The 243,793-nt window shown below is 35.1% G+C and overlaps 18 protein-coding genes, 1 long non-coding RNA gene and 4 other non-coding genes across 32 annotated transcripts; 10 read left to right on the top strand and 13 right to left on the bottom strand.

Moving 5' to 3' along the window:
• The first annotated feature begins 257 nt into the window (after positions 1 to 257).
• On the top strand, positions 258 to 14,172 carry LOC106707441 (peroxisomal acyl-coenzyme A oxidase 3). Its single transcript, XM_045686795.1, has 13 exons — positions 258 to 446; positions 609 to 741; positions 2,090 to 2,251; positions 2,746 to 2,904; positions 4,175 to 4,322; positions 7,195 to 7,369; positions 9,285 to 9,427; positions 10,112 to 10,245; positions 10,857 to 10,979; positions 11,217 to 11,336; positions 11,784 to 12,018; positions 12,683 to 13,122; positions 13,934 to 14,172. Exons 2-13 carry the CDS (start codon positions 613 to 615, stop codon positions 14,027 to 14,029), a joined length of 2,064 nt encoding a protein of 687 aa, XP_045542751.1. The 5' UTR covers positions 258 to 446; positions 609 to 612; the 3' UTR covers positions 14,030 to 14,172.
• Positions 14,173 to 18,444: 4,272 nt separating this feature from the next.
• LOC106720747 (SH3 domain-binding protein 5 homolog) lies at positions 18,445 to 32,492 on the bottom strand. Of its 2 annotated transcripts, XM_014515510.2 has the most exons (6): positions 32,196 to 32,492; positions 27,673 to 27,735; positions 22,568 to 22,745; positions 19,672 to 19,790; positions 19,493 to 19,576; positions 18,445 to 19,408 (listed from the first exon to the last, which is right to left on the bottom strand). In XM_014515510.2, the coding sequence occupies exons 1-6, from the start codon at positions 32,262 to 32,264 to the stop codon at positions 18,491 to 18,493; spliced, it is 1,431 nt and encodes a 476-aa protein (XP_014370996.2). In that variant the 5' UTR covers positions 32,265 to 32,492; the 3' UTR covers positions 18,445 to 18,490. The 2 variants fall into 2 exon arrangements, with proteins under 2 accessions (XP_014370996.2, XP_045542717.1); XM_045686761.1 differs by lacking the exon at positions 32,196 to 32,492 and having other exon boundaries at positions 27,673 to 27,921.
• Positions 29,345 to 32,275, bottom strand: LOC106720746 (F-BAR domain only protein 2). Its single transcript, XM_014515509.2, has one exon. The coding sequence runs from the start codon at positions 32,138 to 32,140 to the stop codon at positions 29,459 to 29,461; it is 2,682 nt and encodes an 893-aa protein (XP_014370995.2). The 5' UTR covers positions 32,141 to 32,275; the 3' UTR covers positions 29,345 to 29,458.
• A 674-nt stretch (positions 32,493 to 33,166) lies between the features above and the next one.
• Positions 33,167 to 37,727, top strand: LOC106720678 (sin3 histone deacetylase corepressor complex component SDS3). Its single transcript, XM_014515423.2, has 7 exons — positions 33,167 to 33,485; positions 33,932 to 33,995; positions 34,295 to 34,432; positions 34,550 to 34,727; positions 35,156 to 35,375; positions 35,893 to 36,071; positions 37,144 to 37,727. Exons 1-7 carry the CDS (start codon positions 33,323 to 33,325, stop codon positions 37,234 to 37,236), a joined length of 1,035 nt encoding a protein of 344 aa, XP_014370909.2. The 5' UTR covers positions 33,167 to 33,322; the 3' UTR covers positions 37,237 to 37,727.
• A 6,682-nt stretch (positions 37,728 to 44,409) lies between these two features.
• LOC106720666 lies at positions 44,410 to 80,152 on the top strand. 4 transcript variants are annotated; one of them, XM_014515398.2, is made up of 11 exons: positions 44,410 to 44,794; positions 75,478 to 75,543; positions 75,718 to 75,856; positions 76,486 to 76,616; positions 76,899 to 77,008; positions 77,289 to 77,434; positions 77,876 to 78,083; positions 78,496 to 78,540; positions 78,629 to 78,685; positions 79,415 to 79,531; positions 79,882 to 80,150. In XM_014515398.2, exons 2-11 carry the CDS (start codon positions 75,478 to 75,480, stop codon positions 79,997 to 79,999), a joined length of 1,137 nt encoding a protein of 378 aa, XP_014370884.1. In that variant the 5' UTR covers positions 44,410 to 44,794; the 3' UTR covers positions 80,000 to 80,150. The 4 variants fall into 4 exon arrangements, with proteins under 4 accessions (XP_014370884.1, XP_045542707.1, XP_045542708.1 ...); XM_014515399.2 differs by lacking the exon at positions 44,410 to 44,794 and adding an exon at positions 70,475 to 70,516 and having other exon boundaries at positions 79,882 to 80,152; XM_045686751.1 differs by lacking the exon at positions 78,496 to 78,540 and having other exon boundaries at positions 44,411 to 44,794; positions 79,882 to 80,147.
• Positions 80,153 to 80,763: 611 nt separating this feature from the next.
• On the bottom strand, positions 80,764 to 80,836 carry Trnaa-agc. Its single transcript has one exon. It is a non-coding gene; the product is annotated as a tRNA-Ala (tRNA).
• A 268-nt stretch (positions 80,837 to 81,104) lies between these two features.
• On the top strand, positions 81,105 to 81,177 carry Trnaa-agc. Its single transcript has one exon. It is a non-coding gene; the product is annotated as a tRNA-Ala (tRNA).
• Positions 81,178 to 86,151: 4,974 nt separating this feature from the next.
• On the bottom strand, positions 86,152 to 89,803 carry LOC106720670 (tumor protein p63-regulated gene 1-like protein). 6 transcript variants are annotated; one of them, XM_014515406.2, is made up of 7 exons: positions 89,509 to 89,803; positions 89,056 to 89,272; positions 88,533 to 88,709; positions 87,938 to 88,063; positions 87,136 to 87,269; positions 86,818 to 86,865; positions 86,152 to 86,529 (listed from the first exon to the last, which is right to left on the bottom strand). In XM_014515406.2, exons 1-7 carry the CDS (start codon positions 89,705 to 89,707, stop codon positions 86,327 to 86,329), a joined length of 1,104 nt encoding a protein of 367 aa, XP_014370892.2. In that variant the 5' UTR covers positions 89,708 to 89,803; the 3' UTR covers positions 86,152 to 86,326. The 6 variants fall into 6 exon arrangements, with proteins under 6 accessions (XP_014370892.2, XP_014370893.2, XP_014370896.2 ...); XM_014515407.2 differs by having other exon boundaries at positions 86,154 to 86,529; positions 87,965 to 88,063; positions 89,503 to 89,803; XM_014515405.2 differs by having other exon boundaries at positions 86,160 to 86,529; positions 89,503 to 89,803.
• Positions 89,804 to 92,382: 2,579 nt separating this feature from the next.
• On the top strand, positions 92,383 to 125,200 carry LOC106720620 (hemocytin). Its single transcript, XM_045686946.1, has 84 exons — positions 92,383 to 92,545; positions 93,788 to 94,042; positions 94,263 to 94,309; positions 95,680 to 95,839; positions 96,130 to 96,353; positions 96,518 to 96,709; positions 96,985 to 97,034; positions 97,209 to 97,399; positions 97,636 to 97,790; positions 97,973 to 98,115; positions 98,190 to 98,352; positions 98,453 to 98,577; positions 98,775 to 98,841; positions 98,915 to 99,016; positions 99,098 to 99,335; positions 99,444 to 99,639; positions 99,976 to 100,168; positions 100,382 to 100,470; positions 100,709 to 100,928; positions 101,078 to 101,248; positions 101,505 to 101,641; positions 101,732 to 101,850; positions 101,936 to 102,086; positions 102,326 to 102,504; positions 103,533 to 103,713; positions 104,012 to 104,145; positions 104,225 to 104,345; positions 104,432 to 104,578; positions 104,691 to 104,940; positions 105,086 to 105,214; positions 105,319 to 105,536; positions 105,699 to 105,854; positions 106,174 to 106,360; positions 106,608 to 106,844; positions 107,120 to 107,170; positions 107,286 to 107,339; positions 107,455 to 107,588; positions 107,725 to 107,856; positions 107,946 to 108,331; positions 108,505 to 108,629; positions 108,839 to 109,032; positions 109,308 to 109,490; positions 109,731 to 109,889; positions 110,100 to 110,391; positions 110,658 to 110,820; positions 111,067 to 111,172; positions 111,403 to 111,667; positions 112,505 to 112,726; positions 112,950 to 113,181; positions 113,493 to 113,641; positions 113,874 to 114,124; positions 114,224 to 114,441; positions 114,528 to 114,745; positions 114,878 to 115,069; positions 115,335 to 115,462; positions 115,627 to 115,743; positions 115,914 to 116,033; positions 116,262 to 116,411; positions 116,565 to 116,723; positions 117,010 to 117,176; positions 117,290 to 117,419; positions 117,603 to 117,689; positions 117,779 to 117,941; positions 118,051 to 118,161; positions 118,244 to 118,462; positions 118,552 to 118,649; positions 118,740 to 118,943; positions 119,129 to 119,248; positions 119,453 to 119,611; positions 119,823 to 119,969; positions 120,077 to 120,193; positions 120,637 to 120,795; positions 121,036 to 121,182; positions 121,375 to 121,494; positions 121,685 to 121,843; positions 122,028 to 122,174; positions 122,303 to 122,422; positions 122,574 to 122,732; positions 122,818 to 122,964; positions 123,134 to 123,341; positions 123,416 to 123,589; positions 123,716 to 123,868; positions 124,137 to 124,310; positions 124,858 to 125,200. Exons 1-84 carry the CDS (start codon positions 92,460 to 92,462, stop codon positions 124,983 to 124,985), a joined length of 13,530 nt encoding a protein of 4,509 aa, XP_045542902.1. The 5' UTR covers positions 92,383 to 92,459; the 3' UTR covers positions 124,986 to 125,200.
• Positions 102,803 to 102,875, top strand: Trnaa-agc. The gene has a single exon. It is a non-coding gene; the product is annotated as a tRNA-Ala (tRNA).
• Trnaa-agc lies at positions 103,037 to 103,109 on the bottom strand. Its single transcript has one exon. It is a non-coding gene; the product is annotated as a tRNA-Ala (tRNA).
• Positions 125,201 to 126,120: 920 nt separating the features above from the next.
• LOC106720657 (uncharacterized protein F54F2.9) lies at positions 126,121 to 130,266 on the bottom strand. Its single transcript, XM_045686919.1, has 8 exons — positions 130,013 to 130,266; positions 129,594 to 129,742; positions 129,103 to 129,274; positions 128,364 to 128,587; positions 127,830 to 128,031; positions 127,266 to 127,496; positions 126,720 to 126,869; positions 126,121 to 126,360 (listed from the first exon to the last, which is right to left on the bottom strand). Exons 1-8 carry the CDS (start codon positions 130,142 to 130,144, stop codon positions 126,229 to 126,231), a joined length of 1,392 nt encoding a protein of 463 aa, XP_045542875.1. The 5' UTR covers positions 130,145 to 130,266; the 3' UTR covers positions 126,121 to 126,228.
• Positions 130,267 to 131,558: 1,292 nt separating this feature from the next.
• On the top strand, positions 131,559 to 134,750 carry LOC106720677. The gene is made up of 7 exons (XM_014515421.2): positions 131,559 to 131,804; positions 132,603 to 132,763; positions 132,997 to 133,210; positions 133,281 to 133,404; positions 133,494 to 133,561; positions 133,645 to 133,803; positions 133,930 to 134,750. The coding sequence occupies exons 1-7, from the start codon at positions 131,715 to 131,717 to the stop codon at positions 134,497 to 134,499; spliced, it is 1,386 nt and encodes a 461-aa protein (XP_014370907.2). The 5' UTR covers positions 131,559 to 131,714; the 3' UTR covers positions 134,500 to 134,750.
• Positions 134,751 to 135,100: 350 nt separating this feature from the next.
• Positions 135,101 to 137,058, top strand: LOC106720704 (YEATS domain-containing protein 4). The gene is made up of 4 exons (XM_014515452.2): positions 135,101 to 135,257; positions 135,362 to 135,643; positions 135,956 to 136,145; positions 136,835 to 137,058. The coding sequence occupies exons 1-4, from the start codon at positions 135,210 to 135,212 to the stop codon at positions 137,011 to 137,013; spliced, it is 699 nt and encodes a 232-aa protein (XP_014370938.1). The 5' UTR covers positions 135,101 to 135,209; the 3' UTR covers positions 137,014 to 137,058.
• A 6,157-nt stretch (positions 137,059 to 143,215) lies between these two features.
• LOC123723641 lies at positions 143,216 to 144,098 on the bottom strand. Its single transcript, XM_045686986.1, has one exon. The coding sequence runs from the start codon at positions 143,948 to 143,950 to the stop codon at positions 143,243 to 143,245; it is 708 nt and encodes a 235-aa protein (XP_045542942.1). The 5' UTR covers positions 143,951 to 144,098; the 3' UTR covers positions 143,216 to 143,242.
• Positions 144,099 to 147,220: 3,122 nt separating this feature from the next.
• LOC106720660 (solute carrier family 25 member 35) lies at positions 147,221 to 151,771 on the top strand. The gene is made up of 6 exons (XM_045686921.1): positions 147,221 to 147,383; positions 148,973 to 149,229; positions 149,416 to 149,618; positions 149,921 to 150,044; positions 150,195 to 150,337; positions 151,578 to 151,771. Exons 2-6 carry the CDS (start codon positions 148,991 to 148,993, stop codon positions 151,769 to 151,771), a joined length of 903 nt encoding a protein of 300 aa, XP_045542877.1. The 5' UTR covers positions 147,221 to 147,383; positions 148,973 to 148,990.
• A 926-nt stretch (positions 151,772 to 152,697) lies between these two features.
• Positions 152,698 to 156,184, bottom strand: LOC106720619. Its single transcript, XM_045686858.1, has 3 exons — positions 154,491 to 156,184; positions 154,300 to 154,409; positions 152,698 to 154,227 (listed from the first exon to the last, which is right to left on the bottom strand). The coding sequence occupies exons 1-3, from the start codon at positions 156,160 to 156,162 to the stop codon at positions 152,698 to 152,700; spliced, it is 3,312 nt and encodes a 1,103-aa protein (XP_045542814.1). The 5' UTR covers positions 156,163 to 156,184.
• A 669-nt stretch (positions 156,185 to 156,853) lies between these two features.
• LOC106720618 lies at positions 156,854 to 161,741 on the bottom strand. The gene is made up of 3 exons (XM_014515336.2): positions 159,388 to 161,741; positions 158,953 to 159,053; positions 156,854 to 158,341 (listed from the first exon to the last, which is right to left on the bottom strand). Exons 1-3 carry the CDS (start codon positions 161,723 to 161,725, stop codon positions 156,854 to 156,856), a joined length of 3,927 nt encoding a protein of 1,308 aa, XP_014370822.2. The 5' UTR covers positions 161,726 to 161,741.
• An 897-nt stretch (positions 161,742 to 162,638) lies between these two features.
• LOC106720753 (solute carrier family 25 member 35) lies at positions 162,639 to 168,091 on the bottom strand. Its single transcript, XM_014515519.2, has 5 exons — positions 167,865 to 168,091; positions 163,905 to 164,209; positions 163,404 to 163,654; positions 163,109 to 163,327; positions 162,639 to 162,901 (listed from the first exon to the last, which is right to left on the bottom strand). Exons 2-5 carry the CDS (start codon positions 164,198 to 164,200, stop codon positions 162,708 to 162,710), a joined length of 960 nt encoding a protein of 319 aa, XP_014371005.2. The 5' UTR covers positions 164,201 to 164,209; positions 167,865 to 168,091; the 3' UTR covers positions 162,639 to 162,707.
• LOC123720918 (solute carrier family 25 member 35-like) lies at positions 165,569 to 167,774 on the bottom strand. The gene is made up of 4 exons (XM_014515518.2): positions 167,396 to 167,774; positions 166,537 to 166,863; positions 166,119 to 166,261; positions 165,569 to 165,843 (listed from the first exon to the last, which is right to left on the bottom strand). Exons 1-4 carry the CDS (start codon positions 167,632 to 167,634, stop codon positions 165,635 to 165,637), a joined length of 918 nt encoding a protein of 305 aa, XP_014371004.2. The 5' UTR covers positions 167,635 to 167,774; the 3' UTR covers positions 165,569 to 165,634.
• A 7,616-nt stretch (positions 168,092 to 175,707) lies between the features above and the next one.
• LOC106720655 (solute carrier family 2, facilitated glucose transporter member 3-like) lies at positions 175,708 to 194,380 on the bottom strand. Its single transcript, XM_045686873.1, has 12 exons — positions 194,300 to 194,380; positions 194,035 to 194,191; positions 182,279 to 182,425; positions 179,740 to 179,900; positions 179,077 to 179,201; positions 178,571 to 178,711; positions 178,348 to 178,485; positions 177,958 to 178,166; positions 177,553 to 177,765; positions 176,268 to 176,370; positions 175,973 to 176,141; positions 175,708 to 175,850 (listed from the first exon to the last, which is right to left on the bottom strand). The coding sequence occupies exons 2-12, from the start codon at positions 194,110 to 194,112 to the stop codon at positions 175,742 to 175,744; spliced, it is 1,593 nt and encodes a 530-aa protein (XP_045542829.1). The 5' UTR covers positions 194,113 to 194,191; positions 194,300 to 194,380; the 3' UTR covers positions 175,708 to 175,741.
• LOC106720656 lies at positions 183,044 to 189,374 on the bottom strand. Its single transcript, XR_001357467.2, has 3 exons — positions 189,261 to 189,374; positions 184,358 to 184,458; positions 183,044 to 183,243 (listed from the first exon to the last, which is right to left on the bottom strand). It is a non-coding gene; the product is annotated as an uncharacterized LOC106720656 (long non-coding RNA).
• Positions 194,381 to 194,864: 484 nt separating the features above from the next.
• LOC106720617 (protein HIRA homolog) lies at positions 194,865 to 202,150 on the top strand. Its single transcript, XM_045686855.1, has 20 exons — positions 194,865 to 194,984; positions 195,061 to 195,234; positions 195,499 to 195,660; positions 195,858 to 196,015; positions 196,128 to 196,236; positions 196,666 to 196,826; positions 197,023 to 197,191; positions 197,414 to 197,508; positions 197,596 to 197,766; positions 197,949 to 198,112; positions 198,387 to 198,548; positions 198,638 to 198,827; positions 199,322 to 199,424; positions 199,497 to 199,616; positions 199,700 to 199,846; positions 199,930 to 200,026; positions 200,548 to 200,694; positions 201,142 to 201,269; positions 201,356 to 201,447; positions 201,709 to 202,150. The coding sequence occupies exons 1-20, from the start codon at positions 194,948 to 194,950 to the stop codon at positions 201,841 to 201,843; spliced, it is 2,721 nt and encodes a 906-aa protein (XP_045542811.1). The 5' UTR covers positions 194,865 to 194,947; the 3' UTR covers positions 201,844 to 202,150.
• Positions 202,151 to 243,793: the final 41,643 nt, after the last annotated feature.

Genomic DNA, 243,793 nt, shown 5'->3' with positions numbered 1-243,793 from the left:
CCTCTGTCAATGTCAAAAAATTTCGTTAAGATTTTCGTGGGACTATATTTTACGAAATTGCCTTTGACATTGCAAGAAATTAGTTTCACAAGTTTTCCGCAATATGGCGAGTAGTTGTATTTTTCTATGTTTTACATTAAAAATAAATAATCTGTGGTTTCAAACTTGTCACGCTGTCATCTGTCACACGAGCCTTCATATTGCTTCAAACGCTTCAAACTCTAAAATTCTACTGAACTGTCAATTGCTTGTCAAATCTTCGAAACCGAAACGGAACGATATTCGACCAATTGAAACAATTAATAATTGACTTATCACAATTCAGAACAGACGTTTCCTCGCTTTTAAAGCACGCTGTTCAATGCTAATTTTCAGTCTCGTTTAAACCGGCAAGGCGTTACTTACTTTTAATTTCAAATAGTAACAGCACTTCAATTTACACAAAGGTAAGTAACACCTTTTCAACGATAGCCTTAAATTAATTACACTAATTCTTATAAATGTACCTAACATCTTTCATCTATTAAATCTTTTAAGATAACCTTTTACATTAATAATTGAATTTATTTATTACTACGGAAGTTTAACATTCATAATTATTTTTTTAGGAACATGGAAGACCTTAGTTTTATCCCAGATCTCCTTAGCGGGCCCCTGGATGTTTATAGAAACACCGCATCGTTTAAGTGGAAACGCCTTAAACTGTCTTTGGAAGGAGACCTCGAATTATTAAAACTTAAAGTAAGATGTTTAAAATGATTTATTTTAATTTTAAATATAATATAATACTAATAACACTATATAGCTTAATTATTTAAAAGATTTTAATATCTTTGGTTTTTATTTTTTTAAATGTACATCAGATGTTTTGAAAGATGAACTTTGTTTTGTTTTGTTCGAGCCTTAATTATTATTGCTTCATAATTTTATTTGTGGTCCATTAGACTTTACTAAATATAATTAAAGAATAAGAATTTGTTAGAAATATTCAAATAATTTGGTTGTTGGCCTTGATACAAGTTATAAAGAATAGATTATGTTAGTGATAACTTATCAAGTTTTATTAATGATGTAGGCACTTAAGTTTATTTCTACAATTGTTGAAAGCACTATTGGACTATTTAGAACTTGGGTTATAATAGCACAAATAACACACTATCTATCTAATTAATTTTAAATCAGTTAATTTTTGCACTTAATCTTTCAAAGGGTTTAATATTTTATGAACCTTAACTTATGGGATTCATAGTTTTTTAAAGTATTAAAAATTTTAAATATTTCTTTAACTATATTATCCATGTTTAATTGTAATAAACATGTGGTTTATAATTTAAATGGAATCTCTTATTTTTTTTTAAATAATCAGCCTTCAAATTACAATAATTTTTTTTAAGATTTCTCTCTGATTATATGTAACAATGTATCAAATTTATTATCTACATAAAAAATTTCAAGACACACTTTTGCAGATAAAATTAATATTTGTCACTTATTGAAATATTGAAAAATATATGTATAAATTGCTTTTGAATAATATATATTGATAAAGTACATAATAGACTATAAATGTAAAAAATATTAATGTCAGTGTATAATGTAGTAAAGAGCGTCGGTGGCTCAGGGGTTAAGCACTTGACTTGCAATCTGCAGGTCCTGGGTTCGAATCCCGCCATGTACCAATGTGTTTTTCGATTTTCGATTTACATATGTACATTTATCCGACGTTCTTACGGTGAAGGAAAACATCGTGATGCAACCTGCACATATCTGAGAAGAAATTCAATGATATGTGTGAAGTCAACCAACCCGCGCTTGGCCAGCGTGGTTGACTATGGCCTAGTCACCCCTAACTTGGGGTAGGCTCCAAGCCCCTCGGTGGGGACGTATAGTGAGCTGATGATGATGATGATGATGATAATGTAGTTTGTCATATGTTCTTGGTTTTTATTTATACAAGTTTTTTTTTGCTTGTGGTCAATTTATAATTTGGATTATCGTAAAATGCTCAATTGTCCCTTGTGCAGCCCCTTGATTTTGACGCATTTATTTCTTTTCTATCTTTCCTCTATTTCTATCTTTTCCCTTGCAGTACAAAATATGGCACATCCTAGAAAGGGATCCGTTGTTTGCTCACAACCAAGTCACACCATCTGTGGAAGAACAGAAGCGTATAACTCAACTGCAACTTAAAAAAATCAATGAATACAAGTTTGTTACCAAGGAAATTTTCAATTCTAGGTACAGCAAAAGGGTAAGGATATTTTATTAAATAAATTTTGACGTAAAAATATATTATTTTCTTAAATTTTAACAGATTATTTAAAATATTCAAATGTTGCTATTATTTTAATTAACTTCTAGGCTTATAGATATGGTTTACTTAGGATAGTCCAGGGATTCCCAAAGTGGTTGATGTCAACCCCTTAGGGTCGAAATTGAACTTGAAGCATTGCTAATTCTCAGTCTGTCTTCTTATAATGACCTAAGTCTGAATGAAAAATTAAAATAATAATTGATCTTAAAAGTAGGTAATTTGGCCAAGGGTAACAGTTCAATTTAGAAAAGGGGTCACTCGTCAAAATACTTTGGGGATCCCTGTGATAGACGAATTTATCATACCTATGACCAAGTGATCAGATATCCGTACTCCTAATCACTAGCAGTTATTAAGGGTCTAGGTCTTCCGTATATTGTCATTTAATTTATAGGTACTTATTTTTTTTTATCTTCAATTTCTTTTAACAGACTAGAGCTATAATGACGATTAACGAAGCGGTGCAGTCGCTGAATCCCAGCGTCTCAGTAAAAATGGCCATCGGAATCTATCTATTCTCCAATGCACTACTCTCTCTAGGCACTGAACGACATCACAAGTTCTATGAGGCAACCATACTGAATAGAGAGGTACGTCATTATTTTTGATATTGTACGGCTTCTGTTTTATAAATGTTATTGACCTCTTTTATTTCCAAAGTTGACTTATCATTTATGTATAGTATCATTAAAACTTTATCGTGGTTGTAACTACCTGTTACCGACCTACAAAGACAAACACTAGATAACAACGAGTTTTCATTAAGTTTGAACCTTATAATACTTTCCAACAGGATCGATACCAAATATCAAAAATTATATCTACTTCTTTAAACCTTGTTTCCAATGTTTCAAAGTTTTTCGATGGGTAAATGTTTTCAAAACTCTTTCCTATTCATTATAACTGCGGACATGAAGTTTGCTAAACATAACACATAAATGCTTATCAATTTAAATCACAACACGAAAACTCCATTTGTTTTACGTAGTTTAGTACATATGTAATCGTACAATGATATATGCCATGCAATCGTAATATAATGTAATTTAAAATAATTTACAGTATTAATTTTGATGATCATAACATATAAAGATGAATATTAGAGGAAGAGCCTACATGAGATTTCTGACTTAATATTCTATACTTATTGTGGATGTTTCCCGTTGGGCCGATCGGCCAACCGATCAATCGGCCCAATAGGAATCAAATCCCAACAATATTCTATAGAATCAATTAGAGTAATGGGATTTTCTTTTTGATTGTATGGACTCAATCAGTACAATGGGAACTTTATCTCGTTAGATCAACGGGCCAAAGGGAAACTCTGTTTATTCTCTTGTTCCTTATTATTTACACACGTATGAGACAAAAGTCATACAGTAGCAATTAAATTGATTTTACAAAATTGCCTATTACATAATATTATATTATTTGTACTGAGATGGATTTACCGTACTCGTATGATCTGCGTAACTTTGTTTCTTATTGTTTTCCTGCAATATCTATCTTATATAAAATCCCCGTTAAAAATCCTAACGACAAATTGACATAGTCTGACCACGTAAACATAAGTCAGAAGGAAGTCTGGAGGATATACCATTCTTTGTACAATATATCTACTTATGAACAGGAAAACCTCCACTGAAGGAAATAATAATAGTTTTTGTAACATAGTTACCTCTATTATAATGTATATATTTAAATTATATATTTCTTATGTAATTACGTAACCAGAAACAACATAGCAAGCAATTTTTTTTTCATCACTTGCTGAAAAACATAAATAAATTAAAAATATTATCAGCCATACAGTATTTATTCAAGCAATTTTGTACCTTATTAAGTGTCTGTTTGTGATAGATCCTGGCGAGTTTCGCACTGACGGAGATCGCGCACGGATCTGACGCACGACTGATGCGTACGACTGCGACTTATGACGCGACGCGACGAGAATTCGTCGTGCATACGCCCGACTTTGAGGCCGCTAAATGCTGGGTTGGTAATCTAGGTAAAACTTCAGTGTGGATTTTATTTGGCTTTTTAATGCTTTTATATAGTTGCTTGATAAAGAATGTTGGGAATTTATGAAAACATTGGTCAATAAGAGTCCTTAAGTTGATATATTTAAGATAGCTGTCGCCCGCGTATCCGTCCGCGCGGAATTAAAAATAAACTTTATTAGTAGCCTATGTGTTCTTCCAGACTGTGTTCTACATCTGTGCCAAATTTCATCACGATTCATTGTGTCGTTCTGGAGATACCTTCAAACAACCATCCATCCATCTAAACATTCGCATCTATCTATATATATAAAAGAAAGTCGTGTTAGTTACACTATTTATAACTCAAGAACGGCTGAATCGATTTGACTGAAAATTGGTGGGTAGGTAGCTTAGAACCAGGAAACGGACATAGGATAATTTTTACCCCATTTTCTATTTTTTATTTCGCGCGGACGGAGTCGCGAGTAAAAGCTAGTTTATAATTTATAATATTAATAAGATAGTAAGATTAAAATTCAAGGTTCCTTCAAACCTTCCCTATTTTTTTTATATCAATACTCACATATCTGGCAAATTTAAGTGTGGCCTTAATATGATCTTCATAAAAAGGTTTAACTTTTTACCAAACTTAAATTCAAATTAGTGTTTATTGAGTGGAACTGAATATAAACAGGATTTTTTTACCAGCTTTGTTTAGTCGGTCTCGGTTAGTTTATGCTAAGTTTGTTAATTACATTAATGAAAAACAATTATGTAGTTAAAAACTGTAAAAATAGATTTTAAATTTTTATAAAAACAAACAAAGGATAATATGGTAGTGTGAAGGTTTATTTTATATATAATTACGCTGTAAAATTCTATTTATAAAATTATTTGATAAAATGACGCGATGAGATTTTTCTTTTAATAAAATTTTCCAAAAAAAAAAATGCTTCTTTGTATTTTTATACAAAGACACTTTTTTTGCAGATTTCGCTTTGCAAATGCTTTTGCATGACGTCTGTTTTTCATTTGATTTAATTGATATTTTTATATTCTTACCTCTCGAAATGCATATATATAATTATATTTTATTTAATAATATAATAAATAGTCGATTATTCCTACTTCGGTTATATGAATTCATTATTATTTGAACTATTCAGTACGACTTATTAAATACGTATCTGGTCGCTATATGTCGCCCGCGACTCTGTCCACGCGGAATTAAATAAAACTTAGTAGCCTATGTGTTCTTCCAGACTATGTTCTATATTTATGCCAAATTTCATCGAGATCCGTTAAGCCGTTCTGTAAAAAAAAAAAACATCCATCCATCCATCTAATATTAGTATAATTGTTTTAGTTAGCAATTTTTACTTCGCTCTGATGTGTGTGTCATTTCTACATATTTAAAAAAATATCTAAGCGTAAGAGAGTAGTGTTTTCTCTTACACAAAATAAATATTTAAAAAAAAAGAAGAAATTGGTCAAAAGTTGGTCAAAACTGGTAGAAAAATTGTAATACAAAAAAAAATTATTGCCGATGTCCCGCTCTGGCAAAATTAATAAATGTTCACATTTAGTTATACCTCGGTTTATCTTTATGTTTGCAATAAAATTATAAATACGTAAAGTCCTTGAATGTATCTAACATTGGTATACCTCAAGATATTATTGTTATTCATAAGTCATAGGGCACACGTATGCATAATTATATAAAAAAACATTTTTGTATAATTAAAGCGCAAAAAAATTTAGACATTTATGTACGTGAATATTTTTTCTCGTCGTTGAAACAATAGTTTAAGTGTAAAATTAAATTAACATGGCACGTGTTCAGAGAGATCTAAAAAAATTACGCCGTCAATCCTCCATTTTTTTTAAAGACCTCTTTTCCACTGAAGCGCGAATAGTCGGCAACTCGGAAATCGCGCGATTTCTTTTCTTAAAAAAGTCGCGACCGTGCCCTGGAAATGTGACATACATTGGACAGTGTTTAAGGGGACCATAATAGGGCACACTTAAATGCTTATTTAAACCGTGGTTATCTTACTAATATTATAAACTAGCTTTTACCCGCGACTCCGTCCGCGCGGAATAAAAAAAATGCACACAAGATAAAAAAGTTCCTATGTCCGTCTCCTAGTTCTAAGCTACCTCCCCATCAATTTTCAGCTAAATCAGTTCGACCGATCTTGAGTTATAAATAGTGTAACTAACACGACTTTCTTTTATATATATAGATGAATGGATGGATGGATGTTTGTTTGAAGGTATCTTTAGAACGGTTGCATGGATCTCGCTGAAATTTTTTATAGAATTAGAATATAGCCTGGAAGAACACATAGGCTACCAAATAAGTTTTTAATGCCGCGAAGTCGGAGTCACGGGCGACAGCTAGTATTTTATAACTACATTTGAATGAAATCGAGATGTGTGATCCGATTTGAACAACTTTATTATCTCATCGCGTAGGAGTATCACGGAGTGGTCTGGGTCTGGTTGGACTCGGTACTATTGAAAACTGAATTATTTTATTTTAACACAAGGTCGTATGTCGTATTGTTGTTGCTTCCAATGTTGCCATTTTTTTAATAAAAATTTTATACAATGCATTATATTGCTAATCGCTTCGATGTATGTTGTGGACTGCAAATGAGAATGTATTACTATGTAATTTGATTTTGTTAGTATTCAGTGCATTGCGCCAGTCTTCAATCAATCCATCTTTGTAATGCGGCGATTTTATTTTATTTATCTTTACCTAAGTCAATAAAGTAACTTTTTATGTTATTTTTAACATCCTGTATAGTATTTTCCTTAACCCTTTGAACACTGACCGGTACATTTGCCTTCATTTTTCGAAGTGATAATGAGGCCGGTGCTTGTTTCCAGGCAGAACGTGCACACACACTCTGCTGTTCGCGCAACTGATCATGCCCGACGGCACCAACCATGGACTGCACGGCTTTGTGGTGCCCATCCGAGACCCAGACACTCTCGAGACCTACCCCGGTCTCGTGGTAGGGGACATGGGCGAGAAGATTGGCGTTAACGGTATTGATAACGGGTGAGAGATATAATACATTACCACACATAACACATTCAAAACTACCGACTCGAGTTGTTAGTTCACTTTATTACAAAGAAATCTTAATGGCATTGAACGTGTTATCATGCAATTTCAAAGTGTCTGCCACAACATACAATTTTTTGAGTATTTTCCTATAATCAACACCTTTGAATATTAGATTGGTGAATATGTAACAGACAGACCGCGATAAAGTTACGTTATGACCCAATCTTATCGCGTGGCGTGTGTCATTAAATATTGAATTCGTAGTAAATAAAGAATGGCACGTTATAGATAACAACATAATCGTGTTTTTACTTTTTTTTACATTTCTATTCAGTATATAAAAGACAATAGCATAGAGGAGAGATACAATGTTTATTCCATCACAATTCCATCAAGTCAGGAAACAGATGTAACACGTTCCTCGCCACTACTATTTTTTCTAATGAAGGTGTAGTTGCCAGGCCAGTTCGTGGCATTCAATGTGTTCAACATCAACTCATTATACGTCTCCAATGAGGGAGCTCGGAGACTACCCTAAGATAGGGGTGACTAGACCATAGTCAACCACACTGACACAGTACAGGTTGACTTCGCAAATATCTTTGAATTCCTTCGCAGATATGTGCAGTATCACGTTTTCCTTCAATTGTCGTTTTTCTTCCTAACAATATTTAAGATTATTTTACTCGTAGCATTGATAAGGACAGGGATTTGATGTAACCTTTATTTAATACATAGAGAGGTTTTGTAAAAATTATAAATTTAAATAGAATATCCGAATTATTTACTTATGTCGTCTAATGTATTAGAAAAATGGTTAGTAATAAGACAATTCTTGCAAATGTATACGTCTTCAGTTTCAAAGGTACTCTTAGAATACTTCGTTTACTCTAAGTATGTTTGACTCACATTCAATTTGCGATAAACATTAAAGTTATTACCGATAATATATCGATGTAGATTGCGAATGAGTAACGCGTTGTTTTGTATTCTGATAATCTGTATCAAAAGTTTGACGTGTCAATCACACCATCGTTGTCATGTGTAATTCATAAAGGAGGAATCTATCCAACGCTTTATCTAAGTCGTACATATTGTCTCATTTTACACAGAACAGTTTACTTTGAGGTCAAATAATATTATCATAAATCTTCAAATATGCTTTGTATGTAAATTAGTGAACTATGTATTTGATCTCGACGAACAATTTGTAAATTTTTGTATGTTTTTTGTGAGATATGTTTATTTCCGTTATAATATTTCCAAGACTCACTGTCACTACTCGTTCATTTAATTCAGTGATTGTCAAACTTATTTCTTTCCCGCCCCCTTGGAAATCAATTATATTTCAAAGCCCCCTAATTTTTGTGCAGCCCTAAAACTTAAAAACCATAATTTCATTACTTTAAGTAATTTCAATGCCCCCCATTTTTTGGGCCCCTTATGGCCCCCTCCTAGGTTTCAAACGCCCCCAAGGGGACGTTATCGCCCCCAAGGGGGCGTTATCGCCCACTTTGAGAAACACTGATTTAATGGATAGCAGTCCCTTAGTAATCTCACTTATAATATAAATACGATATGGATGGATGGATGTTTGTTTGGAGGTATCTCCCTAACGGCTCCACAGATCTTGATGATATTTGGCACAGTTGTAGATTAAGTCTGGAATAACACATAGGCACTTATTAAGTTTTATTTTTAATTACGCGCAAACAGAATAACGGACTACAACTAGTTATACATAAAATATCTCTTTTAATTATTATTAAATTACTGAATGAAACAGTAAAAGTTTTGTGACTAAATCAATAATGAAAAGTAATGCAAAAGGCTTAAAACGCACTCGAGACTTTAGTTTGAATTGACACCAATTTTCATTATAATAATCTTGTCAGTTTGTCTGTAGGTTCATAATGTTCAATCAGTATCGGATACCGCGCGAGAATCTGTTGAACAGAGCAGCAGATGTTACCGAGGACGGACAGTACGTCAGCTCATTTTCAGACCCTTCCAAAATACTTGGGGCTGCGTTAGAAAATTTATCAGCAGGTAAATATCGTATCCTGCTTTTTTAAATATTTAAGTGTAATTTAAATAATGTTTTTCAAATTTTCAGAGTAATTTTTCTAGTTTATAGGAAAATGACAATAGTATTTCCTACATATTGTCCTAAGTTATCCATTCTTATCGAAAACAAAACACACAGTCTATAGTTCAACAAGGTTCAACAGTGGTAGACGTCAGCAACAACAACATCAGTTGCACGAATTGACCTCGTCCCGTTAAATACCACGACCACACAGAAGACAGGCCTCAAGTAGAAGTAATTCCAAGTACAGTCTGATGAGTGTAGTGCCGGAGGCCTAATTTTAGTTTCTAGGGAAAGATCCCTTCCCACCCCTTTTCTTATAAGAAAAAGATGGGAAGGGGAGGTGCATTTGATGGAGGAGGAGATGCATAGGAATTAAATATTCCCTTTTTGTCCCTCCTTCGTCGATTGAGGGTAGGCAACGCATCTGCAATTGCGAATGTCTATGGGCAGCGGTCACTTCGCCATTTCGGCGAATTGTAATATAAAAAAAAGCAATGTAAGCTCAGCAACCAATCAAGTTTTCAGATTGATAAAAAGGTTAAAAAAAATATTACGTAAAGATTTTTTCGAACTACCCTCGTCTTGATCCATGTTACCGTTGTGTCAAGGTGTCATGACAAAGTTGTATGTATGTATGTCAGGTCGTATTGGCATAATGCAGGAGAGTTGTCACTCTCTGGCGAGTGCGGTGACCATTGCTGTAAGGTACGCGGCCACACGCACACAGTTCGGTGAACAGGACAATGAGATACCCCTCATCGAATACGATTTACATGTTAGTATACCGTCTTTTGGACTATCCTATAATGTTAATGGTGGGTTGTCACTGATGAAATACCTTTACTAAAATAAACTGTTATATTTATGTGTTAAATGGGAATTGAAAAGTCTTTACTCGAATGTTTTCTAATTTGTTTATATTTTTACCCTTGTATAGCCAAATGCAGATTTTGACAGACATCTAAGTCTTTTTCAGCCGACTTGAAAAAGAAGGAGGTTAACAATTCGACTGTATTTTTTTTACTATGTGTGTTACCGCGATGCTCCGCCCCTGGATAAAAATTATTTTAATCGAAAGGAAGTGCTTGCAGATGGGTCCCATTTTTTAAAAATTTTATTTAATTAACTAGAAGACTAGTAGATTTTGAATTCTTCAAAATGTGTTGCGAAAATTAGGAACATTTTTGCTTTCAGCGCTTACGTAGACTAAACTATAGGACCTACATAAAAATGATGTATGGAAGAATTGTAGCTCTTTTAATGTGCTAAAAAGTCCAGGATAGCATATATCTATCTTTTATAGTTTTTTCACAATAATCATTTTTTTCAACATTGGTTAATATTGAATATTTGTATGAATGTATTAAGTTTTAATTCGTATTCCAGCAATGGCGTCTGTTCGGGTACGTAGCGGCGGCTGTCGTGTTCAGAATATACATACAAAGTTTTGCACAAGTCTACCTCAATATTGTAGAAAAGTCGCATATGGGTGAAAATGTTGACAATTTGGTAAGTTATCTAATTCCATAACATTTAGTAAAAAAAATCTTATATTTTGTATTTTTTGACGAAAAAAAAACGGTTTTTGGACCAAAAATTTTTCATACAAAATTCACTATTATAAATATATATGAAATTTATTGTTTGTCCATTTATCTGATAGTTTACTAATGTATGACTCAGACGGAGTTTCTAAGTAAATTTGTATGGTGTATGTATGTGTATGTATGTTGTATGTATGTACAGAGCGAGGCTGTGTCTGAGATCCACGCGATGGTGTCGTGCAGCAAGCCGCTGCTGACGTGGACCACGATGGAGGCTGCACAGCAATGCCGAGAGGCTTGCGGAGGACATGGATACCTCAAGGTTATCTGCAAACTATCTTATAACTGTATTGGAGAAAATTTAAACTTTTATTAAATTTATTTAGCTTGTGGAAACAATGGTGGACGTCAACAACAACATCTGCTACACAAATGGACTTCGCCCAGTGAAATACCACGGCAATACAAATGATAGGCGTAAAATGGAAGTAATTCCGTGCCAGAGGCTTAATTTTACTTCCCTTCTTACTTTGGGAAGTGACGGAGGGCATAGGAAGGGAAAATATTGCCTCTATGTGCGTCCCCTTCGTCGTGTATGTGTATGCGCAGTGATCGCTTCGCTATTTCGGCGAATTCAGGTGGCCGCTTACTCGCTTGTTACCTTAAAATGAATAAAATCCTATTTGGTTTTAAACACACTAAATACTTTTTCTTTATATTTCAATATAATTATGGAAGTAAATAAAAATGTATTTAACTGAATTTTCAGTGTGCGAACTTAGGAGACATCCGCAGCAACCACGAGCCGACAGTGACGTACGAGGGTGACAACAACGTGCTGCAGCAGCAGGCCGGCAACTGGCTCCTCAGGCAGTACTCGGCCGCGCGCGCCGGGGAACTCCTCGACTGCCCCCTCGACACCGTCACCTTCCTCCGCCACCACCACACTGTCGCCAACCTCGTCTTCACCGCCAACAACACTGCGCAACTCAAGACCACACAATGTCAGTCATATTTTATAGCTTATTTTCTATGTAGGGTATAAAATGGCTTAGTTACCCTTTTAACTAAACTATAAATGATTAGCAAAATAAATCAAAAATCGGCCAAGTGCGAGTCGAACTCGGACTCCGAAAGTTCCGTACATTATATATGTACAAGTGGTGAATTTTCACGACAATTTGCAACAAAAACGACTTTATCTTTTGATTTCGTTGATTTAGAAGTTTGATTTTTTTATATAAAATCCTGCTTGACATATAGACGCGGTTTTATGAAAAAATCTTGACAGACAAACGGACGGACAACAAAGTGATCCGTTTTTCCTTTCGAATTAAAGAACCCTAAAAATGAATCGATATTAATGATTGGATTTCGCTATTAACATATAAATTTTCTAAATCCATTATTATTAAATACACAAATCTTATATATAAAATTTCCATGTCACAATATTAGTTACCGTACTCCTCCGAAACGGCTTTACGCATTTTTACCAAATTTTATATTCATATTCAGTAGGTCTGAGAATCGGCTACTATCTACTTTTCATACCCTTATTAAGTTTTTTTTACTGCGCTCGGACGGAGTCGCGGGCGACAGCTAGTAATTATATTGATTTAAATTTAAATATCTCATATAAAATCATATAATTATGTTCTCTTACAGTTATAATGTCGACTTACAAATGGCTTATATGTTACCTACTGAAGCAAACATACGACAAATACGAAGCTCTACTTGCTAAAGGTCTAACTAAATTCCAAGCTAAGAATAAATCTCAAGTATACAGATGGCGGAATTTAACCAAAGCTTACTCTGAATATTTAGCATTAATGTTCAGTCTAGAAGCCATAGAGAAGAAAGAAGAAACATTAAAACCAGTTCTATATAAACTGTTCACATTATATGGTCTATGGTCTTTGGATAGACATTTAGTTGAACTTTACCAAGGTGGTTATTGTGTTGGAGAAAAACCTGCGAAGTTGTTGAGGGAAGCTGTAATGGAGTTATGTTCGGATCTGAAGAGTGAGATGGTCAGTGTGGTGGATGCTCTCGCTCCCACTGATTTTGTCCTGAATTCTGTCCTGGCTAAAAGTGATGGAAGAGTGAGTATTTTTTTGCAATATCTAGGAAATTTTCTGATATTCTGAATTTTTCGTACTGAAGATAGGTAACGTATGGTCAGCTTCGCTATTTCGGCGAATTCAGGTGGCCATTTGCCATCTTATAATTAAAAAATAAATGTTAATACATTTTAATATTAATCAGTTAATTTACTATGTATGTATTGATGAATTTAATAGAATTACTTATCTATACAATTTTACTTTTATAAGATTTCCATAGACAATACTATCCATCTATATATATAAAAGAAAGTCGTGTTAGTTACACTATTTATAACTCAAGAACGGCTGAATCGATTTGACTGAAAATTGATGGGCGGGTAGCTTAGAACCAGGAAAAGGACATAGGATCATTTTTACCACGTTTTCTATTTTTTGTTCCGCGCGGACGGAGTCGTAGATAAAAGCTAGTAAATAATAAATTATGTCTAAATATAATTTCTCATTTCCATTGAATTCAATTACAGATGAAAATTCAATCAGATTTAAAAAGTGGGTAGTTTTAAAAAAAAAATTATAATTAAAGTACATATTATATATTTTAATTTAAGGTTATTTTTAGTGTTGTTAAATTATTTTATATATACTGTTCGTAAGAATAGGGATTCTTAACACAATTAAGGTGTTTGAGCTCCTGAGATATTTGGGATATTCCCACAATGAAAATGGCGGCAACTGTGCCGAAATATCTCAGGAGCTTAAACACCTTAATCGCGTTAAGAATCTCATTTCTTAGTAAATAAGTAGAAACTATTTAAGTTTGAAGTTATATTTTATGTATATTTTACAGTTATACCAAAATCTGCAGAAGGCGTTGGTTGGACATCCAGGTACTTTCGAGCGTGCGCATTGGTGGCGTCAGGTTGTACCATCTGCTAAACTTTAAACACTACTAAATCTAGTGTAGACAATCTACTAACATTTACTAATTATACAGTGTTTCAAATCAATGTCTAAACCAGCGTTTCCCAAAGTGGGCGATAACACCCCCTTGGGGGAGTTTGAAACCTAGGAGAGGGCGATAAGAGGCCCAAAAAATGGGCAGCATTGAAATTAATTAAAGTAACGAAATTGTGGTTTTTAAGTTTTAGGGGTGAATATAAATTAGGGGACTCTGAAATAAAATTGATTTTCAAAGGGGGCGGTGAAAGAAATAAGTTTAACAATCACTGTCATAAACGAAGTGATTTTGGGGGTGGATGAAGTTTAAAAATCGACCCCTTATTAATAATAGTTTGCTAACTTAAAGCATTGCTAATTCTCACTCTGTCTTCTTCTATTGACCTAAGTTGGAAAAAAAATAACACTTTTTATCTGCTGTTTCAAGTTATCGGACAATTATGAATAAAGGGGGTTGATTTTAAAAGTAAGTAATTTGGCTTTGGGGGTTCTGAGGTAACAGTTTATTTTGGAAAAGGGGTCACTTGTTCAAAATAGTTTGGGGTCCCTGATCTAAACTTTATAAACAAACGTCACTTATTTTACTGGTTTTTAAATTTGCTAACTTAAAATATTTTAGAATTTACATATATAGCGTATTTAAAAATTTAATTGTGACATTTCATCTTTTAGTTTTGATTTGGAACATTGTATATACAAAATGTTAACTAAATATTGTTGTTTGATATTATATAAAGTGTCTACCATTATTATTATTATCTGTTGAAGGAAACTAGAATGAAATACTTGTATGTAGTTATATTTCGAAGGACAATATTAAATGATTATTTTTATTATCAAAGGGCTTCTTTAAAAAAATGTGAAGAGATCGACGCCCCCATCGAATAACCCCGTAAAAGGAAAAATCAAATTTTTCAGAAGCTAAAAAACCGTATTTCTTTAATAACTTCATCAATAATAATTATTGTACAAGAATCTTTTAGATACCAAAACAAAGCTAATTTTTATAGCTTCATTGTATTTAATTTTCATTCATATATTCCGGACGTATTCTGTGCTATGAAGGAAAAATTATAATACCGGAAATAAAAAAAAATCTGTTTCAATAATTACTTTTTATCTCCGTAATTAACATTAAGAAAAATATAAAAAAAAACACAATTAAGACCTTTAGATGCTGAATTCGACGGAAAAGCAAAAACCCGGTAAGAGTACATTACGGGATTATTAGATGGGGACGTTGATATGAACTAAGAAATTATAAATATATGTGACATAAATAGAATTAAGGTCAAAATAGTTAAAATAGACAAATTTATTTACTTATTGTATGGATGTATTGTATTAATGGTGAAATTTTACATATGTTTTACTATTGGATGGTACAAAAAGTTCTACGGGTCCAGAGTTAGTGTCACTTTTAGTACATGTTTTTAGTATTTTTTAAATATCTTGTTAACTCTTAACATCGCTAAGGGTGAAGGGGTGCAGGGTGAGGGTAGTTCTCAGTTCAAGGTCAGCCGTTAAGATATTTGAAAAATACTATACAATAGATTGAAATTAAGATCGAATAGTTGAGTTTATTATATTTATGAGTTGATACATTTTACTAGAGAATTAATTTTTTACATCAGAATTTTTTTAATTTTTTTTAACTTCTAATATAACTATTGGTTTCCACTGTCTAAATAAAAATATATGTTATTTCATGTTTTTTTAGTGAATGAAAGAAACTACAGCATGTTTTTGAATTGTTTTTCTATTTTATTCGATATTGATTTTTTGTATTTTATTTATATTATACTTTTTTTTATTTTGTTAAATAACGAACAAACATGTAAACGATGTTACGTTGCATTTTGTTTTTGTATTTTTTTTCTTTATTATTTATGTTGCAATGTTTAATATAACAATATAAAAAAAAATCCATATACTATGTGATAATTGATAATATAGTGATTTACATATAAGAAAGTTTTTTTTTTTACTTTTTAAATGCAATAATCTTTTTTCTAATTTTAATATATTTAATGATGCTCTGAAATATTGTTAAAATGTGTGTGGATTCAAAATATTTTTATAGACCAAGGTCTTCTTACTTCTTATGTATTACATTTGAATAAATATAGTAAAACTTTTTAATGTATTTATTTATAGGGTTGATACAAATAATAAAAAAAATTAAGATCAAAAATTTTTCGAATTTATCTTCAGGAGTTTTTGTTTTGATGTTGTACTTGTTCATTAATACAATATATAATTTTATTTGCATTTAAAAAATATCCTTTAATGTTAATGCAACAGTATTTTTTAATAATATTTAGAAAAAAAAATCATTTTCATTTTCGAATAGTTTTTTTTTTTAAGATTTATGATTTTTTTTATAAAAACTAAGAATATAATTTTTTTCTTTATTTTTGAATGTGGCACTAAAACTTTGGCTTAATCTTTGTATGGTTTTTTTTTCGAATGCTTGTTATTTTGTTAACGTGGAACCCATCGTGATGCCAAAGTTTAAAATGTAGTTTTTCACAAAAAAGCTCTGAAAGGTTTTTTACTTTTCTTGAAATTTAGTTTACAATTATTATGTTTGTAGTCAGTAATTTATATTTGTTGATTTGTTAGGGATTAATGAAAAAGTATAAACATGTATATAATAAAAAAAAAACTACGATGAAGTAATACAAAATATTCATGCATATCGCATATAATTAAAAAAAAACTTGAGTGTAATAAGTAAAATGTGGCATATCGATATGTCATATCGTTCCTTAGTTTAAAACACCAATTATGTCGAAAATTTACGGATTTCACATTTTAATGCCATTAAATGTAACTGCTCATTCCGCATCTAACCATTGGTTATATAATATTTGAAAGATAAAGAAAAAATGTTAAGATAAAATAAATCGACAAAAAACTAAAGAAAAAATATATTTTTAAACCGCTAAATAGCGTATTTATTAAGAAATTACTGAAAAAAAAAAATCCACCGATTTTTTTTAATAGACAGTTTTTTTTCGTATCCTGTAAAGTTGATATTTTTTTTATTTTTAATAAAAAAAAGTAAATAATTGTTACACCATTGTGCTTCGATTGCCGAAAGATCTGTACACTAATGTCATACTACAGTTCTTTTGACAAAACACAAGATGTTTCGGCAGTGGGAACTCGTTAGAAACATTGTGTACAAGTTGTATGTAATTTATATTATTCCATTAATTCATAACCATTTTATTACGAGGTTACGTAGTTTTAGTTCAAATTATGGAATTAATTATTTTTTTTATTTAATGCTTTATTATTTTTTATGTAATAATTTTAAGTGTCACAAAGTGTTATATTTTTCATGGTTCTTATTATTTTAGGTAAATAATTAAATATATTTTGTGTATAAATATATTTTCTGTGTAGAAGTGCCTTCCTCTGTGTTGTAGTTAAAATATATTGCTGTTTATTGTCAAATATTAATAGTGAAGTAACAATTTATGTTCAAATTAATAAATAATCACATTGTAATTGTTTTCTTTTATTATTTTTCCTTTAGTGTAGAGTTCCACTGACACTGACAACACACGACTCAATTCAAACGGAAATCCTAATTCAAAGAAAAAAAATTTAACATAACAATAAATAAAACATAATTTTTTTTACACAAAGATTTATTAACTAGAAATTACAACAAAAATTAAGTACACCTAAGTGAGCTATAGTTAGTGCAAGTGGAGAAATTTTATAAATAACCGTGAAAAAAGTATACAAATATACACAAAATTGTTTTCGAGACTGCAGCTGCTGTGTTACTAGAACATAAAAATACTTAAGAATACATTTTTAAAAATATATTTCCCGCAAAAATTTTAATTTGTGATTATTAAATATTTTCGTGATGTATTTTTTTTATTTTTATTTTACTAGCTAAAGCTATCTTGATATGATATTTCACAGCAAATGTACCAGACAAGTACAACTAAGAATATCACAACACTGAACTACTCGAGAACTTTTAGTGCTTTTTCTTTATTAAACAATACATACTAAAAATAAAATATTATAGGTTACAAATTACTCTGATTTTTAGTGGTTTATTTCAACAAATTGCCAATAGATGGCGTTATAATTAAGGAAATCCATATGTTAATTTTTTTTAAATGAAAAATATTTTGTAATGAAAAATAGTGTACATTAAAAATACACTGGAGTTAAATCCATTTATTTAATGAAAATAAAAGTACAACGAAACGTTCCCGAAAAAAAAATATATACAGAAATGTAACAAAACTACAAAAAACCTAACATTAAAATTGACAGCACAATAATTAAATCTCACTCATCGTACAATAACATTGTTATTCCAACAAATATAAAAATAAAAACGTCGCATTTTTTTTAAATTTTCCTCACAGATGTCACCATGACGTTTGACAGCTGTCACACAGTTGTCAATTTAGCTATGATCGCTGTCAGTGATGGTGGAGCTGGTCATTCTGATGACGGGATTCTGCGTGGAATCACTGGAGTCACATTCCACCATCAGGATATCATCAAGACTTTCGTTCCTGTCAGAATTACTTTCAGTAAAAGTGCCGGTTGGTGATTTATCTTCTATCACTGCCTTCAAATATGACTCCCGATCTAGAATTGTAGCGTCACGAGCTAACGCTAGAACATCTAAAGACATCATGCTTTTAGACTTTTCAGTTTTACTCATCGGAGGATTAACAGTTTCGTAGATGACATCCCGACTGATTGACTTAGTTCTAGTCAAGTTAGAGTCAGTATTCCAGCTGTCACTGGGCGGCTGTCTGTGCGCTGTATTGGTGCTGGTTGTGGGCGCGCTGGAGTTCCGCGGAGAGCTCGCCGTGAACTTGGACCTCTTCTGTTGATTGTTCTCCTTCATCATTAGCAGCTGATCCAATTTATTGATGGTCTCGTTCAGTTCCTGCGTCCAAGCTTCATCTGTGTCCACATCGCTCCGGTCTATCGGCTTGAGGGCGAGTTCTCTCACTCTCTTCCTAAGCTCTTGGAGACTGGGTTCTTCATCTTTTTCAAAATCTCTCGGTTCCAGTTGATTTTCATCGTGTATAGGGTCTCGCTCTGCGCCGACTCCCGGCTCCCTTGGCCCGACCGGTATAGGTTCTTTGCCCGGCGGGTACTCTCCTCTTCGTCTGTGTATCTCTTCGGAGATCTCCTCTAGAGCCTTGAGTGATGTCGCATACCGGAACTTGGCGTCTGCAATGAGACGCTGCAGTTTCTCTATCTTTTCATTCTGCATCTGAAGCTGTTCATCACAAAGTTTCTTTTCATCGAAATATAAACGGGATTTAATGATGCTCCTTTTTAAGTTTTCTTCTAGTTGAGTCACCTGAAAGTATTAAATTGTATTTAGTACTGCTGCACACAAAAATTAATATTCAAAGGACAATGTGTACTTTTGCGGTGAACTTACGTTTTTTTCAGCCGCGATGTATGCCGCAGCTTTCTTTTGATGTTCACGTCCGCTCTCAGTTTTTCTTTTTTCTGCGTCCATAACCTGAAATTGCACATTCAATTAAGATATGAAAATATTAATTTACTATAGCAATGAGAGTACTTTTTAAGACATTTGTAAGAGAGTAATTGTGTGACCTTGATGATGGCATGATTGAGAACCTCCTGCCAGTTGCTGTCGAACTGCCACTCGTCCTGTTTGCTGACGAAGCGCTGCTCCGCCAGGCTCACAGTCTCCTTGGCGGCCGCGTGCAGCTCTATCAAAATCATCATTATCAAATTTTAATCCAGCACCATAATTAAGCGTTACATGGCGCAATATATCTATGGTGAACCTAGCACGAAAATTTGTGAGAAGGTATTCGTAACGACATTGACAAAATTGATCAAAATTTGTATGAGATTCGTCATTGTACTTTACGCCCATTTTCGGTTGTGGATGAAATATACATGACTAGCTGTCGCCCACGGTTCCGCCCACGCGAATTAAAAAAAAACATAATTAGCCAATGTGTTCTTACACACTATGTTCTACATGTATGTCAAATTTCATCTAGATCCGTTGAGCCGTTCTGCAGATTCTTTGTAACAAACATCCATAAATCGGTTCAGAATTTCAAAAACTCTGTTACTATGTGGTTTTAAGATTATGGAATTAGATAAAATGTTCGTAGCTCTGTTCGGCATTTCAGGTCAGCTATTGCGTAAACAGAAGTGTAATACATTGGTGCATAACGACGCATTGCCGTACAATTATAAGTAAGCAACATAACTGCCGATAAACTGAAACATTTAACTTTAGTTATGAATAAAATTGCCTTTTAGAATTAACCAGCTTATTAATTTTAAAATAATGTACTAAACCGTTTTGACCTAACAATAATATTCGCAAGTAAAATCGCTATCAAATTAACAAATACATATAGCGGTCCGAGCAAGGTCAGATATCGCGCAGAGTTTATAAACGCGTACATTATCAGGTCCTTGTGTGTAATGTTGCCGAGGCACGAACTAAACGGTTATTTAATAAATGAATAATTTTAAATATAGAACCATCTGTAGAATAACAGGGGTTTATTGGATTTACTCGAGCGTGGCAGTTAATTAACTCACCCTACCTCAATCTGACGCGCTTTAGCATTAATAACCGATTTTTTTTACTTAGTATCCTGACCTGCAACCCTAAAAGCGGTACTCTATATGGAGCGTTTCATTTGTGGTTTTCGTGGATTCACTGCCACGCTCGAATAAATCACCTCTAAAACCCGCTTCGACCCTACTAAAATAAAAGTCTTCAATTTTCCGTGCTATATTGGTCGAGTGCCAATCTAATATACTGTTTGAGATACTTTAATGATTAGAATTCGCGATAAACTTGTTATAATATAAAAATGTGCAAAAAATATCACGTTATTTAGATAGAGTGGCGTGATAGCCCACTTCCTGTAGCCAAGCCCTTGTACAAAAGGTTATGACCCCATTTACCATGATGTATACTTTTTATGTAGCGTATAACGTAATCTTTGTATCTGTGATGCTTGTTCATTCTGAATAGTAGAATTATTTTTATCAAAGTGTAATATAAAACAAACTGTATACATAAAGTAAATTATTTATCATCAAACTGTTTATAAAAACATAATAATTAAATTAATTATTTCATTCTCATAAACTCAACATTGTATAATTCACGAACCACGTACATTCGAGTTCGTGGTATTTTAAATAACCTTATACATATGCAAATTATTACGAATTGACATTTGTTAAACCACACACATGCTACTTATCATGTGACCAGAATAACACAATCCTATGAGTTCCCATTGAGGTAACATTTGTTTTAAACACATTTCATTTGTTTCCTATGAGAAAAACAATGTCGACGATATGTTCTAACTTAGAACACGAGTATAAAAATAAAACACATTTACGGTTGTGTTTATAAAACACAATTGGTCAAGGTCATTTCGGAATTTTATTACGTTTTAACTTTGAAATAATTAAAAATGTTTTCTTAATTATTACTAAAATTACAATATTCACACTAAAAATAACAAATATTATTAAACTTATTACTTGCATCAAACTATACTTAGAAAAATCAAAAAGTATTACTAAAGAGTAAAATTTTTTCAGTATGAAGTTTTACTTTAGACTAGCTGTAGCACGCGACTCCGTCTGAGCGAAAATAAAAACAGAACATAATAAGTAGCCTATGTGTTCTTCCAGACTATGATCTACATGTATGCCAAATTTCATCGAGATCCGTTCCAGAGATACCTTCAAACAAACATCCATCCATCCAAACATTGGCATTTATAATTATTAGTAACATTAATAAGAGTAATTTAAACCATTGTTAGTTGATCTTTTATATCAAGGTCTAGGCTACCATGACTCGGTCAAGTGCAAGTGGTGATCGCACAGAAAATGTAGTACTACGATAATAGCGGCTTAGTGTTTTATGAATTATCAGTTGTGAATCATAATTATTGTGATTGCGAACTAATTTATTGTCACAGATAATGTTTATCTATTTTTAATATGATAACGTGGTCACTGATTTTTTTGTTTGTTTTGAATTCAGTTGCCGATCAAAATACACGTTTCAAACATATTATTATCTCTGTTTTGTCAAAGATAACAAAAAGGATGAAGTTGTATACAGAGATTTTGTTATCAAATACCAACGGTTAGTCCTTTTAAAGCATTTACAGGTGTCTATGGGCAACGGTCGCCACGGTCGTCACTACTCTGGCGAATTCAGGTGGCCGTTTGCTCGTTTGGTGGCAAATTTTGATATAAAAAATTATAAAATTTAGCTTTCCAAAACACTTCATGTAAACATAAATAAAAATCTAAACATAACTATTAGCTAAAGATAATTTTTAGACTTTATTTTCAAGGGAGAAACTAATAAATAAGGTAATCAATGGGAAAAGAGATGAGGCAAAACACTTCTTATCAATCGAATTAGACGTTGGTTCAACACAATACGTTAAAAAAACGTCTACCAAGTTAAAACTCTTACCACTGGCACGTTGAAACTGCACCGCTGCTCGCTGGCAATCTGTCCTAGCAGCGGCAGCGGCTTCGACCGCCTTGTGATAGGGCCGCGACCTGTCCACACAGCTACCGAGCCGTTTGCTCAACGTCTGCAGTCGACGCGAAGTCTCGTTCAATAGCAAGTGAAACGTTTTTACAGACTCCTGGAAGATTTAATAAATCTATATATATATAAAAGAAAGTCGTGTTAGTTACACTATTTATAACTCAAGAACGGCTGAATCAATTTGACTGAAAATTGGTAGACAGGTAGCTTAGAACCAGGAAACGGACACAGGATAATTTTTACCCCGTTTTCTATTTTTTATTCCGCGCGGACGGAGTCGCGGGTAAAAGTTAGTAGTAAATATGAACAAATTTTAATGCGCAAAGTAAGTATGTTGTGTTGGTCTTTCTAAGTAACCTAAAAAAATATATCATAGCTAATCTGTATCTGCTATTAGAAAACACTTTTCCTAGTTTGCTATTACAACACTAAAAGCCTAAGAAAAAATTTTGTTTTTTTTTTTACAAATAAATTTACAATAACTATTACGGTACTTGCTTCGGTATTGACAATGACCGAGCCACCTCACTATGGAGTGTCAAGCGGAACGGGCAACCGATAAACTATTTCCGTTCACAACCAACTTTACTGACAGATGTTAACGATGATTGATTATTGGGGTCGCAGTTGGTTTGTTCAATGTTTCCATTTAATATAATAGATCAAGGAAACTATAAGCATTCGTAACTTGAAATAATAATAAACTTCCGGACAGATAATTGTAAGTTGATGCAAATAGTAGAGTTAGAAAACTTGCAATATTCTTCATGCAAAAGTTCTATAAAAAAGTAGTAGTTTTTGGTATATTTTACTAAATAAAACAATCTCAAATAGCTCTTTTTATTTTAGGTTTAATAATTTTGTTAAATTTTGTGATTCACACAGTTAAAGTTAGATATTGTCTCGAATCTATTAAAATATCTTAACAAGCGTGTGAGATTTTTTTTTTATAAAAAGGCGTACTTAATGATGCAATTGACAGTAATTGAATAATGTGAGTTCCCGCATACCGATAATAATAAATTAAATCCGTTTCATTTGCCTTCATATAAAGGGACTCACTACAATAAAACTATGCACAATATTCTCATGTAGTTTTGAAAACAAGAAGACAGGCGTGAGATGGAAGTCATTTAACGTTACATCTGATGCGTTTGTGTACCAGATTTAAGTCCTCTAGACTTGACTGAGAGGAAGTAGAGATTTGAATTTAACTTATTGATCTGGTTACGTATACGTATACGTTTCATATTTTATTAATAACTAGCTTTTACCCGCGACTCCGTCCGCGCGGAATAAAAAATAGAAAACGGGGTAAAAATTATCCTATGTCCTTTTCCTGGTTCTAAGCTACCTGCCCACCAATTTACAGTCAAATCGATTCAGCCGTTCTTGAGTTATAAATGGTGTAACTATATCTATATCTGACTATGACCATAAACGTTAACAAATACTACTCCATGGCATGCTCTATATTTATAAAACGTAAAACAGATGGCGGTAGTGTGCAGTGACATGAACAGGAAAAGTCCGTTACGCCCGTCGACGACGCACGTATACGCCCCCTCAAACAGTTTAACAATTTTATAAGTATAGTTACTTCTAATGATATCAAATTTCTCTTTGTACTTTTATAGTTGTACAAAAAAAGGGCAATTCAGTTTAAGAAATTACTTAAGTCTGTTGTTTAGACACGTTTTATATTTTAAACAAACCTATTAAATTTAATACGTGATAAAAGTTTCCACATCAATATATTGCTGTAATATCCCTGATATTTACACAATAGCACAGACATTATAAAAACAGAGATAGCATTGTAATAGTTCAGAAAACACGAAATGTACTTCACGTTGGACATGATAGACTGAGACGTGACAGACGTGATAGACGGTACCCTGCAAGGATTTATTAATTAGTTTAAAAAAAGATAGCTTTGGGTTTAGACCATTGATTACAAAAGTGGTCTAGAAACCCTAGGGTCCATGGAAGTCCATGGAGAATGTACGATGGCGGTTAAGTTGAGTAAAGTGCAGCAGGGGTTCATCGAAACCAGTAAAGTTCCAAATTGATCTGTAATCAGTTTCTAAATTTCGTTGTAGTCCGTTCGTTACATATTCAAAGTTCACGAGTTTTAACGAAGTCAATTTACCTTGACATCTTTCCAAAGTGAAATCTGACGGTTAGAATACATTGTACGAGAAAAACTAAAGTTAACTATTAATATATTTACCCTTGAGATTACGAGTTAGTTTGTCATTAATTTTGGAATAAGTTAGACTTTGAGAAAGGCAAACCTATGTTATCTTACTAATATTATAAACTAGCTTTTACCCGCGACTCCGTCCGCGCGGAATAAAAAATAGAAAACGGGGTAGAAATTATCCTATGTTCGTTTCTTGGTTCTAAGCTACCTGCCCACCAATTTTCAGTAAAATCGATTCAGCCGTTCTTGAGTTATAAATAGTGTAACTAACACGACTTTCTTTTATATATATAATAGATTAGAATGTTTGGATGTGTGGATGGATGGATAGATGTTTGTTAGAAGATGTCTCAAGAACGGCTGCATTGACCTCGCTGAAATTTGCCATAGATGTATACAACACCGAAAGAACATTTAGGTTACAAATTATTTATTTATTTTTAGTCGCGGGCAACACCTAGTTCTATATGATTTGTCAAAGATATTAGCGCAGATTGCACAGACGTATTTTCAGTTTTCTCCGTTATATTATCTTCCTTGTAAAACAATTGACTTTGCCTTGCCTCAGGTACACACATATTGCAGTGCGCCGTGAGCCGTGAATTGACCTCGTGCATTGCGGGCCCCCACAACACGCCATGTTAGTTGCTCGTCACAAGGCATGCAAATCGTGACATAACGGTCCCATGAATGAATGAATGTCGTTCTATTTTTAAAATACAATTTTACGTATCGAATATGACTATCTACATAACAAGGAAGATTACAAATCCATAAGATCTTACTAATATTATAAATGCGAAAGATGCATGGATTGTTTGAAAGTATCTCCGGAAAGGCTTAGCGGATTTTGATGGCATTAGGCACAGATGTAGAACATAGTCTGGAAGAAGACATAGGTTACTTATTAAGTTTTCTTTTTGATGCCAGGCGGATAGAGTCGCGGGCGATAGCTAGTAAATAATAAATAACGATATATATTGGCAAAGAAATTCATCTCCGGTACGTTTCCACTTCCTACATGATTTATGTTCCAAGAAGTAGTTTAAGACAGATACGAATTGAGTGCAATTCATGAAAAACTATTTCAGTATACTCAAAAGAGAAATGCTTTTCTATTTGGAAGTTTACCAAATAAAGTTGGCACAAGACTCGACATGGTCAAGAGGTAAGCGGAAAATTGTTATTTATTATGGTATATAACGATTTAAAAAAAAACTTATGGTACATAAAAGAAAATAGAATTTTATCTTTTAGTAAATCTAAAGATAAATAATACATGTTTCAGTTTGATTGTGAAGCGAAACAAACGGTGGAATCGAGATACTAATTATTTCTGCTAAATATGTTACCTAAAGTTTCGTTAGACGTTTGTTAATTATGTATCGTGTAAGTAATAATTAGCCTAATTACTAGACGTTTATAACTTCATTACGTCAGGCTCAAATAGAAGGTTCATTGTACAAATGCAAATAACATAAAAGTGTACTACTTTAATAAATGTTATCAATTATTGGTCTAATTAGCTATTTTTAATACAAAACATGACATGTATATACAGATTCATTATTCATAGAAAAAATCGAAGGAGTTTAAATAATTTACAACTAAAGTTTTGTGTTTTAAAAGTAGAGATGATTTAATGATTTTCAGAGTTGTAGAAAAGTACTAAAGAAAAAAACCATTTCTCCTTTGAAGTTTAATGTGGCAGTCATCGAACCGATACTTAAACCGGTACCAAGCCCAGCTTGGCTATAACTGGATGAGTTTAATTTCTCTGACGCAATACTTGTACAAAGGTAGAATATCTCCGTAAACATTAACACTGTGTTCAAATAAAACTGTTTGTAAGCCGACTATGAGCAACACAAACGCGGTATGTGTATTTTTTTTTAAACCAACAGATTCAGAAGGGTAATGTTTCTCGAGCTTACTAAGTTTTCATGTAATTCGTAGGTTTGTATTTATTTTTAATTCATTGTGATTGTTTGTAACGAATCGTGTTAGGTCCATATCAAGTCGACAACACTTCATTACGCCTGCGTTTCTGACCAGAAATGCACCATTATTTTTTACACTGTAAATATGGCCTTATACTTGCTGCGTTTGTTCTCAGATTGAGATCAATTCAAGGTCAATATGTATCAATATGAAAATGATGATCCAATTTGTTTCAGAATTGACTCATATATTACGTAATAAAAACATAATTTCATGGATTTTATAAGCGTTTATATTTGTAAAATATGACGTAATGCATTCTGCATAGTCACGAGATGATGGTAAATGTTTAAGATATTATATTATAACACCGGTTCAATCAATATATTGATAAAGTGGTAAGTATAAAGGAAAGCCTATGTCCAGCACAGCCTGATAATGAAAATTTAGAAGTATTACTTCCTAACTTAACTAGTCAGTAGTAGTTTGTCAATTATGACTTGAACTTATTTATATGCAAAGTACATGGTTTATTCCAATTTTATGAGTACCAATGAAATCTATTAGAAAAGGGGGTCAGCTAGTAATAAAAAGAGGCGTTGCAGTCGACGTACGTTAATTTTAGATGGGATAATCAGGTCAAGTGAGAGTAAGAGTGTAGATTTTGTTATTTAATTGTACTATGATATCAGAACAAGCAGAGACATAGCCTTTATATATTACCAGGATAATTTTAAAGGTGCTATTACTAAACATAAACAAGAATCGTAAGCAATTGTAACTTAACTTAATAATTAACCACATATAGACAATAACTTAATACCGCACTGTTCTAAGTAATCAAGATAAAGTACATGATGTAACAAAATCAACTCACGTCTAATTCCAGCTCCAGTTTATTGATTTCGTCCGTGGCCGCGTTCAATTTCTCCAATTCCACCTGAAAGTTGACGAATAGCTTGAGACAGTCACAGGGCACTCGCACTTCGTACTCCCACACATGTGGCAGCAGCAAGCAACACGTAGAGACGGGAAACTTACGAGACATTGCAACTACAATACTTTGCACGCTACTATTCTTATCAATCTGTCAAGATAACTTATCTATCTGTACCTTACGGAGATGTTTCCTGTCCCTACAAGCAAGCTATTACAAAATAAAAATTGGTACTTACTTATCATCTTGACTATTAGTTTATGTTTCAATGAAAAGAAAATCGCAATAGAAATTCTTAATTACATTTTAATTCCAAATAAACATGATGTAGATTTTATAACATACACGCTAGAATACATGCCATAAATTTTACAATACAAAAATATTTTGAATACACACTTTTTTTTTTAAATCGTCCAATTACAGCGCAGATTTTTCAATTTGAAAATAGAATCCTTGAAAAACTACCAATCAGAAATTAATTTTTTTAATGAATAAAAATAATATAACTTAGCATATTAAAGTTAAATAAAACAATGGAATGGTTCAGTTGTACTAGAGTAAGGTTTTGCACTAGTTATGATTTTGAACACTTCTCATTTGGTAAAACAATGTAATACCACACTAAGAACGAAATTTTTACATAATATTCCACTCTATAAATACATAACAGAAAATAAAAATGAGATTACATGCGAGTAAATAAATGTATTAACTAAAAGTTTTACCAAATAATGAACATAAGTTCTCCTAACAATATAAAATAACTAATATATATTTTACGGTGGTTATTATACATTCTAAATGCTGGCTTGTGACATGGGATTATATAATATATGACACAATATACATAACACTTTCAGAGATTCAATTACAAACAATTCATCCAATTGAAACCAATTTAATTGATTGTGCAAATGGTTACGAAAGTAACATTATATAGTTGCATCTGGCAATTCGTAAATTTCATATTTTATTGCATTTTAGGCCTCAGAAAAGTAATTTAATAAATAAATTTTAATATTCTTTTTATTTCTATTTTATTAAATTATGTAAAAAAAAAAATGTGCAAAAAAATCAATGTCAACATGTTGCCTTATTGTTACATTATAATTTACAGTTAAAAGGCAAAGTTAAATATTTTTGTTAATTATTAAAAATAACAATTTCAACTAAATATATTAAGGACATTATTGTTGATCTCAGAAGGTAGATGAACAATATATTCAAGATACAAAAAGAATTATATTTAAATGAATTATATATAAATATAAGTTAAAGCTTGCTATTATTGGTATGAGGCTTTAATTTTTTTACATATCCTTTTATAAAAACATTGTTGAATTGTTGAAAAACAGTGTGATGTTTTTAATTATGACTGTTTCAACAGACATTTAAAATATTGGCAATTTTAATCTATAAATTATATAATTTCGTAATACATTATGTATAACAAATCTGTGTAATGGCACATATCTATTTTGAGAAATAAGTTAGACACAAAGTTTACATTAACAAATTAAATGTTAATTACTAATAAGAAGCTATAACTAAACATTAAAATGACAATTGACATTTTTATTAATCTTGATCCAAGGATAAATTATAACGGACAGGAAACAATCCTATAAGGTACATACATCTATCTCAAACAAAATTACTTAGCATCGCATATTCTGTACATCGAAAGAAATATTAAAATGTAATTCATAAGGTATTGGACCAATTAGTAAAAATCACTATCACAAATATATTTTCCAGAAACGAAACGTCGTTTCACTAGAGATAGGCGATAACCGCTACCTACTAGTTCGAACTCTATACCGGATAGAGTAGCCCCTTCACAGTTAAACTGAGCGGATATAGTTCCTTTAGATGATGGACCATTGTTCAGTTCGAATCTAGCCCTCAACGATCCCACCCCTCTATCTTCAGAGTGCTGAGACAGCTCTGTGAATCTCCACAATGCCTGACCATTTTCTCCATTCCATATACTCTTGGGCATGGCTATAACATTTTTAACACCCACATTGATGGGTACACAAACTGAAACATTGAGAAGAGGGGATGGAGGACTCATCGCATGAAGATTATATTTATAATCTACTTTCAGATCTGTGTGATCTTGTTCACATTTCCAATAAGAAACTAATTGAAATGGACATGATGCTGCTCCGGTTTTGGGCCGTATTTGATACTTCAATATATCTACATTGAAATATTGAGCCGTTGGATTCTTTTCAGATTGTCTTTTCAACAATGATGTTAATGCAGGCATGTTGAAATCTACAACAGTAGTATCTCTCGTTGACATCATTGTGTTGATACTAATCAGTTGCTTGTTAGGTAAGACATTGTCTAGTCTATGTATATTTTTTAGTCTGAAACATAACTTTGCTGGATTGGGGTTGTTGGCTAAAACTCCCACTATGCCAGTTGGGAATGATAACATCATATCTCCTGACATTTTTACTTGACATTTACTCTCTTCTGTTCCTCTAAAATAGGAGTGAATAATTTCATGGAAAGCTACAGCAAGGGGTATAGTATCTGCCATACCTATTGTGAGAGGAGAGGGCCCTCTAGAACCTGAGGACGCAGCTGCTCGAAAGTCTCCTTCAGATCGCCGCGAAGGCGGTCTAGGCAGAGAAATAGTTGTTATTGTGGGAGTCGATGTTCTGAAGTTAGATTGCCCCAAATCCCCAACTTCAGAGAAAAGGTCTCCGACATCCGCAGTTGAAACTGGAGTAGGGCTTTCCAATAAGTGTGATTGGTTCGGCTGCAAAGGTGCATATGGATTTGAAACATTGCCATGTGGTGAGGCTGGATTGCTTATATTGGGACTTTGAAAGAAATTGATATCCAGGAGGTCACTACTGGCTTTACTTGTATTTGCATTGGAGCCTCTGCGAGTTGTACCAATTTTGTACAAAGATATGTTTTCAACTGTGGCTCTCAGTTCATCTACACTAGCCGACATGGGGGCACTACCATTAGTAATAGGTTTAATTTCAACATGAATCTTCTGTTCTCTTTCTTCCTCAGAATCTGAGTCAGAAGAAGAGTACACACTCCCTTTTTCATCTTTAGGCCTTATACAGAACCCTTCCTCATCAACCTCAGGGGAATTCATTAAATCATCTTTTGTGGGCACTTCTTCCTCTTTCTCTTCTAAATCAGACCTATCACCTGCATTTGAATTCTCTGAAATTTCATCCTTTTTCTTTTTCAATTTCTTATTTTTAGTTTTTGTACGTCTACTGCGAAACCATTTAGATTCCCGGAATGTTGATCGTCCCATGTTGTCATCTTTATCCTGAGCCGCAGGTGTGGCTGAAGTGCCACTGGGGCTGGATGGAGCTGAGCATGGTGCTGCCCCATCGGCACTTACGCTAGGCTCATCTTTACTTTGGAAATTTGGTGTGAACAAATTAAGAAGAGAGGTAGTCCTTCTAGAAGTTTTTGTAACAAATGATTGTTGATCTTTTTTAGCTGCCGTTTTAGGAACTGGTTGTGGTTTATGTGAGCCATTGGAAATTGTTGATATTTGGTCTGCTTCTGAAATAGAATTATTAGCAGAACCAGGTTTAGGGAGTGCAGGTGGCAATTCAACAAGATTAGCTTTATCTATTGCATTATACTTTTCTACCAGAAACTGTTCTAATAACTTTTCAACGGTCAACTCTAGGCATTGGTGCTTAAAGTCCCTATGAACTTGTCCCATCATATCGTGATTGTTCTGAATAATGTCTGCATAAACATTTACAAACTGTTTCATTTGTTTTAGATGAGCTTCTTCAACATCCTGGAAATGTTTACAAGTTTGTGTCATTTTCTTTTCAAAATCTTGTTTCACAAGATTGTACTTCTCAGCAAGTTGTCTATAGTCCTCATGAAGTTTTTTTAGTTTCACTTCAGATTTTTCAATATCTTTAGCAGATGCATTATCTTTGCGTAGTTTCTCTAGCTCAGTTGACTTTGTTGTATACACATCCTTAGCTTTCTGCAAGGCTTGCTTTGTGCTTTGTATCAGTAAAACAACTTCTAATGTACTCGATTCTGAGTCTTTAACAGCCTTATGCTTTTTATGTAACTCCTCAGCATAACGAGCAACATCTTTGACAAGTTCACCAACCTTTTGGAACATGTGCTGATGTAAGTTTGACAGTTTTTCCGCTGAACATTTTAGAACGGTCCAAAAAGGTGCAAATGTACCCTGTGCGCAATTGCTATTAGCTTGTTTAGCTAGTTTAGCTAATAACTTAGAATTCGTCTCCTCAATGTTTGATCGCTCCCTAAGATACTCCGAGAGTTCTTTGCTGGCTATAAATCCGAATTTCATGTTTTGATATAAAATATCATATCCATAATGCTCGTTGGCGAAATAATCTACGAAGTTGACACTCATTTTTGCAGTTACAAAGGTGAACAATTAATTATTCAATATATTGTCACTCACTGACCTGTATTCTAGGATCAAGCTCAGAATCACCATTGTCATCAGCTGGAATAGTAAATGAAGATTCCTCCATTGTGGCACTTAGGAGAGGAAGCCACCCAATCACCTAAATTACATCACTGACACTGACAATAGCGTATGGCGTCACTTAATACTCTGAGTTTTATTGCATTACATAAACATCACTAAACTAATTTTTTAAATTTATAAAATTAAAGATCAGGCACGCAGAATGCAGGTCAAAAAATCTTGAATTTAATTTAATAATAAAAATTTAGAAATTTTCATTCAAGATGACGTCCACTCTCATGACGTCAAATCATAATAATAGACAATTCTTTGTTTTAATGCTTTTATCCAGATTATATTTTCATAGCAATCGATATTGGAGAAAATTCGATTCGTGAAATCGTGAGATTGGACATGGTTTGCGACAAAAAATACCAAAAAAAATTAATACCTTGTAATAATTATCTAATTTCATAACAATAAATTCACCACTAACTGACCACAGTTTTTAAAAATCAGTGATTCAGGAAAGATTTTCAAAAACCATGCTTTAAATACAATTTAATTTTTAGTAACTTGAAAAAGTTATTGCAAATTCTTTGAGGTGACAAAAAAAACTATTTCTTACACAAATCTTCTTTTGAAAAGATACTAGTTTTTTCATTTTAGGCGATTCAGTTTTATGAATTTATTTCAATTTCAATGTAAAAATCGAGTCAAACATCGATTCTTTCAAAAGGTTCAATGTTGAGTTCTTGAATTTGTCTATGGATATAATGATAGTTCGTAAAAGTGTTGCTAATTGTGTTGTTTTAAATCTGGTGTCTCTTTCTCACTATAGCAATTCTTTCGCATACGACTTAAGTGGGAGGAGCATACCAAAAGTCTTCTTTGTTGATATTTATTTTGGACGGATAATGATGCTTTTTTATGTGTCGAATTTGACGTAAAACAACTTCAATTTGATCCAGCTTCGTTGTTTCATTACGAAGAGTTTCGGTTTTATTGGAATTTCATTCTATGAGTGACATAAGTAACAGTTGCAATTTTTCACCCGAGCTCTTGATCCGAGTGCGGTGTATTCAGAGTTTGTTTCTGAGACGGCGATTGTAGTCAATCTGTATGCAACTGTTACGCGTTACCTCGACTATGTCTTACCAAGGATCACCATATTCGGGCCCGGGTGACGACTATGATTTCGAAGACGATGGGTACGACGATTTAGATGAATATAGGGATCAAGAGGACCCATTGCCACCACCTCCAGTCGACGATAGCGATGAAGGTAAGAATGTTTTGTTTACGCACTCTTTAGCCTATTTTGGCGTCGTATTACTGTCATATGTGCTACAACCTGTTATTCCTGACAAGTGACTTCGTCCAAAGCTTGTAAACAGAGGTTATATAATATTGATAAGGTTAGAAAATATTTATTCCACACTTTATATACTTCCCGCCTTTTGGTGTCTGGTTAGTTGGTGACGTAATACGCCCGATTAGGCTTTGCTTTCACCTTGGAAGGGGTCCATTCTTGTTGAAAATTAAACAGATATCCATGTGGCTGTTTTTAATTACAAACTTTAAAATTTTCACAATGGACACTATTATTGTAAAGGTTAGTATTGAGTTTTATATGTTTTATGTATGAATGTTTAAACATTAATTAACTTCAAAAGATATTTTTCCCATTGGATTGTAAAATCATGATATTTTTTTGTTTTATAACTTTAGACACAGAAGAAGCAAGTGAGACAGACATACCCAACAATGATGAGCCAGTGGAGATCAAGGAACAGTATGTTGATTTTTTTTTAAATATTATAATATTTTAATTTAAACAAAGACAAATCACTATCAAGTTCATACAAAAATTATGTTACTATACATTCTTTGATATAAGATTAAATGTTTTTTTTTTATTATTTAATGTTTACTCTGGTCATAATAAGATATAATGTAATAAAAGACATCATGGTTATAGAAGAAAAAGTTTCAATTATAAAATCATTATTAAAAAAATGAGTCTAATTGCTTTTTTGTAGCTTTATCAGTTATTGTTAAATATTGATGTATTTTTTTGTAAATTAATTTCAGAATGTATCAAGATAAGTTAGTAAATCTAAAAAAGCAGCTACAGCAGTTAGAAGACGGAGTGCATCCAGAGTTCCTTAGGAGGGTGAAAAGGCTGGAACATCAGCTACATGAGAGATTAAGGCTCAACAAGATTTACAAGTAAGTTAGTTTATTAAATTAAGATTAATTATACTTTATATGTTCTAAAATGTGTGTAAATCAAACTCTAGTTTATTACTTAGTTATTAAAAATCCTGTTTATCAACAATTTCACAGAGATCACATGCATGATGTGGTAGAAAGAGAATATATATCAGAGAAGAAGGCAGCGGCAAAGGAGTTTGAAGAGAAGAAAGTAGAATTAAGAGAGAATTTACTCAATGATTTTGAAGATAAGAGAAAAATGATTGAAAATGAAAGGCATAGTATGGAGCTAAATGGTGATTCAATGGAGGTAAGATTATTTTACAACAATTTAACCTCTGGTGATAAAATCTTAAGTAAATATTTTATCTTTTGCTATAATACTAATTAACTTCATACTTAATAATAATTAGCTCCGATTTAATCTAACATGTATATTTTATTCATCTATATATATAAAAGAAAGTCGTGTTAGTTACACTATTTATAACTCAAGAACGGCTGAATCGATTTGACTGAAAATTGGTGGGCAGGTAGCTTAGAACCAGGAAACGGACATATGATAATTTTTACCCCGTTTTCTAATTTTTATTCCGCGCGGACGGAGTCGCGGGTAAAAGGTAGTTTTTAATATAAATTACAAGAATAATCATTGCAAAGTCTTTGTCTAAATGTCTAATTTTGGATTTAATTTTTAATGGATTAAAATATATGCAATAATTTGTAATTACTTTGCAGGTTAAGCCAGTAATGAAACGGATATTGCGGCGGCGCGCTAACGAGCCTGCGCCGGCGCCGGAGAAGCGACGCAAGCCGTTGGCTACCACACTCACATACCAGCTGGACGAGCGCGATGTGGAGGCTGACCTGCGAGCTATCGCGCGTCATGCTCCTTCACCACCAAGACATGCTCCCGCACATAACAACCAACCGAGAAAACATCATAACTCTACCAGCTGTAAGAACTTTTTTTAACAAATTATGTACACTAAGTTTAGATTAAAGGGCAAAAACCTTAACCTTTTGCATACCCAATATACATGATCATGTAACCAATAAGGCAAGAATGCATAGATGGTACGTGAGTTAGGACCACACCAGATGGTATTCATAATTTTTGCATTATTTCATAATATATGTAAAAGACTCTTTTACTCGGAAAGAATTAATCATTTTCATAGTTTTTGAAACAAACTGCTGTCTCGAGTCTAAGTGATCACTAAGAGACTGTTTGATTAATCATTAAAATGCTCTTAGTGTGGTAGTTGTACATCTTACATATATAAAAGAAAGTCGTGTTAGTTACACTATTTATAAGTCAAGATCGGTCGAACTGATTTAGCTGAAAATTGATGGGGAGGTAGCTTAGAACTAGGAGACGGACATAGGAACTTTTTTATCTTGTGTGCATTTTTTTTTATTCCGCGCGGACGGAGTCGCGTGTAAAAGCTAGTTTAGCATAATTTTGTGTGTAGCGACGTGCGCGGGTGAGTCTCCGGTGCGCGAGGGTGAGGCGACGGAGGCTCGTGTGGAGGACGGCAAGTTGTGGTACGAGCGGCGCTGGTTCCACCGCGGACAGAGTGTCTACGTGGAAGCCAGGGGCCGAGAGATTGGCCGCTTCGCTGGTCATATACACGCCATCACCGATGAAGCGGTCAGTATACCAGGAAATCTTACTAATATTATAAATGCTAATGTTTGGATGGATGGTTGTATGTTTGAAGGTATCTCAAGAATGGCTCAACAGATCTCGATGAATTTTGGCATAGATGTAGATCATAATTTGGAAGAATACATAGGCTACTTCTTTTTTTTAATGTTGCGCGGACGGAGTCGCGGGCGACAACTAGTAATAATAAATTAAAAGTACTGGGCAGTCATGTACTTGGTGGTATTGCGGTTTTCAAACATTAAAGTTAATTAATGAAATTAATTGATACATGTTGCATCCAAAATGATTGACATGAACAGTTGCAACTGTTACAAGTGCGAGGAATCTTTTGTCATTCTTGTATTGTACCATTTTACTGAATTTAATTACATTTTCTGTACTACTATTATTTACGATTGAATGTGATATTGATTTAAAATAGTTTATTTTACATCTATATTATATATTTATTTAAGCTTTATTTTCCACTTAACAATGCAATAAATATAAAACAGATTATATAAACTAGTTTACATCTTTTCATTGTTCTGAGTACCCCTTATTGGGTAAAAGCCTCCTCCATCCTCTTCCATCTTTCTCTGTCCTTGGCCAAATGCATCCAACTTGTTCCAGCAGTCATTATGATATCATCAACCCATCTTTTCTTTTGTCTCCCCACTTCGTTTTCCTTTTGAGCCCACCCATTTAGTAGTTCGGTAAGTCCATCTCATCTTTATATCTGAATAAGTGTCCAGCCCAGTTCCACTTCTGCTTCAAACTATAATTAAGGGCATCCGTCAATTTAGTTTTCTTGCGGATGGTTGTGTTCCTCGTTTTGTGTATTTTTCGTATTTTAAGTATACTTCGTTCCATTGCATGTTAAAATGAAGTTATTTTATTTTTTACTTTTTCAGTGAAGCTTCAAGTCTGACTAGTGTAGGTTAGGCTCGGGAGGATTGTCTTTTTAATATTTGTGCTGTAATTTCCCGATAGGATTTCTTTTTACATCTATTAATGACATCTATTACCATGACTTTAAATACTTAAGATGTATAATTTAATAATTTTGTTACAGATATGGGTGAAGAAAACGAATCTAGAGCGCGTTAGGATATACGTGTCTCAGTTAGCTCGGGGAAAAGTGACGTTAAAGAGACGTGCATCGTAACTAAGTGTGTATACTGTGCAAGACTGTTCTGTATATAGTTTATATACTAGTTGTGTATCAGTGAAATGGGTTATAAATGAAGAATGGATGTGCAAAGGATACCTTGAAAGCATCGCGGATGAACATATTATCAGGTAATGTATATCAGATAAATATGTGCCACCTTTCAGTTGTGAATGCTGTCTATTTGATATTTGTATAGGCAGATTATAAGCGAATTTCATATTAGATAAATTCATTTACAAAGTGATTTGTTATATAACTTTCTAAAGATTTATTGGCTGTTATTTTTGTGTTGCTAATAAAGTATAATTCACTAATAATGCAACTACCAATTTTTACAAAGTGTTGAATTATTAAAACGTCATATTATGAATGAATTTATCCAATATGTTATTTACTGACTCTAAACAGTTTACTTAAGGTGGGTATAGATTAGAGCATTTACTTGTAACAAAACAACGAGCCGTTCTATGATATGTTGGTGTTAGTTAACGAGCAGCGGAAACACCTTGGTGTTCCCGCTACTCCTTTGCCCCATTCTCTTATAAAAAAAAAATGTTGTGTATCACCCTTTCACGAAGCAGACGTGCTTTGGAAACTATGCTAACCTGTATCATATCATTCGTTAAAATGTTACATTATATAGAAATGCTTGAGAAAACGCTCTAGTGTATATTCACCTTTAGATAAATTCAAAATGATCGGTAATCACAATTATGAATGACGTAGCACAAAATGTATTAGTTTTTCAAGAAATTTTGTTCTTTGAACAATGTGTTATATTAAAAATGCTTTGTATATTTTCGTTTATTATATACATAATTTATTACAAAATGTGTTCTATCTTTACTTTATATGTTTAATGTTTTGTTAAGGAAAATTACATTTGTATTGTGAAATTTAATGGAAATAAGAAAATATAACAAACTTATTTAAACAAGTTAACATAAGTCTTAAATCACAGACTTAACACAGAATAAAAAAGACAGATAAATAAGATATATTTCAAAATAAATACATAGAAGATATATTATATTGTCCGTCAGTGACTCGTATAAATTTTATTTCTCATTTCTATTGAATTTAACAATACATTTTTGTGTCGGACATTTTTAGACAAAATCTCTATATTGGCTATTGGTGTGTTTTAAGTTAGGTCAAATCTCAATAATTATATCTTAAATTCTCATCAAAAAATATAATATGTGATAGAGTGACTGTCGGTTTCCACTGCTGTGACACTTGTAATGCAACATGTCTCTGACGTTTCAAAGATAATGTAAGAGAAATAAAGTACAGTATCCATAGGTTTATTTTTGTGTATTTTGAGTCAATAGTCAAATTTTCTGGTTTATTTTTTATTAATGCAAAAATAAAGCATGTAAATTGATTAAACAGTATTGATACTTATTGTTAGGTCATTGGACTTTTTTAGTATCACGTCATTTTTTTAATGTCACTCAGTAAATTATATAGTTATGAGCATCTTTCTGTGATAAAATGTTTGTAAATAATTATTATCTGTAAACATAATTTCACTGTGTAAGTTCCTTTAGTGAGATTTATACTTCTTGATACTTGCAATAATTTTTATAAGCTGACGAGATTTTATAATTTATACATATAACACACATGTATTATTTATATATAATTATATATTTACTACTATCACATTCATTTAGCCAGTGTTGACAACATTATACTTCTCACAATGTAATAGGCCTATTTTGATAGCTAAGAAAAAGAAATGAATGAACCAAAAGTTTTAATATACATTCATTCATTCATTCATCTATCTATATATATAAAAGAAAGTCGTGTTAGTTACACTATTTATAACTCAAGAACGGCTGAATCGATTTGACTGAAAATTGGTGGGCAGGTAGCTTAGAACCAGGAAACGGACATAGGATAATTTTTACCCCGTTTTCTAAATTTTATTCCGCGCGGACGGAGTCGCGGGTAAAAGCTAGTTCAGTATAAAAAAGAAATAATTTTAAAGTAATTTCAACTTCATCAATTTGTTTGATTTCCATTTTGTTTATTTTATGCACAAATCCACAGTTTTCAAAATGGGGTCTATTAATTTGTGACGTAATTTATCTAAAGATGTCGTATTTAGTTTATTTAATTATTTTCATGATGCATTTTTTTTTTGTAAATTGTACATTACTTTTTATTTTGGCACCATATGTCTTATTAGACAATGTATTTAAATGTGTGCAATGTTACAGTGGTTTTGAATCTAAAACATCAATACCTAAAATTATGTCTACTAAAATTTATAGACACCAATAAAACTAGAACTTAAATATGCTATCTCGGCAGCACAATGAATTAATTTTTTTTAATTTAATCATAATGTTTTAAATTTATTTGCCAAAAGATAAAAAGGGTTAGGACAATTTGTACATTGTAAATATCTTGTATTGTAAAATATAGATCAAATGACTTGTACAGGCATCGGTTTTTGGACTGAATCCTTTTTTTTATTTCTTTTTTTTTTTCTACATTTTGTGATGTAATTATTATTTGTGTAAATGTGTTGTGAAATGTAAATATATGTATAAAGTTTACATGAATGTAGATGATATTTGAGAACAAGATCTTGAATTATATGTAATATAAGTGATTTTTTAGTTTTATTTATAATCCTTAATGATAACAACTCGACAAACTCTGAATATTTGGAATATTATTCCGTTTCATGAATTTGAATTAATTGTGGTCAATTGCTAGAATATCTCTCTATCTATATATATAAAAGAAAGTCGTGTTAGTTACACTATTTATAACTCAAGAACGGCTGAATCGATTTGACTGAAAATTGGTGGGCAGGTAGCTTAGAACTAAAACGGACATAGGATAACTTTTACCCCGTTTTCTATTTTTTATTCCGCGCGGACGGAGTCGCGGTTAAAAGCTAGTTTAATATAAAAAAAGATCTGCCATCACATTTGACAATCAAATCAGTCACAATAGTCACAATTGAGATTAATAGGTTTTTTTTCTGAAAAAGTTATTATTTATCAAAATAACGTCAAGGATAAAGTGATTTAAAATGTTGTCACCATAAATATGATATTTTGGAACACTAGTTGGTCTTTGGTTTGGTTGGGATAGTGGTTATAATTGTTTATATATATGTACTAGAAAATATTTTTTACCATCTTTTTTATTTCAGTGTTATCAATAAACTAGATTAACGAGATAAAGACCTTGAAAGTCGCTTGTTTTTTGTACAATAATGCGGAAGATATTGAAGTAATTATATTTAAACAAAAAAAGCCAATACACTTGTTTATTGACGCACAATGACGTTATTTTATGATTTCTATTTATGAAGATGTACATTTTGTACTTAATATCAAAGGCAAGACGGTTTGCATTTTTAAACAAAGAGCGTTTTATATACCAAATTTTAACAAAAGAAAGAACGAATTACCTGTTTAATCGAGAATTATTGATGCTTGTTTTGAATAAAACTAAAAAGTACGTAAATTCGAGTTGGCGAGTGAGTATTTAATAGCTCCTGTTGTTTTTAAATAGCAATTATTATTCCAATAACTCGCAGGCGCTTCCTGCTTTAGATAATTTAGTAATTGACGGGTTACTTATCAATTGATAAGTGCCTATAAAAAATAGTCACGTGTTTTCATCTAAATTGTGGTGAAATCAATGTTTGTTGCTATAGCAAACGAGTTTAATAAAGTTTAATGTCAAAGGCAATTAAAATAATTAAATTCAAATAAACTTACTCAAGAATTAAGATAATTTTCTTATGTTAAAAATAAAAGGACATAGATTATAGACTCGAGAAATAGTTTTAGCTGAATATTGCGGTATTATTTTACTTAGGTTTCACAGGTTAAGTGTGACAATATTTTAAAAATAAACAAATCAAAAACCTAATATATCAAATGATAAGATCCATGTCACCATATCTGTTATTTTAGAAAACAATCTAAAATAGCTGATAAAGAGTTTTACGTTATTTTCTAACAAAACAGATTACACATATTCTGTCATATAATGTAATGGGTTTCTGATTTTTTTTTAGATTTAATATATTACATAGCATGTCTTGAGAAGTTCCGTTACAATCAAGTAACAATATTGTTAAATTTTTCTAATCTTTAGCAACTATAAAGATTGAATAACCTCACGATTAAAAGCACTAAATACCGAACATCATATCGTGCGTTAGAATACGCAATTCCTCTTATGTCTTAGACCATTCATTTTTTTTAATATGAACATAATTTTAACCATTGCACAGCATTAGCTTATCAGTCGTTTATCTGCATGTAACTATGGATGATGCATTTTATATGCAAATTGAAGGTTTTTTTTCCGGCACGTCGGAGTTAGTACATATTGTTGAAGGTAGACCACTTATTATTGGAGACTGGTATCTAAATTACGACTACATTTTTTGCTCGGCGCCCACGTACGAGTGTCACCTTTTGTGAGATCCGACTTCAAACCATTCCTAATACACGAATATCAAATTATCTTTTGTATTTATCCTAAAGAATCTTTCTCAAGATATAATGGTGCATAGCTCATGAAAAGGTCGGTTATTGATTTTGGGCACATCTAACAACTTTCTATTGAATTGTAAGATGGCACAGCTACGTAAAAACCATTATAAATCCAGCGGGGCAAAAGGTTGAGAGAATTTCGGTCACTCTTACCTACACAGAGTAAAAAATGTAACCAATTTATTATACAATATTACTATATTGACGAAGATATTAAAAAACTCTTAGAAATGTTTAAAATACTTCATTTATCGCTTTGCAGATATCAGTTTGACAGGTTATCAAGGTGTGATCTCAAATTTAGTCCACACACGATGTTTGTCGTGTTTTTTGAATTTAACTAAATTTGACATTTCGACCCAACACTTAATTAAGGAGTATTAATAAGATATTAAATTACTAACGATAAATTTAAATTGAAAGTTAGAAATGTATGTTATTTCTATAAAATAGAAATGGAATATAATTCGCATTGATTCAAAGTTTCTTTAAATTATATCACCGTTGTCTAATCGGTTAGTTTTATATGCCTTATGTTAGCTATGTCACAAGTTTGTAAGGATATTAAAAATTATACCAGTCACGATTTCTAAAAGTTGATAATGTATCATTTAATAAAATAATATAATTAAACAATATTAATCTTAATGTCATGGACGTTCAAAAGTTTGGTGAGCGGCGCTGTAGCACCGAGCCCTTCATTTTTTAATAAACAATAATACAAAATTATCTTTATATTTTGATCGCTTTTAGTTTTATGAATGGATAGGATAGTATGACTTGCGGTTCAAAAAGACCAATATATTGAATCAGTTCAGTGAGCTGAGTAGTCAGTTGGATGCAGATAAAGCTCGCTACACACCTTCAGTTTAACATGAAACCGGCTTAACGCTTCCAATATTGTACTTGTAATTACTTCAATATTTATTTTATAAAAAAAATGAAATACCATTATTATGATAAAACTGAAATACATAAGGCATCAAGTAATGTTACTTAAGTAACCTTACTTGAAGCTGCGTCAAAATTTACACTTAAGATATTTTAACATTTTATTATTACCTTGTAACGCAATAAAACATTTCTTTTAATCTAATCGTACATTTACGATCGTGTGTCAACGTTTGTATAAATATAGACGAAAAAGGTATTATTCGATTACCAGAATCCTTTTATTAGATTTTAATGTGATATTTGATTTAGAACCATTTATACCTTTTTAGGTTATACCGCTTCTGTTAAGAGCTTAAGTATGCATTTTCTTTTTGTTTTTGTTTCACTGATTCTTTAATAAAGAAACTTGTTAGAATTGTTATTTATATACTGTATTAGAAGGATGGCACGGATTATTTTCAGGTTAACTGCTGTTTGGTTTCTGAGTAATTTTAGGTTTTTGTATTTTGATATTAATTTTTGACTTAGAACGGTTGGTTGGTTTTCACATTACCTTGTTTGTCCAAATAGAGTTAGTGAGAGTGAGTTTAGTGAAATATAATACTTTGCTAAATCGCCTATTGGTCGAAATTTGACCATAATTTATAATTGTTTTTTTTTTTTTAATTAAAATAAGTTTATTTACTTCTTCTCCACATTATCTTTAACTGTGTCAAATTTAACATTTTAACGTTCATGCAATTTCCTTCAAAAGCCATCCATAGTTGTCGTGTCATGTATCAATACTTTTGGTCAGTGTAGCCGTGAATTTACACTGCCAAGATATCAGTATAACGTATATTGTTATCTCAGCTTTATCAAAAAGAATTAAAGGGATGGCTATATTTTTTGTACGAGTTTTTTTGCAGTAGAAATCACGATAATTGTCACTTACAACATTGTTATAAAGAAGATATCAACGAATACGTATTTAGATGACAATTCGCGCCATTTCTGGTGCGAATCTAATATTTTCGAGGGAAAAAAATGTATCTATTCAACTTAATTTATTTACACGCTGTAAACCTTTTAGCAAATTATCTTTCGGGGATTAGATGTTTGGTCATAAATTTTTTATGGACATAATGATTAATAGGACTTCGATTTTTTTTTATCTTTCCGATAGTTGTGTTTACGATCTAACGGTCGCGAATTCGACAGATAATTTTATGCAATAAATGAGTAAAGCGTCACACACGAGCCCTAAGTCATTTAACTTCACACATTTAATTGTTTACTCATTGTTTATTGTATAATTTAATGAATGATAAGAAAATTAAAAACATAAATAATGAGTATTATTATAATTGTTTTGACAAAACATGCATTATTACTAGCATCTCGAAAGTCACCCTTGTTGTTATGAAGAGATGGATTCGTTGCTTGGAAATTTAAACAGTTTAGGTCATAACTCGAAATAGGTGTGTGAAAATAACAAATATAATTTCCATCCCCGATTTTGATGGGTGCGTGTGTGTCCAACACTTATCTTACTAGTGAAACATCCTTTATTTTTAAATGAATTTTGAAGATGAATTTAATTATGGGTAGATGTTGAACTTGAACAATTGTTTTCATATCACTTGGTTAACGCAAACACATTTGCCATGAATCATGACGTCGGTCGTATACAATTAGCGGTTAGTGATCGAGGCGTATGAATCAGTACATCACAACCAAAACTTCTAGCCAGAGGTATACAGTTACGTGGTGTCATAATGGACAAAGTAAATTATAAAGTCGATGTCCTGCGAGTTTGTTAGCCAGTCTCGGATGTACCGCGCGACGAGCCATTCAAAAGCCCGCTATCCAAGCGACGCCACCTCTCCCAAAATATTTTTTGAAAAACACAATATCGGTTTTGGAATCGACCGCCTATTGTCATTCGGTGCACGCATAGCGTCCTAGGCCGTCCGCCGCGACACGCCACTGACACATTTCTGCGGTTTCGCGCGCTTTTAGAATTTAGAACAGTTTTGTTTTTTTTTTCTTTCGGTTGGTGCTACCAATACTCTTGTGCCAGACACGTGAAAAGAAAATTGTGATTCTACAATAATAATCTAATTGGATTTATTGCGGTAAGTTATGTTAATAATAATTAATTTAAATAAAAAAAAAAAAAATCAAGCTTTAAAGACTACCAATATTTATAAAAAATATATTTATAGACTCAATTAAATACCTGGTTATATGATGATTTTTTTAAAGTCGTGGTGGTAATTATCGTAAGTATACGATAAATATCGTAATCATCTCAAATGAGATTAACATTTATTATAAAAGAAGAAGAAATTCTCAAATTCTGATTTTTTTTTATTTCTGATGCCTTTGGATGTGACTACAAAATATTTTTTTAAGTCGATTTTTTTTTGGAATTTATAACGTGTCATATTAAGTTATTCTTTTCTTTTAAATCGTGACAACATAATTAAGTAATAAACGAGAAGACAATAATAAATACGAAATCAATAAATCAGGAATGTTGTAAAAATGGTATTAGTTTCCATTTTCTTTATTTTAATAAATAAAAATGGTTTAATCACTTTTATAGAATTAAAGGACAACGCGTGGCAACCGGAATCTGTTAATAATAATTATTGTACATTAAAGAAAAGAAAATAATTTTTTACTCTATTTCTAGAACGTTTAAGTCCTAATTTCTATGAATATACAAATGTTTTCGCTTCATATTTACACAGATAACAAAAAGAGGCAATAAAAAACTCTATTTAAGCTGTGTTAAAGCTAATGAACCAAACAAAAACATGGCGATGTATTAACAAACTCGAACCGGTAATATTAAAGCGACTGACATTTTCAATTAAAAAAAAAGATGATCATCCACATTATCTTTTATTTTATGCCATACGAAGTAATAGGCCGCAGAGCTACGCAAATAAGATTTCAAATACATAATCGTTACAACATTTAATGTTCTAGACCACTAATTACCTTAAATAAAGGGTATAAAAACGGGGAAAGTATCGAAAAAACTTTTTAAAACACACCAAAGTTCGTTAACACGTCCAGTGCCGCCAACTAAGCCCTAGTAAGTACATAAAAATCGCGTTCATTGAACGTGTTAATCTATTTAAATAAATAAAATTGAAATGTCTAAATGTAATATTGAAAATAAAAATTATAATTCGTGCACATGATGTATTTGCTTAGCTGATAACGAATAATTAATTTATTACTATTTTTTATCTGTCTTTATGTCTGTCTGCGAGGCCGCGTTTGTTACGGGTAATGTCCGGAACGTCTGGACCAATTTTGATGGGTCTTGGACGGAAAGGTAGCTAATGCACGAAGGCATATTATAGGCTATTTTTAAAATTCTGAGCTGATGAAGTCGCGAACGACTGCTAGTTTTAATTAAAGTTATGAAACGCGTATACAATGGTTTTCCTGAAAAAAATATGATCAGGCGCGCACTTACGTTACTTTCCTGTATAGCGAAAGCAAATCATCCATCCATTCACCCTCGTTTCGCCCACTGCTGGGCATAGGCTTCCCCCAAAGATCGCCACAATGATCGAAAGCAAATGGGCAAATAAAATTGATTGAAAAAGACCAGTTGATAAAATGTATGAGGAATATAATTTGTAAGAATATGCTTATAAAAACACAGTTCAAAGAGTTCGAAAATTATAAATTTATCGCCAGTGTGCAATTAATTATAAGATCGAAAATGATTGCGAATAAAAACATTGTAACATTCCTTATTAGAAAATGTAATAATAAATACAGTTTTTTTTAATTCAAAATGTTTATAAGTGTTAAAGTATTTTGTTCATGTTGTAACTATAATTTAACGATATAGCAAGATAATTGGTACGTCTTTAATGTAATTTGTTCTTTTTACGTCTGGTACGCATGTCCCGCGGTGCCGCGTGTCATTCGACTGTTCCTGGTTCGAATACCGATCCAAATATACAATAAAGTATGTCCTCATATACACAGTTGAGTTTTTCAATTTTTTTTACCAATGTTCTGTTGATGTATTATTTTTTTTATATTGGGGTATAGTATCTGTATATATAAGTCAATGAATATTATATGTAATAACTACGCATTGAAAACTGTCCCCACAACATAGGAATTTGGATATCTAAGTGTCGGTGGCCTTGATTTGAGAGCCGTTACATCTTTTGTCCATATGAAGAGACTACATCCTATTGTATTTTACGTCCCAAGGCGCGTTTCAAAGACTTAAATATATTTATGCGATACATCGCTTTCTGTTCTGCACAGATATTTAAAATTTGACGTAATTTATAAAATTTTCACGTAACAAGTTCTCTAACTGTCATTTTCCCCAACATGTGCAATTTTCCCTAACTGTACTGTTTTTAGTCCAGCCATTTACCGACATTTGTCCCTTTATAATTTACTAGCTACCGCTGGCGACTCCGTCTTCGCGGAATAAAAAAAACTTAATTAGTAGCCCATATGTTCTTCCAGACTATGTTCTACATCTGTGCCAAATTTCATCAAGATCCATGCTGCCGTTCTGGAGATACCTTCAAGTAAACATCCATAAGTTTATTTAGGTTTTTATTTTTATTTTTTTAGTTTGATTATGTCGGTTATATTCTGGAAGTATGTTTTATGAAGTGAGGCTTTTTTGTTGCATAATTATAAGCTATTCGTAACATTTGAGGCGAGAATTTTATGTTTAAATTCAAGAGTGCTTTCAATTTTCTTTAAATATCCATTCATTGAGTGATATTGGATTCGAATTGCATTTAAAGTTCGGTTTTGGAATCACAATTGATGCGAGTTGTACAATTTCATGTAATATGGAAACCACGGATTTTACTTTCTCTTTCGATTGTTATAAAATGTTCATCTAGGAATGGCAGTAATCTAATTTGAACATGGGAAAAATTAATTAAAATTAGGTCTTTGATAAAACACTAATTAACGTGAAGGGGCTTCACTGTGGGTTTTTCAGACCAAAATCTGCGTACAAACATATTGTCATCCCAATCATCAAATTAAACTTTGAACTACTGTGGGGTAGTTAATCTTACTAATATTATAAATGCGAATGTTAAGACGGATGGATGGATGGATATTTGTTAGAAGGTATGTACTGAATCGCTAAACGGATCTCCCTGAAATTTGGCGTGGATGTAGAACATAGTTTGGAAGGACACATGGGCTACTAATTAAGTTTTTTGTAATTCCGCGCGGACGGAGTTGCTGGCGATAGTTAATTAGTTCATAGAAAAATGTAGAATTAATTACGATTTTGTACGAAAAGTTTTTTGATATGTAAACGCGTTAAAAAAAATTGCCTTTTATCAATTTACCATCGGCTTACGTCAATAACATGCAGCAGTTAAGCCCGGTGGCAATGTTTGTTGTAGTTTTTTTTTTATGAATGTTTACGCGAGTTTATTGATTTTTTACGGCGGATGAGATCTGCTCGCCCGCAGCCTTTTACAATTTAAACGAACAAGTATATTGACGTTTTTCTTTCAAACAGTCATGTAAATTCATCACATTTGAACTTCTCTAGTTTTTCTTTACTTTAAATATGAATAAATGTGAGAAATGGTGTTTTCTTTTACCTTTAGACATTTATTAGAAAAAGCTAGCTATATTAAATTAAAATTGCGATTGCTCTAGTCACAGATAATAATACAATATAGAGAGCGGGCAACTCTATCACAGAGAGCGAACGTTGGTGGCGCAGTTGTAAAGCGCTTGACCGGACCGGACCGAAAACTATACCTACGACCAGGTTTGATCCCCGTTATGTACCAATGTGTTTTTCGATTTTCGAATTTCAATACATCGTGATGCAACATGCACAAATATGCGAAGAAATTCAAAGGTACAATGTGTGAAGTCAACCCACATTGCTATCGTGGTTGACTATGGCCAAGTCACTTTAACTTAGGTAGGCTCCGAGCTCTTCTGTCGGAAAATATAGAGCTGCCGACGACGAGCTGCGAGATGTTGGAAAAAGTTTAATTTTGATGTCAAACGTAATCATTTTACCTCGCCTAGTTATCCTTGCGAAGGTGATTGTACCTGAATGTTATGAATTATGTTATCTTTTTTTATATAGTTGTCACCTTCCGATGTAATATTTTTATCTGAGATGAAAGATTCGCGAACATTCCTTCTCTATAGACGTCAACTTGTTCCTGTTAAATGTCAACATATTTATTGAAAATCAAGAAAGTGAATGGTTTTTATTTTGATAACATTAAGTGGTCGGAGGCGTGGTTGTCTGATAACAAAAAGTTTATGACGTGAACGGCAACTGTCGTTATTGAATTCATTCGAAAATTACTGTGTAATTAAAAAACAATAATTAAACTTGAAACAAGGCAACAACGACGTCATATTTTTGTGAGAGATTTGGGAAGCTACGGTAGAGTTGTCCTGATTTTTTAAAATCAATCTTTGATATTTTGTTTTGTAAGAGAGTTTTGTAATTTAAAGGTATAAATTAAAAAAAAAATCAAACGTAAAGTCAGATGTTACAAAATCATTAGGTTTTGTCTATTATGATCATACACCAAAGGACTTATACCGACAGCAACTAACAACGAGGCCGTCACATTGACCTTGACATTGGCAACTACAGAACTAACTCGAATGACTCTAAGCATCAAAAGCTTTGCTAATTAATGCACGGTTGAAGATTCGCTAATAAATATTTATACAATGTTCCAAGCCTCTTTTATGTTTCCATTTAGAGGCTGTTGAACTTTTTATAATTCTTGATTGTATAAAAAAGCTGGTGTAATCTATGTTGTCTATGTCCGATTTAGAAAATTTATGGTTTTATGACGACTAGATTTTATTCGTGATTTCTATTGCCTTACACCGTATCATAAACATTTATTTTGGTGTATTTTAAATCGTTTTAGTCACCAAAACCATTTCGGTGTAGAGTCGTATTGGAATATTACTTTTATTCTTTGAAGACGGATAAATTGAGTAGTGTTTTTTAGATTTATGAGGGACCCGTTACGTAATTATACGTGCCCACTGAAGAGCTCGGAGCCTACCCTATGCTAGGGGTGACTAGGCCTTAGTCAATGACGCTGGCTCAGTGAGATAGATGACTTTTGGTTGCGATTCCATAGCGCGATTACTCATATAAATAGCATATTTGTGAAAGATTTGCTGTTTTAGTTGTTTTCGGCAATATAGGACTGCGGTCACTTTTTTCATTTTGTAATATATATTTTTTTAAGATGTGTTTCCGAATTACTATAGCTTAACGCTTTTTGTTTTTCACAATATTTATAAGATGTTTTAGGGGTTTAAATCTACATGATATATAATTTATTAGTCAGTTATATACTGTGACAATTGTAATGAGGGTCAGGTGTATTGTTAAGGGAAAGAATTATTAAGTAATACACCATTTCCAGTCTGTGCATTTATAAAGTCGTAATAAAATTACACTATAGTGGACCCTATGCGTTGTCCGTTTGCATTATTTGAAATTCTACGCGCACATTCGGGCAGCCGGACTCAGTGGGTGACTCGCATACTTTGACGTCAACTTTGTATTTCGGATGCACAAAATAATATAAAATATGACACTATTGTTTAGTCCTGTTATGACCTTTTTTACTATTGAACATTTTCGTTGAAAAATACAAGACACATTTAACAAAAAAAAATTATGTTTCTAAGTACAAATTCGATTGTTTTTGGTTAAACTTTAAATTCCAGTCGTAATTTAATCGCCAAATACTTGAGGTAAAGTTAAATTACAAATAGTTTGGTATTACATTTTTTCCCCAGATCGGTTCGCAAGAAATCGTTATTCAAGTTGGCCGAATTGAAAAGCAGCCGCTCAGTAATGACTCCTTTTTCTTTTGATTTATCGAAGCTGTTTTTGTAAAAAACGATTTTTGCATTTAATTTCCCACCGTCGCGTACTGTTATTATCAAATTAAGCTGTCGAGACCACACTGTAAGCGGAAAAATAGTAAATTTTTCGATAACGTAATGCATTGCTGGTTTTCTTAAAAGGGCTCATAAATTGTTTATTTTAAATTAGCAATGGTTTGTAAAAAGCAGCAGTCGACTGTAATTTACATGTCAACGGTTTATTTTAAACTTTTTTTATGTATTTTTTTACCTTTTTTATAATTGTTTTAAAATGTATATTATATCTTATGCAAATATATAAGCAGTGAAACTCGTATTTTCCTTACGTCTTTAACTTAATTATAGTCACATTTTCGATAGTAAAAGAAATCTAGTTTTTTTACATTTGGAGTTTTGTGACCTTAGTAATTTATACAATATACTAAAACGTATTTTCGTAATTATTTAGACAGTGTCGTAACCTTAAAGATCTCATGAAAAATTGAGTTGTGGTATTCCTCATCACAAGATACGATAAAAACTATACAATGATTGTAATATAATAAGATTACTGAAGTTGACGATCTTTCATAAATAAAAATGTCATTGTTAAGATTACGGACGAGGCAATTCCAATTCCATGTGATACAAAAAATAGTCAATTTATAACACCGCCATGAGTGGTTGACTTGTTTCCTACAAGCTTTATACAGGACTTATGATTCAAGGATAACAAAATCTTTTTTATTTGTCTAAACTCCGCGCCGGGCTTTTTGACAACCCTTTTGGGGTTGATGTGTTTTTAAGCTTAAATGTATTTGAAACACTGTTTAACTTTTTATGGTAAGGCTCTTTATGTCTATAATTATGTATAGAGAAGAGATTGAAACAAAAATTAAGTTCAATTTTGTACTAAAATGTTGTAATGTCGTATATTAAGAGATATTTGATGCGTTGATCGAACTTTTTTACACCTTACCCGATCAATTACGTATTGTAAAATTATGAACATTGTACTTAAGTGCCGGGTTATGTTCCCAACCTTTCTTAACATAATTGTATCATGAATTGATAGTCTTGATTCTGTCAGACCTGTTAAATATCGTCTACAAGACAAGCTTTTATGTCGCCATCTTGGAAACAACTTGGTGGAAATTTACGATCGCAAAATATTCAACGGAAAGCAAAAACTTTTTGTTAAAATATTTTTTCGTTTGTCCACATCCCGAAAACTTTATTGCCAGTTACGAGATCACTTAATATTAAGAATATATATCTCTACTTTTAATTTTATTTTACAAATTAAAAAGTAAAAACTTCGGATACAGATTGTAAAATCGTACTTTAAAATTTTTCTACCAACTTTATTGGAATAAATTTACAATAAATTTCATTTACGAGCCTTTAAACTTAACTGGAATTCCGTCTGATTACAGATGTAGGCTTTTTATAGGTTTATATCATTTTGTTAAAACAATGGACTTTGTATGATTTGCAATATAAAAGAAAACCGAAATGTAACTTTGAAGTGCCTCACTATTTGACCAATTTTGTGTATTTACTTCACGTGGGTTTTGAGGTACGCGAAGAATAAATAGCTTTTATGTAGTCTGATTTTGTTAGTGTGTTTTGTGTGTAATTTTTAAATGGACTGTAGATTATTTTTTTACAAGAAAAAAGTAATAAATTGGTAAATTAATTGAATTAAATTTAGATGTAATTTTCATTATTTTATTTACATATTTATATAAATGTATATTTTCGTAAGCCCAATTCAAAAGAACATTAATTAAAAAATAGTTTAATTAAAAGTACATAATTTCCTGTGTTTATAATTACATGTTTTTATAATCTGTAGATCGTAGTATACCATATTTGCTAGGTTAAGTACACGGTAATATGTTACTCATTCGTTGTAAAAACATTTACAAAGAATTACTGTGTAATTTAATGTTGAAAACTATTTCAGAAGTGCAACAAAAACACTTTCTTGTTGCATCGAAATAATTTTATATGGATACCATTTATAATTTATAGTCGAAATTGTACGTGACAGAAATTTAAACACACGAACGAAAATTAAAAAAAAATGTATTGACCTTTTTTAAAAGGCCTTTCAAAAATTTAAAAAGTTATAAATAGCAATGGAAATTTTTATAATTGGATCTTAAAGCCAGCTTCACACTTACAGTTTTAACTGATGTTCAGTTCAATCATAAGCGTGTAGGCAAAAATACTGTACAATCGGACTGTTCATGTAAAACAGAAGATGTGTAGCGGGCATAATATACAAGTAAAAAGAAAAATAGCTACTACTAGTTTTAATCAGTACACCCTTTAATAATGATACAATAAATCCTTTTATGAAGCGGATGAAACACGTAGTTATATGTGATTATTGCATGCATTTGTGCGAAATTTTATCAGTTAAGTTTTAGTAAAGACGTAATATTTACTATTTAAATGAAAGGAATCAACAAACTTAAGTATAGTTATATACCCACTTATCTATATATATAAAAGAAAGTCGTGTTAGTTACACTATTTATAACTCAAGAACGGCTGAATCGATTTGACTGAAAATTGGTGTACAGGTAGCTTAGAACCAGGAAACGGATATAGGATAATTTTGTACCCCGTTTTCTATTTTTTATTTCGCGCGAACGCAGTCGCGGGTAAAAGCTAGTATATAATATAATACACTTTCGATCGATCTTTTATTGTTATATTTGTGACAAATTTAATTGAAAAAGGAATAAAACTATAGAATGTGTCAAAATTAGTCTTCGATTAGATCATAATAATATCATTAGATTAATAATTTGATATCGGCAAAAGGTAGAAGGTTCTACAAAGACAGTCACAGTCTATTTCTTTGTTTTTTTTCGGTTACCTTTTTATCGATATTTCTAAGTGCATTTAAAGTCTAAAGTGAATCGTTTTTCAATGCACATTTTTTATATTCGATTTGTTTTTAGTTTTTGTTTCAAGTCATCTATAACTTTTGTTTTTTATTTCTTTCAATGATATAGTTTCGTGGAACTTATGAGGCAATGATATTTGTTATACATTTTTGTTTCTTTTCTAAGACCTTAATTTTGTTTTTATCTTAATGTTACAGTTTGAAAGGTGTTGGGTTTTTTGGACGAACTATTTCTATGTATGTGTAAATATATCTTTGTCAATATGAAACAAACAAAAGGGAAAACTGAATTCTGGTTGTGATTTATAAATATAACATTACAATAAGCGCATTTCATATTGCTTATTATAAATAAAATAATACAATATATTTTATCATTCCTTGAATACAAAAATGTGTTAATTAATAAAAAGATTACAACATATACACTTACTATGTATACAAACATTGTGGAAAAATTAAAAAAAAATCGTATTTTTAAAGTAGCGAATGTAATATTAAGCAAAAAACCTATTTATAAATCAGTTTTATACTTTTTTGTAAATAAATAACAGCATAGGTTAATAAGTTACAATAAAATGTATACAAAAATGTCCAATCAATTGGAATCATCTCATTTAAGTATATGTTCTTTATGATTTTTCTTTATTTATCACCTAATTTTCAATGATTTACGTAAACCTGCGGACGTAGGTTGGCATAAGTATAAAATTAATTTTTCAATTTTAACATTAAATCTGTTCCATCCCAAACATAAATTTGCCTTTTACACAAACATTTAACTATACATTTTTGGGATTTAAATAAAAAATAATATAAGCGTATCTACATATTTGATATCCCCTATTCTATGCAATCGCTAACAATATTGTCACCAGTCACTTAACAGATTTTTTGTTCTTAATCCCACAGTCAAAATCGTAAGGTGGCCACTAAGGGCGTTCCTTATTGCAGCACTGAGTCTTGTTTACTCTAAGAAAATGCTTACCATTTCGATTCTGATTAATAGGATATCATAACACTGTATTACTTAACACGGTAAAGTATACCAGTGGACCTAGCACGAATATTTGTGAGAATCGTCATCGTATCGTTATCAACAAAATTTGTACAAAAATTTGTGCGGTTAACGAAGTTGTTACAATATTCGTGCTAGGACCTCTGTACTTTTGTCCTCTAATTTATTCACATTCCTGCATGATTTGCTTGTTGTTCTTTTTTGAGTGACAGTCACAACGGCGGTATATAGAAATGTCAAGCGGGACCAGTTAGAACTGGCTTCGCGACCCTGACATTAGCTTTCGGCATCCGATATATCGGTTCCGCGAGCTAATACCAGAGACCAGATCCCTAGACCACGGGCAAGTTCACTATAGGACTACTTGTAGACCTACAGACAATTACGTGGTCTATGGCCTTAGCAATGCATGAGTTCAAATTTGATTCTCCGTTCAACAAATTGTGCATTTTTACTTACCGGAGCTTGACCAACAGATTCCGAGGGTTGACAATAAAATACATAATCACAACACTTTTTCTGCTATTTAATGTTGCTCACAAGAATTAAAAGCGTCGGTGACTTAGGAATTAAGCACTTGACTTGTAATCTATAGGTCCTGGATTCGAATCCCGCCATGTATGAATGTGTTTTTCGGTTTTCGATACATATGTACATCTATCTGACGTTCTTACGTTGAAGGAAAACATCGTGATGCAACCTGCATATATCACACAAAGATATTTGTGAAGTCAAACCGCACTGGACCAGCGTGGTTGACTATGGCTTAATCACCCCTGACTTAGGGTAGGCTTCGAGCCCCTTAATGGTGATGTATAATGTCTTCAACATAATAAAGGAGTTATAAAAAAGACAATCGTCTAAAAATCTCGTTGATATACATTCCAGGACTTTCCATAACGACTAACGACTAACTAAACTTCTAAAAAGTATCTTCACACAACTAAAAACAAATTGTGCAATGACGGTCAAGAACTCAGGAATGTTTTCTTTTTGGAATGGTTTGTTTTTCATTTCAATCTTACATATTACTTACGGTTAAATATATTAGAAGAATTTTGAATATATAACCGTAATTCGTAACTTTCCGCCATAACTATATTCAATTAATTATTTCAGTTACAAATAACTATTACGTCATCTGCGATATTTTAAATGTTTACTTGTTTTTTTTTCATAATAAAGTAAGCCTTTTATAGTGACGCTACACTAAGAGCATTCTGTTGTAATAATAAATCTTTGGTTCTTGTCTCTTTCTTGTTACTTTTAACTTAAGATTTTTGGAAAATATGTTTAATTTTTATGTTACATCGAAAAAAAAATAAACCGTGATAACAAATTAAAATACTATAAAGTAATGTACGATCAAATGATTTAATTTTAGCTAAAATAATGGTGTCTGACTGAAATATTACAGTCTCAAATTGACATTTAAAAAACAATTAAAACAATCCAAATGTCGATGTCTGTCTATAAAACGATTTCCACAAAAGTGTTTGTTTAGTTGCTGCTGCAGTAAAACATAAATTAAAATGCAGTCAATTAATTTACTAAATCGTTTTATTACGAAACATAAATTTTTAATACCTTTAACATCTAATAGATGGCATCACTGCAACTTGAAATATAATTTAGAATTCTTAATACGTCTGTAACAAAGACTACAATAGACAAATTCGTTGTTAATTGAAGTATTTTATTGCATATCATAGACGTGAAATAATTAATGAATGCATTAAATATAGACCAAAAGTATACTCTATTTGTATTGCGATAGAATTGAAATTTGAAGATTTTTGTAGAATGCAATAAAATGCAATATATCATTGGCCACAAATCAATTCGTATGTGATAAATTGATTGATACGGACGTCTAATATGTCAAAATGTGAAGCGGAGGTCAAAAGTATTAAATACATAAATAAATTAGATATTTTTTTTGAAATAAAATTCATATCAAGTTTAATTAGTTAAAATAATAATTTAACATATTTAAATTTAAATTAATTTCGACGCTAAATGCAGCGTCGAAATTCATGTTAAAAGTAAACGTTTATGTACATTTTTGTGTAAAACAGTAGTAAAAAACATTTTTTTGGATGCAAGTTGCCGTTAGAGTGTCTTAAAAACCAGTTATTATTTTAGAATATTTGTAACTGAAAACTTTTTTATAAAGTAATAAATCCAGTAAGTAACGAATCTAAAGTCTAAATACAAACAACCTTAAGAATGAAATCGAAAGGAATCGAAAAATATCAAAATATCAAATGCGTGCACACATTTTATTGTATTAAAGTTTTTTATTGCTTCCTAATTGTTTTTATTGTGCCATAAATCAGTATTTGTTAAATAAAAACCATCAAGACTAACCGTGGGTTGCCGAGACCAAAATCTCCGTTAAAAACGAAGTCTCCGTTAAAAAAAGTTTTGTCAAAGATAATGACAGGGATGACGATATGTTTTCCCAGAAACCCAAATATAAATAATAACATAGTTTAAAAATTTAGCCGTAGTCTATTGCTCATTAAGCCAAGCAATAGCCAAAACAAGAGGATTTTTTGTCTTTGTCTATGATGTTTATCTATGCTTTTTTTACCATAAAAAAACACGTCCATATAGTTCTTCTTCACCGCGGACCTTTTAAATTTTATTACTAACTTAGAACATAAACTAAAAAAAAGATTTATTACATTAAAATTATTTTTATTCAAGTGAACAAATTTAAATTGGCTGTGAAGATAACTGATAGCCATCTTTTCGAAACACATCTGTGTAGTTTATTAGGGCGCGGATGTGTTTAAATTTATATTTGCTTTTAATGTTATCTGAGGATAATTATCTTTGTGAAGTCATGTGTTGAAAACATACTCGTTAGGTACGAACAACACTGTAAGCTATATTTTGAATGAAAGTTTTACTAACTGAAACTAGATGTAATACTGCTACTTATTTAAAAAAAAACATAATAGTCCTACTCGCGTTACAATTTAACAGTCCACCCCATATTAGTTTTAACAGTCGAATGATAATCAACATCTTCACACTTCAGATTTTGTTTAGGCTGTATTACTTTATGATTTGCCACACGCATAATCTTAAATTGGCTGCATAAACAATCCATAAATGTAGATCACGTGTAACCATTACTCTGAGTAATTAGACTCTGAGTGTAGTAGTAATTTACATTTAATCGTAAAATATCTTTCATTTATTCGTGTACATTTTCTTAAAAATGACATTTAAAAAGATAAATGGCTGTTAATTTCGCGCCTCCGTGTCAACTATCTTTACTTAATTGTTTTGAAGTGTCATAAGTATAGCTTTGCAAAGTTCAAAACGTCAAATTGAATAAAACTTTTATAGAAGTGCTAAATCATAAATGTGTTGCAGAAAAATCGCACTGCTACTTGTTTCTAAATGCATTTTAATGAAGAAGAAACATCAATGAAAATGCTATTTATGAATTTTGTTATTTATTTTTTTCTATACAATTTTTCAAATCTTTAAAGGTCTATTATCCTTAATCCAAATAAAACATAGTAACTAATTAAATGAAAATGATATTAACTGGTAAAAGTTTAGTTAAGATTTTACGATTTTGATGTTATATTTCATACCTTTTACCTTTTTATCTTCCATTTTCCTTCAGATTTTATTCAGGAGGTCTAATTTTCTTAGTGAATAAAGAGGATATCTTCCTTTTCAAATAATTCCCAAATAATTTAGTCACATTAAATTTGTAGGAAATTGTCCCCTTCTCTGTCGATTAAAGGTAGGCATCTGTAACTGCGGCTGTCTATAGGTAGCGGTCGCTTCGCTTTTTAGGCATATTCAAGTGGCCGCTTGCTCGTTTGTGTAAAAAAAATCAGTAGAAACATATGAAGATCTTAAAAGCATGCTCTTGAAGGTAATTTTTGAATATATAAACATCATAAAGATTTAAAGTAAGTCCATCAATAACATATTAAGAAATAAATATTGTCAGAAGTGGAGACTCCCTCTCGACTTGAATGCTCGCCTCTGTGATCCCTTTCATATAATTGGTAAAACAATTTTTTTGTATTCAAATTTGAACCTTAAAACTAAAGCATTAAGTGTGATATTTAGATGTATTACTTAATTTTACTTTTAAAACTTGCTCGTAGACCAAAATAAACTTTAAAGTTGATTGAATAAAGTCCATAATACTGGTTATTAAATCGTATTTAATGGGGTGATTATTCGAGGATTCCAATTGGTAGTCAGATGTCACTTACAAAGGATTATCTTACCTTTTTCGTGGTACAATGGACAATGAATTGTCTCACTTTTGAAGGTTTACTAAATGCTTGGGTGAGAAAGGTTCTTGAAATTGGGTATATTTTTTTGTAAAAAAAAAAACGTACAACATTTCAAAAACTAATTTTGGCTGAACATTTTATTTATTACGTGTTAAATAGAATTTAGGGTACTGTTTACTAAACCGTTCCTAAGTATGTCTGTTGAGAAACATATTACGTATCTAATTTACACATGTAAAAAAAAAACAAATTCAACCAAAAAGAAATCCGCAAAGTTATATAAATGTCTTTTAAAAAATTCCTTTTATTTTGTTATTGATTGATATTTTTACTCTGTGACATTTTATCCACCACTTAAAACATCTTGTATCCTTTCAAGTGGCCTCATGTTTATGACAGACAATATGTCGTGTATGTGACAATATGACAATGACACGATAACACTTTGCATTGCAAAAAACAACATCAATCAAAGCATTTATTAATTAAATCAACGTGATTATTCAGAGGGGTAATGGACTTATAACTTTGTCCTAGATTTAGACTAAATCTTACCGCAATGCTGACATGTTTGCTGACAATTTTCTTTGCAGTAGATCAACGTAAATTAATAACTGTAAAGATTATCTATACCTCTATATATATAAAAGAAAGTCGTGTTAGTTACACTATTTATAACTCAAGAACGGCTGAATGGATTTGACTGAAAATTGGTGGGCAAGTAGCTTAGAACCAGGAAACGGACATAGGATAATTTTTAGCCCGGTTTCTATTTTTTATTCCGCGCGGACGGGGTTGCGGGTAAAAGCTAGTTTGATATAATCAAAGTCAGAGGAAAACATACGACACTAATTTTGCTTTGAGTTTGATAGTATCATAAAATTAAATCCAATTTTATGTGCGACGTGTTTTAATTCATCTAAAAATGTGTGTCGTACGTGTATTTAAAAAAACAATGTTTTTAAAGCTTTCCTGTAAGCTACAATTTATTAGGTGTCAAATCGTTATGATGACTATTACTGACTATAGTGGTAGGATTAAGAGAAACATAATAACACACATAAAAAAATCCAGTCGAATTGATAACCTCCTTCTTTTTGAAGTCGGCTAAAAATTTGATTGTTCGCGAGAATTGAATTATTAAAAAAAAGTCTACGGCGGATTAGATTCTATATGTTTCAGTTGACCAACTTATTGTTTTTTTTTTTTATTTCTATGTAATTTAAATATTTGAAAAATAAATTATAGTTCCATCAACACATTTCTAGTGGACAGATTATCCACTACTGAATCTAAACCTTCATAATTGGTCAATTTTTAGGATATTTTTATATAAGGCATACCTATGACGAATAATTTGTATGGGTATTCTTGAACTTTTGGCGCCATTTGGCAGAGAGAGTAGAACATAGTCTGGAAGAACACATAGGCTACTAATTAAGTTTATTTTTTTAATTCCGTGGCTACGGATTCGCGGACAATATACATGAGTCCATTCCATTGCATTGCTAGTTACAGTGTCAAGACTTTAATCAGTTCATTTTAAGCTTTTAAGTACTTCTTATTAATACCTTATAGTTCTTTTAAGTTTGTCCAAGCACGATCTTGCCCTATCCATTAATATCAGATCACCTGATATATGCGAAGGTCTAACACATGACAGGTAAATAGTGGGGTTCGATTTCCTCGTGTACACTCGTAGCACGAAAGCTTACCACAAAAACAACACGCTTCTCAGAAGGTGATTCACAAAACCTCTATGTACGTGATCGCATTTACTCTTACAATGAATGTGTTTGATTTACACTCGAGGACAAAAAAAGTGTGTCACATTTAGTATTTATTTATTGTGACGTCATATTGCCATTTGTATTGTTAAAATTATAGATACCTTGTTATTACGCAAAACATGTATAGTTAAAAGTTGGAGATATTGGATTTTTTATGTTAGGATTTTTTTTAATAATAATAATAATAATAATAATAATAAGACATTTAATCCGTTCAAAGACATTACAACACTTATAATACAATTAAACATTAAAAGAAAATAAAACCTAAAGATCACTAATATAATTAAAACTAAGGACACGAAAAGTAATGTACATAAAAAAAAACTAAAAATAATAATAAACAAATTATAACTAAGCGTTGCAATGCAGAACAGATAGGGCCTTTGCTCAGCTGTATGTTTCTTTGCCATGGGGGCAGAAACACTGATATTCTGCAAAAGCCTTGAACTCCGCAGCACGTCAGTTACAGCAGGTGATAAAATAAGTGAAGTATAAATATTCCTTTACAATTTAAAGAGCAGTCTAATGTTTTTAGGATAAATTCCGAGACCAACCTATAATCATGATAGTATGTACATCTGCTAATACTGCTAAATAAAATAATAATAATAAAAAAATAATAATAATAATATAGTAACGTAAATAAAAAAAAAATTATTTCCATTTATCATAATAAAAATTGGAAGCAAAAAAAAAATAAAAAAAGAGATTCGATGGAGGTTCTACAATAAGTACTCGTAATTTAGTTATCCGCATTTTAATGAATAAGTTATTGTTATTTACTTTTTTGTATCTCCATGAGAAAGCATTTAAATTTATTTTTAAAAGATAATTTTGTTTGCGCGCTCTTGATTGGCGGCGGAATGTTATTCCAGCACCGGGTAGCAGCGTAGCGGAAACTACCTCGGAACGCCGTAGATTTGTGTCGCTGCGTGCTGAGCTGCAGGAACCGCTGCTTTCGCTCAGCGCATCTACCTTTTGACCACTTTAGTTTAGAGAACAGATATTTAGGGGCCTGCGACTTTATAACCTGAAAAAGTAGACACGCCAAGTGTAGTTTTCTGCGATATTCGATTTTTAGAATATTGTGCTCATTTAAAAAGGGCGTAACGTGACTTCTAGGCGGTATAGAAAAACAAAACCGGGCGCATGCATTTTGTACCCTCTGAATTAACTTTCCGGTCTTAGCGTATAAACAAGGGCCGTACACTGTATCAGCATAATTCAGTTTAGACAGTACCAGCGATTCAACCAGTTGTATGCGAAGTTGTTCATTGAGGTATTTCCGAACTTTGTACAGCACTTTTAACCTATAGAAGCAGCTCCTAATGACTCCGGAAATATACTTTTCATAGCGCAGGTTTGGATCGAGGCACAATCCTAAGCTTCTGGCTTCGTAAACACGCTCGATGCTCTCGGACCCTAACTTCACCTGACAGTCTGTAGGTACACTATTTAACTGATACTTAGATCCAAAAACGATATATTTAGTCTTAGCGGGATTGAGGACGAGGCAGTTGTTTTGGGACCAGTTCTGTATTCTCTCAAGGTCTTCGTTAAGTGATCGTATGGTGGAGGCCCATTCGGTGGCTTTAAATGAAATATAAATTTGTAGATCGTCAGCGTATAGGTGATATTTACAATTTCGTATGCACTTAACTATGTCTGTTGTATATAAAGTAAAAAGAAGAGGAGAGAGGATTGTTCCCTGAGGTGCACCTCTTTCAAGGGTACTATAAGCAGAACGCTGCGTCCGACCCTCTTCCTGCACTATTTCGACGCACTGACTACGGCCAGTGAGGAAGCTTTGGAACCAACTGACCGTATCTGGATCGAATCCATAATAGGCCATTTTAGATAGAAGCAGGGATAAGTCTATACAATCAAAGGCCCTTGAAAAATCTAGAAGCACCAAGATTGTACACATTCCGTTATCCTGAGCAGTGATAATGTTGTCACTAACATCCAAGAGAGCCGTGGTTGTACTATGGCCTTTCCTAAACCCAGATTGGAGTTCAGGTAGTATATTGTTATTTTCTAGATATTCTGTAAGTTGAAACCAAACTACTTTTTCTACAATTTTTGATATACACGGCAGTACACTAATTGGACGAAGATCTTTAAATTCTTGCGGGTTGGGTTTTTTGGGTAAAGGTCGGATTAGGGCGGTTTTCCAGAGTTTTGGAAAGGTGGATGTTGTTATTGAACAATTAACGATGGAAACTATTGCTTTAAGGGAGTGTGGCAATGTCATAAGTAACATTTTAAGTGAAATACCGTCAATGCCAAGTGCATTCGACTTAAGGTTAGTGATAATTTTGGAAATCATCAGCTCATTGACAGGTTGAAGGGAAAAGGATGCACCAATAGCGTAGCGATTTGCGTCGAAATAGTTCAGGTACGATTGATCAATACATGGATGCCCAGGCAAGTTTAAAAAATGTTTATTAATTTTATCGGGGTCTGTCAAATGCGAAGGTAAATAAGTATCTTGCCTCGGTGGCAGCACAGTCGACTTTAAATTGTGCCATAATAATTTTGGTCTTTTAATATTATTATTAACGTTGTGATTGAAATATGCCGTTTTTTCATTGTGTATGGAGTGGGTAACTAAGGTTTTCAAGGTTTTATAATATGTTTTATGTGATTCTAACTTTGTTTTCAAATAACGTTTATGGGCCGCATTCCGAAGTCTCATCATTATTTTTCGAACATTGTTAGGTATTTTCATCTAAAGCTGACAGCGAACGTTTTAAAATCGTATTTAATCATTATTTATGAAGATTTTACAAAATATATGGCGTTGCCAGGCAGATGAACTTAAAAATCCTTGTAATATATCTCACTAATATTATAAATGTGAATGTTTGGATGGATGGATGTTTGTTTGAAGGTATCTCCTGAACGGCTCAACGGATCTTGATGAAATTTGGCACGAATATAGAACATAGCCTGGAAGAACACATAGGCTACTAATAAAAGTTTTTTTTTTAATTCCGCGCGGATGGAGTCGCGGGGACAGCTAGTATTTTAGAACATAGATTGTTATTGATAGCTTTATATTAAGCAACTGTCAACAAGATAGTTAACTAGTGATTGCACAGATTATATTCCTATCTATGAACAAGATACATTACAAAATACTTAATATTCTGTAAAAAAAAAACTGAAGACGTTAAATAAATTATAGAACCAGTATGTTTTTTTAATACATACTTACTCATCCTATTCTTTTATGAAACCGGTTGATTTGTATACATTTTTATTAGATTGAGTAATGGACATCGCGTTTTTGCAAATTAGCTACGACATAATACATTTGTATTATATTTTATAATACAATATTTTTTGGCAAGACAATTAAATAATATTACAATGCATAAATACAAATACATTTTTTTATTAATACAACTAATAAATAAGGCTGATTTTTGTCATAAATGACAATATTTTGTATACATTTTAGCAACCCATGATCAAAGTCAAGAAATCTCGACGTAACAGCAAGGCAAACTTACTTCCAGGTTTTAAACGGAGACAAACTTACAAAAACAAAATCCTCCAAAAACATTTGAATGTTTAACAAACTTTTTTGCGTTTTTCTTATCAATTGTAAGTATTTAAAACTAATTTTAGTGTCAACGACACGTGACATTTTGATTTAACCTTCTTAACGTCCTCAAGTCGTCAACAAACACAGAACACGTAAAGGTCACCATACACAGATTGCTTCAAGCACTAGGTACCGACAACTTCTAATGGCACACCGGCTAATTTTTTTTCCAAAGACTGTTAAACTACGGTCCGTGTATGGCGAACGTCTGGTGATCACCCAATATCGATAACATGAAGTATGAGCCATAGTTTTAAGCAGTCTGTGTATGGCAGCCCTAATTTTAATACAAAACTCCTGTCATAGTTTATGATATCCCGCTGTGTTTGTGCAATTGATATTCATTTCGCATAAGAAGCGCATTCGTTTAAAATTATTGCATCGGCGATCACATTTGTATGTAAACGATTATTTGGTATGCATTTGTTTAATAAATTGTATCTTGATTTATTCTATAAACAATTGTTTTTGAGGTTAGGGTCCGATGGTGTAATGCTCATCTTTTATTTATTTAATACTAGCTTTTACCTGCGACTCCGTCCGCGCGGAATAAAAAATAGAAAACGGGGTAAAAATTATCCTATGTCTTTTTCCTGGTTCTAAGCTACCTACCCATCAATTTTCAGCTAAATCAGTTCGACCGATCTTGAGTTATAAATAGTGTAACTAACACGACTTTCTTTTATATATATAGATAGATAGATATTAGCTATCGCTCGAACTATGTCCATGCGAAATAAATAAATAAAAATTCTTAGTAGTCTCTGTGTCCTTCCAGACTATGTTCTACATCTGTGCCAAATTTCATCAAGATCCGTTCAGCCGTTCCGGAGATACTTTCTAACAAACATCCATCCATCCATCTAACCATTCGCATTTATAATATTAGTAAGATGTTACGAGTTTGACATTTGATTTAAATCGGCAATTGCATATAAATTGAATTACTTTTTATGAAGGTCAACGTGCGTTTAAATCTATTGTTTAGTTTTTAGTAAAACAACTTTCACTCACCTGTTGCACAAGATGAATACATCTTCGTACAGATAACAGTAAAAAAATATTAAACATAGTACATTTAGGATAGCAACTCAGATACAAAAAATTGTGTGATATACATAGGACTTGATTAAATAAGGCTACATGCTAGTAAATTAAAAGTGATCGAAGACGTTTTGAACCAAGCGAGCGATTTGTACAGTTCCGTAACGTAATATGTGTAAAAAATTTACCGTTTATAACCTTCTATGGTCAATTGTTAGGCGTTTTGTATACTTCAACGTCGGAAAAACATAAACGTCTCGTGTCGGTTAACGAACCCGTGGATCTCACCGTAGGATTCCACTGCCGAAAAATTCAGACAATAACTGTGTAAATTATTGTACCTATGTATGATCATTCCATTGTTACTTCCCGTATATTCCCATTTTTTCCTGAAGTGTTATAAAGTCGGCAGGGTTTATTGATTTTCTACTACTTTTACAAACTAATAAGTTTAAATAGTATACTTAAGTATGTAGTTAGTAAAATATTTGAAATAACTGTTGTGGAAATAAAGACGTTTGAAATATAAATATTTATTAAGGTTTTTGACCGATGCCTGAATATTTGCCGGACAAATGCGAGAAACAAGATCCATAATTGTATTTGTATTAACATAAGAAAAGGCTAAATTTACGTAAACTGTCACACGTCGTGTTTTATTTGGAAATGTTTTAAATAACAAAACAAACAAGCACATGATATATATGTTTTTATTTTTTAAGTTTTTTTTCCAGTTTTTGTTATTTTATTATTATTTTTAAATTAAAATTTCAGAAATTAGGTAAGTACTGAATGTATTTTAATGAAAAAAGGTCGAGTTTTAACTAATAATATATTGGGCTAAAATTATTTAAATTTAAATAATATATTTTTTTAATTTAACAAATGCTTATGTTTAAAGAATAAAAATCTGTACGTCCCCGTTCTCCCACGATTAAAGAACGAATCTGCAATGGAGTATGTCTATGGGCAGCAGTCGCTTCGCTATTTCGGCGAATTCAGGTGACAGCTTGCTCGTTTCGTTCGATAAAAAAAATATCCCGAAGACATTTTTGATTTTTTTTAAACTACAAAATCAAGAACAATACAATCAAAAAATATCTCAATATGAGTCATAAGTTAATTTAAGTAATCATCTTATCACCTTTTGAAATCTAAAATTTTGACAGTTCGTGACCATAGGATAAAAAAACAAACTGTCAATAAGCATTAAAGTATTTGTACAGTACCAGGGGCTTCAATACTTTTATGCTATCTGGTATATCAAGATATGTTAAAATTTGTTTTGAGAAAAGAAAACTTTTTTTTAATTAAAACTTATATTTATGTAAAAAAAAAGTTTTTTTTAATAAGTTAAAAGAAAATTGACATTATCTATGAATTATGTGAGCTTTGATAAAAATACAATGAAATTTTTCGATTTAATAAATATGTTTTTATTTAATTTATTCCACTCAAGAATCGTAAATATTTAGATAAAGGACATTTTAATAATTGACACCGGATGACCTTTAGTTGACAATAATGGCACATTGTTTTCAACTTATTAAACTTGTTCTGAATAGAAGTTATCTTTTTTTTCTTATATTTTTAAAAAGTAAAAAACTATATAACATAGTCTTAATTTTTTTGAGAAATATGACCATTAACGAGAGGGAGTGAGAAATATGTACTGCATTCTTACAAATTCCGGGCACCTATTGATTGTAAATACTTACGCGCAACATATAGCCGTAGTGAAGCATAATATATACTTCTCTTTTTCACGAAACTTATTTTCATAATAATTTTATGATTTCGAAAATAATCTTGGAATTATCTGTCAAATAATTACTAGCACAAAAAACGAGCTGAATCATAATAGTATAAAGCATTTAACCAAACAAAAGAAAACGAATTATAATTAGGGCTGCCACTTCGGGTCAACATGAAGTAACTATATTCTGGCTCAAAATAAGTCACTACATGTCGATTTTCTCGTAAACCTCTAAGGATAAAAGGTGGACGACGTCTTTTTTCCGTTCTCCGTCATAAAGTCAAGGGGTAGTATTTTTTTCGCCAGTTTTCGGATCTAGGTTTCTTGAGATTTGGCAGCCCTAATTAAAAGTAGAATGCCGCGCATAACAAAGTGGTCACTAAATAAGGAAGTGCTAACTTCAAAAGGGGGCGCGTCGATTGGAATTTTATATGACTAGAGTTAAATATACTGGATCAACCAGTCTTGATACTTTGGATGCCTCTGATCTAGTTCGTCAGTAGGAATTATAAAAACATCACGGGTGTATTAACTTTTTTGTAGTGCTTCAGGTTTTACCTTAACCTTTTGGTACCGACATTATCATTTTTTGTTTCTATAATGCATATGAATATTGGAATGTTGATATCCTAGACTTATTCAACAAAATGTTTTGTGTCACAATGTTTGTTCCCGTACTCCTCCGAAACGGCTTGACTGATTCTCATGAAATTTTGTGAGCATATTGAGTAGGTCTGAGAATCGGTCAACATCTATTTTTCATACTCCTATTAAGATTTTTTTAACTGCGCACGGACGGAGTCGCGGGCGACAGCTAGTTTTACCTAAATTTTAATTATCTCTAACTTATATCTAATACACTATATTGATAAATGGATGGAACAATAGATTCAAATATTAGTTATTCGGTTCCCGTATTCACATTGCCTAATGATGGACTAACGGTCGCTTTCAATGTGTAATAAGTCTGCTAATAAACTAGGTCGTTTAATTGTTATAAATAAACATAATATCACTGATCTACTTGATTCCATTAAATATTTAGATACAAAAATCAGTTGTAAGTTTCGCAGTTGCAGTTACGTTTGAAAATTATAAATGAAATTAAAATGTATTTGCATGAGGTAAAAATTATTATTATACGCAAATGACCTCTAGTATTTGTTACAAGAATGTGACAAAATATGGACAATCTCTTGTTGTGTTCAGTTGGCGGGAAACGTAAGAGGCGAGCCCCCGCGCTTTGCGAATGCCAAGGGCGCGATACCAGTCTGTAGGGCATAAACATTGCTTGTAATTAACTCGTCACAATACTATGGATGAGTTCTAATTGAGCTTAACCGTGGTTTGGGATCGTAACCATTTCATTCAAATTTTAATTGAAAAGTAGTTAAAAGTAATTGTAATGTTCTTTTATTTCTAGTATAAATAAACCAAATAACAAATTAAACATTTATTTTGTTCTTCAACATGAATAAATGACAACATTACAATGTGTGTAAAACATAAACCACAGCTAGAATTGTCTAGTTTCTGATCGGTACAACCCTAACTGCGATATTACGCAAATCATGCTCAAATGTGAACATACTGTGGCATTAAACGCCTTCCGCCAACACAAACTTTTTGGATGCAATACATTGTCGCGACAGAAATGGTAGATAAAAAACCGCTTAAAGGAAATATCAGGAAAGTTTGACATCGTACACTAGTGATTTTATTTCCACAACTTTGGAAAGATAACGTTACATTTCCGTTTTCCACAAACATAAACTAAACGTGGTACGGAAAAAGCTTCTCAGAAATACAGATATTTTTTTGCAGACAGACGAAGGGCCTATTCTTTCTTTAAAATACCTTGAAAACTGATGCATTTAATTGCATTTATCACAGACTGAATAACGCATTTATTTTATGAAATGTTTCAAACTTCATCAAAAACTGTTAAGACGCTACAGAGTTACACATATCCATGCGTCCAAAGTTTCGCATGTATATTAGTAAGAAGGTTGTCAGCAAAATTGTATTTATTCAAAGAAATAAACATTGTACAACCACGTTCATTGTAATGCGATATGGTAGTACAGTGGAGCACGAACAGGATTTGTATCGACATCGGATGTTTATGATGCCGCTTGTGTTAACTTGATAGACCATTTAGTATGGCGAAGGTTTACGACTAACTAAATACAACACAACTTACAGTAAAGTATATCAAAAAACAAACATGTTAAAGACCTTTACTAGCACAGCGTTTTTTTTAGCTAAGTTTGTATCAAGTGAAATTGTTGTTTGGACATAAAATACGATTACAATAAGAAAGTAAAGAATTTTATAATTTACTAGTTTTCGCCCGCGAAAGTTAGTTCTGTCCGCGCGGATTAATAAAATAAAACAATTAGCAGCCTATATGTTCTTCAAGACTATGCCAAATTTCATCGAGATCTGTTGCACCGTTCCGGTTATAATATTAGTAAGATTTTAATTGAATTAAAGAAGAAAGAACAAAAATCATACGACTTATTACATAATTGATCAACAAATCATGGAAGAAACACGTTAAGATGAATGCGATAACAAACTTTAACACAACGTAAACAAGGGCTATCAATTTATGATTTTTCGTTACACAATAAATTAATTTAACCGACGTCGATAAGCATCAATGTTTCAACACATGTCGTCGTTAATTGACAACGTGAATGGAGTTTCCTTTTTCAAAATATTTAAAGTAATGATATATCGTTACGACTCCACTGACAGTCCTGTCGTGAAAACTGTCGTCTGCAATACACCAATTATTCAACTTTTCATCGAGGTTTCTGTCGAAACATGGAATATCCCCTGATGTAATAATTATTTTGACATTTAAAGGGTTGACGTTTGTGACTGAATGAAGAAATTTTTCCTTGTACATAACTGTTATTTAAGCTGGGCTTACAACTTCGTACTTAATTTGATAAGTTATTTTCAAATATTATAGTGAGTTTGAAGAAAAAATATTATCAATTCTCACTCAAGTTACTTAAGGGATTTTTTTTAAGTTATAAGTTAAGATATGTTCTTGCTTTTAAAAATAACAATTAATTGTGTAACAACCAACTTAAGCAGTTTGACATATAAAAGACGTTAATTACACTTCCGAAACACTTGCAACAGATAAAATAAAAAGTATTTTCACATTGGCAGCAATCAATCTGTCGGACACTGTCAGAGCAAATAATTAACATTGGCCCCGACCAACTGAATTAGCCTTTAACAACGGCTTCATTCAATTTTAAATCATAATTAATGTTGTTGTTGAAAAACAGTTGTGAAACGTGCGTTTTATTCCCCAATAACATGGAAAATTACTTTTACGATTATTTCATGATTCAGAGAAAAGTCAAACAAAATGTTTCATGTTAGCATTGACGTGTTATTTGTCAGGATAATGTTAATGTGGATAATTGTTTATCTTTAATATTATCTGTGCGTCAATTTCAATGTCAAAAAGGTATATTGTATGGACAAGACAGCGTGGTGAGTGAAAAATGACTCAGCAACTTTCGACCTGTTTGTAACTTGCTACCATTTGCATATTTTTTACTCATTTTGCCACATGCAAGTTAAAAATATATTATTTCTTATTGTAAAAAAAAGTGTTAAGAGGATTTAAATATAATTTCAGATTTATATTTTATTTTTGTAAAACATTAATATTACTGAGAAACTGAAGCAGATGACATTATTAATTTTTTAATAAGAGAAGGGGGCAAACGAGCGGCGAGAACACCAAAGTGATCATCGACTCCTATGGACGTCCGCATCACAAGTAGATGCGTTGCCGGCCTTTAAGAAAGATAAACGCTCGCTTCTTGAAGGACCCTAAGTCGTACGGGTTTGGAAATACCGCCGAGGACAGACCATTTCACAACGCGGCCGTGCGCGGCAAATCCACTTCCTCTTCCCATCTTTTCCTTATAAGAAAAGGGTGAGAAATGGTCGTGCTATTTTACCGAGCGAGCTAGCCCATTCATGCAACAGATCTTGTTGGTGTCTATCAATGTTAAAGAACATTATGTTAACAGGAGCTTTGACCAAAATGATACACGTTTCTTAATTAAGTATTTTCCCTCAAGGAAACAATATTGTTTTAAGTAAAACTGTTATCGCAATATTTCCATGTATCGAGGGCAGGGCGATACCGAGAATAAGTTGCGGTAAATTATTGAAAAAATGGCTATAGAGTATATAATAAACAGGTATCTTCTAGATAACAAGTCCGGATATTTTTTTTTTTTCAGCAGTTTTTTGTGTTTTTTACACTAACGATCATTATTACGATTAACTTTAATTTTTAATACCGTTAAATTTGTATTAAAACATGTCTATGGATATGGATATGTTTTTAAACAAGTGTGGCGACTATAGAAACCTAACCTTTTTTCGAAACTGTTATGTTTCGGCGTGTTCAAATAGCAGTACTGCACTGCCCAACTGCTCTGCTTTCCTTTTCTGTGAAACTCGCATAAGGAGCAAGTTCAGATATTTTTGTACGCCATATGTAATACTTGATGGTAATGAATGTATAGAAGATTAATTACTTCGTATTCCTATCGTTCAGGAAATCAGATATTGAATTTAAGAAAAAGCCGGTTGATATTTAAACATCGTGCTGTCGGTAATATTTAATTATAGCAAATAGTGATAAATGTACCGCCGCCTTTTTCGTTTGTAATCGATAATTCTATAGGAAACTGTTTAATGAACGGTCTTACTTGTTTTTAATTAATAAGTTTCTTGTAAAAGATTTCTTTTTCTTTTACTATTTACGTTTAAAAACGCAAAGTTCTCACATTCAATTAAAATTAGATTTATTAACAAACCAAAATAAATGTTGTTTGTGACTACTTACGATATAAACAGATTAATGCTCATATAATTGTAAAAAAAAATCCTTGAAATTTTTTTAGAAGAAAGGTAGCATTTACATATACTTCTTTCTATTCGTGTTGTTATATTTCTGGAAAATGAAGCAGATTGTTTCATTAATAATTTTAATCCATAATTTCTTAAGTTTTTGCCAAATATTCCTAATAACTGTCATATGTACTATTAACCTCATTCCATTTCCTGCGGAACAGGGAGCCATTAGCAACGGTACACGACGATAATCGAGTCCACATTGATACGAACAATTTGCATAGAAATTCTTTTATACATTAATTATAATAAATCTTATGGTCATTAAAAACTTTGTAGAGTTTATATCATAAAGATTGAGGTATACGATCAAAAAGGATCAGAGAATAAACTTTTTAACCTTACTTAATAATATTATAAATGCGAATGTTTAGATGGATGGATGTTTGTTTGAATGTATCTCCGGAACGGCTAAACAGATCTTGATGAAGTTTGGCACAAATGTAGAACATAGTCTGGAAGAACACATAGACTACTTTTTACTTTTTTTTAATTCCGCGCGGACTTAGTCGTGGGCGACAGCTAGTATCTTTATATCTCTTATTATTAGTAGTATAGTCAGTATTTATGTTTGCTATTTGAAACTATCTTATAAATCTGAACTGCATCAAAAAGTATAGATATTTTCGGCATACGTTATCAATAACAAGGTGTTAAAGCATGAGTGACTGATGGCTGTCAAGGCCACACGACTGTTGACCCAGACGCCCACTACGCAGCTGTCTTCGGTCGTAACCCAAAGTGGCGGATTAAAGGTTAAACTATTAGCGATTCTCAAAATAGAAGAATAAAAATTAACTCTTTAAAGTGATACTCTGGTACTGCCTAAATTGTGACAATATTTTTGTAGATTCGACGATGTAATTATATGATGTGTACTGATTTACGGAAAGAATGAATTTGTTAACACTTTCAGTGCCGCCGATTCGATCTGTCAGCTCATATATATCGCCACCGAAGGGCTTAAGGCTATCCTGAAGATGTTTAGGATAAGCTCAGCACTTCACTGTAATACGTAAAAATCGTAGTGACACTGAACGTGTTGAGTAATATTTTACTTATACAATTTCGATACAATTTGTCGCTTCAGCTGTTAACTTGCTCCAATCCAATGCGATGTCATCATTTAACCATCGACATGTCAAAGTCAATTTTATTTTATGGCCTATAAAGTAACTATTTACTTGTCAACAATGGTATTAAGACATTAAAATGGGTATTATATACGCCATTCAATGCAAACGATTTGCAAAAGCATTTGCGGATTACACGTATACTTATAGTTGACTGAGTAATAAACATCCGTGTTGAATGCTTCTCAAAAAAAAAAAAACTATAATAACTAAGTATTACATGACGTTTATTAGAATAAAATATGTAGGATTTGCTTGATGATAAATGTTTATTAATTTAATAAACCTATTATATATATTATTATTTAAACATTCAATAAATTATTTGGAGCGAATTCACACTTATTTCTCATGAAGGCAACTTTAAAAGATTGACAAATATTAAGTCGTAAATTGGTGATATGATGGAAATATTTTTTTAAATTAATAAACACTTTAATTAACAAAATGTAACTCCAACTTAAGATGTAACGACAGCTTCGGAGTTTCTTAGAAGATTGATCTCTCCATATTATGGGTACAAAAATCGTGGATACAGTAAAAAAAATGCGAATTCTTTATATCATTTATTATATTCAATGTTATAAAATTCAAAGTTGAAAGACAATAATACAATCAGCAATGCAGCGAAATAATATCAACAAATGCAATCTTATAAATTTAAATTTAAAATCAAGTCCCTATCAAAATACATTCCATTGTGAGTATAATTAAATCAGACTGAACGAATAAGGAAAATAGACACAGAAATTATTCAATACGATACCTACCTACAAGTTATTTCACTATGAAAAAAAAAACAAAAAAATGGGACCCATCTGCAAGCACTTCCTTTCGATTAAAATAATTTTTATCAAAATCGGATCACCATTGGCGGAGTTTCGCGGTAACACACATAAAAAAATACAGTCGAATTGACAAACTCCTTCTTTTTGAAGTCGGCAAAAAAAAAAAGACGAAAGATGGTATTTGCAAGTGCATTTAGCATTATTTTCTAAGTATATGTTAATATGCGATATACAATACTTTCGCTTGTATTTAAAACTATTCGTAAAACGAACTTAGCTCCGAAACATGGGACAAAAATATTTTCAGCAATTACTCGTGGTAAAAAGTTAAGCGGAATTAAATTAAGCTGCAATAAAAAGTTATACCAATTTAAAAAGCTATAAAAAGTATAATTTATAGCCCACACTAGTGTCTGTTATTCTACTAAAGATGTGTTCTTTATTTTTGTCACATTTGCCAGGTATTGTTGCATAGCTTCATCATAGCTACTTATTCGATCGTAAATAATCTCCTTATATGATTCAATACAAAAGCCAAACAAAAAAATAACTAGTTGTTAAATATGATTGCGTTTTTAAAAAAGAAAAATTCTTCGACGCTTTATTAAGAGTTTAATTACAAAATGTTGGACAGTAATGGATTAAACTGTGAGATATTGACCAATTAAAATGGAATTGTTACTAAAGGTCATCGTTCACAGGGCGAGTTGAAGTGAATGTATTACGAAAGGAAGTGACACACGGGAGTGCTTCGACAACTCGAATATTTAAAAAATGCATAAATTTCAATTTTATTGCCGTTTCTGCTAAATTTTATGGCCATAAACTATCATATTTCTTGTAATACCGTTTGAACGATTGGCATAAAATAACTGTCTGGATTCGATTTTTAAATTATTTAAAAAATAAAATACTCAAAATGTTTTAGGGCCCCTTAACTTCAGAACCATAGACGGATGTTAAGGGGTGATAAGAACTAACATGTGAGATTGACGAAAAACCATGATATATCTTTTCGTTATTGTTTTCTAACATAATATATATTATATCCAATTAAAATAGAACCGTATGCAAGAGTATGAACATTAGTCAATCCGCTATTAGTGACGCTAAAATTGTAGACAGACCTTAAATCTTGGATGGATGGATGTTTGTTTGAAGATATCTCCGGAACGGCTGAACGGATCTACATGAAATTTAGCACACATGTAGAACATTGTCTGGAAGAACTCATAGGCTGCTTGTTAAGTTTTTTTAATTCCGCGCGGACGAAGTCGCGGGCGACAGGCTAGCTGTCGCCATATAGAAAATAAATTCAAATCGTTGATAATCGTTTCAAATGGATATTAAATTTCGATTACCATATTTACATATTAAAATAGATCATAATTTTCTACATTTGCATCTTTAAAATGTGTTAAATTGTAAAAATAACTGTCAATTATTTATTTATGGCCAGTTACTTTGTAACGTATCTATTTTTTTTCTTATGGTTCCGTTCAAATTAGGCTTAGATCTTAAACATGTCAATGAATGAAATTGGTTTGGTTCTACATGTGTTTTTTTTTTTTTGTATAACAACGTGTTTTATTTTCAGATGGAGATCAGAAGATATAAACGCAGCGGCGGCTCTTTTCTCACATACTGGATATGTTTATTACAAGTAAGTAATTAATAATTTGAAACCTGGTGCACCGACCTTACGTAGATGGGACAAGGTCAAGGAAATGAGATGATGATGATGAATCAATAATTTAGTAACCTTTCATATGTTTATAGTGTCGTTTGATGACGTTAAGCATTGTAATAAATGTAAATGTTTTTTTTTAAATTCCAGATGTTAGGCAGTGCCCGTCATGGTGCGGAGGGTCACGGCAGACTGATGGACCCTCCAGCACGAAACTCCATGTGGCGGTTTGGTTTCCCCAATCCTGTGAATTATAACGACAATGAACTCTTCTGCGGCGGGTATGCCGGTCAGTTTGTCATTTATTATTTATCCGACTTGAAGGACTATTTTTTTGTAATTTGATTTAACAGATTATAGTATAAAGTTTTTATTTGTAATTACTAACTTTTAAATTGGGCAACAATAAGAAGAATTTTGCAGGAAGTATTGTAAAAAAAATAATATTTTGTAATAGTTTTCTTGGAAAAAAATCGTCTATTTGTTTTTTCTTGGAGCGATATCCTCTTTAAAGAGAACACGTGCAAATATTTTTGTTCTTTCCTGATTAAACTAATGACTCGCCGCGAGACCTTGCGGTTAAATAATGTAGGTAAAGTTTGTTGAACTCGGTAACAAAACAAAAGCTTGCGATGTTCTGGTATTGATCCATACAAAGCGATTTTTATTTGTTTTCACAGCTCACAATCATATTATTTTATACTTCTTAATATTATGTTATTATATATTGTGATTAATTCTACAATACGGTATAGCTTTTCACTAGTAAAACAATAAACTTACAAATTAATATTCAGGTTTTCGGGGTTGCAAAAATCAACAATTTTACATTTATTCTGACAAGACCTTTACAGAATGTAAATTGGGTTTATGTATTTGTTGTTATTTGTGCTTGTTACTGAGAGGGTGTGCGTTTAGTTCAGTGGGAGCAGAACGGCGGGCGGTGTGGTGTGTGCGGGGACGCGGTGCACCTGTCCGAACCGCGACCGCACGAGGCTGGCGGCATGTTCGGGAAAGGCATCATCACACGACATTACAGCGTTGGGCAGGTGAGGATAAATAAAGGAACATCTGAAAGTGTCCTTAAATTTTAAATCTCGTTTCCATGGAGCTTGATTCGGTCGAAGACTACGAACAGTTACTCACTAAGCACTAATTTAGCGACTCGATGGACCAACTCAGAGTCAATTCGATAAGCCTCCATAGGATTTTAAATAATCTCGCTCTCGCAAAAGACTGAACATTGACCCTGATTAACTTTGTTATTTAAATTTTAGCATAGCTTTAGAGGATTAGATCTAAAAGTAACTCTTTAATTATATTAATTACAGGAAATCGAAGTTGAAATAGAGCTGACGGCCAATCACCTCGGCACTTTCATAATGAAGTTGTGTCCGAACAACAATCCCAAACAAGAAGCCACTCAAGAATGTTTCGACAGGTCATAAATACTCAATTTTTATTTATAACTATTAAAAAGTTACTGTAATTAATGATTTTTCTTTATTATGTTATATTTAGTTTTAAAAGAAATTAAAACAAAATTATTTAATTATTCTCTCTGCTAAATATTAGGTACAGACTTCCATTGAATTGTTTTATGTCACAGCTCCAAGATTTTTAATTTTTTAACTAAACTTTATTCACGGATACGGTATTCTTAATAAAGCCCTTTGTATAGAAAACTCACCTAACAACTTCCATCACATCTATCATTCCAGATACCCTCTTTACATATCTGGTACGCGTGAGGACCGCTTCCTGATCCCGCTGGACACCGCCAAGAAGGATACGTTTCGGTACCGCGTGCGACTACCGCCATACGTCACCTGCACACAATGCGTACTGCAATGGACTTACCATACTGGTATATAACCTTATTACAATGAAGAAGTTAAAGAAACACCTAACACTTGCCCCTGTTGTTTTTATCACTACAATTATATAAATTTTCATTTCGAAATCAATGTATTATCAAATTAGAGAAGCACCAGTGCCGGCGTTAGGGTAAGGCGCATTTGGGCGAAGGCCCATGGACCTACACAAGGGGCGCTATAGGTCTGCGAATTACATAGTCTCACATTACGCTGATAACAAAGGCATATAAAAAAGGGGGGCGAAGAAATCTCGCCCAGGACCCTAGTATAGCGTTACCGAGAAGCACTGTCTACTTCTAGACATGAACATGCGACGAAACTGAATACCTTCCACTATATACGATACCTTCCGCATCCGTGGACATTTCACCGATGTCTGTTCATCTGGAATGAGGGCTCATTTTGATTTAATTTTTATTAATGACTTGTAGGTAACATGTGGGGTATCTGTCCAAACGGCACGGAGGCGGTAGGATGCGGTCGTTCGGAGACGTTCAGGAACTGTGCCGACGTGAGCGTCATCACTAGCACTGGTGGTCTTCCTCCTGCCTTCGCCGGGGATCTGAGGAGAGACAATCCCTTCCTCCTCTACTACAGAGACTATCACATGCCGCAGAATGTCTTCCCCTTGGTAGTCAGGTGAGTGAGAGAAAAGTGCATATAGTGAGGTTTGATGACGAAACTTCTTTTAATATCTTTTTATTTTTACATTTTACTTATGTTTTCACATTTTTTCGAATATTTTAGATGTTATAGACAAACTAAAGCAAAGTTGCAAAATGTAGTAATAGCTTGAATTAATAAGTTTGATTCGTTTCCTACTTGGTTTTAAAAACAATGCTACGTATTTAAAAAATTTGCTCTAGTTCGTTAGTTATCATTTCTAATGGTTAATTTATTTGTGATGTTATACATATACTCGTATATGGATATTTTTACATATTTATTTATTTTCAACAATACTATTTATTATATTTTATTTTATTTATTTTCATATATATTATATGCATTATAAGTTATACATATATCATATTTATGCTTGATATTTCAGAAATTTACGAAAGGATTACAAAAAGGCACCGTTACGTGTAATTAGGTAAAATGTAATTGAATGCTATATATACACAACTATATGTGAACAAGTATATAACCAGCACTGTAATATATAATCAATTTTCTTTCAGCAACGATATTGAGAGTTCTACGGAGGAGGACTTATACATAGGTCCACTCGTTATTAGGTATACTTCAGTTTATTCTGTGATTGTGGGTGCCTGCCTACCCACTTGGTGTCGGAGTACTTTGTATTTAGTACGGAATGATTTACTGTTGTGAATAAAATCTCCTTTTGTTTGTTTTGTACTCACCAAATGTTTCTCTTGTGTACGATGAATTTGTGACTAACCATGAATGTTGTCTATCTGTGAGTTTGAACTGCAAAAACATAGTCGTTCCGTTCATTCTCTTTGAAAGAACAGAGAGAGATATATGTTTTTATTCGTGTTTTTGCAGTGGTAACTCACGGTTATGTAAATTGTCTCTTACTCACAAACAATGTACAGAAGCTTTGTAAAGATGTATTAACACGTGTAATATATTGAAAAAATAATTAAAATAAGCATTATTACGTAGTGTTTGTCAAAATAACTTTGCCGATAGCCAACATTTTCAACGTATTATTTTTCACTAGTTATAGAAAAAAAATATTTGCCGAATTATTGAAAAAATAAAATATTACCAAATTAAATTCCTTAATCAATGAGATTTCTTCAGGAAACATATACAATAAATAATTAATAAAAGGTTGGCTGCTACAAAAATATAAAGACATTTCAGATCTTTTTCAGGTTTATATGAAAAATGGTTACGGATTAGCAATATAGATGTAAAATAACAAAAATCGATGTTAATATAAAAATTAACAAACAAATAAATCTTTAAATTTAATGTATACGTGTTATATTCCACAGAGACCAAGTGTGCGTACCATCTGAAGGTTTCCGCGTCATCCCCGGCATGTTGAACTGGTGTCAAACGAACTGTCTCCGGTACCCCCCCAACTGTCCTGACTCCCTATGCCATTGCCCGTACGTATACTGTATACGCTGTTTTAAAAAAAACTTGTATTGATGTTGTTGTGTTGTTTTGTTCTCTTAACAATTCGACTGAAGACCTGGAGTTTGAATCTCACTGAACATCTTACATACTATTAAATATAACTAATAAGAAGGAAATACCCATTTAATGTCATATGGTCTTTTTCTGAAGGAGATCTGCCTTCTACTGAATACAAAACTTTATAGATTCAATATACAGAAACTATAGGGAAATTCAGCTGATCAAATTATACGAGAATGATTATCTGAACAGTTTCAGACGTGCCTTAAACAATTACGTCTTGTAATTTGCATTTATTTGATTGTATGACTGTTTACAGGCAAGTATGTGAAGCGATAGGAGACCTGGAGGGCCGTGACGGAGCCGACGTGTACTGCATGGACCTTTGCATCGTTTACCCTCCGAAGTGCCCCAAGCATAGATGTCGCTGCTACTAGACTCGAAACGCGTTGTCTATGTGCCACAGACTATGTGTTAAAATGTTACCATTACAAAAAATATTTGAACTAAAAATTATAATATTGTCTGTCACGTAGTCTGTAACGCATGGAATGTTGAAATAAATTTAACAAAAAATCTTTTGGAAATAGGAAATGGTTTATAAATTCCGTTTTTTAACAGAATCAAAATTTTATGTATTTTTTTACGGTAAACGATATCTGTTAATAAGGAAAAATCGTTAATTAACAGTTAAAAAACACAGACTAAAAAATAAAATGCAACAAAATGAATCTTTTTGGCTCAAATTAATTTCTCTTAAGTACTTTACACTCGACCCAATTAAAATAGAATTATCAAATTGAAATCATCAAAAATGTATTGAAGTTGTTTTTTTAATTTAATAATTGCTTCAAAGGAATAGTTAAAAAAAAACAGAAGCTCTGTCTCAATTTTGTTCAAGCAATTCTAAAAATATGACAACATATTATTTTTACTATTGTACATTTGTATATATTATTAATAATTTCTGTTTTAAATTTTATTTATACGTTGAAACACATACTCAATTCAATTTTTCATATGTCTATAAAATCCTGTTTGCCATGAAGTAAACAGTGCCACATTATGTAGTTTTAAATGTTTGTAAAATAAATAAAATATTATCAGGAAACTTGCTTTTTTCTTCTTCTTTGCCTTTGAGAGAATTTAAAATTAAAAAATTGTTAATCATAGTTGATAAATCTAACCAAAAAAGTATAATTGGAGGCGCCGGGTATCGATCCCGGTACCTCTCGCATGCTAAGCGAGCGCTCTACCATCTGAGCTACGCCCCCGATGCAATATAAACGAAAACAACCATTGAATACTGCTGTCTACGCATTTGGAATCCAAGATCACGTTTACTTTCACTTATTGCGTGATCTAAATACCGCGTATGATAAATTGTAAAAGACCCGTATATTGACACCTTTAATTCAAGTGAACAAGGTTGAAATTAATCTCCACAGTGAAATAAAAGGTAACCGTACGTTTAAAACATCTTTTGCGTACGTGCCAACTAGTACCGAAATAAAATCTGTTAAATTTAAACAAAAGCATAACGGGGGCGTAGCTCAGATGGTAGAGCGCTCGCTTAGCATGCGAGAGGTACCGGGATCGATACCCGGCGCCTCCAAAAATATTATTTTGTTAAGAAAGATTCAACCCAATAAAGTTAGTAAACAAAATGTCATCGAAAAAATTAAAAATAATATTCAATTTACAAATAATAATAGATTTATTTTAATTAAATTAGTTAAATTAAATAGTAATAATAAACTTTAAACAAAAGAACATATGATGGCCGAACAACTTTATTAGCTTTTGCCTCCCACGTCACCAAGAAATTAAAAAAATAAGAGTGGAAATTAATCCTACTTCATTTTAAACTTTAAATATATTGTAACAAAAATTTTATTTTTTTAATGTTAAAAAATCATTTAATATCTTTCAATTATTAATTATATTTTTAAATTATTATAAACATGCCACGACAGAAGTGCAACAGAGATAATAAAAACAAAATATTACTTGTATGTGAATAAACTAATTGTTGTTAAAATTGAAATTCTAGTTTTAAACATACGAATTGTATTTGAAATTAGAAGTTATGATGACGACCATTTTTTATCAAATCACATTTTGTGTCAAGTACAGTGTATCAAGTTACAAAATACTGACCATGAAATTGATTTCAGATGAAAAATATAAAGTCTAGGTTAATAAAAATAAGTATAAAAGTCGAAAACTATATTTATAAACAAAAGACGATAAGCAGCATACAAGCGAAAACTTTTCTGGACGAAATATCTTCATACGAGCCACTGTGTGAAGGTGACGCTGAATATCTTCAGGTATTCTTTTAAATGAGTTTTCGTACAAATAGGTCTCAGTTTACATTACCATCCTATACGTTCACTAACTTTTGACGTAGTCTATTGAATCATCAAAATAAAATTTGCTAAGCGGCAAAATTTAGTTGGAATAATACCTACAAGTTCTCAGTTATCTAACCTGAATGTATTGCTTACTTTTTTTTTAGTTATAACGTGTTGAAGTAATCCCGACTTTTGTCTTTTAATATTGTAGTTTATCAATTATTTATATTTTAAAGGTGATTGAAAAACTAACAAAATATTTAAATATTGTAAAATCTCATGAAGATTCGACTGTAGACAATAGCATTAATGACAAAGTTAACAATGTCAGAGAGTCCGAAACATATGAAATTCCCAATATTAACTTACCTATGTCTGAAGTAGTCGATAAAAATATTACTGGTGACAAAAACCAACCTAATTTTCCTAAAAATAAAGAATATACTGAAGATTGCGCAAGTTCTAACAAAAACGAAAATAACAAGCAGGTAGAAGACAAGATTCCAACTGAACTTACAAAAGATAATATAAATAATGATTTCGAACTATCGACTCGAAATATAGAAATGAATATAGACAGAATGTCAGAAATGGATTCCATCACATCTTTGGATTTAAGAAAGCCCATAAACAAAAATTCAATTGTTTATAGTAACTGGACAAATAGTTTAAACAAATCCATTGACAACAATACAGCAAAAGTGTCTGCAAAAGTTGATAAATTAGAAACAGCTACTATTACCGATATTTCAAATAAACTTACTATTCTTAAATTAAATAAAGAAGTTAATTGTCAAGACAAACCTAAAAACAAATTTAAAACAGACAATAAATGTATGCAAAATGAAAATATTGATGGTTCTAAATCAAATATAATTAGTACACAAGAGCAGCCTTTGAAAAATATACAAGGTTGTAACACACAATTCATCCAGACTAGTTCATTTAAAATCATATTTAATTCTCAAAGCAAAACGGTTAGAACTTCTGACAATGACGTTGCCGTCATGGCTGAAGAGAAACTAAAAGAAATTTTACATAAAAATAAAACAAAACCTAACATATCAATTCAAAATGAAATTACAAAAAAGGACATTATTAATGAAGATAAGGTAAAAAGGAGTCTGAATGAGAAACCGAAAAATAAACGTAAGACAAAAAAAGAATTGAATGTCAAAGAAAAAAGAGTCAAAAAAGAGACAGACAAAAATGTAAAGAGAGGTGTAAATAAATCTAAATGTAGCAAAACAACGAACGCTAAAAAATCACAAACTAAACAAAATTTAAATAAAGATGTTATGAAACTTGATTTGTCTTGGTTTGACAATATAAAATTCATAAGACAAGTCGACGAGCAAGAATATTTTCAAAAAAAATAACCTCAAAATGACGACAAACCTAATTTTACAACGAAATAAATAAAATACTACAATATCAATGATGTAAAAATTTAATATTATTTGAAAACAAGCGAATTAGTGATTCACAAACGAATAACAATTCCATATTATTATTTATTAATACATTTTATTTATACATGTAAAAAATGGCAATGTAGGCCTTTAAAATTGTTTAATTAAATTTACAACAACAAACTGAATAACAATACATTGTAAAAATTTTAAATTACATATATTTTGCGTAGAGCTTAATTGGCATAAACATTCCAAAGCTAAGACAAAGATTTTTTTTTAATTTCTCGATTTGCAAGTTTCACAATATAGCTAAACAGTATATAATTTATATATTTTTAACTGGGATTTTTTCATAAAGGGAAAATTTCGTATCAATTCGTCTATATTTTTGTACTTAGCAATAAAATATCTATGTGAAAAACGTTTTTTTTTTAAATTTAATTTTCCATTTTTTAACTAAAGTTTTTTTTAACTGGCAATACTAACTTAAATTTTAACACTATGATAGTGAGCATAAATATCACGCAATTATAATATTTTTGGATATCACAAATAAATAATACTGGTACATGAGAAAATTGCATTTTTAAATGGAAATTTTACATATTTTCCCACATCCAATGTTTATAAGACCCTTGCTATGGGTTGCTGAAATAAACAAAAAATACAATGTGTCACAGCAGAGGTATTTTTCTCGCTTACAAAGGTTTTTCTCTACCCGAGTCTTTCGCTTATGAAGGTAAGGGTTTGGGACCGGATAATTTTTTTTTTTTAATAATAAGGTGACAAACAAGCGAGCGGTCACTTGAATTCTTCGAAACAGCGAAGCAATCGCTGCCCTTAGACATCCTTCTCCCAGTGAATATTTCCTCTTCCTATGAATTCTCTCCTCAATCACATCCCCTTTCACTTCCCATCCAATCCTTAAAAGATAAGGGTGGGAAGGAAAACAAGATTAAAGACTCTCTTCATATACGTATACAAAAAGCACTCGTTGACAGCTTTTCTAACCTATTTTTAGAGACTGTAATTTTTTAAATAAATACAAAATGACATCTCATACTCGTCTGAACATCTCTTTACAGTCCGTGTAAAGCATTAATGAATGTCGACAACTATATAAAGATTTTATACTTTTCGAACAACAATCTAACAATAATTTTGTTTATTATTTGCCTTTCCTAGATTGTTACTAAAATTCAACATTAAAATATCAACAAACAATATTCTATTAAAAATGACAAAACTTATTACATTTAAAGTAAAATATATAATATAATTAAGTTATAACTTTTAAGATAAAAGTTAAACTTTAATGTTCACTCATTTGGTGGTGGCAACATAAAATTTAAAACTAAAAAAAAATAATAATATGACATACACTATAACATATATCTACATTATTAAAGTGTCCTATTTTTATTTATTCTTTTACATATTTCCTACTGATATGAAATTAAACCTATATATTTTACCAACAAATTAATTACTACACTAGTGGTCACCCACGATTCTGTCCGAGCGGAATCAAAAATAACTAAGCAGCTTATATTCTCTTCTAGACTATAATATATATATATGCCAAATTTCAATTAAATCCATACATCCATTCTAGAGATACTCTCTAACAAACATCCATCCGCATCTATAACATTATGATGGGTACTATGTATAAGGGTAGGGTTGCCAGGTCTTCCAACCTACTAGCCGGACAGACCAGTTTGGCCGGACATCTCAGTATCAATAGGTACACTCTCGTTTGGGAAATGCAAAAAGGCTAACAAAAGCCGGAAAACCGTTTATTTTGGCCGGAAACGCAATCTAATAGCCTACCTATGTCCGGCTTTATCCGGACACCTGGCAACGCTATATAAGGACCATAGTAGCAAATTGATAATTTTAAACTTTTTTATGTTAAAAGATACCTCTTAGTTTAGTTAACAACATGCACTAAACAAAAATACATATTGACATGTGTAGATGTGTTTTTTTGCTAAAGTAAAATGGCTTATGCGACATCTTTTCCTATAAGGTTGTAACTTTGAGAGCCTCTATTGAAAAGTTGTCAATTTGCACATTGACCCTTATTCGTAGGAGCCATCGATTCGCATTATATTAGTAAGATAACAAGCAATAATCGATGAAAAAAAAATGTTTTGTTTTCATCAATTGCTTTCAAAAATTAGACCAAAAAAATTTATTATATATAATATATAATACAAATGTAAAATATTATTCTTTGTTAAATAATGCTTTGTAATGATTTGTTAAGTGTGGTAATGTTTTAAATAAACTTTAATTACATACTAAAACAAATCACATACAAGAATAATATTTATATAATATAATTCTGATATAACTTAGATTGTTATGTGAAATCACTTACATAAGTTATAATAACTTGTATATAACAAAGAGCTATTCAACATTTTCAATATACTCGAAGTCAAAATACATTTCTAAAATGCCGCCTATTCAAGGCAAAGGCAAGGCAAATATGAATATTCTTTTAAGCTACATTGATTTTTAACTTTTTTCTAGTTAAAAATATTTACTAATATCCAACAATGAAAGACGATTTTATTCCATAACTACGACTTTAATATTTCAGGAGGAATTTAAAAAATAAGTAAAACACCTCCCAAATGAGTGATAATTCTCAACAAGAAGGTTACACTTCCAAACTACATATAAACATATAAAACTTAAGCACATAATTACATATACAATATATATGTACTTCTTTAAATGATTTTTTTTCATAACAATAACAAAGCTATTAATAAGAAAAATACACAAACATCTACATTTAAACACCAATAATTGATCATATCGTGAGTTTGCACTGGCAAAACATTCACATAGCAACATGTTATCAAACCATTATATGTTTTATATATTTCGGCTTATCTAATTCACCGGATATATAAATTCAAACATGATTATAAAACAAAATTAGTATCATAAATATTACTTAAATGCCATTTTATAATTAAAAACTAAATTTTCCCCTCACTTTAAAGAATCCTAGACTTATCTTGTTGTGAAGTAGCGAGGTGACACCTAAATAACTCTGGATTACTATCGGAGAGTGATGGATACAGCAAGTAGATGATGGCATTGACTCTATCGCTCGTTGCAACTTTTGAGCAAACGTCTCCATATCGTACATAGCTCTTTCTTCTAGAGTGCCGTCTGTAATATGTGTAATAAATACTTACCATACGTTATATAGCACAGATAATAAAAAAAAAATATTCCAAGACTAATTTTTTAAAAACAATGAACAAACATCTCACATTTTAGGCGAAATATTGTAAATTCGAAAAAAAAACATGGTATATTATGATTCTGGCATTGAATGGATAGTTTTACAAAATTTAGGCTTTCATTTGAAATGGAATATAGAGGTAATGGTTCTTTCTAGAAATAAATAAAAATAAACACAAATTATATTAGCTACATTATAGATTCAAAGCTAACCTCTTTCTTGTTCCGATGAAAAAAGAGAATCTTTCATCCCCTCAGTGTCTGCAAGTTGCAATCAATATATGCTCATATATATGACTAACTAATTATTAAAATTTTCACTTTATTAGACTAGAAATAATATATTATTCTCTGGATACAGAAAATTATCATGTGGAGTAAAACTGAATAAATAATTATTGCTAATCAACTAATCGGAAAACTGACTAACTTCACAATCGTTAGGCGTCATTAAAAAATTCAGAAAAATTTTAAACTTAATAATTTTTTTTGCTTTGAACTATTTTACTTAAAAAATAAATGTAAACTCACCTTTATGCCAAAATATTGGATGTGAAGCAAAAGTTAGAAATGGTACATCTTGGCTGAAAGGGTTCCATGCAGTTTTGAGAGATAGTGGCTCGCCCTTGTTCCACATTAATCTCACACCACGAAGATTTCTTTCCCTGTAATTATTATTTCAGTATTAATTATTATTGGGACACTCTATTAATAAAAGAAATAATCTTAAGTTCCATACACCAAACATTATCCACAACCACAACTCTTTAGAAAATCAATTATAAAAAAAGGGAGGCCATGCAAATAGTTTTTATTTTCATGTAAAATTTTATTGAAATTTTTTGTTTAAATTGACAATATCTGAGATAAGATATTTGACAATATTATATCTACAATTCTATTTTAAATTTGTTATCATATAAATGAGAAATGAACTCCACTATGTTAGATTTTTAAATATGTAATATGTTACTAAATATAAAAACGTTTTTTGTTAGAGCTATGATTTATGAAGCTTTTTTTTCTAATCTTTCTTTTCAAAGAAAATAGTATTAAATGAACTTTATATCCATAAAATATAAAGTTCTATTGGGAAAAATTATTATATTTCGAAATTATTATAATATATATTAATATTAATACAGAAAATATGATCAGAATTTAGTGCAATTAATAAATTAATAAGTGTAAATATGTAAATAAAAAGCAGCTTTATCAAGCATAAAAAGCAGCTGCCGAGCTGAATAATGAATGGTTGGTAAACTAATCTACTTTGAAAGCTAGCATAATTAAGACCGCCACATATCAACGCATCTACAGCAACTCAAAGTACCTAGGTTCAAAATACTTGGGATCGAACAATTTTGCTTCCTCATTGCCCGTTGGTCGTCTGCAGAGGCGGTCTATGACACAGTCTTTGACAACTGTTGTCACACCTGTTGCGATGCCATTTAAGCGACTGTTGGGCCACAATAAGTGTTAATTTCGTTTTTAGTAAGAAATTATTACCAGTTAATTATAACATTGTAATACAATTTTTACAATATATCAACTATGTATTTAGGTTTTTTGATCTTCTAGAATACTGCAACTGCCATTATACTGTTCGTAACAAACGGAATTCTTACCACGATTAGGCTGTTTGAACTCCTGATATTGTGGTAAAATTCCCGTTTCTTACGAACAGTATATTAGTAAACACCACGAAAGTTTGAAGTTATATATCTGCCATTAAGTTATTTAGTTTCATTTTCATTCATGTAGTTACATTTTGATTTCAGTCAGTACGATCAAGTGCCTTCTGCTCATATCATAACTGATAGTAACAACTGTCACTTAAATAATATCTATTAATAATTCCATCATTTAGTTAATATTAACATAAATATAAACTTTCATTTCTTACAATAATAATTTGAATAACTTACGGTACTAAAGATGAAGGTGGATAAACCAACTCGCCTATTGCAATGGTGTCCAAATCATCTAAATAAGTCTTTTTAAAATCTAACTGTTTCATTGCAATAAAATCGTATTTGATTGTCATAACCAGTCTCGATGTCAGGAGAACAATCCTTTCTTTCTCATTATCCCATAATGTTATTCTGAAAAATTTTACCTTCTTATTAAATTATAGTTTTGTAGATGTCTTTTTACTTTTAATAAATATATTATAATACTTATGTATTATAATTGATATACAGTTGAACCTGGCAGCATGAGTCCAAGAGACTATGATATTTTTCTCGCTTTTAGAAGTCTCTCTCCTAACCGAGTTTCTCGCATTTGGTGGTATTGTAGGAACAGGCAAATACTCTTGGTTTCCCACTTATTCAGGTTCAACAATAGCTAATAATTATAAGAGTACTTTCCTTATTAATTACATAATTACTAATATTAAGTGACTGTAATGGTTAGTTTATTTGAAGTATATAAATACAGTTTACATACTCGGTAAGTAACCAGGATCCTAGGTATTCCCCGTCTTCAGGAAACAGTAAAGCTGTGATGCACTCTTGGATTGCATTCTCCACAACACCTTTACGGAATGTAAAGAAGTCCTTTATATTTTCTCTATTGAATGGCACATCGTAACGTGGGTACACAGTCCTCTCTGGTTCTGATGCATTTCTTGGCTCTGGATTTGATATACCTTCTGCTCTAGCATCTATATAATGGATTAATAATGAATATTAGATAAGTGTGACCTATGACAAATAAACGAGGTCTGCGTTTGTGCACTTTTGACATTAAACAGGGTTCCTCGTAATATACTCTCGATCCTATTGAACTTTTTTATCCAATTATAAATAGTTTATAATTTTTGTAAACAGTGAAAAATGAATTTTTAAGCTTAATTTTAGTGTAACAATGAAACAAAATAAGTGGCGTGTTTACCTCTACCTGCAAACGAAGATGTGGAGGATGAAAGTGAATCAGCACCCGACAGAACAGAAGGATTCGCGTTTAATTGATTTTTATTTTTATTGGAACTTTTAGCATCTGACGCATTATCAAGTCGATTATCTGCATTAGCATTATCTGAAGTTAGCTGTAACGTACCAACACGTAGTTCTAAATCATCGTCCAATATATCACTCATATTGTAGTTTGCGCAAAGAATTCTAAGTATTTTAATAACTTTAAGATATTTTTTTCGCTTTGCGAAAAGCGTAAATAATCGACCGGCTGATAATAAATAAACGTCAAGTGTTTGTGTTACCATTGGTAAAAAAAAAAACCTTTTTTTTGTGTTGCACTTTTTTTACAAGTACAGGAAAATGGAATGGAAAATAAATCATGTAAACTAATAATTTTTTTACTAATAAAAAAAGCGAAAATAAATTTAAAAAATTATAAACCAAGTTTGACTGACATCTGACGTCAGAACTCAATAAACATTGAGCAAAGTCAAACAGTCCCAACAACTTGCGGCAACTCAAGCTACCTTTCAATTTGTATTGTAAGCTAACGGTTGGGATGCGAATATCCGACTATTGGAATTCTTAATTAAAAGGCTTTTAGGATTATTTAGTTGCTTATCACGAATGTAAAATAAAAACATATACAATAATAGAATTATAAACCTGTATGATTAACCCAAAGAGATTTAAGTGTGTAGTTATAGAGACAGTTTAATCATAACCACAGTAACAACGTATGTAGCATATGTTAATAAATGCTCAAAAGCAACGTACCTACAACTAAGACAGAACCAGTGGTTTATGCATTTGAACAGAATAGTTTAGTTTATGATGTCCGGTCTTTATATTCTTAAGTCTTTCGATTAACCGATTATTTTACTTATTTAACCTTAAGATTGCCATTTCAATCTTCAACACTTTGATTACATACTTATTACGTGACGTACTGAAACAAACTTAATTAATCAGTTTATTAAGAAAGCACGAAGTGTAAAATCACTGTTTATCTTTTCCACAAATCCATTCAGGGTTCGGAATGAATAACATTAATTGACCTTAACTTTATTCGTCCAATAGACGATAGTTATCAAAATGTTTTGAAATTAATGTGTTGTGTTTAAATTATTCTATTTAACCTTTACTTGCGTATTGTGTATTTTATTGTATTGTACATTGGATTGGCATAGTTATTACAATTGGATACAAAGGACGTCAATCTAAGGGATACATATCCTTTTAGGATATCCTTATTTAACGGACATAGTTCACCCACGCGGGATTCAGAAGCTTCGCTTAAAATGGATAAATGTAATACCTACAAAGGTAAAAACATTTTCCAAAAATCTGTTTAACTTACGCCTGTATGATTAATTTATAGGTAATTGTGTCACGTAATTAGTAATTTAATGTTAAACCTCATTTATTTAACTTCTACATAGTTCGTCATTTTTCCTACAGCTTCAATGACTCGTTCTACGTGTGATTGTTGTTTTACGTCTATTGCCAATTCGGACTCGGCTTCTGACAACTCGATAATCGTCGATATCAACTAAACACAGAATATGTTCACGTCTGTCTTATATTAAGTTGTGGTATTTCCCACCGATATCAGGTGTTATTGTTGCGGCCTTTACCGAAACGCTTTTTGAATGTACGTAAAATAAATATTTCAGTCGAGTATGTATGTATGTATGTAATATATTTATTCATAAAAAGTTACACTTTCATTTAAACCATGCCTCGCAAAACTGCTTACGTGGTTCTCCTTGGGTGTTATCATCGTAATCAGCCTTTGATTTGACTATAGTCTAGTCATTCCTAACTTGGGTAGGCTCCGAGCCCCTCGGTGGGGACGTATAGTGAGCTGATGATGAATGTATACACAAATGTTTTAATCTTACGATATTAGTAAACGTAACTTCTCAAAAATCAAATCAGGAAGAGGTCGAGAATAGACGTAATACTTACGTATTTTCACTATATTTTATGGGGTATTTTTAAAGCTGATACGTAAGGGTAGGTTCACAGAGAGAACTTTATTGAAAACATAGATTTGTAATAAGAGATTTTATTTATAATATTTGGAAAGATCTGCTGATATTGTTTATTAAATAATTTTCTTCTCCAGAAATCAGATATCGTCACTGTATGTACTTTATCGTTGTGATGCAAATGGGTAATTATCATTTAAAATTGCAATTATGTATTTTATTGCGTAATCGGGGACTATACTAGTGTAAATTAGGAAAAACCGAACACTTTTCAATGTAAACAAACGATAAGAAAGTAATCGACCAAATTAAAAAGAAGACGTTCAAGTTTTAATATTTGGTACATGTTTTGGTTTAAAATTGTTTTGCGCTTTAAGACAATAGGTGAAATTTATAATCGAGGACATTAATGTTTAAATAACTTTTTTTGTTATGAATAAAAACACCGGTCGAAAAAATAATGTCTGATCCTGATCTGAATTAAAATAATATCTCACCGTGGGTTTTCGAGACCAAAACCTTCGTTTATCTCTGTTGTGTTAAAGATAATGACAGGGATGACGATATGTTTTATATAGATTTTCGTCTCAAAAACTCACTATAAATAACATAACGTTTAATTAATACATAATTATTGAATTGATATCGCAGTTTTCCTTTAACCTATTTACTATTTGTTTTTAAGTGGAACAACATACTGATAAGTTTCTCTGAATAAAGATAATGCGTGAATTATTAATAATTATTAGACAAATCCTGTGGCAGCAGATAATTTCACTTATCGGGAGGATTCAGTTATATGAATATCCTGACTTATGTAATAATAGATATGTATTTATAATACATACTTACTCGACGGGATTCAGTTCGGCTTGTGGCTTACATGCCGACGAACGTGTCAATTAGTTCATCATAAATGGATACGAACAATTAATCTAAGATGTATTTACGACAGGCGTTCATATTTTTGTGCGCTATTTATTTCTGTAAAGCTGGATACGGTTACGGAGGTTATGGACCTACTGTGTAAGTTATTTCTTTTAATTCTTAGTTTATATTTATATTTTCATTATAAATTTCAATAAGTTTACTTTAAACTTAACATTTGAAGTAACTTTTTTGCTGAATACTTTAAAAATTGTAAAAAAAATGAAGCGAACTAAGAAATGTAATTAATATTTTTGGATCTTTTGAAATGCTCTAGATTTAAATACTAGATTAAATCATTTGCCGTACTTTTGTCAACATTAATACATGCTACGGCGTTCTACAAGGTCTACAAGGGAGGTCTACGACCCTATCTTGTTTTTGACGTGAAAATTAAACCAAATTAAATCTAAAACCAATTTCGTCACAGATAAGATATTTCATAGACCAAATTAACAATTATAACCTTAATTATTAATAATAAAATCAAAAGTGTAAAGTCAAAAGTTATTTTCTTTGAGTTTTGGGTAAATTAGTCAACTTAAAATTAAAAATTTTGACATTGACATTCGTTACAATAAAAATATTTATATTTATAAAATAATAAACATGTTACTAAGTGAGAGGTCAAAGAAACACACAATCTTATCTCATACGCCTAAAATATTGCAAATTTAAAATTCATTATTTACGAATGATTTCACTTAAAGCATTTACTTATAGGAACTAACAAATGAAGTGGGACCATGCATATTTATATTTCTTATCTCTTTTTCCTTTCCTTTAATACATAGAAATATGTAGAAAGTAAGCATAAGGTGTGGCGCTTTTCTTTGACTCCTACAAATTAAAATCAAGGTAAGGTAAAGTCTCCTAATCCCGACGCATATCGGCTCCTTATTCCGACGTACGATTTACATTCGCATTTTAGTTCAATTTTAATAATTTTAGAAAAATATTTTTTCGAACAAATTTAACTTAAACTCATTGTATACCCAACATGATATTGCTGTTGACATACCATGGCGTGAATTAATTAAAAAATAATAATTTGCGCGTCGGTATCGAAGTAAAATTTGTCTTCATAAAATTTCGGACAACAGGATACTAAATACCGCGGTTTGTGGGAAAATTACATAGGAATTAGGGATTTTCGCCCGACTGATTAAAAACAAATAAAACGATCCAAGATATTACGTAAAATATTAAAAAAAATCTCAAGTTGCAAAATTAATCACAACTTCAAATAATTTTAGTCCAAAGTCAATCAGTATATGAAAAGTAGCCAAAAAGGTCTTCGAAATTTATGGTAATTTTTTTTTATATCTTTCAATGTCCTAGACAATCGGACGTAGAAGCACCATCTTACGTTCCATCATATGCAAGAAACCATCCGGGTGCATACTCGTCGCATGTCTACACCAAAAACGGATATACTGGCACCAAGACCGGTTACCATGGCACTAAGAACGGTTACACTGGCACGAAAACCGGTTACGTACCTTGGTCGAACCCCGGATATGGGCATTCCAGTACTGGGTTTACGCCCATTGGTGGATATGCGGAGAGAAAATCTTGGTTTTCTTCAGGAACTGCGTAAGTTTACTTACCTTGTTTTTAACATATCTAAGTTAAAAATATGCTTACACTTTAAGGGATCTTTTGAGGTCTTCATCTATTTTAATAGAACACAATCTTTAAAAATATAATAAACATAAGAAAATTCAAAATTTAATAATCTAGAAATTATTAATGGAAATATATCCAGTATTTTTGTTTCGTTGTCTTATCGTTTATTTAAGAATATCTTTTTCAGGCCAAGCTACGGTCAGTTTAACAACCAGGCGAGAGATGTATTCGAACGTAAGTATTAATAATAAAAAGAACTCTTCGTAACTATCCTCTATGTTTATCCCATATGGTGGTGAGGTCTGCTTTCCTAATTAGAATCTTCCATTTCGCTCTATACTCGACATCTACGTAAAAGAAAATAGACTACAACATCTGTCGCACGAATTGGTCGATTCGCCGGTAAAATACCATAGCCACAGAGAAGACAGTCGTGAAGTGGAAGCAACTTCACGTTTCTTTTGTTGAGTGTGCGTGCCGGAATGCCTAATTTAGCTTCTCTGCCCTCCGCAGACATCTGGACTTGGGATTTCCAATATTTATTATATAGGCTTACATCTGTTTATGGGTTTAACCTTTAGACTAAGGTATTTACAGTTCAACGGCATTGAATTATAACTAAAGAGGTTTATCGAGATATTTACTAAATAAATCGCGATCGTTTGTTTTTTTCGGTGGGTAAAAAATCACAGACAACGAGTAAAAACGTGAAATAATTGACAAAACAACTAAGAGAGCAATGTTCTATATGTTATTTATATGGTATCTAGTTTATATTCAAAGCAAGATTTTACTCTTATCTCAACAGTCACTTTTTTCTTGCGCATGTCAACATTAACGTAATCTATTTATCTAATTTATTCCTGGTTTACATTATAACAGTACAGTAGCACTGGCGTGGAATGTTTTGACGCACTGGCTCCAGTTAATATTTACATGATGCCTGTTGTATGCCAGTGCTAATTTTGAGCACTAATGTCCCACTGTACTGGTATAATGTAAACCATGCATTATGACTAATTTAATTTGATAACCATGTCATGTTTGCAACACAAAAATACCTACTAATTTTGATATAACAAAAATAAACGCAAAAAATTAACAATATCAATTTGCGTGGTATCGTTTTTATCTGAAATAACGGAAACTTGAGTAAATCTCTCGTCGGTTAGCGCACATCCCGATTTGCACAGTATACGACCTATTTAACCCTCGACTTTGCTGATAATGTGCATATTGTACCAACTATTGATAAATGCTGTGGGTCAGGGTTAATTTTATAATTTAAATTTAGCTTCATAGACAGAAAATAAAACATATTATATTATTTAACCAAGGTATACTTTAGACTTTAGAAATATATAGCAGGAACAAAATGATGAAGATTTAAAAAAATATTACCTTGACGAGCTTTTGCGATTGCTTTACTTTTTAAAATTGTAGGTGGTTTGTCATAGACATTTGACACACTCATTTGGTTCTTACTCACTGCTTGACGATAGAAACTAGAATGGTCAACTACGTCGTATTCCGAGGGAATATGTTTGGAAAACTATGTGAATCATTTTTCATTGTAATTAATAGACTTGTGTTTTGGTTTATAGCAAAATGCGACATTGAATGCAAGAACAACGGCATCTGCGTGGACACGAACTTGTGCAACTGCCCCGCCAACTTCTACGGCAAATATTGCGAGTTCGAGAAGAAACCTTGCCTCGCCTATCCCCCTCTGCCCATGAATTCTCTCAGGAAATGCTCTTCTGAGTTAGTACTTAGCTTAATTTCAACACTGAGACCGATTCTATAACCAAGTTTAACGGTTCTGGAATATAAATTAATCATAGTCAATCTATGTTAAGGCACAGATTAAGTAACCAATCTACTAATTAATCAAATTTGTTGTGTTTTACAGTACGAGTCAAATAATTCGGTAGAAAATCATTGAATAGCATTTTGATTTGTTAATAATCATAGCTCTGTAAAGCTCTTATTAATTTGAATTAAAGAAAGAAAATAAGCCAATAAAAAAACCAATAAAATATAACTTACTCTAGGTTCTGTACGATCACCTGTATGGCCGGTCACAAGTTTATCGATGGCACGACTGTGGCCAACATGCGCTGTGTCGGCGGCGAGTGGCAGCCGACACGGGCCGACTTCACCTCCATCCCCGACTGCATTCCAGAGTGCGACCCGCCTTGTCTCAATGGAGGCGTCTGTTTGTCACTTAACACTTGTCAGTGCTCCGCGGCGTACAGAGGACCACAGTGTCAATATTGTAAGTATCTACTCTCTACTGTGAGTCCAGTATAGTTGAGTACGATAATCGAGTACGCAAATCTATATTAAGTATTAATTTCCTATTCCTTTCTTTTTTAAATGTTATGCAACTTGCATGCAGTGATTTAATTTGAATTTTTCATCAATGATATCAATTTTTAGCGGCAACCGCTTGCGACATCCGCAAGCTGGCATTCAACGGCGGCTACAACTGCTCGGGCGACGGCGAGCGGTTCTCCTGCTCGTTGAGCTGTCCTCCACAAGCTGGGTTTAGCTCCCCGCCCGCCGCCATGTACACCTGCCTTTATTCTACCGGTGTCTTTTTACCACAGCCCATACCGCACTGTACCTTCAGTAAGTCCTGCAAGAATTTCGCGATATATTTAAACTTCTTTTTCTTCTTTGGCTCTAAATTTCTTTACGATACTAGGCTTGGTTTAGCTACCTCTGTGTAGTTATGTTATGTTATGTATGTATAGACCACCTTACTTCATGGTTATTCACTATAGAATAATTTACCGTTAATTGTTCAAAATTATGTTCCGTGTGACTCGGTCTCATTGGAGACATATCAAAGCATTAGAAAGTAATGAGAAAACTTGTGTTATTTTACAATTTCTCCCTTACAGATGAGGTGATTATAATCACGCCTAGCAACCGACCCAGCGGTCCTCATAGAGTAAGTAAAATAATAGCAAAATAAGAGTTCCATAGTATTCGTTCTTTTTCCGTGGATTAAGTAATTTAACCAATAAGAAATAATGTCGATTCTTCGTACAATTACCTCAGTAGACTATTGTTGCAAATGCCGGTACACTTTTTTCCAATAATAAATGAAATTTACTTCCCGTAGGGTGATGTTCCCGATAACAATGTTGCGAGTGAAATTGAGTCTTTTATCCACGAGTCTACAACCTTCGGCTCTGGCAAGTACAACCCTCCAGCGAACCAAATAATAGTCGTACAAGACTTGACGCCCAAAGGAGGGAGCTGTCTCACCTGGGCCGGGATGCACTACAAGACATTTGACGGAAAAATATACAGGTAAACATTTTTTAAGTAAGTCGTTATAAATTCAATGTAGTTTAAAAATTCAAGATTCAGGATTGTTTCCATTGTTTAGCTTCTTAAATTTAAGTTACAGGTAAAAGCATAATAGACCAGCAAAAATACATAATTTCCTATAATATAAGAAGGATATAATCAGGAAAATCAAAAAGTACCATGTACTGCCTATCAGAACTTAATTACTAAATAATAAATTTTGTGTTCTTGTTCAGTTTCCAGTCGCCGTGCCAGCACATTCTAGTGCGTGATGCGGAAGAAGATAAATACACAGTTGCAGTGAGACATCCAGATTGCAAGAACTTTGCCTACTGCCCTTCAGAGCTGGTTGTTTATATCAACGATAAAATGTATTCACTTAGTGTTGGAGGTAAGTCATTTGATCGAAGTTACTTTTTCAAATGCATCTTCAAATATGTCACATGAATTATTTACAACAGTCAAGAGTAAAAACAAATCATTGCTATCCAAAAGAGGAGTGAATAGAAGACATTCTTATATATATTGTGTCATTGTAGCTGTAACTCATTTCTGCTCTTTTTAATGTTCCAGAAGAAGGAGCTGTGATGTTTCGTTCAACAAAACGCTTGATTCCTATGCCGGCCTCGTTGCCGGGCATCCGCGTCTCTATGCCCAGTGACCAAGTGTTCGTTAACCTCGACGCTTTGGGTGTTACTATAAAATGGGACACAAATGTTAGTAACATTCTCATAAAGTCGTAACACTTGTGACCAATGTATCATTTTTTTAAGGTAATTTATAATTTCAGAACTTGATTGTTATCGAAGGTTCAGTCCTTCTATGGAATAAGACCAAAGGTCTCTGTGGGACATTGGATGGCAATCCAGAGAACGACTTTTTGATCAAAGATGGCACGATAGCGAGAACTAAATCTATGATGGTCACTTCTTGGCAACTCAATAAGATCGGAGGTAAATGAATATAATGTGATTAACGTTCAGTAAAATTGATCAAAGACTGTTATAATTTTAAAATTGAATTTCTTTTAATTAAATATTGTTCTTGTTGTAGACGTTTGTGAAAGTAATCCATCAGAAAATACTGCGTGCGCTTCTAAAACCGATGCTGATATGAGAAAAGCTATTCAGTTTTGCAATAAAGTCTTTAGTAAAGATAAGTTCCGGAAATGCTCTAAGGTGAGGTAGCATTTCTATTACTATGTATTAAAGGCTCTAAGATATAAAAGATTATAATTAAGTACTATAATATACTGCAGCTTCCTTCGTGATATTTGGTTTAGGCATACAAAATATGACAAAAAGTATTATGATTATGAATTTATTAGTATGAAAATATAAGGAACAAAAGTTTTACAGTAACTTCAATGTTGCAGGTAATGGATGTATCTCTTCTCCTGGAAGCCTGTCAATGGGACTACTGCGCATGCACAACTAGTTTAAGTATGTTTTCTTATCGTAGGCAAATATTAATGTTATAAATTTACTCCGTTTTACCTAATCCATATAAATCCAGGTCCAGAAGAATGTGCTTGCAAAACAGTATCCGTGTACGCGAAAGAATGTCTTAGACATGGAATCGAGGAGATGGTTTCTTGGAGAGACTCTGAGACGTGTCGTAAGTAATAAACAATATTAAGTGATCGGTAACGTAGAAGAATCTTTGAGTCTTTGAAGGTTAACGAATATTTTCTTTCAGCTATGCAGTGTCCTGAAGGCAAGGTTTATAAAGCATGCGGTCCCGATGTGCAGCCCAGCTGTGCTTTCCCTCTAGCACCATCAACTTCGGCCAATAATTCATGTGTCGAAGGTTGTTTCTGCCCTGAAGGACTCTTATTGGAAGGTGGACGGTGCATCCCTAAATCCGAATGTCCTTGCAGAATTAGAAATCAAAGTTTTAAGCCCGGAACAGTGATACCAAAGAGCTGTAATACTTGGTAAGTTTATTTTGTTCTCAAAATATTAATTATTTACAAAGGATTCTATTGAAACAAACCAATTTGTATATAACTTAAAACTGGTTTTAATATGAAATGTGTTTATAGCACTTGCCAAGCTGGAGAGTGGACTTGTACTCAAGTACCATGCGGTGCGCGGTGCAGTGCAGTCGGCGACCCACATTACACCACATTCGATGGGCTACGCTACGACTTTATGGGGACATGCACTTACACACTACTACAGACTGATAATGTTACCATTGAAGTTGAAAACGTTGCTTGCTCAGGATCAATAACTGAGGTATGTTAATTTACTTTACAGTTCTTAATATTAGATATGAAAAAAACTTCCAGTAATAAAACATAAAACATGACATTTAATGACTTAACACTTTGTTGCTATCATTTTAAATGTAAGAAGGTATATTACTAAAATTATAAATGGGAAAGTTTAGATGGATGGATGTTTGTTGAAAGATATCTCCAGAACGGCTCAACGAATCTTGATTAAATTTGGCATTGATGTAATACATAATCTGGAAGAATATATAGGCTACTAATTAAGTTTTTTTTAATACCGTCTGGATAGAGTCACGAGCGACAGCTAGTAGTTTGTAAATTATTTGATCAATTTTAGGCTATGAACCTGGCGCCGTACAAAGGCGAAGGAAAGCCATCGTGCACGAAAGCAGTTAGCATAGTTTACAAGGGGGCCAACATACACATGAAGCAAGGCGGCTTCATCCTCGTCAACGGTAAAGAAGTCTCCGCGCTGCCGGTCAATGTCGGCGACATCAGGATCAGGGCTGCGTCTTCCTTATTTGTCATAGGTAAATTAAAAATTTAAGCAAAAAAAAATAATTTAACTTTAAAATAAAAAAATAAATATGTAGTAACAATTTTTTAACTTATTGGTAATCGGTTAAATTACGATAGTTTGTTTTTAAATATGAGAACCAAAAAATACCTTTGTGGGCTTTCTAATGTAGTTTGAGAATACAAACACCTACTGTATTATATTATTTTACTTTTTTTTGTTGCAGTTCAACTACCAATCAAGGTAGACCTATGGTGGGATGGCAATACTAGAGTGTTCGTAGATGTTCCACCGGAATTCCATCAACACACAAAGGTTTGATATCTTACTTAACTTTCCATTATACTAATATTATACGGACATTTGTTGCATTGTCTGTGGTGTCATGAATATTGATGAAATTTGGTACATTTGTGAACACTGAAAGAACATATAGGCATTTTTTTTTAATTTTTCAATCCTAATTGTCAAACGCTCCCTGTTTTATTTCTTTTTTCTTCTCCATCCACATACTGGAACTATTTTTTTAAATCTTTTATATAATGATCACTAGGGTCTTTGCGGAACATTCAATTTGAATCAAAAAGACGATTTCCTGACACCCGAGGGAGACGTGGAACAATCGGCTTTCGCATTTGCCAACAAATGGAAGACAAGGGAGTTCTGTAACGATATCGCCACCAAGGAACCAGAGAATCCTTGCCATGCCAATGTAGAAAACAAAGAAGCTGCTGAGAAATACTGCAGCATATTGAAGAGTGCATTATTTGAATGTAAGTCCTATTGAGAAGTTTTTTTTTAATTCGACTGTATCAGAAATTTGCAACGATTGATAAATGGGATAGGAGTGATACGCTAGTAGTTTAATTTCCTATATTGAAACTATGAGGAAACTTTGGTTTGATGGTCAATCAAATTCCAGCTTGCCATTGGTACGTGGATGTGCAGCCATACTACGAGAACTGCCTGTACGACATGTGCGCGTGTAGCGGCGACGTGTCCCGCTGCCTGTGCCCTATGCTCGGCGACTACGCCATGGCGTGCGCGGCCAGCGGACAGCACGTGCAGTGGAGATATAACGTCAAAGAGTGCGGTCAGTTCTAAATACTAACTTTTTACTTGATTTCGAACAATCATAATATTTGTAGCTTGGGAAGTTCCAGAGAAGAGTATAAAACTACCAATTTTTTTTTAGTCCAATAACTGAAGTATATTCTCGAATCGAGTGAAAGATACAAAATTAGATAACGGTCACTAATTTTCTAACGATCAAAATATTTTAGAACGACTTTTAAATTACGTAAAATCAAAGCACCGAGTGCAAGCAAGTGATTATTCGGTGTTTCCAGAGCTATCTTGCACCGGTGGCCAGGAGTACACAGTATGTGCGGACAGCTGTTTGCGGACTTGTACAGACGTAGCCCTCACCGCTAAGAGCACGTGCAAGCCGACTTGCGTGGAGGGATGCGCTTGTCCCACTGGACAGGTCAGTTAATCCGGTCTACTATTTAACGAAATTTGCACATAAATCACTTTACGTTGTTTTATTCATATTTTAATTGTTAATGACTACCAGGTATTGGACAGCAGCAACGTGTGTGTGCCCATCGCACTGTGCCCCTGCTTCCACAAGGGTATGGAGTTCAAGCCCGGATACAAAGAAGTAAGGGCCGGCAGACGAGAGCGCGAACTTTGGTAAGTACATAACTTGCTTTGAATTATATTTAAAAAAAAAAACTTGGGAAATAGGAGAGATTAATGTCCAGTTGATTGTGTACAGTACATGCGTGGGTGCGAGATGGGATTGCACGCCGGCCACGACAGAGGAGATCTTGCGATACCCGCCCGCGGAGGACCTTCGTAGTAATTGCAGCTCGTTGCAGCATAGAGAGTTCACTACGTGTGAACTAGCGGAGCCACTTACCTGCAAGGTCAGTTCACATCTTGTCAAATTACTCGTATGCCTAGTGAAATTAAAAACTGACGATATTTACAATGTGACGATAACATATTATATCACAATGGGATTATTTGCAATTGTAAACTCTAAATGAAATTATAATAATCAATTGTTTGTATTCTTTCTTTGAAATTATTGTTCTGTAGAATTTGGTCATTATTTCAGTTAATCGAGTATCCTTTTAGTTAAATGATATATTCGAATGCGCAGAATATGCATCTACCTCCAATGACTCGTGCGAGCGAGTGCCGGCCGGGCTGCCAGTGCAAGAAGGGCTTCGTGCTAGACACGGGGTCGGGCAAGTGCGTGCAGCCCACCAACTGCCCCTGCCATCACGGTGGCAGGAGCTATGCTGACGGAGAAAAGATGCAAGAAGAATGCAATACATGGTGAGTTTACGTTGACATACGTTATAATTTTTTCATTGAGCCATGCAGGAAGACTCACGAACTGTTTGTGTTCTTATACGAGTACCTAGCTGGTTATAGCTTGGTTCGCGTTGATGCTTCAATTCATTTTTAGTTTCGTGATAAAAGAGGCAGAGGTATGAGGTATTTTGTGTATGCTTTGTAATTTGTGTCCGCTTTTTAATGATAATCGATTGAGTTTTTATGACGTAAAAACATGTCAAAAATGAAAAAAATAGTCCACGTATTTTCTTCACTATTTTCATTCATTCCACTATCAGGGGGCGTAGCTCAGATGGTAGAGCGCTCGCTTAGCATGCGAGAGGTACCGGGATCGATACCCGGCGCCTCCAACTTTTTTTTTGTATTTTGTAAATGCATGTTCACTTATATTAAAGTACTTTAATATGTTTTTCTATTTTCTCTCCATGTCCAAAAAAATCTTTAATGGTATCTAAGGAATACTGAAGATATGAATTAATACACATTTGTACAAAATTAAAAAAAAAATTATTGGAGGCGCCGGGTATCGATCCCGGTACCTCTCGCATGCTAAGCGAGCGCTCTACCATCTGAGCTACGCCCCCTTCTGGTAATCTTTAAAATAAAACAAATATAAACGTTATATTTCTAAATTAAATTCCATGCGCATAAAAGTTACATAAGTACGTCACAATGTTACAAAGCATTTATTACGCAAACATAAACCTGTTTAGCATAACTTAAAATTAAATGATCTAGATACTTTTTAATTACGTAAGTTTGTTTAAATTAAATTGATGTAAGTACATATTTAAATAGAAAACGATACGTGTTTTCTTTGCAGTTTCATAGATAAACAAATAGGATTCGAAAATACGTCCTATACATTAAAAATTGGACGATAAACCAATGAACTAATGCTGTTCTATCAACATTAGGTCTGTTTTTGAAATGGGGTTACGAGAAAAAAATGTTAAGGAATATCTATGCTTGCCAGCATATTGAATATGGAATTTGTGTTCATATAGCGAGTGCAAAAGCGGCAGCTGGTCGTGCAGCGCGCGCGCTTGCTCTGGCGTTTGCAGCGCATGGGGCGATTCCCACCTCGCTACATTCGACGGCACACACTACGACTTTGAAGGCGTTTGCACATACCTCCTCGCTAAGGGATCACTGGACGGACAAGATGGCTTCAGTGTCGAGATTCAGGTTTATTATCTACATATCTACAAGTTCACATGAAGATAAATTTGTATCGCAATTACTACTGAGCCCAATTAAAAAAGTATTCACCAAATGACTAATATAACCTATATTACAGCACCCATCAGTTATATCTACAATCATGAAGTTTTTTATGTCTTTTAGTCTAGTAACTAAGTATACTATGTCGATAAATATGTGATAATGTCGATAAATCTGTTTCGCACCACTATGTTTCTAGATTCTGTATAAAACGGAGTTATAGTTGTGGACTTAGAATACATAAGATGTTATTGATATTCAGAACGTCCCGTGCGGAACAACTGGCGCTACCTGCTCCAAATCGGTAACCCTCAGGGTGACCAACACCGACGGCAGCGAGGAGTCCATCTCACTCTCACAGGGAGCACCATTACCTGATGCCACTAATTTGAAGAGGTATGCTGTTTAGTTAATGCGATCTGATGAATTATTAAAAGTTTAGAATGCAGCTCTTTATTTCTTTCGATATGTTTAGGATAAAGCTACGTATCGCGGGCGCGTACGTGTTCGCTGACGTGTCCAGCTTGGGCATGAGCCTGCAGTGGGACCGCGAGCTACGCGTCTACGTCAAGGTCGACGCTATGTGGCAAAACAGGGTCAGTTGTTATAGAAGCTTATACAAATAATCACGGTTAGCCTGGTAAGCTCGCTTTTCTCCTACAACTGAAGTCATTTTTCACAGGTGAAAGGTTTATGCGGTAACTACAACTCGGACATGCGCGACGACTTCCAAACGCCATCTGGCGGAGGCTTCGCCGAAACATCCGCTCTTATATTTGCCGACTCCTGGAAACTGAAGCCAACGTGTCCTAAGCCTCAAGAAGTAGCGGTAAAAATGCTTCATTTATTTTATTATGTACATTAGAAAAATACTTTTACCCATATATTAAGTAGGCGACGACGACTACTACTTGAAATCATTTACATTATCAATGTTTCAGGACCACTGCAAGCAACGACCACAGCGCAAAGAGTGGGCGACAGCCACTTGTGGAGCGCTGAAGCGGTTCCCATTCTCGCTGTGCCACGCGGAGGTGCCGGTGGAGGCGCATGTGCGCGCTTGCGAGGCGGACGCGTGCGCGTGCGACGCCGGTGATGACTGCCGCTGCGCGTGCGCCGCCATAGCTAACTACGCGCACGCTTGCGCCGCACGGGGAGTCACCTTTGACTGGCGCAAGCAGGACCTTTGCCGTAAGTCGGCGCACCATTATGCAACTCAGTTCCATTGAAATTGTCCAGTAATCAATTTATTTTATCAATATCTGAAGAAATTTTACTGTACTGAGTATTTGTAGGGAAAATACCAAGTTTAACCTTTCTCAATACACATGTGCAGCGATGCAGTGCGACGCCAAGTGCAGTAACTACAACTCGTGCATGTCACCCTGCCCGCCCGAGACTTGCGACAACATGCTCGACTATGATAAAGTGAAGGCCGTCTGTGAGAAAGAGACTTGCATAGAAGGTATACCGTCAATAAAAAACTACCTTATTTGTGTCTATTACAAGAAGAAATTCTGACCATTCGCGGTCAGTTCTTGGCACTAATACATGTACTTTTAATTCAAGGTTGCCAGGCCAACAAGACGTGTCCCGAAGGCACGGTGTATTCCAACAGCTCGCTGACAGAGTGTGTCCCGCGCGCCAAGTGCCGCCCCGTCTGCATGACCCTGGAGGACGGCAGGGAGGTCCTTGAGGGTGACGTCATAGAGGCGGATGATTGCCACACCTGCACGTGCTCCAAAAAGACCAAAGTCTGCTCCGGACAACCTTGCCCTACAACTGATGTGAGTGTGGTCGTGGCTTTTTAACAACTTGACTATTTTAATCAGATAGTGCCAGGTTTGCACATACAATAGATGGTGAATCCACACTTTTACTCAAAAGTATAGAGATGGTCGCTTATCGCATTTTCTTTATGAAGATAAAATATTACATTTGTCAAGCAGACAACACCGTCGGGTCCCCCTACATCGCCGAAGCCGCACGACCAGCCGCTAGGCTGCGTCACCGGATGGACGCCGTGGCTCAACAGAGGACCGGCGGAGATCGCACCCGACGGTGCCTCCATAGAAAACGAACCCCTGCCTCGACCCAACGAACTGGTGAGAAAAATATAAAATCAAATATCTTCAAAATATTTAATAACCTAACCTTGATTTAAAAAAGCCTTTTAATTGAGGAAATGGCGCTATCTCTTGGCTGCATTTTGAAACAAAGGTTTTTAATTTTTTATTGAATTAAACTGACTGAAAACAAACATACTTACGCGCGTAAAACATAACACTCTTGTCAGTCGGGTAATAATAAACACTTATTTTTAGTCCTAAACCTTTCTAATTCTCCAGTAACTTAAAACTTATGTACATAAGTGTTATCATTAGTGACAGTATTTGATACTTAAATCTAAACTGTTAACTCTAGGTGGTAGGCGCACCTATGTGCAAGCCAGATATGATGAAGAAGATCGAATGCCGCACCGTCGCAGATCACAAAACTGCCAAGGAGACGGGGCTTAACGTGGAATGTAGCCTGGAGCAGGGCCTGGTCTGTCGCGTACCAGAGGACGTCTGCCCTGACTTCGAGATACGCGTATATTGCGAATGTGAAGGTACAAAATTAATCTTTCCAGAGTCATCACAATTATACTATATTAATTAGTCCATGTCCCTTGCTGCCTTGTGCATTGTCTTGGAATTCACTATAAGCGTCATAGATCAATTTATTTCTCATCGTTATAATTCAGTCCTCGGTTCCTCATTAATTCATCCTATCTGGGAAAACTCGCTAAAAGCTTTATTTATTAAATACCACTTAGAGTTATCTAGAAAATACGAAAGCAACGTCCATCCTTACAGAGCCGTTCCGATGCATGAACAGCACTCACCCCAACCACCCGCACCCCAAGGATTGCAGTAAGTTCTACGAGTGCACGCCCGAGGTGGGGACCACAAAGGAACCGCACGCCGTGCTCAAGCAGTGCGGAGAGGGTCTACTATACAACCCTGTCACTATGGTGTGCGACTGGCCCCAGGCCGTGTACGCAGTGAGACCGGAGTGCGAGCACCCAATCACCACCACAGCTGCTACACCTGGTATTCACCACATTTTTGTACAAGAAAGCTTTGCACGGCATTCTTAGAAGCCTTGGTCTTTTAATTGATCGAATGTTGGTTTTCAAATCACGTTACATTCCTGGGGTAGTTTATCATCACTATCATTATACTTGTTAAGTTCGACATACTTAAGTAGTTATAAAATTAATGAATCTGTAAGTTTATTTATTACATTCTCAATTATTATTTTAAACATGAGTACGATTTAAATAAAAACGTATTGTATCGGATTTCAATAACCTTTCTGACTTTAGCAGCTGAAGAGACAGCGCCTACCGGGATCACCGCCACCGAATCTCCTAGAGGTAAGCTTTTCGGTATTTCGCGTGCATCCGTTCAAATATTTGCTGGTAACCACATTATATTGCACGTTATGATATAAATATTTTATAATTTAAAATGAATAATAACTATTTTCAGTTCCGAAAATTGTGACGTCCGAATCATTTGTTACAACTGCCTCTTCTACGATAGGTAAGGTTCCTTATTTTGAATTTTATCTGAGTGTACAATACAGTTATAAAATAGTTATTTTTTCCTTGATAAACCAACCAAATCTTTTCAAGTGTTATGCAAATTTGCTTTACAGCTACCCCTCCTTTACCGACAAGCCCCGTGTGCCCGCCAGGTCATGTGTTCTCTTCCTGCGCGTACCCCTGCGACAACTTGTGCGAACACTTCCTGCTGACTTTACGGGAGAGAGGAGAATGTCTACCGGGACAGGTAAGATACAATATATTTTTATTCTACGATTGTCTTAGCCGAGAGATGAAGCGAATTGTCGAATATTTTAGATGAAACCATAGCAAATACATGGGGAGAGTTAATTTAATTTATTAATTTGCATTATTTTTTACAGAAATGTGTAAAAGCCTGCATCGACGAGTCGATTGCAAATGTAAAGTGCGAATTCGGTTCGAAATGGCGCGATGACAAGACCTGTGTACCGATCAAGGACTGCACTTGTTACGACGAAGGACATAGAATCAAGGTACTTAAGAACACTGATATTTAACAATACGTAATAAAAAGCTCTGTGTCTAAAATTTATTTACCATTTATTTTTACTTTTCTGTTCAGCCTGGCGGTGTTGTGGTCCACGGCTGCGAGAAATGCCAGTGTCTCGACAACGCCTTACACTGTGATACGACTGACTGTGTTTCCATCTTCACTTCAGTTGGGCCTACACATATGACCTATATCCTCGAACCCAAAACCACTCCCGCTACAATCTCCACCATAGCACCGACCAAGCCCACTACAGTGACAATTTCTTCCACTTGGACACCAACTACGGTTAAAGTCACGCCGACACCAACTCTTCCACCCAAAACAACATTATCTACCACAGAAGGAACAACTCACGCCCCTACGGAACCGTCTCTAGAAACTACTGTACCTACAACGGTAACGCCACTTATTATCAAATCTACGAACACGCCACCACCAAGATGTGATCCTGCTAAGTAAGTATCATAAATCGTAATCGATTTAGTTACATTAAAATCTGTTATAGTAGATTTATTATTTTATTTAATTAACGAATTTACTTTCCTTTTAAAATTTTGATGTGTTAATTATTTTAAATAATAATTTGATGCAGTTTGCTAATATAATAATTTACCTTCAATTATAACAGGTACAAAAATCTTTTATGGCACGCGGAACCGTTACCGAAGTCTGCATTCACCGCCAGCTCTTCATCTAGTCCCTTGTATGAACCACAACACGCAGAACTAAACGGTCGACCATTAGATATATCGGGTGAGATTTAAAAACGATTGCTAGACTTCGAGAAGATAAGAAAAAGTTTTTAGTAATAAGTTAGCTGGTCTATTTCAGTAAAGGTTAAATTTATTTTATTTGATGATAAAATTACCTAAACATTAATCATATTGAAATACTCTTTCATAGTTTCAGGGCGCAAAATTATCCTTTACCCAATGATGTAAGTACTTGTTTTTTTATTTCAGGTGCCAGCTGGACTCCAAAGACAATGGATACCAATCAATACATACAAGTCGAGTTCCCTCACCGGGAGCCTGTCTACGGCGTGTTAATGCAAGGCAGCCCCGTGTTCGATCATTACGTCACCAGCTATGAAGTCATGTATGGCGATGATGGTAGCGTCTTCTCTACTGTCGATGGTCCCGATGGTAAACCCAAGGTATTCCACTAAATAATCTTGATTTAAAAAAAAAGAAACATTTTATTTACACTATTATCTTCCAGCCGATTTTCCTTCAGAGGATAAATACAATTTGAACTACTTTTCCATAAATTTCTATCAGCAGTCACACCTGTATTAATTCCTCCTTACGCATATCCTCTTTCTTATCCAACCATATTAAATCATAGCGCTTTCTTGTTCTTCTTGTTTCTTGTTCTTGTTCACCGCATAAAATGTATGCACTATTTAATAGAATGTAATCTTCGTATCAGGTCTTCCGAGGACCAGTTGATAGCAACGAACCCCTGCAACAAATGATCGAGCCACCCATCGAAGCGAAATTCATCCGCATTCGACCGCTGACGTGGCACAATGGTATCGCAGTACGCTTGGAGCTCATCGGTTGTGAGGAACCAATTACTACCACGCCGACGCCTACCACCACAGTCACAACTGTGAGTATAGTCAATATTATCGATGGTCTGCCTTTGTGTAGATTTAGTATGAGAAATATACGTTAAGCGCTTCCCTGAGCGGGCAATTATTTTTAGTAACTGCCACACTCAGTTGTTGAGTGTGGCAGTTAGTAAACTTATATACTAATAATAACCGCTGAAGTACACTAGGGTAGCTCATTTAAGGACTCTTCAGTAGGACTGTAAAGGAACCAAATTGAATGTAAACTCATTTTCCAGCCCGAGCCAATGCAGTGTACAGATGCTATGGGCTTAGACGCCGAACTACCTTTGGACAACATTGAAGTGTCCTCTAACAATGACGCGCGACCGTTCTTGAAGCTCGATGGAGAAAGAGGATGGCGTCCAACTTACAGTACTCCTGGACAATGGATCAAGGTTAGTGATAAAGCACTTAAAAAACCTAAACATTTAAAATCTAGACGGCGTCCCGAAACTCTCAAAGACACTTCGACACAAATCACTTCTTATTGCTACAATAAGCTGACCAGAATAATGAGTATATCAAAATATTTTATTTTCATTAGGAACAATACCATTTTGGTAAGAATGTTTACCAAAATCAGTAAATAACTATTTTGTCCACAGTTCGACTTCATGGCACCACGCAATATAACCGGCATCAAGACCAAGGGCGGGGTTACAGGATGGGTGACCGCGTACAACGTGCTGTTCTCATGTAACTTGTCGCTGCCGTTCAGTCCAATGGTAGACATTCTCGGGGATGTTAAGCAGTTCCCGGCCAACTTTGACAGCGACACCGTGGTGACAACCGAGTTCCGGCCTCCGATACGCGCTCAATACTTAAAGATTGTGCCCATCAAGTGGAACCGTAATATGGAGATGAGAGTCGAGCCTATCGGATGTTTCGAACCTTACCGTAAGTTTGAAAATATTTTTTTTTATTATTCAAATTGCTTGATTGGTAATCATTGGGATAGATAAAGCCATTTGTGCAATCATTTTTTTTGCTTAAGAACAGTTTTAATTAGGATAGGTCATGTTTTTTTTAATGTAAATTTAAATTAATATACCTTGATACATGGCCTAGACAATAATAATAACCTTATAAGTCCTATCCTATCCCTTAATCCAGTTTTAACTTTGACATTACTTAACGGCTTTTAAGACGATTAACTTGTTCAGCAATGACATCTCCCGCGCCAACGCCGACCGCTCCGAGCAGTAGCGGGTGCGAGATGTGTCCGGGCGTGCGCCCGACCGCCTGCAATTGCACAGAACTCCAGTACTTTGACGGCGAGGCCTGCGTTACGAGAGACCAATGTCCATGCGTCGAAGGATTTATGACGTAAGATTATCTTTGAATGTTCATACGTATCTCTCAGCAAATACTTAATCTAAAGTGGTAGTATGTTATTAAGCTAAATGACTTATGTATTCTAACGCGAAACCCCTCTCTCTTTTTTGCTTTTAAAATTATCGACTCAAACTTCGTAGATAACACGACACTTGAGAGCAGTCAAGTAACCACATTACATCAATCGATGCATACCTACTTCCCCAGAATTTGATTCTAAGTACGTTATATTCTCAGGTACGCGGTCGGTTCTATCTTCCGCGGCACAGAGTGCGACGAGTGCATGTGCAAGCTGGGTGGCATCACCGACTGCAAGCCCATCAAGGAGTGCAAGTGTGGTCCGGTAAGTTACGTTCACGGCTTTTAATCTAAAGACATATTTTAAGAATATTAGGCACTGCAAATTTTTAGCGATACTAGCTGTGTCACGCGATTTATATAACGGACTAATTTCTGTTCTAAAATTTATCCAGAACCTCTAGTTTTTAAGTTACCGTTACTTGATAACACATATCTATCCGTTCAGTCTTTCGCATTTATAACATTTAGTATAGTAACTCTTAATTATACCAGGATATGGTACCAAAATTGTCAACGTCGACATGCGAATGCTCATGCGAGGCGTGCCCCGACGGCACAAGGATCTGCCCGACGAGCGCACTGTGCTTGCCGCTGGAGAAGTGGTGCGACGGCCTGCAGGACTGCGGCGACGACGAGCGCGATTGTATCACCAGTACCGCGATTAAAACCACGGTCACAGAGCCCACGTTCATCAGCACCGCCGTGCCTACTGCCGGTGCCACACCGCCTGCTACCACCACCACACAAACACCATTACGTAAGCACAATCAGAATATTCTGCTACATTCAAAATCATTTGATAATTACTTAAGCAGTCTTTGGTAAAGATTTTTATCACTTAATCTATGCAAAGGGACTCCCATTGAAACTAACTACGGCAGTTAGTTTTAGTAAATCTATTAAGTTGTCCCTCAAAGACAAAACGCATAAATACATATGTATGTCATCTCTTCTAGAATCTTCCGTCTTAGTAATTATTTTCGCTGTGTAATTATTATGTTAGAGCTTTAAAAACAACGTGATTAATTGGCAAATTAACAAATACAAAATTTATATAAGCATATTTTTAACAGGCCGTAAGAAAGTAAAAGAAGTTGCAACAATTTATGAAAGTTTTCATCCACTTTTAGAGAAGGTACCAAAAACTCTTGTTCTAGAACATAAGAACGAGGGCAAAAACATAGGTAAATGAAAGTACTCAATGACATATATAAGCCTAAAAATGCAAGTATATCAATTGGCTGTTATATTTCGTTCCTTTATGGCTTATATAATAAAATGTAAATAAATTATCTATTTCATTATGTATATACGTATGTAAGTGTAATATTACATTCAAAATTTAACGTTATTCTAAGTATAGTTATTGTAAGCATATTAAGTTATTCGCATTTAAATAAAGTTATTTATATGGCTTGTATATGTAACACGCAGCAGTATTTATCAAGCTTTAATTTTATAATAGCAGTTAATGAAAAAATGTTACAAGAGTTAAAAAACTTACCGAAAATAAAGATAGTTCAGGTTTACATAGTTGTAACCAAAATTTAAACTTAGGTAACAAAATTTCATTTTGAAAATATTTGATTTTCAGCTGTGAAATGTCCCAAAGTGGAATGCCCGCGTGGTTACTTTGTCCAATATACAACAAGCCGTCCTAATTACATAAGATCGTCGACCTCTGACCTGCCGCCTCCAAGGCCAAGATATTCCTACCAGAGGTATCAAACGGGAGCAAAGCAATGGAACGGGAGGAAGTTCTCTAAGGGTGGATTCTCCAAGACCGGATTTTCGAAGGGCGGATATACACCTTTTGGTACGTACTTTCACACTATTGTACTTTTTGCAGATGGAAACAAGGATCTTAATTGTGAGCTTTTTTGTATATCATTTCATTATCATTATCATTATCATTAGTCAAAATTACAACTCTATTAAACGTCACTTAAGTCACTTGAGTATTCGGAAATTTTTAAGCCATCATAAAAACGATCCAGGTTTTGATAAATGACGTGTTAAATTGAGAATATTTTGTTCAGGTCGACCGAAGTTCCCGCAGCAAAATCAAGCATTCTCACTGGACAAGCCTGCGTTAACGAAAGACACCTCGTCTAAGGAAGTCTGCCCGCAATTTAAGTGCATTCCAAAACTTCCCCCACCGCCAAGACCAGGCTCCACCCTTCCGCCCCTCATCTGTTCAGCCCCTCTCTGCCCGCAACACTACTCACTCAAATTGGAAAGTGTGCCAACCGAAGTCCATAAGTGTCCACAGTAAGTATCGTCAAACGAGAAATCATTAATTGAATTTAATAAGAGCTGCAAATTTTATGGTCTTATATTTGGAGGCCTAATTTTAGTCCTCTTACCCTTCCCACCCCTTTTCTTACAAGGAAAGGATGGGAAGGGGAGATGGATTAAATGGAGGGGAATAGGCATAGGAAGGTTAAATATTCTCTTTTTGTGCGTCTCCTCCTTCGTAGATTAAGGGTAGGCAACGCATCTGCAATTGCGAATGTCTATGGGCAGCGGTCTTGGTCGATGTTGGTCAGTTTGTGAAGTACAATGTTGTGTTATGTCCACAGGTACGTGTGCGTGCCCCCTGTGGAGCGGCCGGTGTACTGCAATGTAACGGGGCGAACCTTTAACACTTTCGACGGCGTCGAGTACAAGTACGACATCTGCTTCCACATCCTCGCTAGGGACAACCGTTTCGACGCCTGGACAGTTATTGGTAAGATATACACGCTTTTGAAAAATGAACAAGACACATTGCTTCTGTCTAACTTCATAAACTGTTCAAAAATTCTCTCCAAATCTTTTCCAACTTCGTTAAATGTTGTTATCGATAACATCAAGTTTATCTCAAGTTAAAATTACAACATATTTAATTAAAGTTAACTTAGTCGATTTTGCAAATCATCATCATCAGCCCAAAAACATAATTTTTATTGCGATCATTTCAGTCCGCAAGAAGTGCCGCCCCGATGGTTGCGTGAATCATTTGATGGTGCTCCAAGACGACCAGTTGATCCTCGTGAAGCCAAATCTGATGATAGAATACAACAACTACGAGTACACAGTGGAGCAGACTCGGAAGATTTGCTTCCAGAAGAACAGCTTCGATGTCGACCGCCTTGGCAACGGCGTGTCTATTAAATCTAGGAAATATAATTTCACCGTCTTGTATTCTACTAATGGTGATATCAAACTTGGGGTAAGTTTTCCATTAATCTTTCGAAATTTAACTTGAACTATCTTTAACACCTGCATTTTATGTTTTCTTTCTGGTTAAATAATAAAATGTTACATATAGCTGCTTAAGACACATTTGGGTGGCGTGGACGGTCTCTGCGGTGCTTACGATGGTGACGCGAGCAACGACCGCCGCCTGCCCAGCGGCCAGCAGGCGGTCAGCATCGACCAGTTCGGCAGGTCCTGGGCTAAGCCCGGTCTCAAGCCCGATGCCTGCCAGCCCAAAGTTATACCGCCCAAGGAACAAAAGAAATGTTGGGACATGTGCGACGTCCTTACGTAAGTCATACAAATTCCAAATTGATATTAAAATTGATGAAAGTTTACTGTCTCTATTAGATTATTAAGCACCGAATATTTGACAGGAAAGAACCGATCTCTCAGTGCGCCAAGGTCCTTAACCTGGACAAATGGCGGACCATCTGCTTGGAGAAGGTGTGCGAGTGCGCTGAGCAAGTGGTGAATGGCACCAAGCGCTCAGAGGAGGAGTGCAGGTGCAAGTTCGTGGAGCAGCTGGTGGCGGAGTGCCTCGCCGCCGACAAAGACCTCGACATACAGAGCTGGAGAATGAATATGAATTGTCGTATGTAGAGATTTAACTCACTATTTTGCTACAAAATTCGATGTTTCTTTTCTAATTGAACACATTATTATAAAAATTAATTTTATTTTTAATCATGTAAAATTTTTGACAACCTTGTTGAATGTGTTACAGCGGCGGAGTGCGCTGCGCCGCTGGTGCACTACGACTGCTACCGGCGCCGCAGCGAGCCGACGTGTGCTGGTGCCGGCGCCGGCAGCAGCGGCAGCCAGCAGGAGGACGGCCTCTGCTTCCCCGGCTGCTACTGCCCGGAGGGACGTCTACGAAAGGGCGACCAGTGTATCGCGCCCACTGATTGCTTAGACTGTAAGAAACTTTAAGGAAGTGCAAAAAAACTTTGACCGCATCTACACTTGAGAATATGCACATAATTAATTCTTTGTAAAATCTATGTAGAATCCCTCCCCTGATTTATATGTGTTGAAAAAAGCATAACACATTTTCGTCAAATCATGGCAATCAAAGTAAAGAATGAAGTAAGCAATTGATTATTTTTTTATTAAAGAAGTCAGAGTAACTATTAACTAAATTACACCTATCCTTCAAATCATAATACGTCTGATATTTCAAGGTACTTGCCACGGTTTGGGATCGCCCGCGAAGTATGTAACGTTCGAAGGTGATGACATGCCTGTCCTCGGCAACTGCACTTACCTCGCCTCCAGAGACAGAAATGAGACCGGACATCACAAGTATCAGGTAAAAATGCATTTTTTTTTTCGTTCAATATCCAAAAGAACGTAGAGAGTTAAATAAAGATAGACCAGATTATTTGTTTATTTTACAAAGAAAACCTTTATTTTTAGAAAGATTTTCCATTAATTCTGCGAATAATATACCCAATATTATAATTTGTCTTCCAGGTTTACGTAACAAATGAACCGTGTGCTGACAATCAAGGTGTTGTTTGCACCAAAGCAATCCATTTGATTTACGAAAAGAACATTGTTCGCATTGCCAAGGAGTCTTATTCAAACATGGTAAGTGAATTTGACAGCATATATTTACACAATTATATGTGTAGATGCATAATGAGCGTATCCTTAATCAACTTATATCTTCAAATAATAACATGAGTTTCTTGTTACTCCTCGTGTAGGCATTTGTATATTGATTATCACATCATATAGAGAACATATTTTTAATTCAGATTCAAACAACTATAAACGGCGAGCCCGTGTTCAAGTATCCGCTGAAGAACGAATGGGCTGAGATAACTAAGGTTAACGGCGAAGACGTCACAATCAAGCTACCCGACATACATGTGGAGGTTTGTTACATACTATTTAAAATATCTACATTTAATATCGTGTCATTTCATTAATGTAGTTATCCTATGAACTTGGTCCCTCTCCTATAAACTTACTCTAACATTAGTATTTGTTTATTAAGATCCGACTCGAGGGACCAAGTTCATATTTTAGCATTAACGTTTAAAGAACTAAATAAACATTATATAACTATTCAAGTATACATAATTATTATTATTCTTTTTCAGTTGTCAGTGCTGCGAGCTAAGTTGGAATTCTCAGTCCGCGTGCCGTCGTACCAGTACGCAAACCAGACGGAGGGTCTGTGCGGCGTTTGTATGGGATACCAGGATAAACTCATCACCAGCAACGGCACCGTCACTGATGACTTTGAATTGGTACTTATACCTTCATTCAATATTATTGTTTCAAATCTTCTCAATATACTATACTCATAGACGTATTCATAAAAATATCTAAGTAAACATTCAACGACTAGATTTTTTTTTAATTTTGATTAATTTTGTCTAATTTGCGGTTTTTGCTTTCAGTACGGTAAGAGCTGGCAGGCAGATATAGACACCCTGTCGGACCTGAACGAGGCGGTGCTGATGGTCTGCGGCGACTTCGTGCCCGAGCCTGTCTGCGAACCCCTGCCGCCGGAGCACAACCCCTGTCTCGTCCTTAACAACGTCGAGACCTTTGGAGAGGTCAGTATACATTGAATCCTTTATCCTTATTCTTGTACTAGTAGAACAGTCTAGATCAGATAAGAATGTGGTGGACATAATTTAGGCCGAAAAAAGATGAACAAAAGAAATTAAACAAGAAAAGATTGACGGGAGAAGGGCCGATTTGGAAGACTGAAACTTTTTCCGATCCACATAAAGTGGAAAAGAAGAAGGAAAGTGTTTACATGATATACACCATTAGAATCTCACCAAGAACCAAATTCAGTTACATTGACTTTATTTTAAAGTTGTATTTTGTGCACAGTGTCACGCGTTGGTCGATCCGGCGGAGTACATAGCGCAGTGCGAGGAGGAGCTTTGCGCGTGGAACACGACAGATGTCTGCCCCTCGCTGGAGACGTACGCCGCCGAGTGCCGCCGCCAGGGCGTCTGTCTGCAGTGGCGCAATGAGGAACTCTGTCCATACCCTTGGTCAGTGTCATTTATAGCTTAATTATAATTTATAATAAAGTAATGTTACTCAAAACACTTCGAAGCAATAAACTGGATAGGTTGAATATCAGATCGATTGTGTTAATTTCCAGTGAGAGCCCTATGGTATACCGAGAGTGCGTCGACTGCGAGCGTACCTGCGACAACAACGACATTCTCGAGAAGAATCCGGAGAAATGCGATACATTCCCAGTCGCTGGCTGCTTCTGTCCCGAGGGAAAGGTAACACTCAGACGACAACATTGACTATCGCAAGTTTAACTTCACATATTTTTAAGTTAATTTCTGCACATTACATTAATTTTGGATCAGAAGAAAAGTCCAATTAGGATGTATATCAATAAATAAGACCAACAAAAAATAAAAGGTTTATAAAATCTTTAAACTCAAATCGCTTTGTTGCAGGTCCGAGTGAACAACACGTGTATAGAACCCAATAAGTGCTTCCCTTGCGACGCCAAAAAAGAACATTACACAGGCGATGAGTGGCAAGTAAGTGCATGAAATACATTTTTAAGTACATCACAAATCAACTTAGTCCAAGAATTGACCTCAATTACTAAATACTCTTCATATTACAGGAAGATGCGTGCACTAAATGCACGTGCAGCAAACTGGTGGAATCTAACGAGGCGCACGTGTCGTGTGTTAAACAAACATGCACCGTGTCAGTGTGTGGTGAACACGAGAACCTGGTCACCAAGCCCGCCAAACCCGGACAATGCTGCCCAGAGTACATGTGCGGTAAGACAATGTTATACCACGGTTAAATCTTTTTTCCTGACAACTATTACGTCCGGTTGACCCCTATCGTACTCAATCTTCTATTTGCCATTTCTGTTATTCTTTCTAGTACCGAAACCGATTGAGAAACACTGCGAAGAACCAAAGAAGATGGAGTGCGGATTCGGTCAAGTGTTGAAACAGAAAGACACGCCCAGCGGATGTAAAGAGTTTTCATGCGGTAAGTCGTAAAAGATAACATAGTATAAAAATAATGTAATTATTAAATATGAAATAATTCCATATGTCGATCATGTTAACAGAGTGCAAACCGGCGAGCGAGTGCGAAGCCATTCCCCCGGACAGCGAGGTGGAAATAATGGAACCTGGCATGGAGCGAGTGGTCGACAGCAGCGGCTGTTGCCCGCGCGTCCAGCTCGTCTGCCGCCGCGACTCTTGCCCCAAGCCGCCTGTATGCCCGGAATTCCATAAACTCAACACTACTGAGCGACCCGGACAATGCTGTCCAGAACACAAGTGCGGTAAGTACCGAGTATTGCGATGGACTGCTGACGAAAGAGTAGTTAAAAATTTGATAATTATCAAGCTAATTTTTAATTTTTTTTTGCAGTACTGCCCGAGGATAAATGCATTGCTAAACTGGAGTGGGAGGCAGCGCCTAGAGGTGGGGAGAAGCCAAGGGAAGTGCTGCAAAGCGTGTTAAAGGACGTGAGTACATTATGCATAAAATTCATAAGGTTATTCTTAGCAAAATATGTTTCAAAGCACTATTACTGATACGTGTTTCCGTATACCCAGGTGGATGCGGTGTGGCTGGACGGGCCGTGCCGTTCGTGCCGCTGCAGCGCGGAGTCCGCGGGCGCGGTGTCGCAGTGCAGCATCACCGAATGTCCGCCGCTGGCCACCAGCGAGGAGTTTGTGCTGGAGTCGGTGCCCGTGCCCTTCGAGTGCTGCCCGCGCACTGTGCATGCCGCCTGCCGGTACCAACACCACGTATACAAGGTGAAAACGCATCTCAAAAAATTAGTAGGTCTTTAAAAAGTGCAGATTACATCGAATTTACGATTGAAACCTCCTGACCCAGATGAAGGTACACAATATCGTTTTTCGTATCTATGTCAAAAGCTTGAAACGATCTAAGCATTCAAACCTTTGTCACAAAAAATTAAATTGATGAATGATTACAGGTCGGCGAGAACTGGACATCGCCCGACAACCCCTGTGAGACATACCAGTGTGTGAAAGTTGGCGAGGGACAACTCGACAGAGTCACTAAACAACAATACTGCGACGATGACTGTCAACCGGTAAATAAAATAGATGAATAGACTTCTTTTGTGAAAATAGATATCAAGAAAATAACAATTTATTCGCTTTATATAAAGTCAAATATAACATTCATGAAATCTAATAGTGTGTTGTTAGACTAAGAAAAAGAAAATTTAACTGTGCATTTATCCTCGGAGATAGTCTAGTCTTTGTCTTAATTAACGAATTGATTAATTACTCAGGGTTGGGAGTACGTACCAGCTGAGGAGAACAGCGGTCAGTGCTGTGGCAAGTGCAAGCCGGTGGCGTGTGTGTGCGAGAACACACTGCACCCCATCGGCCAAACCTGGGCCTCACCTGACTTCTGTACAAACTACACCTGCGTAGACCTTAATGGAACCGTAAGTATACTATCGCTCATTATTTTGAATACAATATTTTTCTTTAAACTAGGCCTTACGCCTTCATCGACAAATGATCACAAATTGACTAGGAATAACTTGTTTAAACTCTAATTTGCAAGTTCAGAAATCAAATTGAAAAAGTCTTATTTAGTGAATTTAAAGGTACTTTAATGATTAATGGCTAAAGTAAAATTTTATTTCCATTCAGCTCCAAGTGCAGAGCGCGAACGAGACCTGTCCGAAGATATCAGAAGAGATGCAGAAGCAGTTCGTGCTGACAGAGGAGAAGGTGCCCGGCAAGTGCTGCCCTAAGGTCGAGCCTGTCGCCTGTCGCGTCGATGACAAGATCTACCAGGTGAACATTACATTACACATCGCCAACATATTCAGTGTGAAGTAATTGGCTTTTAATTATCTTTTTTTTTTAATTTCTTGATCTTATGATAAATGAGCTATTTTTAGGTTGGTGAGAACTGGACGTCTGAGACTAACGCGTGTGAGTCGTACGAGTGTGCGCGCTCCGGAGACCGGCTGGAGCGACTCACCACCGTACACTACTGCCACGACGACTGCCAACCGGTCAGTATAACACTGTTAATATAAACAAACAAACTATTTTAATCTATGATTAACTTTATGTTAGGCAGTCTTCTGGTAAAAAGAGAGATCCAAAATTTATTCAGATAAGACTATATAACTTCAAACTTTCGTGGTTTTTATTAATATACTGTTCGTAAGAAACGGGATTCTTACCACGATTAGGCTGTTTGAGCTCCCGATATTTCGGCACAGTTGCATGCGCCATCTTCACGGGTTCACGGGGAGCTCAAACAGCCTAATCGTGGTAAGAATCCCGTTTCTTACGAACAGTATACAGATAAGACTAGTTGGTCCTCTGGTGGAAAAAAATCCCGCAGTGGATAATAAGAAAGAAAAAATATCTACAATGTTATCTTATAACGCCTATATATTATTTTTGCTATTCATTAATAACCTATACTTAATTATACTTGTTCATTCAGGGCTGGGAGTACATACCATCGGCGAACAAGAGCGAGCAATGTTGCGGCAAATGTGAGCCGGTGGCTTGCGTGTGTGAAGGTCGTCTACACCCCATTGGTGAGGTGTGGACCTCGGCCGACTTCTGCACCAATTACACTTGTGTCAATCTCAACGGAACAGTGAGTATAAACACTTGGAAGAAACTATTAATCTAAATAATAGTATCTAGTAACTAAAGGATTTACTAATAAAGTTATTGATAGTTAGCTCGCAGGCTATCTCACTCACAAAGGCTCCTTCTTTTCGTCTCTAAGCACAGTCACAAAAAGTCTATTTCGTCTCCCCTTATCCTCAAAAACTCGGGTCTATTCGCGGTCGTAGAATTTAAGATCTGACAAATTCTGTGGTTTGTGTTTTAGCTACAAGTCCAAAGCTTCAACGAGACGTGTCCGGAAATAAGTGAATCTATGGAAAAGCAGTTTGTCCTGACAAAAGAAAAGATAGAAGGCAAATGCTGTCCTAAAGTCAAACCTGTTGCTTGCCGGGTGAATGATAAAATATACGAGGTAAGACGGATTTATATTCTTTTTTATTACCCAACTATTCAGATATTGAAAAACCAATAGGAAAGTGGATCGGCAACGGAGAGATATAATGTTAATATCAAAGGCAAGTAAACTTGGGGAAAATAAGTAAATCACCTATTGGACGTAATCAAATATATTCTTAGAATTAATTTAATATCTTGTTTGTCGTAGGTTGGACAAAACTGGACATCGCCGACAGACGCATGCGAGTCGTACCAGTGCTCACGCGCAGAGGACGGTAAACTGGAGAAGGTGACCACCGTGCAAAGCTGCGACGACGATTGTCAACCGGTGAGTTTCAAATTTATATGAATGTTGGGACATTCGACTGTTATTTACTCCTGTGTGTTTGAATAGCAGAACACAAAAGCAGCAAAGAGCAAGACACTGACTAGTTAAAGAAAACATTGATATAAAAAAAATGATTATATATAGCGTGTACAAAATGTTAGGTAAAAAATTGAATTTGTGTTCGTTGTAGGGCTGGGAATACGTACCTTCGGTGAACAAGAGCGAGCAATGCTGCGGGCGGTGCAAGCCGGTGGCGTGCGTGAGCGAGGGCGTGCTGCGACTTATCGGCGAGGTGTGGACCTCCAAGGACTTCTGCACAAACTACACCTGCGTTGATCTCAACGGCACCGTGAGTATTACCACCTGGAAATTAAATTACTATTCCACAAATTTCTAATGTTGTTTAAACTTGCCGACCTCTTTTGTATTCAGTCTCCTGGAGTTAGGTTCAATTGTTAATTTTTTGTTAACTTCAATATTTCCTTGCATTAATTTATTACAGCATCTAATAAAAATGTTACATTTTTTTACAGCTACAAGTCCAAAGCTTCAATGAGACATGCCCAGAAATAAGCGAGTCTATGGAAAAGCAGTTTGTACTCACAAAACTTAAAGTGGAAGGAAAATGTTGTCCGCAAATTGAACCTGTCGCCTGTCGCGTTGCTGATAAAATATACCAGGTAAGTCAAACACATTAATATGTCCCAAATTTAGTATCCTAATCTTTATATGATACTGTCACAAGAAAAATATCTGTCATGTGGATCATGAAAAATTAGGTGTCAACTGTATTTGTTATTTGTCTAAGGTCGGAGAAAACTGGACATCGCCAACAGACGCATGCGAGTCGTACCAGTGCGCGCGCGCAGATGACGGCAAGCTGGAGAAGGTGACCACTGTGCAAAGTTGCGACGACGATTGTCAACCAGTAAGTAAAGTGGTACCAAAATTATAGTTTCTGTGATTTAGTAAAAACGAGCACAAATTGTTGGAAACGGTTTGACTGGTCAATTATTACGTAGTTACACGTTACAAAAACGTATTGATTTAACGTAATTAGTAAACCTCGTGTATCGTAGGGCTGGGAGTACGTACCTTCGGCGAACAAAAGCGAGCAATGCTGCGGGCGATGCAAGCCAGTAGCGTGCGTATGCGAGGGCGTGCTGCGACTCATTGGGGAAGTGTGGACCTCCAAGGACTTCTGCACAAACTACACCTGCGTGGATCTCAACGGCACCGTGAGTATTACTACCACTTGAATAACACGTGCAGGAGCATGCAAATGCCAAGATAACTTTTACCAAATTAATTTCCCCATTTCAGTTACAAGTCCAGAGCGCCAACGAGACATGTCCAGTAATCAAGGAGGCTATGTTGAAGCAGTTCGTATACTCCGAGGAGAAGGTGGCGGGCAAGTGCTGCCCCATCAGAGAGCCGGTCGCCTGCCGCGTTGGAGACATTATATACCAGGTCACCTCACTCACACCTCTTTTCGACATGCAAAGACACCTTGACTATTCGTACTCATCAATAGTTTCTATCAACCCTTTCACAATTTGCTAATTTAATATTCAGAGAAATTGTAAAGACAGACTTCGAAGGTAAAACAAAACTAATTCAACATAAATATTGATATCAGGAGGGACAAAGTTGGATCACGACGGACCCGTGCGTGAACGCGACGTGCGCGCGCGACGCTGACGGACAACTGTCGCGCAAGGAGGCGACTGAAGGTTGCGTGCGCGACTGCCCGCGCGGCTGGCTGTACAAGGAGCCGCCGCCCGGCGTCTGCTGCGGCCGCTGCGTGCAGTACGCCTGCGTCGTCGACGACAAGCTCAGGAAACCTGGTAACGTTCATCCCAATCCACTTGTATCACTGCTCCTGTAGCAGAACTTAATCTGTCATATGTTGTGCCTGTAGGCGAAGTGTGGCAATCGGGAGACAACTGTACGACGTTCTCTTGCGAGCGTGACGGCGACGAATTCTATACGACTTCGCTGCGTCGTCCCTGTCCAGACGTGTCCGCCTGCGCGCCCGAGGACCTCGTCAACGAGACCTGCTGCCAGGTCTGCAAGCTGACGCCGAGCCCACTCAGTGAGTACAATAATTGTTGACAGTTACTAATTCCTTCAAATTCCAAATGAGCTGATGGAACGAATTTCAAAGGCCACATATTTTTGGGATCCCGAGGTGTTGAGGATTTTGTGTCTGTTCTCATAGGTACTTGCGTGCCTAAGTCGATCCCGAGCTTGGAGACGTTGGGTCTAATCCGTGTGCACATGGGCCCGCACGGCTTCTGTGTTAACCGCGAGCCAGTGGCCGGCTTCCGCGAGTGCCGCGGCACCTGCGACTCTGGCACCTTGTACAACAACCGTGAGTCGATCAACCATCATTTACATATCTAAATCGTTCGTAATAGTTAACAGATTTTATTTTATTTTTTTTCAATTCACAAAAAAGTCTCGTACAGACAATGGAAAATAAAGAAACCAGTCACTGTAAAAATATTCAACTACCCTGTTGCACTCAAAGTCGTTAAATGGTCTGCCTTAGTGTAAATTTATTACAGTACACTTAGCAACTACCTTATTTAGCAAACGTCTCTGAATGAGGTAATTACAATTAAATTGGTATATTTCAGAAACTGGTGCTCACGATGCTAAGTGCGAGTGTTGCGCGGCTGTAAGGTACGAGCGACTGGTGGTTGGGCTGCAGTGCGAGGACGGCAGCCGGCGCGCGCACAGTGTGGCCTCGCCGCAGCGCTGCGCCTGTCAGCGCTGTGGGGGCGCCGCCAAATGGACCCCCACCAAGACTGGTACGTCACATCTACAAACGCTGAAACTTACCGTAGTATATATTATGTCTATTTTGTCAAAATAGATGAAAATATCTAACTATTATAAATACAAATGTTTAGATGGATGGATGAATGGAAGAATTTGTAAGAACGGCTGAACAGAGCTTGATAAAATTTGGCACAGATATAGAACATAGTCTGGAAGAACACATAGGCTACTTATTGTTTTTTTAATTCCGCGCGGACGTAGCCGAGGGCGACAGCTAGTGTAATAAGGGCAGCATTCGAGTCCTATGATTATACGAACAAATAAGCCCGCGGTTTCGAAAGAATAAGTTGTCGTAATGATCGACGACATTAGAAAGATTAGCACTTTAAGAACACATTAAGACACATTAAGATTCGATCCAGATGCCTATTACAGACTCCATTTAGGATTTTGCCTATTTAGAAGAACCTGGAAACTAAAATGAAATAAACTTAATATTCATTCAGACACTTAAAAAAATAGTCTTCTGACTTATTAAAAGGATCCACTTTACCTACTTTTTCAAATTATTTCCAGGCGTAAAAGGACCAAGATATACATCAGTGCCACCTAGATATAAGCACATCTTCGAGGACGAGGACTACAACATTCCCGATATGTTCGCTAGGTTCGGGACCACGGGCCGACCACCGCCGAGACTCTAAACATTACCGACTTTATTAAACCGCAGAATGTAAAACGTGTGCAAAGTATACTCAATCTTTCAATTATTATGAAGTAAAACTATATATTATTATTTATTAAGATTCCAAAGTTCAAAAGTACTCGCTTTAAACGTACTGTGGTTTAACGTGATTGTATCGAATCCAAAGATAATGTAAGCTTACAATTTTTTACTATCTTTATTTTTGTAAATAATAAAAAAAAATCAAAACATATATTATTTTATTTTTTATTGATATTAAAGACCTTTTTCCATCTTTCCTTTAGGCCCTCCATACACGAGATAAAGTAAATAATCAAAATTAATTTCTAGGGGGGCTGGCCCAATGAGGCTGCTATGGAGTTAGTTTTGTTAGAAAATATAAAAAAAAACCTAAATGGGCATAGAAATCTATATATATATAAAAGAAAGTCGTGTTAGTTACACTATTTACAACTCAAGATCGGTCGAACTGATTTAGCTGAAAATTGATGGCGAGGTAGCTTAGAACTAGGAGACGGACATAGGAACTTTTTTTTTATCTTGTGTGCATTTTTTCATTCCGTGCGGACGGAGTCGCGGGTAAAAGCTAGTAGACAATAAAAATTACTTGACTCTTTTATGACATTGACAAGAGGGCGCTAGTTAGTGCCATTTAGTTTGACTTATGACAACCGGGTCCAGATAACAGACTATAAATATAACTTAAATTTATAAAATGTGGGAAAAAAAGATAAAGAAAAAGTAAAATTGGAAACAATATTTTATTTCTTAAATAACCTTTTTTTTTTTCTTGAAAATAAACTGGGATCATAAAAACACTTCGATCTCTGATCAAATAAATTTTTACCAAACTATAGCTGGAAAATTGTGATGTACAAAAACTTTGTTATTGCGTTAAAATTAACATTTTTAATAAACGAAACTGATAAAGTACTTTGATTGAATGTAAAAGTGAACTTGTTACAGCCAAAATCAATATTCTAACTTTGAAATCGATCTGAAAATTCACATTTTAAAAAAAGTACAAAAATTATTCAATCACCTTTAAAATTATATAATCATGTTTTTAGATTGATGAAATTATAAGGAAATGGATTAAAAATGTCAACAAAACAAAATGAAAAATGGTTCAAGATCGAATATTGATTTTAGACCTTTGATAGTTTCTGAAAAAGCCAAAAAATCGATGGAATTTTATTTTTAATTAAAAATGTAATAATTGAAAGAACATTTTTATTTGATTACGAAGTAATTTCTTCATCTTTTTGTGCGTCACTGGTTTCCTCTTTTTGCGCTTCTCTTTCCTCTTCTTCTTTCTGTTTCTGCTTCCTCACAACATCCGAGAGATATTTACATCTCTGCATGCATTCCTCCTGTAAAAAGGAGCATATTACATCGCATTAAATATAAAAACGTTCCCTCAAAAAATGCGATCTGTCAAAAATGTCTATAAAATTACAGATTGCAAAAAGAATAATAACTTAGGGGTATCGGTAGCTCATGGGTTAAGCACTTGGTAGGTCCTGGGTTCGAATCTCGCCATGTACCAATGTGTTTACATATTTACATTTATCCGACGTTCTTACGATGAAGGAAAACATCTTGATGCTGCACATATCTGAGAAGAAATACAATGATATGTGTGAAGTCAACTCGCACTTGGCTGTGGTTGACTATGTCCTAGTCACCCTAGTGATGAAACTTAGCCAAACCAGAGCAGTTGTGGTTATACTTTGGTCTTGCCGGGCACTGCGGCGGCGATCTTCTGCCAGCGGTCGCCGGCTCCACCCTTGGGGTGCTTCGCCAGCGCCGTCTCCAGCGCGCGCTGCTGACTCTGAGACCAGCTGCCGCCGCCACCCTCCTCCGTCTTACGGGTCTTCACCTGATAACACATTTTAAAAACTACTTCAGCACTAGCAATAAGATCCGTTCGCTGTTCTGAAAATACCTTCAAACATAATCTATCCAAACTTTCGTACTTATAATATAAGTAAGATTATGTGAAGATAAATATAAAAAATGTTAATCTTTTCAACATCGATAACAACATGGCACGATTTTAAAATAATTAATAAATCGTTATTTAATCTTTACTCGTTTATGATAATATTATAATTTCGCTTAAAAAAAATATTTCAGTCACGAAGATACTAATTGATAAATTAATAGATTTGTGGTAACAAACATTTTTTTTTCGATTTATTTATCAAAAGCCATAAAAAGTAATATGATATCAAAAACATTAAATGAGTAGGGTAACCAGTTGTTGAGGCCGTACCTTCTTGGGGGGTTCAATGACAGCTTCCTCTGGGGGCTCCTGTCCTGGTATCTTGTAGCAGTTGTCCTTGAGGCGAGCGGCCACGTGAGTGACCTCGGGCACCCCTCGCCCCATGGCCGCCGCGATACGCTCCCAACGCTCCGGCGTACCCCCCGGGTACTTCTTCACCAGCCTCACCAGCTCCGCCAGGTCCTCGTCCGTCCACAACCCCCCCGTCACCACCGGCGGCGTCTCACAACAGAACGTTTTATATAACAATCTGCATCTCAAAGACCTATATCTAACGAAAATTGCTAGAAAAGTACAAACTAAGTTTAGATTATAAATATTGTGTTCGCGGAGGCTCTTTTCTGCTATTGGATTGTAATATTTGTCCCTTTCTTGCATAACAATTTTTTTAATTTACTAACCCCCTAAGTTTAATGTTGTGAAAATATGTAGCCTAAAGCGTGCCTTAAGTATGGGGCTATTAATTATAAAAATAATAATTCAAAAATATGCCGTGATCGCTACGATCCTGCGTAACAAAGAATTGTGAAACTTTTTAAAATGAAAACTTGTTACTGTTTTAGCTGGCTGCACAGTGGGCGCGGTGTGGTGAGGCTCGTCTGCAGCGTCCAGCAAGCAGGCCTCGCGCTCCGGCGGCACAAAGCCCCGACGTCGTCGCGCACCCCCCGCACCCCCTGCACCCCCCGCACCCCCACTCGCCGCCCGCGCCTCCGCCGCCGCCGCCTCGCGCTCCGCACGCAGCCGCTCCTCCTCTTCCCTACACCACGCACCACACACTCAACAACATACAGTCATTCATGATTCACATCCATTGAATACACCGGCTAACTTTTTTTTACAGAAGACCTGAACATATTTCCACCCACACTTATATACCTTGTTATACATAGATTTTTTTATATAACAAGGTTGCAAACATGCTAGCGGCCAACTGATTTCAGTCAGACATCTGCAAAATTTAAGATATCTACAATAGACTGAAAAGGGAACATTCAGAATAAGGATAATTTCCCTTCCCCACCAAATCATGTCCCCTTCCCATATAAAACTAGGTAGAAAAAACAAGTCATTCCCTCTATCTATACATACTTCTTTTTCTGTCTTTTCGCTTCCTCTTCTCTTTCCTTCATTTGTCTCTTCAGCTCCACAATTCCTCTGGGTATAGCCATCACTATCCACCAGAGGAACCTCGGTATTTGGAATGGCAGTGTATCCTTTATACTTGGCTTCGGTAATTTCTCTAATATTTCCGCCAAACCAGTGTCAAAACCACTCTTCTTTAGTTTCTTGCCTCTGCTGTTTAATATTTGCTCCTGTAAAAGGTAAGAGTTTCGCATCTTTGGAAACTGCTCTCAGAAGCTGGCTCTTTAAGATTTCCTTACCTTTTATAAGGCTTTTATTTAATTGTTTACCACTTACATTGAAATTTTTATGAACTAAACTAGCTGTCGCCCGCGACTACATCTGCGCGGAATTAAAAAAAAAACTTAAGTAGTCTATGTGTTCTTCCAGACTATTTTCTACATCTGTGCCAAATTTCATCAAGATCTGTTGAGATGTTTCGGAGATACCTTCAAACAAACATCCATCAATCCATACATCCATCCAAACATTCGCATCTGTATATATAAAAGAAAGTCGTGTTAGTTACACTATTTATAACTCAAGAAAGGCTGAATCTATTTGACTGAAAATTGGTGGGCAGGTAGCTTAGAACCAGGAAGCGGACATAGGATAATTTTTATTTTTCCGTTTTCTATTTTTTATTCCGCGCGGACGGAGTCGCGGGTAAAAGCTAGTTTATAATGTAAGTAAGATTTATACTTACAGCTGTAAACTTCTTCTCAACGTATGCAGCCCAGCCAACAGCGTACTGGCCAAATGTAATAATAATAAATAAAATCACAGATCCTTCGGCTAAGCCCATTTTTCTTACATGTCGATAATAATATACAGCGGATCTCCAATTGGGAAGACCATTTTTGAGCACTTCATTATACCTGGGTATACAAAACTTACTGTTAGAAATATGTTATAGAAACATAGAATCTTAATCAATCGTTAACATGATTTAAGGACAGAATTGTCCTTTAGATTATTTTTTATAAAAAACCTGCTGTCACCCACGTCTCCGACTGTGTGGAATTAAATAAAGACATTATAAGCATGCCTATGTTTTCATCCTGACTATGATCTACATCTATGAAAAATATCATTGAGATCCGTTGAGCCATTCTGAAGATACCTTCAAACATCCATCCATCCATCCAAACTTTATCACACACATTTATAATATGAGTAAGATAAAAGATAACATACTTTTCTCTTTTCCCTGGATCTTTAAGTATATTATGCACTGATACCAAGTTCCTGAACTGAACATCAGCATCTGGTGCACTATTCTTATCTGGGTGAAGCTTCAAAGTAAGCTTTTTAAATGCACTTTTAATCTCTTGCTGCGAGGCTTCCTAAAAACAAAAACTTTCACCTTATCTGTACTAAATTAATTTACAAAATACAATAATTACATCACTGAATGTTTACAGAGAGAAACTAAATTATATCTGGATAAAAATAATATACTATTCCAGTCAGAAACATAAAGAAATAATACATTTAAATAAAAATAATTTTTAGGTCTTATTACACAGTTTTCTGTGAGTATAGGTCAAGGAAAAGAAATGATAGTGTATATATCATAGTAGCAAATAAAACATTTATTTGAATTTCAATTTTACCTGTGTTACGCCTAATAATTCGTAAAAATTCTGGTTTACTTCTTCAACCACGTCAAAAACTTCAAAATCATCATCATCCCATGCCGCTGCGCTTGCAGCATATGCCAAAAAGACGAGAATAATAAATCTCATATTTATTCTATCAATTATTATCACATAATATTTGAATATGTATTAATATTTCTTTCTTTCTAAACTAAATTTTGTTTCACGTATGCTGTTGTCTGCCAACTGTCACAAATACGTCAGACGTCAATGTCATAGTCATCTGTGTGTATTTTTATCAAAATTAAAAATCGATCAGGTTTATAGAATTAAAATGGTTAATTTAATTTATATTAAAAGCAAATTGGTAAAACGGTAACAAGTAATTGTACACAAATCCAAAACATGTTTAACGGTTGTTTAATTTCCTTTTCTCAAATCCAAAAGACAAGAACTTTTCAGCGATTAAACTGCCATCCATGTTTGAACCATATTTGATTTTTTCTTATAAAAGACGAGCCATTCCTAGCGTTCTATGTCACCCTGGGTAGCTTCAAATCATTTTTGCAACCGTGAAATAATTTTTCAAATCGGTTCAGTAGTTTCGGATCCTAACAAACAATCAAATCTTTCCTCTTTATAATATTGTTTAATTAACATTGTTTATAGCGTAAAAATACTTATTTCTGTCTATTTATCAATATTTATATAGCATACGAAACAAAGACTGTACTACAAAATAGACCTAAGTCGACTCTTGAGATACAAACAGCAGCTCCATCTGGAGATTCCCTTTACTTATGGCATCTTTAAAAATTACGCACTTTCTACGAAAAGTCATGGATATGCATACTTAGTGTATACTTATAATTTTTATCCAATAAGAATTTTATTAACGTTTACAAAAATTATTTCTTCTCGGATTCCCGTTTAAAAAAATACTATGCAATAACGTAATATTGCTGGACATGCCCATGTAACAAGGAGCCATGGCGCCGCTTATTCCTTTACCCTACTTGGAAATCTTCCCAATGTCACTTATGTATGTTACAGTTTTTTTACTGTAACTATAGTTTAGACTTGTAACTTTTTTCTACTTTATTAAAGGCTTATTTCTATTCTTTCAATGTATTTTCTCTTTTTTTTCCTTTACCCTTTACTTTGGGGCGCCGAAGACTATTATATATAAAATAAATGAAACCGCCTTTTTTAATTAAAATTTTGAGACGCTTTCATTGGAATTGATTATAACATTTAGGTGTTAAAGTAAAAATTTCTTAAGAATTATTTGAGAAAAACGTAAATATGTAACCACAAGCGCTACTAACTTTACAAGAACACTAACTACTTATATATTTTCTTCGAAACAACTATAATTATTGAAACGTTGATTATAGCTAAATATAGAATTAATTGAAAACGTTGCCTTTGAGCCTTCTATTTTTCCATTGTATCACATGAACGCAAACAAGGGTGCGATATGTGAGGTGGGAGAGGTCATTTTATATTGGTAAGGTTATCGTTTCGCACATCCATTCACTTCAGTATTTCAGTCTTCAGTAGTCTTCAGTCCCGCCCGCGCTGCCCTGTAGGGCGGTAACATTTTACGGGGATGATTTTATTAAAGTAAAATATATGTGAATTGATATATTAAGTATAGCAGAGTGCTGTGCACTTTGCGAATAAAATTTATTGTTAAAAAATGTGAGCTAAACAAATGTCTGGGCCAACGCTTCTAGTGATAATAACAATGATTTTCGCTGTTCTTATTGTGACATTAGTTGGAATCATTTATAATAATACGGCTGTAAGTTATTATATATTTAGTCAAAATGTAAGATTTTCATTGATTTTCTTTGACTTTTTGTACTACTACATTTTTATTAGCTAAGATTACAAGTCATAAAATTAGTGAAAAATCATAATGGATTGTTAAAATGTATGTAACTATTTTAATTGCGATATATCTTGAAGTAAATCGATATATAACTCTGTATAAAACACGTTAAGTATTCAAGTATTTTACCATTTTTATATACATTTTTCATTTAAATACATCTAAGGTAGGAATAATCATTTCGTGAGTGCTACAAAATTCATAAAATATTTGATAAAAATAACACAAGCACACATAGCCAGTTTTCATTTTGACAGAAATATCGATTGAAACAGAAACATGCGCCTTGCATTCCTCTCCGCGCCTTTACCAGCGAAAAGAATGTTTACTTCATTCACTGGCTATTTTCTAAATTCTTGTTTGATCTTCTGAATATACAAGCTAAATATGAACAAAATGTATGAATGAAATAAAATAAATTTTATCTCGGAACATACCAGGTTAAGAAAAACAAGACATTTTCATAATTAGGTCAGAAGCGAATGCTTATTGCTGCTAGGTTAAAGATCACTTTTACCCTACATTAGAACCGGCGTTTTTAGAGCTAATCGTATGAAACTAATTAAAAATTAGGATAGAATATGCTAGTATTTCCACATAATTAAAAAAAAAACGTGGTGTTAGAATAATATCATGCTATGTTAAGTAATTTTTAATAATTTAGGAATCTCACTTGCGGCATTATAAGAGAACTTTTTGTTACATCAGTATGCTGCATCTTGCGAGGACGGGCGGCTATGCCCGGCGCCGTGGCTGTGCTGCGAGCAGGGCTGCTGCACGCCCGCCACTGCGCCGCAGCGCCACGACCCCGACCAGCAGGACGACGAGGCATTCAAGGAGATATTCACCTTCCCATGGTATACTCAATGGTACATGTCAATCTACAAAATATACAATATGAATTTGTTAATACGATGAAATTATTCGCCACGCGTTGTGTCTCAAACCTACGAACAATTTTTTTTTTCTAAAAATCTCATCATCAGCAGCGTTGTATTAAACCCATTAAAAGCCAAAAAGAAAGTCTGCAAGGTCTTTACTATTTTCATAATTATTGCAAATTCGTGCTATCACAATCAAACAGTACTGATTTAACTTGCAGGCAAGTTCTTTTCCTGCTGGGATGCTTGGTGGGCATTCTGATGTGCTGCAGCTGGTGCCTGTTCTTCCGGCGGCCGCACGGCGTGTACATGCTGTCGTTGTGGTGCTGCGTGCGCCGGCGCACATCCGAACACGACTCTGCCGGCTCCGTCTACCCGCCGCCAAGATACAGCCGCTGTGGCTCTTTCCATCAGGCACCACCGCCTTATTCTGAAGTACAGTGACTAAAGATACCCTTTAGATTGTTTAAGTATGAATTTTCTACTAAATTCAACTTTGTTCCAGGTAACATCGAAGCCGGATCTGTATCCTCTAGTAATCACGTGCGCAGAGGGCGACGCCAAGAACGGCACCGGTGGGAACTACCTCATGGTGCATTACTTCAGAAATTACGTTATTCGTGCCCCTGGTACGTTAAAATAAAATAAAGAAACTATTTCATTTTGACGTATACTTCTTAAACAAGGAAAAGTAACCTTATTTCCTGTTATTCTTTAGGTTCCTTGTCAGCTACAAGTACTGCAGAGTCTCTCAACTCAAGTTTCATTTGTAATGCCGCAAACGAGGTACAAACTATGTCTGTTTTATAGTTCCTCATACAAATATCAATACATTTTATACATTTGTTTTACCTACCTAAATTTTACAGGCTAACTCTATAATCCCGCCGCCGTACTCATGCGCAAGCAGCTACGATGAGTGTGTAGGGGGCGTGGGCAACGCGTGCGGGGCGGAGCGCCGGCCTGAACGCCGCGACCAGGCCGCAGCCTTCAGAGAGAACCTCATTACATCGCCCGTACAGCCAATGGTAATTCTCATTATTAATTGTAATTAATATTTAATTAAACATTAATGGTATCAGTATAAATCAATTGAGTCAGTATAAATGAAAGTGTTTGTCATTATCATAATTAAATGTGTTTAATTTTTTAAGGATGCGGCTTTCGATCTTGAGCTTGAATTAATCGACTGTGAGATGTACTGCGACGGCGGTTGCAAGCCGCGACTGGGAACGTCGCCTCCGGCACATCGGTCTCACTCCAACGTCAACGACGCCGTTTACGATCAAGAGGCATATGGACTACGACATCTCTTCTCTTGTCCTTCTCAAGAGAATGCAGGCGCCTGCGAATCTCCCCCACAGCCAACTAGCCCGACTCAAACGTCAAGGGAATCGACGCTAAGAAGACCGAGCGAAGAGAGGATGGACAGACGTACAAGGAGACTAGATAATGTCAGAAAAACATTAAAAGCGAGAAAATCTAGTTTATACATGCCGCTGTCGATGGCACACCCTGGAAGACAATCTAGAGTGTCTCCAGGATCAAGGGTGTTTTCGCGATCCGCCCCAGCAACTCCGTGCGGTGCACTTGTACCTAACATACTCATATTTACGCAAAGAGTGTCGGCTTCGAGACACAGCTCGCGATCGTCGCGACTCGAGGAAGAAAATGATCCATTACTGGCGGACGTTGAAAACCCGCGAACTGATCATAAGTTTTAAGTAAAAACGCATCGCTACTTGAAATAACAAACCCAGCCAAGCCACAATGTGATCCTATAAAGAAATAGTTGTAATTATATTTTTCAGTGTGAAGGGCCTATTTTGCCGAACCCTAGCATTGAGCCACAAGATCCTCATTTTAAAAATATAACTGTATGCATGCTCATTCTAAAACGTTTGCCGCAACTTAGCTAGTTAAATGTTAATCAAATATTATGTTTAGATATAAGAAACGAGCTTGTTGGACCATTGTTCACATGCATTATAAGATAATAAATATATATGTAAGAAAATTAACGATCTTTTTTTTAAATTTGTAACAGTTTTCATTAATTTTCGCCTAAATGTGACCATATGTGGGAAAAGCACATTTTAAACCTATCTCATCTTAAATAATTGTTTGAGTCATTCATAGATCAAGTCTTTTTAAATGTCTTTTTAATTGTGTTTATTACATTAGTTACTGTATTTTTTATCTTAAAAAAACGAAGAATTTTCAACTGAAAAAGTGCAATGGTGGCAAAAAGCATGTAGTCGTTGCTGGAAAATACTGTGCGTTTTTTCCAGAAACTGTCAACGTCACTGTCAGTTGTCAGTGTCATGCGTGCAACTTTGCTTTGATATTGGTCGGTATAATTTGTTTACAAACAAATTAAAACAGAATAAAACCATCGCTTAGACTTTAAAAAAATTATCAAATTCACATACACATGTCTGGTCAAACAGATTACGGTCCTGACTCAGGGGGAAGAGTAAAGGTAACTTTAACCTACAACTACAATATTAAACTTGCCCGGTTTCTACCTACAAGGTTTATGCATGATAATTTATATAAAACTAAATATTAATTATGTTTTTACAGGGTTTAGTCATAGTAAAGCCCATCGTATATGGTAATATAGCCAGGTACTTCGGTAAAAAGAGGGAAGAAGATGGTCACACACATCAATGGACTGTGTACGTTAAACCATACGCTAACGAAGATATGTCAGTATATATAAAGAAAATACATTTCAAACTACATGAAAGTTATGCTAATCCAAATAGAATAGTAACGAAACCGCCTTACGAACTTACCGAAACTGGTTGGGGTGAATTCGAGATTGTTATTAAAATATATTTTCATGATCCCAATGAAAGACCTGTAAGTATCTAAAATCATTGTTATAACAAGGGAAAATCTCCCATTTGAAACACTGCTTTAAAATATATATTTTATTAACTAGAAGACAGTTTAAGTTTCAGAATTTTTTGGCACATACACTTGACTTTAGAAACAGATTTTTATATAAATAAAGTAAATGATGACTAATAAAATTACATTAAGTGTCAATTAAGTTAAAAAAATAAAGTAAATACAGTTGAGTCTTCTCTCTTACCCAAGTTTCTCGCTGGACAATGACTTTTGTAGAGGTTTATCACTTATCAAGGTTCAACTGTACAATGCTTGTTCTAGGTCACTCTCTACCATATTCTCAAACTATTTCAATCACCTGTAAATGAAAGTGCACCACCAACGGTAGGCCGTGCATTAGTTAGTGAATCTTATGAAGAGATAGTGTTCCAGGAGCCAACGTTGCTCATGCAGCATATGCTTTACAGTGTCAAACCCATCACTAATGGACCCTGGGTTCACGACACTAATTGTAAGTTTTACATTAACCAATATACACCTTCTGTCTTATTGACATGTTTATTTTTAATAAAGTCATATCTAATATATAAAATTCTCGTGTCACAGTTTTCGTTCCCGTACTCCTCCGAAACAGCTTGACCGATTCTCATGAAATTTTGTGAGCATATTAAGTAGGTCTGAGAATCGGCCAACATCTATTTTTCATACCGCTATTAAGTTTTTTTTAACTGCGCGCGGACGGAGTCGCGGGCGACAGCTAGTTAATATGTAAATTGGTAAACATGTGACAGTTGTGGTGAAAACTGCTATCATTTCACACCACATTAAGCCTTAATGTGGTTAACGTTAAGAAGTATAGTAACTATTTAATTTAGAAACCATTATTTTACTATAATAACTACCTATACTTACAACAAAACTGACTTACCGTGGGTTTCTGAGAAGAAAATCTGTGTAAAAAACATATACCTGTCATTATCCCGGACAAAACAGAGATATTAAATGGAGATTTTTGTCTCATAAGCCAATGGTTACTGCTACACTCCACATTTAGTGACCATTTATACATTTAGTGCCAACAATTTGCTCTCTAATTTCACTTTAGTACATGGAGATAGTGGCATTTAAAGTGTTAAAAGACATTGAATGTGGCAGTTATTTTTCTGTGTAAAAAACTCATTTCATGTAAACCGTTTTTAGTTGAAGAAAAAAAGGAGAAAACATTAGAAAGGATAATCGCCGCACAAGCAAAAGTACGAAATGAGATTTCAGATTTGAAGGAAAAGCTACATTTAGCGAAGGAAACTATTAGCAAATTTAAAGAGGAAATTGCAAAGGTCCAGAATAATCCACCATCCAATATTTTATCTGCTGTATAACTAATTTAAATATATTGAGCATATGGATAAAAACAATTGTTATAATAAGACTGTAACTTGTAAATAAAGTAGTTTTGAATGATATATGTTTTTTTTAAAGGATGGATGGATGGACGTATGTTTGTTTGTAGGTATCTTCAAAACGGTTCAACGGATCTCTATGAGATTTGGCACAGATATAGAGCATAGTCTGGAAGAACACATAGGCTACTAAGTTTTTTTTAGTTCCGCGCGGACAGTCACAGGCGACAACTAGTTTTGACATAATTGTAGATTAAGATACGAAGGCGATTGTCACAGTTATTTGTTTTAGGCTAACTGAACAAATAAGCAAAAGTTAATGTATTCCAGTGATGACGTATGATTCGATTTATTTTCATTTTCAACAAAATACTTGTGTATTATATAAATTTTTGTACCGTACACAAAACGACGTAGATACGTAGAACTAGGTCGTGCAAAGAGTTCGGACGTGCATTACGGGATAGCGTGCAGGTCGTGCGATGGCTGGGGCCGGCGCGGCAGTTTGCCTTTACCAATGCAATTAAAGTGCTATAAAATTAAAATAACTCTGGATATATTTTAAATTGAATATACTTTTTATATTAATTCTCCGGATTTTAAAGGACTTATTTTATTTATATCGTAAGTTGGCAAACAAATAAGCGGGCACCTGAATTCATCGAAATGCAATTGCAGATGCTTTGCCTACATTTAATCGACGAAGGAGGGGACACAGAAAGAGAATATTTCCCCTTCCTATTCGTTCCCTCCTCCATCAAATACAGTTTCAATTAAATCCCAAAGAAAAGGGTGGAAAGGTGAGGAGCGGTAATGAAAAGCTGAGTAACAGAGCTTTCCTACTAGATTAAAATAGCCTTATTTTCAAGATGCCTTACTGAAAACTAGAAACGTGTTTTATTGGCATCCCAGTACTTATTAACCTCCAGACATTTGTTATTTTTATACACGAGCGCTCGAATTTTGCCCTGAGATTGCATACGTTCTAGATTACTTCTTAAATATAAATTAACTTTTGTTCTAACCATTTTGTTTTATTTACGTTTACTGAATAGACACGTCGCAAAATATAATAATAACGTCTCGAAAACTCTTTTTTACCTCAACGGTAATGTTGAACGAATTAGTCTTCGGCAAGTCGCAGGTCGTCGTTTTTTTTTCACCACCAATATTTGGGCAGATCTTTTTATAAGTAGGCAGTTCTTTTGAACATTCAACGGTTTTATCTACTTTCGTGAACGTTATCTTTGTTAAAGACACTGGTTGAAGATTTTTAACTACATCATAGAGTTTTTATTTACTAGATATGTCATATGTCAATATATTTTATTAGTTATGTCAAGTGTCATTGTTTTTCTAACTTTTCTTATAATATTAATTTTGATTAAAATAAATCCTTAAATACGGACTTTAATATGGTAGCAGAGCGTTAGCGTTACCATGAACAAATTTGAAATTAATATAGGAAAGTTGGAATGTGCTGCAAACTGGCCAACCTGGAAACATAAGGTAACTCTACTGCTTCGAGGTTCGGCAAATGATTTGGAACGAGCAATAAATGGTACCTTAAAGAAGCCAGTGCTATCTGACAATGATGTTGCGTCAGAGGAAGCAAGGGCTGCTTATGAAAAAGCTCTTAAGAAGTATCATGAAATTGACTGCGCAGCACAGCTGGTACTCACAGCAAATATGTCTGATGAAAATGTACAGAAAATTATGAGATTTCGTACTGCTCAAGAAGTATGGGACGAGCTTCACCGTCTCTATGATGGAACTTCCGAAGACCGATCGTATGATCTATGTATGCAATTCTTCAGTTACAAAAAGAATCCTGAACACGACATGACTACCCATCTGTCTAAGATCAAGAACCTCTGGTTTGAATTGAAGACTGAATTAGCGAAAGATGAGAAGTCTGACCTCCCGGATATATTGTTAATATGCAAAATACTTGACACATTACCGGAAGCCTATTTCTCATTCAAGTCGAGTTGGATTTTACTGTCGAAGAAGAATCGTACTGTAGAAAGTCTTACGTCTCAACTGTGTGCTCATGAAAAAGCATTACTTTGCAAAAATGAAGACACTGCTGCTGAAGCTTTAGTGACTTCAAGCAATAGAGATGAAGTCAAACGGAAAGGGAAGAAGCTGAAATGCCCATAGAGCAAATTGGACATAAAATAAAGAACTGCTCAAAATGGATTTCTGCGGGAAGACCTCCCAAGCCAACAGTCTCCCAAAATACCAACCAAACTAACCTTTTGGCAATGCAAATCACTACAAGCCAAGCTATGAATACTGTAGTTGAAGATCCAAATAACTGGTATGTCGACAATGGTGCCACTCATCACGTCACCTTTCGCAACGACATTTTTGCCACTTTTGAATACTTCAAACAAGATAACACAGTGACAACAGCAAGTGGTACGATTAAAGCTATTGGAAAAGGAGCGGTTGATATAATTTCCACTGTAAACGGCAAAAGGCTAAATATTAGACTTCATGATGTCTGGTATGTTCCTGAAATTAAAAGAAATCTCTTCTCAGTTCTTGCTGCACAAGACATGTTAGATAAAAGCAAATTCATATCAAAGAGAGAAGTTTGTTATTTGAAAGTGAACGACAAAGTTAAATTAGTTGGAAAACGAGCGAAGAACGGAGGGCTGTACAAGTTAAATATTCAATGTTTAACAAACATCACTCCTAACATAAACACTGTTGAAGCAACTGATAACGTCCTGCAACTTTATCATGAAAGGTTTGCCCACCAAAGTAAAAGGCATGTTAAGAAGGTTATTGAACACGAGCTTGGACTCAAAGTTAATCTGGACTCTGAATTATGCACTGGCTGTATTTATGGAAAAATGCACAGACGAAAATTTGGGACTAGAGAACGAGCCAAGACACCAGGAGAGGTCATTCATACTGACGTTTGTGGACCTTTTCCAGAATCCTTCAGCAAAAATAAGTACTTCGTACTATTCAAAGATGATTTTACCAAATATCGTCACGTATTTTGTATCAAACATAAGTCTGAAGTACATTTAAAACTACAGCAAGTACTACAAGAATACAAAGTGGCCGGATATTTAGTTAAAGAGATCATCTCGGACAATGGAGGAGAATTTGACAATGAGAAAGTGAGAAAAATACTTCGACAGGAAGGTACATCTCAAAGACTTACAATGCCATATACGCCGCAACAAAATGGAAGCAGCGAGCGTGAAAACCGGACATTAGTCGAGGCCGCCAGAAGTATGATGCACGCTCAACAATTACCCGTTGCCGCCTGGGCTGAATTAATATCAACTGCGACGTACATCCTCAACAGGACTGGACCTACTCCAGTACCAAATAAATCTCCATATGAACTCTGGTTTAATAAGAAGCCATCAATCAAACATCTGAGAATAATTGGCTCAGAATGCTATGCACATGTTCCTAAGCAGAAGCGGAAAAAGATGTCTAAGAACGCTGAAAGATGTATATTGATTGGCTATGATGGAGATGATGGTTACCGTCTTCTAAAACGTGAACAAAATGGAAAATTCACTTTGATCAGATCTAGAGATGTTTTGTTCAATGAAAATGTCATTAAATCTATTGGTCTCGAGGAACCTGAAGTTTTTGAAGAATCTTCTGTTGAAATTGAGCTATCTTCAAACAACGACAATCATAAAATGCATGAAGCAAGGGAGGAAGAATGTGAGAAACAATGCGAGCCAGAATTTAATCTGCCAATATCTGAAGTTGAATCTCAATCCGAAGTTCACATTGAACCCACTTGTGATGTGCCTCAACCATTTAATGATTTACCTGACCAAACTGAAAATGAACATGAAGAATCAAATGACGAACAAATCTCTGAGCATGATATACATGAAGATGAGATACCTGTTGAATCGAGAATACAATTGAGAGATAGATCTCAACTACGACCACCAGTTCGATATGATGATTATGTTTTGATGTCTGCAGCAAATGTTTTATCAAATGGTGAAGATCCAAAGACATATCAAGAAGCCCTTGCAAGTCCAGAAAAGAATCAATGGATTCAAGCTATGAATAGTGAAATGAAATCACTTAAAGAGATGAAAACTTGGATTTTAGTGCCACTACCTAAAGGCAGAAAGCCAGTTTCATGCAAATGGGTATACAAAACTAAAACAAACGCTGATGGATCTCTTGATAAATTTAAAGCAAGGCTAGTAGCTCGTGGCTATACACAAAGAAAAGGCATTGATTACGAAGAGACATTTAGCCCAGTTGCCAAAATGGCTACAATACGTTCTGTATTGAGCATAGCTGCAAATGAAGGACTAACGCTAACACAATTCGACGTGTCAACAGCTTTTCTGAATGGATCGTTATCTGAGGAAATCTTCATGAAACAACCTGAGGGTTATAATGATGGTTCAAATAACGTATGCAAGCTGATGAGAAGCCTTTATGGTTTAAAACAAGCGCCACGGTGCTGGAACAAATGCATCGTTGATTATCTAACATCTATTAACTTCAAGCAATGTGATAATGATAACTGTTTATTTATAAGAAACACAAGGAACTCAAAAATCATATTGGCTTTATACGTAGATGATGGTTTGATTGCTTCAAGCAACCTACTTGAATCAAAAAGAGTTATGAAGGAGCTGACACGACGTTTCAAAATAACTGTCAAAGCAGCAACTTACTTCCTTGGTCTAGAAATAAAAAACACAGAGTCTAGTATTAAACTCTCTCAAAAGAATTATACAGAAAAGCTCTTAATACGTTTTGGAATGAGTGATTGTAAAGCGGTTACAACACCTATTATCAAAGAAGACTTGGAGAAAGAGTCAATAGATGAAATTACATTTCCTTATAGAGAAGCTGTAGGAGCCTTGGCCTATCTTATGGTTGGAAGTAGACCAGACCTAGCTTATGCTATAAGTGTGGTATCTAGAGCATTAGATAAGCCCACTCCTGCAGATGTTTCAAGGGTCAAGAGAATCTTAAGATACATTAAGGGAACCCTGGACTACGGTATTGTCTACAAAAAGGAATATAAGACAGGAATCCTAGAATGCTATAGTGATTCAGATCATGCGGGTGATGCCACCACAGGACGTTCAACGTCTGGAATTTTATGTTTATATTCAGGAGCAGCAATTTCATGGTGCAGTCGTAGACAGACTTGTGTTGCCATATCCAGCACGGAAGCTGAACTAGTTGCTGCTAGCGAAGCAGCTCGAGAGATAATCTGGCTGAAAAGATTATTTAACGAAATATCAACTCTCAAAGAGGTACCTAAACTCAAAGTTGATAATGATGCAGCTGTAAAGATTGCTAAAAATCCTGAAATGCATAGAAGAATTAAACATATTGCTATACGACATTTCTACATAAGAGAACTCGTAGAAAATGGTGATATTACTGTAGAGTATGTACCGACAGAATTTCAATTGGCGGACATTCTGACAAAAGCGGTCCACAGACCAAAGCTTCTTCAGATATCCAAAGAAATTGGACTCACAATGATGTAGTCAAAAAGGGAGGATGTTAAAGACACTGGTTGAAGATTTTTAACTACATCATAGAGTTTTTATTTACTAGATATGTCATATGTCAATATATTTTATTAGTTATGTCAAGTGTCATTGTTTTTCTAACTTTTCTTATAATATTAATTTTGATTAAAATAAATCCTTAAATACGGACTTTAATAATCTTAACTAGTTGAAGAGTTTCTTGGATACGTTTTGAGAACGTTACAATCAATAGCTTGATTAGCATTAATCATACTTACCGCTCCTTCGACTTGACCTTTGCGGTGTCGAGCACGCGAGCGCCACCTGTTTGCAACCACAAGGTCAAGGCGTTGTTACTCTAATTTGTAACACACATTCTTTCTCACAATTTACTCGTGTTACCACTCTGACAGAACTGCTTTGTACCCCTTAGTGGCTGCTTATATCGTAAATTCATAATTAATTGTAGCCAAACGTGTAGATCAAGATAGGAAAATTTCTAATGTCACAATTATGCAGATTAAAATACGCAATATTTAAAAATAACTCACATTTATTGTGTACACAAAAACAACACACAAAAACTTTGAGCAATAAGATATAAATTTTTACATTATAGTTAACACTTAAATTTAATATTTTTCGTAACTTTTCTATACTTTTTATACCACCATCGTAATATTTTGTACCGTAATCGCAAGTTAAAACCAACTGTTTTCTTTTTTCATTCTATCTCTGTGCCGGCCCTTCATTTCCAGACATTGAAATATTTCAGAGAGCTTGTTAATTTTCTGCGCCGGACTGTGCGGCAGCTCCTGCAATTTGAACGATTTATCCTCGTCGAAACTTACTGTAATCTTTTCCCTCTCCCGCATACATAACAGTTTTCCAGTCTCCGGCATAGAGGTAAGTTTCGCAACGTGCATCGCCGCCTTCTTAAACCTTGATTTCGGTGACATCTTAACTTGCTCCGAATCCTTCGAATTTAAAGCACTCCTCACATCGTTCTCCTTCTTCGATGCGTTCAGATATATAGGTTCAATTACATCGTAAGTATTTTCTCTCAAAAGCCGATGTTTCCTCTCGAACCGATCCGAAGAGTTCTTCCTTTTAAATCCATGTATGCTCAATGGCGTTAAGGGCTTTAAAACTTCTTGAAGTTTCAACGCTTGATCTTCGATCGTATTTTCGGTTTGTATATCGAAAACGATTACTTTAGCTTTCGGTGGTGACTTCTGTCCGATGGCGGGGAGGGGATGAAAAGGGGGTATAGTTTTCACCGGCAGGTTGCTGTCGAGCATTCTGTTCTGTGCGGTTTTGTTTTTCTTCGACTTCTGTTTTCGCGGGGCATAGATGGTGGTAAGAGCGCGCGCCTTCTGCGGCTCTAGTCCGACGAGTGACCGCGGCATGAGGCGGGGGTGGGCGCCCGCACCCTTTCCGACCTTGGGCGGCGGCGGCGTGCTCAACCCTCTGTACACAGCACCCAGTGCTATCGAGCAGTCCACGCGCGTAACGAATTAACGGATAACTGGACGTTCCCGGTGCCGTATCGACACGCGACGACGTGACACAAGCGCAACGAGATTTGATGAAATACCAAAATAATTGAATGAAATATTGAATTAATCAAAAACGGACGTCAATATTTGTCTTGCTTAATAATTAAACATTTATCAGCCAGTAACTATTTGCCTTATTTATCAGAAAGTTTTTAGATATAACTTTTTGGAACTAAAAAACAAAGAGTATGTAACTACTTTATCATAAAAACCCCTAAAACATTCAATCTGTCATAATTATATTCTACAGTAAAAACAAATAATAAATATTTATGTACACACACTGAAGTTAACATTATTATTTTTAGGTAACTTTGAGTCAACAGTTATCAAAAAAAAAAGTAAAATGAACACTATCCACGTACTCACTAGTACTTATGGGCATCGCCAGCAAATGCTTTGGGCTAGGTCTAGGAGGGCAGTTATTATTAATATGGTCAGTCCAAGTACTTTTATATCTATTTTACATTTTTCAGCCTACACCTACCTACCTATACATCTGCAATGAGCAAACCTGTAATCATTCACCACGGCTTATGGTCACCTTGACTTGATATGTAAGGTTTATTATTTATTTATATGAAAATGACTGATTACTTTTATTGGACCAACGCCCACAATTGCGATGCACTTTGATAAAAATAGATAAAATTGATGAATGTGTCAGAATCGATCGTATCAACGTCGGACCGTCGAAAACTTACAAAACATAGTTTATTCATAATTGCAATGGAACAATAATCTAGCCAACTCTTTTAATCTCTCTGAAAAATATAGACATAATAATAACGTCCTTATACATGTGCTACGACAGTTGAAGTTCAAACACTTTTAATAATAGTTACCTACTTACTTTCTTTTTGTTCGTCGATCAGAATAATGGCCATTTATGGTGGGCTGGTGGTTAATAACTGTCATTACCCGGTTCATCGATCGCGATGACCTTCGGCCGCAGAACTTTGTCATCAACGAGCTCAAACTATTGACTACATTTACATGTTTTATGTTACTTAATATACTTGCTGTCTTCCTCGACTCAGACCGCGCGGAATTTAAAAAAAACGTAATAAGTGGCCTATGTGTTCTTCCAGACTATGTTGTATACCTGTGCCAAATTTCATCCATATCTGTGCAGCCGTTCCGGAGATACCTTCAAACAAACATACGTCCGTTCATCCATCCATCCATCTAAAAATCGCATTATAACATTAGTAAGATAGCTACGTACACAAATCTTTATAATTAACTTTATTGAATAGTTAGGTAGTTGTATAGGGGGGAGTTGGAGAGGGAACACACACGAAAAGGCAAGATGAACAGAGAAAGTACACTCACGTAGACACCTACTGTTGCATATTTTAATGGTGGATTAGTTGTATGACGCATAATTTGTGTTAAAAGGCTTAATGCGTGTGCTTAATAATGTTATTTGTTCAGTACATTGACCATGAACTTGACATTAAGCGATAAAGCAACTCTAACGAAAAGTAGGCCTATGTCGGATAATGTTCTATAGTTAACCACTTGAAAAACAATCGTGTGACTGAAAACGTTTTTTGAAAGACGGTCAGTATTGAAATACCAATACAGAATATAACTGCTCTAGCATATCCTAATATACAAGAACTTATTAGATGTACCTTATATTTAGCACTTTAAATAGAAGAGATTATACAAATAGTGTAAGATTTCGTAATCGGTAGGGATTACGAAGATATGCGTACATTGACAACTTGTGATTATTTCACTATGTTATGTACTAGTATAGATAATTTATTAGTTTACAACATTAACGTCTCATTTTCTTATTAATCAACGTAAGAGTAGCGTTAATATAAACCCACTAAAACACATTTTACCCATAAAATTCCCCAATTATTGATAAATCAACGCTATGAAGTAATCTTCCCAAACTAAAACTATTTTAATTTAGTTACTTATTTGCGTGTATCGCCTTGCCCTTCAAAAATAACCTTACGATGAATTAAAGGTTATTAAGTTACCTACAAATAAAAATGAGTCACTAAGAACTAGGCAAAAGTAAGCTTTTACTTTACTGTCACTGGTTAGTCACTTCGAATAATGTATTTATAAAAGCATTATGCAAAGCAATGCTTTACCGGACTATGCCTTTCTAAAGATGACCCGATAATTTGATGATCTTTCATATCAGACGTGAACGTGGATAGTTTTCACGGGGTTGGCGTGTGTTCATGCTTCACGCTGGTTCCACACTTGTTCTCCGATCAGAGTCGGTGTTGTGTCCCGCGACAAAGGGTTCGCGAGTAACTCGTCCACATTCACGGCTTCGTGCCAGTCTATTTATTTTATTTAACAATTATATTAGTATTGTTCATTTTCCTACGTTTTAGAATATTTTTTTTTTGTTTTGGACCGTGGAACCGCCATCAATAAAATAAAAAACAATCAAAACGAAACCGGAATGTTAGAGTCAAACTAAATCTACAGTTTTCAGTTGCCCTCACCTTTGTTAGATTAGACTAGAGTACAAATGTTTAAACTTTGACCTGTTGGTATAAATATGCTATTATTTTTAATGGATTCAAAGTTCAAAGTGCATTGGGTATTGGGTACACCGTTTGGAGTTTCCGATTGCTGAATGGTTGTTTTGGTTACCTTGCCAAAACACGTGGTCGCTCTACGCAAGGACAGGTTTATGCCTTAAAGAGTAAGTACGTGTAATAAAACATATCAGTCATTTAAAAATACTAATCCTGTAAATTCAACGTCAAATTAATTAATTTTGGGATACTTTAAGAATTTCTAGCAACATCAAAGTTTAATAGATTTTTTGCTATTGACACGAATTATTTAAGTACATTTTTACAATCAATTTAGAACATTACTTAACCTTCTGTCGCCGTGACCCAAAGTGACCTTCGACAAAAGAGTATTCTGCCAAATTGACATAAAGTTCTTAATATTTGTAACATCGATTATCACAGTTCTAATATCTATTAATTTAAAAAGCGTGTTGTCAAGCGATTTTAAAATATATTAAAATAATTTGTTCTTGCATAATGTCGTCCGAAATACGCGACAAGTCGTCATCCGCAAACGTCACAGATAGTCGGTTACCAGACCGGTAGTATATTCGCTGTATTCGATGAAGTGCGTCGTTCATTCGCACTAAATAACATATAAGAATCTCAAATAATTAAATCAAATAATTATTTTATATGTGCATTGAAGTGTGGAGTAGCATTTTTCTGATATAAACAATATTTAAAGAAAAAAAGCTTTGTTGAATACATTTTTAATGGTAAGTAAATATTTAGATAAAATAATTTTAATTTTTTTCTCGAGAGTGTTGCGTGACTTTGAACAGTAGAAAATGAACATTGTAAAATATTGATTATGTTTCTGTTATTATAATTAGATAAATATCTTCGTTACTTCTAAATATTTAAATCGTAGAATTTGTTTGCAGACATTACTTACTAAGTATAAATGTTTTTGAACATGTGTACAGGCAGTGGAAACCCGAGGCAGGGTAAACTTGGTTTATTGTATTCTTCAAAAATTTGAAATAAAAATGCGTAGTAAGTCTTACTATTAAGTAATGCTGCTTCCTTATCATTGAGCTATTGACATAAGGACAAAATTAGTTTACCTTGAAGAGTCGTTAGTTAGTAGGTATTTCATGGTCGCCATTTTGCTATTCTTATGTAACATTCGTAATAAAGTAATATAATAAAAAGAAAAATCAAATAATAAAAGTTTTAGTATGGAAGTACAAATTGTAACCACGAATCAAAATTGTCATCAATTCAAACATGTTCTACAATTAATTAAGAAGCGAACGCTGTATAAATCGTTCCAAATTTATATTTACGCTGTGTAAACAATTAAACGTTACTAGGTACAGTCGAGCATGTTTTTTTCCTACCCATCACAACAATCAACAACAAACAAAACTCACGCCCGTAGCCCTAAAGGGGTAGGCAGAGACCACAAACCTCTATTTGGCGTTGTCCTGATACACCACTCGCTTCTTCTACATTCATATATCTACGCATAAATGCACATCGGTTTCCGTCCTTCAGTATTTTATCAATCCAGACGGTATAAATCCGTTTGGGACGGCCTCGACCGACAACGTTGCTCACTTTCGCGCCATAATTTAAAATAACAGATCGAAAACTTTTTATAGCAACTAGTTAGCAGAAGGTTAGCGTGGTTTGGACATGTTATGTGGAGGGATGATGATCACATAAACAAAAAAGTAATGAGATTGAATGTGGATGGCTATAAAGACCAAACAAAGTATGGATGGATTGTGTGAAAGAGGATATGCGTAAGAAAGGGGTGAATTCAGATATGACGGCTGATAGAGATGTCTGGAGGATTAGTACATACTGTGCCGATCCCCCATAGGGACAAGGGCACGATGTGAGAGAGATCTGCTGTACGGTATTTAAACCTAAACGGAAATCGAATTTAATTCATGGACTGTACGTAGACGATATAATTTTGTATATATCATGACAGATATCGTATAATATTGTATTATTGGCTTAGGCTTATGATGATAAGGTTTAATATGAATAGTTTAAATATAACCTTGAAATTGTAACATTGTAAAGTATTGTATACCTAAGTCAATATAACAATTTAAATGTAGAGGCGTCGTTACACATCTTAAAGTGTTAAGATAATATTATATCGTAGATAAGAAAGGCGATAACCGAAAAACTGCCTTATAATTACTGTTCAGGAAAAAAATATTATAAGGTATTTGGTGAACGGATTATTTATCAATTTTAACAAAATAAAGCAGTTTAAAGCAGATTAAAACAGACCTTTTTTAAATAGACAAAGTACATCTTTATAATAATGCACCGTTTTCAGTGAGATTTCTAAATCATAATGGACTTCATGATCGGTGGGCTGGCGGGCGCTGGGGCGACTATCTTTACCAACCCCATGGATGTAGTGAAGACAAGGTTTCAGCTTCAAGGTGAGCTGCGGGCGAGGCACGAGCACACGGCGCGGTACCGCGGCATACTACACGCTTTGTACGTCATCGGGAAAAACGACGGTATACTTGCACTGCAAAAGGGCCTCGTCCCCGCTATGCTACTGGGATTTACTATGAATTCAGTGAGGTAAGTATATTAACCAATAGATCTATAGATGCTTATTTGCTAAGACATAGTAAGATCTTCAATACCTTCGAGAATCTGAAAAAAACCTGAGAAAATTACATTACAAAGACAGAGTTTTTTTGTTTCTTTTTGTAGTATGTTAGTCACTGGTACGATTTTTTAAACCCTCATTGTATTAATTTCCAGATTAGGTATGTACCATATAGCTGAGGTACAGGGTTGGACCAAGTGTAAGAACGGAGAGATCAGTATTAACAAGACCATGTTCTGGTCTAGCGCTAGCGGCGTGTTGAGTGGTCTCGCCGCAAATCCTGTCTCCGTGGTCAAGACCAGGATCCAAGCCGCCGCGCATCCCAGTATCGCCGTTGGACGACAATATCGGTACAAGGGTAACTTACCATTTAATATACGAGAAGTATTAACACGAGGATGTATGCATGTGAATAAAGACACATTTAAGATCGAGATTCAATGAAAGCATTAAGATCGCCTTTCTTTAAAGTCGAAGACAAGCGGTTCTTTTAATATACTTTACCAACACAGAGAAGAGTTATAATTTAGTGAGAATGTGAAAATAAAGACAAGCGGGACTTGCCTTTGCCTTGTTGTCTTTAATCTATGACGTCCTGGTACTTCATCAGTAAGACTCACTTGCACAAAACGAATGTTTATTTACTTTGTATCATTTCAGGTATGTTTGATGGTTTCATCACAATCTACAAAAGCGAAGGCTTTGCGGGTTTCTTCGCTGGTGTGAACGCGACCTGTGCGAGGCTGGCAGTCGGCAGCGCAGCACAACTTACAACATTTTCCACGTAAGTTATCTTACTTGAAAATTTTAATGAATATATGATTTAATAAGTGACGACATTACTGAAGTCGTTCTCTTCTTAAGAGATTTGCACAGCTTGTCAGCCGTAAATAAATTCTAATGTAATTTTGAAGACGATACTTTATGTCTACAGCGCCAAAGAAATATTACAATCATATAATATATTCGAGCGGTCATCACTCGGGCTGGCATTTTCCGCGAGTGCGCTCAGCGGCGTCATGGTGGCCGTCGCTATATGTCCCTTTGACGTGGCAGCTGTTCGTCTATACAATCAGGGTATGAAAAACTACGACATCATTTGCCATACTCCTCACCGAGTATTCATACGTTTGTCTTGTTTGCTCTGAAGCAAAATGAAGCGTTGGTGTCGGAATTTTTCATGAACTGCATGAAGACATGGTGTCAAAATGTTAATTTTAAACGAATCGATGAAAATATTAACTAACTAACAATCATTTTAAATAGATTAGTTGTGTACACTTTCGGTGCCGTTGTGAAGTCTTGAATTTTTTGCGTACACTAGTCACGACAAGTTTTGGGTTTGCAGACCTATTTTGCAAGAAAATCCTTATCGCTTCCTTAACCCAATAGTCTTAAATTCTTTTGTTATTTATTTGCACGTTTAACGTTTAACGGTTTTACGTTTGCAGACTGAAAGAGCATATTTTAGGATTGGGTTACTGTGAGAATGCACCAGTGAGGCTTGCGTTCTTGGCGAGCGTTGTGTCGGGCGTGTTGTGTGTGCTCCTTGAGACTCCACTGGATGTTGTCAATACACGTCTTTACAATCAGGGTAATTGGTACATGCTGTTACGCTTTGCTTTGGTCTTAAGGGAAGTCTTGTAAATTTGTAAGAGCTTTGTGTAACCTTGAACTTAAACAATCATGGCATATGTATAAGATCTTTATTGTTTTTTTTTGTTAGATTCCAAAATAATGAAAGGGATGAAATATTCAGGTGTTGCGACAGTGATATCGTAATTGTTGCTATAAGTTTGGTGTACACGAGAGTTGGTGGGTTCTTCTTTGTTTTTCGAGTAGTTACAAAGTTTTTTTTTTACATTTAAGTTATAATTCTGTTGACCATGGGAATAAAAAAATGCTTAATGCTTTTTACAGAACTTATCAAGTTATTGTTGCCACTGTTATGTAACTATTATAATTGTTTTGTGTTAAAACGTTAATTTCCTTAACTTTCAATTCTGCTAAGATTAAAGTTGTTTTAATGAATTAAAAATCGTTTTTCCTGAAAACTAACAACATTAATTACTAACGATAACGGGGTAAAAATCACTTCATAAACCCATTATTTCATACATTTCCATTACAATATCATCATTTGGTTCTAAATTTATTTTATATCTTTACTGACCTAAAATTTTTGGCCTTTTTAGACTTTGAATAATCAGTTATTTAATTTTCAATGTGACGAGATTTACACCTATCTTGTACACTAAAATATTAATAAAAAACGAACCAATATCATGTGGGTAACGTAAACAATATCTTTGTCCAGGTCCAGCATCAACAGGTGAGCGACTCTACAACGGCGTGTTGGACTGCCTTAGGAAAATTTATACAAAAGAAGGTCTGCATGGACTCTACAAAGGCCTAGGACCACTCTACTTAAGAATAGCTCCCCATACAACACTATCTCTAGTCATATGGGATATGTTGAATAATTTATTTGATAAAAATAAAAACAGTTGACAGTATATAGTCTTTTATTAACGATCTTTAAACATTCAAAAGTTAATTTTACCGAAGACAGCTTAAAGGAGGTGAAAAGTGAATCTCCCAATCTATTTCGGAGGAGGTGCAACTTGACAGTTCAATGTCTGAGCAAGAGCAGCTATCTAAAATATCACCTTTCTCCATATCTTTTTTAACACCAGTAAAATAGTCATCGGATTTCAATATTCCAACTGCATGTTTATAAGCATTCAAACATATTTCGTCACAAGCTTTAGGGTTATAAGAATCTTTAATATCTTTTGCGGCTCTTCTTAATATTCTCCTTTTAAGTCTTTCTTTCTTATTCTTTCTGTCTTCGTTATCCGCATTCGCAATCTTATATATCAACGGTGTAAATTGTTCAAGGCTTTCGTCATTTCCATCTGGCATTGCTTGCATTTCTATCTTATATTCTCCGTCTATTTTACTTATTATTAACGTTGCTTTTTCTTCTTTTCGTTTTTTAGTCTTTTTAGTGTGTTTCACCTCCTGTATAACTAATTTAGATCGCTTTGCTTTATTCAGCTTTCTTAACAATAGTTTTGATATGGCTCCCGGTTTCCAACCTTTTGAGGCCTAATTGAATCAAATCTTCGAATTAATTAAGGCTATAGTTTTCATTATTTAAATAATTGCATTTAATTTTATTGGAAAAATTGCAAAATTGTACTAATCACTTACTTATTACTATTGTACTGTTGAAAACTTGTTTAGAAATGAAAAAAAAAATACAAAATAAATATTTATTTTTCTCTTATAGTTAATGACGTTACAATTTTACAAACCAAACTACAATATTTATGTACAGGGTTACACAAAAACAAACTTATATGTTAATAAACCCAGACAAACAAATAAATTATAAATGACAATACTATTTATATAAATAAAAAAAACATTTGCTACATGTGAGTTTCACCATGCCTTACAATAGAGAATGTCTGAAATCTTTTCCTTTGCTGTTGCTTTATTATTTCAGAATTGATAAAAGAATGAAAGCAAGGGACATGAAAAGAGCTCAAACTTATTCCATGTTTCGCTAAATCATCCATTCTTTGTTTAGGTCTTTTGTTTTTAGAGCGCTTAAATCTAAAGTATGTTTTGTTTCCGTATTCATCGACTGCCTCTACCCCTTTATCTGACGGCAGCGAATGTTTGCATTTCTCTATCGATAGGGTCGTTAAGGTAGTCTTCTTCTTCTTAGAGCGCATCTTCGTGTTAGATAAAACATAAGTCGTTGGCGGCGTTTGCACTTTTATGCCTTGCTTAATTAAGTCCTCTAATTTTTTCCTGAGTAATTTTCTATCCGCTCCGTGTCCGGTTATTCCTCTTGCCGACAATTGTAAAGGACTAACACCAACGAAGCAACTCCACGATGATGGTGATTTCCTCAAAATGTTGGTATCTTTTTTATACTTGAAATAATTTTTCATTTCGCTCATCATCAGTGGTCTCTTTTGGCTCATTTTACCTCTCGATTTATTGTACCATCGCCATTGCCCTTGACAATCTACGTAACCATCAACTCCAACAACGAGCCAACGCCCATCAGTTGCCTGAAATTTACCAGCTTCAGCGTCCACAGTTTCGCCACTAGGCCCTATAAAGATGTTAGGAGCCCACCGCTCATCGGGTCCAATATATCCATCTACATTTATTTCCAACCATTTATGATCAGGACTCCAAAACCCACCTAAATCACTACATTGCTGCTTACCATCTGGGCCTTTAAAAAATCTTGGTACAGGGTTACCGAAGCGGTCGAGTAATTTCACTCGGAAATCTAAATATGAATACTGTGTATACTTGTCAAATTTCGCTACTTTCTTGCACTTAAACGTGGGGTCAAAACTGGCGTTCGGAGGTGTGAATTCAATTACCCATTCATCAGAGTCTGTATCTGAATTGAATGAGCCTGACACTTCTGAACACGAGCAGGAAACATTCACATTTGTCTTGTCGGGGCCCGGCTCCGCTGGGTAACATATACACTTTGGATCCTCGGCGTCGGGGAGGATTCGTAAGGCTTGTTGGTAAGTCTTTAGACAAATTTCTTGACACATATCTTTAAATGCGCTTTGAATAAACATACGCTGAGCTCTTTCGAGACGTCTCTGTTCCCTCTCTTTCTTCTTTTGTCTAGCTAGATTTTCTTCTTCAGTTCTGCCAATGACATACGTCATGACAGGTTTATCTTCATAGGGTTGTTGGTTTAGTTGTCTAGGTTTCGCATAATTTTTCATCGTTTCCATAGTGACAGTATACTCTCCATTCTTCTTAGAAACTACTAATAACGGCCTCTTCAATGGACGCTTCTTTTTGCCAGTATCTTTTCTTCTCTTTTTAGCAATTACGTCCCCTGGATTCCTAGCTAATTTTAACATTCTGTATACAAACTTGTGGATAGCTCCGGGTTTCCATTGGGGATTGAACTATAAAAAAAAACAAAAAAAAAATAAAAAAAAACAAATGTTTTCATAACAGAAAGATAAACTTTTCAATACCTTTAGTCCTGGCACATTGTCAGCAGTCCATAGCCAGCCCATATTTCTCGGCACCGGACCCAATGTCCCCGTGCAAGGCATTGCACAGTGCATGTGTCCGATTTGAGGAGCTGTAAGGGATGAAATTTATATAAAAAGAGAATTATGTTTTAACATAACTTAATTTGCAATAAATATCATTAAATACATACGTATACCTTTGTAACCGTAATTAAATTTGAACCTGTCATCTTTCTTTTCTTTTTTTCTGTCTTTTTCGGATTCACTTTTTTTCTCTGCTATTGACCGTTTATCAGACGAAGTACCAGATTTTGATCCAGTTCTTACACTTTTTTGGCCTGAATCTTCTTTCTTTTTAGTATCACTTCCAGATGTACTAAGAGCTTTTAATTTATTTTTATCCATAAGTTTGTGATAAACAGGACAAGGCATAGGAAAGGAATGCTTCGGCGCATGTTCATATTCCTCTCCAAGTTTTTCATAACCACCACATATACCACAGAGAGTAGTTTTCTTTGTATAACTAAATGTACATTCACATGTACAAAAACATGGATCATTGCCGAGCTTCATCTTTGCCGTAATCCCACCTACAACTTCCTCGACCTTTTCTGTTTTATCACAACATATCTTGTTCATATTCTCCAAGTCTAACAAGACTTGTGGATCCGGGGGTGTATGTACATCTCTATGTACTCTATTTTCACATTCAACCTTTTTACATTGAGTAACGCTAAGTTCTGCTTCTTTACTAAATATACATACGCTTTCCGAACTGCTACTTGAGCTACTCTTGTTTATATCGCTTATTGTAGTTCTGTAAGCATCGTCTGATTTATCAGTTTGACTGTCGTTTGTTTTATCTGAGCGTGATCCTCTACCTGATCTACTATCACTTTTGTTTGGCTCTACTGTGAAATATCCGACATAATACACTTGTTGTTTCGGAAGGACAGACTTGTGAGGAGCATTTATGTCGCCATAAATGTAATTTAAAATATTAAATTTCTGAAAAGCTTTTATTGCTGATGTCGATTTTGATTTTCTTGTACTTACGTATTTCATTTTATTTAAATCTGTTGTGCTGCTCCAAATTCTTCCTTTCCAAGTTTTAAGTTCTTGTTCTTTTGATTTCTTGTGATCTATATTTATATCTATGTCTTCGACATCTATTAATGAATCCTCACTCAGAGCTAAATGTAATTTATCGTTTGAAATAAATGTGGTTACCAAAGATTTTTTATTGTCGGATTTTCCAGCTCTTTCATCAAAGATATCATTCGATGCTTCAGTTTTATGAGGAATTACTGACTGTGATGGGTATTTATTTACAATAATGTCGGATATAATGGAACTTTGATTTCTTACTAGACTTAACTTCACAGTGGTCTTAAAAGAAGCAATTTTCTGTTTTCCCGTGTCATTCAATATTGTACATTTCTTCACGGTTTGAATTGGTTGAGGTAATTCCTTGTTAAATTCCAACTTTCTCAAATAATCAATATATAGTTTTTCCCATTCGTACTGCGTAAATCCAAATTCCCTAACTGATTTAATTTTTTTTCGAAGGAATATTACCATCGGCATCTTTTCCATCTTCGATATTAATCTATTGACATCGTAAGAAATAACTATTGAATTAGCAGCCTGCAGTTTAGGTTTCCTTGATTTCTCATTCAATTGACTGTTTTGTGTTGATTTTCGTGTGAGTGCGACTTTTTTGTGTATTATTCTTGGATCTTTAATATCTAAGGCGAACAAATCACTGAATGTACAGAGAATTCCGAACTCTCTACATTTAATGAAACTGACGAAATCTTCTATTTTGATTTCTATCAAAAATAATGAATCCGAAGAAGACATTATCAGAATTATTTTTCATTCACTTTACGTTACATAAACAAGAATAATTATTTTCATTACTTTAAAATTACACACTTGAAAATTTCAAATTTTTCCCAAAATGGTATGTCAATTTTGATTGCGTTATTGTTTGGGTATGTTATACCAGCCAGACTGTTGTAATATAAGATTTTTTTTGGTAACAACTGACCTGCATTTTATCCATTTTTTAGAAAAATTCTCGAGATTTCTGATAAATTTAACAATCTCCCAATTTATTAAGCTTTAAAAGTGATCGTTAATAGTTTACTTTGAAAATAGTTTTTTTAAAAATTCCGAGAAACAAACTTCTTGGTGAAAAAATTATTTCTAGCGGTCGTCCGCGATTTCGTCAGTGTGGAATTTGAAAAAATTGCCTATAATACGCCCGCGTGATTCAGCTACCTTGCCGTTTAAGTCCCTTCAAAATCGATCCAACCATTCCGGTGATTACCCGAAACAACGTGCAACACCGCCATGCGGATAAACAAACAGCAGAAAGATAAGTTTTAAAAATTGATTTTTCCATTATCAGCTACGCAAATATGATATGCATGATATGTAAGATTTTTTTTCTATTTTACAAACAGACAGTACATTTAATATGGATAAGTAGTAACTAGTAAACTAGTTACTACTAAAAAAAATCCGTACTATTGGAGCATAAACATATTTATTTAGCATAACGATATTCAGATCCTGTTGTAGTAACACTTTCACCATTGCCGATAGACCTGACGGATCGAGTTCTCTGAACCATTTTATTTGGAATCCTCAAAGGACTTAATCTCTTTTTTGAAGTATTACATGCTCTATTTGTTTTCGACGGCAACCTAAGCTCTAATCCTTCGTTATAAATCTGTTCCATTATCTCATTGTATCTCTCCAACCTAGCTTGATCCATAGCATATCCAACATCATCTTGCTGCATCAGTTTTCTTTGAACACGATCGACAGAAACGCTCATTACAACAGGGTTATTTACTTTCCCACGAATACCAACTTTTTTAGGTTTCTCTTTTCCACCTTTTGCCATAGCACTGCTTGCTACTTTCTTTTCAGTAGCTTTTGTTGAATTAGGTTTTGTCGCAGGCTCAGGATTTGCTTTATTGTGTTTTTTGCTTTCTAATTTATCTTTTGCTATTTTAGAGCTTGCGGTCTCGGTGGTCGACATTGTTTTAGATTTTACACTCTTTGCTAATTTCCTGCTGGAATACCACGCCCATTTACCATCTTTTTCGATGTAACCGTCAATTCCGATCCTTAAAGTGCGACCTGTGTTGTCAGTGAAAACTCCTTCTTCAGATGAATAAAACATACCATCGGGACCGGTAAAATTCATTGGCACCCACCTATTATCGGGTCCTATGTAACCGTCTTTATTAATCTCCAGCCAAACGTGCTTAGGGCCCCAAAACCCACCGAGATCACTGCATTCCTGCTTTCCATCAGGACCCTTGAAAAATCTTGGTACCGGATTTCCATTTTTATCAAGTAATTTAACTTTATAATCTAAATAACTGTATTGACTGTCATTGTCCATAAGCACTGGGGGATGTTTTACCTTAGGATCCCAACGAGCAAGTGGAGGAGTAAATTCAATGACCCAATCGTCGTTATCAGTATCACTACTAGTTATACTTCCTTCGTCAGAGCAGGAACACGAGTCTATTTGGGGTGAGAGAGGTTTTCCCGCGTCGGTGTAACAAGGGCATTCAGGATTATTGGGTTCCGGCAATGGTAATAACCCAATAGCTTGATTATATGCTTTTAAACAAATTTCTTGACATCTGTTACGGAACGTAGACTGAAGGAGGCGACATTTTCGTCTCGTTTCTCGACGTTCTCTTCGTTCCCTCTGTTTTTGAATCTTAGCTTTTTCTTCCTCAGTTTTTCCTATTGTGTATATTACTGGTGGTTTTTCATCATAGGGATATTGAAATATCAGACGCTCTTTTGAGTATTTTTTGAAAACTTCCATCTGTACCGTGTAGTCTCCATTCTTCTTTTTTACTACTAGAGTCGGTTTCATTTCCATTTTCTTTTTTCTTTGCATTAAGGCTCTCTTTTTTTTCGCTATAATATCAACACCTTCTCTAATTGCTCTGTAACGTCGCACCAGTATCTTGTTCGCTGCACCGGGCCTCCATTTCGGTCGAAACTGTTAAAAAAAGAGAAATTATATTTATGTAATGAAAAATAAAAGTAATTATCTTTAAAATAATTTAAACAATAAAACACAATATGAGGAATATAATTTTTATTATTACAGTAATATTTATTTTACAATGTTTTTATGATGTATTTTTCAAATACTTGGTGAACCACATTTTTCTTGTATCCTGAAAAATGAACACCATTATTATATTATTTTCAATATAGTTTATTTCATAAATAGTGATAGACGACAAAATAATTAAAAACAAAACTCACCACAAAAAAAAAGAAAAATAAGCATCATGACGCAACAACCAAAACACAACAAAATAAAATCAAATAAGAATGATCGTGAGAGAAACACTCATGGTAACATATTAAAAAAAAATAAGACGGAATCATCATCGTTAAAACTTAACTTACTACGTATATACTTTGTATTAACGTCACGTCAGTTAGAATTGAAAAAAAAAAGAATCGGCAAAGTAAGTCGTTTTGACGAATTTAACAAATATATTTTAATATCACACCAAACCACTATTATTAATTCAAGGTCGATGGAAAAAAACTAGAATATAGCTAGAGTAAAAAGATTAAATAAGTAAAAGTGGTAACCTTTAAACCTGGAACATCTTCGGCTGTCCAAAGCCAGCCCATATTTTTGGGAACAGGTGGAAAGGGGTATTTCACCTCTGGCGGTTTCTCAACAGGTGAAGCTGCAAAAATATTTTACATTTTTGTGGTACATCATTATATTAGGACTATCGTAACAAAATATATATTTACTGGGAGTCGCCCGCGACTCCATCCGCGCGTAATTTAGAAAAAAAACGTAATAAGTAGCCTACGTGTTCTTCCAGACTGTGGTCTATATGTGGCCATTTTTCATCAAGATCCGTTGAGCGATTCCGTAGATACCTTCAAACAAACATCCATACATCTAAACATTAGCATTTATAATATTAGCGAAATTATTATTATTATTATGTTATGTCGTAGGCAGACATTCTAAGTGAACATAACATTAAAAAAAAATTACATAATACTTACGTTGTTTCTCAATTTTAGGAACTATTTTCTTTGATTTCTCTTCTTCTTTCTTTTTCTTTGCTTTAGATTTTGTTAACGCATTGCTTGATTTCATCTTATGTGAGCTTCTAAAAGATCTGTCAGAGCCTATCTGATCCGATTTAGACTCATGTATGCCTGATTTTGTGCCATGCATTTTCTTTTCTGAGGTTTTGGACTCTCCGCCCTTAGTGCTTTTTATGCTCAAAGTATCCTGTGCTTTCGGAGCGTCCGCGTCGGGCCACGGACTTGGTACTTTTATGTAGTGCTTGTCGTAAAGCTTATTATAAACAGGACATGGATGAGGCTTAAGAAATTCGGGCAACTGTTTTACATCTTCTCCTATGCATTCATAGCCCCCGCAAACAGCACAATAAGTGGTTTTATTAGAAAAGTTAAAATTGCATGTACAATCGCAGTAACAGGGATCTTCAGTGATGCAAACCTTTTTGTCACTTCTGGCTCCTTGCACTATAAAATCTTTTACAGTTTCAACCACATTGCAAGATTTAACACAACAAGGGTTTTTAATTTCATCAAAGTCCATGATAACGTCGCTGTCGTCGGGGCTCGGCTGTATGGTCTGACTCAAGGAATCGCAGAGACTTTTCGCCGTAGGATTTTGATTACTGTCTTTAGTCGATGAAAATGTACAAGCACTTTTAGAACAGGACGTTTTCTCTGTAGCTTTAATACTGGGACATTCCGATGTACAATACTCGAATTTCGAGGATTTATTGGTACTTGTGTCTGGGGGTGAAGATGTTCCACTTCCACTTTTATCATATTTTACAAAAAAGTAGTAGACGTTATAAACTTGTGTCGTATTAGGTTTATCTCCAAACGGACAACCTTTTTTCTTACAAGGACCTTCGCTGTCACTTGTAGAAGAGTCATCACTGCCGCTGGGCTTAGGTGTTTTCTTCGTCATAAATGCATTTTGCATTTGCTCTATACAAGCGCATTGAGTAGAAAGACCTTCCACATTATTAATCTCTTTAAATACTCCTTCTTGACGAAGAAATTGTTGAATCTTTTCAGCTAAGGTACATTCTTTGCTTCCGCAAGGTCCAATAATGTCTTCTATTTTGATTTCTTTGTTGTCTTCCTCTATAAGGTTTTCTATATAGGCTCGAACACCTCTGGCTATTTTGCAATCGTGCCGTCCGCAAGGTCCTCTTATATTAGCTATGTCAAATGTCGCCGCTACTTTTCCCGTGGGCTTTGCTTCCCTAGGACCAGGCGTTCTACACAGAGGACATGGGTCTTTTTGCACTTCTTTTTTAAATCTCGATGACAGTTCGTTCTGTGGCCAATTGGTTTCTTTACAGTAGCACAGCCTATCAATATCTGTAGCTTTTATTCTTGGCTTTATTGTCGGACGAGGAGTCAGCATTCTCATATTATCGTAACATGAGGTCATAATTTTTCGAACATATTCTATTATGAAATCTATATCCGGACAAGTTTCTGGCGCCTTATGTGGCGAGTTTGGTGGTTTATCTGCGTGACCCATACAACAGTAATCTCCATCAGTGAAGGTAAATCTTGCACCTGGTGCATTTTTGTAGTCGGCGAAAATCATTTGTGGAGGACGTGGTTTATCTATGATATAATTATTTTCTACTTTGTTGCAGTTCTCTTCGAATACCTCATCTGTCGTCTTCATCGTACATATATAGGATGTCGTTTTTGAATTCATACCGGTGTACAGTACTTTTTTTATTACTGGATCTTCGGAGAGTGTCCGAAACGCTGCTGTTACCTTATCACCTAAGTGTGAAAGTTTAACTTGGATTCCAAGCTTTGCTATCAATTTAGCTGTTCCTTCTTCAAATATATTGTATTCTTCATTTAGAGTTACCGGAGGTGCATCCTGGCATTTGTAAAGTATTTCTAAGTACTTAAGAAACTGTGAATCCCATGGTATTGAAACAGATCCTATACACGTCGTATAATCTTCTTTATTCCATAAAGATATTTGCATGGGGCAAGCTTTCATATTCTGCGCGAGTAGCTCAGGACTGCTGGAAAACAAAACAGACTGTCCGGATTGTATGACCGGCTCCGGGGGCGGTGCCTCCATTGCACCTTTTTTCTTACCCTTTGGCTTTTTCTCTTTTTTTTTCTTTTTCCCTGGCGGCTCGGGTGGCAAGGGAAGGGGCTCAGGCATGACTATATGCATTTGCTTAGGATCTTTTAATTCTAATGAAAATATGTCAGCAAAATCGCTTCTTATAACTAATTCTGTGGAATTTGTCATATTTTTAACACTCTCTACCACAACTTCGAAAATGAACATAGCATTTGTAACAGACATCTTTCCTTTTTTCTGTTTTTTTTTGTAGTTTAATTGTGAATCATTTAAACAAATATTTTTTGTGTATTTTCAACTTGAAAATTTAATAAGTCAAAATGACATAAATCTTTTTCATTTAAACTTGTTTTAAGCAGGTTTCACCGCGGGTATTTTTTTTTAATTAACAGATTACTAAGTTATTGGGAGATGCTGAATCGTTCCGTTTTTATGCAGTCTCATAGCACCTATAGTTTCGCAAAGTACATATCCCGGTGTGGCATTTGATTTGGCACGTCGGACACACGAGCAATCTTTTGCCCAACGTGCCAACTTAAGCGCCGGACAACAGATATTTAAAAACGTATTTATTTTTAAAATAAACGATGAATTTGGTGGGTTTTCGTAGAATTTTTGTAGAACAAATCTTTATGCAGGATGACTTTTACGTGGATAGAAAATACAATCCACAAAAGTTTGTGTACTCTGGGAAAAAAATATTGTACAAAATTAGATAAAATATTTTAAGGGTGTTTTGGCACAGGAAAATCGCGATAATTTACAAAAAAATACACAAATAAGAAAATATAAAATATGATCAACTTTAATAAAATATAAAATCTATTAAAAATAATAATAAATCACAATTAATTTTTTGTACCGTAGTCATAAGTTTATATCAAAATAAATAAAGAATAATATATTTATTATATATTTTCACTTACATTTAAAAATGTTATAAAAAAAGAAAGATACAAATACCAAATAACCAAATAAAATTAATATAAAAATAAAATGTGTTTTTTCACCATAGAATAACACAGAATTTATCTTATTAATAATGTTAATAACAATAATTGTTCTTTGTCAATATAAAATACAATCAATTATTTTATTACTTAACAAAACTGCAAATAATCTCTACAAAACATAATATTAAATTTAAATTAATATAACAAGGAATATTTCGTCAACTTTCTAAAACGTTTAACATGGCCATAATATGTCAACTTCTTAGAAATTCTTCTAATATTTTAAGTTGGTCCCAACAGACCAACAGTAGAACAGTATGGGGGCCCAAACGCAGATAGTTGGCGCCAACTCCTTTGTAGAAGGCCCCTGCTCCCTCAGACTTCAACATCTTGAGGAAGCAGTCAGACATACCACGATAAAGTGTACCTCTGTTGTTACTGTCCACGGCTGAAAATAGAAATGACGGAAAAACTTTATTTGGAAACTTCGAAAGTATTTAAATAACACTAAAGTAAAATCTATTTTAATGCAAAAAAAATATTGCACTAAGCGTTGTTTCTATAAGCGATTTATACAATTATGTAATTTGCTCACAGAAACAACAATTGCGCGCGGCTAAACGCTCTAGTGCAAAAAGGGACTAAAAACACTTACGTTGATTGGAAAGCCTTGTGGCCATCACGTCGAATGGGTTCAAACAAAAGGTCATGACAATCCCGCCGAGATTGGCGCCGAGAAATGACAGCATGAGCGGCGAGGTGGCACAGATGTCGCGATCGCGTAGCCATTGCTTGGCGTAGGCGAAGCTCACCATCTGAGAACTACTGCCAACTGCGCCGCGCGGGATTTGAGGGTAAACACCACGGAAAAGACCTAGAGGTATGAATGACTTCAATGGTAGGTGAAGAAACTTCTAATTTCATTTTGAAAATCATACAAGCAGACTAACCCTTAACACCTTCTCTTCTGTAAATATCTTTCAACGCATTGAAAGTTCCGCTGTGCGTATGCTGATGTCCGACAGCGATGGCTTTAGCGGCCTGCGCTTGCAGTCGTGTCTTGACGAGAAAGAACGGCGTGCCAGCAATGGAGCCGAGCGCGCCGCCGAGCCCCGCCGCAATCGCACCACCCACCACTGACACCCGACCATCGGTACCAGTAATAAAACCACGACGTTCCGATATACGGTACACTCCTAATCTGAAATATATTTCTAGTAACTACTAACAACATAGACCTCGGATCTGATACGTATAGCCAAACAAAATGTGTACCACCACACATGATCACCCTTTTGAAGAAATATCGCATCTTAATTAAAAATATCGTCTCCAGTTGTTCATTATTCGATGAAGATAGTTCGAGGCGGAAAAGACATCGATCTTTGCCATTTACTTAAAAGTCTTAGTCTTAGTAAAATAATAATTAAACAGTATTTTACACTCCTTACCTAAACGTATTCAAACAAAATTGAAATCCTAGCATGGCGGGTAATCCGCTCTGCAAGGCTAGCAGGCCCTCAGCGCGCCCAATAACAAACAAGCCATGAGGCACGTTCCTATAAAAGACGGCGTGTTTCCCGCGCGCCGCCAACTCTCCCTGCAGTTGCAGACGGGTCTTCACAACCTCGATAGGATTAGTGAACAGTGTCGCAAACATCGCCGATATCCCGCCCATCGCCATGTCTGTGACGTCACGTAGGACGCCATCTTTACTTGTGCTTGTGCGTGTCATATTTCCCGCCATTTTTGTCCCCTACGAATCAGTTTAGTTTAAGAAAATATGTTTTTGTTTTATGATCATGACTACAGTATTTGAGATTACCGATTGGAAAGTTTGCAAAATTTATTTTAAAATATAAAATAAAATGTTGGGTCAGTAAAACAAATAAGTAAAATAAACAGTTTTACCGTAAAATAATTTATTTTTCCTCAAACAATAATCAACAATCTTTTAACATTTTCTTTGGAAAACATTTTTGGTGTACATTTTTCCTTAACGCGATTGATTATTCAGAATATATTTGTACTCTATAAATTAACAGCTAATTTAAACATACGAAACAATTAATTTATTAGTAAACAGGCAAAAATGGTTCTCTAAGTACGATAATTATAAGTAAAACCGCGGCGACAACTAGTTCAATTTCTAAAACTGCTAATTTGACATTGTCGAAATAGAACTAAAACATATCGTTATCTGTTTACGGATAAAGAACGAAAGAGATAAATGTTGAAAAATTCAAGGTCAAGGTTGACAAAAATTTTTATAAAGAAATACGAAATATAAGATTTTGTCCCTTGTAAGAATTGTTATAATGAATTATATAATGTGTTTTTGGCCTTGGATTGACTTATCTTATATGTTAAGTAAATAAACTACACATAATATAATGATAAGACATAATAATAATACTGAGACATCAAACTACGATGGTATAGTACACTATGTAAGCATAGATAACCTAGGTTATAAAACTACATACGTCAGGTACAACTTAGACATAAAATTTATATTTCTTTACATATATTAATAAAAATTTCAGATTTAAGTTTCTTACTCAGAATAACATCTAGGAATCTTGGATTTTTAAAAAACTTTATGCATGATACTTAATAAAATTCCTATTTTAAAATAGATAAACAAATCAATAAGGCACTAAAAGTAGCAGATAACAGAGGGATTTCACTGGATTGTCACAAGTATTTATGCTACGCCCACTGATGTCCCCATATATTGTTAAAGCATTAGGATTAACAAGATATTTGGTAATTTTTTACATAGATTAGTTATCTAATTTAGAGACAGTGGTATATTAGCTCTAGCTTGGGTTGCCAAGTCGCCAAACCTACTAGCCGGACAGACCAGCCAGTTTGCCTAAAAGCCAGAAAACCGTTTATTTTGGCCGGACACGCAAAAAAGCCTACCTATGTCCAGCTCTATCCGGACGCCTGGCAACGCTAGCTCTAGCTCAAATATAATTAGTGGTAACAATATGTTACTAAGAAATTTGAAAACTACAAATCCTTCACTTAGGTGTAAATAATAAATAAAATAATTTAACCTCATTTGGTATCGAAAAGAAAAAGAAGTATAATAGTGTAAAAAGTGACCTGTAAACTCTTTGGTTACATTTGTTAGCATTCATTTGAAACACAGCAAATATCTATCACTCTATGGTTATGCATTTAATTTCTTCAAGCCTAAATACTTTTCAAAATCCTTCAACATGTCCCAAAAGACCAGAAGCAGGACCGAATGTGGTGCTTGCCTGAGGTACGATGGACCTATTCCTTTATAAAAGGCCAAAAGACCTTCCGTCTTGGTGATCTTACGCGCACAATCCAATATACCTGAATAAAGAAGACCACGACCATTTGCGTCTACGGCTGCAAAAGAAACAATAATAATTACTATATAAGGCTTTAGAATTAACTAGGAAAACTAGAGAAGTCATTAAGGAATAGTTTTTTTTTTTGATTATTTAGACAACAAAGATGTTAAAGTACATAGATATTATTTGTAAAATTTCATAGTTTTTATAACAAAATTTGTGTGAATGTGTTATCTTTAAGTTGTTGACTAAAATATGCTCAATTGTTAATAGACTGTAAACCATATCTCAGTTGGGTTTAAGTCGTTTAAATTTTTACAAGAACTGTACCTTGATTGTACAGTCGCGTCATAATAACATCCATGGGAGTGAGGGTAACAGTTTTCATGATGGCCCCAATGTTACCTGCTATAAACGCTGATAAATATTTTGATTGTTGGAATAAATTATTATTGTCCATCCATTCTTTGCTCCTGAAAAATAATTTCAATAATTTACGGAGATTTAAGAAAACTTAAAACAGCTACTTTGTATGTCCTGAATTAAGTTTGTTCAAGTCCAATTTTGTACTGGGTAATTTCTGAAACGGCTGGACCGATTTTGACGGAACTTCTAACGGAAACTTGCTTATTTTATGTTTTTAATTCAAATTGACAAAGTTGTGAGTAACATTGAATGAACATAGATAATAAAATCTTTTGATATATTTTTTTTCCAGTAACAACTCAAGTCAACAAAAAATACTTACATAGAAAAGGACGCAATTTGTGACGCTGAACCAATAGAATTTCTTATCATCATCCCATGCGCTCCCCTAAACAAACCGGATAAGCCATTCTTTCTATATATCTTCATAATTGCATATGTCATACCACTATGCGCATGTTGTGTTCCCACAGCTATCTTTTCTGAAGAAAACGACATTAATTGTGTCTTCACAAGTTGCAACGGACTACCGAAGAATGCTCCCACCATCCCAGCCAACGAACCAAAGAACATACTATTTATAAATTTCGTATTGTTCTTTTCATCTCTCAGTAAACCGTAATCATCAGCATGTTGGTATATACCTAACCTAAAATAACATAATTTTAAATTAACCACTTATTTATTGTATGCAATGAAACAAGCATTATTTTATTCATGGAAACATTGAAAGAGATGCAAATTAGAGTTGTTTATAAATGAAAAGCTAAATGACAATGTGTTGTGATTGATTATTGGTGAATGAAAAATCAAATAAAATAATTTTATTTTGGAAGAACATTATATTTGTTTCATGATTTAATATTTTAGTTTTTTTTAAAATATTAATAATGGATTACCATAAACAAATGAATGATGGAATGTTCCTTGGAACATCCTGTAGACTTCCTCATTAGAGTTAGTTTTCTCTCATTTCATATAACAAATTCTGTGAACAGATTTATTATATCATATCAGCAATGATAGTTAACAACATGCATTAAGCTTAACAAGAAGTCTATGCCCATTGATGATTAAAAGAAAACCAAAAATGTTATGATAATTTTAAAGCAAAACAATTTTCTTTACTCAACTTCAACAACTCAATGATCATGCTTTAATAGTTTGAAAACCAAACTTACCGCACGCCATTGACAACCAATTGGAACCATAGAGCAGGTACCAATCCTTTTTGCAATGAAGCTACTCCATCATGTTTGATAATAGTATAAATTGCATGAGGAACATTTTTATAATACACATTATGTTGTCCGCGTGCCCGAAGCTCTCCTTGCAACTGCATACGCGTTTTCACCACATCAAATGGATTACTGAAAAAGCCTGCGCCAACGCCCGCAAGGCCTCCCACGAGAAAATCCATATTTGCTATAAAACGTATCGCGATGTTATTTAACAATAACTAACTAATCACAACATAACTTGTTTTTTACGAGCGACAACATTGAAGAGAATGCATTTTTGAGAGAAGATCCGGAGGTCGGAATAGCGATATATTACAGCCCGAAGGAGACAAATCTTGTAAGAAATATTTACTTTTACATCATAGCATCGAGTCATGTGAAAGAGATACTGAATTAATTTTATACTTACTTTTTAACGCTTTTCCTTGATTAAGAATTAAAAATAATTATTTAAATATAGCCATTGCTATATCTATTAATTAAACATGAATTACATTGAATAAACAACGCGATATTTGCTAAATAACTTTAATATTTACGATTCGAGGTTATGAGTTATGTATGAGTATTATTACAATTTGACGTAATATTACGTCAAATTTCAAGTGATGTCAAAAAGATCAGCTGATTATGAAACAAAACACAAAACATAGATAATATAATATCGTATCACAAATAAACAAGGCCTTCTTAGTGTTTCACATGGATTTATTTAAAGTTCGAGTTTGTTTACAGTATTATTTTCTGTAAAATATTTCTTAATACATTGTAACTTTTGAGCAAAAAAATTGTTACAGTAAAATCGTCTTCTTTTCTCGTATTGCAGTTATAGAAAATGCCTTGCACAGTACAATAAATTTAAACTCTGCTTGTTATTTTAGTTTCAAGGCAATCAAAGTTTGTTTTGTTATTTTGTTTAAAATACCAATAAAGTAAAATAAAACAACTGAATTGGCTTTAACATTTTATTTTTCAAAATACAATAATGATTGCAATTTTTTAAATTAGATATCTCACAATTGAGCATTCATAACATATTTATAGTAACTAAAGTAAAATTATGCAATAAAACCTAGTTGCTATCCATTTCGCCCTAATTTACAAAAAAAAAACTATTTTAAGTAGGCAACACAAGCAATGATTTCTGTATATATTAAAACTGGTTAGAAATCCTTATTACAAATTGTCTTTATTTCGTAAACATAGTACACAATTACCTATTATGTCCTTTCGCCGTTATTCGAGGCCTTGTAAACAATATTGAGATGACATAGTCTGTCTTCCGGCCGCCATTTTAGTCGTTGTAGTCCTCTTTACCGCTGAAATATGTTTTACCGCCTTCCGCCAAGTTCACCAGGTGCCGAACGTTGGAGTTCGTTTCATTGGCGTCTTGACTTTCGTGCCGCGAAGACTACTAACGCTGCTAGCGTTCGTGTATATTTTCTAACTAAAGTTTTAAATAAGTCTTAGAAGTTGTAGTCCCGTTTTGATAGTCGTTCTTTTCAAGAAAGGAATTATGTCTGAAAGTGAAGAAAATGTGGGCCAGGCGTCTTCGTCCTCAACTACAAGCACCGACGAAGATCTGCGAAGGAGCCGTAAGAGGAAAGCGCCGCGCAGAGAGGGAAGAAAACACAAAAAGAGTAAGGTATTAGAACACCTTGCCGAACAAGTAAGTCAAATACAAAATTATTTATCATGCGGGGCGTTCCCTCCACGTAACTGGTACTCGTACGACCTACAGCAACAACCGCCAGTAGTTACGAACATCGATGACCCGTCTCTCGGTCAAGACATGTTTCAAAGTCAATCCATTACCGAGGCTCCTGCCGAGTCGCCCCTCGAATTCGAATTTAATTTAACGACTAACGTAAAAGAGTCTTCGATTCCTAAAACATCTATAGACCATTTAGAACTTTTAAATTCATTACAACATTTTAAATCGGAAAATTGGAATAATGTGCGGTACTCCGAAATACAGAAATCTTACATCTCTCGTCCAGGGTTCATTGAACTGGAAGTAAATGACGAGATTAAACAATTTGACAAAGTAAACTCATTAGCGGGAACAGATAGGTCATTCGGTGCGATTACTCATGCGATAATTATGCAAAGTGATGCTCTAAAAACAGGTGTTTCTCAATTGTTACAATGGGTAAACAATAACGAGAGTATCGATAAAGAGACTTTACTTATGAAAATTAAAGACATTTTTTCGGGTGATTTCCAAAAGATTTCTCTCGACTGTTTACAATTACTTTGTGGTCGAAGAGCTGACGTAATCGAACAAAGGCGTGAATCAATTTTAAATTTAGTAAGAGATAAATTTTTAAAATCGTGTCTTAAAAAGATACCTCCGTCTAGCGACTTTTTGTTTAGTAAAGATGAATTCACAGAGTTTTTAAAGAACAATGGAGGTATTAATAAAATATTTTCACGTCCCTCTTTCTCTGCGCAAGAGAAGAGAGTTATATCTGGTCCCCGGGCTGCGCAACCTGGACCCAGCAACTATAAACAGACCGGTCGCCCCACGGCACCGTTTGCTCCACGCTCTCAACCTCCTCAGGGAGTTGAGCCATATATTCAAATGCACTCGTACGCTCCATCACAACCTTTTCCTTATAATTATCAGTTCCCAGGCTATGCTGGAACCCAAAGATTTTTTCGACCCCAATTTAAACAACAGCGTTTTACCTCAGTTCAAGCCACCCCTAATACGAGAAAGCCAGCTACTCAAACCAGTGCTCCCCGAAGCGGGGCAAAATTCAATAGGAGATTTTGACATAACCCAACCGTTTCAAGGGGGCAGATTGCAGACGTTTGTGGAAACTTGGGCGAAATTAGGCGCTCCAAGCCCCCTACTCAAAATAATAAAGGGATACAAAATTCCTTTCCAAGCACGTCCGCCTCTTGTGTTGCCGTGCCTCAACAAAGTTTCCTATCAAACTACCCCCTCTCGGGAAATGGATCGAACTATAAGAAACTTATTGATGGAAGGAATTTTAGAGTTTTGCCCCGAAACGCCCAGTTTTCTGTCTACCCTATTTTTAACCCCGAAAAACGACGGCACTATGCGCCCTATTTTCAACCTGAAAAGACTGAATCAGTTTCTAAAACTATCCAAATTCAGACTGATTTCAGTTCATCGAATCCCAGAGTTTTTACAACCGAACGACTGGTTAATAAAAATAGACTTGACACAAGCTTATTATCATGTACCTGTGGCACTCTCACATCGCCGTTTCCTAAGACTAGCTTACAGAGGACAATTGTTACAAATGACCTCTTTACCTTTCGGTCTGTCGACAGCACCCAAAGCGTTTGCGACTCTAACAAACTGGACTGCGGAAGTCTTACGACAGCACGGAATCCGGATAGTTGTATTCCTAGACGATTTCTTAGTCGCGAGTCAGGACAAGTTGAAACTCGAGAAACAAACTCTAGTTGTACTCGAGACCCTACGGGAGCTGGGCTGGGTAGTGAATACCGAAAAATCAATCCTAAGTCCTCAGAAGTCCATAGAATATTTAGGTCTAGAATGGGATACGTGGAAAAACACAAAACGCTTGCCACCAAAGAAAGTAGAAGGCATAAGAACTATGATTACAAAGTTGTTGAGGAAACAACACGCATCAATAAAGGACCTCCAGAAATTATTGGGGACCCTGAACTTTGCCAGACTAGCGGTACCCCTCGGAAGACTAAACTATCGTTGTCTTCTCACACATTGCAACGGCATGCTGCGAAGAATGTTAGAGGGAAGTGCTCCTCTCCCCAATCACGCAATAGAGGAGTTAAAGTGGTGGAATCAAAACTGCGACAAGTCTGCCCGCCTTCATCCACCGCTGTTGACCCATTTCCTGACAACCGACGCAGCGGACGTAGGCTGGGGAGCCGAACTGGATGGTGTACAAGTGCGAGGCGATTGGACAAACGAAGAAGAACCAGTTCATTCGAATTTGAAAGAGATGCTAACCATTCTAAGGTGTCTAGAGCGATTTGCCCTTTATCTGAGTCATTCATCAGTACTGCTGCAATGCGACAACAAATCCGTCGTAGCATATCTGAGGAACGAAGGGGGGTGTCGTTCAATGAAGCTGATGAGCTTAACCTACAAAATTTTCAGAATAGTTGCCAGATTCGACATTTACCTGATTCCGCATCACATCCCTGGAATGTACAACAATGTCGCCGATCGCCTCTCTCGAAAAGCTGTTCTACCCGAGTGGCATCTCCTTCCTCAACTAACGGAGATTGTGTTTCGGAAATGGGGCACTCCAGAAGTCGACCTGTTTGCATCACATCGAGCCCACGTCGTACCAAAATATGTGAGTTTGGACCAGAGGGATCACGAAGCTTGGGGGCACAACGCCTTTGCCTGGGAATGGAAATTCAAGCTGGCATGGGTCTTTCCCCCGCCGAATCTTATCCCGAAAGTGCTAATGCATCTCAATCGTGCGATAGGAACTTACATAATAGTAGCACCGAGATGGCCGCAAACGTTTTGGAGAGCCGACCTGAAGTCGCGTGCAATAGCTCCCCCATTCACAGTGGACCGACTAGAAACCAAGCTGATAGACATGTCAACAGGCCACCCCCCTCCAAAAGTGCAGAAGATGACGCTAGAGATATGGAAATGTGGGGGTGGTCTAAGGCAGTAGAGCTTTGGTCAGCGCAACAAAAGTCGTTATTGCGAGCAGGTTGGCGAAAATCAACGATAAATACTTACAAACCTGCGTGGACTCAGTGGCTCAGTTGGTGTCAAAACTCTAGTATTAATCCTACGAGTCCGACGGGTTCAGATTTAGCTCAATATCTGGCAGATCTCTACATTAAGAAGAAGTTAGCATATAGAACTATTTTGGTGCATAAGTCTGTTGTTTCGACGCTATGTAACACAGAAGACAGTAACCGTCTCAGTTCGAATGTTTTGGTTAGGCAGATATTGAAATCCATAGCCATAAATGATGCAAAGAATCGTTCCAGGCCAAACATTTGGGATGCAAATATCTTAACCACTTGGCTGTCGAATAATAATCCTAGCATCCAAAGTTTGTGGGAAGTATCACGAAGATGTGCTATGTTATTGTTATTATGCTCAGGACGCAGAGTACACGACCTAACTCTCCTTAGTGTAGCAGATGGTAACTTTATAGATGACAAGGAGGCAGATTGTATAACATTCTGGCCTTTATACGGGTCTAAGACTGATTCTGTATCATTTTCCCAATCAGGTTGGAAACTGCACTCCAACAGAGATAACACAAATATAGATCCAGTGTTTTGGGTTAGAAAGTTAGTCCAAATTAGTACAGAACGACGTAAGGAGGCAAAAGTAAATAATTTATTTATAACAATTAGAGGTCCGCCCAGAGCGGCTTCTAGAACTATGATTTCAGGATGGGCAAAATCTATTTTATCCGAAGCCGGTATTGATGCAACCCCAGGGAGTGTAAGATCGGCTGTGGCTTCCAGAGGTTGGACAGATAGGGAACCAATAGACACAATATTAGCCAGAGCAAATTGGCGATCAGCAAACACCTTCTTAAAGTTTTACAATAAAGAGATAAATTCAATTACTTCTAATTGTAATGTTACATTAGGATCGCTATTTGAGCCTATTGTATAACACTTTTATCTGAAAAAAAAAAAAAAAAAAAAAAAGAAAAATGTATATATATGTATATAGATTAAATAAAAAAAAAAAAAAAAAAAAAAAAAGAAAAAAAAAAAAAAAAAAAAAAAAAAAAAAAAAAAATAAAAAAATAAAAAAAAAATAAAAAAGGGAGATAAAAAAAAAAAAATAAATAAATAAATAAATAAATCACATTGGCGTCTTGTTCACCAGGCGAAAACAAACAATGTCTCAATATTGTTTACAAGGCCTCGAATAACGGCGGAAGGACATAATAGCAGAGTTTTACCTACCATTAAAACTCATATTATGTCCGGAGCCTTATTCGAGGCCTTGAGTAAATTCTGCCTGGTAGTTACTCTTTTACAGATTATTGAGACACCAATGAAACGAACTCCAACGTTCGGCACCTGGTGAACTTGGCGGAAGGCGGTAAAACATATTTCAGCGGTAAAGAGGACTACAACGACTAAAATGGCGGCCGGAAGACAGACTATGTCATCTCAATATTGTTTACAAGGCCTCGAATAAGGCTCCGGACATAATATGAGTTTTAATGGTAGGTAAAACTCTGCTATTAAAGGAAAGTTTTTGCATAATTTAATCCTCAAAATCAGATCGCAATCTACCAACATTACGGCACTTCGTTAACATTTTTAATTATAACGCATTTTGAAATAAAACCTCGTTACAAGTTTTTATTTATCCCAGCTCATTATTCCTTTTCTTAAATTAATCTCACTAATCAACACCAAATTACATTATTATTACAACATCCACGGTACAGTCTAGTGGAAGACTTGTATAAAGTTGGCACTAAAATGTGCAAACGATTTATTCTAGTTATATGGAACCAAAGTTTGTGCGTTAATTTTATACTTATATCTAAAACCTATTTTAAATAGAAATTGTGATTTAAATTTTCAATAAATCTTTAAAACTATGAAGAATTTATAGTTATTTGCAAATTAACGAAATTTATCCGGGCATCACCGAACCGTAGAGTTTAAACGCGTTAATACGAGTAGACGCCGCTGAATATACCCGAAAAGCGCGGTGAAAGGAATGCCGCATAGATAACCTTTTAAAATCTAGATGTTAATTAACGAACGGTTACCTCAATCATACATTTAAAGATTTAACTAATATAGAAAAGGTCTAAAACACTCATGTACATTTGTCCGATGCCAATAATACCATTCCCACTCACCCTGATGTAAGGCCACCGATGGGCTCGAAACTAGTTGGTGTTGACACCGGACAAATATACGTAAATGTTTTAACCGTTTTCTATATTTATATATTTAAAGTTTAAATAATTTAATTTTTAAAGATTTCATTTTCATGAGCTGTGTTGCCATATATTTTCTTTTCTCCTATTTTCATATACTAATTAATTCCATTGAAATGCATATAGATAAAAAATTATCATCACTGGACATGAATAAAACCTTATTTGTTTTCATAATGTATGATTTTTTTTTTTCTTTCTATTACAAGGTGGCAAACGAGCAAGCGGCCACATGAATTCGCCGAAATTGCGAAGCGACCGCTGCCCATAGACATTCGAAATTACAGATGCATTGCCTACCCTCAATGGACGAAGAAGGAGATGCACAAAGATAATATTTAACCTTCCTATGCATCTCTTCCATCAAATCCACCTCCCCTTTCCATCCTTTCCTTATAAGAAAAGGTGGGAAGGGAAAAAGGACTAAAATAAGGCCTACCTCACCACACTCATCAGACGAAACCTGGAATTACTTCCACTTCACGTCTGTCTTCTGTGTGGACATATTGAATAAATCTATAATTTTAATAAAATTATAAATAAATATATTAAGATATCTACCTTTAAGACTACATAGATCAGGAATTCCCAAAGGGGTAGAAGACCTAAGTCAGAATTAATAATAATAATTGATCTTAAAAGTAGGCAATTTGGTAATGGGGGTCTGTGGTAACACTTCATTTTGGAAAAGGGGGTCACTTGTCCAAAATATTTTGGGGATCCCTGACATAGATTATTTATATAAATCTAGATGGATTTGCAATTCAATAGTGACAATTAGTTACTTTAATATATTTACCAATAGAATTATGCAACATCTAAAATATAATCAAATGCCTAATTAAATAATTTGGCAGTGCTTAAATATTATAAACCTTAAAAATATATATATATATAATATAAACATTAGAAACTAGCTTTTACACGCGACTCCGTCCGCGCGGAATAAAAAAAAAAAGAAAAGAAAACGGGGTAAAAATTATCCTATGTCCTATTCCTGGTTCTAAGCTACCTGCCCACCAATTTTCAGTCAAATCGATTCAGCCGTTCTTGAGTTATAAATGGTGTAACTAACACAACTTTCTTTTATATATATAGATATATAGATGTAACAACAAATTAATTTTAAAAATATACTAAAAATAGAAAAAAAACATCTATTTAAACCAAGTCATTTAAAAGTTAGAATATAATACAATAGTATTATTACTGTTTAAGAGTAATTTAACTTAAGTAGATGTCGCCACTAACAATAATATATATAACTGGCAGATTTTGGCCACCGCCAACTAAGGAGATAGTACATTTTGTAGTGTATTGTTTGTGGCATGGGTGTGGCATGAGGTGTCATTGCATGTAGAGCTCAAACTGCCCTCAAGTCGGTGCGGCGCAGAGGTCTAGATCGCAGACCTTGTGAGCAGCGCTCAGTCACCTGCGCCGGAGTGCTGCCGCGAGTCTCCGGGAAGTATTTCCTACAAACAAAAAAAACATTTATTTATGTCTGTCAATTCACCTATATTCAAAATCTGTTTTAATTTTTTAGAAAAATGTAATATAGGTGACATAAAAGCAAACAGACAAAAATTAACATTACCTGACAAATAGGAAGAGAGCACCAGTGATGATGGAGAAGATGAGGAAGGAGTAGGCTCCGATGAGACGACGCATGGTGGGGAAGCAGAGACCCACGAGGAAGTTGCCGCCCCAATTGGCCAACGAGCCCCACGCCATGGCCGCAGGACGAGGACCAACTTCGAACATTTCTGAAACAACACAATACGTGTTTATAAATAAAAAAAATAGCATAAAGACTAGGCAGAGATGTATTTTAATTTTCCTGTATCTACCCTTAATTTAATTACCCTCTTACTTTTGTATGTAATATGTACCTGAGGCAATAAAATAGGGGATGGGTCCAAGTCCAAAGCCGTAGACTAGAACATACAGTAGCACCGCGATCGTGCATACGTACGGCATCCATGACACTAATTCCTGTAACATAAAAATGAATAAAATATACATTAAAAAAAAACTTGAGAGTTGTCAAAGGACACCCGGATGGAACGAAGTTCCCTTCTATTAATTAGTGAAGGAACCAATGTTTATTCTATGAATAAAAAACTTAAGTCTTCACAAGAAGTACATTTTATTTCTATGAATTTTCGTTATATATTGTCACGTCGTTGCCATGGTGAAGTAGCGCTCATTCGTCGTTAACATACTTACTATAGCAAAAAGTGTCGTGACAACTTTTCGTAAGAATTTTTTCCGTCTAGCCCCCTTTCACAACGCGCGATAAGGAACTTCGTTCCAAAAATAATAAAATTACTTATTAATTTATGTAATAAAATAAAACATTGTAATATTTTTGATGAGAGCGTCATCTAGCGTCATTGAAACGTTAAATGTAAATAGGTAAAGCATTGACCTCTATAAATAGACTGGTTATAAGACATGGTATTTTATGCCTATTTCATTTTCTCCATTTTGGGGCTGATGGTAACGGTTTGTAGCGGTGGTGTGGATTCGAACTAATAATAAAACAGATAGAATTAACTGTCACGTAACATCAACAGGCAGGTTTAAATTGGAATGAAAACAAAGCCGTCATTTCTAAGCAATTATCCTATCCATCCACCTTGTAGGAGAGGATAGAGGAGAGAGTATGGTATGAGCGAGAGCATCGCAACCATGGCTGTAGTAAGCTATGGTGAGGATCGCAAGTACCAGGAGGACATGGGTGTCGAAGAGCCAACAGTCACATTCATGGAGGCGGCGAACGTGACGCGGATTATAGGGTTAAGCGTGAGGTGGACACAAGTATTAGGGATACATAGGTATCGAAGAGATTACAGTAAAGTTCATAGCTGCAGCAATTGTAGCGAGGTACTGCGGGATCAATGGTAGAATACAAGTACCAGGAGAACATGAATATCGAGGAGTTTACAGTTCATTGCGGCAACCAGGGTAGTCAGGTACCGCGGGAATGTTGGCAACCGTGGCTGCAGGAAGGGCGCCAGAGTACAAGTACCAGGAGAACATGAGTATCGAGGAGTTTACAGTTCATTGCGGCAACCAGGGTAGTCAGGTACCGCGGGGATGTTGGTAACCGTGGCTGTGGGAGAGGTCGCCAGAGTACAAGTACCAGGAGAAGATGAGTATCGAGGAGCTTACAATTGCATTCATTGCGGCGGCGAGGGTGGCAAGGAAGATGGTAGCGCAGAGCGCGGAGCCGAGCAGCAGCGGGCGGCGTCCCTTGCGCGGCAGCAGGTACAGCATCAGCGCTGCTGTGCACACGTTGATGAAGCCGCAGCCGATGGTGGCATACTGTGCACTCATAGCCGACAGACCAGCTTGCATGAAGATCGTCTGCGAGTAGTAGAACACCTGCAACAATACAATATCATAATTAGTAACTTAAATGTGTTAAAACCAACTTATATTCAGTTAGAGACCGTGGCAACACTGAATGTCTCGTTTTACTGTGACTTTTTTTATTTTAAATGACAAAATGACATCTGCTTTTAGTTCGCGCGTGCGTGCGTGCGTGCGTGCGTGCGTGCGTGCGTGCGTGCGTACCGCGTTGATGCCCGAGGTCTGCTGTCCAGCCTGCGTGCTGCAGACGAGCAGCAGCGGCAGACGCAGACGGGTGTCAGCGGCGAGTCGCGCCATGCTCCAGTCGCGGTCTCCGCTGCTGGCCGCAGTCTCGGCCGCGCGCCGCTCCTCGCGCATCACCTCCACGTCCTCGCTCAGGATACTCGATGACACACCTCGCAGCCTACTTAGCTCTGCAAATTTTAAAAAATAAAAAAATATTCAACGAAGAATTTCATCTAGAAACATTAATAATTATTAAAAATAATATTTTATAATATTTTTAGTAGCATTGAGTTCGTATTCCATATGTAGGTACTTCAACAAATACACTAAAGTCTAATAAGTATACAGCATATACAAAAAAAAACTTACGTTTCATTGCAGCAATTTCATTTTTCTTAACAATAAAAAGGTACTTTGGACTTTCAGGTAAAATATATAAAACAGGTAAACAAACAATGACTAGTACAGCAAAGACGGACAGTAAGTATGGCCAGTCTTCTACACCGCCTGCAACAATATACACAAAATTAAAAAAACTCAAGTTTCACCCGAACAATCAATTTCTTAAATGATTTTTTTATTTCACACTTACCTAACAAGAAATTCAGTCCCATAACTTGTCCGACAAGGACCCCCACGTTGACCCCCATGGGGCAGGCGACCCCCATAGCACCCGTCAAACTCGGCGGCGACAACTCCGTTAAGTACATCGGCACTATACTTGTCGTCAGACCTACATACATAGAAATATAAGAAATATTATTTAAGTAAATTTATTAAAACATAATTAACTGTGACCCCCTATGATACTCAGCTGACTTATAACTCGTCAAATTCCTTTTACTCGTTTAGACTCTGGTTGTACTAGAACTTACAAAGCTGCATTAAAAGACTTGATAGTCTTTCTTTTGTTATGCGAAATTTCCAAAGTAGAAGTATTAACTAACAGAAGTCAATTGGAAGTCCGCGTTGTATCAAATTTAAGACCTCTTTCTAACCTTCTCTTTTAGGAATGGAAGAGTAATTGACCGTTTGCTAGTTTGCCATCTTTTACGGTTCCCCAGGACCCCCATAAAATGTATGTAAAAGGCAGTATACCTCCAGCCAGACCGACGAGCAGCCTGCCAAGGACGAGCATCTCCACAGAGTTAGCAGAACGGCACAATAGGAACAGCACCGCACCCGCCAGGAACAGTCCACTCGTCGCGATTGAAGCTTTCTTTCTACAAACACAAAACACGGATTTTTGATAGCAGTACACATAGTAATGTTTTACCCCTAATTAAAAAATGAGGAATACGATCTTAAGACCCCTTTTCCACTAAATGATTATTACAATGTGTTTTTTTTTTGTAAGAAAGGGGCAAACGAGCGGCCGTAATACCGAAGTGTTCAACTATACCCATGGACATCCGCAACACCTGAGGAACTGCAGATACGATGTCGGCCTTTAAGAAAATGGTATGCTCGCTTCTTGAGGTCCCTAAGTCGTATTGGTTTGGAAATACCGCCGAGGAGATACGGTTCTACAACGCGGCTGTGCGTGGCAGGAAATTGCGCGTACAATGTGTACAATTTCACGATGTTTGATGTAGTTTGGTTATAATACCCTGCTATATACCAAAGCAACGAATTCAATGTACGAGCGAACAATTTTAGATAGTTTTAAATATTCGTTCTAATTAATTATTACCATTTAGAAATTTAGAATTACCAAAGTTATTAATCAAATGTTTGTACATAAGATATCGTAAGTATCACCTGCCGAGTTTATCTGCAAGTACGGAACCGAGTATGGATCCGGTGCATCCTCCGACAATGAAAATGGACACCACGGAGGACCAGAGGATGTTCAACCAGGCCTCGTCCAGAGGCAGATTGTAGCGACTTATGAAGCTCTCATTGCAAAACGTCTTCAGAATCTAGAAAAGATAACATCTTCAACACCCTGCTCTATCTCCACCTTATGTCGTATTGCCACATCATGTCTTCCAAAGCAATGGTTATTGGAACGAAGTTCCTAATCGCGCGTTGTGAAAGGGGGCTAGACGGAAAAAATTCTTACAAAAAGTTGTCACGACACTTTTTGCTATAGACGAATGAGCGCTACTTCACCATGGTAACGACGTGACAGAATATAACGAAAATTCATAGAAATAAAATGTACTTCTTGTGAAGACTTAAGTTTTTTATTCATAGAATAAACATTGGTTCCTTCACTAATTAATTGAAACTTCTGGAACTTCGTTCCATCCGGGTGTCGCTTTTGTTTCAATAAAAGATAGAACTATTATAGTCCAGTCATTTTAGTAAGTTCACCTCGGAATTCGAGATACCCAGCTGTAAGTCTGTAAATACTTGTATATTGACACCCTAAAAGTTGTCTCAAAACCTACATATGGTAGGGTGTAAGCAACTATTAAATTTCATGGTCAAAGGTCACAAAAATCGGTTTCTCGCGCTTTTTTTGAAAATATCTCATTTCCTATGGGTTTTTTGCTATTTGTATTTCTTTTCAATATTGTAGAATACAAAATTCTCTACAAATTTTATTTAAAAAAATTTTTTATACGGTGAACCGTTTTATAGATAGAGGGCGGAGAGCGCGCGGTCACAGCATCACTTCAGCCTCAGGTCGAAAACGCGCCATACAGTTGATAAACTATCGCTAAATGAATGATTGTAAATATTTGTCAATTTTTTATTAACTATTATATTATACTTTATCATTTATTTCCTAACTTATCCACTTTTTATTCAGTATTAATTTATTTAACAACACTTACCTGCCCATGTAATTGCAGAATTGTTAAAGAAAATATAGGAATTATATTTGAATTTTAACCTGATTAATATTAATAACTTCTTACATGATGAAAAAAACAAATAAATCATTAATTAATCTTTTTATTAAAAAATATCATTGAATACATTAATTTTTATTGAAAGTAAAAAATGGAATAAAGGGTACAAAAACTACAATTTATAATTTTAATCATCTTCTTCCTCTTCATCGTCGTCTTCTGGCTGCTGGTAAATTTCAAACTAGTCTTCATTATCGTCTTCAACGACATTTGTCTCAAGTTCTTCCATGATTTCTGGGTCAAAGGTTCCATCTTCGGTAATGTCGCTCTGATATCGTAGAGCATTGAGACAAGCTTGCCCGTTACATTGGCCACAAGTTAAAGAGCATTGCAAGCCCGCTTTCCTGCATCCGCATCGCGTACCACAACCACTCTTGCAGTTGCAGAAAATTGTATTTAGCAAATCTTCTGGAGCAGGTGGTAAAATTGTCATGATAGGCTCCAGAAAATCGTTTCGCATTGCCCAACCCCATACCTGGGGTTCCAAATCATGTCCTAACCAAGTTTGAACTTAATAATATACACGGTTGAAATGTTGATGAGCAGCTGCACTTGTTGGTGGAATATTTGAAAGCTGCACAGGTTTATTAAGTTTTGTAGACTTGACGTAATGCATGTAACGAAGATGATCGAGACTTTTCACAGATTTCGGAGCATTATAGACTGCCAATAAGGTTCGAGTTCCACTCTCTAATAATTTCTGGGCCGAACAATTTTCTTCCTCAAATGCTGCAGCTAGTTCATCCAAATTTGTCATTAATTAATTAATTTGACAAATATTTATAACAATTGATTTATTGATAGTTCATAAACTATATGGCGCGTTTTCGACCTGAGGCTGAAGTGATGCTGTGACCGCGCGCTCTCCGCCCTCTATCTATAAAACGGTTCACCGTATAAAAATTTTTTTTAAATAAAATTTGTAGAGAATTTTGTATTCTACAATATTGAAAAGAAATACAAATAGCAAAAAACCCATAGGAAATGAGATATTTTCAAAAAAAGCGCGAGAAACCGATTTTTGTGACCTTCGACCTTGAAATTTAATAGTTGCTTACACCCTACCATATGTAGGTTTTGAGACAAGTTTTAGGGTGTCAATATACAAGTATTTACAGACTTACAGCTGAGTATCTCGAATTCCGAGATTCTTACCTAATTTAAGCTTAAATGACTGGACTATTAGTAAACTATTGTCAAATCAGTTGACATCTCGTAACATCCATAGTAAAGGCCGCCTTACTTTTGATTGACATTTTTAATCCTTACAGTAAGAATCAGGGCAAGTTTAGGAATATGTGTGAAACTAGCAATATTTACAGTCCCTGATAGGAGTTGTTTCAGCCATGTCTGACTATTACCAGCATCAAAATTCTTGTAGTATTCTAATCGAAGCAATTGCTTCTTACAGAAATGGTATATGTATAAATGTTTACCTCTGCAGGTGTGTTGACGACACCGATATTGTATCCGACGGGCAAAGACAGGCCAATGGTGGTGACCACGCCCGCCAGCACCAAGAAGAACGACCATCCTGCTTTGTACTCGTGCGACTGCGTCAATTGCTGATGCTCATTAGCTATCTGTGAAAAGGAAAACAAAGATTGTTTATGGGACTTTCATAGCAGAGGAAATATGGGATAAAATGTATTTAATAATTTAGTTACTAATCCTATGACGTCGGAAGCAGAACCAACTTTTCAAGAAAACATATTCTTTCCCTTTATTAACCTGAAATATTTGCAAGTTCGCCAGTTTTTGAGGTTAATGAGTATCGGGTCAACCCTATTTTTTTAACATAAGACCATATCTTGCCTTATATGCCAGAGATGGTGAACCAGTGGCAAAATATGTGTGGCATGTCATTTATGACATATTTTTGGCACATCACTGATCACGAAATTCATTATGCACTACGAAAAAAGTATGAAGTAGATATACCTATATAATGAGGAGCGAACGCGCGTGATCCTTCCGCTACGGAATGTTCCCAATAAAGATAAAGTCAAAATTGTTTGATGTCATGTCTATGACGTGATTTAACATTTCTTTACAAAAATGGCACATTGACACATAAAGGTTCGGTACCCCTGCAGTATGGGATTTAATTAAGAGGTGAAATTCAAAATGCTTTCATGGTTAGTTTTATTTTAATTTTAAAAGCCAAACACAGTGCACATAAAATACAATATTTCTTCTTAAATCCAAAAGTCATACTTCTATCACATATATAATTAATATCACCACTTCATTGAACAAAAGGTACAGGCGGCAGAAATAAAATCAACCAAGGATGGTAGCACTGAACAGAGAACAAACACGACCCAAAACCAGTCGCACATCCAGCCGTCTAGAATAATGTAGGTCAGAGCGATAGAGGCGAAGCCATGACAACCGATTGCTGTTACGATGGTTAAGGATTTCTATTGAATTTTGTTTTAAATTATAGAAATTAATCTTACTTAATATTATAAATGCGAATGTATAGATGGATGGATGGATGTTATTTTGAAGGTTCCTGATGAAATTTGGCACAGAACATAGTCTGGAGGAACACTTAGGCTACTTACTAAGTTTTTTTTAAAAGCCGCGCGGACAGATTCGCGGTCGAGAGCTAGTTCCTAATTATTTATTTATTTACAAATCGACGTTATTGATGTTATACTCAGGTCTAAATGTTTTTGCGTAAAAAATTAAGTACCATTATACGAGTAACTGGGTGTGGCCAACCCTTGAAATTGAAGGATTTGGTGATACGTTTAGCCTATAAGAAGTGTAACATGGAAAAAGGGAAATGAGGTAAAATATAGGGAGTATAAGAACGAGAGAATATTGTGATTCACGACAATTTGTTCAGAATTACGAAAAATGCTCGTTGTTATCGTGTTAATTTTTTTTTAGACAATGAAATCATTAAACAGTCAATCAACTCTTACTAAAAAATCATAACTATTATAATGACTGAAAAATAAAAAGTTGAATCGTAGAACTGTTTAGTTAATTGCAAATTAATTATTAGTTATTGGTCTTAAAGTTATTATTAAACAACGAGATCCTAGAATCTGACCTTGTTTCGAATTCTACGTAAAAATTATTATAAAAACAATAATATCTACAATTTCAAACACTGAACTCTAAAGTTATCATTTTTAATAACTCAATTGCCAATGTGATAACAATAATTTTTATTACGCATTTTGTTACCGACCTCGTGGCTTCGTAATCTAATTAACAAATTTTTACAACGCGAGTCGGGGGTTCGATGCCTAGAAAAAATAACGATAAATCAAAAATCTACTACAAACACACGATTGTAGCTTGAAGGATACGTTTTCATTCATTCATTCTTACATATTCATTCATAATACTAGCCTAGACTCTATTCGATTTACTAATTTACTCAAATTTTACTCAAACGTGTAATTTTTGAAAAAAACTAATCTAAGTAGCGAAAGGACAAGATTATAATGACAATTATGATGATGATGATGAGAGGTATGTTAGCAAAAGGATACAAGTCAGTGAGACGGATGAAGAGAACATGGTTAGTCCCAGGATGAAGGTGACAAATTCCATCACTAGCAGAGCGAGTGACGCAGCCAGGCTACCCACCAACCTGCAATCACCTCACAACTTAGGTCTTATTCACACCAAATACAACAAGCCACCGATTGCGAACAAGCCCATTATGAGCTTCAGAACCAGGAGTACATAATTTCATGAGTGAAAGCTCAGCGACAACTTGCGTAATACTACAGCGTCAGTTAACTCTAGCAAAGACCGACTACATGACTAAAACATTTAGTCATTGAAAACTTTGAGCTAGAAAATAAAGCATGCATTGTGGCAACGTCCAAAAATGTGTGTTATTTTTTCGTATATTTTAGAAGAATTTGTTAAAAAAAATGGTGCAAATAAACAATAATCGTTTATTATGTGTAAATACTCTGTGTCAATAGATTATGAAAGATAATGTTATCACATCATAGCTACATCTATATCGAAGGGATAGTGGTAAGAGTAAAGGTGAATATACACTAGAGTATTTTCTCAAGCATTTCCATGTAATGTAACGTTTTAAAGGTGAATGTATATTCATTACAACATTTTCTCAAGCATTTATATGTAATGTAACGTTCTTACGAATGGTAAAATACAGGTAAAAGTACAGTTACCAAAGCACGTCTGCTTCGTGAGTGATACACTAGAACATATCATAGAGCGGTTCGTTTTTCTGTTACAAGTAAATGCTCTATTCTATACCCACCTTAAAGCGAAGGCAGATTAGATAGAAACATTTTATTGGATAATGATAAGATATAGAGATTATTTACATCTTAGATTGGAATTAAATTTGTCATATTCTAGTTCATTTTATCGATTTTATTAATCAACAGAAGATTTATCTCTGTGAGGCCTAGGAAACTTATTCCAAATATAATCTGCAATAAATCCCTTATAAATCCTATGAACGCTGTATATCTCTCGATTGTGGCTTCGTATCGCAATTCATAGAGATTAGAGTCGATAGAAGATTTCGACTACATCAAAAGACTAGGAAAATTTCATTTAAAACTAATAATGTTTGAAATTGTGTTAACAATGTTTACCCAGATAGCGACATCGTACGATCGAAACGAAAAAAACGGAACGACTGTAATAAAAAAAATGAGTTCGTCCGGACGTACGGCGTACGGGACATGTTTGACGTTTGGGTCATTCACCTTACTAGCACTATGAACCACGTGGAATCGATTCGCACATTTTGAATTTTAAATATAGCGGTATATTTAACTATATTTTTTATTTATGACTACTCAATGGTTTTAAAGAATACGATGACTGTGTTTTTATCACAGTAGTAAATGCGTATTACATTATTACGTTTGTTTCAATGTCAATCATGTAAATAACGCGTCTCATATTCAAGCGGAACGTAAATCTTTGGTTTACGATTCATAAACTAATCCAATCAAGTTTTTTAATATAAATAACTACAAATCTGACATAAACTAAGTCAATAGTACAAGACGCTGGTCATCATTCGACAGTTAATGTCACCTTAATTTGCCTGCTCAAGTATGATTAATACATCATTTCTGAGATCAAAATATTTTTTTTAAAACATGATGTTATCTCTGTTTTGTTAAGGAAAATGACGTTATGTTTCATGCATAGTTTTTGGTCTAAGAAACCCAAGGTTATCATGTATTTTTCAAGTAGTGGTGTCTAATTTCATTAAATCTTAAAAGCTAGCATTTATGGCGTTCTATGAAGAGCCAAAATAATTTTTGAAAAGTGAAATCGGACTTGGATTTAAATATCATGTAAATCTTTTATTTCATTACATTATCAGATCAGGCTGAAATGTAATCTCTCTGTACCTTTCCCTTATCTAATCTTATCTTACAGGGACGATATTAGATGCAGAAAGTGCATGTCGGAATGTGTATGTTCACGCATGAACATATGAGAGGAACTTTGGTGCATTTTATACAATTAATTAGTAGATAGTTAGTAGTTAGCAACCACAAATTGCACACATTACAGTAAGTACTTTAGACAGATATCAGCGCATTAAAGCAAAATAGCTGGCTATATGTTCGCCACCTTATAATATAAAAAAAATATTTGAAAAATTCTCAGGTCATCAAGATCCGTTGAGCCATACCGGATATACCTTCAAACAAACATCCAAATATTTGCATTTATATTATAAGTTAAAACAAATTTGCTATACACGCATCAAAAAACGATGTTTATTCCGACTATATATTTGTCCTTCAGCAAGATCCTGTCAAACATTCTGCGAGTCAATTTCCGATTACGAGCCAGAATCTTTAAGTATTAGTTTATCACACAAATATTTGAGAATTATGAACCTGGATAAAGTTAATACTTCGTCCTAACGATAAAATACAAACATTTATTACATAAGGAGTGTTATAAAATTATTATATACCTATAAACATGGCCAACTTCTTAGATAATTTACAAGGTTTATCGACATTTTTTTTATTACGCAGACGATAATTTTGTCGTATAATATATTGATAACCCCCCTCATCTTAATTACGATGTTTATACTTTAAACTATATCTAGTTTTTTTTCTAAAGTTTAACATATGTCCAAACATAGCTCAAATAGCTCCAAAGCTATGACAACTGTACGAAAATAACTTTCCTCCTTTCAGATAACTTTAACAAAAAAAGTTTTTTCCACGAGCCATGCACCCAGCATTCTAGTTTCGAAACTCATTTTTAATTTCAGCACAGTCAATAGGGAATATTTTTTTTAAATCGCTAGACGACTTAAAACTTTGACCGTTGAGTTGAAGCCGATTCTTGACGCTAGCGCTACTAAGAACTTTTAGTTTTACTCATAACCATTAATATGGAGTAGATTTTCTAAAAAACTTAGGTTTTCTGAAGACAAGCGTCATTGATATTCGTTAGTAAGCGAATTCGACTGTATTTTTTTTTATGTGTGTTACTGCGAATCTCCGCCCCTGGTGGTCCGATATTGATAAAAATTATTTTAATCGAAAGGAAGTGCTTGCAGATGGGTCCCATTTTTTTTTTATATAATGGATATCCAATCATTTTACATCAAGAAGGTCATTATTTTATCATTAAGAAAATTAAAAATATAATTGACACATAGGTCATGTGTCAATTATATTTTTAATTTTCTTTGATTACGAATTTTGATTTAGCACGGAAATAATTTTATTCATGTAAATAAAAAAATATTAAACATTTAAGTTCAACAGGTTAATATAAAAATGATAAGTGTAACAAAACAATAAGTAACTAACACTTTATTACCAAATTATATAGTAACGATTTTATTTTAATTAATGTCTAGTAATTTACATGTCCTGAAACCAGCAGTTTTCAAACAATGCCTGCTCTAAATACTTCTAACGAAATAAAGTGAATCACCTATAGTCTATAGTTCATTATTTTGTAATATAAAATGACACATTTTTTATCAATACACTATCTATTCCCTGCGACATCGTTCGTTCGGTATAGTGACGATGAAAAATAAAATAAAATCTATCCCATGTTGACGGCAATTGGCGACTGATATTTTTTAAGATAAACTTACCATTACAGACTCTATTCTATCTCTGTTCCAAATTTCATTTAAATCCATACACTAGTTTACGTTACTTTGAAATAATATTGAACTTACTTTTAATTAGTACTACATAAAGTACATACTTAAATATAATATAAATAGTAAAGCCCTTCGTACACAAGGCAATGAAAGCATCGAGGCTAATATTGGTTAGGTCGCGTTAATCGCGTTGAGCGCGCTCCGTACACAAAACGTTGAATTGTCGACGCTAGTTGGTTATTCCATTAGTACAGGCATAGCGACTTTAAATCAACATTATATGTTTGCTCCAGTGTCTTAAAAATCGCAAAAACTTCTCTCACAAAAATCTTGACAAACAGGTTGCGAACGACTGACTTTGGCGATGACAGATAAATGGCGGCGACTCGCTGTGCGTAAATCGCTTAGCTATTAAACTCGCCAGGTTTCGAAGATTTACATTCCCTTGTGTGCGAAAGGCTTAACTTGCGGTTCGTGATCGGCAACTGAGATTATAAATTGCTTGATAATAATAAACTATTTAATTTCTTGACAACACTAACTGTAATTGATCTGAATGAATATGAATGACTAGCGATATTTACCAAGGATTTCGAACTTTGGCAGAAAAATAACATATACTACATACATATATACTACTTTACAAGGAAACCCTGAGATTAGTGATTGAAGCAACGAGCAAAAACAGTAGTCATGAATTCGTTGTGACGAGAAATTTTCATCATATATTCATCGTAATTTAATTTATCGAATTTTGTGAAAGAAATTCAACATATATAATAAACCAAAAAGATTATTTCTAAAAAGCAATTATATTATTATATTACTAATATTATAAATGCGAATGTTTAGATGGATGGATGGATGTTTGTTTGAAGGTATCTCCGGAACGGCTCAACGAATCTGGATGAAATTAGGCACATACGTAGAACATAGTCTGGTTGAATACATAGGCTACTTATTACGTTTTTTTTAAAACTCCGCGCGAACGAAGTCGCGGGCGACAGCTAGTTTTTATATAAAAGTAAAAAAAAATATTTTTGTTTATGAATAACATAATATAAATATGTTTATTTGAATTTAAAAAATGTTTAATATTCACAACTAACTCATATTTAATTCGGTCTTTTACTTAAAAGACCACAATTCAGAAAATAGTGACAAAGTCAACAGGTGATGTTAGTGTAATATAGGTTATTTTGCATACTAATGTATTAGTTACTAATGTATGTTAAAATTTAACTTAATCCTCATACTTTTAGCATAAAATTGTAAATAATTAAATGTAAAACCTGTTTTTCTTTAGCGTCCATTTCAATATCCAAAGCTCACATGCGCTCTAACACAGTCAACAGAACAAACTAGGCAGAGACGCGCACGCGCAACGTCCGAGCGTACACTGACGCGCAAACTTGTGCCACTACATTATGTCAAAATCGAACTTGGCACTGATAATAGCCGCAAGTACACCATGTGTTTACATATTGAAGTTTTATCAATTCCGCAATTCAGTTTAGCTTTTTTTTTTAAAAAAATATTCAGCGGCAATGACAAAGTGTTAATTAATATGTATATCAACTTTAAGACATGGATGAACTTTTTTTCGTTTCCTCGATTAATTATAAAGAACTAAGATCGTTAAACTAAACAATACGGTCTCCTATAATTTGAGACTTTCACTTGATAGAATGAAAAGCTTTGTACCGATCTTTGTATCGTGATTTTAATTATTACGTAATTAATACTGCACATGATTCGAATTTAGGACTACAGGAGATTTACAATTATTTTTAATTCCGCGCGGACAAAGTCGCGGGCGACAGCTAGTATGGCATTAACACAAAGTAAATATAAACAACATAAAAATTATTTTATGTAAAATATATACTGTGAGTCGGACAATACTCTATACATATTGGCTAAAATTGGAGTTTCTGTATGTAATATCTGTCTGCCTGTATGTCTGTCTGCGAGGACGCGTTTGTTCCGGGTAATCTCCCGAACGGCTGGACCGATTTTGACGGGACTTTGAGAGGAAGGTAGCTAATGCAAAATTTCTTTTAATTCTGTTAAGTGGCGAATTTTAAATTCGCGCGCGACCGCTAGAGGATAATAAAATCAGTCACCTATATATCGACGCTGGAAAGCATAAACGCTGTAACCCTGTAAGGGTTGCTATAAGGGTTACAGCGTTTATGCTTTCCAGCGTCGATATGTAGTTTATATCAAAACTGAAGATACAAAAATATAAACTAATAGCCTATAGATGGAGTGTTTCATACAAGTTTGACGTGTAATCGAGGGTCGATTTTCAAAATGTCATTTTGTATTATATATCCATACAAAAACATTCCATAACAATGTTCATCGTAAACAACAATGGAACGTCTGTTTCATTGTGTACATATGTACGTTAAAACAATTATTTATATAGAAAGTGAACACAAGCAAACTTTTTTTAAAAACCGTTTCTGTTATTGACAAAATATATATAGACGATATATATATATATATATATATATAGTCAAATCAATTATTACACCTATGAATAATTAATTTAAATAAAAAATAAATAAATAAATAAAATTTGTAAGCTTAAAAACAAACTATTGTTACGAGAGTTTTTTTATGTTGTCGGGGGAAGTATTTCAAAGATGGGGGGAGGACGGAGTTATATGGTATTTGACCCACTAAAATCCCCTCTCGTGTTCGAATCATGATCATCTCCCTGTTCTTATCGCACACGTGTAGGGTCACCCTATATCATAACAATACAAACTTGCTTACACATACTTTGAACGGCTGAATATACAAATATCTGCAGAGAAAATCGCACTGCGGGTTTATTTCATAACTGCAAAAGTGAATTCGGATATAAACTTATATATTTTATCTCTATTTACATAATCTATATAAATAAAAGAAAGTCGTGTTAGTTACACTATTTATAACTCAAGAACGGCTGAATCGATTTGACTGAAAATTGGTGGGCAGGTAGCTTGGAACCAGGAAACGGACATAGTATAATTTTTACCCCGTTTTTTATTTTTTATTCCGCGCGGACGGAGTCGCGGGTAAAAGCTAATAGTAGAATAAAAATGGAATACGAGCAAAAAAACTGAAATATTGAACATTAAAAGGTAACTTATTGCAGTAATGCTTATTGTTTAAAAACGAATATCGAGTATTGATTGGAGGAAAAATTTGAAACGTGATTGTATTGCAAAATTGCAATACATCCATTATAATATATTTGTGATCTTAAAATGCCTTCTTGGATATGTGAAAATAAGTGATAAATATATATAGTATCACAGTTAAAGTCGAGAGTAGAGATCATTAATATGCCACATCTAACTCTGAATGGGAAGATGAAAAACTGAGTATTATAAAAAAAGTAATAATTATCATAAAATTAGATTAATTATTATTCTGTGTATAATTAATTTAAGGGTTTTCGATTAAAAATTTTCTATTACGAGATACGAAAACGAGGATTATAGATATCCACTTTTTTTTTTCATTGTAAAATTTGATACATCCTTTGTGACATAGACCTGGTAGGATTTAAAAATTATTTCTTAAGGCGTTGACCTAAATACAATTCATTTAGTAATAATCCGTTTGATGACGTGGAAAAATGATGATACGACCAAGAACATATATTGTGAAACAAAAGCAAGAGAAAAGTGTCGGGAAATCCATAACCTCTCCATTCATTTCTGATTTACAGGCTCTACCGATTTCATTCCATTTATTTATTTAAAAAAAACTATTGCAATTAAAGGAAAAATCTAAAAAAAAATAAGTATAACTTGCATCAACTTCAAAATTTACGTAAACTCTTCTAATACGTCACTTGCGACCCAACTTACCTTGAACTCAGATTCGTGTTACGACGTCTATAACACCATTCTATACAAAAATAGAAACATTACACAAAATAACTTTCAAATACGGATAATTATAAAAAAATAAATTTCCATACTTCGCTAGAGGCCGAAGACCCCATAAATAGGCTTGAGCCACACCCGAAAACCGAACACTGGTTCGAATTTAGAAGAAGAAAAATACTTTTAATTTCAACAACTATATCGATAATTGCACGTGTTCCCGAGACCAGTATCGGCCGAGCACCGAGGAATGTACCAACATTAGACTGATCACTACTACATCCCAACTCAATACCTCGTGTTTGCAAAACAAACGTCGACCGACGGCAATTTTAACCGGACGCTACTGGATTATTGGATATTAACATTGCTCAGGGATGGCAATTTGTCTTTCACATTTAAAATTATGTGTTTTTTGTGTGCATACCAAGAAAAAACACGAGAGCATTTCCTATTGAAAATGAGAGAACGCATATAGGCGCTGCGAAAGTTTTACCTAAAATTGAGTAATTACGCTTTTCTTTACTACAATTATCAGCCATCGAGATTTGGGTGGCTGAGGAGTTGTCAAGTCGGCGTTAACCCTAAAACGGCAATGTTATCAGAGTTATCAACCACTTTAAAACCATAAAACAATTTAATACCTCAATAAAATTGACGTATTTTATTGTGATAATAGTTACACCCACTGAAATTAACAGTGCACGTGCAATTCAACTATCTTAGATCTCAATTGATGGTACAGTACTGAGGGTAATGTATCAAAGCCTCTAATCCAAGATAATGAGAGTGCACACCGACGAACTTGCACACGATGAAACAACAAACACCTGGCCATATATCTTGCAGTAAATGGAAACTAATGCAGTAATTAAAGCTATGATTACATTATTGGTTTAAGCCACTCTTTATGTTTTAAAATGTGGAGCTTAACAACACAAGACTGAATAAAACAAGGCAAGCATTATAATGATGCTTTCTTTCAAATTAATGGCTGTAGAATCAACGTACTGAAGTTCGAAGTAATGAAGAAGAAACATGAAAAAAATATATCGTAAGCAGCCCTATTCATTCCGATATCCGACACACGTCTCGTATCGAACGAGAGCACACACGTTACTCACAATGAACTGATTAACCCAAACAGCTGTCCGTGGTTACATAGACATGATTCGGTTTTGTCCGGCTCGTACTGCATTATTGTTTCTATACCCTCACGTGACCTCACATCCCACCTGGCTTCCGTTACCTTTCGGTTAATCAAGTCGATTTTTTTTCCCTTCGCCTTGTAACCCCTAAAAATTTGACTTTTCATTGTACATAATTAAGCAAAAAATAGTTTTATTGAATTTTCTTCATTTTCTTAATACTTCTGACAATTTTAGGCCAATTAACAATTTCAACAATGTTTTTACGAGGATCTTGTTTAGGCTCAATAAACGTATTTTCGATCTTATTGATTTGGGAAGAGAAACGTGAATTATATCATTCAAAATGCGTGCGTCATCGTCGACTGGACTTGTCGCTTCATTGCGCGACATATAAATCCAAGCTATGTATACATGTGACACCGCACATATAGTATCAAATTGAGTCTCGCTTTAAATATGCCAGTATCAAAATCGAAGGGCGACACATTCCCCCTAAAGTACGATGAACAAGTTTATGTAATAGAACTCATAAATCATATAATATAAAAGCTTGCTTTTGCCTTGGGACTTTGTCCGCATGGAATAAAAAAAATAGTATTAAATATAACCTATGTTACTTAATTATATTTTACTTTATTTATATTTATTTCAGTATAATAAGATACAAGTTCATCGGTTACAGGATTATCAGTTCAAGATGTACAGAATTTTTTTTAAGACTACATTTAATGGTCCGACAATTGAAAGAATTGGGTTAGTTAATAACTTTGTTAAATGTAAAAATAAATTAATTCTTTATGGCAACAATGGAACCAATTTGTTGATATTTGGCTTAAGTTTTTCAAATTTATATTTCTGATACTATTAGGTAGAACGGCAGATATAACAAATTTTAATTGTATTAATTAATTAAAGTACAGACTAATGAGGTCAGAATTATAAATTAATCTTTTTTTTGTTCAACTTATAATATTACATAAATAATAAAGTGCGAAAGCCACGTCTTGTTATATTTTACTCACCGCCTGTGATATGTCTGGAAGTGAGTTTCGTGGAGTGGTGTCGGCATACAGTGTTGTACGCTCAGTTTGCTCTCCCATAACAGGGTTATCAGGACGCAGAAATGGCCAAGCAGGGTCAGAAAACGAGCTGGTATTATAGTTTCGGCCCCTCTCATGCCTAGGCAAATAATTAGACCATATAAAGCCATTAAACTTATGAACATCAAATATGAAAATTCAACGGTGAAGTAAATACATGACTGTATCACTTAATTTGCTGACTTACTTAGATTAAATTGAACAAAAATAATGTTCTTTGTTTTGTAGTTTTAAAATTCGGCAAGCGGTCACCGATGTCTGCTGTCACCATGACAACGGGAAATGTTGCTACTATAACAAAGTTTCTAAGCTACTCTTTTTTTAAATAAAAGAAAAACTAGCTTTGAGAATTTAAAAAACAGTGACTAAAGTTTTTAAAATTCTTTTCATCAAATAATCAAATAATGAAATATAAAATTATTTTGTACATCATCAGATCCAATTAAATCTATATTGTGATCTTCCAAAACTGCTTTCTATTAGAAGTGTATTTCAATCGGGTAAGATAATTTCAACGCCACGACAGTTCGAAAACCACATCTTTTGTCCATTTTATTTTCAAAAAAATGTTTTATCAGTTAACGCTTAAAAAATCAATCACCACCTTATAATTATGTAGGCATTTGAAGATAATATAATATTAAATCAGTACAAATGATAAAAATATATGGGATCCATTCATAGATAAATACCAAATTTCTAAGCTTGTTCCGAAACCAACTGCTTAAATTCGGGCGGTATATTTCTGTCATTGTCATTTGTATTAAAATAAATAAAAGCAATATATTCTAATTTTCAGCATATTTTTAACACAACTAGCTTACCAGCAACATAAATGAAGCTTCTAAAACCCAGTTGGGTTAATCACGATGGTATGTTCAATCTCTTGTATGATAATTTCGAATCTCTTTCATGTTATAATTTTCCAACAAAACTATGTTTTTATAGACAAACCAATATTTTCTGTGGATATTCATCCTACGGGAAAACGTTTTGCTACTGGTGGACAAGGAGGGGACTCCGGGAGAGTCGTTGTTTGGAACTTAAACTCTGTTTTATTTGAAGCAGTTGAAGTGGATCCTAATGTACCCAAAATGCTCTGTCAAATGGATAATCATCTAGGTTAGTGTTTTAATAATTAAGTGAAATTTACAAATGTATTTAAAATGTATTTGTTTTTATATAATATGTTAATATTCCATCACTTAAAAGAAACTGAAACAATATTCTTTTAGCATATTACTTAAACTGTATATGTATTGCATTTATTTTTTCAGTATTAATTATTATGAAACTGAAAGTCAATTAAAATCAATTTTTTCATCTTGAAAAACACCACATAATCAACAATTCATTAAGTTCATGAACCTTGTAAACATTTTTCAGCTTGTGTCAACTGTGTGCGATGGAGCAATGGTGGCCGATACTTGGCATCAGGGGGTGATGATCGTTTAATCATGGTGTGGGGACTAAGTGTTGCCCCATCTGCTCCTGGCAAACATAAGGCCGAGACATGGAGATGCTTAGCTACTTTGAGAGGACATGCTGGTATGTTGTGGTTAAAAATAAAAATTTGATAGTCATACAAGTTTAAAGCCATAATGGTAGAATCTAAAGATGCTTTAGCTTTGGGATACTATACCTCTGTATTCTTTATTCCAAAGACTTCTACTCTTTTAAAAAAAAAATAACTGTAACTTAATAAAAAAAAATTATTTATATAACCTTGTTTTACTATGTTTTAGGGGATGTTTTAGACCTTGCATGGTCACCGCTAGATAAATGGTTGGCAAGTTGCAGTGTTGACAATACTATCATCATATGGAATGCAGAGAAGTTTCCGGAGATGGTCTGTGTACTGAATGGACATAAGGGGCTAGTTAAAGGTGTTGCCTGGGACCCTGTGAGTAGTTTTATTTGTTGACTTAAGTAAGAATTAATTCTAAATTAGGTTAGGATTGGTTTTTGACTTTTTATTACCTTCTTCCCTCATATGTTGTTAAATTTAATTATAGGTTGGCAAATATTTGGCGTCCCAATCTGATGATAAGTCTTTAAGAGTTTGGAAGACCGCTGATTGGGCACAAGAAACTGTTATAACTGAACCATTTGAGGAATGTGGAGGTAACATTTTTTATGCTTTCGAAACCCTTAAAAATAAATTCACTCAATATTTAATGATTAAAAAATAGTGTACTCGCTAGCTTCTTAGATGGACTATTGAATTTAATTTTAGTACTGGACAACAGAATATATCATAGATCATAAATTTAGATATTACAGCAATAAGTACTAACCCCTTGTTTCGTTGCATTTGTTAGAACATCGGTTCACAAACTTTTTTGACCCTTTTGAGATGTGAAGTATTTGACAGAACTCTAGATTCTAGTTTTTCATAATTCTATCTAAGAATTTGTACTTCTTATCTTAGGTCTTTAGTTCAGCGTCCATCTTAACTTTTTATAAATATGAAGATATATTAACCATTTGACAGATTTTTTTATTGTTATGGTATTTTTTTTTTAAATTATGATCCGTCTAAATTTTGGTCAGGCACAACACACGTGTTGCGACTATCGTGGTCTCCTGACGGGCAGTATGTACTGTCTGCGCATGCTATGAACGGTGGTGGACCAACCGCACAAGTTGTGGAGCGGGACGGCTGGCGCTGTGACAAGGACTTCGTTGGACATCGCAAGGCTGTCACCTGCGCTGTGAGTCTTAACAAATTGATACTTTATATGTACTTATATATAGTTTTTCTTTCTATTTTTATCTTTTTCTTCTAGTTTTTACCATTCTCAATGGATCTCTGATGAGAGAAATGTTCCAAAGGATTGTTTTCCGTATTATTTAGCATAAGTTCCAACAAATTGGTCAATTAAGTATAAATAAATTGTGTTTTGTTAGCGTTTCAACAACAACATATTCGTGAAGGAGGGTAAGAAGTGCTGCTGCGCTGCTGTGGGCTCCCGAGACCGCGCTCTCTCCATCTGGTTGACATCACTCAAGCGACCCCTTGTGGTTGTGCACGACCTCTTCACTGACAGTGTGCTTGACCTCTCCTGGAGTTCTGACGGTATCTATGACTACCCATCCATACATTTAACCATCTATACATTCAACCATCCATACATTCAATCATCCATATTCATTTTGTTCATATAATATAGAACATATAATATGATATGACATGAATATGAAAATATGATATAGAACCCGCTATGTACAGTTTTCTGGTTTTATAATTTTGATATGCATTTTCAGTGAGATTAAAATTTTTATGTCTTATGTATTTCAGGTCTTAATCTATTGGCGTGCAGTTCTGATGGTACAGTCGCATGTATACAGTTCACTAACAAAGAAATAGGAACACCTTTAACGCTCGATGAGAAGGTTATAAATTTAGAATTTAAAAGAAAAACATATTTGCTAAGTTTAATAAGTCTGACCAAATAAAATAAGAAAATTATCTAATTTCAGAATGCATTCTATGAAAAGATATACGGCAAATGTTTAGTGAACGAATCCGGCGGTGATTTGACATCGAACTTGTTGGTGGAGTGCCCCGAGATACTGCTGGCTCGCGAGAAACAGGACGCCAAGAAGGAAACCGCTAAGGAGGATGTCACGCCCAAGAGTGATAAGTCACAGGTAAGATAACAAAACTTAGATATCTGTTTATTTTCTTTATAAATCAAGATTTAATTTCTACTGCGGAGGAAAGAGGAAACAAAATTAAATTTAGTAATAGTGCCATCTAGCGGATTAATGGTGAACGACCTTGATTATGATTGTTTTTTTGTTGATGGTGATGTGTATATTTGTGTGTGCAGAGTGTGCCAGCGGTGACATCTCCGGCAGGCAGCACCGGCTGCAGCATGGGCGCGCTGGCCAGCACACCAGTGCGTCCCATGGACCGTCAGATTGAGACGCGCACCTCCGACGGCAAGCGCCGCATTACACCCGTCTTCATACCGCTCACCAATGTCGACGCCAAGTTAGTACTCGTACCTCCTACAAGCTCATGTGCTCCTGGTACTTTCCTGCATGTTACAGTGGGCGGGGTCATGATAGCTCTGCGGCTTTTGAAGTATACTGCGAAACACTTATGTACTCCTGGTACTTTTACTATCCTAAATGTTGTCTAAGTGTGAAATTACATTATCGAAATACTTGTTTTAAAACATTTTCTTGTATTGTTTCTGTTTAGACAAAGAACAAGTTACTTTCAATACTATATAATATTTATTTATGAGTTTCTGTTATTCCAGTGAGTCGTTAGGATCTCAGCCTGGCGGCGGCGAGCACTGCTTCAGCACTTCATCTCAGAGCAAATCTCGTATCCGTGTCGAGAGGCGCGACGACATCGTCATACATCCCAACGTCAGCAACCACGCCACCTCGCACAACAACACCAGCAACAATAATGACAAGTCAGTAACACTATTTATATCATACAAATGTATAATGTTATATTAATTTAATTATTTATTGAATGATTTAACTGTAGTTCCGTCGGTAGTGGTCTGGATCAGCGGCTGCGTAAACGCGGTGGTGGACCTCTGCCGGGGCCACGTGCGGAGGAGTTGGCAGCACGCGCTGGCGGAGGCACTTCAGGCGGGGGCGAAGGCCCTGCGCGAGTCTCGCTCCCCGCACCGGTACTCGGAGCCGCCGGACCCGTCGTCAGAGCTGCAGGCGCACTACGACTACAGGTATACACGCATTCATTTATGCTCTCCTGGTACCTGTAAATACAAAACTATGAAAATGAAATCTTCTAATATTATGGTAAATGCGGATGGATGGATGGATGTTTGGCACAGATGTAGAACATAGTCTGGAAGAACACTTTAAGTTTTTTTTTTAATTTCGCGCGGACGGAGTCGCGGGCGACAGCTAGTAATATTATAAATGCGAATGTTTAGATGAATGGATGGATAGATGGATGTTTGTTTGAAGGTATCTCCAGAATGGCTCAATGGATCTCGATGAAATTTGGCATACATGTAGAACATGGTCTGGAAAAACACATAGGCTACTTAATAAGTTTTGGTTTAATTCCGCGCGGACAGAGTCGCGGGCGACATCTAGTTTTATAATAAACATACCAAGTATCGAAATAAGAATAAAATATATATATAAGTAATGAAGATAATATAGTTTGGTAATCGCAGTCTAAATAAAAATTTGTCAAATTGTTTTGTAGGTTGTAAATAAGGCTTGCAACACACAATACGGCACGCTATCTCGACTGCAGCTCATACCTAACAACTCGGCATCAAATGACCCAGTTTGGGAAACTTATTTAGGTAACATAATAATTCATCTTTAATTCCTAGATTAAAAATCTTTTAAGTATAAATTTAATGTAATATGTTCAGGTTCTCCTGTGACGTGTATAGCGTGTGATGCACGTTGGGCATGTGTGTCATGTGCGGATGGCACACTACACGTGTGGCGGCTAGGTCGACCACATGCCAGCCGTGCCCTCCCCCCCATCGGTATGTTACCACTTAATCTGATTACAATGACCATTGAATTGTTTTTATCCATTAAAATGTGTATTTGTTCCTATATCTTCCAGCTCTGATGTCACAGGCGTCCAAGATGACACTGTCAGGTGACACTCTGCTGCTGGTGACGACAGCTGCAGAACTTGCCATCTGGGACCTCGATACAGCAGCATGTGTCATAAGACCGCTGTGTTTCAGGAGTCTCTTGTCTCATGGAGGTTACCATTTTAAATTAATTATTTAATAACTTTTTAAATGAACAATTTATGTAATTTTTAAATAATGTTTAATATATTTTCAGTGTCGGTATCAAATTGTTCCCTATTGGAAGATGGCAACCCGATGATCTCACTTAGTAATGGAAGAAGTTATATTTACAGTCAGAAATTATGTGCCTGGTAAGATTTACATTGAATTGATAATTATCATTGACTAGCTGTCGCCTGCGACTTCGTCTGTGCGGAATTAACAAAAAAAACTTAATATTTAGCTTATATGTTATGAGAATTTCATTAAGATCCATTAAGTCTTACTGGTGATACCTTCAAACAAACATCATTATCCATACATCCATCCAAATTTTTTCTGTCATAAGAACCTTCTGACAGTAACAAACACAATAAAAAAAGTGAAATCGGTCCAGCCGTTCACGTGTGACCAAGGGATATAGGGATTCATATTTCTATATATATAGACTAGCTGTCGCTCGCGACTCCGTCCACGCGTTATTAAAAAAAAACTAAATGGGGGGGGTATGAAAAATAGATGTTGTCCGATTCTCAAACCTACTCAATATGCACACAAAATTTCATGAGAATCGGTCAAGCCGTTTCGGAGGAGTTTAACCACAAATACCGCGACACGAGAATTTATATATTAGATATAGTATGTTTTAAATAAGTATGTATTGTATGTGCAGGGTGGTGTGGAGTGAGGCGGGTGACCCTGTGCGGCGTGCGGGCGGGGGCGCACGCTCCGTGCTGGCAGCACAGCGCCCGCGCAGGCCTCCGCCCCCACACGCCGCCTACACGCCCACACCGCACTCGCTCCGCCCACATGCAGCCAGGTACATACATACATACATCATCATCATCATCAGCTCACTATACTTCCCCAGTGAGGGGCACGGAGCCTACCCTAAGTTAGGGGTAACTATAGTCAACTACAGTCAAGTGTGGGTTGACTTCACTTCTTCTCAAGAACGTCGGATAAATGTACATATGCAAATTAAAAATCGGAAAACACATTAGTACATGGCGGTATTTGAATCCAGGACCTGCTGCAAATCAAGTGTTTAACCCCTGAGCTACCGACGCTCATTCACATACACCACTCGAATATTATGCTTAAACACTGATTTTTTATGTGAATTCATAACAAGGTCTAATTATGGCTAAGTCATGTCATGTAAATTCTACTTCTATTTTGGCTAGAATGGGGGAAATGTTTCATGAATAAAGAACCCCTAGAAATATTATTTTTTTTGTATTCTATGTGTGTGTTAATGTTACAGCAGTAGTTATGCAGCTGGTGCAGCGCGCAGCTGGCTGGAGGCGCAGCTCGCCGCCTGCTTACATCTACGTCTCGCACCCGACTACCGCTACTGGCTCTCATCTCTTTTTACACATCTTCTCAGCTATGGTCAGTATCTTAGTCAATTCGCTCACTAACAAAAACTATAATATTTAAGTCATAAATGGCATAATTTGTTTTTAAAAATATTACAGGAAACGAAGAGCAGTTGCGAGGCATATTGGACGATCTGCTTGGACCTAGTCATTGCACATCAGTGCCTAAGAAATGGCAGTCTAATGTTCTAGTGAGTATACAATACATGTATTAGGTTTAACAATAACTAGCTTTTACCCGCGACTCCGTCCGCGCGGAATAAAAAATAGATGAAAACGGGGTAAAAATTATCCTATGTCCTTTTCCTGGTTCTAAGCTACCTGCCCACCAATTTTCAGTCAAATCAATTCAGCCGTTCTTGAGTTATAAATAGTGTAACTAACACGACTTTCTTTTATATATATAGATATAGATTTCTAGTTACTTTTATGATAAAATGTTATATTTTCAGGGTATTAAAAAACACGACTTGTTAGAGGAGATGTTATCGCTGCTGGTGAAGCAGTTGCGGTGGCAGCGGCTGTACACGGAGTACTCGGAGCAGCTGCGGCACGTGCGCGAGGCTCCGGCACTCAATGGCCACTGACGTCCGAGGCCCGTACTCTGTATCTGCGAGGCCCCGCCCCCCGCGCGCTCGGACACGCCCCCCGCGCGCTCGGACACGCCCCCCGGTGCGCACACGCACCACTAGGACATGTGAAATGTTGTGATCTGAATGTGTGTAATTCAAATTGAATTGTTTTCAAGTGAAGTGTTGTGTGATGTATTTTCAAGACCAACCGAAGCAATGTGTAAGAAAATCATTGTGGGTAAGTTATTCCTACAATTGTGTTCATAGCATTTTTTTTAATGCAAATGTGATATGTCTAATGGTGGATATAGACTAGACGTGTAACAAAACAATGAACCGCTCTATGATATGTTGTGTATCACCCTTTCACGAACCAGACGTGCTTTGGAAACTATGCTTTTACCTGTAATATATCATTCGTTAAAACTTTACATTACATAGAAATGCTTGAGAAAATGCTCTAGTGTATATTCACCTTTAAGATTATCCTAAATTGGTTTTGATGAAATTTAACGGTTGTTATATATTGTAATTTTTATGAATTCTATTTTCTTAAGTGTAATTGTGTGAGAAAATTGATAGCTATGCGATTGGAGTCATTTTTATTGATGAAAAGAATGTTGTCTGCATTTTGCGACAGAAGTACACTGCCCAAATTAGTGATGTCAATATTTTATACTTTAAAATTCATTTAGTTTAATCGAAATTTTAAATGATCTTAGAAAACGTAATATATTACATTATTACGACATTTACATGTATTAATATAATTAAATAAATGATAAGCATCATGTCTGAAGGATCAGAAGGAATACATTTTTGTAGTCACATAAAGTACCTTGTTAATTTCTCTTTTCTAGTTCTTTCTTTATTTTTTATCGCCATCGTATTTCATTTATCGTGGGTTTCTAAGACCAAAATATCCATTTAAAATATGTTGTTACATAATAATGACAAGGATGGTATGTTCTATATAGAGATTGCTGTTTCAGAAACAAATGGTTAGTTCAATTTCCTCTAACCTTTTTATTTTTTCCTCATTTTCCAATTGATTGATCGGTATTGATCAGAGAAGTGTCAAAGTGTTATAGTTGACATAATGTTAACATTTAAATATTAATATAGATTGATATTAAAAAATAATGATTGATATTTGAGTGAGTCGAATAGTTCCTGTACATTTTACAGTTGTGAACATTTTTTTTTATTATATTTAGTCTAAATGTCCTTAGTTAGTGGTGCTTTTAAAATTTCTCTTGAAATTACAAGTATATTATTAAGAAACTATGGTTTTTTATCATCATCAACCTCCCCTTATCCCTATGGATGGTCGGCACAGTATGTACTTCGCCATACATCTCTATCAGCCCTCATATCTGAATTTACCCCCTTCTTACGCATATCCTCTTTCACACAATCTATCCATACTTTTTTTGGACTTCTTCTACCTTTATAGCCATAAAACTAGGATTTTTCATGTTATATAGAAATATAAAGGCCACATACTTTGTCACCTGGCGACAAAGATTGTCATTTTCATCACAATGTATTTTTTATTTACTGGTTTATCTTAAACTAGCTTTTACCCGCGACTCCGTCCGCGCGGAATAAAAAAAATAGAATACGGGGTAAAAATTATCCTATGTCCGTTTCCTGGTTCTAAGCTACCTGCCCACCAATTTTCAGTCAAATCGATTCAGCCGTTCTTGAGTTATAAATAGTGTAACTAACACGACTTTCTTTTATATATATAGATGTAAAATGTATATTTGTGTTAGCAATCCTGTCAACTGTAATTTAACTGTCATAAGATATATTCCTAAAAAAAAACCTGTCCTAAACAGTTGAAATTAGCATATTATTGTAACTATAAAAAATTAAGTCATATTTGAAATTCGCATATTATGACATTACATTTATATATTTTTTAAAATAATGTTTAAGTTGTGTTCTTCGTGTTTTGTGTTCTAAAATAATTTACTGGTGTTTTAAAAATCTATTTGAAACTGCAAATCTAAACTAAATAATTGTGTAAATGTCACAAAATATGTGATTTTTTAATTGCATTATGTAGATATAAAAAAATCGCTCTAAACTTATTTTTTTTTTATCTTTTTTTTTTACAAAAATCGCTCTAATGGTATTTATTTAAGCACTGAATGTATTAATTTTGTTTCTGCAGTGATAAATTTTGACTGATTGTAAAAGATAATTTTCATTTAAAAAAAATGAGAGTAAAATTTATATGTAAATAATTTGAGAAACAAGAAAGATTAAGATTTACTTAAAGTACAACTGTGTTTTATTTTCTCAAAATTCATATTCTTACAACAATATGAAACTGGTTTATGTCAATCTCGTGCTATCTCCATTCTCTTACTTCATCACTCTTCAATCGGCCATCAAAATAAAAGTAAAACAAAAACGTATATCACAATAATTTATTTTTACAAAGGAGTTATAAATCACAACAGTTTTCACAAGGAAATAAATCATCAAATTCTTTAATATTAGAAATTGTTAAAACTGAAATCCTACAGTGAAACTATACGGTAAGAGAAACATACACAATAACATGGGAACTCGATTTATGTATGGACAAGACGCACTCCAGCCGTCTCGGAGTGCTCGAGCGCTAAACTCGCTTCCCTTAACAAATTTCCCTAACTACCGTAACGTACCGAAGCGGTCACTTATAGTGATAAAATTTAACATTGTACATGAAGCACGACAACAAGACGCCGACATGCGATGTCCGACGTCTATACAAATTTTGGTCCCAACGTTTGGGCAAACGCGCCGCCGCGTCCGAGCGTCGTGCGTGACGTCACGCGCCCGCAGTGGGCGGGGCCGGTGACGTCACGCGCCCGCAGTGGGCGGTGCCGGTGACGTCACGCACGCGCTCGCACTCAGCGGCGCATCAACATTACCTACGAGAGCTGAGCGCTTTGCGACATTCAATAAATAGCGTTCCCGTCGCGTTATTTACATACACTGCGCCGCGCTCGGCCTCGCCTACGCTACATTTACAAGCATACTTAACGCTCGCTTACAATTATGCCTTTGTACCTGTCCGTAGACGCGCGATTATCGCAAACTAGACACCGCTCCGCTCGCTCATCGAATCGTTCATTGTAAATATAATAAAATTACTTTATATTTATAAATAATTAACCTTGCAACATTACAAAACTCCTCAAAAATTCATTCACAATGGATTCTAGGCGCAAAATATTTTAGATTATTCTATAATAACACGCCCAATATTCCGGGGCATAACATCCTACACGTTTGCGCGGCGAGCGGCGAGCGGCGGTACCTTCACACTGAGGTTCGCGTAATCGGGTGTCTACCGCGTAAATTATATATACAGAGTAAACTCGCGGCGCCGGCGGTCACTTCACAACAACGTCACCACGTCACTAGTCCTGTCACTAGAGCAGTCCCTCGCTGCACGCGCACTGCACGCCGCACGCACACTGCCGCACACCATGTCATGACGCTCCCTCACATTACAAACACTGACACACTCACGGTTACACCTCTGGACTTGGTTCCATTATGTGATAAGAAGACCGTTATCCTTCATGCTTCATGCATTTTTTCCTTAAAAGAGCTGTTACATATACGAAAATAAAACACATACCCAAGAAGTAGATAAGGTATACATTATAGATCTCGAAAACCCAATAACTAATTCTAAGTGACCATATAAGATGCCAACTTTACGCTTTGTGATAACTTGGCAACTGATATGTGACTCCGGTCCTCTATCCTCTGTGGTACATTCACCAGGAACGTATACTCAAGTCCAGGTGTGGTATGTGGCGAGTGCAGTATGGGGGAGGTGCATCACAAGCAGCAGACGGCGGTCAGATGCGGCAGCAGAGCAGCGCGGCGAGGCGGCGCTAGCAGAGCACGGCGCGGTCTGGCGGCGGGCGCGCGCGCACGCGCAGGCAGCCCGCACCCGCCCCCGCGCACGCGCACTCCCCGCCCGCGCGCTCGTGCGCGTGCGCGTGCGCCAGCGTCGCCGGCTTCTCGTAGTCCGGCTGGAACTTCTTGCACAGCGCCAGCACCGAGGGCGGGGATGCTCGCGATTTCCGTGACACCTAAAAATGATCAAATAATAAGATTAAATAAAAATCTTTAATATTCGTAACGAGCAAAGTTCTATAAGATATATGTGGGCGTGGTATGTCGTACCTTGGGCGTGGAGGGCGCGTCAGGGAAGGGTGGGGAGACGTCGCGCGCGTGCGCATGTTTCTGCCGCTTGTCTCGCTCCTCGCACTCAGACTCCTCTGCAACATAAAACACATCGATGTATTTATTTATTATACAAAGAGAAGTACTAGAATTGTAAGTCAATATTTAATTTAAATGTTTGACAACAATGTCATTACGGAAGTCGGTATGTTACCTTTGTCGTCGTGTACGCCGTTAGTGCCATTGCATCCGTTCGTGACGTTGTGACCGTTGACTCCGTTGACATGCGTCACTCCGTTGACATGTGTCACTCCGTTGACTCCATTTACACCGTTTACTCCGTTAATTCCGTTTACTCCATTTATACTGTTTACGCCGTTGACACCGTTGACACCATTGACACCGTTGACGCCGTTGACACCGTTGTGGCCGTTGACGCCGCTAACACTGTGCGTATCGTCGTCGGACTCCGCGTCGCTGGCGAGCGCCGCCGAATAGCCGACGCCCTCGATGGCGCGCGGAAGACCGGCTTCGTCTTTCAACCAGGGGTGCTCCAGGCACTCTTCCACTGTAAGACGACCCCTGAAAACGTTGACGATAATTATAATATTAATTTAAACTTTTATTTCTTAAATATCTCAGTGTCAATTTTTTTTTACAAATACAGAAGTAAGTAATCAAGTCTTACTTAGGATCTAGGACGAGCGTCTCTCGTATGAACTGTATGGCGCGGTGCGAGACGCCGCGGAAAAGTTCCGGCGGGAAGGAGAGCTGACACTGCGCGATGTTGAGGTACGTCTCCTGCTTGGTGTCGCCGGCGAAGGGCGAGTACCCGCTGAGCAACACGTACGCCAGCACGCCCACAGACCACACGTCCGCTGCCAGCGACAGCGGCTCGTACGACAGGATCTCAGGCGCTAAGTACACAATACAAATACACTGATTTCTGGACTTATTATAAAAAATTGATTCACGTTTTAAAGAGACAAAAGGAAACAAAATAAAGTCATTTTAACGTTTCCATCCCTAAGCAGAAGAAATCACGTCATACAATCCAATTACATAACGTCTTGAATTATTCATTCAACATCAGTGTAACATATTTCTATGGAAACAATGGTAAAGTATAGCGAAGTGCAGCGATGATGTAAATGTTATTCAGAGTGGAACGAGCAGCTCCGGCGGACACGCGTAATGCAGACGTGTTATTGATAGCTTATGTACTCTATTATTTACGCGTAACTGCTTGCAATATTAAAAAGGAGAAAGTACAAAGCATGTAAACTTATATTTTATTTACACGTTATTAGCGACGGGTATCTGTAACTTAAAAAGTATGGCATATACCTAAGCTAAATAAACAGGTGTTATTTGACTCAACTACATCTATGCCAGCAGTGGAAAGGTTGAAATGTCATGACAGGTTGGTGTGACAGTGGGCAGGTGGGAAGATGTGTACTGACCGACGTAGTCCCTGGTGCCGAGTATCTCACGCACGTGGGCGCCGGGCTGGATGGCGCGGCTGATGCCGAAATCGCAGATGACGAGGTCCTCGTTGCCGGCGCTGAGCAGCAGGTTCTGCGGCTTGAGGTCGAGGTGTGCGACGCGGCGTGCGTGTAGATGAGCCAGGCCTTCGAGGGCGTGTCGAAGCGCGCGCCGCGCGCTCGCCTCCGCCAGGCGCTCTGCCGTGTCCAGTACGTGTTGCAGCTCGCCGCCCGTGCACAGCGACAGCACGATCGCAACCTCGGACCGCGTCTCGTATACCTGCAACGTTAAAATAGCAACTTTTTAACATGATGGTCTTCCATTACGATTTTTCTTCAAGGATAGGTCATTTAGGGTACATTAGATGATGGGGCCTAAGGACCCTAAAAGGACTCTCAGTGTTACATAACAAATTAGCAAGTTCATACGGTTCAGTACAGGTTCAGACTTAGCACAGTTTTTTATTTTAAATACACAAGCTTGCTGACACAATAATAGTGCCCGCAAGTAACATACCTCGTGCAACCTGACGACGCGGTCGCAGCCGCCGCAGAGAGCGAGCACGGCCACCTCGTGATGTATCTCTCGCGTGGAGTCTGCTGCGCGCCGCCGCTTGCGGATGAACTTGGCCGCGAACTCCTCCCCGGTCACGCGGTGACGGATCTTGCGCACCGACGCGAACTTGCCTCTGCAACACACAACAAACAAATGAATAAACATTGCAAGAACTCCACAGAAACGATAATCACCAGACAATTTTTTTTATTATTATTGAAGATGCCAGAACAAAAAAACCTGATATCGCTAAAGAAGTGACGACGGCGCATAAACATCTACAATAAGTTAAAGTACCACATCTCTCTGGAGAAAGAAGATAATAAATAAGTAAATTTATTTGCACATTTTAGTCCATTAGTCGATCTAAGGTAACGGTACGACCATTATGTTAGTTGCTTTATGACTGCAATCAAACTGTGTCACAATAACGTTTTATTTGCAAACCTACATTAACAGCATCCTCAATTAAATCACACTTAATGTCTCTGAGTAACAAATTATCATAATATAATTAAAATGAATCTTAAAAATATGTTTACATATCAAATTGGTAACAAAGAAGCTTCTATAGAAGTATAAAATAGTTATTATTATTACGTGAAATAGGTACTATATGAGGAGCGAACACTAGTCATTCCACGCGTACGGAATGTTCCCAATAATCACAAACTTAAAACAATTTGCTAGCACGTTGATACGTAAAGATTCGCCATCCCTGACTTAGAACGTAAATAGTAGACAGTTTTACAGTAAGTCTGATTTATCCAACGGCACTTCCAAAGGCCAACTAATATGCAGATAGTTGTGATTAGGCCATCTCATTAAGCTGTCAGTAGGAGAACGAAATGTCCTCCATAAAGACTGTAGAACTCCGCTAGAGGGCGTCACTTATCATAATTAGTCGCTCGCCTGATATATGCTGGTAAAACGCCGGACTGATGACGGCCTACTACCGGGACATTCAGGACTCTGGATTTTTTCACAACAATTTCCTAATATTTAGACCCAATTCTAAAATATAATCTGTTACAAAGATCTAATCAAAGATTAAAAATAAGTCACGTGGAAATAATTTTTGTACCATAATTTTTAATAATTTTGCAATTTAAGCCGAAGTTACTAAATAATTGTGCACTAATTTTAAGTTTACACGACAACAACTTTCGTACGGGCAAATACTCAAACAAAGAAGCCAAAAACCAGATGAATTTCTGTGTTATTAAACATTTTACGAAACATTAAAACTGTCGGATCTTTAAATCGTCCATCCAAACCAACATTACATTAATTTGTACACCAAACTTTCTTTCTAAAGTATCTATGGAGAGTTTAAATTAGCTTTAATAGTTAAATGTTAATCTATTCGTAGCGTTAACTATCTCATAAGGATGAGCGTTATTTAAGGAGATTAGTGTGACAGGGTAGTTAACATTCCGAGCGGTATGCGGGGTTGCGAGCGGATAAAACCTGGCGCCGAGCCGCGCCGGCGCCCTCTGCGCCTGTCATCGTCTGTGCTATGAGTTAAAACTGGACGTATGAAAATACTAATTATCTAAAAGGTATCTGCTTCTTTTTATATACAAGATAAAAGTAACAACGCTATGTTATTTTCCAAGCAAAAAGTGGCGAATGAATATTGATTGCCAATAACAACTACTCGAGAAAAACACTTGACAGTTCCAAATAAAAAAGTATTTGCTTAACCTGAAGTTTCTAATCAAGTGTTTTGGAATCTGTGGAGATCCTCTAAATATTAAAGCCAATCTGCAGAAATATGAACGAGACTGCACACATCTGATTTGTTATAGCAACTTTATAGGAACTGGTGTCTTGTGATCATGTCTATTTATCTTAGTTCGATGACGTCATAATATAAACCGCTCAAATGCATAAAACATTACGTCACAAAATTTGACTTTTAAATAGAGCACGGTATTCGCGTCCCGCGGTGCAAAAAGCGTCATGGTAAATTACCACCGTCGGCGAAGTGTTGGCCGTCGACCGCGTGAGGGGAATTATTATCCGACTACCCACATTAATACTAGCAGAGGTAACCCGCTGCGAGCTGCAGTGTTGCAGTATACAGGTTCGATGCACTTTCCTTAGAATCGAGACTGAAATTCGAGATGTGCTCTAAAACACAAAAGTCATACGCCGCGTGTTTAAAGAAACGCTCCCTGCGGTGTATTTCGGGATCAATTTACGACGCTAAATTGGATTCGAGGTTAATTTTGTGCATTATTATACATTAGGTATGTAAATTTTATGATGTTTGCCGAGCGTTTTGACAAAATTCACTTGAAAAATATTTTTTAATGTTTTCTTTAATATATTCTTAATTCTTTTTATGACAAAAGATAAAGTGCGGTTCCACATCCTAATGTAAGAAGTAACTTTAATCACATTCTTTGAATATTAAATTAAAAACAAGAAGAAAAAAGAACTTGCAGCAGTGGATTTTTTAAGAAAGCAATGTGAAGAATTTGATTTTTAATTTAATTGCAGAAATAAATTAAATATTTAAAAATTCAATTGGAAGTATCGTATCAAATTAGTACGAAGGGCGTCGGCGGTGACCCGGTCGACACAGAGCAGGGCGGGCCAAGGCAGGGGTAAATCAATAGCCGCTGACACCATGCCCTACTTGGTGAAGGTAAATAGGTCGGCGTATTGCAGGTGATTGCTTACACTAGATCACTGAATTTTGCGACAAATATCTAACGTAATATTTTGAAATCAGTACTTTTATTAACCGGCTGAGAAAAGAAAAAGGATCCATGATATCAAGCTTAATAAAGAAATCAACATGATGTATAGAAAACTTTAAATTTTCATTATACACTTCGTTACGAGACATAAATATTATTGTGAATGATTTAGTTTGACAACGGTATCATTAATCTTACAAAATAAAGTTGACTATATTTAAGGTGATTTAAGGAGTGTGTTTATCCGGCATGTTCATCCGGTCGTCCAATTAGGGCGAGCCGGTTACAATCTGCGAGGTGAGCCAATCGCTGCTTAAAACTACGCACCTGCTCCCTGTGTCTGTACAAGGTTACCATCCAAATTCAACCACCTGCCCGACAGCTGTTCTACAACCGATTTTTTTAAACCTTTTCTTCTTAGGGATGGACTGAGAATTTTTTTTGGGCTCATTGTGTACACGTGTCTCCGAACAATGGATAACAATCGTAGCATCTAGTATAGCTATATAGACGTATGGAATTATCGTCTAGATGTTAGTAATCGTTGCTTAATCTCTCAATCTCTCATTTACTATCGCATTATTGTTCAGGATTTGTTCCGGGCGTGTCGTTTGATATGGAGATGTACGCAAATCCTAAGCCGCTTCCTCTTCATCAATGAGCCGAGATCATGCGGCGCTTTTGTAGTATTCCTATATCACGTAATTACAAATATTTTGCATTTAAACAACTGACAACGTCATCAAATACATTGTCGTTTTACATAGAACTAGAATGTAGAAAACAATTCCTTTCCATTGAAGGCTTATCCTATTAGTTAAGTTTTAATCTGAATTCCGAGAGCTGCAATTTTATCTTCATTTGTTTCGTTAGCAAACTTTATCCAAAAATAGCCAGATTAGCAAATTACAAATTGACCAGTTTCTTTTTGGTAATTCAATATCCGAGACAATGCAAATACAAAACGTTTTGTGTACATGTGTCATGTAATTGAAGGTTCCCTAAATCAGCATACTGTTGCAATTGCGGCCGCAATGAGTATTTACGAGCGCTTTATGAATTTGCGAGCGTCGGGGCGCGTCTCATGAAATGATCATTTTTCACAATGAGCGCACAGGAAGGGGTGGACTAACCACTGACCACACTCATTCATCAACATAATGATTCATATTGCGAATAATATGCAAATTATACAGACAAAGAGATGCTTTTGTTTTACATTTTTACTTAGCGTTTATTTGTTACTTTGTGCTTATAACTTTCTTGGAACTCACAACTCAAATAGCAATTAATAAGAGTAAAGCTCAACGCTTAGATTCAGCCAGCATTATCATTAATTATTTAACAAGTTGAAAGCTTTTGGAATTTGGGAAGGCATGCCTAAGAAGCACATGTTAGTAAGAGGTGATCGCAGTCGATGACGCAACTCGGATTGCACCACACCGTGACCGACGTCGCGGCCTTGGCCCTGCCCGCGGTCGTTCCCATCAACAACGACACTATTACACAAGTCAATCTATTTTTTATTTGGACTATTTTGTTTGACTGTGCAAACAAACATTTGTCTGTCGATAATAAATTTGATAGCTTGTACGTAGCTGAGTCTTATTTGTGGTAATATGTGAAGATGTAAGTTTCGTTGCAATTATTCAATAATTAATGCATCATGTCGTGAGTAAAGAAAAAAGTTCTCTGTAACATTTTTAATGATTTTTTTTTTTAATATTCAGAAGTTGCAATGCAATTAAATATTCTTAAATAACACGTCATACAACAAAAGTATACCTTTGCCTGTTAAGAAATAAGCGTTGGTAATATTAATTCATCATCATTTACCAATATTGTATTTAAGTGGAATCAATGTGCGCAAATTAAGATAAAACCCGACTATAATGATAACGCACGGCGGCGCACGCAGCAGATTAATGAGATGGGGCCATTTACGTCCTCAGTGAGAGCGACGACGTCCAAAACGGTGTCTGGAATAACTCTGAAGGTGGTAATTTCGAAACTAAGTTATTGACCAACGTCTGCCCTGATTGATTATCGGAATCGATTTGGTCACGAGTCATTAGCAGGTTGCGCAAGCGCGGGAACGATTAATCGATACATCGGCGAGGGTTATCGATACTGAAGATCGCGCTCGGCGACGCAGCGGTGACGCGACCCTTTCACCTCATCGATCAATTGCCCCACACATGGAATCCTAAACTCACCTCCGCTACTCAAATTATAAGATCCACAGCAAACTATTACCTGACATGACTACATACCAATAAAATTTAAAGATAAACAAGATTTGTGTTTGCTTTTAAGTAGGGATCATTTGATAGCATTAAAGGATTGCAACGAAGTTGAATGAGAAGGGAATTATATCATTCGGTGCAGCGCGACGGAAGTCATAAAATCACGACGGGCAGCCGTCGGACCCTTGCGGCGGTCATTTGTAGACTCGTTGCTTTTGCTTCCTCCACAGTGCGCGATTGTGCGACTGTGCACAAGGCAAGCGGTCACTATAATAAATGCACAGAGCAATACAGAAGAGATTCTTCCCTTCAATTTTACTTGACTAGACTTGTTTTGTTTGACCTTAAATCATCATCTTCGGAATCGAACTTTATTGTGATTTTGATTGAATAATAGAATCGAATATCTGTTAGGCTGTCTAATCACTTTAATAAAAGAGAAAAAAAAATTGTTTAAGTACACTCTACTTGTTGCTTGGTCTGTGCTACATGTACCTAATCGTAGAAGAACAATGGACCTGGCAAGGGGGTGCTGAACGCATTGCAATCAAGTTTTAAACGAGAGAGGCGAGCGGTCGCATTGTGCGGACGTCAAATACACATGAATTACAACCCTCTACCACTTTGTTACGACAAACCTACTGAGATTTTGCTGAGCTTCAGTTGGTAGGTAGTGAGTTCTTGGAAGAGATTGTTTACAATTGTTCTCATTGCCAAGCGTTCAATGGATGGATCAGTTTTCTATTATAGGAGGTTTTTGACAAAAAAACATACAAAAAAATTATTTGCTTATAGTTCTGAAAAATAAATTTAATCTTATTTACATTTAACTTAAAATCGTATGAACAATTTGTAGGTCTATGAGACATTAAAAAAGTATGTGCACATGAAGTGCCTCAATCCAAAATAGAATTATGTTTAGGTGATTGACCACAGATGGGATCAATATATGGGCAACAATATACGAAGAATCCATGTCAGCAAAGCTAAAATACTCAGTTAATTAAAAAAAAATCCCGACTTTGTACTCCTATGACTGGTCATAACATCACCCTACCGTTACAGTTCAACAGTCGGGTAATAAACTGGAGGGGAGATTCAAATTAATTTTACTAAAAGATATCATAACTTTATTTTGATTGCTTAATTCCTATTGCAGCTTATTTACGTAACCGGACGCGATGGGAGCGCAAACTATAAATCATAATAGGATCGAGTTGTTAACGCCCCTCTGTTAACTATACGCAATATAACTGTTGCTAGTTCCTCTGGTCATAAAACAGACCTTTATAATAAAATAAATCGTACCGTTTTAATTTTATAACAACATGAATCAATAGAAAAATAGCACAAATTTTGAAACAACAACAACATGTCTCGAATATGCAAACCCCGTCCTATCTTCCCCCTGAGCACAGATTTTTCGTTGACATTGTTTTGTTTTACATCAATTTAATTAGTGTTACTTAAAACCTAAACAATAAGTCCGTAACTTATACTTCGCTTAAGCGATCTTAACTTATAGGATAGTTTGCACTGATCTTAATTATAGATTTACTTCCTGCTGTGTGCAACATTAATGTCGAAAACTAACTTCAAGGATTAAAGTTAACCAAATTGCATAATATTTCAACAGAAAAAAATAACTGCGACAATTACAATTCATATCGTAAAGTTGATACACCAGTGTAAGCTATAAAATAGCAAGCAGTAGATAAACAAATAAATAACACGTGTATACACTAAACGGCCGGCGGTCGCCGTCGGAGCGATATAAAAATGACAAAGTCCTCACTTACCGCTATTAAAGTTAATAATATTTATACAGTTCAAGTTGATTGTGTGGCGATAACCTAAAGTCGGTGTTCATACTGGTATGTGCGAGTAAGAATTTATTCTTAATGGTATTTAAAAACAAATTGCATCAGTTGATTCACAAATGAACGTATAAAAGATCGGATTATTCGATTATTTATAAGTCACCCGAGAGGAGAAGGTAAAATGAATAACAATAGGACCACTTTGTTTCTAGATTAAATAAGCGGCACCTACTTCTCCTGTTTCCAACAGATCTATTATAAAATATAAGGTTCATTATCTAAAACTATCGGAAACATTAATGAGCAAAAAAACAGTCAAAAGTTATTCTGAATTTTGCTTGTTTATTCAGGTCTATTGTTTGATTTCTTTCTTGTACATGAAGAAATAGCATCTGAGCATATTTGTCTCTATCCTAGTGACGTCATAGTATCGAACGTGCTCGTTGGTGATCGTAGCCTTATGATTATGATTGCGCGGGCTCGGCATCGGACAGTTATTATTTGTACCGGGTCGGCGCCTGCGCATTGCGGGGGCGTGCCCACTAATGGAGACGTAGGGACGCTCGTTTATATTTTATAGCGTAGATAATTGTCCAAACAACTGCTCGATATTTCATTCGCGAGTGCCGGCGAGAAATTATTACTGATTTTAATACTTATAGCTATTAAAATGAAGTAAGGAAGTTATTAGAAATTCAGTTGGTTCGATAAGAAAACTAGGCTTCGAGCGCACAGACGTTAGAAAACATTAAATAGCCCTTAAATCGAAAACTTAGTGCTACAATAAACCTTATTTTCTGCCACAGTAACCAGCCATTCAAGCCTTTAATTGCTCTCTCTGGATGTCAAGTTCTTGCAGGAATCTTGTGCACTGCATGTGCAAGTATCGCTATTGCAGGGGACGGGACGAGGCGGGAGAGGGACGGGCGCGGGGAATACCATCTGTTAAATACATTGCCGGGAAGAGAAGTTCATTCATCACAATTACAGTTGCCTCAGGCCATTTTAAAATACGGTAAATGGAACTTTCACGTGGTCCATACTTAGCGGATTTATTGGCCTACTGTTTAATAGCGGTTACAGAATGCTAAGTGTACTTGCCGTGCGTTATTTATGGTCTAACCGATGCAAATAGTCTAGAATCTAAACAATCAACGTGTCTTTAATTCTAAAATGCGGAATGAGAAACGAGTGACTACGAGATTGTTCAAGAACGAATAGAGAGGTAGACACTAAACATATTTAATGAGACGATTTTTCTGTTGGAATTGAACGTGATAAATGCGCATGAGCAAGACTAAACCAATATATCAGAGTAATATTGTCAACAAAGAACAGTTTATTAGATGCGTCTTCCACAGCTCACAATAAAACATAAACAGTATTGGCGTAACAATCGGGGAAACAAGACGGCGAGTGCTGCAAATGATCTCCTCCGCTAACGATAAGCGGACAATGGAATACTATTGCACAGATCTGTTACTCATCTGCGGGCACAGAGTACACTAACTATAGAGATGAAACATAATTTTGTACAATTATATATGAAAGAGGAATAGACAATGGACTCTAGGAACACAAGGGACAGTAATTATTCACAGACAAAGTGACTAATGACCTTTAAAGTAAGAAGTCTTGCGTTCTATAAAATTAATAATTATTTTGCTAGTTTTTTTTTACCGTGGATTTCTGAGACCAAAGTCCACGTTTAAAACATATTGTTACCTCTGTTTTGTCAAAGATAATAACAGGGAAAACATATTTTTATACAGAGACTTTGATCTCAGAAACCAACAGTTAGTGACATGCCAAACGTCGAAAAGTGCACACACTTATAAGGTTAATTACAGTCGCAGTGCAAGTGTGCACTTCAGTGCACTACGAGCGAGTAATTTACGAATATTATATTCGTAAGAGATTGCCCTAACCAGGTGCCACTAACAAGCTCAAATTGCTGCAAAATGCTTAAATAAAAACATCTTATGAACATTTTTAATTAAAGCTCATTAAGATCTAATTGCGTATTTTAGGTAAATATTAAGCTCCATTTCTGTTTATTTTTTAAATATGTTTTTGTCTATTGAAGTAAAGGATAATCAAGAGAGAAATGCTAGTAAAGGGGAAAGGGGCTGATTGAAGCACCGGCGCATAGACTATTATAGTTAAACAAGACTTGGTTTAATTTTAAATAAGACATTTTGAAAACAGATACTTGATAGACATTAACTATTAAACCTATCCGCTTTGTTTCTAGACAAAATTTACCGTAAAAGTGTGTTTAAAGCCTTTCGTCTCGTTTAAAACGCATTGTAACTGTTTGCGGCATAGTACAGAGCGCCGCGGAAGCGAACTATAATTAATAGCTTCGCCTACGCATCGCCGCGGCCGCGGACGGTGTTTAAAACGCCATTTATCTATGTTCATTTTCGAACATTCATTTACATAATCAAAGGTCGTACAAAACTACTAATTAATCTTAAGTTTCTTCCTAAACTGTAATTAAACGATGGGATATAAAATAACGATGGCTTGGTCATACTCGGCTAGTTATGGACATCGTTGGCATTATATATATACTTTAAGTAGTAAATACTGCTCAAGTAGAGAGTCTCCACTGTCCATACCAGTTTAGATTACGTATTTGATAGTGGCCGAGCAGACAGTGCTGCGCGGCGACCTAGAAGCACTAGGCATAGCGGAAGCACTAGCCTTAGAGACGCTAATTAGAGCCGCAGGGATTGTTAGACGACTTTCAAACGAAATGCAAATCTACAGTTATCTAAGGTGACTTATTTTCTTCTTTAGTTTTGTTTTAATTTTTCCTCGAGTTACATAACCTTTTACAATTCAGTACAGAATGAAAGAAGGTCATTTTAAACAAAATATAACTGACTTTGCCCAGAACTATATTTATGAACAGATTAAAAACGATTATTTGCTAATTAAATATAAAAATTATTATATTAATGAATTCAAAATAAATAAGTACAATAACAATAAAGTAACCGCAAAACTCCGACAATGTTGCCAAAGGAGCGCAAGGTCGCTGGTTGTATTTTGAGATCCATTGTGTACCGCACTACGCAGTATTTATGTCAAACTACTGAATGACTAGAAAACAATAAACTATCTAGGTTAGTCTGTTTCACGAAAGGTGTTAGTTTAGTTCACTCTGCAGTGTTAGTCCAAAAAGATGGCAAATGTAGAGTTAAACTAAAAACTTCGGTCGTAAAAACTTGACTACTTTCTTGCTAAGCACGAAAGTAATTAGATTGGATTAGGTACCTTTATCGGATACATTTTATAGGTAATTGATTATAGTATTTTGACTGTTGTGCCAATAGAAAACACCTTTTATAATTAATCTGTGCGATCGTGAGATAAATCGTTACATTCATGGCGATATAGATGCTCATGGCGCGCGCGTTTGTCATTGTCAGCGTGCAGCGGCTGTAGTTGAGACAATTAGCCTTTTGTCAACAGGCGGTCAGCCACGGCCGCGGGGTATCAGTTGGACTACCCAGGAGTAATCACCAATACTCTATTTGACATATTTCTATTTGCAGCTATATTATTCATTATCTGGGTGTACTGCCCTGCTACCAATCTACTCTGCAGTGTCGCACAATCAGCTGATTCCCAAGTTTTTATTAAATTTTTAGAATATCTCACTGTAGTACATTATTCAATTACAAAGCTATAGCCCTTTATGTTATTAGTAAAATGGTTCTTGTAAAGATAAATTATTGACAGAGCAATGAAAGATAGTCGGATTAATTGAGAATCACGGCAATAGAAATTAGTGCGGATGGCGATAGCGAGTTAGTGACGATTTTATCGCCTTCCTCGTCTAATGAGATGCAATGCATCAGTGTATACTGCCGGTCCGGGGGACGGAGGCTGAGGGACGATCACGGGCAGGCCGGCGCGATGAATGATATCGCCGGAAATGGATATCGCGATAGGAGCGCGAACGCAGCGCGATAGCGTTACCGCATCCATCACAAATGCACCAACTGTTCGAATCGATATTATATTATGATTAACTGTGCTTGTTTTGACAAATGCCACATAAATTTATCTACATGAATAGTCAGATTTTACTATTATACACAAATGATAACGTTTCGTTGTTTCGATGCCAGTACATACTTGACTTAGTTAAAACTCGGCGCAGTTTGTAATTCGAACAATATGCGGTTAACGATTTAGAAACAAAATGTAATCAGGCGTCGAGTAAACGGCAGTAAACAGCGGCATTTACGAGTCTAAACAATGCTCGGTACCGTTAGAATGCTAACAGACGTCATAAAGAGGAAGATGTGCGAGATTTGACAGGCGTGGTGTGCGCGGTCGCTGCCGCCTCCATTTCCGTATTGCCCTTCTATGGGAGACACGAAACACGCATTAGCCGCCCTTTGTCTGCGCTCTCCCGCCGGCTATAACTGTAAAGCCGAGACAGCAAAAACTCAACGCCATTTCGTATTCCATCCGTGGTCCCCGCGTCAAAGTCGTGCGTTAAATTACGTTTATCTTCAAATAGAGGATTGAGGGAAACCGCGCTGCTGCCGCTTCGGAGCGCCCAGTCCGCTAGTCGGCAGTATCCGTTACGGCCGTGACCTGCAGCTATTTAGGTCACTGCCAACGAACTACGGATTTTACGATTATCGCTTGTTGCGAAACATTCATTGGCAAAATTTCAAATGCCCTCTGTAAAGGCGTCTCTAGTACGTCTCATGACCGTGACTTCAGGAATTGTGAGTCATAGACGATTCTGGAGGGGCGTTATTGTGATGACGCGTCAATCGCATTTTCGAAAGCCAGATTCAAAACTCTACTTTAATCCAACGGCCGAAAGTCGTCACTTAGACGAACCATTCACGGTTTGGGAGCGTCTGGACTCTATGATATGTGATTTTAATTTTAGAATAACGGAAACGTTAGGCCAAGCGACGGCGTCTCGCGTCGCGTTTATTTTCCTTTCGGCCTTCGCATGAATGAGATGCCGGCCGGTCAACGATCATGCAGACTCAATTCGAATCGGGACGCAATAATAAAGAATAGATATATGGCTCATTAAGATGTGAGTTGATGGCATTCCGGCGGGGTTCTTGCTCGATAAACAATGTCGGTTCATCGAACTAGCGGAGACAAGTGAAAGTACCTCGGTGACAAATCCGTTGGGTGTGCAAACAGCAATGCGGCGGCCACGCGCGCCGGCCGAGAATTAATGCACCGGCAGTCAGCTGCCGGGACCGGGGCGCTGACGGGCACCGAGTCGTGTAATCGATTACCATCGACTTTTAATCTATCGCTCGTCGTATGCTCTTAAAAGCTTTTGGCGTCGCGAATGCTCGCAGTCTTATCATGGATAGGCAGAGATTAGATTACGAAACGGTTAGTAATCGAGCAGCGCACTCTGATATCGGGACAATGGGATTTAACGCCGCCGAGCTCATTCTAATGCGACATTGTCGAGCATTCATATAATGTATTTATTGAATAGTTGTCGCATTAGTAACAGTCGGCATAGGCCGTTAAGTGTTAGAGTTTATCTCAATGCGGTCCTGTAATGACGGCGGAGATGATATCTGCGGCCATCAGCCGCTGCAGCGCATTCTGTACACGGACGCACTTAGCGTCAACCTTCGCTGAACTCAACTGCTCACCTAATTTATGTTCCTGTTATATTAATGAACATTATTAAGAACCGCTTTACATACCCATAAATTAATAACGCATAAAACTTACTTAAAACATGGAACTCTCTAGACGTAAATCCGTGTGTACCTATCTTTTTTAATAACAGCGTGCAACAAAAACAATATGTCGTTGTCTTAACATCGTCATTTGCGTTGCGCCTGCGACGTAAATTATACAGATGTAATACATTAACATTTAAATATGCAAAAGTCGGTTTGCCTTTGTTCTGTGCGCAGTTTATGTGTAGATAAAGCGCACAACATTAGCACATGAGGGAACAGGTGTTTTGAGAAGTTAACTGTTACGAGATTCATTATCGTGACTAGCGTTGCCAGGCGTCCGGATAAAGCCGGACATAAATACGCTTTTTGATTGCGTGTCCGGCCAAAATAGTGTCCAAACGAGAGTGTACCTATTAATAATGAGACAAAATCCTAAATAATATAGGGTTTCCGACTTTTCTACCCTAATGTCGGGCCAAACTGGCTGGTCTGTCCGGCTAGTAGGTTTGGCGACCTGGCAACCCTAATCGTGACAGTTAAAACCTCACGTGGAAACTCACTCTGAGTAGAGTTGACGTAATATGGTGTTATTTTTAATATTGTATTTTAATTTTGATTTTATTTATTATTTGAATTATTTATTGTTTTAACGTAGAATAAGAATTTGTGATATTAGATGTAAGTAAAATTGTAATTTTGGTATTTTAAATAACTTTAATAAAGAAATAAAGACACCGTTGTACCCAAGGTCCCTGACCCATAAATACGTTAGGGGAACGAGAGGGCGGCATAGCGCCGCCCAAAAAAAAAAAATAAAAAAAAAATAAATAAAAAAATATGGTGTTATGGTGGAAGATTGAACAAATAACGTAATTTTGTACTGCCCAATGGAGCGACTATTAAAACGGTTGGTTGGAATAGCAATGTATGTATCCAAAAAAGAAGAAAACAGATAAACAATTTATATCGCAACAGCTGTTCGTACGAAGCTATGTCGGATCGTCATACACCATAAGTCGTTAAGAAAGCGAATAAAACGACTTATAACCCACAATAGGATGCAAAACGCGTTCATTATCGTCGGAGCGCGGCGGGCGCAATTAGCCCGCCCATTGTACCGGTTGCCTCTCAATTTATTAAGTGGACGAATTCAATTGCTCGCACTGGAAAAATTAAGTGCAAACATGAATACACAATTAGTGACCGCAGTACAACAATACCAGTTTCTTTTCATTAGAAAAATATACGTGGGTGTACGTAGAAACTATTATGGTCGTGTTAATAATAGTTTTATCTTGACAGGGCGCTGCAATAATGATGGCCGTGTGTTGTTCAACATTTTATTACTTAATACTGACAGAAAAAACTATGTTAAATTCAGCCAAAGTTAATGAAAATATTTAAAATAGTAACAAAATAACATGAACCGAATGAATTTCTGTTTATGCCCTTATTAAATTACATTCAAGTTATATATTGCTATAGTTATAAAAAACTTTGTAATAATTTCTCTTTTTAAAACCTAGTTTAGCTTTAATACTCCTGTGTTTTATAAGATAATTATTGTTGTAAAATTAACGTATATTTGTAAATAAATAAATCAAACCAATAAATAGCTCGCACATTCAATAAAGTACCTGTAACAGAAAAAAACAATTCGTTAAAACAATTTATATAAAAAAAAAAACAGTAAAATTATCAAATACAAAACCCCTTGAGTCTAGTATTCTTATGAGAACGAAATACAAGCAATGTTTCGCAAGAAGGAATATTTTCGTAGGTGTGAGTTTCGATCATTACACCCACGTTTAGCATCTACGTTGAAGAAAACTTTGAACATACAAGAAACAATGACCTGGACTAAGAGAGCACGTTTTAAAATTGAACCCTTAGATTGTTAGAATAGTTAAAAACCCATAAAACACATTAGTAAAAGATATTCAAATGTTTTATTTCGAAATAAGCTTCAGTGAAATTAATAAGAAAAACGTAGACAGAATACTTTTTTTTTAAATACTGCTATTCAGCGTTGATGATAAATTGTTTTAAAACATGCAAAGCATCGTAAAAATTATTATAAAAACTTACGACATTTGAAATTTTAATTATACACGTGTAAAATATTCATGATAACATAATGTTATTCGTAATGATTATCATAACTTGGATTGCAGCATCGTCAAACGGCTACCAGCAACACACTAATGTAATTATATTTTGATTGCTCCTCCAATCATTTTCATTATAAATTCGATTCGTCACTATCATTATTTCGTGACTCTACAAGCGTATTGCAACATTTCTACAAATCAGATACAAAAAGTTAAACTAAGCACGTATTTATGATTGCTAATTTTGTAAAAGGGTAAACACTCAAAATGTAGCGACATAGGAAAAGAGAACGATTGGGTAAGTCGGAAAATCCAACGAAAGTTCCAGTAACGATGTTTTTCCAAAGTTTATACGAAAATGTAGCAAATATTTTACCAGAAAGACTTTCTCATTCAGATCACCAGCTGTAAAGCCCGAAACTGCTTTTTCTTGTTGTACCCACTTTACCAAAAAATATTACCACGTCTGTTGCTTCATTACAAAGTGAGGCAATCGCACACGTCATTACGTAACTTTATTAATTGGATACTAATAGCGAAATCATTACTGCAAATGACGGGAATTACACCATACGCTTAGAGTGTATTCATTTAAACTGTTTCAGATTTAGTTCAAAATTAATCTAACACAGTTCTCTAACCGATAGTCCATTCAATTAGAAATATCGACAGATTTGTAGAAGGTTTTCCTAACAAAGTACAAGGTACCTCTTAATATTCATAGAGCTATGAGCCATTAGGGCTGCGAATAAAGACGTCCAGCTCACAGCATCCGCGCCGCAACCGCCGGCATAAACTATTGTGAGGCTATAAAACATATTTTATTGAAAGACCAGTATTGCCTCACTCATTTAAATAAATGTCTATTTCACTTAGTAATATTATAAATGCGAATGTTTAGATGAATGGATGGATGTTTGTTTGAAGGTATCTCGCTGAAATTTTGCATAAATGTAGAACATAGCCTGAAAGAATACATAGGATACTAATTAAGATTATTTTTAATACCGCGCAGACGGAGTCTCGGGTGACAATAAGTAATACTACAAGTATATCCAAATTCATAAGATGTAATATTCGCATAATAAATCCAGTTAAATCAATTATTACTCACTTGTTCTATTCTTTGATTCGAGCTTGTATTACTTACTAGCTTTTACCCGCGACTTCGTCCACGCGGAATAAAAAAAAATACACACAAGATAAAAAAGTTCCTATGTACGTCTCCTAGTTCTAAGCTACCTTCCCATCAATTTTCAGCTAAATCAGTTCGACCGATCTTGAGTTATAAATAGTGTAACTAACACGACTTTCTTTTATATATATAAGAAGATTGTAAATGACAAAGGTTAAGATTATTTAAAACATTTTTCATATTACATTTTCTCCGATACAAAAATATATCAAGTAAAAACGTTACAAGATAACATCTTAATAAATACCACAACGTTAAAACGCATCAATTTAAATACGACAAAAGTAATTGTTACATTTCATCGAAATAACTTGAAGTCTCTTTTGTTCGGTTTTGTGTTATTGTGACGTGAAATCTGAAATAAATCGTATAAAAAGTCATATCCATTAAAAAGTTTTTCTCACTCATATATTCTTTACTAGATATCGCGCGCGACACCGTCCGCGCGCGATAAAAAAAAATTAATAGGGGTATGAAAAATAGATGTTGGCCGATTCTCAGACCTACTGAATATGCTCACAAAATTTCATGGGAATCGGTCAAGCCGTTTCGGAGGACTTTAACCACAAACGCCGAGACATAAGAATTTTATATATTAGATTTTGTAGGAATGTTTATTTTCTAACAGATATGTAAATTGAATTTCTTTGCAGTGTTCGATCAATTCAGTGTATTGATAGCAATAAATTCCTATTTGATATCTCTTCCCTTCGACAATTTTAGGTAGAGTTATTCAAGTAAATATTTCTTATTAACAATTAACCAATCTTTGGACTTCAATGATGGATGATTTGAGATCATGGTAGAGTAAAAAATATTATCTTCCTTTGCTTATCGACTGCTATGCCAACACGTAATTGTACCAAAAGGTGGTAGACCCCAAGCTATAACAAACAACATGGCATTGACTGTCTGAATGGGCCGGCCATTGAAGTCTCGTAGGGCCGCAGCAAAGTCACCCATTCACGCTCTACGACCATTGAGCCGGCCCACGCCTTTGACCCGTCTGTACCACCTTCACAAAAACATCTTTTAAAATACATATCAAGAAGCAAGAACATGACTTTAAAATATGTAGGACAAGAAAGCTATGAGAATAAGTAATAACAACAATAAATTATATCTGGAATCTGGAATTAAGCACATTCGTGTTTTATATTTATTTATATATAAATTAAATTAGACATTGTTGACCCGAACATTGGCCTTTATACCGACATCAACAAAAAAAGTTAATGCGATAAAATGTTGACAAGATTTTGTGGACGATGTTCGTTCGAGTAAGCTCCTATGAAATGTAGGGTAAACCAACTTATCGACTTTACCTCTGACCACAGTTAAATTGTCTCATGTCGCTCTTAAAAGGTTTCACCTTGTTTGGTCGATGCTTATGGAGTGTTTGGTTAGAGTGGAACGGGCACTGCACTGCTGTGATACACAACTAGAGCGGTGCGGGTCATGGGAAACGTAAACACGGAACAAATTCTACACAATACCCTCTTGGACTAAGCCCCTCGCGGAATGCTACGTGCAATTACACGCCTAATTTATATTGCAGGCTTGAGTTACAATTGTAATTACAGCTAGCGTTTAGGTCAAGGCGAAATAATACAGCCAAATGTAATGTAAATTTTTATTTCGTTTTGTAAGCGACGATGTGTTTTGTTAAATGTCTGAGAAAAATTATTGTTTCGAATACATTGAGTAATTAAATAAAATGAACTGTTTCAACATTTTATTATTGCAATCGATGTTGACAGTCGTGTATAAAAATGTAGTAAACTAAGGTATTTTATTTATTACAGTCGTACGCATAAATCTTTATTAGGAAAACGATAAATTATTATATTTAATGTACAATTTCATAAGTCTAAATACTCGGAGATTGAGTAACCAACGAGTCATGTATCGGCCGCCTTTTCTCGTCTGACGGCCAGCCATCGCAATTTAATCGACCTGCGACAGAACCTTGACCTGTTTAAAATGGACACAATACGAAGAAATTTGTTTGGAAGACGTGGCTTAAGAGTTAATAGATGCTTCGTCACCGAGACAACCTTGTAAGTAAGCGCGCGCGGCGCCGGCGGCCGGCCTTTACTGTATTAGTACAATCATTGACTTATAAAACCATTAAAATCGACTTAATTGCAACTTCCGCTTCTAATAAAGTATTAATTGTTATTGCATTAAGTAATTAAAATACTTTAACTTATTACAATTTTTATAAGTAAAGATCAAACTTATTGAGATGATTTTTCTAAAACTTATTACAGTCTGCACTTGGATATCCTTCAGACATCCTACACGACCATACACTCTCATTAATTCAAGTCTTCGCACAGGGCAAAGTCTCAGACAAGTGTCTGCTGACTTAAGTCAATGTACTTGTACTACGACGACACATTACACATCACCACGTCGCCGTAACACGTTCGTGTATTTTGTAGAGGTAACTGGAGAGCACTACAAAATATTGATACCAAAATCAAGAACTTTTTAAAGAGTATAATGATGCAATAATTGTAACCGCAGTATACTATCTCTTCCTGCTATTGTAGGGACGCATCGTCAGCAAAGGCGGCAGACCGCAACTGCAGCGCCTCGCTCCAGTGACCACCTCAACGTCCGACCTTCACCTGTCTATCCCACGATGAACTTTACGATCTTAGAAATGTAACATAAGGTAAATGTGCTTAACAGCTTACGGTCACTGAACTGGCCAAAACATTAAAATACTAAATTGCAGGATGTACATTGTTGGAAATTAGTTAAAGTAAAAACAATAATCCTATAAGAATATAAAGCGTCGCGAAGCTTACTCTAGTGAGAGGCGTGAGAAAGGGGCGCGTAACGGGCACTGACGGTCAATTGACCCCATGGGTAGACCAGTTACCGCGCCAATACTCATCTCTCGTTATTTGCGAGCGAATCTTTTATAGCTCGTAGCAATTTGTTCTGCCAACGTCTCACGATAGAGCTACTTGCCAACGGTTAAACATGCTATACTGTTATATTACTGTGAATAAGTATATTCCGATATCAAATGACAACCAGAAAATAATCTATCTACATCTTACGAATTGGAGCGACAGTACTCAATAGACAGTAATCCATTGCGACGAAACCATCTGGGCAAGAAGGCGGACATTATAAATTCTAATGGGCATTACGATGTAATCGTCGGATTGGCGTGCGTCGATGATAGCGATATCATTGGCCTGGGATCTGTCGCACTTGGTGACTTTAAAACGTGGGGACAGTCGGCTCCAAGTCGCAGGGCATGGTAAATCTGATCACTGATACATTACGCGACGCTGTCAACTTTGTTACGGTATTTACGATTACAGTGAAGTCGGACATTATCTTTGATGTCGATGGATATCATAAAAAAAGAGCACAATGTATTTTGAAAGGTTTTGATAAACATTTAAATCATTCACAGATCGTTATTTGGTCAAATACAAATAAAATGTTATCCAAAAACCACCATTTCGAGATAATCACAGTTATAGACAAGTAATGTACAACATTAATTTAAAGAAGAAGCAAGTTGAAGGCTCCTAGGTTTGTGATATTTGCGCGACAATCCTATGCGAATGTCGTCGTTAGGTTAGGTTAGACAAATAATTGACGCCTGCGCACGAATGCCTCGCAATAGTGCTGTTACTCACAAATCAAACTGACATTATCGATAACATGTAACCAAATAAAATAACTTTCCGAAGCAGCGAATCATTTGCATAATTAAATTTATAAATTTACATCTCAGAATAGTGCCGATGAATTATTGTAGTTTAATTGTTAATTGTTGTTAAACGGAAAAATTGTATATAAATGTACATTAATTTATGAAATTAAATTAAATTTAAAAAAACACATCGATTATCTTCGCTGTCATCCATCACTAAGCGTGTGCTAGTAATTTGTTTAGATGAAGGCAAAAACCAACCTCGCGGCAGTGTTCAGTGGACAGTGGGGCAAGTCCGGCTCCGCGGCCACTGGCACTGGTACTTGCCGGGCTAGCGCTGTGCTCTATGGAGGGCAGTATGCTAAGGAGTGGGATAAGAGATTGTATGACTAGGTAACGTGGTCAATGTGTGAGCTACTGTAATTTATAAATTATAGAAAAACGATGAATGGTTTTTAAAAACTAATAATATTCTATTAGTCACCTTTGTGGTAGTAATGTTGTCATTATTTAAACAAAACGATGTACAAACTATAATAAACCCCTTTTGAATTATTAAAGTTGTTTTAAAATATTTACAGACTATTAAAAAATCTACCACGAGCCAAATGTATGTGTAATTACACAACTAAATCAGGAATGTTACTTCGAACACGCCTGTCCATTGCTTTATTTATGTTTCGTAAACATAAAAAATAGAATAACAATCATTCTTCTAAGTCAATTATAGATCGGCGCCTCCTGCAGCCCGGTGCGGTGCATCCGCGTGCTTTTTGCTGCGAACACGAGTAAACAAGACATTTGCAAGTTAATAGTTCTCTAAATCAGCTGTTCCCGGGACAGTAGCGCCGCTGTTTTCTAACACTGGGCTGGATTTTTTTATGTTATCAATAGTTATTTAATTGTCTGGTTGGCGGGCATTAGTCGCAATCGACGGCGGCCATTAATATTGTATGAGCTGCGCAGGCGCCGGCGCCGGCGAGACGAATACGCGTCTCTCCGCCGCGATGCACCCGATCGCAAGATACAAGCGTGTGAAATGTTGCTAAGAAATTAATTACATAATATAACTTGTGTAGTGTACATTACATAGGTTTTCTTACATACTGCAATACACATTCAACACCAATAAAAGTTTATGCCAGTGCTAGTAATAAATGTAATAGAAGATCTTGAAAAAGTAGATCGATACCCGCATTTGGTAAGGCCATGTTCTTTTTCAAGGACGTTACTTGTGGTACCTACTCACCAGGTGAAACTAATCCTCAATTTAGTTCAAGGCTATGTTTATTACAATACATTTTTTTATGTGGTCATAAGGATTCTTCATCCACCCCCTTCAAGTTCGCAATTTGCAGCTTGTTACTGTATCACCATAGAGGCGTACATCATCACTCCTCATGTGTATTAAGATGTTTACATATCGTCGCGATTGCGAGCGACACCACGCGGTGATTTATTGCCCCCCCACTTTGGACAACGCCTCCCAAATTTGGCGAGTCGACGTCCAATTGTAAAGTTCAAACTGTCATTTCCAAAATGTCGTCAGACGTCGCGGACAAGAGCACGATAAATATCGAGTGCTCGATGATATATCTTAAGGACGGCCTTAACGAGTATGCGGAACTGTTTCCATTGTCGGATACGTTTAATTGATACGATTGATCTGTGTCTTTATTTTGTCTTCGTTAAATTGTATGATGCCGGTGTCTTGACTTACGACATGTTTATGTGTACGGAGAATAACTGGTTTTAATGTATTATTCACAATTAAATAGTGTACTGCACTGGAATTATACATGTTTAGAAGAATTATAACTATTTATTACTTAGGTATGGATTAAAGGCCTACCATGTGTTGTGTGCGGAGAGATTTAAGTGGTGAGATTTCACGACAATCTGTTCGGTGTTCGATTCGCATCTGTCACGGGTTCGCGCAGTTTCGGCGCCGGCGTGGGGCCGGGTTCGGGGGTCGTCGACACCGAATCCAATTTCATACCGCTCAGGTTCCGATAATCGCCAGCCGTGAAAAGCCTCGCACCGGAACGAAACGGTACTTAGATGCCATATTTTTTGTTTCTCTTATACAATTTTGATAAAATACAATTGATTGCAATGTGCAAATGTCGCTGATTTGGAGATTTTTAAATACAATAACGCGAAAAACATGGTTGTATTTAAATCAGAAAACTAACACCGAATGAAGAAATTTTAAGATCGCAAATGAAACAATCGAACGTGAAACAAATAGGTTAATGTTTTAATAAGACAGCGTTAATTTCCACGTTGGACGCTACTTAACAAAACAATCACGGCGTTAACGCAAACGGTATAAACAAGTATGATCCACACGTGCAGGAAATAGAGTGCATTCTCTGTCAATAGGAGATTCACGACACGTGCGCATTGTAGAGCGTACACGGTCGGTGACGAGATGGCAAAGGCGTACCGTAAACAATAGCGAGGTGAAATGTAATTGAGCATTACACCATCTGCCGTACAACCTGACGCCTAACTGTCTAGCGTTCAGGAAACATGACGATTACATTCCATAGAATTAAAAAAAGAATCGAATAAAAATAAAAACGTGGTTGAGTTCTTTCAAACTCAGTTTTCTCTGATCAGAAAGAAGATAATGGTCTCAAATTGTATATTTTTAAAAGCATTTCCATACAAAAGCCTCAAAAAGGTCGTTTACATTTAAGGCTTAAGACTGTCGTGTCTATTTTCGCTGTGCTAAAAATACTGTATCCAATTAATTTCTGTCACTGGGGATGAAATATAATACTTCGATACATACGTCAGGACTGACGAGAAGACTTGAACTGGCGTAAGATGGTTATTGAGGGGACGATAATCCCCTTACGCCGCAGACAGACGGGCCCATCGGGATTACTACAAAGCTATTAATAAACATGGTTATTAAAGCGGCCGGCGGCGGCTACATCAAAGACGGCGGCGTACCGAAATCGCGCAAACGGCGCGCGCCGCAAGTTCATTGCCGCGCGGACGATGCCACGATAAGGGACCCCAGTCCCATCCCATCAATATGTTACACTCGTGTCCAACACTAGCAGTGGGATCCGCTTTTGTATCTTTTCACTTAAAAAAATGGTCTGTACAAGACTCTATATTGGAAAAAAGTTGAACCTTTTTTTTCATACGTACGGATACTACGTTATGTTGTTTTTTATGCGAAGGAAGACCTAAATTAAAATAAGATTTATGCTAAGGATTGATGTTTCGATAGGCTGAGTTATTTATAATCGAATGATTGTCTTCAACTTACTACGGTTACAGAGGCTTAAAAACTATTTACAAAACTCTGTTATTGCAGGCACTAGCCTTTGACCGTACTTATTGCATAAAACAGGATGAAGACTAATCGAAAAATTAAGAGACATCATCTATATATATATATTAATAAAATTGGAACGTCCATATGTAATATTGAAAAAAAAAAACATATTTCGTACACATGATACATTAACGTAGCCGATAACGAAAAACCATTATTAAGCCATACTACTCAAAAAAAAATTTGCGCTGACAAAGTCGCGTAGGACCACTAGTATAGCATATAAATAGAATTATCTGGACAATTAAATGGATACTAAATACATAAACATATGTGTAATTAATTAGTACAATAAATTAAACGGGGACATCAATATTGACAACTTTAAAAACAGGAAAGTATCATATATTAAGCAGCTACTAAGGAAAACTGAACACTAACAAATTAATAATAACTATGAAAAAGCGGCTTCTCTCATAATAATAACAAATAATTTTCCTATAAACAAACCAGTCATTTAAAAAGTTAAATAAGAAATATAGGAATTATACTTTCTAACTACTGCAATCATTAATCTCTAAGTTAGTTAAATCTGTACTTAGTAACCATTTACTGTCTCTAAATGCAATCAAACTTAAAATCAAACAAATTAGAAGAGAGACGATTTTATCGCAGCAGAAAAATAGCAACCAGTCCGCCAACAGTTGATATTTTTTAATAAATTAATAAAGTCTTTTATAACCGCTGTAGAGTTAGACTATCATAGCAGTTTACATATATACTGTCATCCCTTTCATTATCTTTGACAAAACAGAGACAACAATATATATTAATAAGTTACGTCAGTAGAGATCTACGGTAAAAACGGCTCCTAAATTCCAGCTCCATAAACACACCCACGCCGCCATAAAGCAGCCCACGATAACTGGCACAAATAAAAACGTATCAATTCCACTGAATCGAATATAAATCGACCGCCCGTTGTTTTTGACAAAAGTGTATTATATTTTCGAAACAGTTTTTAGTCTGGGTTAAAATATTAAGTAGACAAAAAAACAAATATTAAACAGGTAATATTTATTTGTAACTAGCTTTTACCCGCGACTCCGTCCGCGCGGAATAAAAAATAGAAAACGGGGTAAAAATTATCCTATGTCCGTTTCCTGGTTCTAAGCTACCTGCCCATCAATTTTCAGCTAAATCAGTTCGACCGATCTTGAGTTATAAATAGTGTAACTAACACGACTTTCTTTTATATATATAGATATATCTTTGTGTTAAAATCGTCTGGCTTTAAAATGCAATCAACGATAATATCATGCACCATGATGTAATTTTCTACCCTGGTGCATATGCGTGCACTCTGTTAATAAATTAGACACGCACTATTATAAGTACGTGAGAAAGACGGACACAATAAATTTGTGTAAGATGTGATCAGAGAAAGTTTAGTTATTGTAAAGCATATCACAAAGGGCAGTGAGCATGCATAACTAATGCTAGGTTTACACGAGAGCAGTAGACAGTGCACTACTGCTCATTTGAAAGCACACTTTCTGTCAAAACAGTACTGTTCTGTGCGTTTAAACAATAGCAGTACTGTTCTGCCTCACTGTGCTGCCATCGTGTGAAACTAGCATTAAGCAGATCGCTAAATACGAGCTGGTTCAGAATTTCTCTTCGAGGAAATAATCGTCGATTTAGTAAAGTTGTCACTTACGTTGTCACTTCGTACATAATGTTGCTGTGAAACAAGCAACTGCACTTCAGTGTTCAAAAGCTTTCACTGCGTTAAAATATTTCAGTTTTGCTGCGATATCCGAGTGTTAATGTTAAAAAGCATTAATGCGACTATGGAACAGTTTCTACCAGTGTTTATGATGAAACCAAATATCTTAAAAGATAAATTTGTTCCGCTGTAGAGCATTAGATATTGTTATTTTCAAATGGAATATTCTTTATGGGTTCTAAGTACAGTTGTTTTCTATATTTATATACTTTAGCAAAGTTGCAAACATTAGACATTAAATTGTACCAGTAACAACATAAATGGCATAGATTTCTCCAAGTTTGTACACAATAGCTTGTTCTTTCTTTTATCGTGAAGGCACATTAAAATCTTGAAATCGTAACTAAGGCCGTGTAGTGACGTCGCAACGTTGCCGCGATTGTGGATTACGCTGGTAGCCGGCAGATAGCACCTACCGTGTTGCCTACATTCAATTGTACAAAGCTCCAACACCTCCGTATAAACCTAGTAGGAGGAAATGTAATATCACATGAGTTCAGCTTTAGCAACTCAAGCGCCGACGTTTGTCGAACGAGAAATGATGAAAAGGAATCCAGAATAGAAATAAAATAGACAATACTTTGTTGACAAGTTGACTTAGAAGTAGTAACACAAGTTAAATATAATCAAACAAAGCGACCGTCATCACTCACGCCATCTAATTGTTTGGACCCGCCTAAACAAAAATTACTTTAAAAGAGGGAACTTCTTTCCCTTTCCTCTCTGCAGCATTGTGTTAATTGAAGAAGAGAGACGGACAAAAAACGGACCCTACTCTTAAATTACAACCTGCGTAAAACGATAATAAATAAGTAGAATAAAACAATGTTATCTGACCTTCGTGTTATCTTGAGTCGGTTACAAGAGTGGTAACAAAAAGCTTCCCACCTACGACGAGCGGGGAAGTGGCGCAGAGCGGTGGTAGTCTGGAGGACTGCGCACGCGCATAAATTAAACTCGATTACATACATTCATAATTAGTTCGGAGCAGTGAAGAAATGGCCACGAATTTAATTTAAGGTTTAGATCAATCATTTAATTGGTCTTTGTTAGCCATTCAATTAACATTCTCAACGTCAAAATAATCAGTAAATAAAAAAAAAACTAAATTGGTGTCATTGATGAGACTCTATTGAGATTGCGAGCTACAATTATTACATAAAACATGGACCTATACAAAAAAAATAAACGAGAAAAGTATAATTCCATAAATTGGAACGGTATTGCATAAAACGCACATATAACATTAACAATAAAAGGTCACTTTACAATCTATAAGCTTATTACGTAAAACTTATCAACTATTCATAAAATGTCATGATCGACATTGAATTAGATAGATTCAGTTATTCGCTTCCAATCACTTTGTAAGCAACGAATTTATTACCAACTAGCTTTTACCCGCGACTCCGTCCGCGCGGAATAAAAAATAGAAAACGGGGTAAAAACTATCCTATGTCCGTTTCCTGGTTCTAAACTACCTGCCCACCAATTTTCAGTCAAATCGATTCAGCCGTTCTTGAGTTATAAATAGTGTAACTAACACGACTTTCTTTTATATGTATAAGAGAAGAAAAAATCGTAATAAACTAATCAACTCCCGTGTCATCACTTATCTTAAATGAACAACACAAAGCGAGGAATATTACTAATATTACAAATGCAAAGATTTTGATGGATGGATGGATGTTTGTTTGAAGGTATCTCCAGAAAGGCTGCATGGATCTCGATGAAATTTGGCATAAATGTAGAGCATAGTCTGGAAGAACATAAAAGCTACTTAATTAAGTTTTTTTTTAATTCCGTGCGCACGAAGTCGTGGGCGACAGCTAGTATTTCATAAAGTGTAAGAGTATTTTGGCAAATACATGCTCAAAGCATCCATTCTCCTCCAATATTGTACATCATTTATCGTAAAGTATGACTTGTTCCGGTAACTTCCAGTAGCACGTCTGCCAAGTCCCCTTCGTATCACAATTTATTTTCTCTCGAAATGTTTGGGGTAGGAACGTCTGAGAATCTTGGCTCTGATTCAGAAGTGATACAAAGACTATATATATCTTGTGTAATATTTTAACTTTAAAAGGAAAGTATATTTTTAAGGCTTTTACTATTATGTTTCAGAGTTTGCGAATATTTGTAATAGCACGAACATCGAATAGCAAACGGTAATATAATTAAATAAACTCATAAACCGTTTGTACTAAATTTAATTTTGTAATTTGTTATAGTAGCCATTGTATTTCTCTTTCCACACTTATTAAACACACACAATAACACGAAGAAACAAAACATCTCAATTTTATGCCCAGACGAGATGGCATTTTCCGAAAAGACATGAGTAATTGATATAACTTAATTTGGAAAAGGTGCTTCCCACTCAGTCACTATACAAATAACTTGCAGAACTACGAAATGATAACAAAATACGAAGGAGGAAAATATCAAGATTTTACACTATGACACATTACAATCTAATGTAATAAATTATCCTACTAACCGTTGGTTTCTGAGACTAGAATTTACGTTGAAATCGTATTGTTATCACTGTTTTGTATCCCGATAATGAAAGTAATGACGATATGTTTTATACAGAGGTTTTGGTCTCAGAAACCAACGGTAAGTATAACTCTCGGTACTTTTTAGAATATTGTGGATTTAGTGTGAGAACCCTTAGTAACTCCCATGCAGAAGTGAGTATTAACTAATGTCAGTTATGGAAGTTTGAGTTATGTAACATAAAATTCAGTCTGTGCAACCAATGGAACTAGATTTCATCGATGAAATATTTATCAATCAATTTATATCAGAGTAAGATGTAATCAGTATAAAATTAAATTACGTATTGAACATGCCTAGAATCTAAGATTTTGATAAAGGGATTACAAGTTATTTCTAGGTCGTATCTTCCACGTAATTTGGATCATTATCCATTACTGTTGTAACAGATTATATTATGTTAAATACATTGTACAGGTGGATGAAATTCGAAATGGTACTTCAGTCGTCTACTGCGTGATTAGTGATAAAAAAGCGACTAAACTAAACAGTAAAATTACAGCATATTTAAACTTTACTAAAGTTATCTTTAACTATATTTTTCTTGTAATTTATAACCTACAGATTAAGTTAAATACAGTGATACAGTTCAAAATGAGCGGTAAAGGTAAATGGTATGTAATGAGGAAAACACAGTAGGCACGTAATACCAGTGATCACCCACCGAGGCATTTACAATGCGTGTCGTAAATTTGAGCAATGTTTAATTTTTGTTCGCCTCTCTGTTAACTTCAAAGGTAATCGAGGTACTGTGTGATAAATGGGTTCGGTCAGCATCCGTATAAAGAGGTCACAATACTTTATAACTTGTTTTATAAGTGGCCACGTCTGTGATTTAGATGGCTTCATTAGGCCGGTTTTCGAAGATACTTTTGTAAAACTATGTTTATCTGTTCGTTGAATAAAAATCTTCTAGTCGTTTACATCGCTACTCTTTTCAAACTTAGTTATCTATACTAATATTATAAAGAGGAAAGTTATGTATTTTTACATTAAGAAATAAACTCAAAAATTACTGGTCTAATTTCAAAAATACTTCCGTCATTAGAAGGCTACATTACCATAGAGTAAATAGGCTATATTTACCATAACCTCTAAGTTACATACCAAAAATCTAGAATTGTTTAGTTTTCTTTGTAAAGTATATAAGAATAAAACCGCTAATGATGTTCATGTGTGGTTATAATAAAAGATAAAGCAAAAAGAAAAGCTATTGATGTACTAATGACTGTAAAGGAATAAAGAAAATATCCATACAATTGATTCACAAGTACATGTATTGATTAAATTAATTCCGTGAAACTAAAAACAATTATTTCTTAGTCATTGTCTGACAGAATTGACTAGGTTTTTTTCCGTTGGGCCGATCGTCAACCGATCAATCGGCCGAATGGTAATTTTATTTCCATTAATTCGTTTGTTTCTAGGAAATTAAACGGCCGAATGGGTAAAAATCCAATTTAACCAATTGATCGGTTGACCACAAATTCTTCACACGTTGATTTTAATCTATAAGATCACGTATATCTATGGAATTTGGGATATCTCACAGATTAAAAGTTTATATGAAGCGTATTCACGAGAGTTTCTGTATCGTGCGGTTCCCAATTAGGAGCGCACCGTTGTTGCAGAGATCTGTGCACAGAAATCTGGCGAATCTTCGCCTCTGTGGGATAATTGCCGGTTGAAATGCGTTAATATGGAGTTTGCGTGCTCGCTGGCTGTTGGTGCGTTCGTGGCGTACTGCACTGTCGACGACCCCCAAATGGGTCGTGTAATTTTGATACGAACCAAGCAAAATACATTACAACGAGAAACCATAATCGCTTGTTTTCCATTAAATTTCTATTATTCTATTACTGCAGTCCGTTAAATTTTTGTATCAGGAAAGATATGGTAAAAAGGAGTTTGTAAAAAAATATAAGGATATTTGCGGTATATTCCAACCGCAAGAAAACCTTACCTAAAACAGTAATACAAATTGAGCCAAAATTGCTTTCGACTACGTGTAACTGTTGTCTGGTGATTCAATATTACGTATAACAAATGAATATATATTGTATTTCTATTGTTTTAAGGTGCATATTAGCGATATTAGAATTAAATGTAATGCGCAATCAATTGATTTAATATTAAAAAGCGCATTAAGAGGCACAGCACGAGTGTAGCAAAACGAACGGACAAAGTTTGCATCAACTATACGATATATGTACGGTCAACTCAACCGTAAATTGTTTCAACGACTATTTTATTAATCTGCGAATCAACTACAATTTGTTGGAGACCTCTTAAAAATAAATGTAGAACTTTAATGTTGCTTATTATCCCATGTTTGTCGTGACAATGTCAAGATTTTATGACGTAAAATCTAGAGATTGACTAGATCACTTATGTCAAACATATATCATGTCAGACCTTACATGAGAAAGAAGATAAAGGATTATTTTAAAAAACCCCAAACTACCGTGGTAGTTTGGGGTTTTTTTTAAATTAAGTAGATAGATAGATAAGTAGATAGATAGAAGACCTCGTAAAATAACTTTATTTAATAAATTACTCAAAGTTGCATTAGCAGTATAACTATATATTAAAAGACAGCTGTGCTAACATTGTGGAGTCTGGTGTAGTGTCGAAGATTCCGGCGACCTTACTCACTTTGAGACAAAGCCACTGCCCGCTTAGTCAAGTGCGGAGCCGGCAAACAACTAGTCTCAATTCATTCATCGTCGATTCATAACACTGCTAGAAGTTCTGACATTTTATATTATAATGAAATTAATAGGAAGGAAAATGATAAGTTGATTTTATGCTATTTACTTTACTAGTAAATAAGGTGGAAATAATAGAACTAATTCTTTAACACCTTTGTGTCACTAGCTACCACTAATGACGGCTAAACTAACAAAATATACAATCGTAAAATAATACAGCTGTATAAAAACCCTTGGCCACCCAATAATCAAAACGAGCAAACAAAGAAGGCCCAGGTGATAAATACCTGATAAAGTAGATTGCCCAATAAGTGGCCGATCAATCATACAAAGCAGCAATACATTCTAAACAATACGACGGTAAAATACAAGGTGCTTGACCGATTGTAACTGTAAATGAAGGCAACGCAAAAAAATATGACTGTCATTATTTGTGATATCGCAAACTTATAAACTGTTGACAGTGAACCTTAGTTTATCGAACTTACGTAAGTCCATCAAAGAGCTAGTAAATTTATAGGCATTTGAACGGTGGATTTTACATTCCAGAAGCTGCTCAAGTAATACTATATTAGATCTCAAATTGGACTCATAAAATATTACGATTATTTCACTGATGGTCTCCGCAAAATTGTCCTATCTTCAAATATCGTATCGTAACAGAATCTCTATTAAAAGTATAGTACTAACGAGCATTGTTGGTACTTTACATCAAGTAGTTCATAACTAGCGATGAGCTCTTAAATCACAAGAAGTTGTTACAAACCACAATGTCAGTAGCGGTAATTCAACCAGACAAGCCATAAAAGAGAACGAAACAATGAATTTTTATTACATTATGATAATAAACTTAATATGTTTTTGCGAGGTTGAACGAACTATAGTTCAGTTAAACACAATTTGTAGTACTTATTTAAATTGACACGATAATGTAACAACAATTTAGACATAAAATACAACTGTAAAATCAGAGAAATGCACATCGTGTCATAAACAAAACTAGTAACAAAAAGATTTTTCACGCGAATACTGCTGAAACATTATCATATTTTCTAACTTGTTTTTCAATTGAATTAAATTCAAAATTGTGTCCTGCAGTTGGCTAAAGAAGTAACCTATTTCTTAGAAGATATCTTAAAAATTCACATAAAAGTTTTAAAAAAGTAAAGTATCGTACAAAAAAGGCAAATGACAAATAAGAGTCTTTAACACTTATAAAATGATAAAATCTTATATATAAAATTTCCATGTCACAATGTTAGTAACCATACTCCTCCGAAACGGCTTTACCGATTGTTGTGAAATTTTATATTCATATTCAATAGGTCTGAGAATCGGCTACTATCTATTTTTCATACCGCTATTAAGTTTTTTTTTAAATGCGCGTGGACGGAGTCGCGGTCGACAGCTAGTAAACTTATATAAAATAATGATAGGTTCATTTACAACGGTTAAATAAAAGGCTATAAAAAGATAGTCTTTGTTACGTTGTTGCTTGTTAAAATTGAGCAGCACTTACAGCGCTGAATGTTTCACTTAGCGTTATGTTATCCATTGACCTCGCGATTTGTTCCAATAGAAACACAATTGCCTTCAAATCGACGCATTAAATCACTTTGCTCTAATGCATACGTTTTATCACAAACTTAATGCTATTGAAATACCATAGATCGAAACTAAAATGCTAATATTAGATTAAGTAATGTTTTAGATAGCTATAATTTCAACATAGGTTTTATGTTTCAGCCAATCTTTATACTAATAGACGAAAAACATTGTTGCTTTTAACGAAATCATTGACCTAAGGAAATTGACAAACTATAGTTTTCGTAATCAAGGTTAGTAAATTACTAGCTCTTTTAACGTCTCTAACAAAAATAATTCATGACATGAGTTAAAACTCGCTTTATAAGTCGGAGAAATTAACAATCTCTAGACGTCTTTCTTTTTGCAGCAACGCTTGAATATCTCAGCTCGTAATACTTCCGCTTTGAATATTTCAAGAATTCGTGACTGGACGCTTGTTAGGTCCGAGCGCTTAAGGGATAATACCGTCACCCACGAAAGCGTAAAGCACTTGAAAGCTTCTTTCGCTGGAAGGCATACTTACAGCATGTTGGCGCAGCTCTCGACGCGCCGGGGATTTGCCACCAGAGTGCGCTCTCGACGCTGACACGTACAAATTGGATAGCTTTTTCAAAGTATCCAGAAAGTAAACTATTATACTCGCACTCGACTGTCGCAGTGAGAATGTTGCATGACACTTTCAAGTGTAAAAAGGTTGTAAAATAAATAATTAGAAAATAAACAAAAGCATGACAAGTATTGGGACTTACATTAATGACATGTAACTGCAAGACAGGGTTCATCTAGATACGAGAAATATGGAGGTTTCATATCTACTATATTCCATGTTATTATGAACAGAATTACTAAACTTATGTTACTCTAACAATCTATATATATATATAAAAGAAAGTCGTGTTAGTTACACTATTTATAACTCAAGAACGGCTGAATCGATTTGACTGTAAATTGGTGGGCAGGTAGCTTAGAACCAGGAAACGGACATAGGATAATTTTTACCTCGTTTTCTATTTTTTTTTCCGCGCGGACGGAGTCGCTGGTAAAGGCTAGTATGGAATAAAAATATATCGAATAAATATTCCAACAGTAACAGTGAACTTCACACGTTTGTGTTGACAATAATAACACTTTAATCTCACACATGCGTATCAGAGACAAACGGTGCCGGAAGAGATCCGCTACACGGACATCGATCACACACTACTTCAGTTATCAATAACGTTACTCATTGATTTCAAAAAAATATAGTTACGTGTTAAAATTTATCCATGTTTTGTTCGTCGTCGAACCAATCTATCTCTTCTATATTATAAGTAAAAACTTCACCAAACCAAACCAAACCAAAAATCATGTGTGATATTCGAAAATGTCTTATCGTTGGTTTCCGAGACCAAAATCTCTATATAAAAAATATCATCATCCCTGTCATTATCTTTGACAAAACAGAGATAACAACATGTTTTAAACGGGAATATCGGTCTCAAAAACCCACGTTAGGTTAGTCGTCCGTTTTAATAGACATAAAAGCCGTATTACGAATGCAACATTGTTGGGTGCAAAAGTCCATATGAGTTTTATTTCGTTTTGCCATTCCGCAGTGAGAGGTGCACATAAATATTGCGACGTATCTATTTGATATCTGGCACGTGATTTATAGCTCGCTCGCTATCTTATCACGTGCATCGGATATGAGAGCCGGCTCCGACGACTGCGAGACGACTGCGACCCGGTGCACCGGGTCCTGTGCTATAATTTACGAGACATTACTAAGGACTAAACTATCCTTAAATGCAACAAAAGCTAATAAGTTTAATCTATTTAATTTTAAAAAGAATCTTGTTTTAATACGTATCCACTATAAACGCTTTGACCAACAAAAACATAGATCCTCCATTCTCAAAGAAGAAAAACAAAATTAATTCTTCAATCTGGCTATCATAACCGTGGTAATTATTAACTTCAATTAATTTTCTTTTCACGAACACGTCGATTCATTTTCAATCTCCTATACATTGGCAATAAGTGTGAGAAGCGTGGGCGTTGTATCACTTTTGTGACCGCTGTATGCGTGGGCAATTTTACGCAGTGCGACGAGTGCGTGTGACTGTACTTGCGAGTTGGTGCTCGCGGTACTTGGCGGTCGTGTGTCACGCGAAAGGCTGGCACTCGCGACAGCTCGATGCAATCTGTACAGCCCACAGACAACTTGTCGTCTCCTCAAAATGGATAATGTAGGCGGACCAATTTAAAAACTTTGTAACTATCAATCACGAATACATGAATGTCCGTTATTCGCACATAGATAAAAGTGAATGCAGATAATACAAATATTTTCGTGCTATCTGTTATTAAAATATATTCCCGAACAAAATTTAGATATTGAAAAAACAAAACATCAATTCACCGTTTAATTTCAATTAAACGAACAGTCTAAGAATATATTAAAACAACAATTTTATAGTCATAATAGATAATTTAGAAGAAGTTAAATAAAACTTTCAACGGTAGATAATACCTTTCACGCCAGTCATTATAATAAAAAGATTGGCGAAACAAATCGACTGTATTAGTATAAAAAATCGATACATAATCGAGAGAATGAATGGTAGCCGTCTGCAGATATCGATTTAAATGAGAACTAATTAAAAAATCGGACGTGCCGCCGCATCGAGGTTAGTGGTTTGTGGGAAACTAGTTCTCGCCGAATAAAAATATTTGCTCGACACACATGCGAGATTAACGGTGTTGTAAAATCTCAGCTGCGAGATATCGATCACAAACATAAATATCTATGAATCGCTTTACCTCAATGTATCACAGTTAGTGTTTTGTTTCATTCGCAGTAAATTTAAACAACTAAAGTGAACTAATTAACTTAATTACTAATTATTCTTTTAAATAGACGCAAAAACAAGTAGCAACAAAATACATAAAATGGAAACCTGAAATGCAATACTGAGCTTAGATTTTACATATAAAAATACTTGTTAAATATTCTTAAGCCACTGATCTGTCGCCACGGCGTCGTGTCGCAAACATAACGTTGCGTCAAAAGGGATTAACAAATTTCACACCCGAACAATCTTCCTGATCTTACAAAACGTGTTGCAAACTAAAGAATTTTACAATACTATTTACTTTGCGGTATGACACCACCTGTAATTGTGTGAAGCGTAACAATCTAAGTCAATTTGGATAACCAACCTCGATGACATAATTTTACTACAAAAACTTTAAAATAGAAATTAAGAATTAGTTAAGCAAATAAATTTGGCTAAGATCGAACTAAAAACAAATACTATCAGAGCGTAACTAACCTAAGTGCAGCATAATCTGTATTACCAAGATTCTTGTATATAATCGGGATAAAGTGGATGCTTTGGCAAAATTACAGTTAGTGTCAAAATGATTGATTCATAGTAATTAATCGTAACTTGTACTTGTCCCTTAGTAACCGGGTCAGTACCACCAGACGCCAGGACAGGAGCTGATAAGAACGAGGCATGAAGCACTTCGCATCGAATTGCCAAATTCCTTAAGCCGCGGTGATCAATGACGCTTGGATGGACTTTAAGAGAAAACATGTCAGAATATAATTACTTTAACGGTATAACTCATTACAAAAAAGTATAATTCGATAATATTAATTTACGAATTTCGGTCGAATAAAATATAACTTATCGACAAATTAACTTTAATGATGATTATTATTACTTTACGAAGTATTCGGAAATAATATGAAATATAAAGACACGAAAATTAACAGCAAACAAATTAGGCCATCGAACAGTTGAATTAATAAAATTGTTAAGCAGTACCGTCTTCAAGGGGGTCGCAATTTCCTCTCTGTTAAATGATGACCTCGAGTCGATACTAATTTACGCTTCTTCATTCAATCCGTGAGGCGTAAACGGCAAGCGATACCGAGGAACACTGGCCATTGACTTTCACCTTGATTGGTCCATAATTATTCTTTCAGTACGTCTTCCTAAACTAACATTCAACATAATGTTATAGATTCGAGTACAAAACCAATTTACACAGAATCCTCATTCAAAGCGAACATGAACTAGAATCATTAAACTAGAACACATGCTACAAAATTTATTCAATGAAAGTTCTCTTCGACATAAAATCCAAACATACAAATCAGATGTACGAAACAAGTACAGTATATATAGAAGTAAATGCTACAAATTCGTTTCCCTTCAGTCATAGTTGTGTGTAAGTTTAATAGAAGGTTAAAATACAACTATAGTTTCAAATTTGCTAATTTCACTTGTCTTCGCTGCGGCGCTTTTT

The sequence above is a fragment of the Papilio machaon genome, chromosome 4 (genome assembly GCF_912999745.1).
Source record: "Papilio machaon chromosome 4, ilPapMach1.1, whole genome shotgun sequence".
Classification (NCBI taxonomy): Eukaryota; Metazoa; Arthropoda; class Insecta; order Lepidoptera; family Papilionidae; genus Papilio; species Papilio machaon.
Note: the sequence above shows the minus strand (reverse complement) of the source record. Positions and strands in the feature narration are given on the sequence as shown.

What these genes read in the sequence shown, in the direction of transcription:
- LOC106707441 (XM_045686795.1), top strand. Translation starts at nt 613, where the DNA reads ATGGAAGACCTTAGTTTTATCCCAGATCTCCTTAGCGGGCCCCTGGAT. An exon ending in ATGCTGGGTTGGTAATCTAG is followed by an intron (nt 4,323 to 7,194) that starts GTAAAACTTCAG and finishes GCTTGTTTCCAG; the next exon opens with GCAGAACGTGCACACACACT. An exon ending in TGGCTAAAAGTGATGGAAGA is followed by an intron (nt 13,123 to 13,933) that starts GTGAGTATTTTT and finishes TATATTTTACAG; the next exon opens with TTATACCAAAATCTGCAGAA.
- LOC106720747 (XM_045686761.1), bottom strand. Translation starts at nt 27,843, where the DNA reads ATGTCTCGTAAGTTTCCCGTCTCTACGTGTTGCTTGCTGCTGCCACAT. An exon ending in AACTGGAGCTGGAATTAGAC is followed by an intron (nt 22,746 to 27,672) that starts GTGAGTTGATTT and finishes TAAATCTTCCAG; the next exon opens with GAGTCTGTAAAAACGTTTCA. An exon ending in ACATCGCGGCTGAAAAAAAC is followed by an intron (nt 19,409 to 19,492) that starts GTAAGTTCACCG and finishes TAATACTTTCAG; the next exon opens with GTGACTCAACTAGAAGAAAA.
- LOC106720746 (XM_014515509.2), bottom strand. Translation starts at nt 32,140, where the DNA reads ATGAGTGTCAACTTCGTAGATTATTTCGCCAACGAGCATTATGGATAT.
- LOC106720678 (XM_014515423.2), top strand. Translation starts at nt 33,323, where the DNA reads ATGCAACTGTTACGCGTTACCTCGACTATGTCTTACCAAGGATCACCA. An exon ending in ACATCATAACTCTACCAGCT is followed by an intron (nt 35,376 to 35,892) that starts GTAAGAACTTTT and finishes TTTTGTGTGTAG; the next exon opens with CGACGTGCGCGGGTGAGTCT. An exon ending in ACGCCATCACCGATGAAGCG is followed by an intron (nt 36,072 to 37,143) that starts GTCAGTATACCA and finishes ATTTTGTTACAG; the next exon opens with ATATGGGTGAAGAAAACGAA.
- LOC106720666 (XM_014515399.2), top strand. Translation starts at nt 75,478, where the DNA reads ATGGAGATCAGAAGATATAAACGCAGCGGCGGCTCTTTTCTCACATAC. An exon ending in GTCTTCCCCTTGGTAGTCAG is followed by an intron (nt 78,084 to 78,495) that starts GTGAGTGAGAGA and finishes TTGATATTTCAG; the next exon opens with AAATTTACGAAAGGATTACA. An exon ending in ATAGGTCCACTCGTTATTAG is followed by an intron (nt 78,686 to 79,414) that starts GTATACTTCAGT and finishes TATATTCCACAG; the next exon opens with AGACCAAGTGTGCGTACCAT.
- LOC106720670 (XM_014515405.2), bottom strand. Translation starts at nt 89,707, where the DNA reads ATGAGTGATATATTGGACGATGATTTAGAACTACGTGTTGGTACGTTA. An exon ending in CCCAAGTATTTTGAACCTAG is followed by an intron (nt 87,270 to 87,937) that starts GTACTTTGAGTT and finishes TAATAATTACAG; the next exon opens with GGAAAGAAATCTTCGTGGTG. An exon ending in TTCATCGGAACAAGAAAGAG is followed by an intron (nt 86,530 to 86,817) that starts GTTAGCTTTGAA and finishes CACATATTACAG; the next exon opens with ACGGCACTCTAGAAGAAAGA.
- LOC106720620 (XM_045686946.1), top strand. Translation starts at nt 92,460, where the DNA reads ATGTATTTACGACAGGCGTTCATATTTTTGTGCGCTATTTATTTCTGT. An exon ending in CTACCACCACAGTCACAACT is followed by an intron (nt 109,491 to 109,730) that starts GTGAGTATAGTC and finishes CTCATTTTCCAG; the next exon opens with CCCGAGCCAATGCAGTGTAC. An exon ending in GCGTTGATCTCAACGGCACC is followed by an intron (nt 121,844 to 122,027) that starts GTGAGTATTACC and finishes ATTTTTTTACAG; the next exon opens with CTACAAGTCCAAAGCTTCAA.
- LOC106720657 (XM_045686919.1), bottom strand. Translation starts at nt 130,144, where the DNA reads ATGAGATTTATTATTCTCGTCTTTTTGGCATATGCTGCAAGCGCAGCG. An exon ending in AATTATTAGGCGTAACACAG is followed by an intron (nt 129,743 to 130,012) that starts GTAAAATTGAAA and finishes TTTTGTTTTTAG; the next exon opens with GAAGCCTCGCAGCAAGAGAT. An exon ending in TCATTGAACCCCCCAAGAAG is followed by an intron (nt 126,870 to 127,265) that starts GTACGGCCTCAA and finishes ATGTGTTATCAG; the next exon opens with GTGAAGACCCGTAAGACGGA.
- LOC106720677 (XM_014515421.2), top strand. Translation starts at nt 131,715, where the DNA reads ATGTCTGGGCCAACGCTTCTAGTGATAATAACAATGATTTTCGCTGTT. An exon ending in CACCACCGCCTTATTCTGAA is followed by an intron (nt 133,211 to 133,280) that starts GTACAGTGACTA and finishes ACTTTGTTCCAG; the next exon opens with GTAACATCGAAGCCGGATCT. An exon ending in TTTGTAATGCCGCAAACGAG is followed by an intron (nt 133,562 to 133,644) that starts GTACAAACTATG and finishes TAAATTTTACAG; the next exon opens with GCTAACTCTATAATCCCGCC.
- LOC106720704 (XM_014515452.2), top strand. Translation starts at nt 135,210, where the DNA reads ATGTCTGGTCAAACAGATTACGGTCCTGACTCAGGGGGAAGAGTAAAG. An exon ending in ACTCAGGGGGAAGAGTAAAG is followed by an intron (nt 135,258 to 135,361) that starts GTAACTTTAACC and finishes ATGTTTTTACAG; the next exon opens with GGTTTAGTCATAGTAAAGCC. An exon ending in ATGATCCCAATGAAAGACCT is followed by an intron (nt 135,644 to 135,955) that starts GTAAGTATCTAA and finishes TGCTTGTTCTAG; the next exon opens with GTCACTCTCTACCATATTCT.
- LOC123723641 (XM_045686986.1), bottom strand. Translation starts at nt 143,950, where the DNA reads ATGCCGCGGTCACTCGTCGGACTAGAGCCGCAGAAGGCGCGCGCTCTT.
- LOC106720660 (XM_045686921.1), top strand. Translation starts at nt 148,991, where the DNA reads ATGGACTTCATGATCGGTGGGCTGGCGGGCGCTGGGGCGACTATCTTT. An exon ending in TTTACTATGAATTCAGTGAG is followed by an intron (nt 149,230 to 149,415) that starts GTAAGTATATTA and finishes ATTAATTTCCAG; the next exon opens with ATTAGGTATGTACCATATAG. An exon ending in ACGACAATATCGGTACAAGG is followed by an intron (nt 149,619 to 149,920) that starts GTAACTTACCAT and finishes GTATCATTTCAG; the next exon opens with GTATGTTTGATGGTTTCATC.
- LOC106720619 (XM_045686858.1), bottom strand. Translation starts at nt 156,162, where the DNA reads ATGTCTTCTTCGGATTCATTATTTTTGATAGAAATCAAAATAGAAGAT. An exon ending in TTACGGTTACAAAGGTATAC is followed by an intron (nt 154,410 to 154,490) that starts GTATGTATTTAA and finishes CATCCCTTACAG; the next exon opens with CTCCTCAAATCGGACACATG. An exon ending in ACAATGTGCCAGGACTAAAG is followed by an intron (nt 154,228 to 154,299) that starts GTATTGAAAAGT and finishes TTTTTTTTATAG; the next exon opens with TTCAATCCCCAATGGAAACC.
- LOC106720618 (XM_014515336.2), bottom strand. Translation starts at nt 161,725, where the DNA reads ATGTCTGTTACAAATGCTATGTTCATTTTCGAAGTTGTGGTAGAGAGT. An exon ending in TCCTAAAATTGAGAAACAAC is followed by an intron (nt 159,054 to 159,387) that starts GTAAGTATTATG and finishes ATATTTTTGCAG; the next exon opens with CTTCACCTGTTGAGAAACCG. An exon ending in AAGATGTTCCAGGTTTAAAG is followed by an intron (nt 158,342 to 158,952) that starts GTTACCACTTTT and finishes TTTTTTTAACAG; the next exon opens with TTTCGACCGAAATGGAGGCC.
- LOC106720753 (XM_014515519.2), bottom strand. Translation starts at nt 164,200, where the DNA reads ATGGCGGGAAATATGACACGCACAAGCACAAGTAAAGATGGCGTCCTA. An exon ending in TTTTGTTTGAATACGTTTAG is followed by an intron (nt 163,655 to 163,904) that starts GTAAGGAGTGTA and finishes AATATATTTCAG; the next exon opens with ATTAGGAGTGTACCGTATAT. An exon ending in CAGAAGAGAAGGTGTTAAGG is followed by an intron (nt 163,328 to 163,403) that starts GTTAGTCTGCTT and finishes TCATACCTCTAG; the next exon opens with GTCTTTTCCGTGGTGTTTAC.
- LOC123720918 (XM_014515518.2), bottom strand. Translation starts at nt 167,634, where the DNA reads ATGGATTTTCTCGTGGGAGGCCTTGCGGGCGTTGGCGCAGGCTTTTTC. An exon ending in CAAATTGCGTCCTTTTCTAT is followed by an intron (nt 166,262 to 166,536) that starts GTAAGTATTTTT and finishes ATTATTTTTCAG; the next exon opens with GAGCAAAGAATGGATGGACA. An exon ending in GACGCGACTGTACAATCAAG is followed by an intron (nt 165,844 to 166,118) that starts GTACAGTTCTTG and finishes TTTCTTTTGCAG; the next exon opens with CCGTAGACGCAAATGGTCGT.
- LOC106720655 (XM_045686873.1), bottom strand. Translation starts at nt 194,112, where the DNA reads ATGGGAGAGCAAACTGAGCGTACAACACTGTATGCCGACACCACTCCA. An exon ending in TCGTCAACACACCTGCAGAG is followed by an intron (nt 179,901 to 182,278) that starts GTAAACATTTAT and finishes TATCTTTTCTAG; the next exon opens with ATTCTGAAGACGTTTTGCAA. An exon ending in AGACCTCGGGCATCAACGCG is followed by an intron (nt 177,766 to 177,957) that starts GTACGCACGCAC and finishes GTATTGTTGCAG; the next exon opens with GTGTTCTACTACTCGCAGAC.
- LOC106720617 (XM_045686855.1), top strand. Translation starts at nt 194,948, where the DNA reads ATGAAGCTTCTAAAACCCAGTTGGGTTAATCACGATG. An exon ending in ACCATTTGAGGAATGTGGAG is followed by an intron (nt 196,237 to 196,665) that starts GTAACATTTTTT and finishes AATTTTGGTCAG; the next exon opens with GCACAACACACGTGTTGCGA. An exon ending in ACCAGCAACAATAATGACAA is followed by an intron (nt 198,549 to 198,637) that starts GTCAGTAACACT and finishes TTCCGTCGGTAG; the next exon opens with TGGTCTGGATCAGCGGCTGC.